Source organism: Pristis pectinata, chromosome 10 (genome assembly GCF_009764475.1).
Source record: "Pristis pectinata isolate sPriPec2 chromosome 10, sPriPec2.1.pri, whole genome shotgun sequence".
NCBI classification, from domain to species: Eukaryota; Metazoa; Chordata; class Chondrichthyes; order Rhinopristiformes; family Pristidae; genus Pristis; species Pristis pectinata.
In genome coordinates this window covers 24,789,609-25,077,966 of record NC_067414.1, presented here as the reverse complement: position 1 = coordinate 25,077,966, position 288,358 = coordinate 24,789,609, and the positions used below count along the sequence as shown (strand labels likewise).

Sequence of the window (288,358 nt, the reverse complement as noted above, 5' to 3'; positions counted from 1 at the left end):
ACACTAGTCTAAAGATTTAGCCGGTATGCCAATTTCTCATTCACCTGTTGTTAAGCTGTAATTTTTCTTTTGTAAATCCGTGTGATTCTATATGAATGGAGGTTCACTATAAAAATGATCCTTTTCCCTTCTACCACTCAGCTGAACTACCCTCCCATTTCTCACCTTTAAGAGTGACTGTTTTTATATTCCATGCCTAATACAGTGTAGGTTGCCAACTCAGTTTTCTTCTTGTGCTTGTGATTACCCTACATCACTAAATATTAATGCTTTGTATGCATATCACATGTGATCTTCTAGTCCCTCTACGCAAATAATAGTGCATTGTCATGGACATCGAAGGTAGTGCAGAAGGGCATCAGAAACAACAGATTTTAGACTTCCGTGACTTTCCGTCACTCCCGAAAAGCTTTTGAAGAGAAATTCTTGTGAAAGTGCTCCATCTCTACTGGGACTCTCATATATTACAGGCTTACATGTAATGTGGTCAGTTGCAGGTAATAAATTATCACAATGCAATGGCACTGACTGAGTGCCAGTGCAATTCAACAAACAGCATTAAACAGGGCACCACTTTTCTTGACGTTCTACTACACAGTTTCAACTGTACAACTTCCTCGGTGTTTGCCAGCAGTCAGAACATGCTGAAACTTCTGAAGGCAGCGACCACCAAATGATGAAGTATGAGTCTCCTATTTCTCTGTTAGCATTTCCCATTCCTCATGTAATTTCAAATATAGTGAAACCAATGTTAAGCTCATTGGGTTATGTGGGACAAGTGACTGGTTATTCCATGTTAGGAGGTTGGCCACCCTTTTTTTTGCAATGAATGCCCCCAGACTGTAATGTGTAATCAGAATCCAGGGTTACACTAATGGCAGCAAGTCGACTCATGTTATGCTTTTAAGGTGATTACGTTTCAGCATCCAATCTTTTACTGCTTTAAATAAGAAAATATAAACATAGGAAAATAGGAGCAGGAGTAGACCACAATTCTCAAGCTTGCCCTGCCACTCAATTTGATCATAGCTAATCTGCACCTGGCCTCAACTCCTCTTCTGTGTCAGTTCCCTATAGCTCTCAATTCCCTGATCTTTCAAAAATGGATCTGTTTTGTCACTAAATAGCTTTATGATCTAGCCTCTGCAGCTCTCTGTGGTAGAGAATCCCAGAGATTCGCCACCTCTGCGAGAAGAAGATCATATGCTACTCAGTTTTAAATGACCACCCCCTAATCCTGTAACTATGCTCCCTCATTCGACACTCTCCCACTAGTGGAAACATCTCAACGTCTACGTCATGCTCCTTCCAGATCAAATATGTTTCTATAAGATCACTCCACTTTCTTCTAAACTCCAAAGAATATAGATCTGCTTTCTTTAGCTGCTCATGATAGAACAATCCTTTCACCCCAGGATTTAGCCAAATTAATCTCTCTAAGGCTGCTTTCAATCCAAGTATATACTTTCTTAAATAAGGAGTACTCCATGTGTTGCCTCACCAGTACCCTGTACGTTGTGACAATACTTCCCTATTTCTAAACTCCAGCCCTTCTGCAATAAAGGCCTGCTGAGTATTTTCAGCATTTCCTGCTTTTGTTTTCGGCTGGACACAGTTCAGGCCAGGTAGAGGTAGACATAGCAGCAGCTTTGGGGTATGGCTCTATGATTATCAGATGGCAAGATGTAAGTGGACTGGAAGCTGCAAAAATAGATCAGTAAATAACACCTTGCTCATGTAGTAATTTTAACACTTTAAAGAATTCTAAGGGACTTGATGGGATCAGACAAAATTTGATAGATGACCACAATTATGAGGTCAGCTGATAAGTGATTGCTCAAAGAACAAGGTTCTAGGGAGAGTATAGAAAGAGGAGAGGAAGGTGGAAGGATGGAAGGATCACATTAGTCCACCGAGATTTCCTGATTGACAGCATCTAAACTGATATCCAGCTTAATTGGTACATTTACCAGCCTTTGATAGTGCTGGCTATTTTTATGACATTGGAGTTCACCATAAAGTGGTGCCATCTGCTATTGCGATTAATATTTTTAAAGATTAAAATGAAGTTCAATAAAAAAGTCCCAACTTGTCAACTAGAGCCAGGAATTAGTTAAAGTTGACTTCAGACTGGTCCCGTTCACTCCTATAGCTGGTATGCTGCTGAAATGGTGTGAGACTGCCTCCTGGTGTCAGCAACACTGACCACCAGAATACAATGCATTGTCAAATCTGCCTTCACTCAAGGAAAGTTATGTCGTAGCACCGTGATGAGAACAATAATGTGATTAGATGTGGATTATGTTCCTAAAAAATTCCAATTTATACAGGAAGGCAGAATAAATGGAAAGAAAAGTATTATTATATTTAATATTTTACAATTAAACCACACTTTGCTTCTCCTGAAACTATCACAAGAGACATTTAGCAGGAATGGATAAGCCTTTTATTTGAGGCTGCTGTTACATCAGAAATAGGAGTGGGTGAGGCCATTTGGCCCTTCAAACCTGCTCTGCCATTCATCATGGCTGAGCTACCTCAAGGCCATTTTCCTGCATTCCCCCATATCCCTTCATTCCCTTAACATAAAAAACGTAATGCTAGTTCCACATTGAAACAAAGTGGTTTTGAATGTGTGCTGATGCAACACAGCTGTCAAAACTCGGTAATCAGTGACCAACTCCAGCTTAGTGCAAAGTTAAATTTTCTGGTCCTTTGGGGCATTTGATAATGTATTAATTCACAAGTGGATACAATGGATGCCCGCGCACATTCTTTTAAGGTTAACAATATTTGCCTATAGATTGGAACTCTGTGCAAGTGCACAAGCACATTTGTAGTTTCTTTCATCGCTTTCAACAATTCTACCTACCAGATTTGGCCGTCACCACTACACATTCACTCAGGTGAAGCTCATATTGCATTTGATTGCCATGCATTTATTCATCTCTCCTTCTTCATTTTGTTAGTCTGACTAACTGGCATTTGGGTTCATCATTAGTGTCACTGGAAGAGATTCCACGGTTAGTTGTCTTTATGTTCTCTTTCTCCCTGCCTCTGAGAAAGTATCTGATGTGTGCCTGTCACTTCAATTGGCCTCATTGTCTGGACCACCTTTATAGTGAGTGAAAATTCCTTTGTTGTGACTATCTAAGGAAAACTTAGAATCTTCCTACATCGTGGCAGGGTGAGTTACTGTCGACGTGGTCCTCAGCAGGCCTCTCACAGAGCATAACAGTTAAATAAAAGCAGTTTATATAAATAAGACATATCTGGAGTGAGTTAAAAGCTCAGGGTTCAACTGAAACCAAAGTAAATAGGTTTTATTCTCATAGTACATGACAGGACCTGAAATGCTCAGCTAGGTTACAGTGCGCAAGGCTCTCTTTGGCTATTTGTTACTCTATATATGTAATAACAGTATCATGGATTTCAAACTGTTTCTTCTCAGCTGGCGTGGAAACTGCCCTGTTTCTAATTTAAAGTTACGCAGGACCTAAACTGACCCTCAGAACACTGTACAAATAATCCGCTGGATCAGTGTGTGGGCATTGCACCTGCAACCAAGGCTTGTCCAAGGAGCAACATCAGTAAAACGTGAAGGAGAACAATCAAGGAATTCACAAAGACAACTTTATTATATTAGCAAATTGACACAGATGTTGTTCCCCAGGGTGCAAGCATCACATGGGGATCTCCTGCTAGAGTTTGGAATAACAAGAAATTCAAATAGAAGTAGAATTTTGACCAAGGACTGCAACAAGCACTAACTATTCACAAAGTGACTGTTTCAAGCATAATATATTTTTTTTACTAACTTTGCTAATGAATATATTTTCTTATTTCACCATGCTGTAGACATTAAAAAATGTTTTTATGAGACCCTTAATGCCAAGCTGCCTCTCTGCATGATGGTATGTAATACCATTTCTTTAACCCTCAGTTATGGTCTGATTGAGGTACAATGTTCTGTTCTCAAATATCATTTCATATGGTTGTAACAAAGCAAGTTCTTGAGTCAGTGGATTTCAGCTTTGCAAAAGTGCATTGCATTAGAGACATATTGAAATCAAACTCTACTAACATTTCTTACAATAGTCACCTTTAAATCCTTTGTCAGGCCATTTGTAGCATCACTTTTCCACTATTGTGAAGAGATAAACTGACATTAAATGGCATCCTTCACTCAAGCGGGCTTATGCAGCTAAATGTTGTTACAAAGGCATCAGTTCTGCCTGATCTTTACCTGATGCTCTTTGCAGTTACTGAGTGAATCCATTCTAGTGCTGACAGTCATAAAATGCAACCACCTCTGCATTTAGCTCCTGCAAATTCATTACCATTCGATGAGTACAATGGGTTGAGTTAGATTGAGTTTACTGATTTGAGTTATGCATAAACCCATATCCGAACTGTATGGATTGACTTTCCAAAGCAGATTTTGGTTAATCACCATTACTTTGTTTTGTATTCTTCCTGGAGATGCAGGCAAACAAATTCCCTTAGTTGTTACAACTTGATTCTTAGTAGCCAGGCTGGACTCTTTACAAGAGGCACCAATAGTCATGCTACATATTCAAATGTTCATACTTAATGCTCCCTTGTAGAACAATGGATGTCTTTGAGTGCTCAATTATTGTAAAACACAGGAAAAAAACAAACTGTGATTTGTCATTGATTGTAAGTTGCATTAATTATTTCCTCACCATTACACCTTAGTTGTGAAAATAAAAGGGATGCATTCACACAAATGAGTTGGAGGTTGTGATGTTATCTTGGTGATAGAAGTTTATCATGAGCTAGGTTCTGTTGGAAGAACTTTGTTCTTAGAACCTTTTAAAGATGCAAGTAGGACAAGATTTATAATTGCTAGTTCTTTGTTGAAATACAAACACACATGTTCAGAAGAACAATGAAGCTATCCTGAAATTGCACACAGCCACTGTCTGTATGCAACAGATTGAGAGTAAACGTTGAGACCAATGTACAGTTCCAGCATCTGCAGAGATTCCAGCATCTGCAGTCTCACATGTCTCCATTGAGAGTTATGTGTATAATTCATCTGTCTGGAGAAATATTGGTTGTGACTATACCTTAATAGATTATCTTGTTATCAAAAGATATCTTGTGCATCTGCCTCTGTGTTCTCTGAGTAATGCTGATGGCGTTCACTATTGTTGCCACCTTCTAGGCACAATTACCATCCTGTCAGAAAGGTACAGTAAAGTGGTGGACAGGACAACTGAAGTGGTGGTCCAGGGTGAGACATGACTCAAATGGTATCCATGAAGCAGCGTGGGCTCCAAGCTGTTTATTTGACATTCTGTGCACTTCAAACAGAATATCTATTATTGAGTGCCAAAATAACAGAGTTGCTGCAGAAATGGTAGCAATAACAGAACACAGGTTTTCCACTGACTGATAGAAGTGTTGGAAAACTGGTTTACCAAGCAATGCTCCATTAGAACTATCAAACACGTGTGATAAAGGTCTAGTAGTGGCATTGCCTGGGAGAAAACTCCACAGGAAATGGAGGTAGAATGTGGAGATGTAATTGTGCGCAGATGTTTTGAATTGACATGGAATTCTGAGCTTCATCTGTTATCCTGGATTTGATCTAGAGCTCTGAGTTAATCACCAACAATGGTTGCACTGCAGTCATAATCTTACAGCCTGGTCACACCTGTTCAATGCCTTACATTTGTTGCTTCTGTGGTTCTGGTAGTGAGAACAAGAACAAGCTTTATATCCTTTCAACTGGCTCCCTGCTCCCAGCAACAGGCTCATAGAGCCATCGTTACAAGATCTGGTTTTGACAGAGTAAATGTGGAAACTAACTCTCAGACTTCACTCCAAATAAAGAAACATCCTGAGCAAGGCACACAAAATGCTGGAGGAACTCAGCAACTATGGAGGGTGAGCAGTCGACGTTTCGGGCCGAGATCCTTCATCAGGACTAGAAAAGAAGAGGGCAGAAGCCGGAATAAAAGGGTAGGGGGAAAGGGAGGAGCACGAGCTGGCAGGTGATTGGTGAGTCTGAGTGAGAGGGGGGTTGGTAGATAGGTGGGGAAAGGGGGGGGTAAAAGGGAATGATGTGAGAAGCTGGGCAGTGATAGGTGGAAGAGGCAAAAGGCTGAAGAAGAAGGAATCTGATAGAGATCATGGAATAAAGGGAACGAAGTGGGCGGAACATCCTGAGCTGTTCAAGGGTGGAAACTGAGATGAAGTTGGCCATCAAGTCCATTGATTTTATTCAGAACTGAAACCAAAAGCAGTCCCATTTGGAGCTGCAGTATTAAAATCTTAATGGTGTTGGAATGATAGATGCTTATTTAACCTTATGGAATAATGCACACAGATTCCAGCGGCAGAAACATTTGGTGTGAGGTGACAGTTATGCTGGAAGGGAGAAATGCCTTCAGGAAGTCTTTGAAATGGTACCAGAAGTTAATGGAGAATAGTGAAGGATGCAGAATTAGGAGGAATGATCAGTTGTGAGCACCCATGCTGGTAAGGATTTTGATTTCAGCACAGTGCAGATTTACCAGGAGAATGTTTGGGAGGAAAAAAAAGCAAAAACAAAGAAAGGCTTGAAAACAGCATGTAATATCCATTGGAAATGACCACAGGATGAAACTCCTTTAACTCAGCACCGTCAGGACTTTTGTAGTGCCGGATGAGCAGAGTTTCCAGACTATTGGATGTTACTGCCAATAATAGCGAAACACAATCTTATTTCACATTTTTTTACATGTTGCTTGGTACTATAATAAATATAGTTTAAGGAGAGTGGGGAACATACAAGCACTGTAAACATCCCGCCAGCTGCAAATCTACCTACGTTCCTGACTCCTCGTGCTTCAGACCTCAGTCCAAGCTCTGAGCGTACACCTGGCTCTGGCTGTACATCCCACTCGCATTCTGGACTTCCAGCTCACATTCTGGACTGATGCCAGTTGCCAGGCCGCTGAGATTTCTGAACAATCGGATGCCAGGTTACAGAAAAGACAATGTTGCAAATTATAAAACGATGGAGCACTTTGTTGAAGACCATTTCCAATGGTTGAGGTGGTTAGACTAAGGGGCATTAAAGCAAGGTTAATTGTAGGGGATTTAATACAGAGATGATGCCCACTGTTTTTACTCAGGTATTCCTGAAGCTATGAACTGTGATCAACACTCTGAGAAAAATTCCTGCTCTTAAGAATGTAGAAGCAGGAATAGACCAGTCAACCCCTCAAGCTCTCTTCTCACTGCTTTGTACTTCCAGCATTTTCTGTTTTTGGTATAGAATTCCTCAAGCTTGTTGCACCATTTAACAGGATCCTAGATGGGCTTTCTATGTCACAATGTCTTATATCCATTTGCCCAGAGGAGTAAACAACAGGCTCCCATCACATCCAATCTATGCTTTCATTTGCAAGCTACAGCTTGTATTTATGTAGCACATTTAACCAAAGAGATCACCGCCTCCCTCTCTTACTCTCCACAGCTACCCCTGAAGCACTGTTTCATTTTACATGAGCCATCAGTCTTGTTCTTGAATCACTTAGGTTCAGCAATAGTGAACATTGTCAGTAAGAGATAATGAGAGGAGATATTAATTTTTCAACAATTTAAATGAATAGTCAGGAAACAGGCATGTTCACTTCTGAGTCTGAATTTCCCCCTGACCCAAATTTCCTTCAGTGTTGGACCCGACCATCCACTACATCAATCTGCCCCAAATCGCCACACTACATCCATGAGCCAGTTTCCTTCTGAACCAAGGATTGAATTACAACTGAGTCATGTGCTTAATCAAGGGTTTATTTTATTGCACCTGAGGGAAAAATTCAAAGCTCTTTTGGTTCTAATGCATTATGATGAATTAAAGTCTGAGAACAGAATGTTTACCTTCTCAGGAAACTTAGAGTCATAGAATTGTACAGGACAGATACCGACGCTTCAGCCCACTACATCCATGCCAACATTTTTGCCTATCTACACATCCAATTTGCCCGCAATAGGTCTGTATCTATGCCTTGCCTATTTAAGTATCTGTCTAAATGCCTCTCAAACAGAGTGATTGTCTCTGACTCCACCACCTCCTCTTGCAGTGTATTCCAGATATCAATCACCTTCTGTGTAAAATTGAGTGAAATTGAATGAAACTTTTTGATTTGCATTTTTTTCTAATGCTGAATCTGTTCCTAATATTAATACTTATCTTTTTAGTTTTCAGCTGACTAGATTGTTGCTTCTTTTTGTGCAATATGTTGTTTACATTCCATAGAACCATAGAACATTACAGCACAGAAAACAGGCCATTCAGCCCTACTAGTCTATGCCGAAACTTTATTCTGCTAGTCCCATTGACCTGCACCCAGTCCATAATCCTCCAGACCTGTCCCGTCCATGTATCTATCCAATTTATTCTTAAAACTTAAGAGTGAGCCCGCATTTACCATGTCAGATGGCAGCCCGTTCCACACTCCCACCACTCTCTGAGTGAAGAAGTTCCCCCTAATGTTCCCCCTAAACCTTTCCCCTTCCACCCTAAAGCCATGTCCCTCATACTTATCTCTCCTAATCTAGGTGGAAAGAACCTACTCGCATTTACTTTGTCTATACCCCTGTGGGGAGTGATTGTTATGTGGAGATGTCTGAAATAGCTTGGGCTTCTCACCAGCTGTTATATAACTGTTGCTGGTAAGAGAAAGACTAATTTTGAAATGTATTCAAACTTTCCTGTGCTTATCCAGGATGAAAACAGGTTATCAAATAAAATCTGACCATTTTATTAGACAGAAAATTCCTTGGAGCTGCTCCCCATCCATCAAGGTTATTTCATAACTGCGAATTCCAATATATCCCAGGCAGTGTAACAGAGACGGAGCAAGAGGAGCGACAAAGAATTTCCTGGCAATTTTGCCAACAGTTGCACAATTTATCCTGGTAAAATAACATACACTATTTTATTAAAAGAAAAGATTGAGGAATAAATATTGACCAGGAAATTATGGCAAGCGCACCTGCAATACTTTAAATATTGGAGATGATCTTTTTATTTCTCAAGGTCAGAAGAGACTCTGTTTAACATCTCATGAAATAAAATGCCCCCAACAGTGCAGCATCCAGTTATTACAGAACTAAGGCATCAGCCTAGATTTTGTCCCAATCTCTGGAAAGAGACTTGAACCCACCATCTACTGAGCTAAAAGTGCTACACAATATTCGGCACATTAATTGGATCCCTGACGGAAAAGCTTGGAGGTATTGGGCAGAACAGTTGAGACATGGTCAAAAACCAAGGTTTATATCTTAAGCTGGATTGACAGAATAGAATCCGGTCCTGATACAGAGGTTTGACCCAAAACGTCGACAATTCCTTTCCTCCCACAGATGCTGCTTGACCAGCTAAGTCCTTCCAGCAGATTGCTGTTGCCAGAATAGAAGGCTCCTTTCACTGCTATTGGGATTCTATGTATTGGGATAAGGAACTGCAACACAAAATTGCATCTAAGTCAGCAAGGAACAGATATTTCTTGTCATTGTGCTCCAATGTTTATTCTACCAGTTGGACAGGCTGGGAAACAATATCACTCAAAACATCCAAAGTTTGGTGGTGGGGGTGGGATGGGAAATGCTCTTTTGTTGCAGTAGAGGGTGCTCTTTAGAGGTTGGTAAGGCACATTGACAGGATACTGTGAAGGGAGTCAGCTGTGCTATATCTGAACCAGGGCTCTTGATGCTGATATCAGATGGCTGAAATGAGAAACTGTCAAATTTTCCAGCACTGGCAGCTCTGTTCACAAAAAGAAACATTAAAAATCAAAGAAAATCTCTTATGTTCTTATATTAAAGCAAACGTTCCTTTTCAGGAGCTTATTATTTTGTTGGCATGTCTGCTGTGATTTATATACTTGGAATCTATTTGTGGAATCCTGCATCATTAAATTCAATTCAATATGCACACTTAATAGATTATATAACTGGAGCAGTAATGTAACCTAATGATGCAACCACTATGGAACTTCCTCAATATTATGACTAATAAGATCACTTCCTGTTTAAGAAAAATCTTTTGAAGGTTACAACATATTTCAGTCTGTAATAAAAAAATTAATAACAGTCTCTGCTCAAAAACATATTGCATTTGGTCAAATGAAGGCTATTGTGTTCAGGTTAAAAATTCCTCAATTTTTATTACAATCACCACTGCATGATTGCAACATAAGAATTCAACTCAATCTCTTTGCAGTGGATATTGATACAAAGGGGAGATTTGGAAAAGTATGTAAGTTCTTTCTGGTAGTCATTAATGTGCTGTGTCGCCTGGGTCATAAAGTTAAACGTCTTTCAAGTTGTGTGCAGTGCAGACGTAAAAGATAAGGGCTACAAAGGAAAGGAAGATGCTGCAAGACATTAGCAGCAAAATGGCAGTCTTTCCCCTCCCTTCACAATGCAAATGATGGCTGCGTTGCATAGAGCCTGGGTGAAGGGACTTCCTAATGGCAGTAATCCAAATGAGAGAGGACACAGCTGACTCTACCAGGACCTGCATGGAGCTTAAAGTCAAATAGATTGTTGTAATAAAAAATACAAATTGAAAAATTGGCTCCCATTCTCATAAAAACAAGAAGCTTAAGGTTGGTATTAGTAGAAGGTAACAGGTGGGCACCTGGACAATGGCCAAACCTGGGCCCCAATTGCCTAGGTTGACAATAGGTAGGTGGGTGCCAGAGATACAGCCAAAGATACAACAATGAACCCTGCAAACACAAATCAGTCAACGATTAGCAGGAATAATCCTGGTACGACTGAAAGGACAGTCATTCAAAATCCTAGAAATTGCTTTAATTATTCTCAACCAGCATTGTATAGCATTACATAGTACTCATAACACTGTTTGAAGAAGTCCCATATAGATCAAAATCTTCAATTACAAGTTTCCCGAAACAACATTGCAGTGTTTTCCTGTATAACAATGTGCAATGTCAGTTTTAATCCATGCTACCTAATGGATCTCTTGGAAGGTCTCATTGCTGCAGATAGAGCCTAGCAACTGCAACCTTACCAGCCAGGATTTAAAGAGGAAGACAACAATACAAGCAAGGCAAGTTCTGGTGGAACATCGAAGACCTGAAACATTGACTACATTTCTCTCTGCACAGATTCCCTTTGATCTGATGAGTAGTTACAATATTTTCTGTATTTATTACAAAGCAACACTCTTACAGTTACTGGAGAGCATTGCTATTTAAAGAATGAATGCTTTGGAGCGGGGCAGTCCTTCCAGGAATCAGGCTGGTGAAAAACAGGCATGTTCTTTGTGCAAGGGAGTAACATAGACTCTCTAGGTCTCCAGCCAAGTAATTCTGTCAGGATATTGCTGAGGATGTATCCATAAGCAATAATATTAGATCGATGCAATCACTGAGAGCATGCACTTTGCAGAAGCTTGAACTGATAGCGAATCCTTATGCCCACTGAACAACAAACTGTGAGACTTGGCTGATATCAGCAGCAGCAGAAGCCTGGAATGATCTTGGGTCTAAGAAACTGAGGGTGACTGTGTCCCTGCACAGTCTCTTGCAAAGCAGCCCATGCCCATGTGTGAGGTGATAGGAGACCATAGGGCTCAGTGAGGACAAGGAAAATGTTGGAATAATGGTCCATTAAGTAGCACAATTCCAGGGAAATAGATTAGTAAAAGCTTGTTACTCTGTGAGTAAATAACTATCATTTTTGACACCAGTGAGGTTAAAAGCTGTTGAAGATTTTGGGAAATTGCGCCATTATTTGGGTGGAGTCTTATCTTGATGAAATGTTTCTATTGGTAATGAAAAATCTGTCAGAAAATCAGGTTCAAAGTTCTCAGTGGTCCTGTATGCCCCAGAAATGGGCACAATATTGCTTCACCCCAGTTTAAGCTACTTTCAACTATAGACTACCATGTTATTTGGAGCAGTGCAAAAAAATTCCAGGTCATGGAATTCTGGGACTTATTATACTAAACTTTTCAAAACCATTACCTAATTAGCACTAAACTGCTTTCCAGCTTGGCACCAAATGGACAATCAGCATGATGCGGTATTAGAGATAATCTTTTGACATGAGCTGGTAACTAATTGGGAGGATGGAGAGAAACAATAAAGATAAGTAGCTTATAAAAACAAAAAGTGCTGGGGGATTCTCAGCAGATCAAGCAGCAGCTGTGGAGACAGAAACAGAGTTAACATTTCAGATCATTGACCTTTCAATAACATCGGTATTGATTTCTAATATGAAGTATGTTCTCTGAATGACAGTTATAAAACAAAAGCTAATAAAATGTTTGGTCTTTTCTTCCAGGGGCTGGAATTAAAGTGAGGAAGTGATATGGCAGCTGAATTGAAGATCTGCATCTAATTTTGAACACCACATCTTAAGATATATCGGTATTGAAGAGAATACCATTTTATTAATTAGATTAAGGACAATGGCTTTAACTTCATGATGTTCCACAGAAAGAAAGCACTACTCGTGTATGATTTGGACACTGATCAAGCAAGGTGACAACAGAGGCAGTGGATAGATAGAGAGAGATGATGGAGTGAGAGAGCTGGGTCTCATAAACTCAAGGTGGAAGTTAAGTCCATTTTTCAGATGATGTTGCCAAGCATTTTTTTAATCCTTAGTACATAAATCTAATTCTATCATTAACCATCCCAAAATAATAAAGCATTGCAAAATGTCCTACTAGTATTTGTTATTTTGTCATTTGTGGGCATGAGTGTATAACACAATCTTGCTCTTCAAACACCACTGCTTTGGAATGCACTGTGGATATATGAACTTGTTATGTAAATGCAGGTTAGTTTTATTATTGCATATGTTCCGGATCAGATGGGTAGCTGACCATGCTTTGTAATGCTCTGAATTTGCTGTGTAAATGCTGCATGTACTGTGAGGCACTGTTGGTTAATGTGTTGGGTGCTGACTGTTATATTGCAGATTTAATTAGCTCTGTGTTACCAAAAAATGAAAAAAAAAATCAATGAAGTAATTATAAAAACACAGTGTGCTATTATTAAAGGAAAGTTTTAAATGGCAAAAGATGAAGTCCCAATGAGACCTGCACCTGGATCATGTAATTTTGCAGATTAGCACATTAGCACTCCTTCAAAAAATGTGCTTGCAATCTTCTCCCAAACTTTTTTCCTTTTTACGACCAACCATTTGGATTTCCAGACTGGTCCACAAACTCCACATGTTCAGAGACTATTACTGGGAAACAATAAAGGTTGTGTTGTGAACATGTTAGCTACTTAGACCCTGCTTTGGCCCCAGCCATTGTATTGGTGCCAGAGAATATAAGTCAACTCCCTGGTCACTGTCGACACAGCCATTGCCTCAGCAAAATTGTGACGTTAATTTTTTTACTCTTCTAGATGGAAACTGAAGCAGTTCCACTCCCCCCACCCCATCTCTCTTTCACCCCCTCATTCTGTTTTTTCTCACTTGTAAACCTTACAAGGATTCATGTGGGTTTTGACACTCTCTGCATCTTTTTACATCTGAAACTGTCTGTTATCCTGAGCTAGAGCTGGATGACAGGGTGAAATTGATCAAATTTGTAATCAGCTTTCCAAAAAGATGCTGAAATGTGAAACTGTATACTACATTATAATTCACTCAAAGGAAACAGAGAGAAATGTACCTCTTGACTTCAAAAAGAGTTTATTTTTGTAAAGGTTTTGTACAGATTTTCATTGCTTTCATTGACACTATGAATCCTTCAGACTTATACTGGTTATGCAAGCCTGTTTCAAGTTTCAACTTCAGTGCTGAGAGGACAATGAGAAGGAATGGTTGATTCTATTATATATTGAATATAACACAGTTCAGCAACTGACAAAGTCACTGACGAGTTTGGAAGCTCTTACTGTTGGGAGGTGTAATTTATCTGCCTGAGTGAGCTCTTCTCATGCCTGTCACAAACCAAGAGGCTCAGCTGTGCGTACTGTCTTTGGTCCCAGCAAAAATTGCAGCCAGTCTCTCTCCAGCCCAGGCACAGCCCTACAGTAATTCTTCCTGCTTTCAGTCTCCTTGCACCTGGGACAGATCAGCAGCAAATCCACCAGCTCTTAGGCATACTCTGCAGCCTAAAACCCAAGTGCATACACCTTAACTCTGCAGCTGACCTCCACATGCTCAGCTTCATTCTATAACCAGGATCTCTGCAGCCTATCAAAACCAAGCAGAAGTCATGTTCTGATCCTTCAAAACAAAACGCTATAACTTTATGCATTAAATTGGATGAAATTATTCAATATATGATTTCTCTTTTATTATAATTTGTATTAAAGCAAAAGAGGTCAATAATTATTTCCGAGAGATTCTTCAGCATTGTACTAAGACTACTGTTTGTTATAAAATAATTTATCTTACTTAGAGTCATATAGAGTCATAGAGTCATACAGCATGGAAATGGGCCTTTCAGCCCAACTAGTCTATGCCGACCAAAATTCCCATCTAAGCTAGTCACATTTGTTTGTGTTTGGTCCATAGCCTTCTAAACCTTTCCTATCCATCTACCTGTCCAAATGTCTTTTAAATGTTGTTAATACTTCAGCCTGAATAGTTAACTGCTTTTGTTGTCCAAACTCTGTGATGGGTTTAGAATGGTAACATACAATAGGGATGTTCTCTGAGCAAATTGTTGTACAGCGTTAAGTGCTAATTTTGTTTCCTTTTTTATTACCATACCTGTGATGCCAGTAGCTAAACTTTTACATTAATAATTCAAATACCAAAGAAGACTAGAGCAAACAGATGTCCATTCATTAAATATATCTCCTTCTTCTGATATTGAAAATTGAGATCCTCTACAAAAGGTTACAAAAATGTTTTGATGGTTTTGGTTCAAAAAAAGTGGAATCAAAAATAAACCAATGAATCTTTATATCAGTGGAAATGGTAATATTGAAGACCTTTACAAGTTAAATGTTATGACATCAGATGTACAAATGAGAAATCCTAAAGTATGTGTTGATGGGCAATACTCTGCTGTATTGCAATAATGACAACATGTCTTTCCAGAACACTGAGATCTCTCCCAGATGTGAAAGATTCATGACTCATAAGCTTTGGAGATCTTTCACTTGAGCGACATAATGTCTGGAACTCATCTGAACTGGTCAGATGCTGTATTCTTTAAATTAGTTATCCAATGAAGTACACTGCTGCCAACTGCTGAGTGATTGTTTCCACATATGAACCATGATTTGCAACTTGTAAATTATCCATCCTATGGGGGAATTCAATGATCAAGAGAATAACGAGAGCCTGTCAGTTCATGGTCATATTTAGAGTTGAACAACTGCTTTAACTCAAATTTGGCAAACCTCATTGTGCAATCCACCTCAATTGCTGAGGTGGGATACTACTTTTCGGGAAAAGGGCTTGATATTTTCAGCAATTATTCAGTGTTTTGTATTACTTCACTGGCAGCTTTCTAGGTAACTAGAATATACCTGGGGTTTAACTGGATTCTTAGCTGACCTACTTGCCACAGCTGTAATGAGTTTAGTTGGTTCTTGGCTCCAGACCACACTCAGTAGCAGGATATGTATGATGTGTTAAAAACAGCCTGTGAATATGTCTCTCTGAATAATTCCATCACTCTGCACCCTATCTAAAGCTATAATTATCACGCTGGAAACAAACAAAAGGCTGGTTAACAAAAAGGCAAATGAATAGACAGTTCCTGACAGTGGTTTGGAAGAACAGCAGGTGTGGGGATTATACTAGTCCTCCAGCCAACAGGTGATGCTCTATAGCTGTTAACACTACCTCACAAGAACTGTGGCTCACCCAATGCTACCTCCTCAAGCCAATTATCTAAACCTTGTAGGTTATATGTAGCTATGCTGACTCTGAGAATGATGCAGAATTCTGTAAACTGCTGGGTTGCTTGGGCTCACTGCTTGTGAGGCTGCTCTCTTTTTCTAGGTCCATGAAAACTGAAGAAGTTGGAGCATTAAAACACTATTAAATTAGTACCATCAATCAGTTCCCTCATGGATCCATAGATGTTCACAGCATACAGAAAGTCCATCCAGCCCATCATGTTTCCGCCGGGTCTTCGCAAGAGCAACCCAAACCTAATCCTATTTCCTCCCACTCTCCTCATATCCCTGGATACGACCATGAAATTTAAAGCAATATAAGGGTTTTCCCAATTGACTCTTGTGGTAGTTACAGGAAGCACGTACTAGGAAACAGCATTCTCAACCCTCAATTCTCCAGTCATGCATTTCAATGAACAGAAAATTACACGTTTAAGGACACATCCTCAATTTTGTCAAAAGTGACAAAAGACTCCACAAAACAATTTCTAACAGTGACCATCATCCCATCACATATGATCAACATAACAAGACAATCTAAGCCAGACATCAGTTCTGGTGAAACAACAGACAGAGCCTTATTGTTTTTGACAGGCATTCCCCTGGTTCCTATTTTAACAGAGACTTAATACTGCTTATTTTAAATCTGTTCATGCCTGTGCTTAAATAACAGACAGAGAAACCTCATCTGAACACAGAATGCTTTTTGCAACTATTATTTCCAGCTGCAATTTCAAGCCTCAAGGTTTTAGAAAAGGAATATGTTTGAAATTCACAGCAGCGTGCTCAGCATCTGAAAACGAAACATATCGAGTGATGTGTGAGTGTGACACTGCAAACGAACCTGGTTCAAAAATTCAGTGTCAGCGATATGTTGGTTTATTTCATGATTTCGCATCATTAATGAATAGTCATGCACACAGGGAATGCATCATAAAAATTGGAAGTGCATGTAAAAGGATGGAAAATCAGAAGCCATATGATCATTTACACAAAACATTGTTAATGTTCATTTGGATGTGGTTAAAAAACTATGTCCAGTTTTGGGTGTCCCAATGTAGCAAGTGCATACATTGGACACACTGTATGGACGTCAAATATATAGAGTGACCTTAAATTTGATGATGGGAAATCATTGTCACGTAATGATCGGGAGCGAGAGGCGAGCGAACAGAAGCAGCCGAGGAGTTCCGAACAGATAAGTTTTTTTTCTAACGGTTCAGGGATAGCTGGGAGTAACTGTGCAGGCGCATGACGTCAGTCGGTAGCGCACGAACAGTTTAAAAAGAAGACTGCCATAACCAGCAGGCAGCGTCAGAGCGGGCAGCTGAGTGAAAGGGAGCAGAGTGATTTGGGCTTTGGCTCAAGGGGCTTCAGCGTAAAGGGGTGAGGCGGGCGAGTAGCTGGTAGGTAAAGGTAAGGTCTACCTGTTATCTGTCATAAATTTTTAAGTAGGAAAAAACTAGGTAGGGAAAGAATTAGTTCAGATGGAGGACATGGTGGTGTGCTGCAGCTGCTTCATGTGGGAGCTCGTGGACCTTGCTGTGGTGCACAATGACCACGTCTGCAGTAAGTGCTTGAGGCTGGAGGAACTTCGGCTCAGAATTGATGAGCTGGAGTTGCAGCTTCAAACACTGTGGATCATCAGGGAGGGAGAGAGTTATGTGGATACTGTACATCGGGAGACAGTCACCCCCCCCCCTCGCCCCCTTAGAGCAGGTACTTCTGGGGTCCAGGAAGTAGATAGAAGGGTGACTGTCAGGGGAGAGAAAAGGAAAAAGAAAACAAACAGGCAGATAGTGGAGAGGACCACGGAGGCTGTTACCTTCAATAAAAGGTTTTCCGCTTTGGAAGCTGTTGGGGGGGATGACCTGCAGGGGCCTAGTAGCGGTAGCCAGGTCTCTGGCACTGGGACTGGTCCTGCTGCTCAGAAGGGAAGGGAGGAGAAGAGCAAGGCAGTAGGTATAGGGGACTTGATAGTCAGGGAAACAGATAGGAGGTTCTGTGGCAGTGAGCATGAATCCTGGATGATATGTTGCCTCCCAGGTGCCAGGGTCTGGGATGTCTCTGATCGGGTCCACAGAATTCTTGAGCGGGAGGGAGAACAGCCAGAAGTCGTAGTTCATGTTGGTACCAATGACATAGATAGGAGGAGGGATGAGGTCCTGAAAAGTGAGTTTAGGGAGCTAGGCAGAAGGCTGAAGAACAGGACCTCAAGGGTAGCAATCTCAGGATTGCTGCCAATGCCACGTGATAGTGAAGTTAGGAATAGGAGGAGATGGCAAATAAATGCGTGGCTGAGAAGTTGGTGCAGGAGGGAAGGTTTCAGATTTTTGGATCATTGGGATCTCTTCAGGGGAAGGTGGGACCTGTACAGAGAGGGCGGGAACCCGAGAGAGGCCAATATCCTTGCAACCAGGTTTGCTAGGGTGGTTCGGGATGGTTTAAACTAGTTTGCGAGGGGGATGGGAACCAAAGGAGTAGGTCAGAGGAAGAGGGGGATGGGGAAAAGTCAGATCTAACAGGTAGAGAGGCTTTGAGGAAGGAGAAGCAGGGTACAGGGTATAAAAGTAGAAAGGTGGATGGGCTAAAGTGCATTTACTTAAATGCAAGAAGTATCAGGAATAAGGGTGATGAACTGAGCTTGGATAAGTACATGGGACAATGATATTGTGACTATTACAGAGACATGACTGACATCAGGACAGGAATGGATATTGAATATTCCTGGTTTCCTGTGTTTTAAATGGGATAGGGAGGGGGGGAGAAGAGGAGGAGGGGTGGCGATACTGGTCAGGGACACTATTACAGCTGCAGAAAGGGTGGATAATGTAGAAGGATCCTCTCTAGGGTCAATATGGGTGGAAGTTAAGAACAAGAAAGGAGTAGTTACTCTACGGGGAGTATTCTATAGGCCCCCCGGTAGCAGCAGGGATACTGAGGAGCAGATTGGGAGTCAGATTTTGGAAAGATGCAAAAATAACAGGGTTACTATCGTGGGAGACTTCAACTTCCCAAATACTGATTGGTACCTGCTTAGTGCCAAAGGTTTAGAAGGGGCAGAGTTTGTTAAGTGTGTCCAGGACGGATTCCTGTCACAGTATGTTGACAGCCCGACTAGAGGGAGTGCCATATTAGATCTAGTTTTAAGTAATGAACAGGGTCAGGTGACATATCTCTCGGTGGGTGAGCATTTGGAGGACAGTGACCACTGCTCCATAACCTTTAGCATTGTCATGGACAGGGATAGGAGCAAAGAGGACGGAAAGATATTTAATTGGGGAAAGGCAAATTATGGGGCTATAAGGTGAGAACTTAAGAGTGTAAATTGGGATGACATTTTTGAAGGGAAATGTACTATGGGGATGTGGTCGATGTTCAGGGATCTCTTGCAGGATGTTAGGGATAAATTTGTCCCAGTGAGACAGAGAAGGAATGGCAGGGTGAAGGAACCATGGGTGACAAGAGAGGTGGAATAACTAGTTAGGAAGAAGGCAGCATACATAATGTGTAAGCAGCAAGGATCAGATAGGCCTCGTGAGGAATATAGAGTAGCAAGGAAGGAACTTAAGAAGGTGCTGAGGAGAGCAAGAAGGGGACATGAAAAGGCCTTGGCGACTAGGATTAAGGAGAATTCCAAGGCTTTTTTCTCGTACGTGAAGAGCAGATGGATGGCTACAGTAAAGTTAGGTCCGATTAAAGACAAAGGTGGGAAGATGTGCCTGGAAGCTGTGGAAGTGAGTGAGGTTCTCAATGAATACTCCTCTTCAGTATTCACCAAGAAGAGGGGTCTTGATGATGAGGAGGACAGTGTTGGTAAGGGTAATGTTCTAGAGTATGTAGATATCAAGAGAGAGGATGTGTTGGAGTTGTTAGAAAATATTAGGACAGATAAGTCCCCGGGGCCTGACAGAATGTTCCCCAGGTTGCTGCGTGAGGCAAGGGAGGAGATTGCTGAACCGTTGGCTAGGATCTTTGAGTCCTCATTGTCCACGGGAATGGTACCGGAGGATTGGAGGGCGGCAAATGTTGTCCCCTTATTCAAAAAAGGTAGTAGGGATAGTCCAGGGAATTACAGACCAGTGAGCCTTACGTCTGTGGTGGGTAAGCTGTTAGAAAGGATTCTAAGAGATAGGATCTATGACCATTTAGAGAAACATGGACTGATTAGGGACAGCCAGCATGGCTTTGTGAAGGGAAGATCTTGCCTCACAAGCCTGATAGGGTTCTTTGAGGAGGTGACCAGGAAGATTGATGAGGGTAGTGCAGTAGATGTGGTCTACATGGATTTTAGTAAGGCGTTTGACAAGGTTCCACATGGTAGGCTTCTTCAGAAGGTCAGAGGGCATGGGATCCAGGGGGGCTTGGCCATGTGGATTCAGAATTGGCTTGTCTGTAGAAAGCAGAGGGCTGTGGTGGAGGGAGTGCATTTGGATTGGAGGGCTGTGACTAGTGGTGTCCCACAGGGATCAGTTCTGGGACCTCTACTTATTGTGATATTTATTAATGACTTAGATGAGGGGGTGGAAGGGTGGGTTAGCAAGTTTGCAGATGACACAAAGATCGGTGGTGTTGTGCATAGTGTGGAAGGTTGTCGAAGCTTACAGAGGGATATTGATAGGATGAAGAGCTGGGCTGAGAAGTGGCAGATGGAGTTCAATCCAGAGAAGTGTGAGGTGGTACACTTTGGAAGGACAAACTCCAAGGCAGAGTACAAGGTTAATGGCAGGATTTTGGGCAGTGTGGAGGAGCAGAGGGATCTGGGGGTTCATATCCACAGATCACTGAAAGTTGCCTCACAGGCGGATAGGGTAGTTGGGAAAGCTTATGGGATGTTAGCATTCATAGGTCGTGGGATCGAGTTTAAGAGCCATGAAGTAATGATGCAGCTTTACAAAACTCTGGTTAGACCACACTTGGAGTACTGTGTCCAGTTCTGGTCGCTTCATTATAGGAAGGATGTGGAAGCGTTGGAAAGGGTGCAGAGGAGATTTACCAAGATGCTGCCTGGATTAGTGAGTATGGATTATGAGGAGAGACTAAAGGAGCTAGGACTTTACTCATTGGAGAGAAGGAGGATGAGAGGAGACATGATAGAGGTATACAAAATATTAAGAGGAATAGAGTAGACAGCTAGCGCCTCTTTCCCAGGGCACCAGTGCTCAATACAAGAGGGCATGACTTTAAGGTAGTGGGTGGGAAGTTCAAAGAAGATGTCAGAGGGAGATTTTTCACCCAGAGAGTGGTTGGTGCATGGAATGCGCTGCCTGAGGTGGTGGTGGAGGCTGATATGTTGGTCAAGTTCAAGAGATTGTTAGATAAGCATATGGAGGAATTTAAAATAGAGGGATATGTGGGAGGAAGGGGTTAGATAGTCTTAGGTATGGTTTGAAGGTCGGCACAATATGGTGAGCAGAAGGGCCTGTATTGTGCTGTATTTTTTTATGGTTCTATGGTAAGCAGTTTGAGGTTCTTATGCTAATTCCACCAAAGCACAAAAGGCTAATAGGAGATTTAAAACGATAATGAAGGTTTTCATAGAGTGAATGGGAAAAGAATATTACTTCTTCTTGGGGAATCAGCAATAAAAATTCATCATTTTAAAATTCTTATAGCGTGAGGAGAGGTATCAAATAAATATTTATTTTCCTGTGGGTACGTAGTACATGGAATACACTGTTTACAGGTAGCTACTCAAGCAGGAAAGTGAATAGACTAGTTAGTTCATTATTGAAAGACAAAACGGTCTTCTATCTGGATGTAAATAGCTCTGGTTTACTTAATACAAAAGATGATATACAGGCACAAAAGAAGGTGCAAAAATGATTTAAAAACTGAGAGATTATATCAGTCAGGAAAGATTCAATAATTTAAAACTTGTTCTGCAATGTTCCTCTTTTCAGAGATGCTGTCTGACTTGCTGAGTGTTCTCCCTACTGAGGGTAAGCAGAGGTAAGACCATAGCTCCACTGGACAAGGAGGGAGAGGAAAGGTCAACAGAGTGATCATTATAGAGGAGTCTATAGAGGAAGCAGAAGGCACTTGTGCAGTAACAGGTGTGATACCAGAATGGGGTGTTGCCTCCTTGATGCTCGGGTCAAGGGTATCACTGAGTGGCTGCAGAACATGCAGGAAGGGAAGAGTGAATGGTTGGAGGTCATGCTCGGTATCAGCATTAACAACACAGGTCAAAAAGGGATGAGATCCTTCAGGCAGTTTTCAAGGAAATAGGTAAGAGTTTAAGAAGCAGGATCTCAGAAGTGTATTCCTGGTGCCACGCAGCAGGGAGTATAGATGGGAAGCTGGACATAGATTTAGAAGAGAGAAAAGTAGAGCTAGAAATAGAAGACAGAAATTTAATGAGTGAGTTTGGAAAGCAGTGCAAACAAAGGTTGGAAAATCAACAGAAAGGAATCTGGTTGTGCTAAATGGTACTTGCCAAAAGCAAGAGATTTGGTGAATTAGGAAGATGAGCTGAAATCACAGACAGACACATGGAAATATGTTTTTGAACTGTTACTGAAACATGGTTTAAAGAAGGATAGGATTGTTAGCTTAACATTCCTGGTACACAGAAATATGGCAAAATAGGAAATCTTATGTTTAATACTGATGAAATTGTTAAATTGGTTTATTATCGTCACATGTACCAAGGTACAGTGAAAACTTTGTTTTGCATGCCATCCATACAGATCATTTCATTACAACAGTGCATTGAGGTAGTACAAGAGAAAGCGATAACAGAATGCAGAATAAAGTGTTACACTTACAGAGAAAGTGCAGTGCAGGCAGACAATAAGGTGCAAGGTCATTACAAGGTAGATTGTGAGGTGAAGAGTCCATCTTATCGTACTAGGGGATTGTTCAATACTCTTATAACAGCAGATAGAAGCTGTCCTTGAGCCTGGTGGTACGTGCTTTCAGGCTTTCGTATCTTCTACCTGATGGGAGAGGGGAGAAGAGAGAATGTCTGGGGTGGGTGGGGTCTTTGATTATGTTGGCTGCTTTACCGAGGCAGCGAGAAGTGTAGACAGAGTCCATGGAGGGGAGGCTGGTTTCCGTGATGTGCTGAGCTGTGTCCACAACTCTCTGCAGTTTCTTGTGGTCACGGGCAGAGCAGTTTCCATACCAAGCCATGAAGTATCCAGATAGGATGCTTTCTATGGTGTATTGGTAAAAATTGGTGAGGGTCAAAGAGGACATGCCAAATTTCTTTAGCTTCCTGAGGAAGTAGAGGCATTAGTGCACTTTCTTGGCCATGGCGCCTAAGTGGTTGGACCAGGACAGGCTATTGGTGATATTCACTCCTAGGAACTTGAAGCTCTCAACCCTCTCGACCTCAGCACTATTGATGCAAACAGGAGTGTGTGCACTGCCCCCATTCCTGAAGTCAATGACTAGCTTTTTTGTTTTACTGACATTAAGGGAAAGGTTGTTGTCATGAAACCATGCCACTGGGCTCTCTATCTCCTTCCTGTACTCTGACTCAGCATTATTTGAGATTTGGCCTCCTACAGTGGTGTCATCTGCAAACCTGTAGATGGAGTTAGAGCAAAATACCTAGAAGAGTATAGAAAATGCAAAGGTGAAATGAAGAGAGAATTAAGGAAGTGAAGAGAGGGCATGAAAATATACTGACAAGTAAAATCAAAGAAAGACCCAAGTCCATAAGGATAAGAAGGAAACTAAACAAAGAGGGGCCTATTAAGTCAATAAGTTCTTCATGAACAGTTTGCAGCCATTTTCATAAAAGAGAGGCCAATGCTGATGTTGTAGTTAAGGAGGAAGAATATGAAATATTAGATGACATAATAATATTGAGAGAGGAAGTATTATGGAGTTTAGTGCCTTTGAAAGAGGGTGAAATATATCCTTGCCTGTTAAAAGAAGCAAGAAAGGAAATTATGAAAACTCTGACCATCATTTCCCAGTTCTTGTTGACTACAAGAGTGATGTCAGAGGATTAGAAGACTGCAAACATTATTGCATTGTTTTAAAAGTAAGGAAGGGATAAAACAAACAACCAGAAGCCATTTTGTTTAATTTTATTATTGGGAAGATTATTGTAATCAACTTCAAGGGATAGCATAAACCTTCATTTTGCAAGGCATGGATTAACCAAAGACATTCAGCATGGATATGTCGAAGGAAAGTCGGACTAACTTGACTGAATTTTTAATAGGAAACAAAGTGGGTCAATGAGGGCAGTGGATTTGATGTCTATGTGGATTTATGCATGGCTTTTGACATGGTGTCACATGGCAAGGTAGTCCATGGGATGAGAGAGAGAGAGAGAGACAGAGAGAGACAGAGAGAGACAGAGAGAGACAGAGACACATTGGATCTGGAACTGACTCCTCTGCAGCAGGTTAAGAGGAATGGCTAGCAGGTGTTTTTCCAACCAGGATGTTATTAGTGGGATTCCACTCTTGCTCAATACCCTTGTATTGGGGCCTTTGTTTTTTGTTATACAGATTACATATACTGCAGTATAATATTTATTCATGACTTGGAGAAATGTTAGAAAGAAACTTAGATAATTGAACTGTAGAAAAATTATGAGTGGCTGAGATAGGAATAGGAAGATAGTAAATAAGAAGAACATATTTCTCTTAGCAGATGTGTCAAAAATCAGGGGGCAAGGATCTGAAGCAATTAATAGAGGGATTAAGGAGGAAATCTTGTCCACCTGGAGGTGGTTGCATGTTGACCTCACTGCCTGAAAGAGTGGTAGAGGCAGAAATACTCATCACATTTAAACAGTATTTGGACCTATACTTGAAAAGCTGTGAGCTGCAGGGATATGAATCTACTGCTGGAAGCTGGGATTAGGCCAGGCAGTTCTTTCTCAACCTGCATGGGTATGATGGGCTGAATGGCTTCTTTGTTGTAAATGTTTTATGATTCTATTTTTGTATGGAATTTCATAACATGGAAATAAGTCTTTTAAACTATCTGATCAATGCCCATCTTTAAGCTCCACCAGACTACCTCTAAGTTCTTTTCTCATCCTTTCTAAGTCCCCCCCCCCCCCCACTTTTCCACTGTCTCTATATTTGTTTTGCAAAATGAAGACCAAATCTATACAATTATGGTCCAACCAAGTTTCAAAAAAAAACTTAACATGACTTTTTTGCTTTACAAATCTATTCCTCTCAAAATAAATCCCAGAGCTCTATTATAGCTCATGTGGATCTTTAATTGTTGCTTCCTTGCTCGATTTCATTCATTCCAGCCAATCATATTAAAGGCCAAATTGTGTCCCAATAGTTTTTATGTGCCTGAAGTTTATCCAAATTTAGAAGGAAAGATGCAATTTGAAAAGTTCTACGTGGTCCCTTGAGCAGGTAGTATAATTTCACTCAAATATTTCTCATTTTTGTGAAATCAGGGATAACTATTTCTAGGACTTGGTCCTCAAATATTCTCTTCTGAGGCCTGAAGGCTTGCATTGTGCAAAAGGTTGACTGAGTAATCGGTTGCCCTGTTCTGTGTGCTGTTGCGATGTTTTAAATAGTTCTTTAGTACATGTAATCTTGGCCGAGCCTTGGTGACTTGTGCATAAGTTACTCATGCTACAAAAATGGACTGTCATATCTACCAAATATTTTATTAATTCACATTTACTTTCAAAATAATGCACTAATGATGGTTTCTAGGCCACATCCCCTCTATATCACATTTTCTTCTGTCTGTATTATGAACCTATTACTTTTGCTGTTGTTGAGAAAGCTTAACATGTTCTGGACCACTTTTCTATACTGTTATCATACCTAATCATGTTAATGTTACTGTTAAAAGTTGCAAAGAGAAGGGTTGATACAAGTGCAATAATTGGTCATGCAATGATCTTACAAAGAAACTGTCTATTACTATCTTAAAAACAATAGTGAGTGAAATCCTGAGTTTATTCCAGGGAATAAGAAATGATTGATACACTATAACATCTACCTAGAAGATGTGAACCGCACCTGCCTATCACTATCTCTTACCTGTATCTACCTATCACAACCCTGTGCCCACCCCTCCTCCCCTCTTTTGTCCACCTATCACTACTCTGCTTTTCCCTCCTATATATTGTGCTTCCCTTTTTTCTATCTTTAGTCCTGAAGAAACATTGACCGCCTGCTTTTCTCCACGGATGCTGCCTGGCCTGCTGAGTTCCTCCAGCATCATCATGTTTTTCATTCAAACGTGAACTGGTGATGGAACGAGGTTGGACAATGTGTAGGAAAAGGAATATTGTTTTTAGGTGAATGATAAAACCATTGTTGTTCAAAAACCTTATATTGTTGTCCCACTTTAACTAGATTGCTTGAAAAATTAGGTTTGAACTCACAATATGTTCTATCATGGGATGACATAGGAATTTTCTATTGCCCCAAGTAAAGTTAGTAGGAAACAAAAGGTCTTGGATGGATGTAGGATTTCCAGCATTGATATGTTGCTGTGCACCCAGTTCTCAATGAGACTTGATGCTTCATTGGTACTAGTGGTGCCAGATGTGTTGATACTTTAATTTGGAGCACATTGGAATCTGTTACTTCCTCAAGGTTAATATACAAATTCCTTTCCCACTTAGGGAAATTGGACTGACAGAATTGCCCTACTTGGACCAACATGCACACCATGGCCTAAATTTCCTCCTTCTGTTCCATAACAATTCCATAACTTGATGAAATCGAGTAATTGTTGCTGGATAAGTGACATACCAGAGGCCGAATGGCAGGAAGAGACTCCACCTTGGGTCTTGGATGTGATTTTGGAACTTTACCTCAATAGAAAAATAATTATATTTAAAGGCAGCCCCATTACAATTTTGGATGCTAGAGGCATTCCCAGATTTCTCAGACACTTCACACTGACACTCAGCAAGCTATTTGGAGCAGGTGGATAAAGGCAGGCATGTTAATTCAACCTTTGTAGACATGGGGATTCTGCCTTGGCGCCAAGGTGTTTGAAGATGCCAGCAATGTTGGGACGATGTGGACACAATCCAGCATTAATATCAAGATGTATCCCAATATTCCAATCTCTGGAATTTTGTCTGAAGGTCATCTGGAATAACAATGGCAAACAATTTTCAGAATATATGTTAAGTCGTGTTAACCGAAAATGCTGGGGATCTGAACTAAAAATTGGAATTGTCAGGAATGTGCAGCACATCAGTAACCCGCCGCAAAGTAGAAAGACAGGTTATAATGTTTTGAAACTTTAACACTTCATCAGACTGTTCTGATGAACGCTACATGTTCAGAATGTCATTACTTGTCTTTCCACTGGCCTCAGCCAGCCTGTTGCATATCTGCAACATTTTCTGCTTTTCATATTTCAAAGTGTGATGGATTTTCATAAAGTACGCTTGAAGGAGTTTTCACCTGTACATTCGTATCATGTTACAACATTAATGAGGTAACGCCATTTAAGTATGAATCAATATATGCAAGCTTGCCTCCAAGTGATAAAACAACTTTCACCATGTGTGACACTAAAGGAAGTTAAACCTGTTATAACAATGGTCTGAATTAGAGATTTAGTGACCCGAGAGGCAGATGGATAGGGCATTATAGTTTCCTACAATAAAAACACTCCCTTTGAAGCTGGCAGTCCAGAGATTAGGAGGTGCTTTGAAGTGCTCCTTTATATATTTAGGACATGGAAGGGGAGCCAGCTGGGATGAGATTAGGAGACTAAAATGGGAAGAGGTTGTGTCTCTTGTCAGTCCAGTCCACAGTAAGCTTGCTTATAAAGATTTGGAGAATGCTTTCTGCCTGCACTTGATTATCTGAATGTTTGGAAATCAATGCCTTTATTTTGTGTTGACTGAACCTTTCTTCTTAATAGAGACACAAGAGATGCAGATGATGGAATCTGGAGCAACAAGTGAACTGCTGGAGGAACTCAATGGCTCAAGTAGCATCTGTGGAGGCAAGAAGATGGCTGATATTGTGTGCAAGCTGATGGGATTGGTTTGAATTGGCATAATGGTTTGCACAGACATCGTGGACTAAATGGTATTGGTTATTGGTATTGGTTTATTATTGTCACTTGTAACGAGGTACAGTGAAAAACTTGTCTTGCATACCGTTTGTACAGATCAATTCATTACACAGTGCATTGAGGTAGTACAGTGTAAAAACAGTAACAGAATGCAGAGTAAAGTGTCATAGCTACAGAGGAAGTGTAGTGCAGGCAGACAATAAGGTGCAAGGTCATAACAAGGTAGATTATGAGGTCAAGAGTCCATCTCATCGTATAAGAGAACGTTTCAATAGTCTTATAACAGTGAGATAGAAGCTGTCCTTAAGCCTGGTGGTATGTGCCCTCAGGGTCCTGTATCTTGTGCCTGATGGGAGAGGGGAGAAGAGAGAATGATCCGGGTGCGTGGGGTCTTTGATTATGCTGGCTGCTTCACCAAGGCAGCGAGAGGTAAAGACAGAGTCCATGGAGGTGAGGCTGGTTTCCGTGATGTGCTGGGCTGTGTCCACAACTCTCTGCAGTTTCTTGTGGTCCCAGGCAGAGCAGTTGCCATACCAATCCATGATGCATCCAGATAGGATGCTTTCTATGGTGCATAGATAAAATTTGGTGAGTGTCAAAGGGGACATGCCAAATTTCTTTGGCCTCCTGAGGAAGTAGAAGCGCTGGTGAGCTCTCTTGGCCGTGGCGTCTACGTGGTTGGACCAGGACAGGCTGTTGATGATGTTCTCTCCCAGGAACTTGAAGCTCTCAACCCTCTCGACCTCAGCACCATTGATGTAGACAGGTGCATGTACACCACTCCCTTTCCTGAAGTCAATGGCCAGCTATTTTGTTTTGCTGACACTAAAGGAAAGGCTGTTGTCATGACACCATATCACTAAGCTCTCTATCTCCTTCCTGTACTCTGACTCATCGTTATTTGAGATATAGCCCACTACAGTGGTATCATCTACAAACTTGTAGATGGAGTTAGAGCAGAATCTGGCAACGCAGTCATGAGTACATAGGGAGTAGAGTAGAGGGCCGAGGACAGAGCCTTGTGGGGCACCAGTGTTGAGAATAATCGTGCTGGAGGTGTTGCTGCCTATCCTCACTGATTGCGGTCTCTTGGTCAGGAAGTCAAGATTCCAGTTGCAGAGGGAGGTGTTGAGTCCTAGGTCTTGGAGTTTGGTGATGAGAATGCACTCTTTCTGTACTGTTCCGTATTCTATGTTCTTAAATAAGTTAAAAATATGATGGCAAGTAACTGCACCAGTTTAATCAACATCGGAATAAATGCAAAACTTATGGTCCCACCATGTTACCATGATTATCTTCCAGTAGCAGCAGCCATGCTGCTCATTTAAGTCTAGACACCTCCATGGTAGTTACCTTTGGTATAGCCTTTCTATCAGGTTTCTCAGTACACCAGGCATTTTGTTTTGTACTCCCATCAGCCTCCTCGTAACATAATCCATCAAAGTCCTGCACTAGACCTTCCATATGACCTACTCCTCTGGCGAGATGGAACCGCTGTCATCCTCTTCCACTGACCCAGCTGCAGCGCTCTTGCCACTGAGCTCTCTCCATAGGCAGATCTGGGCTCTATACCATCCACTGAATTACATATGGTAGTAGTATTTGTGCTGATCACTGTATGTTAGTCCGTCTTCATCTTTGGAATATGACTGCCCAGTCTTGTCTGCTGTATAGGCAGTCTGTACAAAGTAACAAGCAGAGAGCTCAGAAAGCTCTGGAAGGTGTGTTCTGCTTTATTCAAAGTTCTTCTCAGACTGCACACCTGTGCACATTGATACATGGATGATCAAAAATGTCATACAGTAATATAGCACTTAATTTCATATGCTTCCCCTTTTAAAGGAAAATAAAGAGTGAAACTAGTTTAACAACGTTGACAAGTAGAACAGCTTCAATGGGTTTCAAGTTCTCTTTGATTCTTATACTGTTCTGGTGTTACTGGTGTTGATCCAGAGACTCAGCAGATGTTGATGTAGCGTCCGTCTCAGGATCATTGAGGATTTCAGTTCATGATTCTGTTCAGTCACGCTCTGTGTCAACTCTTCTTCAATAAGTGTAGCACTTACTTCAGAGAATTGTTCAAATTCACAATTTTCCTCATTATTCTTTAGGATGCCTTGTGTTGAGATCAAATGATCGATGTGAACCTTTCTGAATCTCTTACCTACTCTTTTGAGATAATTCTTTGAAATGTATTTCTCCGATATCCCTTTTTCTCAGCTCTGACCTGCATGCTTGTGTCAGCACATGAGCCTTATCACATGACCTTAGCCCTTCCCTTTATACTATATATTGTGACATTTGTTTTGCTGGAATTGTCTTTCTCATATTTTCATACAACATAGAAGGAGACTATTCATTGAGTCCATGCTGGCTCTCACAACATTTCATCAGTCCTGTCCCCCCCCACTTATTCCCCTGCAACCTATTTCCTCTCATATACTGATCAACTCCCCCTGAATTCTCCTGCCACTCACCTACACTGGCAGTAACTTGCCAATTATCCACTGGCAAGGTTGGGGATATGGGAGGAGACTGGAGCACCTGAAAGAAACCTACCTGGTCACAGGGAGAAAGTGCAAACTCCACACAGTCAGAATCAAAGCCGGATCACTGGACCTGTGTGGCAGTACCTCCAACTGCAACTCCACCATGCTATCCTTTCAGACTTAGTGGTATCAGCTACTCAAAGCAGAAAAGCATTTATCTTTCCCAGTTCCAACCTGAAACATTAGCTCTGCTTCTCTTTCCATCGATACTGCCAGATGAGCTGTCCAGCGTTATTGGTACTGGTACTGATTTATTATTGTCACATGTACTGAGATACAGTGGAAAGCTTTTGTTTTGCCATCCAGAGAGATCATTCCACACATAATTACATCAAGGTAGTAAAAAGAAAACAGAATGCAGAATATAGTGTTGCATTTACATAGCAAGTACGGTGAAGGACAAATACAATGCAACGGCCATGATGAGGTAGATTGGGAGACCAAAGAATTCAAGAGTTTATCTTTTAGCATTTGAGAGGTCTGAGAACAATGGGATAGAAACTGTCCTTGAGTCTGGTTGTTCGTTCTCTCAGGCTTTTGTATCTTTGACCTGGAAGATTAGGACCCATGGAATCCAGGGAAAGCTAGTTAGGTGGATTCAAAATGGGCTTGGAGGTAAGAAGCAGAGGCTGGTGGTTGAAAGTTGTTTCTCGGAATAGAGGCCGGAGACTAGTAGTGTGCTGCAGGGGTCGGTGTTGAGACCCTTGTTATTCGTTATTTATATAAATGATTTGGACGCGAGTACACAGGGCTTGATCAGTAAGTTTGTGGATGACACGAAATTAGGAGGTGGTGTTGATATTGAAGAAGGTTATCATATATTACAGGGAGATCTTGATCAGTTAGGCAAATGGATTGAGTTATAAGGAGAGATTGGATAGGCTGGGACTGCTTTCCCTGGAGCGAAGGTAGCTGAGGGGGGACATTATAGAGGTTTATAACACAATAAGTGGCACAGTTCGGATAGCTAGCCACTATCTCTTTCCCAGGGTAATAATCCCAGGTGATGGGTAGATGGAACGAGCTGCTAGAGGAAATGGTAGAGGTGGGTACACTTACAACAATTAAAAGACATTTGGACAGGTACATGGGTAGGAAAGGTTTAGAGGGATATGGGCCAAATGCAAGCAAGTGCAATTAGTACAGATAGGCATCCTGGTCAACATGGATGAGTTGGGTCGAAGGGCTTGTTTCCATGCTAACTCTGTGAATCTATAAAAATCTGGGAGTTATCAAAAGAAACATGCAGCATGATGTACAATTCTACACTGGGGTGAAGTGTTTGAGCTTTGCAGACCCTAGACACCCAGCCTGCTGCTTCTGGTTATTATTGGGAAAAGTGAAGCTGTTTGCTTTAGCATTGTTCACCTGTTTGTTGCAAAGTGGCTTAAGCACTGAAACTTCCTATTACTGTCTGTATGCAGTTTAGGGCAGCCATTGTCTCAGTATCTTAGTGATTTTCCTCAATGTTGAAAAATAAATAGTTATTCAAAATATTAGCTAAGTTATTTCATTGATAAAAGAGTTTGCAGTGCCAGGTGACATTCTTTCTGTGGCTTTCTTCCACACAGACTCCCTCTGGAACTTTCTAAACAATTCATTGTAATCCAGTGAGCAGTTAGTCACATGACACAAATCCTTCAAGGATTGACGTTAAAGCAATAGTTATTGTCCATAAAAACAATACTACATATTAGATGTTTGTTAAGGCAGTGCCCTCGACTGTAACAGATTAGCCAAGGTTAAGCAAGCTAACATTGTTAGCCAAGGCAGCTTCATTGCAAGAGGTGACACAGCTCTGGGCCAACCTTCCTGGAGAAATGTGGGTCTCTCACACACAGGGGGAGCTTGGCCTGGGCGTAAACATGCTCCTCAAGGTGTAAGGAACAAGGCTTTTTCTATCTGCAACACCATTAGCTCCTTTCTCCTGTTGCAGCTCCTCCTTTACCAGAATGGAAATGTTAGAAAAAAAAAGCGAGGAGACTCTAATATGCCATCCTTTATATCTTCAGGGTGCCCCCAAACTGCTTTGTAACCAGAATACCCCACAACTAAAATAAAATGTATCAGCAAAATTCCTTTAAGTTTGATGTTTGCACAATTAGCATCAGTACTTTGAAATGATTAAATTTACAAAATAAATGCCACCATAAAACATAAGTAATAAATTCTCCCCAGTTTTTCTAGCATTTCACATGACAAGAGATGAGTATCCCTTCAATAACACTGTCAAGGTCCATCTAGTCAAAATCTACATGCAGGAGCACAGAGGAACTAGCTATGTCTAGATTGAATGATATTCAAATGAGATCCTGACAACATCAAATGAGATCCTGACATCAATTGAGCCCTCCATATATCTCTTTATAAGGCCCTACCTGGTTCATGAAAATCAGAAAGAAAAAAATCTTCAAAGGTAAATTGTCAGATTATTTTAATCCCAACCGTAATCCCACATACTGACAAAAACTGGATCTAAAATGTCTACACCAAGAACATTAAATCACTCTCTGTTTTCAGATGCAGTGCGTTTCCAATATACTTTACAAATTTGCATTGTTTCCAGCCTCCTTTTCCCTTTAGATTATTCCAGAAAAAACATTTGAACAAATCTTTTGGTTTCAATAATGACAGTCCCTCTTTAACACTATGCTTTTGGAGAAATATTACATTTTTGAGTCTAATTGTACAACACACAGTTCCCATCTAAACATATAACACTGTTAATTGAGTAGTTTTCTTTGGCAAATAAGAGGTGCAATTGCCAGGGACAAACCATAATAATGAGAAAATGTATAGACTCCCCTGCGTGAACAGATGCCAATGCACAAAAAATTGCAGCCCTAAATAAAACTGTGGAGTAACAGAAGATTCCATCTGTTTCTTGTTTTTTGCCTCCAACAATTCCCTTATCCCATCTCGTCGAATATATTCAACTCCAGCTGGCAGCTAAAATGAGTTGAGACTTAAGGCCTATTGGTTTTCCTCTCTCCTTTACGGCTAATCACCAGATAGTTTATTGGGAGGGGGAGTGGAGGAGAGGGATCTGTACATAGGCACCAGCAGGTGAATGGTGTCTGGCATCCTTTGTCCTCCACTGTGTTCACTTACTTTGTCTGCTATGGGTTTTTTTTCCTCTCTGTGTGTTTATTTTTCTCCCCTCAGAACATTTTCTCAAGCTTCCCTTAATTTTTTTTTCATAAATACTGAAAGAAATTCCTTGGCCTGTGCATTATTATTACACTGCAGTAGGGCTTTGCTATCTGGCGATCCTGCCCTAGTTTTAAAGTGAACCAGAAATGCTACATGCAAATTAAAAGCAGATTTATTCACACTTAAAGCATTAACAATAAACTCACACACACATGCACACACTCCACCCCAAACCTGCTCACCACCACACCCCTCCCCCCAACCCTTACCTCAACAAAATAATGCCTGCACATTCTGTGTGGAAAGAAAACTACTGCCACAGCGGGACAACTCATTTTTTATTAACAGCTCATCAGTAAGCAGGTTGTAATTCATAATAAAGAATTTACCCCAAGGATCACCACATGACTAAAGGCCTTTTATATCCTGACAAAAAGGTATGCTGTTCCACTCTGTTTCCCTTCAATAAAACTACAATAGTTAGCACTTCATTTTCAAGCTGTTATGAGGAATCAGGTGTGTTCATTTAGCAGAAAGAGGGGAAGGGAAAGAAAGGAAAAAGAAAGAAAAAAATCAGAAGCAATGTCTCAAACTGAACATTTCAAAGATTGTCTAACACCAGGAGAAATATTTCTTGAGCTGCACATGGGTAGTCTGGGTGAAATGCAAATGAGATGAGATTTTATCCCATTAGAATATCTTCATTTTTTCTTTGCACAGCAACTCAATTAACTCTACATCAATTGTTCTTTTATTAAAAATCACGGTATTAAATCAAGACATAACGTGATTTTTGTCTCAGAGTGAAACATGAAAAATAGCTTTAACTGTGAAGCAAGCAGAGCTTCAGTGTTACTCCACCTCAGAAGCATTAAAAATGTGTTCACTTTGGCTGAAGGTTAAAGAAGGTTGCTTGTTAATGCAATGGCGGTTAAGTTAAAGTATCAATATTAAACAGAAAATTTATGCATTGCAGATAGTTGCAGCTAGCTCCAATAAAATCCAAGTTATTTTGATTAACTGGGGATGTGTTGCGTATAAAATAGAGCTGGTTGCCATGTCTGTCATATCATCATGGTTCGGTGAAGAATTCATAGAAAATACAAGTGACGCTCATCAAATACCAATGTCCTACAAATGTCTAGAAGCATTTGATTGAGGTACTTTGCACCTACACTCACCTAGTGAAAAGCTCTTTCCTGCAACCCAGCTCATAAAAACTTCATTGCTTGATTTCAAAATTTGGGGTTAGTGGAAGATTCCTTTCATTGAAAAGATGATTCTCAGATTGATATCTTGGATCATGTAAAAGGTGTCCAGAACCATAGGTGAGGCCTTGGGTAATCCTACTTGATCCACTCTCATCACTACTGAGAGGTCATTAAATGCTTCCAAGTGCATAGAAATGAATGAATCCTTGAGCAACCAATCAAGAGATGATGATTTTACATTTGGTTGAATAGATGGATGAGGAGATTCTTATAGTCCACTCGTTATGTTTGCTTCACCAACACTTCACAGTTCGTCAACATTATCTTCATGCTAATCTAGACCAGTCCTTTACCAATACAGGAAAGCTGTTTCTTTCATTAATAAAATCTGAAAGTGCTGGAAATACTCAGAAGGTCAGGCGGCCCGTGTGGAGAAAGTTTACTTGGCTTTTTGGAGGACATTTCACAAAGTTTCTCAAATGAGGAATAAATTAAACATTATCCCAATAATCAATAATTAGCTTTGATACGGAATTTTATGTAGAGGTGGCGTTTAGCACAATATGTTTTTTTTATTTTAGTTTGTAATAGCATCTTACCTGAATGTACTAAGTACAAATAAAGCCAGAATTGCTGGAAATACTCAACAGACCAGTCATCATGTGTGGAGTGAGAAACAGAATTAATGTTAGACCCTTCAGCAAAAACTTTGTTGAATGTTCTTCATTCTGAAACATTAACTTTGTTTTCCTTTCTCCACAGATGCCTGATTGACCCACCAAGAATTTCCAACACTTTCAGATTTCCAGTATCAGTGGAACTGCTTTTTTACAAAGTGCACTTTGTTTATTAAGTCTATCACAGCTTCACTGGCGTGTTGCTCATTCATGGTTTTGCATATAATTTTACACCCATTCTTCTGAGGTTATAGGGTTCCTCACTCTCCCACAGCAACCTCGGCAGGAACCCTGTGAGTCGTCATTTTCACCACTGCTTCTGCCAAGTGTTTGCCAATGTTAACATAAAAAAAATCAGGGAAAATAAAACAGAAGTTTTGAATAGAAACAAATACATGGAATGTATCATTGCAAACAGCCTGATTCCTCACTGATGGAAAGTCATTGATCAAAGAGCTGAAAGTAGTTGGGCCAAGTTTGCTTCCCCAAAGAACACTTGCACTGGTATCCTGTGGCTGCATTGACTGGTTAGAACTGATTGCGGGCAGAGTACAAATTTTCTGTGAAAAAAATAAAGTTGGCCTTTAATGGCTGATGTTGATTTAATTAATGGAGCCACACGGGAATTGCCACCCAACTGGGCCAGCTGACAACACCACCCCATCTGTTCTCCCCCAACCTCCACCCCTCACCTTCCTCTGAGTGAAAACCAAGCAAGTAGGCTGACTATTTGGAGCTCTCATAGGAAGTGAAAGTACCCTCCAATTGGAAGCTGGAATGGATGCAGGGAGCATGGGTGTGTGCTAATCCATCTGATCTTTGTTCCTACTGGTGGCGTATGCACGTTGGAATATTATCCCTGCAGCAATAAAGCACACATAGTAACTCAACCACGTTATGTATGCTGCTTATTCAGAGAAAAAGAAGGAAATGTATAATTCCCCAATGTGAGAAATGAGTCTGAATGACGGTGGTGAATGGATGAATCACAGAATATTCCTCTAGGAAGCACTGAATACCTGGAGGTGTGATGAACTACAGCACTTACTCTCTGAGAGCCGATCGTTGGTGCGAATGAAGTGTTAAAAAACTCGTGAATACTTAGCTGCAGGTGGATGGAAGTGACCACATCTGGCATCTGCAATAAAGTAGCCTTGCCCAGGGTTGAACAAAAGCTGTGTGACTAATTAACTCCCTGCATGGACAGAGGGCCCTCTCCTGTTCTCTGATTCTTCACATTGCAGAATAAACACTATCGGACGCTATGACTTAGTTTGTTACTAAAGTTAAAGGTATTTGAGCATGTACTCCTCACCCAAATTTCCATGAGTCTCACCCCATATGAGCAACTGGAGGATTGTGATGCTGGTAGAGTGCAGACCCTGCCACAGGACTAACTGCTCAAGTACACAAGTATAATTATTTAAGAAGTAGGAATAGGTAACCTTTATGGTAGTGGTTCTGAGGGAATGGGTGCTAGGAGAATCCTTTTCATATTTTGACACAAATTATGGATTGAGCTCTTATTCCATTTAGAAATCGGCTTAGGTTCCATACCCCAATTAATTTTGAAAGTTGGGTTGAATGTGGTTTTATACAGACAAATTCAGTCAATTTTTACAGATGTTTCCAAGATATGGGTCTTGGACTTTTCTGATTCCATCCCCAGAATTTTAGGGTGGAGTAACTAATCTACTTCTCCTCTATGAATCCAGAGTCTTTTTACTTCACTGTGAACACTTACTTTCCATTATATCCTTGGCGGTGTCTGTCTTTAATAGGGCAATATTATCTTTAACCTCCAGCTACATACACTTGTCTGATATCTATTGCAAGCTTTTTGCTTTACTATGCATCTCTTCATGGCTTGCATGTAATATGCAGCAGTGTAAAATGGAGATGAATTTCTGAGGGCAACCAATTTTCAGAAGGATTGTCCACAATCCCTCCAATTGTGACTCTAACCAACAGTTTTCACACAGATCCAAGCCCTGCCATCAAGCAAGAGTGCATCATCATGTCAACTCTCTTCTCATTCTCCTTACAGCAAAATTGCACTTTGCCTCCAATAAGTCCCCATTGAATTGAAGCTAATTTACAGGACAAGTATGAAACTGTTAAGTTTTTATCACCTCTGCTCTGGAACCAGATCACTCTAAGCTCAGTCATTTGTTACAGCATACAGACAATGTCTGCATACATGCAAACTCAAAGACCAAACTCCAAGTCATTGTTGACTTGTCCACCTTCACATAAGAGAGAATGGATCTTACGCTAAACGCTTTTAAGACAAAGGTCCTCTGCCAACCTGATCTGCTGTATCACATGATCCCCAACAATGAAGCACGTCAAGGCCAAACAGAAAAGGTGGAAGGGGTACCGAGCCTCCCAAACAACCTATCCACTCACCCTGTGAATCTTCTCTTGCCCTACCAGTGACATTGTTTTGCAGATCTCACATTGGTCTCATCAGCTACCTCAGAACCCACAGAACTGGAGTAGAAGCAAGTCAACCTTGACTCCTTGGACTACCTAAGAAGTAATAAGGTGATATATTTTCATTTGTTACCTCCGGTAATAATTGTCTCTCTCAACATACAGGATTTCTGCTATTTACCATGATTTGAATAGGAGGAAGGGAATATGGAAGAAGTTAGATTGGAGGCGCTGGGGCAAAACATCACAGAAGATTTTGTTCTGCATATATGGCTGCCCAGTCATTCAGTTTTATAGTTGTTAATTTCACAGAAATTTTCTGCTGACAAAGGCTGCACTTCCACCTGGAGGTGATTGAGGGTGAAATGCAAACTGCTGGCTGAAAAAACTGCATCAGAATTTCACGCAGGAAAGCAATACTGCATTCCTGCAGGTAGCTTGATCTTCGGTGAATTTGTTAAGCAGGCATTAACCAGCTTATGAAGAAAGAGGTTGAACGTTTTCAGTTCTCCAGTCAGGAAGGGTTCCCACCAAGATAACAAAAAAATCACCAGAATACATTTGATATTTTACTCTCCAGATAAGTTTCCTGTCAATTTCTTGAACGTGAGAATCTTCAGTTCATTGGCACTGAAATCTAGCTTCATATAATCATCTTACCTGCATGTTAGCTCCACAATGCAGGATTATGTTAGGATACTTTTTTCATGTGCTGATTGGCTATAGAGGCCTTGGGGATACTGATGCATGTCTTTGGAGTACTCTATGATAAGAAACTATGCCTGAAGTCATAAGTGGGGCAGTTCCATTTGTGTGGAGCAGTGAATGGTTTAGAATGATGAGAGGTAATTAGGGGGTTTCCTTGATGGGTTCCCAGTCTTGAGTTGTGCTATGGAAACCTCGTTGTCTGGTGTGACCAGTAACTGTTGTTCCTGGAACAAATCAGTCTAATTTTTCCTAGAAGGCTCCAATATGAGTCTGGCACCGGGAATAACATACCTCAAAACAAATCTCGTATGCAGATTGCATCGGAGGCACAAATGAAGCCCCTGCTAGGAAATACCCAGTCAAATTTTTGGAGCAATATGAACCAACCTGGAAGTTGTCATTATGTGTTTCACTGCACTGGTCCTTCAACAATTGCTAAGCAATAAAAAGCTACGCAGGTTAATATCATAATTGAAATCTATTAAGATTAAGACCAAATCCTATTCCAGGATTACTTGTTCTAGCTGAAAATCAATAACAAACCCACAGATAATGACAGCTGGAAATGCTGGTGAACACAGCAGGTCCAACACATTTACTAAAAAATGTCCAAAACATTCATGGAAATCCAGGAAAAGCTAATAGGTGTAAACTCATCACGTTGGATCATTATCTCTTTTAAACTGCCACATATTTGACATTTACAGGAATTATGCACAATGTCTATTTGAACTTGCCTCACAAAATGCAAAACAAGAAAAAAAGGGATGCAAACTGAATAAGACTGAAAATGTTTGACAATACCAGTTTTCAGTTTTTTTCCCTCTAAATGGATGCAGAGATGAATGTTTTGAGAGGCACTTGTTTCTAATGTTGGTTTGGAATAGATCTTAACAGTAATTTGATGCTTAAAATATATGGAAGGCCTGTCAGTATCTGAAAGAGAAAGATGGTTAGCAATTACAAATTAATCGATCCAGAATAAACATATTATCTCAAATTATACATATGGTATATTAATATAATGCAGTATAGTGACTTTTTCCGATATCATTACAGTGAATTAACTTCAAAACTACCTCATTGGCTGTAAAGTGCTTCGGGACATCCCAAGATTATGGAAGGCACAATTGTAAATGCAAAACTATTTTCACTCTTTACACAGTGATTTGTGTTGTGTCAACACTGAAGCATCATTTGAAGGAGTAACACCTGCATCGCTGTGTTTTACCATGCTTGCATACTGTGTCAGTTTCCAGTATCTCTCAGTTACACCAATGCCTGAACAAGAACATTGAGAAGAGGGATTCATGTACCGCTTTTAATATACAAGGAGATACATATCATCCACAATATTATTGAATAACAGGAGGGGCTGAATTGCCTCCTGTTGCTTCTGTTTCTTATTATGTTCTTACTCCCAACTGCTTTCCAAATTAATAAAAGAGGGAATGGGAGCTACATCATGGAGAAGAAGCCAGTGAGACAGATAAAGGCTAAGAAAGATTTCAGATGGGAAGTAGGGAATTAGATGGGTTTGAAGAGCAACTAAAAGTTCCACCATGAATGGAGAAGCAAATGCGGAGACACAGGCAAATCAGATTTGCAGGGCTGAAGTGTGGGAGAGGATTTATAGCTGAAGAAGGGAAAGGTAAAGCGATAAACATCTATGGTAAGTTTGACATCAGGAAATGAGTCAATGTCCTCTCATGTTTTCATGTATTGATTTTCTCAAGCAGATCCCAATGGCTGACTCACAGCAGCCCTGCCAAACAAATGAGGTTCTTCAACCCCTTGGTTGGACAGCAGATGCATGGGGAAAAGGAGAATGCAGGAGACAGTTATTAAGAACTTTAATTGGGTCTACTCTCCTCAAAAAGACGGCTGAGTCCATGATTCACTGTCTATAGAAGCTGGAGTTAATCTATCTTTAATAGACGCAAGGAGAAAATGTTGCTCTTTCTCCCAATTTTCATTTAACTGACATTTGAGAAGCTGGAAGGACTGAGGAAATTTAATGCAGTGAAAATTAACAAGATTTAACTGCATTTTTTTCAGCAGATGAGTGTGAATAAATAAATCACATCATGTAACAAAAAGGGAGGAATGAAAATGAGTTTGAGTGAGCTTGAGGATTAGATTCCTTATGCGCAGAACAGCAGCTGTGTCTGTGCCTGTAGGGTGCTGGCAGGAAGGGGGAAATAAACTAAAAACAATCAATCTTTAAAACATAATACATATTAACAATGTTTTCTAAGGCTAGACATTGTTTAATCAAAACCGGATGCAAGATTTTGCTAGACTTTACTGCTGCAAGTACCTCATAAAAAAGCCCCAGCTCTTTGAATGGCTCAAGGGCAATAATTGTAAAAACCCAATGTTATTTCTGCCCTCTTCCCATGTTGCTTATCTTCAGTGAGAGTCAAAGTTCAGGGTAAACTGGCCTGAATATTCATGGGAAGTAATATTAAATTTTCATAATTTTATTGGTACTAAATGGCCTTTCTATTTAATTTAAGGAATGCTTACCTAAGGAAGTATATAACCCAGGCATTACAAATGGTGCCCTCACATTTTATTAAATATTCTGGTAAATTTGAGCTTCTTTTCATGTTCTAATTTTCCTCAGACCTTGTTGCAAAAATCCCTCTCCTTGTGCTGTGTGTGATGATATTTTAGAGTAACTCTGCATATTCAACATCACTGGATTCATGTAGATAATTAGCCCAGTTTCCAATTAGTTCTCTGCAAGCAGGTTGAAACAATAATGGCAACATGCAATGATCCAGAAAGGACTGCAGAAGTATTGAAAAGTGCCCCTGCTTTTCCTTTTAAAAAAGACAGATGAGAGATTTGGTGCAGACCTTCATTGTCTCATGTAGTCATTCCAGGGTCTTCACCACTTGAAGGTAGCAGCTGAAAAGAGTAATTGCCTCTCCGCACCAAATAACAGAAATGAGGATTTTTTTATAGTGCTTGCATAATCGAAATCTGAAGAACCTGAGCTTTTTGTTTTGGTATGATCTATATTTCAAAGGATTTTTTGCAGAATTATGAATGTAAACCGAGAATATCTGTTAGTGACCCAGACGTTTCTCTATGACTCTATTTTCTCTAACACTCCTCTAGTCCTACTAACATAAGATGTGGACATAGACCTCCAGGTCTCCTACACCTACTCTTCTTCACAACTGGACCATTTAGTTTATATTGCTTCTTCATATTCTTTCCCCTTAAATTAATCTGTTACTGTTGTTCTGAATTAAATTTCAGCCACAGTGCATCTGCTTATTCACTAGTCTATCTACCTCCTCCTGCAGTTTGCATTTATCTTCCTTCTCACTTTATTTCTGACTGCTGTGCCATCTGCATCTTTCAAGACATGTGCTACTTGTGTTAGTCCAAGATGTTAATACAGATAAAAATGGGCAGCAGTCCCAAATTCATACCTTCAGCTTAGCCATGTCCTGCTGGATTCTTTGACAACATTCTTCACTATCAACAACTCCACCAATCTTTGTGTTTTCTGCAAAGTTACTCATCAATCCATCTACATTTTTGTCCAAATCATTTATATAGATCATAAACAACAGAGGTCCCAGCAGTCATCCCTGCAGAGCACCACTGGTCACAGATCTCCAGTCAGAGAAACACCCATCCATCACTACCCTCTGTCTTCTATTGCCAGGATATTTTGAATCCAATCTACTAAGTCACTGTGGCTCCAATATGTTTTAATCTTCTGGATCAGGCTACCATGAGGGACTTTATCACATGCCTTACTAGAGTGCAATAGGCATCACTCTTTTCCTAAGAGGATTGGAAGACTGCAGCCTGAGCCTCCAACTTTCTTCTCTCCCTCAAACATCAAAGATGCATCCTAGACCACGTAACTTTTTTACATACAGTATGTCTGGAACTAATATAACTCCTCTGACTAAATAGGAAATGTTATATGTCATAGATCAGACTTCTTTATAAATACTATGACTACATGGGAACTTTTGTTTCCAATATCACTGATAAGAGGATTAGATCGAGTGGACAGTCAGAGACTTTTTCCCAGTGCAACAATGGCTAACGCGAGGGGACATAATTTTAAGGTGATTGGAGGAAGGTATAAGGGGGATGTCAGGGGTAAGTTTTTTTTACACAGAGAGTGGTGGATGTGTGGAACGCACTGCCTGCAGAGGTTGTGGGGGCAGATACAGTAGGGACATTTAAGAGACTCTTAGATAGACACATGAATGATAGAAAAATAGGGGCTATGTGGGAGGGAAGGGTTAGATAGATCTTAGAGCAGGATAAAATGTTGGCACAACATTGTGGGCCGAAGGGCCTGTATTGTGCTGTAGTGTTCTATGTTCTATGATACAGGACTTCACATGGCAAGAATACAAATTTCACCACTGGGCAGTAAAAGAAAGACTTGAATTTATTAAGCACCTTTTGCCTCCCTTTCAAAACATCTCAATTTACTTTATTTGAAGAACAATGCTGGTGTAAATTAGGAAGCACACCAATTTGTACTCAGCAAGCTCGAACAAACAGCAATGTGATAACGAACAAATAATGGCCTAGAATTTCCTCAGCACCAGCAAAGCCAAATTAAACAGTCCCACCAACAACTGTTTTGGTCAAAGACCTGATTAACACCCAATGCCCAAAATGTTGGCTGCTGTTGAATCAGTCTTGAGGGAAAGCTTTTGCTTCATGTGTGATATCACTGCAAAGCACTGAAAGGAGCTCAGCTTGAGCTGCTACCTGAGAACTAAACCATAACCATGGGTAAGGCAAAGTGTTTGAATTAATCTTGTTGCACATTAAAGTGAGAGGGGGAAAATGGAGATGTTAGCAGATGAACGCTTAACAAGTTCCAACAACGTAAAAATAGAAAATGCTGGAAATAGTCAGCCGGTCAAATTGTGGAAAAAGGTACAGAGTTGACTCTTCATGTTGAAGATCTTTTGTTAGAACAGTTTCCAGTGGTTTGGTTTTTATTTTAGATTTCCAGCATCTGTAGTTTTTTGATTTTCAAGTATGCTGTCACAATTGCACTGGGTCCTTTCTGTTAATTCTTAACCCAATGATCCAAATACTGTGAAATAAAATTTAGTATGAATGATTTAAGCTTTCACACATAATCTGACAGGCACAAGCTTGCTGATTCATTTATTCTTCCTTGTGTGCGTGAAGAACATGTCAAAAGCAGAAAAAACAAAGTAGGAGAGAAACAGAGAAGAAATTGTTCTCTGGGAATATACTCTTTGAGGGTGGAGAGGTACTCCAGAAGAAGATCTAAGCTGGGCAAAAAGCAGCACTCAGCAAACAGAACTTAAATGTCCCAGTCATTAAGTCAATTTTTCAGGCAGATTTGAAAGTAGATTTCCAATGGGTTCAAGTTTTATGAGTATTTCTACAGTTTAAAACAAGCCAGAACTTTCTGCCACAGGACACATATTCTAATGATTCATGTTGGATTCCTCTTAATGGTAAATAGGTTATTGCCTTAACAGAAATGAACTGCAAAGCTAATTTCTCTGTTTCCTCCATCTATGAACTCCCAGAAGTCTGATGTCATCCAACAATTTGAAGCGTATTCTTTATACTTTGCAATGGTTTCCAAGCTGGTCAATAAAAATGTCTCTCACTTGATTCAGGGCTGGTTCTTGAGTCAAAGTGGTTCTAAAGAGAGTAGCATCCTTTGCGTGCCTGTGCGGGTAATACATGGAAAATTGTCCTTTCAGCAATGACTTGCAGAAGAACTCCCCTACAGAGTATGACAATTATTTAGGGAGTAATTACTCATCAGTGTATCTAAGTTCTTTGTTAGTAACCCCCCATTGGTGTGCCAGTTTGGTATAGTGCGAGCACTTGCACTTTGTCCAAGACAGGTTGGTGCTGGATTCCAAGAGAAGGAATTTGTAGAATGCCTACGAGATGGCTTTTTAGAGCAGCTTATGATCGAGCCCACTAGGGAAAAGGCAATTCTGGATTTGGTGTTGTGCAATGAACCAGATTTGATCAGAGAGTTTAAGGTAAAGGAAACCTTAGGAGGCGGTGATCATAATATGGTAGAATTCACCCTGCAGTTTGAGAGGGAGAAGCTAAAATCAAATGTATTGGGATTACAGTTGAATGAAGGTAAGTACAGGGCATGAGAGAGGAGCTGGCCAAAGATGATTAGAAGGGAACCCTAGCAGGGATGACAGTAGAGCAGCAATAGCAGGAGTTTCTGGGAGTAATTCGGAAGCTGCAGGATCAGTTCATCCCAAAGAAGAAGAAGCATTCTAAAGGGAGAATGAGGCAACCGTGGCTGACAAGGGAAGTCAAAGACAACATAAAAGCAAAAGAGAGGGCATACAATATTGCAAAAATTAGTGGGAAGCTAGAGGATTGGGAACCTTTTAAAAACCAACAGAAGGCAACTAAAAAAGCAATAAGGGGAGAAAAGATGAAATATGAAGGTAAGCTAACCAATAATATAAAAGAGGATACCGAAAGCTTTTTCAGATTCATAAAGAATAAAAGAGAGGCAAGAGTGGACATCGGATTGCTGGAAAATGACGCTGGAGGGGTAGTAATGGGGGAAAAAACTGGCGGATGAACTGAATAAGTATTTTGCATCAGTCTTCACTGTGGAAGACACCAGCAACATGCCAGAAATTCGAGAGAGTCGGGGGCAGAAGTGAGTGTGGTTGCTATTACTAAGGACAAGGTGTTTGTGAAGCTGAAAGGTCTGAAGGTGGATAAGTCACCTGGACTGGATGGACTACACCCCAGGGTTCTGAAAGAGGTAGCTGCCAATGCCTCCACAAATTCAGGATGAGCTTGTGGAGGCATTAGCAGTGATCTTTCAAGAATCACTAGATTCAGGAATGATTCCAGAGGACTGGAAAATCCCAAATGTCACTCCACTCTTTAAGAAGGAAGGGGGGGCCAAAGGCGGGAAATTATAGGCCATTTAGCCTGACTTCAGTGGTTGGTAAGATGTTAGAGTCCATTATTAAGGATGAGATTTAGGGGTACTTGGAAGCACACGATAAAATAGGCCAAAGTCGGAATGGTTTCCTTAAGGGGAAATCTTGCCTGACAAATCTGTTGGAATTCTTTGAGGAAGTAACAGGCAGGATAAACAAAGGAGAGTCAGTGGACATTGTTTACTTGGATTTTCAGGCCTTTGACAAGGTGCCACGCATGAGGCTCCTAAACAAGATGGTATTAAAGGAAAGGTACTAGCATGGATAGAAGATTGGCTGACTGGCAGAAGGCCAGTGGGAATAAAGGGGGTCTTTTCTGGTTGGCTGCCGGTGACTAGTGGTGTTCCTCAAGGGTCGGTGTTGGGTCAGCAACTTTTCATGTTATATGTGAATGATCTGGATGAAGGAATTAACGGCTTTGTGGCCAAGTCTGCAAATGATACAAAGATAGGTGGCGGGGTAGGTAGTGTTGAGGTAGCAGGGACTCGGCAGAAGGACTTGGACAGGTTGGGAGAATGGGCAAAGGGAAGTGGCAGATGGAATGCAGCGTAGGGCACTGTAGGGTTAGGCACTTTGGTAGAAGGAATAGAGGCACAGACTATTTTCTAAGCGGAGAGCAAATTCAGAAATTGGAGGTGCAAAGGGACTTGTGAGTCCTAGTGCAGGATTCCCTAAAGCTTAACTTGCAGGTTGAGTCGGTAGTAAGGAAGGCAAATGCAATGTTAGCATTCATTTCAACAGGACTGGAGTATAAAAGCAAGGATGTAATACTGAGGCTTTATAAGGTGTTGGTCAGATCACATTTGGAGTATTGTGAGAAGGTTTGGGCCCCATGTAAGATAAGATATTTATTTATTGGTCACATGTACATCAAAACACACAATGAAATGCATCTTTTCGCGTTACTGAGAATGTGCTGGGGGCAGCCCACAAGTGTTGCCACTCTTCCGGCACCAACATAGCATGCCCACAGCTCCTAACCTGTGCGTCTTTGGAATGTGGTAGGAAACCAGAGCACCTGGAGGAAACCCACACAGACACGGGGAGAACATACAAACTCCTTACAGACAGCAGTAAACTGAACCTTGGTCGCTGGCACTGAAATAGCATTCTGTTATCTAAGGAAGGATGTGCTGGCATTGGAGAGGGCCCAAAGGAGGTTTACAAGAGAATTAACGTATGAAGAGCGTTTGATGGCTCTGGGCCTGTACTTGCTGGAGTTTAGAAGGATGAGGGGGGATCTCATTGAAACCTACCGAATATTGAAAGGCCTGGATAGAGTGGACGTTGAGAGGATGTTTCCAGTGGTGGGAGAGTCTGGGACCAGAGGGCACAGCCTCAGAATGGAAGGACATCCCTTTAGAACAGAGATGAGGAGGAATTTCTTTAGCCAGAGGGTGGTGAATCTGTGGAATTCATTGCCACAGACGGCTGTGGAGGCCAAGTCATTGGGTATATTTAAGGCGGAGGTTGATAGGTTCTTGATTAGTAAGGGCACCAAAGGTTATGGGGAGAAGGCAGGAGAATGGGGTTGAGAGGGAAAAATAATTTGGCCATGAATCAGCAGAGCAGACTCGATGGGCTGAATGGCCTAAATCTGTTCCTGTCTTATGGTCTTATGAGAATGAGTTCAAGCACTAATCCTATGTCTGAGTACATAAATGAAGCAAACACTAAGGTCTTGATTATAAATAGCAAGAGTGGAAATGGATATGGTACATGGGAGGCCAAGGGGTGCAATGAATCTTACAGATATGAAGAAGGCAAGCTCAGAAAGTTTTAACTGAAGGGGCATTTTTGAATAATTTAAATATTATGGAGACAAGAATCATGTCCTGGCTAATGGGCAGGAATGCGGCGCAGAGGGAACTTAAAATTAAACAGAGAATGTTGGGAATACTCAACGTAGCATCTTTGTAGTGAGATGACCTTTCACTGTGACAACTATTGTTATGCGATTAGCGTAGACAGGCATCTCAGTCAGCTTGGACAAGTTGAGCTGAAGGGCCTGTCTCTGTGCCTTACCACTCTATGACCCTATGACCTTAGACACCTTTCTCTTTCCACAGATTCTGCTTGACCTGCTGTGTGTTTTCAGCATTATCTGTTTTTATTTCCAGTTTCCAGCATTTATAGCTTTTTGAGCACTATTAGTGACTACGCCTTTGGCCTCCCTGAAACCTGCTATCTTGCACCCTCAAAAATATTTTCTTTAAGACCTCTGTCTCAGACTGAGCTTTTGTCCGAATGTCCTGTAATTCTTTATGACTTTATATTAAACTGTGAAGTACCTTGAGGCACTTTACCAAGGTAAAGGTGCATTTTATTATTGTCACATCTGAAAGGTGGCATTGCTGATAATGTTGCACTTACATTTATAGTTGCTGTGCGGGAGTGCTTGAGGCAAGGGTGATGACCAGGCTGCACTCCCAATACCCCTCCAGATCTTCCCCCTCAGTGTGGGGCATTCGTCTCTGACCCCATCTCTCCCCTCAGTTTCACCCCCAGTCATGTTTTCACCATTATCCTGAACAATTAGTCCTCAGCAAGGTTTTAGCTTCACTCCCTCCATTCTAAAACTGTGGACCTTTCTTCCACCTCCATATTTCCTGATCCATCTGGACCCCTTCCTTTGCCCTTTGCCCATTGCTAACTGCTGACAGGACATTGATAGCCTAATTTTTCCACTCCCCTCACTCACTCTAAACTATCCCTTTCTGAATTTGCAGCACTCAGTTCATTAAGAACCAATCCTGATCCCAAGGGTGGAGTTGTTGTGGTGTGCCAAACTAACTGTCTGCAATATAGCTGTTATCTATACTTTTGCTATTTTTGCATCCCTAGACCATTTATGTTTACATCTTTGGCAACATCATCGTTTGTCATTTAATCACTCCCATCTTACCCTCTTTCACTGATCTTCCCTTTCTTTCTTCCTTCCCTCTTCCCTCGCTTGAAGCTGCTCATAGCTCTAGCATTTTCCCAGTCTGACAAAAGGTCATCACACTGGAATTATGGCCTGGATTTTACAGGGGGTGTCAGCAGTCACTCCTGTAATGGTGACCAAACTCTGGATTTCTGCACTTATGCTTAAGTCCATGTATTGCATTGTTAATCTTACCCTCACCTCCAATACCAGTCTGTAGGGATCTATTCTCCATCCAATTGAATAGAATGAAAGGGCTGTGTAGAACTAAGGTATATTTTAATTAATGGAATGGTTTTAAGCATTTAATTTTTTTAATGTGGTAATATATTAAATAATTTCAATAGCAGTTAAAATGTTTAAGAACGTTTGACATCTTAAGCATCCGACCCAGTCAGGGCACAGCTTCAGACAATGCCAGATTTTCACCTCTTCAGTGATCAAGGTTTTTTCCTTCTCCCACCTTCCCCAACCCCCATCACACCAGATGATCCCACCACATCATTGCACTATCTTGAGGGACTGAACCAGCTTCAATCCCTATACTAGAGTCAATCCAATACTAGAGTAGACAGCTAGTATCTTTTTCTCAGGGTCGAAATGTCTAATACTAGAGGGCATGCATTTAAGGTGAGAGGGGGTAAGCTCAAAGAAGATGTGTGGGGCAAATTTTTTTTACACAGAGAATGGTGGGTGCCTGGAATGCGCTGCCAGGGGTGATGGAGGAGGCATATACAATAGGGGCATTTAAGAGACTCTTAAATAGGCACATGAATATGCAGGGATGGAGGATATGGACCATGTGCAGGCAGAAAGGATGAGGATTAGTTCAGCATGACATTGTGGGCTGAAGGGCCTGTTCCTGTGCTGTACCGTTGTACGGTCTATGTTCAAACCCTAACTTTCTGCTAGGGGATCCATACACTGGGTAAGTCTGAACCTTATTTGATGGTCAGTGGTGATTAGAGGTGGATCTCCACTGACCACAATTTCCCGACCTGTTTTTGTTTGATATTACAGCACTTGACCTGCCAATTGTCTCCAGTTCGTTTTTCAGGTTTCCCCCATCCACAATATTTTTCCTGGCTATGAACAAAAATCACTAGGGAGAGGTTGAATGAAAAGAACTTCCATTTATTTAAAGCTTTCCTGACCTTAGGAAGTCTGAAAATACTTTTGAATGTAACCACTTTTGTGATGTATGGAACACTCAGCAGCCAATTTATTTTACAGCCAAGATCCTACAAACAGCATTAAGTTAAATGATCAGTTATACGTTGCGGTGTAAGTATTTGAATATGACCTGAGAAACAGAGAAGAAACAGCATAACACAGGATGGTTTTCAAAGGCCACGCCAGAGGCCTTGGTGATGGAGGTGGGAAGTAGGAGAAATGCAATGTATTTGCAGGGAAGCAGAAAACTATCCAGACACCACTGCCAATAGTTACAAAGGTCATTGTATGAATCCAGTAAATCAGAAGGACTTGCATGCAGTGCCACAATAAATTTAAGGAACTCACATGAGTTGTCAAGGTCAATGAATGTCATAGCCACCGTTAATCTCAAACTCTGCTCAATTCAAAAAATACTGAACTACCAAAATATCCTATCAACCAGCACTCATAATTTACCTTTGATTATTTTTTTGAGGCTGTACATTACATCCATAGACCCACAAATCTCTTTGAACCTCTAGAGCTTCTAGCTTTTCACTACTTAGAAAAACCTTACTGTTTTCATGTTTACTTTCAAAGCCCAAAGGGGATGACCTCTCATTTGCCAACATTGAAATCCATTTCCCCTAGTTTTGCCAGCTTGCCCAATCTATTAATTTTTCCTTGTAATTTAAAGCTTTTATCTGTAATGTCAATTTCCTTGTGTCATCAGGAAACCAGGATATGTGGCTTTCCACCTGATCATTTAAGTAATTTTTAAATACGAGAATTGCGGCAATCTTAACCCAAATCCTTGCAGGCATCACCAATCACATCTCACCAATCTGAGTACATGCCTGTTTCAGTTTCCTGCTGCTCAACCTATTTCCTAACCAGAATAATAAATTTTCCTTCAACTCTATGACTTTAGTTAATAACCTTTTATCTGTTACTTTCAAATATTTTCTTGAAATCCATGAAAAAGTTACATTCCTACCACTTTAATCTATTCTTCAAAAGATTCAACCAGCAACGAATGCACCTTTACAAATTTACCTTTGCAATGCAGCATTAAAACAGGCAAAAGTACATGGAAAACAGGCACCGATGGAATGCAAAAGGACTTTTTTTTAATCCAATGTAGCATCATTTAATTAATAAATTTGATTTTGATCACAGAGAAGTATTTTTTATTCACTTTACAGGAATCTCGGTAGAGCTGGTGTTCTAGAAAAGCTATATGCTCACTCCATCATCTGCTTTGCTGGGGGTGTAAAATGCAAAGAGTTTTTTTTCGAATGGAGAGTTTCTGTGACTTCTTTAACTTGACAGCAAGGAAGAAACCCTAAGGTGTTGCAAGAATCTCCAGCTTCAGCCTGAAAGCAGCCAAATGCATAAAATTGACTGCCACTGTTACCCTGACAATGTGGTCCTTGCCCTGCTCTAAGTTTGAGTGTTGTGGCTACAAACTGTGTCAAATTTCTGTGAAGCCATTCCAATGGAAGTACAGACATCTCACACAACAGTTTCTGATTGAGGTTTAGGTAAGTGAATTACTCCCGGCTACCTTAGATGGATATGGCTTCTGCTGAGTCCTTCTATTCCTCCATCTTCCAGCAGTTTGTTCCACCTGCCCACCTCCAACATATTCTGTGTTCCAGGGGAAATGCCCACTAATGCCCACTCCTTGTCTGGGCTGGCTGGCTTGAACTGAAGATTTGGTCAACAAAAATTCCCTCAACATCTGCTGTACTTCTCCATGCAGACCTTTGCAACTTGAAGCAGCAATGTAAAGCATTAAACTCTTGTACCCTCAGAGCAACAGGTAGAAAAATAAACAGCCAGCAGCTCACCTGTATGGAGTCGGTGATCCAGTTAAATGAGGCCTTCTCATTGCTGAATGCTTCTTGACCCAGGTGAGACTAATAGTGGATGTCAGGTGGAGAGCTGAGCTGAAAATGGCATTGAATCAGTGTTGTATCCATCAAGGTCATGCCATTGACATCATGAGGACCTTGGCACTGAAAAGCAGATTGCAACCTGACGGTGGGATGAGGCCAGACCCGACCCTGACCCCAGGGTAATTCTAGTTTGAAGTCAGGCCATACCTTGACCCCATTGTGAGGCCAGGCTCTATCATGACCACAGAGTGAGACCATGACCTTCCCTGACCCCAGGGTGAGGTCTGACCCTAGATTGTGTTCAGACTGTACAATGATCCCAGGGTGAATTCAGGCAATACCTTGACCCCATTGTGACCACAGAGTGATAGCAGGACCCATCCTGACCCCAGGACACCAACCCAAGCATAAGGTCAGACCATACCCCCATGTAAGACCAGGCTAAGGGTGAGGTCAGGCTCTACTGTGACATCACAGTAAGCCCAGACCCTTTCCTGAATCCAGAGTAACAGCAGATTAGAGCTCTGTCCTCAGGATGAGACTAAGCTCTATCCAGAGGTCAAGTTAAGGGGGGACCTTTTTTTAAAATCATACTTCCTTCCTGACCCACGGACTGCCTTTCCTTTTTACTCCTTCTTTCAAGTGGAGATCAGCAACAGCTCTTACACTGAGTCACAGCACAGCCGCAACAACTCTGAGGTGATGATCGACCCTCAGAATCAATGCCTAATGTTCAGCAAGCATCCAATAACCATGTCTCACACCTGTAGCGGACTCCAAATCACCTCTGCCACTGGGACTGCTCTCTGTAATTTTCTTTCTTTTACTAAAGGGAAAATGAAAGCAGCTGCCTATTTAACAAATGAAAGCAAGCTGGCAGATAAGCCAATAACCCTCTCTTGGTACATAACCCTCCCATCAGTGTATTGGCTGTCAACATCTCCTATGGATTGTGTGTTTCCATTCATTAGGCCTATTCAATCCCTGATTGGCTGGGTCCAATATACAGATTTCCTTTACAACCAATGGTCCGTTTGTCCTGCCTACCACCTCAATCACGACATTCAGAGTAAAATGTTGTGCAAGTGCTTTGCTGTGAACAACATAACTTTGAAACAGTCCCTCAAAAAAGTTATTCAATGTAATTATGTAACCACATTGCAAATTCCATTCACCCCTTTCCCTGCAGCTATTGGTCGATTGCCAAGGTGTTAATCCCAAAGTGGAGTTCTATATTGAAAGCTCTCTGCTTTTATAGTTATATGTATCAAGTCTTTTTGAAGCTGGCCTTTTCAATATTTAAACAGTGTTTTTGGTCTAAGTTATAGCTTCCAATGGGAGATATGGTGACCTGTGTACTTGGTGTAATAAATTATAAACATTTTTGCCTTATACATTGAGGAAATCAATTTAAAAACATATATGATTTAACTTATCCAGGCCCAGTGTTTCCTTTCAGTTTTGCTGATTCTTTTCAGTGTAACTTGTCTGAAATCAGTTAACGCAATGCAACCCATTGTCAAATTTTAAGCTCTAATTACAGTCAGGGCAAATCAAGCATCTCTGCATCTTCTCTCATTCATTCAGTATGATCATTAATCATTTCAACTAGCAATAGTGCTTTACTTACAAAAGAACTTGGCATTGTGCAAAGCAGCATTCCTTACAGTGACTCTTTCTGCAGAAACACACGGCCTCTGGAAGCCTTTCTGCTAATGTATTGTAGCAACGTACTGAGAGCAGTTGGTCACATGGTACAATTTGCAAAGTGGTACCAGCAAGTATTACTAAGGTTACAGAGGTTCTGTGATCTTTAGTGCTGGTTTCAAAAATCCTTGTGCTGGATGCCAGCCATCACAAATCTACCGTGCCCAGAAGTGAATCAAACACCATGCCATTTTCACTATTCGGACTAAGGGAGGCTTTAGAATGCTTAAAACTGAACACCGAAGGCTATAATTAAGCAGACTTTTAGACGCAGAGGCATGTTTCCAATACTAAAAATATAAGTAAGAAATGGATTACTTTACACCAATGTAACCAGAAAATGATTCAATGGAGCTTTTTAAAGTCACGCTCAGTTATGTAAAATTGAGTTAAACACAATGGATGAGATATTTCTACTGAGCCGATTGAAAGAGCCTGTTCCCATTGCCTGATGGATCAAAGGCAAAGGACATAGAATGGAGGTAAACGATAGAAGTGACGTGAACATAAGAATATATGGGAAACAGGAGTTGTCAATTGACCCCTCAAAGGTGCTCCATATTCAATAAGATCAAGCCTACTTCAATCTTGGCCTGAATACCATTTTACCCTCTCCATACCCTTTAGGTCCTTTGTAGGTAAAACGTCTGTCAGTCTCTGGCATAAATATGACTGGGTGTCCATAGTTCTCCAGGCAGAGAATTGCAAAGATTCATAACAATCTGAAAAAGCTAATTCCCCTTCATCCCCATTTTAAATGAGCAATCCCTTATTCTGAATCAATGCCCCCTAGTTCTAGATAACAATAGACAATAGACAATAGACAATAGGAGCAGAAGTAGACCATTTGGCCCTTCGAGTCTGCACCACCATTTTGAGATCATGGCTGATCCTCAACAATCAATATCCTGTTCCTGCCTTGTCCCCATATCCCTTGATTCCCCTATCTATAAGAAACCTATCTAGCTCCTTCTTGAAAGTGCCCAGAGAATTGGTCTCCACTGCCCTCTGAGGCAGTGCATTCCACAAATTCACAACCCTCTGGGAGAAGAAGTTTTTCCTCACCTCTGTCCTAAATGGCCTAGCCCTTATTCTTAAATCATGCCCCCTGGTCCTGGACTTCCCCAACATCTGGAACATATTTCCTGTCTCTATCTTGTCCAATCCCTTAATAATCCCGTATGTTTCAATCAGATCCCCTCTCAATCTTCTCAATTCCAGCATGTACAATCCCAGTCTCTCCAACCTCTCAGCATAAGACAGTCCCGACATCCCCAGAATTAACCTCGTAAACCTATGCTGCACGCCCTCTATAGCCAGGATATCCTTCCTTAACCCTGGAGACCAAAACTGTACACAATACTCCAGGAGTGGTCTCACCAGGGCCCTGTACAAATGCAAAAGGATCTCTTTGCTTTTGTACTCAATTCCCCTTGTAATACAGGCCAACATTCCATTAGCCTTCATCACTGCCTGCTGCACTTGCTCATTCACCTTCAGTGACTGATGAACAAGGACTCCTAGATCCCTTTGTATTTCCCCCTTAGCTAACTCCACACCATTCAGATAATAATCTGCCTTCCTGTTCCTGCTCCCAAAGTGGATAACCTCACACTTATTCACATTAAACTTCATCTGCCAAGTATCTGCCCACATACCCAACCTATCCAAATCACCTTGAATTCTCCTAACTTCCTCTACACATGTCGCACTGCCACCCAACTTTGTATCATCAGCAAACTTGCTAATGTTATTCACAATGCCTTCATCTAAATCATCAACATAGATGGTAAACAGCTGCAGTCCCAGCACCGAGCCCTGTGGCACCCCACTAGTCACGGCCTGCCATTCTGAGAAACATCCATTCACCCCTACCCTTTGTTTCCTATCCGCCAACCAGTTTTCTATCCATGTTAATACCCGCCCCCAAATTCCATGAGCCCTAATTTTACCCACCAATCTCCTGTGCGGCACTTTATCAAATGCCTTCTGAAAGTCAAGGTATACAACATCCACTGAATCTCCCAGCATCCACCCTATTATTCTGCCTCAGAATCTTATATGTTGAGTTGAAGAATATCAAAAAACAGTAGATACTAAAAGTCTGAAATAAAAATGGACAGTACTGGAAACACTTAACAGGTCAGGCTGCATCTGTGGAGAGAGAAACAGAGTTAATGTTTCAAGGTGAAGACCCTTCAACAGATTCAGTTGATTATAGTGTTCATCATCATAGCGTTTTTCATTTAGATTCCAGCATCTGCAGTCCTTTGTTTCTCCAGTTGATTGCATTATGTGATATCCACATTGCAAAGCAGAGGCAGTTCAAATGCTCTGAATATCTGCTGAGAGCTAAGGAATGTTGGTCAACTATAATGCTGCATGGAGTGCAACAAGAGAGACTGAAAACAGTTAAAGCAGAGTTTTGAACGTTGGAGAAATTCAGAGAAGGGCAAGTCAGAGGATCTGGTTTCATGCCTTTTAAAGGGACAACAAGGAAGACGAAGGCCTGGTGTCTGCAATGAGCCACTGTGGAAGTCAATGAATTAAACAGAGTGAAAGCAGGGCCAAAAGGTAGAGAGCCTTATAAAACACCATAAAGGGAATAGTTGTAATTGAGTTAATGGGTTCTAATAATGTGCCATATACTGTGCGTAATTTTAGCAACTATAGTCCTGTTGAGTGCTATTAACCCGTGTTAATTTTTTTAAAAATTCAGTTTTTATGACCTGGATATTGCTGGCAAGTCCTGCATTTATTGTTCATCCCTAATTGCTCTTGAATGGGTTGCCATTCCAGAGGGCAGTTAAGGGTCAAGCATACTGGTGGGTCTGGAGTTAAAAAAATTGCTGGAAACACTCAGCAGGTCAGTGAGCAACTGTGGAGAAAGAAACTCTCAAATGTTAACTTTGCTGACCTGCTGAATGTTTCCAGCATTATTTTGTTTCTAATGAAGGGACATTGTGGTGAAACATTAACTCAGTTTCTCCCTGCATAGATGTTGTCTGAGCTATTAAATATTTCTAACATTTTCTGTTTTGATTTTAGATTACCAAATTCTTAATTACTCAATGAGTGGGTCTAGGGTCACATAAAGGCCAGACCACGTATGGATGGTAGCTTTTCCCCCTGAAGGACATTAGTGAACTGTTTTTTTTAAACAATATAGTCTGGTAGATTCATTACTAATGATTAGTTTATTTAACTAAAAAAGTTGCAATTAATCATTGAATTTAAATTCTATAGTTAGTGGTTGATATTTAGAAAATACATTAAGATGTATTTATAGTTATGTATTGTTATTGAGACAATTATGTTCAGGTTACATTGTAGTACAAAGTCTGAGATCAGATGTATTTGAAGCCTACCTGGGGAAGGTATCCGCTGGAGTGATTAGTACCTGGAGTGGATACTAAAGAGATGTTAATAACAGTTCTTGAAGGATGACTTTTGTAGTTGAGAAGACTTAGAGACTGAGTAAACGTTTATTTAGTTCAGTTTATTACTGTATATAACTCTAAATGATTAGTTCATTGTATAATTTGATGGTAGGCCGATAGTTTAATAGGTCACTGTAAATTATCCCTAGACTAGGTGGGTGGTAGAAGAATCATGATGAAGTGAGAAACATGTGAGAAAGAATAGTTTACAGGGAAATATGTGAGGAAGGAGAGAGATAGCATGGACTCAGTGGGCCAAATGGTCTTCAACATCATTTGGAAAATTATGAAAAATGTCTGTAAATAGTTAGCTGGTGGTATAATTTGATGCCCCTAAATAGATAAGAGCTTGTATGAGTTTATAACGTTTTAAAGGGGATGCTGTGGAGTATACTTGAAGATTATTATGTCTTTAGGAACTGAGTGTACCAATTTGATACTTTGTTGTATCACACACTGTTGTTAGTTATGAATTGATTGCCTTCAGTAAAGGAGGTTTTGTAAGCTCCTCTACTTAACATAGAAACATAGAAAAACTATAGCACAATTCAGGACCTTCAGCCCACAAAGCTGTGCCGAACACGTCCCTACCCTAGAAATTACTAGGCTTACCCATAGTCCTCTATTTTACTCAGCTCCATGTACCTATCCAACAGTCTCTGAAAAGACCCTATCGTATCTGCCTCCACCACCGTTGCCGGCAGCCCATTCCACGCACTCACCACGCTCTGTGTAAAAAACTTACCCCTCACATCTCCTCTATACCTAGTCCCCAGCACCTTAAACCTATGTCCTCTTGTGGCCACCATTTCAGCCCTGGGGAAAAGCCTTTGACTATCTACCCTATCAATAGCTCTCATCATCTTATATACCTCTATCAGGTCCTCCCTCATCCTCCCTCGCTCCAAGGAGAAAAGGTCGAGTTCCCTCAACCTGCTTTCATAAGGCATGCTCTGCATTCCAGGTAGCATCCTTGTAAGTCTCCTCTGCACCCTTTGTATGGCTTCCACATCCTTCCTGTAGTGAGGTAACCAGAACTGAGCACAATACTCCAAGTGGTGTCTGACCAGGGACCTATATAGCTGCAACAATATCTCTCGGCTCCTAAATTCAATTCCCCGATTGATGAAGGACAATACACCATATGCCTTCTTAACCACAGAGTCAACCTGCGCAGCCGCTTTGAGCGCCCTATGGACTCGGACCCCAAAATCCGTCTGATCCTCCACACTGCCAAGAGTCCTACCATTAAGACTATATTCTGCCATCATATTTGACCTACCAAAATGAACCATTTCACACTTATCTGGGTTGAACTGCATCTGCCACTTCTCAGCTCAACTATCTATGTCCTTCTGTAACCTCTGACAGCCCTCCAAACTATCTACAACACCCCCAACCTTTGTGTCATCTGCAAATTTACTAACCCATCCCTCCATTTCCTCATCCAGGTCATTTATAAAAATCACAAAGAGCAAGGGTCCCAGTATAGATCCCTGAGGTACACCACTGGTCACTGACCTCCACGCAGAATATGACCCTTCAACAACAACTCTTTGCCTTCTGTGGGCCAGCCAGTTCTGGATCCACACTGCAATGTCCCCTTGGATCCCATGCCTCCTTACTTTCTCAATAAGCCTTGCATAGGGTACCTTATCAAACGCCTTGCTGAAATCCATATACACTACATCTACTGCTCTCTCTTCATCGATGTGTTTAGTCACATCCTCAAAAAATTCAATCAGGCTCGTAAGGCAGGACTTGCCCTTGACAAAGCCATGCTGACTATTCCTAATCATATTATACCTCTCCAAATGTTCATAAATCCTGCCTCTCAGGATCTTCTCCATTAGCTTACCAATCACAGAGGTAAAACTCACCGGTCTATAATTTCCTGGGCTATCCCTACCCCCTTTCTTGAATAAGGGAACAACATCCGCAACCCTCCAATCTTCTGGAACCTCTCCCCTCTCCATCGACGATGCAAAGATCATCATCAGAGTCTCGGCAATCTCTTCTATCGCCTCCCACAGCAGCCTGGGGTACATCTCATCCGGTTCTGGTGACTTATCCAACTTGATGCTTTCCAAAAGTTTCAGCACCTCCTCTTTCCTAATATCTACATGCTCAAGCTTTTCAGCCCACTGCAAGTCCCCACTACAATCCCCCAGATCTTCTTCCATAGTGAATACTGACATAAAGTATTCATTAAGTATCTCCGCTATTTCTTCCGGATCCATACACACTTTCCCACTGCTGCACTTGATAGGCCCTATTCTTTTGCATCTTATCCTCTTGCTCTTCACATACTTGTAGAATACCTTAGGGTTTTCCTTAATCCTGCCTGCCAAGACCTTCTCATGCCCCCTTCTGGCTCTCCTAATGTCCTTCTTAGCTCCTTCCTATTAGCCTTATACTCTTCCAGATCTCTAACATTACCTAGCTCTCTGTACCTTTTGTAAGCTTTTCTTTTCCTTTTGACTTTTCCTTTTTCCTTTTCCTTTCTGTTATTTGCTTTTGTAAGCAGCAGCATCAAAGAACATACAAACGCCACACCCACTTTAAGGAAAATCCACGTCTTGGGATTCCCAGAAAATGGCCAGGCAAGGACTAAAGTTGAAGCAGGACTTAACCAGGAAGTCCTACTTCAGTGGTCAAAACCTGCACCCTTTGGAAGCCTCGTACGTGTGGCAGAATTTAGCTCAAATGATTTCATTTGAACATTGTTCATTAATAACATTGTCATACATACCCAAGGACCTCTGTGCATTTGCACAGAGCACCCACCTTAGGCACAAAACACCTGATCATTTTATCAGTTGTGTTTTTGATACGTTGAACTTCATGTAGCACATACATGAGAGCATTTGTAACCTTTTGCCTTCAGAAGTCCAAATATTATATAGTAACAGCCAGGTTTTGGGTGTGTGTAGGATGGAGAGGAAAGTTTATCAATACTGTGGGCTCAATATTATTAATCCAAAAGAGGATCAATTCAAAGTAAAAGAAGACACGAATCATTTCACTGAAAAGGTGCCCAAATGGAAAATTGACTTCAAAGAAGAAAAGTCTGAGGTGGTACATATTTGGGTTGGAATTCTAAGGAGGATACATATGGTTAGGTATGTCAAAGAATGATAGATAAACAGAGTGATTCTGGGGTCCAGCTGCACAAATTCCTAAACATGGTCAAAGAGGGAAGCTTTAAGTGTCTTGAAGAAGGAAAGAGAGGTGGAAAAGTTTAAGGAGGAAGCATAGAGCTTTGGGACATGAAGGCAGCAAAATCAGCCAAGGTTACTAATTGAGACACCGTACTATAAACTCTAGTGGACATTGTGGATTTGGATTTGTCAGTGCTACCCTCATGCTTGAATAACCAACTGGCCTTCAGTTGACATGATGGTATTGGTATTGGTTTATTATTGTCACTTGTACCGAGGTACAGTGAAAAGCTTGTCTTGCATACAGGTCGTACAGGTCAATTCATTACACAGTGCAGTTAAACTGAGTTAGTACAGAGTGCATTGAGGTAATACAGGTAAAAACAATAACAGTACAGAGTAAAGTGTCACAGCTACAGAGAAAGTGCAGTGCAATAAGGTGCAAGGTAACAACAAGGTAGATCGTGAGGCCAGAGTTTAAATACAAAAGGGGCATCTAGTGGCAGCAAAGATATACAGTAAGTCAGACGGGAGAAGACACAAGTTAAGCTGATTCACTACTCACTGAACAAACAGCAGTGGAGTCCACCAAGGCATGCTGTGGTGCCAGTGAGTATTGTGGATGGTTGGGAATGGGTCTGTGTGAGAAATTCCTCCCGTTCCATTTCAGATATAAAGGTAAGGTGGAAGGTTTAGAAGGGATCTGAGTGGGAAATTTCACATATGGAGAGTGGCTGGAATCTGGAACATGGTGCATGAGAAGGTGGCAGGAGCAGATTATGAAGCATGTAGACAAGCACTTGAATTTCCAAGGCAATGAAGGCTATGCACCAATTGCGGGTAATTGGGATTAGTATAGATAAGTATAATGGTAGGCATGGACATAGTGGGCTGAAGGGCATGGTTCTGTAGTATATGACTATGACTTTATCTATAGCTCCACACCAGGACAATGATAAGATAAGATAAGATTTCTGTATTAGTCACATGTACATTGAAACACGCAGTGAAATGCATCTTTTGCGTAGAGTGTTCTGGGGGCAGCCCACAAGTGTCGCCACGCTTCTGGCGCCAGCAAAGCACACCCACAACTTCCTAACCCATAGGTCTTTGGAATGTGGGAGGAAACCAGAGCACCCGGAGGAAACCCATGCAGACACAGGGAGAACGTACAAACTCCTTACAGACAGTGGCCGGAATCGAACCCGGGTCTTTGGTGCTATAATAGCGTTATGCTAACCGCTACACTACCGTGCCTGCCTGATCCAGCTGGGTTTTCAGGTTTCATTGTTGGGCCTGGACTCTCGGTGTTTAATGAAAGTATCGCACAGCTGTTTCAGCTCCTTCCTGTGGCAGTTACAGCCTAAAGCATTAAAGCATGTGGCCAGCAGAAAATTGCCAGCTGTCCAACATCTTATTCGCACTTTTTGAAATTGCTATATAAATAGTGAAAGCTAATTGTCATCCCTTATCGCTTAACGCAAACACAATCTTTATGCATCATTTGCATTCAACGCGACATTATATTTAATTAGCATCTCCTTCAGAAATATGGGAAAAAGCACATCCTGAATGTATGGACTCCAGCCAGCCCTGTAATGAAGTTGTAATCATTCCCACATGCAAGCATCATGAGAATTGGTTAATGGATTCCTTTTAGTGCAGAAAGCTGTATAATTTACTGACCATTTACTGAAATGTTTCTTACTGTATAATTATGCAGTGGAATACACATTTATGAAAACTATCCTTGGAAGCTTAGTTAATAATGGAAAGGTCCGTATGATGGGAAAGGGAATTGATACCGTGGAGGAGGACACCCAGTGTGGTATGTATGTTTGCTGTAGGAAACCTATACTGATCCTCAACCCCCAGGCATGATGCCGAATCTCTTGAGTCATAAGATGTACACACTTCAGCCATACTACTTTTACTGAGTGTTTATCCATACGTAGGAACACATGAAACACATTCATTCCACAGGGATCTCTTTTGTATTTGTCAGGCTACAGATCCGGACTTCCTTGAGACCAGTGTCAGCTTTAGCTTCAACAGTCTTAAATCTGGTAATAGTAAAGCCAAGATGTTCATCTTCATAAACAGCCAGGAATCAGAAAACATTCATTCCCTTCCTAGCAGCAAACCATCCTCCACTTCACCTGCATACACAGAAATAAACTGCAAATGTACATCCCATGCATGTTCTGTAGAGAAGAAGGTTCTTGCCTTAAAGTGACAGGTTAAGGCCCTCTCACTCTCAGCTGCCAAGAAAATGGAGCTAGCCTGTCCAGGAATGTTTTGGATATATGCACATTAGTGATGTAATGAATTGTCTTGCTGTGAGATGAGTGAATAAGCATTACTTTAAAGGTTCATTGAAAAAAAACCTGTAGAAGTAATTTAGCAGTGATTGCCTCGACATTTTTTAATGAAGGTTGAACTGGGCCACAAATGCAAGAATGCAAGAATACATGATCCGTGTAGTTTGATAGCTTTGCCTGGATTATATTTGGGAACTTACTTGAAGATTTAAGGCACTGTAGGGAAGGCATACCTTAGGTAGTTGTTAGGAAGTCGGTGCCAGGAATGTTAACACAAAGGGTACCTGAGCTGGTTGAGAGGTATCCTGTATAGGAGCTTGCCATATATCCCTCAGATTTGGCGTTAGGTTGTGCCTTGCCACTTTTCGTGCTCCTTCTGCTTTTCTTTGTTTTGCCTGGGGGTCTTTCTAACACCAGTCCCCTGTCCTTCAGAGTTACCATAATTATGCCTTTTGACAGATAAAAATGGTGGAACATTCAGCAAACCACCATGATCAAACAAACTATAACCTGGCTGGTAAACTAGGTGTTCTACTCAAGCACTTTAAGAGCTGTGTCCTAGTGGTGATTACTTGGATGCATGCATCTCTTTAAAGCATGCTCAGCTGTTGTTGAGAAATACCACAAGGGCATAGATAGAGTCTTGTGCTTTTAAATGGTCCTCAAACATCAGATTGAGCACTGAAAGACCACAGACACCTGGAATTCAGGTTCAGTTAAATCTCTGTCCAACAAGATATTCTGTTATTAGCTTTACATATTTGGATTATTGGACTAATCAGAGTAATACCATATTTCTTTGAACCTTAATATGAAATTCCTATCTTTGAAGTAGACCATTTGACAATTTGATGATTGATCTCCTGTTTTTGATTTGAATATTCATTGACAGTTCCATGCGACACTTGACGATGACTGATCCTGTGTTTGCCTGCATTCCCTGGCAGTCCAATCTATAAAGGAAAGGTATGAATATAAGACATTCAGTGAATAAAACATTTAAGCAAACTGGCCTGATTCTATCAGTTCCAATTTGTAAAGGCCAACATATTCATACTGAGTTTTAGGTTAAGTACCGTTCATCAGAATGGAAGATAATTGTGCTTAAATTTCAAGAGATTGGGAGATGTGGAGAGAACAGAGGGAAGGTCTGAGACGGGACACAGACCAAAGTTTTCAAGGTAACAATTACTTTAAAAACTGGAACAAAATGATAATTTGTACCTTACCACAAACATCCTCCCTGTTCTCTCTGCCTTCTCCTATCTGCCATTTCTGATCAAGGGTCCTTGACCCCAAAACATCAGCTGTTTTTCTCCCCACGAATGCTGCTTGACTTGCTGAGTGCTTCTAACACTATCCTTTTGTTCTGGATTTCCAGCTGCATTTATATCCTCCGAAATTCATGTTAAATTTATCTATCTGTTATTTTATTACGAGTATTCACGGGGATCTGAAACAGATTCATGACTCTATAATACAGCACATGATGAACGTGATATGAAAATACTTTTCATATTTTTTGCTTTTGTTTTCTCATAAAATAGTAGGAGGTCATTTGGCCCATCAAATCTATGCCAGCTCTCAGAGCAATCCCACCAATCCCATTCCCTTACTTGTTTCCCTGTGACCTATTGCGTAGAGTGTGCTGGGGGCAGCCCGCAAGTGTCGCCACACTTCCGGTGCCAACATAGCATGCCCACAACTTCCTAACCTGTAGGTCTTTGGAATGTAGGAAGAAACCGGAGCACCCAGAGGCAACCCACACAGTCACGGGGAGAACATACAAACTCCTTACAGACAGTGGCCAGAATTGAACCTGGGTCGCTGGTGCTGTAATAGTGTTACGCTAACCTCTACACTACCGTGCCTGCCCTAAGAAGCCAAAGACCAAACATGTGATTTACCATCCAAATTGCTTGCTATACCTACATGTTAACTTTCAGTGACTTGTGTACAAAGATATCTCGGTGACTTTGAATGTTGACGTTACCCACATTCTCATCATTTACTAAATGCTCCTCTTTACTGTTTGCCCACTAAATGGATAACTTCACATTTTTCTACATTATATTGTATCTGTCATGTTCTTGTCCACTCACTCAGCTGGTTTATATCCCCTTTTAATCTTTTTACATCCTCCGCCTTAATCACAATTCCACCCAATTTAAATTGGAAATATGAAATTAGGTCTATTCAGTCAAATTGTTGATATTGATCAGGAGTAGTTGGGGCTCAAGGACTGATTCCTGTGGCACCCCACTAATCATAGCCTGCAAAACTGAGAAGGATCCATTCACTCCCAATCCTTGCCTTCTGTCTGATAATCCTTGTTAATCCATGTCAGTGCATTACCCTTCCCCCCCCCCCCCCCCCAGCACTCTTACTCTGACCTTATTGACCAATCTCCTGTGTATTCTGTCTAAATGCACCCCATCCACCGGTTTCCCTTACCTGTTGTGCCAGTCACTCCTTCAAAGAGCTCCAGTAGATTAGTTAAACATGATTTTCATTTTATAAATCCATGCTGACTCTGCTCAATCCTATTATTCTGTTCTGTTCATACATTCTTTGTTAACGACTCCAGCATTTTCCCTACTACTGATGTTAGGATAACACGTTGGTAGGTCCCTATTTTCTCTCTCCCTCCTTTCGTAAGTACTCTTTAATCTCTGACTATAACCCTTAGATCTTGACCCTTTATCCAGGGAAACATCCTCCCCATATTTACTCCAAACAGCTGTCTATGTATTTTGTTATGTGTCAGTGAGGTCACCTCTCATTCTTCTAAACTGTAGAGAGATGGAGGTTAACATATGACAGATCTATCACTCTGATGAACCTTTATTGCATTCCCTCCATCGTACACAGATCCTTCTTTAGATCAGAAAGAAATGTTGTACACAATACTCTAGGCATAGTCTCACCAAGGTCCAATGTAACTGTGGTAAGGCAGGAGGGAGTGAAAACTTAAGATGCATGGGGTGCCAATCATAGGACTGGTTGGTGTTGAGCTTCTTGAATTGGAGCTGCCCTGTCAATCTGGGTTTTATTACATTATGACCTGATGACCTTGATGAACTGTCCATCTCCTCTCCTCCTCTCCCCCATCCTTTATTCCATGGTTCACTGTCCTCTCCTACCGAATTCCTTCTTCTTCAGCCCTTTGCCTCTTCTACCTATCACCTCTCGGCTTATTACATCTTCTCCTCCTCCCCCACCCGCCTACCTTCCCCCTCTCACTGGGACTCGCCTATCACCTGAAATCACCTGTCCTCTGCCTGCGTGTGATCCTCCCCCTCCCCCCACCTTCTTATTCTGGCTTCTGCCCTCTTCCTTTCCAGTTCTGATGAAGGGTCTCAGGGTCTCAGCCCAAAACGTCGACTGTTTATTTCCCTCCATGGAAGCTGCCTGATCTGCTGAGTTCCTCCAGCACATTTTGTGTATTGCTCCAGATTCCAACATCTGCAGAATTTTTTGTGTCTCTGTCTTTATTACATTAATCTCATGTTGTTGCAGTCCTGATACGTGTACACTAGAGGGTGCTGTTGATTGTTGGCTCTGAGACTGAATTAAGCACATCAATGTCTGAAAATAAAATCAAACGAGGGTAGATTTTAATTTTACCTGTCTCTAACTGAATGTGTTAGCAGTTGAAATACATCAGGTGACTTATCCATTAATGCCCCAGCCATAATCTGATGCTTCCTAGTTTAACTGCTTGTCCAGAAACTGCAGTTGTTTTTATTTAAATTCACATCTTATGGCCGTCTGAGTAAAAGGGTGTTGGAACATCAACCACATAGTCTAATGGGCAGCAATGATCCATGACCACCTGTATGCTTCTGAGAACTGGACTAACAACTGCAGTCTCCTCACTGCACTGAAGATGGAGCCCTGGAGAGGGACCATCAGTGCTGTCTCTGCAGTCATCCAAATCCACTGGCAAGATAGGCGAAGCAACTTCAGTGCCTTCTCCTGGACCAACAGTCCCACCATTGAGGTTCTAATTACAATCAGGCAGCTCTAGTGAGTGGGCTGAGTGACATCAAGATCCTGAACTTGGTGTGCTACTTTGATCTCTGTGAGTAAGAGGATGGAGAAAACACTCTGAAGATGTTCTCAAAGCCTCCTTGAAAAAGTGTAACTTCTTCACCAATATGTAGGAACCCCTGGCATGTAACCACTCAAAATGAGAAGGAGTAGTCAGGATGGCACTTCACCTTGAGCTAATTCATTGGGCTCACATGGAAGGAGCACTGAACCTCTCAAAGAACCCACCCACCCACTCCATCACATACCTCCTGCTCCATCTTGTCCACCAACTTCCTATGCACGATCTCATTGAAAAAGTTTTGAAAATCCAAATGCACCACATCCATTATTCCGTTAGTCAAACCCTCAAACAACTTCAGAGGATTAGTCAAATGTGATTTCCTTTTAAAACCAGGCTGACTCTGTTCAATTCTATCATTCTTTTAACCTGTGGTAGTCTGCCGATCCCACAAAGGGACTCTTCAACCATCTCAGAACCCATAGATATGGAGCAAAAGCAAGTTAACTTCAACTTTAATGGACTGTCTCAGAAGTTCTATTTTTGTGTAATTTATGGATAATTTATTTTTGGTGTATTGTCTGTACCCACATGCTTGTGATGCTGCTGAAAGCAAGTTTTTCATTGAACCTGTACCTCACCATACTTGTGTATATGACAATAAGCTCGACTTGTAATGGAGATTGGGTTTGTTGATATGGTGGAGTGAGCTTGCAGTTTTAACTCCAGCCATATATTTGTTCTTTTCTGCCATAATAATTACATGTAAATGGCCTTTTACTCCTCCCTTTTCTCCAAAATTTAAGGTGGTTTTGGATGACAAAATGAACAACTAACTTTGACAACGGCCACAAGTACAGAATTTAGATGAAAATCAAACAAAAACTAGCGATGCTGGAAATGTGAAATAAGAATAGAAAGTGGTAGGAATGTTCAGTGGGTCATGCAACATCATTGGAGAGAGAAAAACAGTTAATGTTTCAGGTCAATAATCTTTCATCAGAAAGGATAGGAAGGCCATGTTCATGTTAGATAAGGAGGGATAGGAGGAGGCTGATGCAGAATAAATACTGGCATGGGCCATTTGGCCCATTTCTGTGCTGCATTTTCTACATAATTCAACATTATCTAAAAGTATGTATTTCTGGTAACCAGAGTCTAATTGTCCAATGTGGGTTTTTATGGCTAGTTTCTTAGCCTCCCTTACATTCTTGTCTTTTGATCTCCAACTGTTTTTTTTCATTTGACTAATGCCCTTCTGGTGTCCTTGTCACCACTTGCTTTGTTAATCCTTTTTTCTCCATTATATTTTTATTAATTGGCCATGTGAGTAACATCAAACCCAAGCCCATTCATCTCATGACTTCAGATTTCTTTTGCCTTAGAACAAAGCCAACAGTTCCCAGGTGACGTCAACCTTTCCAGATAACTATCATCAACATATAAAAGCCATCTGGTGTCATCCTAGCTGCTTTGTCTCTGGGAATGGATATGCACCATGACATGTTCAAGTCTGGGCTACTTCTTTCAGCAAAGTAGTCTTAATCCTAAATGTGCCACATCATTTATTTCCCTACTATTTGACTCAATTGCAACCACCAGACAATTGTTCCCATTGTTTTGACATGTAATGTTTCCTCATTCAATTTTTTCTACAATTGACTATTTCAAAGCACACCTAGCTCACCTCCCTTGTTCAACTTTCAGTACATTTAAGGTCATACAAAACTGCTGCTTGTGTCCTAACTTGTATTGTCACATTATATTCATCCTTCGAGTGCTTGATATACTACATTAGCTCCTGCTGAAGTCTCAGTATAAAATTCACTTCCTAATTTTCAGGCCATTCCATGGTCTCATCCCTCCCAATCTCTGTAGTCTCCTCCAGGCCTATAGACCCTAAGGTATCTAGGTTTCCCTTTTCTAGTCTCTTGGCCTCTACCACTGGTATTCTGGTTTCTTCCCTATAAGAAGCACTAGCAGACAACTTGTTGGATTAAGCAGGCAACTGGTGAGTCAGTTGAGCCACGTGAAGTGCGTCAGAACAATTAAAGAGCTCTTCTAGCTGGATGAAGATGAAGGGAAATGGTGGGGAGAGGGAGGGGGATAATGGTGCACAGGTCCTGCTGATACATGGAGCAGGCACCAGCAGTAGCACTGAGGCCACAAGGTCTCGGTGACCTGAAGACGTTGGTGCACAAATGCTTTAAACTGTGCTCAGTGCTACCGGGCAAGTCATCTTTAATGCACTTAATATAATATATAAAAATGATGCCCCAGTGGGGACATTTTATATCAGGAATAATTCATGAATTTCGGCTTGATGTACTCGTTGTTTTACTTAGAGTTAAAATTAAATATTGTAGGTTGCGGCTTTTTGATCCAATTTCTGTCAGTCAGAAAAGCTCGTTGAGCACCTTGATGTATGTGAAATATGATGGGGAATTAATGCCCTCAGAAGGGTCAATTGTAACAACAAATGCCCCATCCAACTTCATGAGGGCGTGAAGTATCAACAGGAAATCAACCAAGTATCAAGCACTTGAAAACGTGCACAAAATCCTTTTTTGTTGCACAATTTACACATAAAAAACAGGCACAACTGGGTCCAGCTTCCAGGCATTTATGTGTGAGTGAGATAGAAGTCAGGCAGAAATCAGGTTCTGTTGATTTTGGTGAGGCCACTTGACTTCACTGCAAATGAGCTCAAGAACGATTTTGGTAGTTACACTTCATAATTATCTCATTGCATCTACTTAGCATGGATATCCTTCAGCATTACCCCAGGGGTCTTCTTGGCCTCTGATGCCAACATTGTTTCCAGGATTGAAAAAATAGGTCCAGGACATGATCCTAAAATGAGCACATCAAGAAGGCTACCTAGAAAACAAGCAATGGCTGTAGCATTCTCTGTTGATGTTTGGAAACTGATGAAAATGTGTTCTATTGCATCCTGGAAGTACCCTGAAGTCTTATATTCTGCAGTGATAGTCCTGGGACTGCTGTTTGTGTATATTATTTAAATGGAAGATGGTGTGTCTCATGTGACCCAACTCTCCTTTCACCTCCCTCAAAAATCAAGTGTGAGGGAAACCTATTGTACCGATATACCGCAGCTGCCATCAGGCAGGAGGTACAGAAGCCTGAAGTCCCAGACCACCAGGTTCAAGAACAGCTACTTTCCTTCAACCTTTCAGTTCTTGAACCAACTGAAAAAAACCCTAATCACCACTACAGTGTAGCAACACTATGACCTCTCTGATCAGTTTGCACTAAAATGGGCTTTGTTATTTTTGTGCTAATAGAGTTTTTTCTTGTATCAATTGTGCATAATTTATGTTTTTCTTCTGAATGCTGCTTACATGATGCTATGTGCCTGTGATGCTGCTGCAAGTAAGCTTTTCATTACACCTGAATTTTCATGTACTTGTGCATATGACAATAAATTTGACTTTGACTTTGATTTTGACTTTGAAAGCCACAATCACTGCATCTTGCGCAATAAATGGACAGGCCTACAGAATACTATGGCAAATTTACAGATCCCTTCAAATGTTAACAAATTCAGCAACCTGCAACAACATTTTACATCTGTGGGTTGAGCATTGATAGGAATTCAGCAACAAGTGCTGGGAGTTTGTATATTCACAGACAATTTAAATATTTATGTGAGGAGACCTTTCCCCACACAAATGGAAGTAATTGGAGTTCAATGAAAGGGCTGAGGTGCAGCAGAATTAATCACTGCCTGTATCTCCAAACCCTTCATCCTCCCAGCTTTACAGTGGAGAATAACTGCAAAGAATATTGACCCTTTCAGGTTGAACCTGACCTGGACACTTGATTTATTTATAATTACATGTCCCTTCATCTAAAATCATTACTTCCTGCTCTCACATGCAACCAAGCAGAGACATGTAACTTTTTATAATCTGAATAGAGCTCATAATTAAATTGGACTCCTTCATTCTCAGGGCATGTTTTACACTTTGTACTCCAGGCTTCATCCAATCTCTAGCTGGATTGATAGTGAAAGATCAAAACAGCCTCCAACCTTCACCTTTCTCAATCTGAATCTAAATTAATCTCATTTTCATTTCTAGTCCCCTGTGTTCTAGTTTTCATAAATTGCAACTGGTCTAAAGCTCTCCCACCTGCACACTAAGCATTGGCCCTCAGTTACCCATGGGCTTTCCATCTTTATTTGCCCCAAAGTTTTGATTTCAAAACTTTTGCCTTTGTTTTTCAAAGTCAAAGTCAAAGTCGAGTTTATTGTCATATGCACAAGTACATGTGTACACAGGTGCAATGAAAAACTTACTTGCAGCAGCATCACAAGCACATAGCATCATATAAGATAAGATAAGACAAGGCATCTTTATTAGTCACATGTACATCAAAACACACAGTGAAATACATCTTTTGCGCAGAGTGTTCTGGGGGCAGCCCACAAGTATCGCCACGCTTCCGGTGCCAGCATAGCATGCCCACAACTTCCTAACCCGTACGTCTTTGGAATGTGGGAGGAAACCGGAGCACCCGGAGGAAACCCACGCAGACACGGGGAGAACGTACAAGCTCCTTACAGACAGCAGCCGGAATTCAACCTGGGTCGCTGGCGCTGTAAAGCGTTACGCTAACCACTACACTACTGTACCTGCCAGAAAACATAAATTAAACAAAAATTAAACACAATTTTTACAAGAAAGAACACAATTAGAACAAAAATATGTCCATTGTAGTGCAAAATGATCAAAGTGGTCACAGTGTTGCTAACCTCTAGTGATTAGGGTTGTGCTGGTTGGTTCAAGAACTGAATGGTTGAAGGGAAGTAGCTGTTCTTGAACCTGGTGATGTGGGACTTCAGGCTTTGTTACCTCCTGCTCAATGGTAGCTGCAAGAAGATGGCATGGCCCTGATGGTGCGGATCGTTGATGATGAATGTTGCCTTCTTAAATGAAATGATACAAAATGTACTATACAAGAACAGCCCAACCAACCCCTGCTAGTCTTCACACAAACAATAACATCTCCTCCTCAATGACAATCAACACAGGCACACTTCAACAATGCGTGCTAAGCCCACTGCTCTACTCTCTCTACGCTCATGACTGTGTGGCTAAGCACAGCTCAAGCATCATCTATAAATTCGCTGATGACACCAGTGTTGTTGGCAGAATCTCAGAAGGAGACAAGGAGGCATGCAGGAGTGACATAGATCGGCTGGTTGAGTGGTGTCGCAACAACAACCTTGCACTCAATGTCAGTAAGACCAAGGAATTGATTGCGGACTTCAGTAAGACGAAGTCTGGAGAACACACACCAGTCGTCATTGAGGGGTCAGTGATGGAAGGGGTGAGCAGCTTCAAGTTCCTGGGTGTCAACATCTCAAAGGATCTATCCTGGGCCCAACACATTGATGCAGTCACGAAGAAGGCACAACAGTGGCTCTACTTCATTAGGAATTTAAGGAGATTTGGTATGTCAAAAAGACTCTTACAAATTTCTATAGATGTACAGCGGAGAGCATTCTGACTGGTAGCATCACCGCCTGGTATGGAAGCTCCAATGTGCAGGATCAAAAGAGGCTGCAGAGGGTTGTAGGCTCAGCCGGCTCCATCACAGTCACAGCCCTCCCCGCCATCGATGACAGCTTCAAGAGGCGGTGCCTCAAGAAGGCGGCATCTATCATTAAGGGCCTTCACCATCTGGGACATGCCGTCTTCTCATTACTATTATCAGGGAGGACGTATAGGATCCTGAAGACCTACACTCAACGTTTCAGGAACAGCTTCTTCCCCTCTGCCATCAGATTTCTGAATGGTCCATGAACCCATGAAGTCTATCTCGTTATTCTTCTTTTGCCCTATTTTATTTATATATATTTTTTGTAACTTATAGTAGTTTTTGTCTTGCACTGTCATCGTGGCTATCCCTCAAGGTCGAGGATGATGGTCTTCATTCCGTTGATCTATTTATGGGCTCTCAAGTGGCTTATGAGTCCAATCTTGGCTCTGAAAGTTCTTCCACATTCAGGACAGGTAGTTCCAGATGGCAGATCGGGCTTTGGTTGTTGCTGCCTCTCTTTCCATTTTCTTCTCTTTTTCTCTAAATCTGCACACCTGTTGGCTTCAAAAGTTGCTGTTCCTTCTCGGATGATGGTTTGCCAGAGTTTCCTGTCCTTGGCATTGGTTTCCCAATCGTTGATGTTGATGTTACATTTCTTCATGTTGGCTTTCAAGACGTCTTTGAATCTCTTCTGTTGTCCGCCTCTTTTACGTTTGCCTACTTTAAGCTGGGAGCAAAACAACAAATTTCACGACATACATCAGTGATAATAAACCCGATTCTGATTCTGAAGCAAAAAGTCCAAACCGCCTTTTGGCTGCATGCTTCTCAAAGCCTGTAGTCCCTCACACACTGCTGTTTCTGATGTCTGTCCCCTTATTTGCCTTCTCTGCAACACATGCCCCTTGCTCTGAAATTTTGATTTCCATGCATTTCACTCAGCTACCCCACACCAACTCCTTTACTCCATGATAACCTCTCCATAAGCCTCCCCTCAAGGGAAAACCCTAAAAACATTGTTGATCTGTATTGTGAGCCCCCTTCCCATCCCTGCTGAGCCCTCATGGCTTTTATCACTTCTGTGAAAGAGTTGGAGTCACTCTAACTACTTCAGTTCTGATGCTGACTTCTGCTGCTGTTGCACCTTTTAAAAAAAGGATAATATAACAAGAAATTACTTTGAAATGCAGCATTAGGTTATGTAGTCAGCAGCAAGTAAATCAGGAAGGATCACTTGTTCTGGTTGCTACCTCGAACTTCACAGTTCTTAAGTGGTGCCAGAGAGCTGCTCATGTTCCTGTGAATGGCATTTGCTTCCCTGTGTAAACACTTGCAGCAACATAAAGCTCCTTTGATCAGGACTCGCATACCTCCTGGGTAATGGTGAATAATTTGACCTTTTCATTGTACAGAAATAGGAAAGGAGATCAAAGCAGTAACTGAGTCTGAAAGGAGCACACAAGAAACTGACTTATCTTTTGACTTGCTAATTCAGCTAAAATAGGAAGTACGTTCTGGATTTTTTTTCAGAAGATCAGGTATTAAGACACGAGGTCAACAGCAGAGTAAGTCTGCAGTTAGCAACCAGTCCAATAGTTCTGGACAATAACGAGCCAATAACTTAATTGCCTCTCCCCACAATTTTACTGTGACAGTTAATGTCCCTGTAAATCTCTTTCCTGCACAACTAACACTCTCGTAACCTTCGGTTTCTCATGGATTATGTTGAGAGAATGCAGGCAGGAATTTATGCAAACCTGTTATCATGTGTCCTAAAAGTAATCCATTGTGATAATTCAATCCAGTGCACTAAGGCACAATCTTTAAATGGAATCAACTTTTAATACCTCTCAGATACTTATAAGAATTTTTTTTTAGATACAAGCAGCGATCTTCTGGAATGCCATTTAGTCAGAATAACGTTCGGATCAAATGTTCACCCTGAAAAGCCTATGTCCACATTTAGCTTCCAGAAATTGATCAACCTGCTTCAAATTTCCAGGATGTTTTCCTCCTCAGATTTCCAATACCTCTTTGTCACACGGAAAAATAGAAAGGACACATATGAAGCATAAGCATGTGCACAAAGGCCATATAATATGTTAATCACAACCTCAATGAATATTAATGTCGATAATTTGCAAAATTACCATGACAATGAAAGACTGGATTACCTCCTAACTGCTGAAGGTCTTCAATTTGAAAAGTCAGTGCTTTTTATCTTTATATATGCTGCCTGATATGCTATTTCCAGCAGTTCATCTTTTTTTCAGACATCCAGCATTTGAAGCATTTTGTTCCGTATGACTGACCAATGGTCAGAAAGGTCATTAACAGAGACAATGAAACAAATCTCTGAGATGTGTAACCTATCTAATTTAGGCCAACTCACAGAGTTTCCAACCAATAAGTAACAGCTTCACCAACTCCATGTGGAATCTCCATCAGAACATCCTCTCAAATTATTTCAACTTTTACATTTTGTGATTGAAGAAACTTTTCAAAAATTGTCCAAGACCATGCATTGGGAACATCTAAAGGTTGGATTGGATTTTATATTTGAATTCATTGTATTCATTATATTGAATTCATTATATTTGAATTCATTTGAATATATTTCAATTCATTGTCATAGGCATCAATACATAGGGTGTAAATGCCATGAAAATTATTTTTTGCAACAGCACAATATATTAGAAACATGACAAACATAAATTAACATAAATTATACATAACTCACATGTGCGCAAAAATAAACAACAAAGTAAACATAAAGACACTAGTGTAAGACCCTCCAATTGGCTCAGGTCAATCTGTTGCGTTAACTGAGCATCACAGTGAGAAGGTGATGGCTTTGGTTTGATAAGTCGTGTATAACTATAAGTCTTCATAAACCCTCTGCTCCACCTCTTCTCTCTCCACATCGTGATGGCACAACCTTTGTTTAATCACTGATGCAACAAAGTGAGTTGTGGTAGAGAAGCTGAGTATGATGAGTGGTGTATATATAAATTAATGTGAAAGGCAAGTGCTGCTTTAAGATTGGTGAAGTAACTATTAACTTAGGTCAATATTTATCTTGCTTAACTATTGTAACATGATTCATGAAGGTGAGTATTGATTTCTGTAAAGGACAGATATTTTTCCCTCAATCTCAATTTACACAAGTCATATACTACTCTACAGTTCAATACAAGAAGAATCCACTCCAACACAGAAAGTCTAGGGTTTTAGTCTTCCTCAAGAAAGCTGCTCCAGTTTGAACTTTTTGAGAACAGGTCACTTGCTACAGAATTATAAAATGAGAAAAAGCCCTAGCTGTCACTACAGTTGTACTTGGATTATGGTTCATCACAATGGAAACATGCTTCTCAAAATCCAGCTCTCCTCATGTCCCACTTTGTGGCTCAGTTTTCTATCTGCATTTGTGATGTACCTTGGAACAATCGTTGGGTCTACTGTTGCATAGTGATTATGTTACCAGATGAGTAATCTAAAGATCTGGATTAATGATCTGGAAAAATTAGTTCAAACCCTACCACAGCAGCAAGGTAATTTAAATTCAATTAAATAAATCTGAAATAAAAAGCTACTATCAATAATCTTCACCATGTAGTTACAGGAATGTCATAAAAACATATTTGGTTCACTATCATCCTGAAGTAAAGCAATCTGCCACCCCTGCCTCATATGTCTTGTATGTGACGACAGAGCCAAGCAATGTTGTTGGTTAACTCTGCTCTAATTTTGCTCTGAGAAGGCTTAGGAAACCAATCAGTTCATGGGGAATTAGAATTTGGTAATGAAGTGCTGGCCTTGCCAGTGATTAAAAAAAATGTGTGCTTGCTGTCAAATATTGTTTCCTAATGCTCTTGTGAAGCACCATAGCAGAGTTTTACATTGCTGAAGATACATAAATGCCATTGGTTGTTAATCATAATATGGAATCACCAGTTTATTTTGCTGATATACCTGACTGCTCTGAAAATTAAAAATCCAGGCAAATTTCACACACTGATTGCATTGTAATTACAGAATTTTTTTTATGTCCACTCTATTTTTGAAGTGAAGGGGTATAACATTAGGGTTAGGGTTAGTTTTAACATCTGGATAGACACAAAGAGCATGTGCAGAAGTTGGGATGAGTAGACAGTGTATGTCACTGTTTTCTTATCAAAATTATTTCTGCCTGCAACCAGTACTAACTGTATTGTTGTAAGCTAAGGAGTCTTTAGAGAAGGGTGGACATGTTATGGTGGAATTTTATATGAAGATTGGAAGGGATTTCATTTATCCAAAACCAGGACCTTAAATCTAAAGAAAGAAAATGACTCAGGAATGAGGCATGAATTCATTTTGGTAGATTGCGACACTGCATTATCATAAAACAAGCAATGGCTAACATTTAAGGAATTCATATATAGTTTATAACAAGGCACAACAGGAAAAGTGGTCTAAGCGTGGCTAACAAAAGAAGTCAAAGGAAGTGTTTGATATTGTTGCCAAAAAGAATATGGGTTCAGATGGATTAGGAGCAGGAGTAGGCCACTCGACCCCCTGAACCCTTTCTTCCATTCAATCAGATCATGACTCGATATTCTTGTCTACCCTAGTAACCTTTCACTCCCTTGCTTATCAAAAATCTACCTAAAAATAGTCAAAGACTTTGCTTCAACTACTATTGACAATTGATTCATGAAGCTCTGAGAGAAAAATTGTTGCTGCCTAAAACAGGTGACCCCTTATTTTTAAACAGTAACACTGAAAGCCAATAAATCCCTGGGATCTGATGACCTGCATCATAAGCTTTTGAAAAAGGTGGTGATGGCATTAGCAGATGTACTAGCTTTTCATTTTACAAGATTCAATAGATTCCAGAGTGGTTCCCACAGATTGGAAGCTAGCAAATCTTAAATGACTATTTAAGAAAGGAGGCAGAGATTAACAAAGGGATTACAGACCAGTTATTCTGACATCAGTGGTAGGGGATTTGCTAGAATCTATTACGAGGGAAGTGATAACTAGGCACATAGCAAATAGTAATAGGATTGGCAGAGTCAATGTGGATTTATGAAAGGGAAATCATGTTTGACAAGCTGTTAGAATTTTTTGGGACTAGCTAACAGAATAAATAAGGGAGGACTTGTGGCTATGGCCTTTGATGAAGTGCCACAAAAGAGGTAATTAAACAAAACTGCAGCAGATGGTGGTAAAATAGTGGTGTGGATTGCCGATTGGTTGGGATTGATTGAGATTGGTTTATTATTGTCACATGTACCAAGATACAGTGAAAAGATCTTGTTTGCATGCAATCCAAACAGATCATAACAAACATAAGTACATTGAGATAGTAAAAAGAAAAACAGAATGCAGAATATAGTGTTGCAATTATAGAGAAAATGTATTGCAGGTAGGTAAATAAAATGTAAGGATCACGACAAGGTAGACTGGGAGATCAGGAGTTCACCTTTTAGCTTTTGAGAGCTTTCAGACAATAGATAGACAGTATGAATAAACAGGTCATATTCAGGTTGGAAGGCCATTACTGTGGGGTGTTGCAGAGCTTGGCATTGAATCAACAACTGTGCACAATCTGTATCAATGATTTGCATGATGGGGGTACATCTGTAATACATCTAAGGTTGCTGAAGATGCACAGTTAGTTGGCAGAATGAGTTGTGAGAGGGAGGCAGAGAGGCATCGGGGGATACAGAAAGGCTAAGCGAATGACTGAGAACCAGGCAGATGGAATTTCATGTGGAAAAATTAAATATAGTTTCATTTGGTAGGAATAAAAAATAGAGAAGCAGAATATTTTTTACATGGTGAGAAATTGGAAGACATTCGTGTTCAAAGGACCTGGATGCCTTTGTACTTGAATCACTGAAAGTTAGAATCTGACTTTATAGCAAGCAATTTTGAAAAAAAATCTGTTGGCTTTACTGCAAGACAATTTGAGTACAAGAGCAAACACAAACTTGTGAATTGTAGAACCCTGATGACACCACATCTACAATATCATGAACAGGTCTAGTGTCGCTACTTAAGAAACCTACAAGTGTGGAAACACAGTAAAGGTTCACCAGGTGATTGTCCAATGTGATAAGTTTAAGCAGATGGGACTATATTCCCTTGGGTTTAGAAGAATGAGAGGTGATCACATTCAGATCACTGGGTAATCACAGAGCTGATGTTTCCCCTGATTTGAGTATCTAGAACCAAGGGTTACAGTCTCAGAATAAGTGGACGGTCACTCAGGACAGAGAGGCAGTCATGAACATTTGTGTATCTGCCAGTAAGAGCTGGGTACATACCTTTTTGCTGCAGATTAACAAGCAAGTCAAATATTTATGATGATGGCATCGGGATTCCAGCACAGGAGGTGTCCATTGTAAGAGCCAATAGCTTGCTCTATCACATTTCGTGTGGCACCACAGCTCTTACTGTGTAGTTGCTCTACACAGGTGTGTGAGGTGAACACCAGATTCCACAGGATAAGCCACATCATCAGTGGCATCCCAGTAGGAACAAATAATGTGGAGCATCTGCAGCTTGTGGGTGGAAAAGAACAAAGGGTCTGAAATGCCAACATGTATTATTACATTCCCTCAGGATCAGGTGAAGTATTTTGCAAATACAAAGCCAATGGGGAATTACATGTGGGTAAAATGAACAACAAATCAGCCAGTGAGCAACCTACATGATCCCTTCATTGGAGCTGGTGGGGGCCCTTCCTTGTATTGGGCTGTGCATGGTTAACAGAAAGCATCCGTTGGAGCACTGAGCTCGAGAAAGGCAGTACTGGAGTCAAATCAGCAGCGTCCATATCATAATCTCATCACTGATATTATGAACAGTCTGCTCTGTCCACTTGATGGATATTGATAGCACATGTTCTAAAGTCCTCACAATAGAACATCTGGCATTATCCATGGCACAACTGTGTACATGTGCATTCAATGCCTTTTCTGTTGCTGAATGGCATCCTTGGCAGCCAAACAACAGGCTACTCACTACCTCGATTTAGACTATGGGGTTTGATAGATCTCAACACAAGCTGAAGTGCTCAACCTTTCCCTCCGAAGTGTTGGACCCTTTGGAATTATACATTATTGAACCAGCCATTCTTTTTCATCCTACTATCCTCTTTCCACGACCTTTTTACCAGATCCACTGGTAGTTATTGACGAGCACTCATTATTATGAAAAGTGATTTATCCAATCCCATTGTCTGCATGTTTTCTACTACAAACTAGACCATTGGTTTAAACTACACAATAATCCTCAGTGTCGGTGACAAAGTACCTCTCATGTGAGCTCTGAGATGGGATTGAATATCCTTTATTGATGGTTTGTGAGCATGACTGACAACAGTGGATATCAGCTTGGTTAATTATCTATGCTATCGTTATGGCTGAGTGGACCAGTAAGCCTCGAGGCAAATCATTAACTGGGAGATAATCCTTCAGAGAAGACTCTAGTAATAATGGGCTTTGTGTTCATTTCCCCGGTGATGTGCGCGAAACACAGCTAACTCCAGCCTTGTGGGAACTGCTTGATTTACCCTGCCTGCCCAGCGATGCCTGCAGAGGTTAGATCAGCTCTGGATGACATCCTCGTAGGAACAAGCAATGCAGAGCATGCGCTGCCAGTATGGGAGGAAACAAACAAGGACTCTGAAATGCCGGAGTGTTTTATCTCATTCCCTCAGGATCCAGCAAAAGGTTTCTCTCACACAAAGCGAGTAGGAAATTACCTGGTGGGTAAGATGATCAACAAAGGCTCCTTTGCCAAGGTGATGGAAGGGTTGCACATTCCAACAGGGGAAAAGGTAAAGGCATCTGCATGACTTGCTCTTCATTCCTGATTATTAGATGGCAAATGATAAGTATGCTAAAGAACAGGAGGAATCCCAGTCTCATACTGATAGATGTATAAAAAGATAAGATTGATTAAGGCATTTTAATAGGAAATAGAACGAAAGCTGACCATATCCATTTTGCAAGAACAAAATTAATGAACTTTATGAATATGTATTATTACAACGGACCTGAAACTGAGTTCTTGATTCTTAACAGAATCTTCTCGAATTAACCAATTTTGAATATTTCTTGTAACTAAATTTTCTGCATTCACATGTTTTCTGGTGTTCTTTCCACTTTCTTATATTCCATTTACAGTCGGCCGCAGCATTGTCACAGAATCATTTATAGTGAGATCATAGAATCAGACACACAGCATGGCAACAGGCCCTTCAGCCCACTGAGCCCACACCGACCATCGTCCACCTATTTACTCTAATCCTCCATTAATCTCATTTTTTTATTTTCCCCACATTCTCTCAACTTGCCCCAGATTCTACCACCCACCCACACACCAGGGGCGATTTATAGTGGCCAATTAATCTACCAACCCACATGTCTCTGTGACTGGGAAGGAAACCAGATCGCTAGGAGAAAATGTGCAGACTCCACACTGACAGCACCCAAGATCAGGACTGAACCAGGGTCTTTGGTGCTGTGAGGCAGCAGATCTATTAACTCTGCTGCCAAGAGGGGAGGTCTAGGATCAGGGCAGGTCTTAATGTTGGTAGAGAAGTCAGGAAACGTCTCTGCAGTCAATGAATGAAACAATTTAGAACTCTTTTCTACAAGTGATTGATTTTTGATCAAAGGATATTGGAAAAGGGTGTCCACAAGTACTTTATGGCAATCATTTCTTCCACTATTGAAATAGACATACATATCCATTTATATTAGGTTGATTGGTGATTTGTCATCTGTGCCTTTCAGATTTGGCCAGCTTGGTCAGTGGTGTTGCTATGGAATCATTCTTTGTGCTAATGATGAAGCTACCATTTCTCAGCACATATTTCCAACTAATCTGTATCCTGCTGTATCCTTCGACAATTTTTCTCACAATCCACAACTCTGTCAATTTTTGTGTCATTTGTAAACTTATTAATCAGCCCACCTACATTTTTACCCCAATCATTTATATATACCACAAAAAGAGGTCCCAGCACTGATCCCTGCAGAACACCAATGGTCAAAGACGTCCAATCAGAGAAACATCCCTTCACCACTACCCTCTGTCTTTTACGGCCAGGTCAAGGTTGAATCCAATCTACCTAAAATGTGCATGTTTTTCTTGACGTATGTAAATCCTATCCCTAGAAATCTTCTCCAATAATTTCCCTACCCCTGATGTAAAGCTCACCGGGCTATAATTTCCTGGTTGGTCCCTATTGCACTTCTTAAACAAAGGAATAACACTGGCTGTTGTTCAGTCCCCTTCTCATTACTACCATCAGGGAGGAGGTACAGGAGCTTGAAGACACAAACTCAATGATTCAGAAACAGCTTCTTCCCCTCTGCCATCAGATTTCTGAATGATCCATGAACACATGAACACTACTTCATTATTCCTTTTAGTTGCACTATCTATCTATTTATTTATGTGATTTATAGTAAAGTGATGTCTTTGCACTGTACTACTGCCATAAAACAACAAATTTCACGTCATCTAATTCAGTGATAACAAATCTGATCCTGATTCTTAAAAATCTGATTCTGATTCTGTTCTCTGGGCCTTCACATGTGGCTAAAGAGAGTACAAAGGTCTCTGTCAAGGCCCCAGCAATCTCCTCTCTTCCCTCTCTCAATAACAGGGGATTGATCCCATTAGGCCCTGGGGGCTTATCTACCTTAAAGTTCTTCAAAAGATCCAATACCTCCTCTTTCTTGATAGCAACGTGCTCTGGAATATCAGCAAATGTCCTTCTTCTTGGTGAATACTGATGCAAAGTACTTATTTAGCTAGCAATGAAATATTTGACATCATCTTGATATTACGGAGCTTCTCAAAGATTAAAATTACCTTTCATGCCACTTTTAAGATAGACCTGCTTTTCCATCATGTGAGCTTCCTCCTTGTCAACATTGTGGAAACATGTCTCCCCTCTTGCTATACGTGACAATTCTATCACATGGCAGCCACACACTAAGATCATCACGAGGAGCACCGGATCCCAGAGGTTTCAATGAGGCCATCTCAATCTAAGATGTTGCTGATTTTGAAGGCTAGCTAAGCATGGAGAGTTGAACGCTGAGTTTAACAGTGGATGGTTGGCAGTGTGTGTACACTTTACTGTTCTGCATGGGGCCTGCCTTCACCCTCATTCCAACTTCCACCAAACCTGATCCCATCATGCTCACGTGATATTCACAGCCCAACAACAATCTATCTGGTCAGGGTAAGAGATAAGATAAGAGATATCTTTATTAGTCACATGTACATCAAACCACACAGCGAAATACATGGTAATGGTGGCCTGTTGGTTGGGGCATCTAAAAAGCCTGTTTCTAAAAAGCCTGCTATGGTAAGCTGTTGATCAGTGGTTTGTTTCTTTCTTTAAAAAAATACTCAACCACTTCTTGTCACATTCTGTGGATTCTTTGGTGAGTCATGCTATAAAATTATTTCTGTGATACTTGCAAGCTTGCAATGTTATCATCCTCTGTCTTGGTAACACCCTCTGAGATTTGAAGTCAAAATTCTTGGTGCTTAACAATTGTTGCATGACTATGAGATGATGCTACATCTCTTACATAGGCAGCCAATTTGGCAACACCTCTAGTGCAGCCCATCTCAAGACATGCTTCTACATCATGATCTGTAAGTGTTTGGGATGTATGTGCACTGAAGTTTTATATTATTTAACATTGTATTAAAGAATGGGGTCGGGTACTAAAGCTTGATGACAAAATAAAATTAAAGCTAAGGAGTTGCCTCAACTTATTTGTAAAGTTAACCAATTTCAGTGTCAGTCTACTAAGGTGATCCTGACTTCCAGTTGCCCGTCACTATATTTCTCCATTACTGAACTCTCTGTCTTTCACCACTTACACTGTTCCAACAAAGCTGCACATAAGCTTGCAGGACAGCATCTCATGTTCTGATAGGTATATTACAACCCTCAACATCAAATTCAATAATTTCAGATAACTAGTCTTTCCAGTTTACACCAGGTCAGTTCTAATGAGAGCTCATCAACCTGCAACATTAAATTTACTTCTCTCTCCACATGCGGCCTGACCTGCTAAGTGCTTCCAGGATTTTCTGTTTTTATTTCAGACTTTCAGCCTCAGCAGCGTTTTGCTTCTGTAGTTCGTATCTAACAGTTCCACAGCTCAGCTTTCATGTTGCGAGTCAGGGCTTTGTAGAAAATTAATTTCACACACAATATCTGCAACAAGAGTGGGATCTCCTCTTTAACTGATAAAATAAAGCTTTCCTGGTTAATGCTTTTGACATTGATATTGCAGCTGGATATAGCATGACAGACAGTGCACATTCAGTTCCTCCCCCAGGCATCACTTTATGCCTGTAAAATCACAATCAAATTTAAGATAAAACAAGATTTCTTTATTAGTCATATGTACATCGAAATACACAGTGAAATACACCTTTTGCGTAGAGTGTTCTGGGGGGCAGCCCGCAAGTGTTGCCACGCTTCCAGTGCCAACATAACATGTCCACAACTCCTAACCCGTATGTCTTTGGAATGTGGGAGGAAACCGGAGCACCCAGAGGAAACCCAGGCAAACACGAGGAGAAGATACAAACTCCTTACAGGCAGCGGCGGGAATCGAACCTGGGTCGCTGGCACTAGACCAACTTTTTCAAAGGTTCTCCAATTAATTTTGGTTGATTTATTTAACCAGGTAGCCATCAAAGTGATTGACAAGAAGAAAGCAAAGCAGGACACTTACATACAGAAGAATATGAAAAGAGAACCTCGCATTCACCAAATGATCAAACACCCCAATATTGTGCAGCTCTTCGAAACACTGGAGACAGAGAACTCCTACTACATGGCAATGGAGCTGTGCCAGGGGGGCGATCTGATGGACAGAATCTGTGAAAAGAAGAAGCTTGAAGAAAGAGAAGTGCGAAAATACACCAGGCAGATCCTGTCAGCAGTGGAACACCTCCATCGCCATGCCATAGTGCACAGGTAGGACCAAGGACATTTCCTTCCCTTCCCCAAGGTCAGCCAATGCCCTTCAAGTGCTTCTCTATTGTCCTTCTTAACTAATTAGCATCAGTTGTGGAGCACTTATCACTTCAAATTATAGATCACGAGGAGATTCCATGTTGCTGAAGAAGACATACAGGGTGGTGGCCTTCATTAGCTGGGGCATAGAATATAAGACCATAGAGGTCATCGTGCAACTTTATAAAACTTCAGCTAGGCCACAGTTGGAATATTGTATATAGTTCTGTTCACCACGCAATGAGAAGGATGTGATTGCACAGGAGAGGAAGCAGAGGAGATTCATCAGTATGTTGCCAAAGATGGAACATTTCAGTTAGGAGGATAGACTGAATAAGCTGGGTTTGTTTTCTTTGGAGCGAAGGAGGTTGATGGGGGGACCTGATAGAGGTACACAAAATTATGAGAGGCTTAGATTGGGTGGATAATGAGAAACTTTTCCCCACAACAGAACCATCTAAAACTAGAGAGCATAAGTTCAAGGTGAGGAGTAAAAATGTTAGAGTTTTTTTTCATCCAAAGGATGGTTGCAATCTGAAATGCAATGCCTATGAAGGTGGTCTAGGTAGGTACTCTCACAACATTTAATAAGTATCTGAATAAACACTTGAATCACCTGGGCAGGGATTAGTATTAGGACCTTTGATTTTCTGATTTTTGATAAATGACCTGGATGCTGGTATTGGTTATTTGTAGATATTACATATCTGGGCAATGTAATAAATAGCAGATTTTAGGAGAATACGGAGTGATGAAATGGGCAGGCACATTGCAGATACAATTTAAAACATTAAGATAAGAGATAAGGTATCTTTATTAGCCACACGTACATCAAAACACACAGTGAAATGTATCTTTGCTTGGAGTGTTCTGGGGGCAGCACGCAAGTGTCGCCACACTTCTGGCACCAACATAGCATGCCCACAACCTCCTATCCCGTACGTCTTTGGAACATGGGAGGAAACCGGAGCACCCAGAGGAAACCCACACAGACATGGGGAGAATATACAAACTTCTTACAGACAGTGGCCGGAATTGAACCTGGGTCGCTGGCGCTGTAATAGCGTCTCGCTAACAGCTACGCTACCGTGCCTGCCGTCATACAGTTAGCAAGTGATCCACTTTGTAAGGAGTGATGTAGAGGGGCAATCTAATCCAAATGGCAATATTCTGAGGTGGATGCAAGAGCAGGAGGTACATATTCACAAATCCCTTCCAGTGGAAAACAAGTTGATAAAGATTCAAGAAAGCGAATGATTTACTTTGCTCTCTAAACAGTAACATTAAGTTTTAAAACAAGGATGTCCTGACACGGCTCCAGTCCGTGTAATATGGTGACCCTTTGTATTCTAAAATACCACCAAGCTGTGCATACAATCCCTTCAAGAAGGTGGCTCAACTTCTCAGGCCAACTGCATGCAGCAATAACTGAGACCACTATTTTGTGTCAAGAGAGGTAAAATGGTCTCTGTACTCATTCGATTCCTGGTCTGGGTAACATTCTATCAGACTTGGCTTCAGACTTTCCACAAACAGATAAGTCATCAGATTGTCGGGAACAATTTCTGTTGCACAACTGTTGTGGTGGGTGTCCCATTTGAGTGTCACAACATGGCCTCCCAGTAGCCTGACGTAAATAAAGGAACCTTTTCAGACACAGCAGCAGAGTCAGTGATGGAAATCTGGTATGCAGATCCAAAGATATTGAAGTTGACCCTTCAGAAGTAGTGTTAGAACCACAGTCATACAGCACAGAAGCAGGCCCTTTGGCCTACCATGTGCATGCCAACCACATTTACCATCATTTGGTCCATAGCATTCAATGCCTTGGTGATACAAGTGTTCATTGAGGTGCTTCTTAAATGTTGTGAGAGTACCTGCCTTCACCAACCCCTCAGGCAGTGCACTCCAGATTCCAACAACTCTATAAGTGAAGAAGTTCTTCCTCAGAACCTCTCTAAACCTCCTTGCCCTTACCTAAACCTATGGGTTTTAGTATAGATACCCCGGTTTTAGTTTCAGATACCTCGGCTATGGGGAAAGTTTCCGACAATCTACTTTATCTGTAACGCCTGTATTCTTTGTGTAATCTTGGGGTGGAGAACAGCAGGGACTGAGAAACTGGAAGCTCAGCACCATATACCTCTTTCTTCTAAGCTGTTCTCCAGTTTGGTTTGGTAAGCCTTTCCAGTCCATGCTTACGGTCCAATGAGGAGTCAATCACATAGCACAATGTTTAATGTGGCTGCATCCTTAAAGACACAGGCATCCTTTTACAACAAATATCAAATATACCACATTTTCCTTGATCTCGGCCTGGGCTTCATTGGTCAGAAAATGAAACCCACCTGAGTCTGGCAATTTGCTCTTATAACAGCCGGATAGAAGCTGTCCTTGAGCCTAGTGGTACATGTTCTCAAACTTTTGTATCTTCTTCCCAATGGAAGGAGAAGAAGAGCGAATGACTGGGGTGGAAGGGGCTCTTGATTATGTTGGCTGCTTTCCCAAGGCAGCGGGAAATGTAGATGGAGTCAATAGAAGGGAGGCTGGTTTTCATGATAGACTGGGCTGTGTTCACAACTCTGTAACTTCTTGTGGTCTTGGGCAGAGCAGTTACCACACCAAGCTGTGATGTATCCAGATAGGATGCTTTCTATGGTGCATCTGTAAAAATTGGTGAGAGTCATTGGGTCCTTGTTCATATTTTCCAGAGATATCCTCACGGTGGCTCAGCCAGAAAAATAAAAATAAGTAAACCTGCTGAGCTTGTGCAGGGCTCATTCTGGCACTGGTTTAGAGACACACTGGTGTGTGGGCTATTTATTTGTGACTCGGAAGAACCATGAGAAGGAAGATCAATCAGAAACAATGTAAATTTAAAATAATTATTGGTTTGAATGGCTGTATTTATATATATTATACTTCCTGTTTTGTTTCTTAAGGGATTTGAAAATAGAAAACTTTCTCCTTGATGAACATAACAACATCAAAATCGTTGGTAAGTGTGGTACAGTATGAAATAATCAGAAACTAAAGCAATGAAGGTAATAAATTAGAAACTAGTGATATCAAATATGATACTGAAGCTGGAGATCTTTGCTACCTACTTAAAATGACCTGGCTGTAGCCATCATCTAAGTGGCAGTGAAAAGAATTCAATTCAAACAGAATAAGGATAATTTCAACTTTGCGGAAGTCATACAAAATGTGAGATAACAACTTAGTCACTAATTAAGTCAGGTCTTCTCACTTTTTGGAATAGGATGTTGGAGGATTTGAATTTGCTTAGTAAGACAATGTGAATACATTATACAAATGTTTCCAAAAAAATAAACAGCAGTGTAACCAAAAGAGTGAGATACTAAAATTTGAGTCTGTTTAAAGGGGCTGCTGATGAAGAAACCTCCTTTATAGCAATCAAATTAATGGAAATCACGACTAGACATTTCTGTTCTGATGCTTTTCAGGAGGTATAGTTTGTAAAAAAAAATGGAAAACTACTTTAGCTGGTTCACCCTTTTAAATCTTCAGCCTGAAGTAAGATTTTCAAGGGTATAAATTGGAAAGTGGGCACATTTCTTGTCATTTCTAACTTAGAGGATGACTGCTCAGCAAGAAAGCCAAACATTCAAGGGAAAGAGGGAATCAAACAAGCAAATATTAATAAATGAAAAAATCACCTTTCGACTTCCTTGGTCTTTTATTTCGTATTCATTTCTAATTGTATGTTCTCTTTGATGCAGATTTTGGATTAAGTAATACCCTGAAGAATGACAGCCAGGAGTTACTGAATACACAGTGCGGGAGTCCAGCCTATGCTGCCCCAGAGCTCCTGGCCCATAAGAAATACGGTCCAAAGGTGGATGTCTGGTCAATGTAGGTACTGGGTTGCATGAGAAGTAAATCTGTCTCTTGGAATAGGATATCTACATAAATGCCACTGTTTTCAATTGGTGCTACCTCAGTGCCAAGAACAACACAACACTTTCCTGTATAAATGTTATCTGATCTGCTGTGTATTTCCAAAATGTGCAATTGTTTTTTTCTGTCTTGGTAAAGAAATTTGTCTTTGGTGTCATATGCTCAAGGCACAATATAGTAGTATATTGTTTCATATTTAGCTTTGTTGAAATTTACAGTATTTGTGCATCTGGTCTGCTGAGGTTTCTGGTAAATAGTGACTCTCAGCTGTTTCTGGCGGTGACTGATTGATGGTGTTGCCAATGAATGTTGAGGAAATGATTAGACCCTCACTTGTTGATATGGTCATTGCCTGGTGCTTACAACCAAGGTCAGATTTCCCCCATTTGTCTTTCCTTCAAGTCCCTGCAAACGATATTCTAACATGTTGTTTGGTGCGTGTTAAGATTGTTCACAAAAAAAAACACACATAGATTCATCCTACAATAAACAAATAGACCCAAAATTATAAATAAACACTGGAAATACCCCATAGATCAGAAAGGGAGCTGAGTGCTTTCAGGATCTTCTGTTTTTATTTCAGACTTTCAATCTTTGTTGCATTTTGTTTTGGGATATTATTGCAAGTCTGCCAGCCTTGTTTCAGAATTAATCCACCAGCTGTGCTCTTTTTTACTAAAGGGGAATTGACAGTGTTTTACAGGATTCAGAAAGTGTGAAACAGTCCCAAATAAATCCTGGCCTCACCCTATCAGAGGTATTCTCTGTGACTTATCCACCCTTCCTCCTTCTTCTCTGCAACTTAAGACCAGCTTGTTTTTCCCTCTTTCCCAGTTCTGATGAAGCGTCTTTAATCTGAATCATTAGCTCTGTTTCCCTTTCCTTAGATACTGCCTGAACTGCTGAGTACTTCCAGCAATTTCTGTTTTTGCTTTAAATCTTGGGAACTTTTTGCTGATGTACTTTTTTTTGCAGCACTGGCTGATGCTGTGCATCAGATCTTCACCAACTGTCTCTGAAGAATATTGCATAGAGGTAGAATCATAGAGCAATACGGCACGGATACAGGACCTTCGGCCCAACCAGTCTATGCTGACCACTGTGCCCACCCACTAGTCCCAATTTCCTACGTTTGGCCCACCCCATATCCGCCTGAGTCCTGCCCTTCCATGTACCTATCCAAGTGCTTCTTAAATGATACTATTGTACCTGCCTCAACCACTTCCTCTGGCAGCTTGTTCCATATACTCACCACCATCTGCGTGAAAAATTTGCCCCTCAGGTCCCTCTTAACTCTTTCCCCTCTCACCCGAAATCTATATTCCCTAGTTTTGGACTCCCCTACCCTGGGGAAAAGACTGTTATGCCTCTCATCATTTTAAACATTTCTGCAATGTCACCCCTCATTCTCCTACGTTCCAAGGAATGAAGACCTCACCTGGCCAACCTCTCCCTATAACTCAGGCCCTCTAGTCCTGGCAACATCCTTGTAAATCTTTTCTGCACTCTTTCCAGTTTAACCAAGTCCTTCCTATAACTGGGTGACCAAAACTGTACACAGTACTCCCAGTGCGGCCTCACCAATGACTTATACAACTGCAACATAATATCCCAACTGCTATACTCAATGCCCTGACTGATGAAGGCCAGCATGCTAAACACCATTTTTGCCACCTTGTTTACCTGTGACACCATTTTCAATGAACTCTGCTCTTGTACTCCAAGGTTCCTCTGTTCCATTACACTCCCTAGTGCCCTATCATTCATAGTACAAGTCCTATGCTGGTTTGACTTTCCAAAATGCATCACCTCACACTTATCTGTATTGAAATCCATTTGCCATTCCTCAGCCCGCTACCCTAACTGAACAAGATCCCCCTGTCATCTACGATAACTTTTTTCACTATCAACAATACCTCCTAATTTCGTGTCATCCGCAAATTTACTGATCAAGCCTTGTGCATTTGCATCCAAATCATTTATACAAATAACAAGTAATAAGGGTCCCTCCACCAACCCTGTGACACACCATTAGTCATCGGTCTCCATTTCGAGAAACAACCTTCAAACACCACCCTCTGGTCCCTACCTCCGAGCCAGTTTTGAATCCAGGCAAGGTAGAAAAAATAAAATAATGATGTCTCCTTCAGGTTGCAAGAAGCGGTGAGATCAAAAGGATTCTTTGGATTTCAGCTTCTAACCAAACCCACTCCAAAAACCTAAGCCACTTGCAGCCTCATGTTCTTGGTTTCTGAGGGCAAAGATGAATGGCATTATTCATTTTACACAAAATATACAGATAGTGATTTTGGAATTTCCTGTTATAACTAAGAGCTATGAATCATGTGGTAGAGGTTTAAAAGGTGATAAGAGGTGACATTCTCAGTGCTGTTAAATAAAATGAAACTTTGAGGATCATTAGCTTTAGCTGGTCAGTCAACTGTTTTACCCCCTACAAAGTGAGTTAATTGACTCCTAGGTTTTATTTGTAAAATCATGATGACTTGTTCATGGCTGAAGCAATGGAAAAGTATCCCCTATACAGTGAAACTTGCTGTACTAAATTGTTTCTTCCCATGTTAAAACTGGTTAGATGTGAAGTCTGAGTAAATATTTTCTTTCTTTCTTTTTCAATCTTTTTATTAGTTTTCAAATTAATACAGATTAATATATAACATCAATGTTTATACATGTAGTACATCATAAAGAACAATAAAATATTTAAAAAATCTGTAGATCCCACAATCTCTTAGTAAATGAATATAATATAAAAGAAAGGAAAGAAAAAGATTTATTTTATATATATAAAAGAAAAGAAAGAAAAAAAATCCCCCAATCAATAAGAAAAATTATAAACAATATATCAAACCAAACTAAACTAAACAGAAAAAATTCAAAAAAAACAAAAAAAAAAGACTGGACTGAAATTTCTCAGTAGAAACAGAGCAATATTATGTCATCAACTCCGTTCCTCTAAATTAGAAAGTTATTGAAAGGGGATCTATATCATGTGAAAATATTGAATAAGTGGACTCTAAATATCTTCAAATTTAAGCGAAGGATCAACAGTACCACTCCTAACTTTTTCCAAGTTTAAACATGATATAGTTTGAGAGAACCAATATTTTCTGACAGATCTCCTTTTGTATTATTACATAAGCCTCACTGCTGAGTTCTTCAGCATGTTTGTTTGTTGCTCCAGATTTCCAGCATCTGCAGTCTTCTGTGTCTCAGTATCTCCCCTCTATAATCCCTCCTGATACAACCTTCAACATACTGACAGAACTGAATTTAATATTACCAAAATACTATTTCAAGTTTTAGTTCAAAGGATGATTACAGGGCATGACTTGTTAGATCTTGCAACAGAATTCCTAGAAAAATGAAACTTCAATGTGATTTCTGCAGCTCTTCTATCCAAGTTATAAAGGATGGGAAGGGCCGTTTAAGTAGATATTCATTCCTAATGGGTAGCAAATTATGCTTGGATTATAAAGCCCAAGAACACAATGTTCTTCAGAATTTTTCAAAGGCATCCTCACCTTAAAATGATCTCTGCCTTACAATTACTCTTGGCTCCTCTGGTGTAGAAATGCGAACTAGTTTGTATATTTTTTCTTATATTATTTGACAACATTTCCATTCAATATAAAACCTCTTTGTTAAAATATCTATTATTTTCTTCCTCTTTTAGCATCTCCTGCTGCTGTCCCAGTTCTTCTCTTCCTAGGCAGTCACTTGATTGAGGATGACTTGCTTCCACTTCAGTCTGTAGGTTCTGAGGTGACTGATGAGCCCACTGAGGGATCTGAAGACTCTTCTACAGCTGGGGGTAGGCGATGACTGACAGGACTGATGGCTGGGTAGTTTGTGAAGTGGTATGTTTCTTCCAGTTCTTATGTAGGACTTCAGTGTGCTTCCAATGCATGGCCTTGAGACTCTCAGTACCATCCCGAATGCTCCTTCTCCACTTTGAGCGATCGTGGGCCACAGGTTCCCAAGAGTCAGTCGGGGTGTTGCACTTGTCAAGGAAGCTTTAAGCACATACTTGAAACTTTTTTCTCTGCCCACCTGATCATCTTCTACAATAGAACTTGGAATAGAGTGTCTGCTTCTGGAGTCTGGTGATGGGGGTGTGAATGACATGGTCTGCCCATTGTAGTCAACTGAGAATAACTAGGGCAACTGATTTTGGCCTGGGAGAGGAAGTTGATGGTGGTTTGTTTAGCGTTCCACTTCAAGTAAAGGGATTACACCTTAACTGTTAACTACTCTGCTTTCTGCACAGGTGTTGCCAAAACATTTTCTGGTTTTGTTTAATATTTCTAATTTAAGCAGTTTGTGGAACAACCTTCTTCCTGATCTTGAGCAGTTACACCTGAAGTCTAAGTGTTGCCAGTGATGCTTTATTCCTTTCTACCCTCGGGCAGTTTAGATGTTTTGTTGACTATTCTTTATGTTGTAACTCAAAGCTGGATCTAAGGTTTCTGAATGTCCCCATGGTCTTGTCTTCACAGTGGGGTCAGTATGTTTGCAATGCTCACTGGCACATTACCATTCACCGTAGAGCCATTTAACATCAAACTACTGCATCAGAAGATGGTAAACGGAGACATGAGTTCCATCCCATCGGAAATTTCCTCAGGTACTAGATATGTTAAATACCCAGCAGAAATAATGATACATAGTGTCTAGACATTGTAGTGAATGCAAGAAAAGGTGGATTATGGTTTCCATTATGAGTGTGAGCTCCATCTTTGTTCTTTTTAAATGTCATTTCCCTCCTGTACTCTTCTACTGCTTACTGATCATCACCTTTGACAGGTTATTCGGTTAATGAAACACGCTTGGTGCAATATTTTCCTTTGATTATTTCCTTTAGCTTGCCCCATTTCATTGACTAAGTCATTACCATAGGGGCTGAGCGCTCTCCAGACTAATTCAGCAGACTCTGAGTCCTGTAGACCTCTTGGCCACAAGGTCTACCTTAAATTAAAAAGCATACAACATACCCAATTATTGCATAAAGCATGCAGCATGTTTTCGCACATCAGCCACCTAATCTAATCAAACTCTCCTCCTCATAATCTTCAGTTTGAACACGTAGACAATTAAACATCTCTTTTGCAAAGGTCGTCTCAAACAATATGGCACTGAGATTAAGTCTGGATTATATGCTCAACTCTGCAATGCGTTTTGAACCCACAGTCTTCCTAATCAAAAGCCAGGGTGGAGCATGAGCAGAGTGCAGAGTGACACCTAAATATTACTTTACACATATGTAAGCATTTCTGTAATGGAGACATTTCAAAAATGATCGGTTCTGAATACCTTTGGTAATGCTGTAAAGAAAAACAGCTGGGCCACCTAAGACCTCTTTAAACTGAAGCTGTAAGCAGAATGATTTTACAATCAAAACAAATTGGCTCACTATCTTTCTAAAAGATCTGGTACTGGTCAATTCTGTTATTTTCAGGTGGGCTGTAATTTGCTTTTAATGTATCTGATTCTTCATGATTTTATTTATGGGGTTTTATGTTGTGGTACATAGTCAACTCAATATTCACTGTGAACTAATCCTTCCATTGTTTCCATTCTTTAGATAAATTGCCTGGCTGGAGATCTCACATCTTTACTTATTCCATTGTCCACTCTCTCAGCTGAGTTACACAGTTTATTTTTTCACGATGCATGTTCATGTTACCCCAGTTGGGAGGAATCATAGCTGGCATTCAATATTTTGACTCAGGCACAGCTAAGTTTCAAAGTTTCATCATCCAGCCCTTCTAACACCATGTCTCAATATCTATCTCAATCCCTTTCTAAGGAACAGAAGAGGATAGTAAAGAGGTTTCAAGGGATATGGACAAGCTGAGCCAGTGGGCGAAAACACGGCAGATGAAACATAATGTGGAAAAATGTGAAGTGTATCACTTTGGTGCAGCTAACAGAAAAGCAAAATATTTATGAGACCATTGATGTTCAAAGGGAACTGGATGTGATTTTTGTACACAAGCCACTGAAGGCCAGTATGTCAGTGTAGTAAGAGATTAGGAGGTCAAATGATATGTTAGGTCTTATCATAAAAAGGCTTGATTGCAGGAATAAGGAAGTCTTATTGTAATTGTATGGGACCTCGGTGAGACCACATTTGGAGTATTGCACACATATTTTCTCCCCTTTCAAAGAAATTGAGTGAAAATTCACTCGTCTGGTTCCAAGGATGGTGGGTTTGACTAAATAGACTAGCACTCTATTTTCTAGAGTTTAGAAGAGGAGACTTCACGAAGAGAAACAAAATTCTTGAAAGGTTTGCTTAGCAGAAAGCAGGGAGGATATTTTTCCTGACTCAGGAACCTAGGACCAGGGGCACAGTTTGAAAATTAAGGCTGTTTAGGACTGAGATGAGGAGAGATTTCTTCACTCAGAGAGTGGTGAAGCTTTGGAATTCCCTATCCTGAGGGCTGTAGAGGCTCAGATGTAGTGTTCATTTCTGAGCATTTAGGGGACCAAGGGCTATGGGAATAATTCTAGATAGTGACACTGCGATAGAAGATCATCCATGATCTTGATGAATGGCAGAGCTGGTTGAAGGGCCATATGACCTATTCTTACTCCTATTTCTTATGTCTTTATACCAGAAAATAACAAGTAAATTAAGCTAACAAATAAAATACTTATTAATAAAACAATTTGCTTTGACATAGGACAGCATTTTAACCCTATGCTTAATCCAAAGAGAAAGGTAGACTTCAGGAAGCTTCTGCATTAAATATTATTGCAACATTTGGAGAGCAGTTAGTCAAATGGTACAATTCTTAAAATCATTATTATAAATGCCACATATGAGACTCAGATACAAAGGCTTGCAACCAGCCTGGGATAGGGATACGTGCAGTTTGATGGCAGGTACATCGTTATTTTCTGACCATTTGTTGGTAGAGCTGATTTTCTAACAACCCATTGGCTGAAACCTGGCTAAACCCTCACACTTTACCATCCACCTGGCCTCCCTGTATGTGATTTAATGATCATCTTATGACTTGCTGATAAAGGCTGTGTTTTTCCCTCAGGAGCTGTTCATTTCATGCTCTCTTTGCTTGAGCCTGATCCAACCAAACGCCCCTCTGTGAGAGAAGCAATGGAGGAGAAATGGTTAAACGAAGGTTTTTTTCGAAGGCCGCTGCATTCAGTTGTTTACAAGAATAGGTACTTTACCAAAAGAGAACTGTGGACATTTTTCAGACTGTCAAACAAAACATATTTGCACTAATCTATACCCCTAGTCAGTAGCACCAAACAAACCATAGCGTGGCAATCTTGGCACTCTGTGAAGATTCATTCCACAGAATTTCAGAGTCAGCATGCAAAATGCATTATATGTTTAGCATTATCAGCTGAGGATAAATTCCTAGGCAATATGCAGGAATGTTTCAGAATGTGTCAAAAATAAATTTGTTTAGGGCAATGGTGAGATACTTTTTGAGAGTGGACCCGATCTCAACAGGTACAAGAAGTGCTTGAAAAGTGAATGACGTCAAAATTCAATCTCATTGAATGGCTGAGCAGGTTCAAGGAGTCATTTGGCTGTTGCTACTTCAATTTCTTATGTCCTTCTTCAGCTGAAGATTTCCTTTATATTTGTGCCTACAGGTGTCAGGAAGAGGCGATTCAATTATTGCTCAGGGAAGTTTAGAACTCTCAAATATGTATGTAGGATTTTGGTGAAGTAATCATTCGAAGTTTGCAGACAGGTTGGCAGCCTCGTCTCCTGATTCATTCTGTCTAAAGCAATGGGACAGGAGGAGGGCAAATGAAGACCTTACTGTCCAAGGTCTCGTCTCCAACAAAACAAGTTAAAAAAATACTCAAGCAAGAAGCTAAAATAAAACAAATAAATTTAAAAATACCCCAAAACCCATGGCATTCAGCATTTGGGGAGGATGTACAGGAGTCTGGAGGTACAGGAGTCTGAAGACCCACACTCAACGTTTCAGGAACAGCTTCTTCCCCTCTGCCATCAGATTTCTGAATGGTCCATGAACCCATGAACACTACCTCGTTATTCCTCTTTTGCACTATTTATTTATTTTTGTAACTTATAGTAATTTTTATGTCTCGCACTGAACTGCTGCCACAAAACAACACATTTCACAACATATGTCAGTGATAACCTTATTCTGATTGGCCTCAGAAAAGCAGATCCCAGTATTTCTTGATAAGATGTTAGATTAACATCCAGTCTGCTCTCCCAGGTGAATATACATAAGGACATAACAAATGGAAGCAGAAGTAAGACATTTGAATCCTCTTGCCTACTCTCCCATTCAATAAGATCATAGCTGATCTTTTACCTGAACACTTCTGTGCTAATCTCATATCCTTGATTCCCTAAATATCTAATCAATGGTCTTGAATATACTCAGAGACTGAGCTTCCACAGCCCTCTTGATAGAGAATTTCAAAAATCCAGCACCCTCTGAGTAAAGAAAATTCTTCACATCTCTGTCCTGAATGGGCTTCACTTTATTTTGAGATTGTTATCTCTGGTTCCAAATACTCCATCACCCCTGCATCTACCCTATCAAGCCCAATAAGAATTTTGTACATTTCAATGAGATCACCTTACATTCTTCTAAACACTATAGGCCCAGGCTGCTAACCTCTCTCCCTACAAAAACCTGCCATCCCAGGAATCAACCCTTGCTACACTCTCACAAGATCATGATCACCATATCACAAGATATCCTCCCTCAGGAAGGGAGACCTGATCCGTACACAGTATTCTAGATACAGGATCACAAGGCTCTATATAATTGGAACAAAACCTCTTTACTCTTCTGCTCAAATCCTCTTGCAGTAAAGGCCAACATACCTTTTGCAGTGCTGGCTGCTTCCTGAATGAGCATATTAACTTCCAGTGATTCATGTACAAGGGCACTCAGGTCCTCTGAACATCAATTTTTCAATTTAAAAGATAATCCACCTTTCTATTTTTTTCTGCCAAAGCAGATGCCCTCACACTTTTCCCCATAGATTGCATCTGCCTTGCCCTTGCCCATTCACTTACCCTGCTTTGATCACCCAGCAGCCTTTCTGCATCCTCCAGCTCCCATTCCCCAGTGCTACCTAACTTTGATTCAGAGGTGGATATACTATATGTGAAAGATCCCATAGAGCTATTTCAAGGAAGAGCCTGAAGAGTAATCCCCAATTTCCGGCCAATATTTATCCCTCAGCCGACATCACTGACAGTTTATCTGATCATTATCACATTGCTGTTTGTGAGAGCTTGTTATGCATAAATTGCCTATCACATTCCCCTTCATTACCACAGTGGCTACATTTCACAAAAGGCCAGCAAGTCCCTGGGGATTTCCTGAAAGGTTTACGAATGCCATTATATGTGTAAATCTTTTCTTGTATAATGTATTCTTTTGACTTTTGAACTTGTATTGTCCCAGCAGAGCATGTGTTATATGTATCCAATTTCTATATTCCATTTTCTCTAAGGAATTCTGTTATTAATGTTATTTCCTCATTGTAAGTATAGCAGTTTAATGATAGGCAAATAGATGGCATTTTTTACGAATTTAAGGAAATAGTTCCAACATTTAATTTTCTTTAGCCTGCAGCAGACCAAGCATGTATGTGATTTCCTGTTTCTTATAATGCTGCCTTTGATAGTCAGGAACTGCATTTAATGATATTGTGGGAAAAACATGAATAATAACTTCTTTATTTTGTAGACTTCGTTCTGATGAACTAAACTCAGTGGTTTTGAATTTTATGACGGAGAAGAAAGGCTTTGGGTTTACGGAGATTGTTAACACATTGATCAACAACAGGCCATCCCCCAGCATGGCAACTTACTATTTGTTACTGCAAAAGTTGGCACGGCACCAAAAAGAAATAAAAAACAAGAAGGTATACAATATTAGTTCTTCAATATGTTACGGTTCTTTCCAAAATGTTGATCTGTTCTGTATTATTGAAAGACTGTATTTGTTTTTTATTTCAATCTGGTTATAATTTATTGACAATTTTGTCTTATTCTTTGCTTTATCACACAGAAAATTGAGTCAAGTGAGTGGAATTTATCATCTGAGGCTCTGAGGATTGATCAAGTAGAAAACAACTCCCTTAATAAAAGGCCAACACAGCAGGTATGTCACTGTCAGCTACTTTCTAAATTTACAGGAGGTTTGGTGTCCAAATCTATCCTATGTCAGTGCCATATTTCTACAACCAATTTTAATTCCTGGACTGGTTTAAGACAGGTAGGTGGTGGTGTGAAGTGGAACCACAGCCCCTGTTCCAGAAATGAGCCCTGTGGATATTGACTCAAGATCCTTTAAATCTCTTTATCTGACCATCTATCCATCAGGTCAGAATACAGGTGGAAATGCAGGGCCAAGAAGCCAGGGAAGAGCTACATAGGCTGCTCGGTCCTTAGAATCATGAGCAAAAACGGGAGACTAATTCTTTCAGGAACGCAAAGCTCGCAGAAAAGAAGGAAAAGTTATATGGAGGGGCCTCTTTTGCCACCAATTCTTCACAGCAGCTTCCTGCTGAGAAATACTAAGCCATAAAAGACATAATTTGGTTCCAACTTGCCTCTGTAAAATGCACCTAGCCTCCTTTGGAAGCGTCCTTGCCCCCCGTTAGATTGAGCTGAGTAAAACCAAGAATCATCACCTCCACAGCACTTCAACAATTTTAACTCCCAGCATCCCTGTGTATTTGGGTGGTAAGAGTTGAAGTCATACTCACAAAATAGGTCTCCAAAGCTGGTGAAGGGTCTTTCATCTGAACTGTTAACTCTGTTCCTCTCATTGCAGATGCTGCCTGACCTGCTGGGTATCTCTAGCATTTTCTGTTTTTATTCCAGATATCCAACATCTGCAGTTTTTTGCTATTCAGGCCTTTGGATCTTACTTATTCTTGACCTCTAATGCAGATCAGATCTTCCAGTTCTCAAGACACCAATTCTTTACTTGGCTTATTCCAATAATTGATATCAAATCATGGACAGTTTATGGTGCAGATGTATGCTTACAGAGAAATAGATGATGTTGCTAGAGCTCAGTTCAGTTTGGACCATTAATAGTTGCAATTTGACACAAAAATCTTTAATTGTTACCTATTATTTCTATGGCATTTCACATGTTGTGAACTGGCACTGCTATCAGTTAACTCAATGAGATAAATTTAACTTTTGAGCAGTGCTACCCAGTTAGACCTGAAACATTAGTAAAAGGCGAAAGGTTAAGATATCAGTATTGTGATGGACTGACCAAGTCCAAAAATTTTGATGCACACTTTTCATTTTCTGCTTCTTTCCTCTCCTCCAGGTACAATAAATAACCACTAAAATGAAAGCTATATCTATCAAGGTAGGTAGGCTCAGACCAAATCAGTCCCTGGGAAAGATGGTATTTATCCCTGAGTGTCAAGAGAGACCATGAAAGAGATTGGTGAAGCATTGACAATTATTACAAGGGAACCCATGAATTTAGAGGAGATAGCTACCAATTAGCAATGGTCTAATATGTTGTCCATATTTAAAGCATAAGGGCAAGATGCCATCTGACCAACTGACAGACTTCTTTGAGGTAACATCAATCCAAGTGGATCGTAGGAAGCCCTATGCTATGGTTTGCCTCAACTATCTAAACACTTTTAATGAATTTGCACAAGAATCAGATAGCTAGAATAGATAGATAGAATCATACAGCATAAAAACAGGCCCTGCGTCTCACCGAGTCTGTGCTGACCATCAACCAGTCATTTATACTAATCCCATTTTATTCTCCTCACATTCTCATCAACACCACTGGATTCTGCCACTCACCTACTCACTAGGGGCAATTTACAGCAGCCAAATAACCCACCAACCTGGTTGTCTTTGGGACATGGGAGGAAACTAGAACGTCTTGGGAAACCCCATGTGGTCACAGGAAGAACGTGCAAAATCCACACGGACAATACCTGGGATCAGGATTGGATCTGAGTCTCTGGTGATATGTGGCAGCAGCTCGAACCACTGTGCCACTATGCCACCCTATGTATTACTCAAAGTTGCAGGGATTCAAGCATGAATTAGAATGTGGCCAAAGAGTTAAAAAAGCAGAACACCTGTTACAGGAATTTTGGCAGAGCAGGTTAAAATAATGAGTGGCGTACTACCTCAAAGTTCAGCTGCAACTATTAACATTTATAATATATGAAATTCAGATACCCATTTCAAAGCAGAGGATCTATAACATGAATAACAGAATGAGCGGAAAATGCTATATAGGTGGTCAGAACATTACAGACAGCTACACATGGATAACTCATACAATAAATGAAATTCTGCAATAACTTAATTGAATGGTGAAGCAAGGTCAAAGGGCTGAATGGCTAATTCCTGTTCCTATTTTCCTATGGATGTTATGGTAGTTAAGTACGAAGCTGAAAGTGACCATGGAATCTTAGTGGATACAGTGCTAAGTATGGAGACACAAAAGACTACAGATGATGGAATCTGGAGCAACAACAAAATGCTGGAAGAACCCAGCGGGTCAGTCAGCATCTATGGAGGGAAATGGACAGTCGACATTTTGGGTCCACTCCCTTTATCTGGACAGATCACCTGACCTGCTGAGTTCCACCAGAAGTTCTAAATATATCCAACCAACTGAAAGCAACAATAATCTATAAGGTGTTGAACTATGTTATCAAAACAAAAAAATAGATTAGCAGAGATAATGATCAAAATCTATTGTGCTTTGGCTGAAATGTGAGGGTCAATTTTTAAGTGGGTGATGGTCGGAGTAATTGGTTGGGTCTTATTTTCTTCTTCATTGGAAAACTATTCGAATGTTTCCAGTGGGGACTGCCAACATAATTGAGGACTAAAAGTACCTATTAACCCTCATGGAAATCCTGCGCTACCGCTGGGTCATTTCTGGAAAACAACATGATGCCACATGAAGCAGTAGGGTTGCTTGTAGGACAGAAAGTACTGAGTTAGTACAAAGTGGCAGTTCAAGAAGGTGGCCAACCACCACCTTCCTAAGGGTGCCAGCCTTGCAATGATGTCCACACATCCTGAGAAGTGAATTTAGTAAAGAAATGAAGATACTTGTGGACTTGGTGGAACTATGAATGGTTTCACAATTTTAATTATTCTTTCTGATAAAAATGGACAGATTTTTGTCTGCAAAAATGATTTTTGTAATTCATAGAGAGAAAATGAAACAGCAAAGCAAAGTAAAGAGGTAGAGGGAACAATTCCAGATGAAAACCTACCATCAGAATCCCAGGAAACTAGGAAGGCTACTGAACAGTCTCATCAGGAGGATCAGAGGAACTCAGAGACAAGCAAAATGCAGTGGATGCACAGCCCCACAACAAAAGAGGTTATTAAAGAAGAGGAGATTGCAATTTCTTTGGAAAAACATAACAACTGTTGCCCAGAAGGTACATCAAGAATTTTATTTGAATGAGTATTGTATTTCTTATCAAAAGACCTGTATGTTTTAATAACATTTGAGTTAAAGATGTACTAAATATACCAAAACTTGTACAGTTGAAGATTGAGTACAGCTAAATAGAAATGAGAGAATGGGATCACTTAAAAAGACAAGCATTTCTTGAAGCATTTAACTAAATATTCATTTCTAATATTAAGGGTGGTTTTTTATGCCCAATGTTATATAGGAGGGCATTGATTATTGAAAAATTCTTTGGAGAAAGGATTTGAAAATAGTTCAGTCAGAGCATTTCACTGGTTTCAGAAAGATCTAGATATTCTAACTGGAAAGTGAGTTTTGGGCATATACCTTTAGTGTTGATCTTTTCTTAGTGATAAATTATCTCCAAGTGCACTCAAAACTGGCACAACTTGATCAAAGTTTTCAAGGTATTAGGGGAGGGGGTAACAAACAGAGGCCTTGACACTTGATCACATACTACTTTCAGTGTAACTTCAAGTTATTTTGAGACATAAAAATGTAAAGCTGGGCTGAGATGCAAAGCTGGGCTGAGAAGTGGCAGATGGAGTTCAACCCAGATAAGTGTGAAGTGGTTCATTTTGGTAGGTCAAACATGATGGCAGGGTATAGTATTAATGATAGGACTCTTGGCAGTGTGAAGGATCAGAGGGATCTTGAGGTCCGAGTCCATAGGACACTCAAAGCAGCTGCACAGGTTGACTCTGTGGTTAAGAAGGCATACGGTGTATTGTCCTTCATCAACCATGGAATTGAATTTAGGAGCCAAGAGGTAATGCTGCAGCTATATAGGACCCTGGTCAGACCCCACTTGGAATACTGTGCTCAGTTCTGGTTACCTCACTACAGGAAGGATGTGGAAGCCATAGAAAGGGTGTGGAGGTTTACAAGGATGCTGCCTGGATTGCGGAGCACACCTTATGAAAGCAGGTTGAGGGTACTCGGCCTTTTCTCCTTGGAGCGACAGAGGATGGGGGGGACCTGATAGAGGTATATAAGATGGTGAGAGGCATTGATTGGGTAGATAGTCAGAGGCTTTTTCCTAGGGCTGAAATGGTTGCCACAAGAGGACGTAGGTTTAAGGTGCTGGGGAATAGGTATAGAGGCGATGTGAGGGGTAAGTTTTTTACTCAGAGAGTGGTGAGTGCGTGGAATGGACTACCAGCAACGGTGGTGGAGGCGGATACGATAGGGTCCTTTAAGAAACTTTTGGATGGGTACATGGAGCTGAGAAAAATAGAGGGCTATGGGTCTCTAAGGTAGGGACATGTTTGGCACAGCTTTGTGGGCCGAAGGGCCTGAATTGTGCTGTAGGTTTTCTATGTTCTATGTTCTACACCCTAGAAATTCAGCCAGGCTTTTACCTGCTTATGCAATGCTTGGCACATGTAAGGTAAAAATACCCTTAGACTCATAAAATGTGTTGTTATTCATGATGCTATATTCCTTGAGGAGCTTTGTTGGTGAAATCAGACCATGTCCAGGGATTATCCATCACCGGATCCTGAGCCTACAATAGCCAATCCTAGAGCTCTAGCTGCTGATATGTTGGTCCATTTCTTGAATCTTCAAGTACTCTGTTGTGACTTTGAATAAGCCACACAGACACTGAAGCTATAGATGTAAAAGGTCTTTATTCAGTACCACCAGCAGGCATTCTGGAAGAATCTCTCTTGAACTTAAAGCAGATGTATGTTACAACTTAAAGCAGATGGAGGTTTCATATTCTTTAAGCAGGTGATTAAATGCATTTTCAATGGTTACAATTCCATAGTTCACTTCAACATTTTGGCTCTAGACAAGTAACTTTGTAATATTATATATTTACAATGGGAGTATGTCTCAATTGACATGAGACTTTTGAATATCTATACACCTGTGGATGGACTGAAAGCTTCTGAGCACAAAACCCCAGACACTCAAAATACAATTCTTTTATCACAATAGTGAGGCATGGCTCCCTGGATGTACACACACCCAAAATATTGATTGACAGAACAAATATGCCTTTAACTAAGCATTAAGTGACAGGATGGCCACTTCATTCCCTTCCTTAATTTCACCCTAGGATGATTAACAAAAAGATTCATCTATTGTTTTACCTAACATAGTTAATAATAGTGAAAAACCAGAATGTCCCATGCCCTATCACTGGTTTCAATATCCTTAAATGGATTACATTGTTTAATAAAGTATCTTTGTACAAGTGTTGATAGAAAAGAATGTGTTGTCAGTTTCCAGAATACACCTCTTAGCTGAAAATCATCTCTGCAGACACTGCAACAGTTTTTTTTAAGATTGGTTCATACTTTTTTGTATTAATGGCTGCTATCCACATAATTCCTGATTAAAATTGACATTCAATCCCCTACATGCTCGACAGCATTCCAAGAAAAATGTCTAATGTCAGTTAAGTAATGACCAAAGACCCTTCAATATGTAGACCAGAATAGATAAAGAGAAGCTTTATCAAGACTGAGACAGAAAATACTCAAATAAAGTGTAGCAGATGTTTGGAACTTTCTTCATCAAACAGTAACTGATACTAGGATTTTTCTTATCCAGAGGAATTATAAGCTCTGGAGAAGACAGACATAAGGAGTCAGGTTACAGATGAACCTTGAATGATGGAATAACAGTTCTCCAATATAGCTGTGAAGTAAAATAAATTGGATTAGAATTGTTCAGAAAGCAATTTAAAGAATTGCAAGTATACAAAAACATTATTGAGCAAAACTCCAAAATGAGGGTTTCTGCATGAAAACTTATTTTTTTAAAAAGCTCTCTGATTTGTAAAAGTTGTAAAATTTTCAATATCACAAAAGTACTTTTCACAGTGTACAGTTCAGTTTATGAGGTCTATTAATAAAACTAATTAATGAAACAATGAACACCTGGTACAGTTACTGCCTCACAGCTCCAGCAACCTGGGTTCCATTTTGACTTTGTGTTTTTTGTGTGAAGTTTGCATGGTCTCCCTATAACTGCATGGGTTTCCCCCAGGTGTTTCAGTTTCCTCCCACATGCCAAAGGTGTCCAGATTGATAGGTTAATTAGCCTCTGTAAATTGCCCCAGTGTGTGAATGCAAGTGGTAAAATCTGGGGAGAGTTGATGGGAAGGTGGGGAGAATAAAATGAGATTAGTGTAAATGAGTGCTTGATGTCAAAGTGGACTTAGTGGGCTGAAGGGCCTGTGTCCATGCCGTCTGACTCTATGACTCTGATTCTGAAGGAATGGATAAGCATCTATATCAAGTAACAATTGCATATTAATGTTGGCAAGATTATACTTTTAAAGCAAGGAATAAATTAAGATAGTATTTTTTCAATTATTTACTGTTCTAGGTGTAAAAGGCCACCTGAAATATTAACTTCTGTTTCTCCGAGATGCTGCTGACCTGCTATTTCCAACATATTCTGTTTTTAATTAAGATTCACAGCACCAGCAGTCTTTAATTCTGATTGTTTACTTTGTTTCTGTGAGAAAATGTCAATTTGAATTTATCCTGCATAAACCCATGAACACTACTTCTTTATTCCTTTTTGACACTATTTATTAATTTTGTAACTTATAGTAACTTTGTCTTGCACTGTACTGCTGCCACAAAACAACAAATTTCATGACGTATAAGTCAGTGATAATAAACCTGATTCTGATTATCGATTTGTCAGAAGGATAATCTATTCTTGATCCATTCCCACAACCCATTTTGCCATTATTTCAGTATTTGAATATTAGATTTTATATGTATAACTAACTGTGGTATTGAGCTGATGATTAAGCTCTCTAAATTGATTTAGTTCACTACTATCTAAGTACAAAAATTATTTTGTGTCATTTGCAGTTTCTAAATTTGCAAACAGGGAACTTGTGCACTTGCGACTTCCTTCCTCTAGACATGCATCTGACCATGATGGTTCAGATTGTCAAGGTAAATCAGAGATCTCCCAATGGACAGTTGCTGCTAAAAGGCAAGATCATAAGGAACAAATACAAGAGACTCATTTGCAACCAGTAGGTCAACAGGATATTGAAGAGAATCACAAATCACCAATAGGCAGCCCTGATAAAATTACACCCAGATTTTTGCTAGAGACCAAAGGATATTCCAAGAGTCCAGCAGCCCATCATGAAACCAAGTTTAAAGATCTTCTTCAAGTTATGGAAGACCAATCAGCAACAGCACACTGGAGATATCAGGAGAAAGATGGGCACAATTTTGTGGTAATTAAAACACCTCAATTTTCCCAATTGCCAAAACTCAAGCATGGTATTTTCAAAGATGACTTCAGTAAAAAAATCAGTTGGGTCCAAACACCTCGCCACGGAACAAATAGGTCATCGCCTTTTTTGGTCAATGGTGCCAGGCAGCCACTATTCCCACCTTCTAGCCAGCAGGCTCTAATAGTCAAGAGCTTGCGTCAGTCAAAGGAGAAAACAAAAACTTCTCTCACCAACAACATATTCAGAAGGAACTGCGTTCAACTTAAGACAGCTCAGAAACCTACAGATTTAAATCTACCAGTTTTGCCACCAGCATTTCAGTCAAAGTCAGACAAAAAGGGTGAACTTCTAAAGCTGGACTTTGTTTGAGAAATGTGATGTATGTCGATTAATAGTGGGAAAGATTTTCATTGTTGGCTGTGTAACAAAATCATGAACGTATTCTTTCTATGTACGTTTACAATTATATCACAACTATCAATAGTTTTAATCTTCTCCGGTTTCTTGGTGAAGATCCACAAAAGGCAGATGAACAGAGTGTTTATCAGCAAATGGGAATATGACATTGCTGGTATTACAGAGACATGGTTGAAAGAAGGGCAGGACTGACAACTCAACATTCCAAGGCACAGAATCTTAGGTGTAATGGTGTGGATGCAAATGATAAAGGTGTTCATTACTGCAGCAAAGAGGAAGGGTATCCTAATAGGTTCTTCAAATAAAGCAACATGGGAAGAGCTTGAGAACAAGAAGGAGGTGATCACTTAGCAGGAGGTATGGTACAGGCTTCCTAGCAGTCAGCATGGGATGGAAGAGCAGATATGTAGACAAATCACTGAGGGATGTGAGAGTAAAAGGGTCATGGTAGTAGGGGATTTCAGTTTCCTGAGAAGTACCACATATTATTTTAGTGTGAAAGATGTTGAGGGGGTGTAATTTTTGTAGTGAGGCCAGAGAGCTTTTTGAACCAGTCCATAGATACCCCTTCTGGAGAAGGGGCAGTACTGGACATTATCTTAGGGAAGGTAGCCAGGTAAGTGGCTGATGTTTCAATGAACTTATAGAAAAGGAATAAGGATGGCCCAGAAGAAGATCCTGGATTGAGAAAAGATTGATTTCAATATCATAAGACAGCACCTGGTAAAAGTAGACCTGTAGGAGCTACATGCAGCTGGTTCCACATTGGACTATTGGGAATCATTCAAAATTGGAATGAAATAAATTTGAAATAAAGCACTATTTCCCTAACTGGGTTCAAGATATTCACTAGAAATAGTGTTGCAGGAATCAGGGACCTCACTTACTGAAACATAAGTACAGATAAAACAGAAGAGTAGGCCATCGAGCCCTTTGTGCCAGCTCTGCCCTGCCATTCATCGATTATGGCTGATCTTCCACCTCAGTGCCATTTTAGAACATAGAACATAGAACATTACAGCACAGGTCAGGCCCTTCGGCCCACAATGTTGTGCTGACATTTTATCCTGATCTAAGATCTATCTAACCCTTCCCTTCCACATAGCCCCCCATTTTTCTATCATTCATGTGTCTGTCTAATAGTCTCTTAAATGTCCCAAATGTATCTGCTCCCACAACCTCTGCAGGCAGTGCATTCCACGCACCCACCGCTCTCTGTGTAAAAGACTTACCCCGACATCCCCCTTATATCTTCCTCTAATCACCTTAAAATTATGTCCCCTCACCATGTTTTTTCACCATGTTAATTACCATCACCATGTCCCTTGATTCCCTTAATATTCAGAAATATATCAATTTCTGTTTTGAATGAACATTACAGAGCTTCCATTGCCATCTAGGCTTGTGAATTCCAAAAGTTCATCACCCACTGAGTGAAGAAGATTTTCCTTATCTCTGTCTTAAACAGCCTGAGTGTTATTCTCAGTGTCCCTTGGCCCTAGATCCCTCAGTCTGGGGAAGCATCCTTCCTGCATTTAGCATGACCAGCCTGTTAAGAGTGTTGTAAACTTTGATAATACCTCTCTCATTCTTCTGAACTCTAGAAAATACAGTCCCAGTCTACTCAATCCAGGAATCCCGTCATCCCTGGAACCTGTCTCGTGAATCTTCACTGCATAATCTCAAAATGGGCAACTTTCATTTCCTAGCCCACTTGCTGAATAACTGAGGACCATTTACTCTTGGGACCTATTCTAACTAACCTCAATACAGGCCAGAGATATTTTTGAATTCTGCAGCTCGATATCATCCATGTTTTCTTTTTCCCCCACTTAGTCATGGTTCAAACTGAAGCAGAGATCAGACTAACACGTGTTACGAGAATGCGTTTTGAATGTTAAATATTCAGATGGCATACGATATACACTCACAAATGACAGAGGTACCATTATCAGAACATGAGGTTGCATGAGTTGATCAACTGGTAAAGATTACAAAAATGTTTATAGTACGGAGAAATACCATTATGTCAAGGTCAATCTGTTGAACTATTAGATTACTGTCATGAATATTTATTGTAGTCTATATTATGCTTTGACTTAATCACTCAACAGAGTGCCAAAGCAATTTGTACCTAATTTTGGCCTTTTACAAGTATAATAAATATAGTTTTTTTTAATAAATCAATCTGTATGTATTTTAGCTAAATGAATGATTTTTTCTGCAATCTGTTAACAGCGTTAAAAGTATTTTACAACAGTGAGTGAAGTTTTCTCTGTACTTAATATACTTCATTTCCTGTTTGTTTAGGATTCAGGATTTGCTGGAACGTACCTACACATTTTCTATTCCTCTGACATGATTCAGATGTTTGTAATTTAAATTTTTGCTCTTGAAGTGTTAATCTCAGGTAAAAGAAATTACAGATCTTCTAACCATGTAAGATATTGCTCATATCTCCACTGTTTATCTTTATTAATTTTGCAATAAATGTAGAAAGAAAATGCTGTATTTTCCTGTCCCAAGTGAAATTACATCTCTAATTCTGGCAATACATTTCTAAAGGGTTTTTTTTCTGTAAAGCTTAAGGAAATCAGTTGGATCTGTACCCAGACCTCATTTGTTATAGTGACTAATGCCTTAAAACTGGTTACTTTGGTGTCTATTTTCTCTCTGAAAATCCAGAGAAGTAGTTTTTTTTGCAAATGCTTTGCAGTGTTTGGGCCCATTCCCTGTTGAAGTCCCTCCCAGTAAGAAATTGCATGGGGGACTACCTGTTGCAATTCACCCAACTGTAAGTTTTGGTTTGCTGTCATTTTGTACACACATGATGATATTATTAACCTGTACAGTTCATTTTAGTTACTCAATGTCAGAAATTGGATGAAAGAGTCACAGCTTATGACCTTTGTGAATAACTTACAATGAAGTGAGGAGTACAACATGCTGGAAGTTGTGTACCATGCATGTGATCCTTGGTTTTTACATGCACAATGCTCCCCCTGCAATTTCTATTCTAAAAAAATCATTGTCAACAGGCATCTTTAATGACTGAGCTTCCTATGAATTGCAAACTGCAGCTCACAGACCCCTCTGTTTGTGGACCTGATGGTTACTGCTATTCAACGGGGGTTCAAACAACCTGTTCCATGCAGGCTCCTGATGCCAGGTTTCGAGCAGAAACATTGACAATTCCCTTCTCCCCACATATGCTGCTTGACCCACTCAGTTCCTCCAGCAGATTGTTTGTTGCTCTTTGAATATAGAGTTAGGTAACTTCCCTAATGCAGTAGTAAGCATCAAACTGTGAGAGGCTGCAGAGAGATTAGCAACAGAGGCCTTGAATGATCCTGAAGCTAAGAAGCTGATAGTGACTGTGATCTTGGCCTCCACGGGTGAACCAGTCCAGGCACACATATGTGGTTATATTAGAGGTTGCAGGAGGTTACAGAGCTCAGTGAGGACAAAAAAAAAGCAACTTGAGTATTGAGTGTCAGTATAGTTCCAGAGAAACAGGGTTCAGTGAAGTTTAAAATCACACTGAAAATAATGTGCTGGGAGAACAAAAATCCCACCACAAAAGAGCAAATTTCCTGACAGGTGCAAAGAAATGCGTACAAAAAAGTTCTACAGATTTGATAACCTGTATGACTACGTAACTTGATCAGCATTGGTATCGCAGACAAAATCATAGAATCAAAGAAAATTTATGACAATGTGTCTGTGCCAGTTGAAATAGAGCAACCCAAGCTAATCCCAATTTCAAGAACAGATCCAAATATCTTTTAAATGCAATGAATTTTACCAATCTTTCGGGCAGTAAATTCCAGACCCCAACCATCTTATTTCTTATTGCCCTCCTGATGCTTCTATCAACTAATTTTAAACTTCTGTCAGTCAAGGCACTGAATATAGAAGTTGGGATTTTACGTTGCAGTTGTACAAGATGTTGGTGAGGCCGCATTTGGAATAGTATGTTCAATTTTGGTCACCCTGCTATAGGAAAGACGCTATTAAGCTGGAGAGACTGCAGAGGAGATTTATGAGGATGTTGCCAGGACTTGAGGGGCTGAGTTATGGGGAGAGGTTGAGCAGGTTAGAACTTTTTTATTGGAACATGGGAGAATGAGGGCTGATCTTATAGCAGTGTATAAAATCATGAGGGGCATAGATAGGGCAATGCACACAATCTTTTTCCCAGGGTTTGGGAATCAAGAAATAGAGGGCATAGGTTTAAGGTGAGGGGGGAAAGATTTAATAGGAACCTGAGGGCCTATTTTTTTCACCCAGAGGGTGGTCTGTATATGGAATGAACTGCCAGAGGAAGTGGTTGATGCAGGTACATTAACAACAATTAAAAGGTACTTGAACAGGTGCATGGATAGGAAATAGTTAGAGAGATATGGGCTAAACATGGGCAAATGGGAATAGCTTAGATGGGAATCTTGGTTGGCATGGACCAGTTGGGCTGAAGGACCTGTTTCCGTGCTGTATAATTCTATGACTCTAAAGTTATAGATTCTAAACTTTTTGCCTCCTTGTTTTTGACCTGCTGCTAATTGAAATCGGTCCTTCCTATTTACTCTATCTAGGCCCTTCATAATTTAATGCAGCCTTTTCGTCCACTCTTAGTCTCCTGTGTTGCAAAAAAAAACCAAACAAATCTTTCCATAGAGATGACATTTTCCAGTTTTGGTATCATCCTTGCAAGTCTTCTCTGCACCCTCTCCAGTACAACAATGTTTTTCTTGTAATGTGGTGACCAGAATTGTACACTGTATTCAAGCTGTGGGGTAAACAGCATTGTATAGAGTTTTATCATGACATCCTGCTCTTATCTTCCGTGCCTCAGCTAACAAAGGAACACAAGCCATATGTCTTTTTAACTACATTATTGCCCTGTCTAGCCAGCTTAGGATCTGTGGACATGCGTTCCTAAGTCTTTCTGTTACTCTTCACCTCTGACTATCCTTCAATTTATTACGCATTCCTTCGCCTTGTTGCGTCTCCTCACAGACATTTTCTCACACTTCATTGGATTGAATTTTGTGCTCCATTTTTCTGCCAGAAAGACCAGACTATCCTTATTTTACTGGTGACTTAATGTTTCCTCCTCACTATCATCCACATGGCCAATTCTTGTATCATCTGCAAACTTCTTTAATTCCACACCCTGCCCCCAATCATTGTAATATATATATTTCTGTTACTAAAGGGTTTCCACATGGCTCAGATATTTTATTTTATATATAAAATATATATACTATATTTGTATTAAAAACAAGGGACTGACTGACTACTGAGCCATGTGGAAACCCTTTAGTAACAGACTTCCAGTTACAAAACTGTTTGTTGACCATAACCCTTTGCTTCCTGTGCCTGAACCAATTTTGGATCCAATTTGTCACTTTCCCTTGGATCCCATGCACATATTATGGATCTTTGCCATATAGAACTTCATAAAATGCATTGCTATTATCCATGTAGATGATATCAAATGCACAATTCTCATCAAACCCCTTATCCAATTTCGAAGTTTCTAAACCACTTAATACTTTTTCTTTTACTATTTGTGCCGTCCAATATTTCACACTCATCCTTTCTAACTACAACATGTGCATTGTCCTTTCTTTTTAGTGAAGACAAGTGTTACGTATTCATTAAGATGCTAAGCCACACATTCACATAGGTTAAATTTCTCGTCCCAAAGAACCCCTAGTTAGCCTCTTCCCTAGTTATCCTTTTGTTCTATATGTACTCAAATCATCTCAGGATTTTATTTGCTTCTCCTTGCCAGTATTTTGTTCATCTCTTTCTTTTCTTTCTTTATTTCCCATCTAATTTCATTCATTTCTATATTCTTCCAGTCTCTAAGCTCCTGGTGTCTGATTGAATCTTCCCTTTTGTTGCTTTAGCTTATCCTCTGTGCAACTTGTCCTCCTGGGGACTCTGGATTTGGCTGCTTCACACTGTTTTCTTCTGGAATATATTTACTCTGAACCCTTAAATCTCTTTCTTTAATGCCTCCCATTTCATTGAGAATAATATGTTTTCAAACAGCTGTTTCATTCCTGCTGTACCATTTATCTGATTGGTAGCATTGGACTATGGAATGTTTACTCTTATTTCTCATTGTCCCTTTCCATAACTATCCCAAATCTAGCTAGATTGTAATTGTTTCCACAAAAGTGCTCTCCCACTAAAACCCTGATTATCTGCACAGTTCAATTCCCTACAGTTAAGTTCAAAATTCCCTCTATCCCCAGCCCTCCCCTCTTATTTATTGGGCTTGCTACAAACTGGTTAAAAAAAGTTCTCCTGAGTCTAGTTTAGGAATTTTGTGCCCTAAATATTTTTACCACTGATTGTACTGCAGTTAATAGTAGGCCAATTGAGATTGCCCTTTAAGGGAAAAGCAGAGCAGTGATGGGTGGACAAAGAGGGGAGGCAGAGTGCTTTTCCTTCCTATATATTGGGCTTCCCCTTTTCCTACACCCCGCCTTGCCTCTTTTGTTCACCTATCACTGCTTTGTTTTTCCCCCCTATATATTGGGCTCCCTTTTTCCTATCTTCAGTCCTGAAGAAGGGTCCTAACCTGAAACGTTGACTGCCTGCTTTTTTCCATGGATGCTGCCTGGCCTGCTGAGTTCCTCCAGCATCATCGTGTTTTTCATCTAGATTCCAGCATCTGCAGTCCTTTGTTTCTCTCACACACTAGGGCATCACTCTGTTCTCAGTGTGCACACTCAGAATGCACACTATTCTCAGCACACATCAGAAACACACATTGCTCTCAGTTTACATACACGCAGACCCACACTGCTCTAAGGAGAATGCACTGGAACTTCACATAGCCCTCAGTGAACACACACTGCAACATTGTTGTCGGTACATATACTGGGGCTGCACACTGCCTTCAGTACACAGACACACATACAGTGAACATGCATTCGGACTCTTCACTGCTCTTAGTGAACATACATCAGGAACACACAGAGGGCTCACCACATACACTGCCCTCTACACTCTTGTAGATACACACAACGACCACTGGGTTTTATGTAAGTCTTTGATGTAAGATCATAGTAAACCGTTTCAATACTATCCACACCTCCCTTATCACATGATTTATCAACACTTCATCAAAAAATCCTGCAACAAGTCATCACTGAGAAGAACTGACATGTAATAATGATGTAAAGGACCCAGTCATGGACATAATTTCATACATAATCTGATAGATATTGAAATAATAAAGGACATTCATTTAAAGCAAGTGTTCCTTATTGAATGAGGAATCAAGCCCTGATTGAAAGCAGCCAAAGTTCAAAAGGATGTGGTTCAGACAGTTAAAGTTATATTCTCCTAAAGATTCCTGAAGTTATATTTGTGCATGGATATATGCTTATAATAACCTATAAAAGGGCTGATATTATTCATCCAATTTGCTGGATTCCAGCCATATTTTTCACTGACTTTGGGGTCAAAGTCTCTTCCTGATCCAAGTATAGCTAGTGACATGGAATAGATCAGAGATTCTCTCTGATGTGATTGCCCACTTCTCTTGCACTAACAAGAATGTCAAACATTAGGAAGCGGATCAAAACCCAAAAAGGAGGAAGTAGATCCTACATGGGAAATGTGGGAAAATAGGAAGGAGATAGTGAGCAGGGCTAGGACCTAGTGTAGCAATATTGCCAAAGGACGACAAGAGGTTTTCTGATGAGTTTCCAAGAAGAAAACAGCTCTGTGCAAAATATCTATTGCTGGTTTAGGCTTTTGTGAGAGACTAAATCAAACACTAAAAAGGGACAGAAGGCAATGGTTGGAAAATTCCATCATGCAGTACATACAAACATATGAATTAGGAGCAGGAGTAAGTAACTCAGACCCTTAAATGTGCTCCATCATTAATAAAATCATGGCTGATCAATTTCTCAACACATAAGTCAGTGATAATAAATCTGATTCTGATTCTGATCTGATTGTAACCTCAAATCCATATTCCTACCTATCTCTAGTAGCTTCTTATCCCCTTGCTTCTCAAATATCTTTCTACTTCTGCTTTAAAAATATTCAATGACTCTCCTTCCACCACCCTGTGTAGAAGAGAGTTCCAAATATGCACACCTCTCAGAGACAAAGAATTTCACCTCATCTCTGTCTCACATGGGTGACCCATAATTCTAGATTCTCTCACAAGAGGAAGCATCCTCTTCTCATTCACCCTGTCAAGACTCCTCAGGATCCTACATGTTCAATCAACTCATCTCTCACTCTTCTAAACTCCACTGGATACAAGCCGAACCTGTCCAACCTTTCCTCATCAGAAAACCCATCCATTCCAGGTACTCGTGCAGTAAGATGGAGACACAAGAGACAGCAGATGCTGAAATTTGGAGCAACAAACAATCTGCTGGAGGTCGAGTGGCATCTGTGAGGTCCGAATGCAGGGTTTCTACCTGAAGTGTTGACAATTCCTTTCCCCCTACAGATGCTGCTTGACCCCCTGAGTTCCTCTAACAGATTATTTGTTATTCCTGCAGTAAACTTTCTCTGAACTGCTTCCAGTGCACAAGCATATTCCTTAAATAAGAACGTAACTGTTCACTTTTAACTTGAATTCCCCTGGCAAAAATCAGTAACATTCTACTAGTTCTCCTAATTACACTGGTATCCAACTCAGCACAAATGCTGATAGGTTACAACACTCTTGGTCCTCCTGTCTGAGTGCTCAGAGGTACATAAGAACTGATACCTCAAGAAGAACAGTTGCTCGATCTAAGCTTTGTGAAGCTGTGCAGGGAACCTGTTGAGAACCCCCGCCCTCCATGAATATTCCCACAGCAGTATTTTTGTTACTTGCTCAACTTCTTGAACCTCAAAGTTCTACTGTTCTTCCTATCTCCCAAACTGATCTTCTCCTTTTATCTATTTTAATTAAAATATTTTGTATAATTTCTTTTCCTCATTTTAAGTTCCTGCATCCACACTTGTTCTGAATTTTGTCAATGCAAATTCATCATTCAGGAAGCTATGCTTTCCAGACACCCCATAGCTCAGTGTGGAGAGGCTGCCTGTGAGGACTGGTGTGCAGTGAGCTGGCGCGAGTAGTGCGACTGCTCTGTGCTGAGATGTGGGGCTCAGGGCTGCACCTTGGCCCAGCATAGTGAGTGAAGGCATTGTTGGGAAGTGATCGCACCTGCTCCATGTGTTGACAGAATGCTTCAATTCTACAGTGTCTCTCTCATCACCTTGACACCAACACATTGATTCAATCACAAAGAAGGCTTTACTTCATTAGGAGTTTGAGGAGATTTGGTACTTCACCAAAGACTCTTTTCTACAGATGTACGGTGGAGAGCATCCTTACTGGTTGCATCACCGCCTGGTATGGAGGTTCCAATGCACAGGATCGCAAGACGTTGCAGAGGGTTGTAGACTCAGCCAGCCCCATCACAGGCACAACCCTCCCCACCATTGAGGACGTCTTCAAGAAGCAGTGCCTCAAGAAGGCAGCATCCATCACTAAGGACCCCCACCATCTGGGACATGCCCTCTTCTGGTTACTACCATCAGGGAGGAAGTACACAAGCCTAAAGAGCCACACTCAATGACTCAGAAACAACTTCTTCCCCTCCACCATCAGATTTCTGAACGGTCCATGAACCCATGAACACTACCTCATTATTCCTTTCTTTTGCACTATTTATTTTTTTTTGTAATTTATAGTCATTTTATGTCTTTGCATTGTACTGCTAGCACAAAACAACAAATTTCACGTCATCTAAATCAGTGATAGTTAATCTGATTCTGGTTCTGATTCTGACCTTCTGTGTTTGTGATGGAAGCTGCCGTCTCACCATCTCTTTGTTTTCCCATACAGTTCTCCCCAGTCCAGAGATTTCTTAATGGTAACAAGCCCAGCGATGGTTGCTTGCCATTGAACTTGTTACCACAGAGGAACCTCTGGGCTGGAGACAGCTGAGCAGCCAAACAAACAGAGAGGGAGGCAGAAGCTACCATTGATCCAACAGGTACCTCCCTCCGATGTCCAATAGCAGAGATCATGGAGACAATATCATGCTTCACAGATGTCCTTGGGTTTACCACTCAGCATGTGAAAAATTGCTCACACAAAGCCCATGCTCGGAGATTCTAACGCAGACAATGCACTAAACATTGTGTGTGCTAGAGTATTGCTTGCTTGAAGCTTTGATCAAGACCAGCTCTAGTCCCACATGCTGCAGTACTCCAACACATGTTTTCTGTTTTTACGTAATTTTCCTTCAAGCTTTATTTAGTTATTATAAATTTCAGTAACTAATGAAATGAGTAGTTTCTAAAAATATGTTTAGAAAGCTTAGCTTCCAGAATGATGAGTCTGCATTGACAAAATTCAGAACAAGGAACCTAAAATGGGGAAAAGAAATTAAACAAAGATTTTGATAAAATTACAATAAGGAGAAGATCAGTTTGGGAGATAGAAAGAACAGCAGAGGTTTGTGCTTCAAGATGTTATGCAAGTAACAAAAATATTTGTTTTTCTGTGCGGAATACTGCAAGAACAACCACTGAATTACTTTACAATGTGTTAAGCTGGTGTAGTCTCACAAGCAGGAAAATAAGAAACATGCCAAAGGTAGAAAGCCTTATAATGATGTCCCAGATTTATATCGTACATTTGTTTCTTTAACAAAGTAAAGATCATATGTATGAATATTTTAAAAGCAAAATAAAACTTGGCAGAAATGCAGAAAGCCCTGTAAATAATTAACATGCAACTGTCGTATTGGATAACATTTCCTCTGTAGGTATCTGAGCCTGATAAATTGGTGAAAAGAGATTGAACTAAAGAGTGCTGGCTGCAGTAGCTTCATGTTACAGTGGTGAACAAGATCATCAACAAACATCACACAATGACAGAAAATCGTGAAGTAAATGTAACTTTGGTAGAGTATTAATCTATGAGAAATTGAGATCCAGCAAGGAACTGTCCAAACTTTAAGACAAAGCTACGAATTTGGAAATATTGAACTGAGATGCATTTACACTACACTTACAATGTAACTGAAAACTATACCCTGTGTCAGAGCCTAACTGGAAATGGGGGGAGAGTCTTTGGAGGAATTGATTTTTCTCTGCATTGCTTTTGATACTTAACATCTACATCAGAGGTTGATTTTGAAACAGTTGAGTGATCATGATATTTTCCATTAAGTGCAGATGGCATTCTGTCAGATGGTTAAATTTGTTTTTATTATTAAGTTAAAGGTACATAACTTAATAATTTGGAGACACAAGAGACTGCAGATGCTGAAATCTGGAGGAACACACAAGAAGCTGGAGGAACTCTGCAGGTCAGGCAGCATCTATGAATGGAAATGAACAGTCAGCATTTAGGTTGAGATGCATCACTAATTAAATGTTTTGGTTTGGAACTAAAATTATTGACCCACTTAAATAAAAAAAGATGGTAGTTTCTATGGTGTCTTTCATATTCAAATAATCAATGTGACTTTTGAAATGTACTTTTATTATCATAGACGATCTCAGAAGCCTATTTATACACGGTAACTTTTTATGGACTTCATAGGATGTTTAGGTGGCTTTGACTGAAGGATAAATGTTCAGAAATACTTCTTTCATCACAGCTAAGGAAGCATTGGAACCATTAACTTAAACCAGCTGAACAGTTTACTATCATTAAAGCAGAAAATGTTGGAACACTCAGCCAGTCAGGCAGCATTTGTGAAAAGAGAAACTGTTAATGTTTCAAGTCTGGGACTTTTCATCAAAGCTGATGAATTTAGTATTTTATCCAAAAAACACTGCTTTGTCTTTCTGAGAGGGCACCGCACTGAACTCTGGATGACGTACTCAAATCTTAGAATGTTTCTGGAAGTCATGGTCACATGAGTCTACCTTTAAAACGTGATTTATATAATTACTTTTAACATGTGAAGCAAAGGTTTCCAAAAGTTGGGGCTTGGCCTACAGCAAAAGTTAAGCAAAAATCAGGGCCACTTTGTTCACAATTTTCCAACTATTGTGGTTGTGATTGTCTCATGATTATTGATAGCTGTCCACTCTGTGTAAGGCACTCCATAGAACACTAAATCTTGCATTTTGTTCAAGTAAGGTCAACAACTTAAGAAATAAAGTTTTCAACTAATTGCATCTTGGAGCAAGACAATGAAAAATTTATTTAATTGGTTAAAATAAATAATGCCACATTCTACAGCTCCATATAATTTGAAACAAATGCATTGTCGTAGATAATGAAATTCCTTTGTGTAGGATTTCAAACCCACTTTTTCAATCCATACTGCAACTTTTAATGAATCTATAGAGACATACAGCCCCAGATCTCTCTGTTCCTGTACTCTTGTAAGAATTGTGCCTTCTAGTTGATATTGGTTCTCCTCATATCAGTTACAGCTGCAACATAACACATAGATGCTAATAATATCATTACAGGTACTTCTGAAAGTTATTTCAGATTTTCAAGGCAGATGTGATTCAGGGATTAAAATTAATGAAGGGAAGCTACATATAGAACAGATAAGGAAAGGGTATAATGCAAAAGCAACTTAAAACTTGAGTATATTTTATCAACCAAGAAAGTTATGAATTGAACTTTTATTTCTTTAACTAGTCATATTATGGAATATATTGCAATCTATTTCAGTGCAGCTGAATTGATTAAGGTAGTTCTCTTGGATAGTACTCTGTGCTTTGGAGCACAAAAAAAGAAATCAAAAGTCAATTTTGTTGATGGAGAAGGCAGGATAGGCTTAATAACATCAAATATTATCAGGTAACACTCCCGTAAGGTACCCTGGGACATCTTACTGTGTTCCAGGCTTTAAGTAAATGCAAACTATTATTGTAAGTGTCCATTCCTTATTTATAAATGATTGCATTCATGTAAATCACCCTGCAGATCATCCAAAAGCTATTTTGAATAGCTTCTAAACTGCAGCTTGAATAATGTTAGCTAAATATGCAATTGATAAACCAGCATTCATCACATTAACACTGTCCCATATCTTGTGATCATCTACCTTTTTAGACTATAATGTTCAGCATATTCATTCCAAAGGCAACTTGATACAAATATTGTCCACTTAGCCTGAGATGAGATCCAGAATAATGGAAATTCATTCTCTTCTCCTTACCTGGTCCTTCATGAGATCAATTTAAATGTTCTCATAGTGAAAAATGGGGAAGAAAAATCAGTAAAGCATAACCAAAGTATGCTGTTATCATGGAGTTAGGTCATTTGTTAGGGTTGTTTGTAAATAACTGTATTCTGTATGCTCATATATCCTCCTGACACACACACATCACTTAATTAGAGCATTCATCCATTAGAAGTTATTGTTAACAAGTAAGATTTCACCGCAGAGCTTTTGCAATATTACAAAATATGTTTAATTCCTATTTCCTTGGAACCATGACAAAAAAATTAGCAACCTCTGCTTGTCCACCATTGCTTTTAAACAGCAGTGTTTTCAATTAGAATATTATGTGTGGCACCCATGGGAGTTTCATGCTGTGAGCATTAAAAACAGTCCCTGATGTCCCATGATATTCCTCCACAAACAACCTGACCACACACACTGTCTAAATACACAAACCTACCCCACACATGCTAAAGCAACAAATTGACATCCTTCTTAATCAATAGACCAGTTTCTATAACTTAGCCGGATACGCTGACATATTTTGCAGAAGGCAAATTATGTACATTAATTAGTACCAGCGCCAATCCAGTGTGTTTTAGGGCATAACATTAATACTTTTTACAAGTTAGTTGAGTGTTCAATCCTGTCAGTATTTACATCAACTAATACAAGGAACCATTTACAGCTGCTCTGCATTAGCTGATCAAACGATCAATCTTACTATTATGGCTTAATCCTGCAACAAAAATATTGGTGTTGACCTTTGTAAAGTTTTTCTGGCAGCAGAAACAGGTTAAGAAGTCTGACATGAAGGCATGAGCTCAATCTAAGGACAATACAAATGGCAGACAGCTAGATACCCTGTGTCTGTCCACTTTAGACTTTAGATGGAGCATTTCATTTATGAGGGGAGGCCCAAGAGGTTGGTTTTGTTTTTCTTGGAGTGGAGGGAGGACCTGATAAAATTACGAGGGCACTAGATAAGGCCGATAGTTAGAAATACTTCCCCATAGTGTAGGTATATAAAACTAGAGGGCATAGATTTAAGATAAGAGGTAAGAAGTTTAGAGGGAATTTGAGGAAGAATGCTTTAACCCAGAGGATGGTTGGAATCTGGAGTGCACTACCTGGAGGGAGGTAGAGGCAGATACTCTCACAATATTGGTATCCAGATGAGCATTTCAATGCTAGTGCACAGAACGCTGCAGGGCAATGGCTGGAAAATGAGACTCGTGTAGATGGCTACTTCCTTCAGCAGGTCATGTTCAGCCAAAGGGCCTGTGACTGTGTTGTATAACTATAACTCTATACAGTAAAGCTCCGGAAATCCACTATTTGACTATTCAGAAATCCCAGTGCTTTGTCATCTCATGCTGCTTCCCGTGTTCCCTTTAAACTCACCAGATCTCCAGTTCCCACATACCCTTACCAGGGTCCTGGTTCCTATGCTCACTTTAAACTGACTGGGGCCTTGTTTCCCTCTAAACTCACCAGGGCTCCATTTCCCGTGTTCCCTTTAACCTTACTGTGTTCCCTGTGAAACATCTAAAACAAAAGTGCATTAAAGGTGTGCTGGAGTATTAATGGGTATAACATTGTATAGTCTGGAAAATCTGCCAGTCCAGTACCAACAAATTCCCTTGCATGCTGGATTATCAGATTTTTACTGTGCATTGAACTAAAACAAACATTCCACTACTTTGAGAACTGCTTAGGAATGTGTGTTACCCTCACTTTTTTTAGTGCAAACCTTCGATCAAGCTTGGGTGGTGTCAATAGAACTGACAACTAAATGTGTAAGAGTGACTGGAGATCTAAAACGTTAGATTCCAGCTCCAGTTCCCAAATTTGAGTCCTCTCACAAATGGTGCAGATACGCCTGGGTTACGTAGTTATGTATATTGACTCATGATTATGATTAATTTATTGGAGTGGTATCTAGAGATATTGACTATTGATCTGGAAACATGAATTTGAGTCACACAATGGCAACTAGAGAATTTGTATTCAAGTTACTGAGTAAATCAAGTAAAGAAAACTAGTATCAGTAATGGTGCTGCTCAGTTCAGGGAGTAATAAGGAAGAAATTCCAGCACTGACAGCACCATCTATTTATACAAAGAAAAGGAAAAAATTGAAAAAAACTATAGGGATACCAATAAGGATATTACGTTTGCAAGCAAATGGAGACAGAAATTGTTTTCTATTTAATGTGAAGAACAACTAAAGCAAAATCCATTTCTAATTAACATGCTCATAATGTATTCAAATTTATTTTTAGTATTAAATTCTAATGAAATAAACTTTTGCAAGGGTTCATTGAATGATTGTTTCAGCTGTAAAATAAATCTGCCACAGGCATATCCTAATATAGATGATGGTTTATGAATGGAAACAATCCATATGCCACACAAAGCTTAGCTGAGGCACAGAATCAAACAATGTGAAATGGTGAGGAAAGACTAATGACTGTGTCACTTGCTATTAAAAGAAATCAGTGGCGTGTGACAGTCTGAAACCTGTGTTGCATTCATTATCGGTTTGAGTTTCACATTTTTCTGTATCTACAAATTTTTTTATTTCAGAAAATATTATTGAAGAAATTGAAGATGGTTCAATTGATTAAATGTGTTTTCCGATTTCTTATATAATATGTGATAAATCATTCCAAGTACTACATGTTACAGTATTTAATTGAGATGTTTAACTTTTGCAGATGTTTACCCTTCTGTTGTCAAAGGCATGGATTTTACTGTAATACTAATGATGATATTATCAATGCTCACCATTATTGCAAGGTGCAGTTGGCCATTCTGGAAGGGAAAATAAAACAGAAGCATACAGCAAAACTCCTTTTAACTGCTAGCCGACCATTCAGAAATCCCAACCGTTCAGCATCTGGCTCATCAGGTAATGATTGTTGTACTCCCTTCCCATTCACCGTGTCCCCAGATTTCATACTCCCTTCCCACTCAGTGGAGTCCCATTTCCAATGCTTCCTTTATTATCACTACAGCACCAGATCTCACACTGCATTTCAACTTACCTGGTTCGTTACCGAGGATATTTATTAGAATACAGTGTAACATTTTTTTAAAACGTCATTTAAAACTGTAACATCCAATAGCCCGGCACCACCAAAGTCCAGAAAGTGCCTGAATTATTGGAGTTTTACTGGTATTATGTACTTGGTGAGAGATTGCAGAACTCTTGGGATGCAGAGCGATCTGTGTACCCTGGTACATGGTTTGCGAAAGGCTAGTATTCAGGTACAGCAAATAATTAAGAAAGTTAACAGAATGTTATTGTTTTATTGCTAGAGGAATAGAATACAAAAGTATGGAGTTTATGTTTCATTTGTTCAGGGCATTGATGAGACCACATCTGAGGTTCTGTGTACGAGAATGGTTTCCTTATTTAAGGAAGGACATAAGGTGTTGGAAGCAGTTCAGAGAAGGCCTACTAAACTAATACCTGGAATGGGTAGGTTGTCTTATGAGGAAAGGTTGGGCAGTGCTTGCATCCCCATATGCACAATTAAACACCAAAATCCAGAAGGTGCTGTATGCAGTAACTTGCTTCCTAACTGGCTTGCTTGGAAAATGGGATTTCAAGCAACCAAAAAAAATCTTGCACTTACACAGTGTGTCTCTCAACCTCAGTGCATTCCAAAGATCTTTAGAGCTAATTTAAGCACTTTTAGTTTATTTTTTGTCAGGTAGGAAACACAGCAGTTAATGTGTGCATAGCATGATCTCACAAACATGGAACCAGGAGTCAAAAAAGGACAGTCAGTGAGTACAGGGGTAAGTGAGTACAAGGTCACAAGTGAAAGGAACAAACGAAGAATAAGTAATGGCCAGCAGAGTTGTGGATGAGCTGAAGTTTACAGAGGGTGAGGGCAAATCATCAAAGCATTGGAATTGTGAGGCTGGAGGACACAAATGCAGGTGTTAGGATTTCAGCCATAAATGAACTGAGAGTGACTATCTCTGTCAATGGTTGCCAAAGCAGGCTCTGGATCATGCAGCAGGGGATAATGATCAGTGTGAAAAAAGGTCTGGGGGCAAATATGAAAGAAAGAAGCCCAAACATATCACCAGATTATTGTGAAACTGGGAGCTGGTATTAAGAACCTGAGAGGATTGGGAATATGAATAATCAAGTTAAGAAAGGAAAGTCAAGACATAGATGCAAGGGGATAAAGCCTCATTTTCACCATGGTTGCAATTTGAATTTCAATGGAATGAAAATTATACAGATTTCATAATAAGTTGGAAATTTGTTCCACCATTTTATCTTGCCTATGCTTTGAAGGCAAACATTTACCTCAAAGCCACAGGGATCTAATAGTGGAGTCAGAGCAGTTCATTCTTCATTGAACACTATTTCAGTCCTGTCTACAAGCTATCTATTTACCCCCCACCTTGAGGTAAAAGCAGGAGTGAAAAACAATTCAACCTAATGCATCTATTCTTAGGGTGTTAGCTTCCCTGGGAGGGAGAACATTTATCTGCAGAATTTATTCGGTGAGCTCTCTATGAGTCTCTATTTAGTCACTTTGATACAACTGAGCAGGACATTTCAGCAAGCAGTTTAAAGTTAACCACATTGTTGTGGGGCTGGAGTTACATAAAAGAGGTAAGGAGGGCAAAATCCCAACAATAAAAGGCATTGAAAAGTCATGCATTAATAATACAAACTCCAGGACATCCCAAAACATTTTACAGCCAATTAAATTGCACTCACTGCAGTAGTGCGGGAAGCATAACAGCCTGTTTGTGTGTGGCAATCTCCCACAAACAGGATTGGATAGTGGCCTGAAAATTTGTTTCTACCTGTTGATTAAAAGATTTATATTAGGCTGGAAGGCTTCATTACTGTCCTTTGAAGTTGTACCCAGGAAGCTTTAATGTACGTCTCAGATAGCAGGCAATTTAATATCTCGTCTAAAGAACAGCACCATCAACAGTGTGAGACTCCCACAGTACTACACCACAGTGTCAGTCCAGAATTTTGAGTTCAAGTCCCAATCCCTGCTTCGTACAATGTCAATCAGTTGTGTTTTCACAATGTTAATTTGGCATCAGCCTATGAACTTCCAAATTCAAACTACCTGTACTCAGAGATCCTTTTAGCTTCTCAAATGCATCATTCTTCAAAGGCTTTAAAGCTGCACTAAAATGACGGAATCATAACATTTGCTTTTCATTATTAATAACATAGCTCTAAATTGTACTACATTCAAATCGGATTGACAACATAGATGTAAGGCCATGTTCAAGCCTCTCCATTCTTTTGAGGTGAAACGCTGCTACACTAGTTAGTCTGTTCAACAAGTCTTGACATGATAGGAGTAAATGTGTGACTTTCAGGTTAGCTCCAGGTTAGGTATTATTCAAAACAAAACTGGAGTATTAAATTAGCCTTGTTTTGTTCAACTTTCACAAGGTTGAGAACTGAACTATTAAATACCTTCTCCAAAAAACATTAATTGAAATTTGGTAGTTCCTGATATATTCTGCCCTTCTCATTAAAGGTAGTGGCTCCAAGCTTTGGGAGTAGGAAGGGGCAGATTATATTCTTGCTATTTCTCATTTCAATGGGATTGTTAAATGAAAATTGTGTTGAAGTAATATTCAACACCTGCCACTTTACCTGTTAGCTTCCCATCATCCTGGCACCTAAGTACTTCTTCCAGGTTAAGCAGCAATTCATTACTATTTCTTCCAGTTTAGTGCTGCCTTCAGTGATCACAATGTGGAAACCAAGAGCGGACTGGGTTGCTGATTTGCATAACACCTCCGCTCAGTCTGCAGTGGTGACTTTCAGCTGCCTGTGACTTTAATTCTTCATTCTACTCTGGTTCTCATTGCTCCGTCTTTGGCCTCTTCCAATAAAGCCCAATGTAAGCTTGAGAAACAGCATTTCATTTTCCAATCCTTTAGAATTCAACACTGAATTCTAATAGGTTGAGTGAGCTAGGGCTTTTCTCTTTGGAGAGAAGGAGGATGAGAGGTGACTTGATAGAGGTGTACAATATGATAAGAGGCATAGATCGAGTGGACAGTCAGAGACTTTTTCCCAGGGTGACAATGGCCAATACGAGGGGTCATAACTTTAAGGTGATTGGAGGAAGATATAAGGGGGATGTCAGGGGTAAGTTTTTTACACAGAGAGTGGTGGGTGTGTGGAACACACTTCCAGCATAGGTTGTGGGGACAGATACATTAGGGACGTTTAACAGATTCTTAGATAGACATATGAATGATAGAGAAATGGGGAGCTGTGTGGGAGGGAAGGTTTGGATAGATCTTAGAGCAGGATAAAATGTCAGCACAACATTGTGGGCTGAAGGGTCTGTACTGTGCTGTAATGTTCTATGTTCTATCTTCTATGAATTCAACCATTTTAGATGATTCCTCACATTTCACTTTCCCAGTGTTCAGATTTTTTCCTTCTCTTTTGATATTTCAGATTTCATTCATCCCCAACTATTTACACCTTCCCCAGGCATAATTTTACTGTAATTTTTCAGCCAGCTCCACAACCACTGGCATTATTCACACTCTCTGGGTCTCCACGTTATTGTTCTTTCCTTCCCACTTTTCTCTGCAACTTAAAACTTATCTTGGTTTTCACTTATCCCTAATAAAAACGTCCAAACTGAAACATTAACTCCATTTTTCCCTGCACAGATGCTACCAGACCCTGCTGAGCATTTTCTGTTATTATTTCAGATTTCCAGCATCTGCAGTATTTTGCTATTGGGGTGCTAGATTGCCTTTTGCTGTGAAAGTCATTGCATCCAGTAACACAGCTGCTTCGAAGGATGATCAACAAAGTCTGCGTTAGACAGATGACTGCAGCCATATTTATTAGAGCTGACACTTCCATTTCTTCCCTTATATGGACCCTCAGAAGCAGCAGAATAAGCTTCTGACTTCAAAACAGGTATGGCCTAAGTTAGCATTGGCTGAATCCTTTTGCCCTGTAGCACTAATTCCTGCTTGTTCACACCTCCTCACAGAATTTGAAATCAATTGCTATAGAGTTCTTTTGTCAGCAGAAGTCTTCCTGTACCAATACAGAAACAATTTATTGATATGTATCTAGGTAGGCTTTTTGTTCATTTGCCTTCTAAATCTTGTCCTCTTTATCAAGATTAGCAGGCAGCAAGATGCAAGAGAAATATAGTGCTTCCCAATTCAGAACCACAGCTCTGGCTGCTAGTCTAGTAACTTAAATACTATGCTACCATACATGAATCATTGAATCATTGCAACAATGAAGAAGGTTATTTGGACAGTTAAGATTCTGCTGATCCCTGGTAGAGCAATCCATCAGTCCAAATCCCCAATCATTCCTATAGACCTGAAAGTTATTTTTCCTTGTGCCCATTGATTTCCTGTACAGCCAATCCTATTAATTGATATTCGATGTAACTTTTAAGTTTGTAAAGCTAAAATATTACACCATAAAAAATATCAAGCCCAGCTATTTATTTTGCAGGAAAAAAATGGTTTTGGTGTCACATTTTCCCCCAAATGTATGCAGAACAGATAAGAATTAAAGTCAAAAGCAGAACAATCCAGATACTGGAAATCTCAAATAAAAACAGAAAATTCATTGACCTGAAATATCAACTCTATTTCCCTCTCCAAAGATGCTGCATTGCCATAGATGAGTATTTTCAACACTTCAGTATTTGTTTTCAACGTTTTCTCTTTTTATTAAAAAGTAGAGTTGACATTAGTCCATTGTTTATTTTCACACTGATTATTTTTTCACTGATCACAATCAGTAAGGATAGACAGTAACACCTCTAGCACAATTATTCTCAACATTGATGCCCCACAAGGCTGCATCCTCAACCCCCTACTCTATTCCCTATACACTAATGACTGCGTGGCCAAATTCTGCTCTACCTCCATTTACAAGTTTGCAGATGATACCACCGTAATGGGCCGTATCTCAAATAACAATGAGTCAAAAGGAGATAGAGAGCTTAGTAACATGGTGTCATGACAACAACCTTTCCTTCAATGTCACTGAAACAGAAAAGCTGGCCATTGACTTCAGAAAGGGGGGTGGTGCACATGCACCTGTCTATGTCAATGGTGCTGAGGTTGAGAGGGTTGAGAGCTTTAAGTTCCCAGGAGTGAACATCACCAATAGCCTGTCCTGGTCCAACCACGTGGATGCCATGGCCAAGAAAGCTCACCAACGCCTCTACTTCCTCAGGAGGCTAAAGAAATTTGACACTCACCAACTTTTATCGATGCGCCATAGAAAGCATCCTATCTGGATGCATCACGGTTTGGTATGGCAACTACTCTGCCCGTGACCACAAGAAACTGCAGAGTTGTGGACACAGCCCAGCACATCAAGAAAACCAGCCTCCTCCCCTCCATGGACTCTGTCTATACTTCTCGCTGCCTCGGGAAAGAAGCCAGCATAATCAAAGACCCTACCCACCCCAGACATTTTCTCTTCTCCCCTCTCCCATCAGGCAGAAGATACAACAGCTTGAAAGCACGTACCACCAAGCTCAAGGACAGCTTCTATCCCACTGTTATAAGACTATTGAACGGTACGATAAGATGGACTCCTGACCTCACAATCTACCTCGTTATGACCTTGCACTTTATTGTCTACCTGCACTGTACTTTCTCTGTAGCTGTAACACTTTACTCTGCATTCTGTTCTGTTTTACCTTGTACTACCTCAATGCACTGTGTAATGAATTGATCTGTATGAACGGTATGTGAAACAAGTTTTTCACTGCACCTCAGTACATGTGACAATAATAAACCAATTCAATTCAATTCAATGATACGAGGTTCCACAATGTAACAAATATCCACTTATTATTTTGTACAACAGAAAATTAATCTCAATATTCATTTCACCTGGAGGACTACCTGAATTATTCTTCAGGCAGCACCAGAAGTAAACTGCAATCTGTATTCCATCTATGACTGAGGCCAGTCTGAATTTTGCATTGTGGGGTTTCAGATACCAGCACCAATTAAGGATTATGATTAGCAAAAAATATTGCTGTGCCTGAGTGTATCTCAGCAACTGACCAGCACCATCATCTACTGAAATAGAAGTATTTAGGAAATAATGAATTATAGTATGCACTGAAGGACAGAAGAATTGAAAGCAAACCTTCAGAACTAAAGGCCTATTTCACGTTAGTGATATGGTAAAATATATGTCTAGCAAATTGAAGGGGTTTAAACTAACATTGAAATTGTCACATTATCTCATAACAAGGAGAAAGTGGATAAGCGTCTGGGCGAGGAAAAAGACTGGAGCATATTAAGTTTTGTGTGCTACAACATCAGCAAAACCAAGGAATTGATTGTGGACTTGAGGAAAGGGAAGATAGGTGAACACGCACTAGTCCTCATTGAAGGGTATGCGGTGGAAAGGGTGAGCAGCTTTAAGTTCCTGGTTGTCAACATCTCGGAACCCAGCACATAGATGCAACCATGAAGAAGGCACACCGGTGTCTCTACTTTCTTAAGCATGCTATCGAAGACTTTGACAAATTTCTACAGATGTACAATGGAAAACATTCTGACTGGTTGCATCATGGCCTGGTATGGAAACTCCAATGCACAGGGACACAATAGGCTACAGAGAGTGGTGGACTCAGCCACTTCCATTACAGGTACAGTTCTCCTCACCATCGAGGACACCTATAAGAGGCGATGTCTCAGGAAGGTGACAACCATCATTAAGGACCCCTATCATCTGGGCTATGCCCTCTTCTCAATGCTGCCATCAAGCAGGAGGTACAGGAGCCTGAAGACCCACACCTCAAGGTTCAACAACAGCTTCTTCCCCACATCAGCTTCTTGGACTGACCTGGAAAACACTGATACTACCTTGGATTATATTTCTTTCTTCTCTCTTTCATCTTGCATAATGTCATTATGTTCATTCTTATTTATTTTCTCATGTAGGCTATGTATAATTTATGTTAATTTAAGTTTATATTAAGTTATGTTTGTCATGTTTGTAATGTCCTGTGTTGCTGCTGCAAAAAACTAATCTTCATGGCACTTATACCCTGGATATGTTTGCCTATGACAATAAACTTGAACTTGATTATGTATTTTGGTGGAACTGAATGTCTTGTATTGTGGGTTCCTATTTCAGTACCATCTTCTAGAGTATTGTAATGAACCCTAGGACATAGGCCTGAACCTAGTGTGCAATCAAGCCAGAAATTCTGTCCATCAGGATTATAGGAGTCTAGAGATTTAATGGTTTATAAAAAATATTCAGAGCCATGATTAAGAGATGTGGGTGGTCAAGAAAAGAAGGGATTCTGGGATGGAGAAAAGGTAATATGTGACTAAATGATGAAACATAACATTAACAGAAGATAAAGACACGAAGAATGGGTCCAGAAACTTTCCTTATTTGGAGGTTTGATGACAAAGTCGGGGTAGACCAACGAGAATGGGATGCTGCAAGTTCAGAGGGACATGGTTACAGTAAGAGGAGTTTGGATGGCTAGTTTCATTAGAAGGCCTGCAGTAAATGTCATAAAAGATCTGAAAGTGCCAAGTACAGTGGTTGACTCTGCTCCCTGCATTCCCCTTGGAGTTGATGCATGGTGAAGGTCACATCCATGGTGCCTCGAGATGGACGCAATCCACACTACGATTCAGGAAGCAGCTTGTCACCCACTGGGAAACCCTGTAGTTAGCACAATAGGATCTTGTCTTCTTTCTTGGTCACAATTGTCTCTGAAGTCCCCAGGCATGTCCTCCTCTTCCATCACATGGGAGATGAGGAGGCGAATTTGTGAATGAACTTCCTCCATGCCTTCCCATTGGCTCATGGCAACAATAACACAGTATGGTGGTAGAGCTCTTATATAATAATCTGTATGACAACCATCACAACAATTCTTTGATGTGTTTTTCTCCAATTTCTCGAAATTTTGTATGTCACCCATTTGGGTGACGTCTGCCACACCTGCTTAGTGCACCAAAAAAAAGGTAAGCAATTTCTAGGTACTGGTGTGGTGTAGGAAATTAGAGATAGGTCCTTCCTAGAACTTCATCCCCATTTGTTAGCACTAAATACACTGTGCCGTAATATCAGCATATTCTGCTTGGCCTTTGGAACGGATTATATTGAATTCGATGGAAAGAATTTTGGAGGTAAAGTAGAACATGATTTCTCTCCTATATATGGCATTAGTGTTAGCTGTGGGGAATGAAGTTCCAGGCAACAGTAATTTTATGCTTCTTCCATATTTCTGAGTCTAAGCAGTTCAGCACAGGACAAGGTGATCAAGGAAATTTTAAGACCAATTCTAGCAAGTTGTTTTAGTCCAGGAAGGCAAAAATTCTTCCTCTAAACCTGTAAGACAGTGGCTGCATCTGTGAGTTTGCCCCACCTGTGATGCCAAAAGTGCCACCCGATACTTGCAATGCCAGGAGGGTGCTGAATTCACTGTAGCAAAACCTGCAGGAAAGGTGCCTGTGATCATAAAGGGCAAGACTGCAGTATAGAAAATTGTGAGGATAGAGAGAGGATTAGAGAGAGAGAGAGAGAGAGAGAGAGAGAGAGCGAGAAAGAGAGAGACTGGCACCCTGTGCCCTGTGTTTATTGACTGTTCAGACTCATAATAAGTTGGTAAATTGGTTTATTATTGTCACATGTACTGAGGTACAGTGAAAAACTTTGTTTTGCGTGTCATCCATACAGATCATTTCATCACATCAGTGCATCAGTAATATTTACAGTATTAATAAAATAGTTACAAAATAGTTAAAAACTAGTGAGTCAGGAGCTGTTGAAAGAAAATACTCAGTAAAAGTATTTCAATTATGCAAACAAAAATGTATATTGAAGCTGTGAATAGAGCAGAGGACAGGTCCTGGGAAGGTTTTAATCTTTCCACTGGGAATCTACCCCATTATGAAGATGCAATTCTATTGAAATTGTTTTCCCACTTGTAACCCTGAGATCTAACTGTTGGAACTAAGTGTTTGCCCACCTAGAATGTAACTCAGAAATGAATCTGTAACATTGAAAGTTGTATCAAACAGCTGACACAGATACCAGCCAGGAGAGTCTAAAATGGCTGCAGTCTGTTTGTTCAGGCCAAGTTGGGAGGGGTTGTGTGAAACTTCATCTCAGATCAAAAGGAAAAGTGCAATTACAGTTGTTAATGGCAACCAGTGTTTTATCTTAAAAATAAGACCTCTCAGCCATGAGGGGCACTGTAGTTAGGAAACGTGACTTGGTTAGTCACCAGCAGATGTCAGCAGATAGACCACCTAGACAAGGACTGCAGGGAGAAAGGGTGGCCTGGTCAGTCTCCAAAACCTATGCCTCATTGAATCATCATCACACTGACTCTAGGACAGTTGAGAGTATGCACAGCTTTCATATCATGGTATAGAGGGTTAGAGAAAAAGGAAAGGGTATCCTAGAGTCATGGTGCTACGTTGTTCCTGTAATAGATCAACCTCAATTAAAGCCACTTCATCAAAGAATAATGAATTTGAGTTGACTTCCTGGGCAGGACTTCAATGCAGCTGGTAATAATTCAATTGTAGACACATTGTAAACATACCGTAGATAGATGGCATTAGTCTGACAGAAGTTGCCCTCAGTTGCCATCCATGTCAGTAAGCAGCTTAATTCATTAAAGATAAAAAAAAATTCCTGCAATCTTCAAGTGTCCAGACCTTAATACTTGCCAAGTGGTACAACTACCACAACTTATTGATGGAACATGACTAGTCCCAATGAAAGATCAGGTGGCAATCCACACCCACTTATATTTGGAGTCTTATTTGAAATGACTGCCATATTCAGGTCAATTTACAGTAGAGTCCACTAGAACATTCAAGGCATTTTGTTTCCATTGTTGTTATTCCAATGTTTTAGTTGGTGTCTGATCCCAGTTGAAGCATTAATCCTTTGCAGAAAATGACTGACCGGTAAAGTCTGTGTATATTTTATCTCAAATTTCCAATAATAATATTTTCTTTAATGTTAACAATTCAACAATACTAATTTGTGTTTATATTGGGCTTGTAATATGGAAAACATCCCAAAGCACTCACAGGAATAACATTGAACAATACTTGATACTGAACCACATAAAGAGATATTAGAGCAAATGGCCAAACACTTGGTCAGTGTTTTAGGGATATCTTAATGGAAGGGGAAAGGTAGGGAAGTGGAAGGTTTAGGGAAGGTATTCCAAAGCTTAGGACTTAGCAGCCATAGACACAGGCATCATTAATAAAGTAAGTAAATGTGTTGGAGTTAAGAATGATAGAATTGGTGGAGAGCTGCTATCTTGGAGGGTTGTAGAGCTGGAGGAGATTATATGGAAGGGTGAAGCTAAGCAAGGAGTTGACAACCAGGATCACTTTTGCTCTTTCATCAATAGTGGTTTATTGCTGAATTAACTTGCAATAGTTATGTCAGATCGTTAATCCTTCAATGTAGACATCCTCATGAAACCGTGTGCATCGGTCATCAGTATGATCACTGCTAACCTTCAGTATGATGCTTATCGTGGGCATTTATGACACTCGCTCCCAGTATTCAGCATGCCACTTGCTTCCTTTATTTACCAGGGTATTGGGAATGATGCCCAAACTAATGCTCAGTGCTAGCATTTAGCACCTATTATCAAGGAAAAACAACCAGAATGAAAATCTTGTACAGTGTAAGAAGCCACATCCGTCTCAGTGACATTATAAATGCATAATTATCTCCCAACTATTTAATATTTGAAGAATTCAGGTTGGCCTTTGAACTGAGCACTACTAACACTGCATCCTAAACACTAATTGGTTAAGCGTGCATCTGTGGCTTTTCGTTGATCTGTCGTCAACCCCTGTAACAGAAGCAGGCATACGAACTCTCTATGTGCTTAAGTTGACCAGGTCTCAGTAGGCAATTTGACACTTTTTGACGAGGCACTTGCCACAAATTCAAAAACAAGCCTGACTCGTATTTCGCAGTGAAATAATAACTGTGGACCAATGCCGTTCATCAAGTTTCTGATATTCACAATACTCATTCATAATTTATTGTTTTCTCTGAAGGACAACATGAAGTGAGTGCAGACAGGTTTAAGTGTGAGGTCATTTAACTTACCAGGTAATCAATAGAGGCAATGGGCCAGACAATGCCCTTGCAAGGAAAAAGAACATGGAGAATAAAACAGACCTTTTTGTAATTCTTAGAAGAATAGAAAGAGAAGAATTAGCATTTATTGAATAAATCATCTTGTCCTCTAGGAGCACCTTATAACTAATAATTTACTTTTGAGTTCCATATGCAATTATCATAGAAGTAGAAGTTTGTTCCATCTTCCTATTACATCAAGGCTCACCTGTGCTGCACCAGACTACAACCCAGCTAAACAGAAAAAACAGCATATAATAGACAGATCTAAGTGATATCATCACCAGCACATCAGATCAAAGATCTGCACTCCCATCTTATCTTGTTGTGTGGCGGTGGAGAATTAAACACTACTGGGAGGAGGATCCTCAGTGATGGTAAGAGCCAGAATCTGAATGCTAAAGACAAGGCCAGAGAATTATCAGCCACATTCAACCAGAACTACTGACTGGATGACACATCGTCTGAGATCAACACCATCGCAGGAGCCAGTCTGCAGCCCAGTTGATGCAGTTCGCTTGGTATCAAGAAAAGGCTGAGAGCACTGCACAGAAGGATATGGGACCAGGCAACATCCCAGCTACAGAAATGAAAACTTGCACTCCAGCTGTCCCGCTGCAGTACAACACTGGCACCTACCTGATAATGTGGAAAAGTGTTCAGATAAGTCCTGTGCACTAAAAGCTAATTACTTCCCAGTCTATTCTTAATCATCACCAAAGTCAATGTAATGGCTGGTGTCACCAGCAGTGCTATCAAACAGTGCGTACTGTCCAAAAACTTGCTCATTGATGCCCAGTTTGGGTTTCAGCAAGAGCATTTGGTTCTAGATCCCATCACAACATTGGTCCAAATATAAATGAAACAGCTAAATTCCAGCGGTGATTTGCAGCGTAATGAAAGTATCTTTCCTTGCTTCTTCCGTGTAAAAAGACCACCTGATTTTCGTTCAAAGCAGGCTAGACAATGAAATCATTGTGCACTGAGATGAAAGCATTCAGACGTATTTCAGAATTTCAAGTAGTGTAAGAAAACAATGTTCCTATTAATTAGAGTCAAGTAGGCAAACTTGAAATATGCTGTAGAATAAGCAATTCTATGATTGATCTCCTAACAAAACAGATTAAAGTTCCATATCCACTGTCTATAATGCCTTGACAACCATATTAACGTTGTAAAGTAAAAATAATAAATCATTTAGTAAATTCAACACCCACTTTATGTGATGGGGCAACAGAAGTCATTAAGTGTTGGAAGATATTGTATAAATGACTATCTTTAGGGCATATACGTGGATCACATTCAGTTTAATGTTCACTACATTTAATAAAAAAACAAGGTTAAACAGGAGAAACGATCTCTTGGAAGAGTTACTAAGTGGCAGCCAGTGTTCCTGAATATGCACAACTGTAGCAGGAGAAAATTGGGAGTAAAACATTTAAAAGTCAAGTCCCATCAGCAGTCACTACCTCTCTGAGTTTTAATAATATTAGCTTAGAGTCCAAGTTTTCTTCTTTCATAAGCATGCTAGCTACCAAAAATAGCAGATAGATTTTTATTTTGGTTGACTTACACCATGGAAAGCTTTTGAGCCAATTTTTCACTTGATACAAAAGCTATCCAATCCAGTTGTAAACATAGTTAATACGATGCAAAGAAGCAGGTATACCAGTGTGATGGATCTAATAAAATGTTCTGTGCTATTGAGACGGAAACTGATAGTGTATAGAAAATTAGCACATGCACCATGGACTGAGTTGCAAGTCACTTTATTATAAAAATGAGGTAAATAATGTTTATCCCTTAAAGTAAATAAAAATTCAGTACAATTCTCACTGCCAAGCTTTCAATTCCATACTTGAATGATCATGTTCTCTGCAATAAATAAACATATAAATGTATGTTTAGTGCTACAATTATGTACATAAGAATGTATTTCCTCAGGAGCTAAGAATTCTGATGCAGACAATTATATTATGTAACCAATTATATAGCCAATTATATGCTTTTAATGAAATGAACATTTTCTAGCCACTCTAGGTTACAGATAATGTTGCCAAACTTGTTTCATTTGTCATATTCAGATTCCAATAAAGTACTTTGAATTATTCAGAATTACTTAGATTACCTTCTGGAATATTTATAATTTCTTGAGCTTTGCACATTCTATTATATTAGGGGTACTGACGTTGGAGATATTGTGGGAGATTGATGGTGTACGGAAGGATGGTTCTCCTTTCTGGAGGATTGCTCATGGATTACTCCTGGCTTGGGAACAACTCAATGGGCACCTTGTTGAATCATGACTTAATGATGGCTGATAGCTGCTGGGATAACAATCTTTACTTGCCAATGGCTCGATGGGATCTGGTAGCCTACCAGTGTTTCACTCAATATGTGGTATACTCTGTGGAACAAATGACAGTCAATGTCAGTAGGCTAATCACCGACAGGATCAGGTGGCTCCAAGCCAACTCCTAAACACCCAAGTGCGTAATAAAGATCAGGGCTAAAACCACTACTAAGACCTTTTCCTGAATCAGGGACAAAAAGGTGATTTTAATGGTCCTTACCACCATCAAAAGTGAAATCAACCAAACTATCATGGTCCAAATTTTGAGTCTGCAACATTCGAATTTTCTATGGTTAGCTACTTACTGTGTGTGTGTGAGAAAGGAAGATCAAGTGGAATTATTATTTGGCTTTTAATGTTAAAATTATAATTCATTAATGTGCTGATGTGGTTTAAATAATCAATTGTTGAATCATGAAGGACATTACTGTATCATAGCCTCTGAGGGGAGGCTTTAAGCCCTTCTCCGGGATGTGGATACATTATTGCAGTTGATGCTCCAGTCCAGGTATGAAAGAACACTGCACTTCCTGAGGATTGGCAGGCCCCCACAGATGAATGTAAAAGGACCGCAGGGTCTATTTGCAGAAGAGCAAGGCAACTTTCCTGCATTCTGGACTGTTATTGTTCGTCAGTTTAATTGGTTATTTACTTCATCATTGTGTGCAAATTTGCTGCCATGTTTCTCTGGATTACCACATTTCAAAGGAATCTGAGGGATTATAAAATCCTCTGGGACATCTGAAGGTTGCAAATGAAATTCACATGAAACATTGAGCCTTTCCTGCAATACATTTCTCAATGAATGTAATCATATCCATTAACTCTGCCAGCAACCCCCTAGCAAATACGCCCTGCGCTCATCCATTGACATTGGTCCTGGGGTGGGCCAATGTAGGATCCAGGCCTGCAACCATATTCACTTGGCCAGATGTTTCACCAGCAAGTCACAAGCAAGCCTACAGCTTACCCTGTTGGCTCAGGCTGACCTCTCACTACAAGTTAAAATCAGGTCTCTAGACCTTCAAAAGTGATATTTCATAAGTAAACACATTAAGAAAAGCAAACGAGTTGCTCTAAGGAAGCTGATTCAGGGTAGTAAATTGTTATGTATCTACCCAAGTGAAAGAAGAGGTGTTGGAGAATTCTCATGTTCCAATGTGCAGTCACTAAGTGACAGGGAGGGTTTCAATCATGTGGCAAATTTACAAACCACATGGAATATTTCAGTACAAATAACGAAGATTTCAAAATTTCATTTTAAAGTTTCATTCTGTTTTAGTGGTCCTGGCTCATCCTGAATAAAAATGAGTTTCCTACTAATGTCGGCCACTGTTATTTTGTCTGGCAACTTAATCTGAAATAGATTAATGTAAATGATCTGAAGGTGATGACTGAAGAGAGCTTTATGACATGCAATATCCTCTCAACACAAATAGATCAAAGAGCACTATCAATTAGTTATCCACTATAAACAACATTGGTAACCATTTTGATTATGTTCTTTAATAAATCCAGGTGTTTCTCCAAAGTTTGAGCTTAAAAATAAAAAGCAAGTGCCTTCCCACTGCTGTCATATTTCTTTTTTCCTAAAACACTCAGAAGAGATCTTAGTCAAGGCTACTAAACTATAGGGAAAATAATGGTGAATTACAGGTATTACTGTCTTACCTCCCCTCATCCCTCGCTGAGCTCATCTCATCCAAAGGATCTGTCTCCTGCTCATTTGACCCTATTCCTAATCAATGCTGATCCTGCTAGTACCCACATTGACTGATATAATTACAGATGACCTTTCAGGTACTTCCTTCTCCCATTAAATTCTGGCATCATTGCTCCTCTCCTCAAAAAACAACCTATGACCCCTCTATCATTGAGAGCTACTGTTCCACCTCCACACTCCTCAGTACTGCTATCCTCTTCAAATTTTGCTGTAAACTCCAGTCCCTGGCCATCAGCTTCATTGCTCTGTCTGGCTACTTCCTGAAGCTGAATCAGACTATTCAAATCCAGTATTGGCACCTTCACTAAGACTCCTGCTTCCACATGTATAACATGACTCCATCATTTCCCATCATGCACTCTCTGTAAATCTAAACCTACCCGAAACTACTGCTCACATCTCAACAAAATAACAAAACCCCCTCACTCATTTTGCTTCTACTCATTGTTTTCTGGTTAAGTAATGCCAGGATTTTAAATTCTCATCCTTGTTTCTGAATCCATCCATGCTCTCATCACTCCATATCTCTTCACCTTCCTAGAAATTAGTTACCTTTTTTCTCCAATGTTGCTGTCAAAGCCATTCCTAAATTTATTTGTTCCATCACCGGCAGCTGTGCCTTCAAGAAGCCCAGCCCTAAAGTCTGAAATTGTCTCCTTAAGTTCTCTACAACCTGACCCTCTTTACTCCTTAACACTCTATGACCAATCTTTCTACCCTAAAATCCCCACACATGGCTTGGCATCTAATTCTGTTTGATGCCACTCTTAAGATATGTTGAGGGATGTTTAGCTAAGTTAAAGATATGGTACAAGTGCAAGTTTTTTATAATTATTTATTTGTTGCTATTTGATTAGGCCAATGATGTAATATTAGAGTCATAGAGTCATAAACAGCATGGAAACAGGCCCTTCAGCCCAACTTGTCCATGCCAACTAAGGCATCTTCCTGAGGTAGTCCCATTTGCTTGCATTTGGCCCATATCCTTCTAAACATTTCTAATCCATGATCCTGTCCAACTGTCTTTTAAACATTGTATTTGCACCCACCTCTACCACTTTCTCTGGCATTTTCTCAGTCATAGGCCATACTTCAATGAATTGCACTTAGAATCACTTGTCAAAGAGAGAGGAGGTTCTGTGCAATTGCTTATAGACAGAGTGTGACTACCACATTACTCTATCCCATATTCGTATGCTGGAGCCTGCTCTCTACTTATAAATAATCTGAGCATTGAAATAACCGCAGAGTTAGCAGAGTTCCTCTGAGGCAGGAATCTGTTCCTTTCTCTTAGAGGTCTGTTCTCAATGAGAATTTTGGAGGTTGTGTTGCGGGGGGTGGGGGGCTATCATAACTATTATATTCACATGCAAGTAAAAACTGTGTGCTAAAATTAACATCAGCAAGAATCTAAGAAGCCGAACAAAGTAGGAAATGAAGAAACAACTGAGAAAAAACAACTGTTGTCACTGGGAAAGACAACAGATTTTTAATAAAATTACAGATATGTCAATTTATCAATCTAGTCATTGATTTAATTGATTTAACAATATTGCAAGAAATGAATATAACATTTTTGAAGTGTCCTTCCTTGTTTATTAGTTGCCCAGTTTTCAGGTAAAAGTGCAAAAGAAATGAGTTGTGCTTATGCAATATCTGCCTGCTTCCTCAAGAAAACTGTCACTGCTCTCGGCTCAGTTCTATCCTACTGCAATTCAACCCCGAGGTTTGCAAAGTAATGGGCAAGTGTGGCATTTTGGTGTACGTTTACATTGCCTAACATTAAAAAGGCTCTGGTGTAATTGTAAATAATGGCAATTTAGAAAATTATTTTCTCTTTGACTTTACTCAAACTTTATATCCAGGCAATTTTCCCCAAAACTGTAAACTCACGTGGTTACTTTTTGAGAAAAGGAACATAAGAAACAAAAGACAGATTGTGCCATTTGGCTCCTTGTACCTCCTCTGTCATCCAATAAGATTATGGCCATTATCTTACTTCAATGCCGCCTTCTGGCACTATTCCCATTCACCACCTTGTGGATGAAGGAATTTTTCTCATCTCAGTACAAACTAGCTGACCCATAATTTTGAGGCTATGTCTATGACTCCTGCTTCTAAACACCCCAGCCTGGAGAAACATCAGCCCTGAATAGATATTTAAACTGGCTGCTTTTAAGAAGTGCATGGCCTCAAAAATAATATTGATTTACTTTTATTATTAGGTAAATTGTGTGCTTATCAAGTTTAAAGTCATCTAACTCTAAGTGGACATCAAAATACTATGGAAACACAAGAGATTCTGCAGATGCTGGAATCTGGAGCAACACACATGAAACGCTGGAGGAACTCAGCAGGTCAGGCAGCATCTATGCAGGGAAATAAACAGTCAACGTTTTGGGTCGAGACCCTTCATCAGGTCTAAAAAGGAAGAGGGCAGAAGCCAGAATAAGAAGGTGAGGGGGAGGAGCGCAGGCTAGCAGGTGATAGGTGAGTCCAGGTGAGAAGGGGAAGGAAGGTGGGTGAAGGAGGGGTGATGAAAGGGAGAGGTATAAGAAGCAGAGAGGTGATAGGTGGAAGAGGCAAAGGGCTGAAGAAGAAAAAATCCGGTCGGAGTGGACAGTGGACCATGGAATAAAGGGAAGGAAGTGGGGAATAGATGAGTAGCTCATGAGGGTGGGGGAGGGGAACTATGGAGTTTACCAACTATGGAGGTGATCACATCAAACAATGAGGCTTTCTTAACTTCAAATGTAGCAATGTAACACCTTAAATTAAGTTTGGGGAGATGGGTGAGATTGCAGATGTTTCCTAACTTGTACTTCTGAGCTAAAGTTCAGAGGTATATTTAGGAAGGTTATAGTCAGACAAGCGAGGTTATCTTTCCCTTTGAACTTCCTTGTCATGGCCAGTGATATATCAGTCATTGCTTTTTCATTGAGTCATGGTCGTACAGCCTAGAAATGGGCCTTTGGCCCACCACGTCCATGATTAACATTTTCCACATTGAACCAGTTATTTAGCTTACTACTTTAAACAATAGCTTAAACTTAGAACTCTTAATAATTTGTTCTGTGAAAGGACTTCCACTACAGCAGTTTGAAATGGGTGATGACTTCTGGAGGAGCTGGCTGCTTGCATGGAGCACCCTCTAGTGGTTCCAATGTGCTGACTTGTTTGACGTCATCTGCAGATAAAGGGCTGGATTTCTCAGACACTCATTCATCAGTGTGTTCCAGACTCCGACCCTGCACATGGCAGTGCAGACGTATGGAATCCACTGGAGGTCAGATGTGGGCACATTTGATTTCTTGCTCTGACCCCGGATTCACCAACGAATCCGGGCATGTTTTGTGAGGACGTGCTTAAGGACAAGATGCACAATCAGGGCCTTCAATTCTATCCCAGGTGTAGCTGGCACATCTAGTATAGTTGCATTCATTTGATCACCCTCTTTCATTAAAAAGATAAATGATTTGTTTTTCCTTATTTTAATTATTACTGCTTTAATTAATTTATTTAATTAGATTAAGTGAATTTACAATTTATTAATGACTTTTTTAAATTTTTTTTTAGATTATTTAAAACCTTTTCATGTTCTTCTGAACATCTTGGACCACTGGGCATTTTGAAACAGTGAGAAGACCTGTTCACAGAATGAGAAGTCAGAAAACCATCAGGGCAGTCCAAGGGCTAACATAGGGAGTGACAGTGATAAGCAGGGCAGGTCCAGTGAGAGCCAGGTCCAGTGTGACATGGCTCACTAGTTATTCAAAAGTTATTAACTGTATGTTAGCAAGCAACTTGCAAAGCTGGGAACAAACCACAATGGATATCACACAAAGGAAGATGGTTGCTATTGTCAGAGATCAATCATTTCAGTCCCAGGGCATCACTGAAAGACTTCCTCACAGAATGTCCTAAAGGTAACTGACTACAGCTGGTTTATCAATTATCTCTTTCCAGAATAAAAGCTGATTATTGCACAGACTTTCTTTTGCAACTCCTCAAAAAACGAAGTAAGTTGTGAACAACATTCAGAAGCCGATGAGTAGAAAATAACATTCATGTCATTTGTCGGACAGTGAACATCTCCAAATTCCCAACCATCAACATCCTGGGTGTCACCATTGACCAATACTCAACTATAAGAGCAGATCAGAGGGACCTTATGACTCACCTTCTGACTAAGGGTGAGTGCTTCTGAGTAAAGTCTTACCTGCACTAATTAGAACTGCAGTGTAATATTCTCTATTTGGCTAGATGAATGCAACCATAATAATAATTAGGAAGCTCCACAACATCCTGGTTGGGGTTCATACAATATAGCCCACTTGATTGCCACCTCACCTTTCACTTGCTCCACCACTGGCACTGCATGGCTGCAATGTGCATCACCATTGCCTACATGTTCCCCTCCAAGTCACATGCCAGCTTGACTTGGAACTACATCACCGTTCCTTCACACTCATCCTGAGAAATGAATAATAAGATATTTCACCAAGCCTTCTTTGGTAACAATGGCCAAACCCCTCACCTCTACCACTTAGGAAGATAATGAAAGTTGACAGATGAGAAAGCCACAAGCTGCAGTTTCCTTTTAAACACTGTATTACATGAAAATGTACCACTATTCCTCTACCTTCATTGGATCAATGTCCTGGAACACCTTGCTGAACACGACTATTCCTGCAGCACTTCAAGAAGGCAGCTCATTAAACTCAATGCAATGTTCAGAGTCCAGATTGGAACAGTAAAAGATGCAAAGTTGTGCGATGTCTTCAGCAACCCTGCAGATGGAGCATCACAGCAAAACACCTGATCTAAAACAGATGAGTCCAAAAGGCTCCCTGTTCAATCCACCAAAATCATGCTGGAGTCCTTCTCTGATCAGTGGCTAACTTACATAAAGGCCAGTGGGTTGTCAGAGGGTCATGGAAACCAAACATAAAACTGCTAATTCCAGAAAGCATCTAGGAACTGAAGAGGAATTATGAAGGTCAGAGAACTATGAAGTCCCTCTTTGATTCCCTGATGTACTGGTGGGAAGTAATCAGGCAGAACCTAAGAAGCTCTTCATCCTCTAGGATGTTCAGAAAACAAGAGAGAGTAAGAGGGAGAAAGAATCTACTCCTTCTGCAGTCATTGGAAATGGGTGTTGAGAAGGAGCTCCAAGAGCTAAAGAACCAGCAAGCCTCACTCCTTGCCTCAGTGTCCTCCAGGATTCCTTTCTGGCCTAGAGTTCACTCCATGGAGCAGGATAAGCCATGCTTACACTTCTACCAGAAGTTCCACAGAGGAAGCGCCATGATCAGCAGCCTTAAGGAAGAGAATTGCACACTAACATGCCCATAGCATGACATATTAAGGATCTGCAAGTCCCTCTGTGCTGGGTTATATGATTTAAAGGCCAGTTTTCCAGAACTCCCTGTCTTCTCAGAGGTTTTAGATGACAGCAAGCGGGAGAGTCTTTACCGGGATGAGCTGACAAAATCAGTCTGTTACTTTGAGGCAAGTAAAGCTCCTGGCAGCAACAGTTTGCCAGTCATGTTATACTTGGCTCTGTGGGACTGGATTAGCACAGACCTGCCAATGGTGTAAAGTGCTGTGCTTCCGGCTGGCAGCATGTCACAATCCATGAGGAAGAGAATCATCACCCTCATCTACATGTGGCAGGGGTAAAGAACTCAGAAACTGGCGACTCATTTTGCTGCTTGATATGGATTACAACATACTGCCCAAGGTCATTGGCAGCACAGTGGCACAGGTAGTAGACATGCTACCTCACAGCATCAGAGACCTGGGTTTAATTCTGACCTGGAGTGTTGTCTGTGTGGAGTTTGCATGTTTCCCCTGTGACTGTGTGGGTTTCCCAGGAGTGCTTCTGTTTAGTGTGGGTTGGTATGTTAATTGGCCACTATAAATTTCTCCTAGTGTGTAGGTGAGTGATGGGTGAGCAATAAAGACAAAACTGCTAAACTGGCAACTGTGCTCACTCTCAATCACGGGAAAGAACCTGGTTAAAGGTATGAGGTGTTTTTAGCGTTATACTGTCATCTGGAGATCAAAGGTGGAGTGAATTTGCAGAACTTCAATGTATAAACCATCAGATGAACAATTATGGTGGCTATCTTTGTCTGTAACTGCTTCATGCTGTCCTAGAACCTGGGTAGGCAAATGTCCAGTGCTAAGGATCCCAGTATTCTGAAAGTTGGGTCTTGTCATTTTGCTTTGGAATATTCCAAAAGTTGGACCATTCTGCACCATTCTGTAGAACACTTTATTCTGAAGAACATCTTTGATCACCTTTGAAGACAAAGAGGAATGGTAAAGGGGTGTTTTTCTGACTGGAGGCATGTGACTAATGGCGTTCTTCAAGGATCAGTACTAGGACCCCTGTTGTTTGTAATATATATTAATGATCTGTACAAAAATGTAAGTAATCAGATCAGTAAGTTTGCAACTTATGTGAAAGTTGATGGGAGTTGTGGATAGCAAGGAAGGTTGTCAAAGGATACAGCAGGATATTGATCAATTAGAAATTTGGGTGGAGAAATGGCAGATAGAGTTTAATCCAGACAAGTATGAGGTAATGTATTTTTAGAGGTCAAAGGCAAGAAGAACGTATACAGTAAATGGCAGGACCCTTAGGAGCATTGATGTACAGAGAGATTTTGGGATGCAGGTCCATGGCGCCTTGAAAGTAGCAACAGAAATGGATAGGGTGGTAAAGAATGCTCCGACCGGTGAAAGCATTGCAACTGCATAAAACTTTGCTTCAGCCACATTTGGAGTGTTGTGTGAAGTTCTGGTCGCTGCACTAAAGGATGCAGAGGCTTTGGAGAAGGTGCAGAAGAGATTCACCAGGGTGTTGCCTCGATCAGAGTGTATTAATTTTAAGAAGAGGTCGGACAAACATCAATCGTTTCCCCTGGAGCATCAGAGGCTGAGGAACGATCTGGTATAAGTATATAATATTATGAGAGGCAAAGATAGGGTAGATAGTCAGAATCCTTTTCCCAGGGTGCAGATGTTAAATATTAGAGGGCATAGCTTTAAGACGAGAGGGGAAAGTTTAAAGGAGATTTACGAGGCAAGTTTTTTTTAAACAGAGAGAGTTGTCTGGAATATGCTGCCAAGGGAAGTGGAGGAAGCAGACACTATAGCAATGCATATAGAGGCATTGAGACAGGCACCTGGACAGGCAGGGAATAGGCAATGGATCATGTGCAGGGAGATGGGATGAGTTTAAATTGAACCCATGAGTTAGGTCTGATGGTGACATCACAATGTGGAACCAGCGTACTTGTGACGTTTTCCTTCATCCTGAGTTCGGACGCTTGTCGTTTCGATCTCAAGCGCTGAACGCATTCTGTGAGCCGAGTCTGGTCTGCGGCGGCTTCCGTCCGCTGGACCAACGGTTGGCTGTTGCCGGCGTCTTGTTGCCTTGCAACGCCTGCGGAGCCTGGCCCGCAGCCCTCTGCCGCCTGTCGCCGCTCGCCTCCCGCTTTCACGCGGGAAGGACGCCGCTAAGGTAAGCGGGCAATCCACTTTTACTTCCCCCCTCCCCCCTCCGGCCCTGAGGTGACAGAAGGTTGACGGTTCCTGAAAACAGGATGCACCGTGGCGACTGCGATGGGAATTGAAACGGAAAGAAAATGCAGGGTTTCGACCCGAAGCATCGACAGTTCGTCTCCCCCCCACAGATGCTGCTCGACCCGCTGGGCTCCGGGTTCCAGCGTCCGCTGTCTCTTGTGTCGCAGAAGTAACCCCGCCTCCCGTTCACGGCGATTGGTGCAGCGCGGCCAGGCGCGGGCAGACTCTGGATCCTGAGTGGCTGGCAGCACCTGTCAATTAACGTTGCGTTGCCGCCCCTTCTGCCCTCACGAAGGCTGTCATTCACCCTCTTCCATTATGACGCCCACGGCGGGCAGAACGCGCGGGCCCCGGGAGGAGGGGCTCGGGAGCCAATCACAGGGCGCGGCGGGCGGCGGTGCCGCTGGGCAACATCGGAAGCGGCTGGGTGGTGATCGTATTGTGCAGCCAGGGGAAAGGCAGCAGAACGGGAGGTCTCCAAAGGCAACAAATAGAGCTCTTAAACTTCGCAGGAGGAAGAGGAGCTCAATGAATTCTGTAGGAGAGGGAGCGAGCCGTTGAAGTTCTGCACGAAGAAGATACTGTGGCTAAGAGAAAAATCCTGCACGAAGCGGCGAAGCGATCCCTCTAATCCTGCGGGGGTGGGGGGAGAATCGGAATTAGTTTATTATTCTCACATGTACCAAGGTACAGTGAGAAACTTGTCTTGCATACTGTTCATACAGATCAATTCATCACAGTGCATCGAGATAGTACAAAATAAAACAATAACAGAATAATGTGTAATAGCTACAGAGAAAGTGCAGGTGGACAATAAGGTGGACAATAAGGTGTAAGGTCATAACGAGGTAGATTGTGAGGTTGAATCCATCTTATTGTACTAGGGAACCATTCAGTGGTCTTATAATAGTGGGATAGAAGCCGTCCTTGAGCTTGGTGGTATGTGCTTTCAAGCTTTTGTATCCTCTGCCCGATGGGTTGGGGGAGAAGAGAGAATGTCTGGGATGGGTGGGGTCTTTGATTATGTTGGCTGCTTTACCGAGGCATCGAGAAGTGTAGACAGAGTCCATGGAGGGGAGGCTGGTTTCTGTGATGTGCTGAGCTGTGCCCACAACTCTGCAGTTTCTTGTGGTCACGGGCAGGGCAGTTACCGTACCAACTATGGGTGGGGCAAGGGGAGTGGCCTCTTGAATTCCACGGGGAGAAGGGCGCCTTCCCCACAGGGGGGAGCGACCCAGTATTTCTTTGTTATCCACAACTTATGAGTCTGAGAGAACATGGCTTTTTTTTTGGTATTGCAACAAATGAGTTTTTTTGGGTCATCAGTTGGTGAGGGGATGTTGGGTCAGATGTTATAGTTTAGGTTGTGGACATTTTTTTCATAAAAACATTAGCTGTGATATGGGTAGAGGCAATTGATGTTGTGAAGTTGGAAATCGATGTGCAAATAAATAGCATATTTTACTTTTACTATGCAGTACCATTTCTATGAAGTATAAGTTGTTATTGAAAATTGGGAACTTGCTGCATGGATCATAGAGTATGCAATTTTTCATTCTGGTTCCCCAAAATACCTTGACGTACAAATGCACGGATAAACTGACTATGTCTGGATGACATTTCCTTTGTTTTCTGTGGCATATTTGCAGCCTGTACTATACATGGGCCACTCTTGTAGAAGTAGATTTTCACACTGCCTGTGAACGCTGCTTCCATGCACCTCAAAGTGAGCGCATTGCACTATAGTACTAGGGTCTATTTGAATAGGTCTTTAATAATTTACTTGGTCTGGTCTCTTTGGTGCCCCTCCACCCCATAATTTGCGATCCTTGTCCTGCATAGTGGTTAGTGTAATGCTATTACAGCGCCAGTGACCTGGGTTCAATTCCCGCTGCTGCCTGTAAAGAGGTTGTACGTTCTCCCCATATCTGCGTGGGTTTCCTCTGGGTGCTCAGGTTTCCTTCCACATTCCAAAGATGTACGGGTTAGGACGTTGTGGGCATACTATGTTGGTGCCAGAAGAGTGGCGATGCTTGCAGGCTGCCCCTAGCACATTCTTAGCAATGCAAAAAGACACATTTCACTGTGTGTTTCGATGTACATGTGACTAATAAATAAATATCTAATTATTCCTTATTAAAAAATCAAATCTGTTGATACTTCCCCAACATCTGGTACCCACCTCCCCATCCGTGTCAGCCAATTTGCCACATTACCCCCCCCCACCCCAATTTTCTCCTTTACCATCCCTCTCTGATCACCCACCAATCCCTGTCATGCACTTTGGGTATCTCTTCCCAAAGTGTTTTACAGTCAATTGGTACTGGGTCACTTTTGGAATGTAGAATGCATGCCAGATATACAGGCAGTTCTGCTGCAACATGTGTTTCCATTACACAAATTGGACATAACGTGACTGATGAATTAGAGAACACTATTTGTATTACGTGGGCCGAATTGGTTATAACATGATTTTGATTGAGAACTAGCTTGCAGTAATCAGACATCATTGTTTCTTAAGGGCACAGACAGCCAGTTTCAGTGTGGGATGCTATTTAAGAGAGTTACTTCTTGCAAAAGCTTGTTTTGGTAAAAAAAAAGTCAGGGGGTGGTGGAAACTCTACATGTGACCTCCCTGCTGTAATTAGAGAGGCTGCTGGTTTCAGTGCTGAAGACCATTTACTAGAGTTACTTTGGAAATGGATAAACAGTCACTTCTATTGATACCTGTGCAATAATACGTTATTAAGTAATGTAACACACAGCCCTTAATATTTTTAACCGGCAGTAACAATATCAACTTATGGCTATTAAAAGCACCTTTTGAAAATCCTGGGGGGAAAAATAAATTCGTTATTGTGAGTCTGAAACACTCTAGCCCCTAAATGCCTCTTTTGCATTGACAGAATTGTTTTTGTAATGCGATTTTTCTATAATGATAGGTTTCTTAGGAACACAACTATCACATTATAGCAGAACCGCCTATATTATAAGCAAGAAATGTTCTCACAAGTAGCGGTTTGATCACAGCCATGCAACCTCTCAGCTGATCCACAAACCATTCATAAAATCATCCGCTACTTTCTTCGATTAACATCCTATTTATGTTATTCTAGAGTACCAATCTGAAGAATCTGCTTCTAACACACTGAAATCATGAGTCGTAAACTCACCAAGGAAGAGATAGAAGAACAGTTTGAACAATTCTTAAAAGAGGTATAATTATCTTTACTCTGGTTTACATCAGAGATATTTGAGTTGAATGTTTTTTGCAGATAACTGCTAATAGTTTGTTTTTGCATCATGCATGATTTTCATGGTAACAGTCAACTGCAGTGGTATAAATGGTCTGCGATCAAGGATTTTAATTTGGCAGTTAAAAAATTTGTCATGATGAGAGTAGGGAAAATAGTAGAGTCTGGTAGTGTACAGCGACACTCTAATTAACCTGTGGGACACAGTTTAAATCTGTCGATGACTTGGTTGAGACCTCTAATAGAAAAAAAGTCATGACAATGGAATGGAAGGCCATTTGGCCCTTTGATCGGTTCTGCAATAAAATTAGATAATATTTAATCTATATCTCTTAATATCATTAGTTTTTAAAAAATACTTTCAAAATTAAAGTTAATAATTGTCTGGCTCAAATGGCATTTGTAGAAGAAAGTTCTGAAGTAGTTGGTGCCATGATCAAGTAATTGTAAGAAATTTGCTTCTAGGAATTGTGTGTAAACTATTGTTCTATACACTGCCACAGCTATTTCAAAGAAATTATCTTGATTGGGTTTATCCATTTGTAACTGTATTTGATTCATCCATTTTCCTTTATCTGTCTATCCAAACTAACCCAAGGGCATGTGTAGCATAGTGTTAAGTTAGTGGTCTAGTATCCAGAGCCCTGGACCATTGGTTCAGAGACATGAGGCATGAAGACTTTAACTTCAGGTCATTATATAAATCAGGAACCTTTTTTTTAAAAAAAAAATCTAGTACCAGTAATGTTAACCTTGCTTGTCCTTTGGGATTTTACTTAATCTTGTCTGCTGGTGACATTTTGTGCCCCCTCTTTATCCTCCTGATTTCGTTTTCAGGTTCCCTGCCCCAAAACCATTCTTGTAGGCCTCTCCCATTTTTGATTCCCTATACCTGCCATATTTTTTTTAATCCAATTCTTTATCCCCTGAAGCTCACTAATAATTATTTGAAGTAGAAGGGACTAAAATTTACCCTGCAACATTTTATGTCTTGTAAATAATCTTTTTTAAATTGGTTGAGACTTTAAACAATTTTCAGCTAAAAAAATAAAACCAGAAAATACTGGGAACACTCAGCAAGTTAGCCAGCATTTGTGGAAAGAGAAAATTACTATTTCAAATCAAAGGGGCTTCAACAGAACTTGATATGTTCAATGGGTGTCTAGTTTATAACTAACACAACCACTTATACTTAAATCTCTGTCAAGTCTATTGTTGGGTTTCGAGTAGCTTCCTTTGAACAAATTTGGAATTCCTTTCAGAAATTGGTGTCATTGGAAATTCCAGCTATCTCCTTTTATGATTGGAAATAATGATATTTGCTTAATATTTTTAACATAGAGCGAAGGAGAATGAGAGGTGACTTGATAGAAGTGTACAAGATGAGAGGCGTAGATTGAGTGGACAGTCAGACTTTTTCCCGGTGAAAATGGCTAACACTACTAGGGGGCATAATATTAAGGTGATTTGGAGGAAGGTATAGGGAGGGATGTCAGAGGTAAGTTTTTTTTTACACAGAGTGGTGGCTGCGTGGAACGCTCTGCCGGCAGAGGTGGTGGAGGCAGATACATTAGGGACATTTAAGAAACTCTTAGATAGGCACATGAATGATTAGAAAAATGGAGAGCTATGTGGGAGGGAAGGGTTAGATAGATATTAGAGCAGGATAAAGTGTCGGCACAACATTGTGGGCTGAAGGGCCTGTACTGTGCTATAATGTTCTATAACATCGTCATTTGATTTTTACCAAAGTTCAAACAATCTTGGTATTCTATGTAAAAAGAAATCTTAATCGGTTGAAAAGTTTAAGTTTCATTAAACTTAAAATTGTTTGTTCAATGCATGGTATTGTTCTACTTTTATTGAGTACGAAAGCTATTAATAGTTCAGTCTAACTGATCACAGTGTACACATATTCCAGTCTGTTTCAGATGATTCTGTTGATTTAGGAAATTCACCAAAATCCAGTGTTCTGAGTTCACTGGGGCAGCATAATAGGAAGGAAACCGAAAAAGATGCAAAGTTGTGGTGGATTAATGATGATGATTCTGATGAGGGGCGTAAGTACCTGCCTTTTCCTCTTGCAGCAATAGTATGATGTCAGTTCTTTGAAGTTTGGCCACAGGAGGGTAGCACAGCATCATGACACGGAAACCTCTAAGAATTTTACTGCAGTCTGTGCATTCTGTAATTGTTTAAAATTTTCTATTTTATATCATTTGAATCAAAGCCTTCAAAATTTTGTCTTTCTGTTTTCCAATTGCTTATCTTTTAACTTGCCTTCTTTTGTCTGCTTCTCTTTTGTACTCTTTGAACTTCTTGGCACGTTTCTAATCTTCTCCATCCAAGCACCCCCTCTGAGGAGGTTTATCAAACTGAAAAGACAGCCGGCTGTAACTGATGCTGGCATAGAAACTATGAAGAAAGAAATTGGTGAAGAGCATGATGGAAATGTACAATCACAAAGCCCAGGTTCTCATGAGGATATTTGTTTTTTTTTTGTGTAATATTGTGCATGTACCATGGAGCAGGTGAGCAGTAAGCAACAAGTTCTCACCATAGTGAATAAACTATGCTTGCCTAGAAACGTGGGAGCTTGTAACAACATATTTACTGAGGACACTGGGTAGATCTGGGACATGTATAGCATCTTTTTCACATTTCCAAAATGTGAAATACGTTTAGAGCCAATAAATTGTTAAGGGATAGTATAGTGCATTTTAAATAGCTTTGTCTTTTTTAAATGATGATTGGAAAGACAAGTAACCAAGTCTCAGACACACACATGGACTCACTGGCAGGGGCCTTTTGTGAGGTGCTGTGGACTGCAAATGGCTACAAAGACACAGAGTTGAGGCCCAGCCCGCAGACTGGCCTGATGGCCTTTTGGCAGCTCGTGTAATTACGAGGCACTTTGATAATCAGAGAATTTTGACAACAGTTGTGTTTTTTTTTAGTTAAATATTAAAAATATTTAAAAATTGACATTTAAAAATACATGAATCATTTGTTAATTAACTGGAACATAAATATACATGGAAATTAAAAAAAAATCCTTATCTAAACACCTTTTAAAATGAAGGTCAGTGAGCCCATTCAAATTAACGGCTGAGTTAGATGTGTTTGCTGCAGTTGGCGTGACATTAAGGGTGCAGACATGAAGTATATATGGGCCCTTGATTCAGCAACTTACTGAATAGTGAGTTCACGGGCAGAGTGAGTGGTCAGTCGCATCTGACTTGTCACCATGTTCCCAACTTGCATGTTGCTGTAGGTGTGCCAGTGGTTCTCCAATGAGTAGCCAGTTAGCAGTCAAAGTGTTCTGGTCATTGTGTGAAAAATCTGTAGTTTGAACCTGTGTCTTGCTGCTCCATTTATATGTAATTCAGTGTCTTTGCAAGAACTCTTCAAAATCTGATATTTAACATTTAACCCTTACTAATCACCACTATTTTGTATTTGAAGTTTTTCTATTTGATTATTTTATTTTTATTAATTGATGTATTTAAAACGATCAGTGAATTCGCTAGACTAGAAACTGTTTCCTATGATAGGAACAACTTAGAACAAAGAAATATCAGAGCTCAGCAAAATTTTGAAAGAAAGTGAGAGGATTTTTTTCCCCCACAGGAAGGCCATTAGAAATCTTGGGTTCAATTGCCAAGTGGCTGTACATAGAACATAGAACATTACAGCGCAGTACAGGCCCTTTGGCCCATGATGTTGTGCTGACATTTTATCCTGCTCTAATATCTTATGCATGTTGGTATAATTGAAATTGGCAAAGCTGACATCAATAGATTTTGGTTGTGTATCAAGAATTATGGAGGAAAGGATGAACAGACCTAAATTAGATCATCTCTTAATGTTCCAACTCAAGAAACAGACCAAGCTTATGCAACCTTGCTTTATAATTAACCATATGTTCCAGTACCATTTTGGTAATTCTGCTAAAACTGCATCAAGGCTGATGTATCTTTCCTTAGTAACTTAAAATGAATGCAGTACTGCAGATGGAAGGTATTATACAACTGCAGCATCCCTTCTTCACTTTTATATTTCAACCCCCATGTGGTAAAGGCTAAAATTCAGTTAGTTTTGATTACCTTTTGTATCTGTGCTTTAACCTTTCAGTACGTGTACATAGGACACCGGAATCACTTTGCTTCTTCACTGTTTGTAGTCCCTCTAGAAGATTTACTATACTTATTGGGTAATGATTGCAATGTTCATACACTGAAGAAATATGGCCTTTTCAAACTAAACATTCTCACTAAACTATTTCACTTTTCTTGATAAAATGACAGAGATGCTGCCAACCAATCAGAGCTTTCTCAAATCTCAGAGATTCCCAGGGTCAATTCCAGAGGTTGAAGAAGAGCAACAAGAGGAGAAGAAGGCTTTAGTTCAGGGTGATGAGAGGACTTCTGTATCCATCAGCAGAGACAGTTTGGAACCAAATGGTATGAAATATTTTCTGTATGGAATTGGAATAAGAAAAATGAGAAAATGTTAATTAATTCTGCAGACCTAGAATGCAATAGTCCTTTTAATGAACAGTTACTTAATTAGATGCAATTTTTGAATAAATAGAAACCTAATCCATTCCTACCAAATACATGGGGGAGAAAACATGAATTTCATTACCTCTAATGGTGAAAAGGTTACCTTCAGTCTTAAAAGAAATACTGTCAATTACTGCTGTTTTTGATGAAATATAAAATGAAAGATGTTGCATTTCATGCACACTGTGCATTGTATTTGCTGTGTCCAGAATGAAACAATTAAAATAAACAGTGGTTTGGAACAGTGGCAAAACTGCACAAGCTGGTGATCTGAAATAAAAACAGAAAACACTTGAAACATTTAGCAAGTCTGACAGCATTTATGGATGGAGGAACAGAGTTAATATTTTAAGTGAATAATTTTTCATCAGAAGTAGGCAGAGTTAGGAAACAAATATATTTTAACTTGCAGAAGAAGGGCAGAGATGGAGAGCACAAAGGAAAAGTTAATGATCGCATTGGTAGCAAGAGCAATTATAATGTAAATAGTGGCCCTGCCAGTTGAGAAGAAATGGTAGAGGCTTATTAATGCTAATCTGCCTGAAGGAGATGAGTGAGGATAGAGGGACTGAGAGAGGAAAAACACTTAAGGAACTTTGAAGTACAGAACACTCTATTTCACTCTGACCAGTCCCGTTAGCCTCTTGCACTGTTTCAATGAAGTCTAGTTTAAGAAGTAGGAAGAGCATTTGATTTTCCAACTGACCATTCACAGCCATTGGGGCTCAATGCACGTAAACGGGATATGAGCGAGGTCCTAAATGAATACCTCTTATCGATATTCACCAAGGAGAAGGATGTGGAGGCTGGAGAATTAAGGGAGGGGTTTGCTGATGTTCTGGAGCACATACGTGTCAGGAAGGAGGAAATGTTAGAAATATTGGATGCTGACAGGATCTCTCCAAGGGAGGAGATTGCTGGAGCTCAGATTTTTGCATCTTTGTTTGTCACAAGTGAGGTACCAGAAGACTGGCCGATAGGTAATATTCCCTTGTGCAGAAAGGGCAATAGGGATAAGCCTGGAAGCTATAGGCCAGTGAGCCTTTTATAAGTGGTAGGGAGGTTTCTGGAGGAGATTCTGAGGGACAGGATTGAGTTCACTTGGAAAGGCAGGAACTGATTAGGAGGAGTTAGTGTGGTTTTGTGCAGGGGAGATCATGTCTCACAAATTTGATTGAGTTTTTGAGGAGGTAACTAAGAAAATTGATGAAGGTAGAGCGGTAGACATGGTTTACATGGACTTTAGTAAGGCTTTGACAAGATCCCGCATGGTAGGCTGGTCTGGAAGGTTAAGGCACAGAATCTAAGGCGTATTGGTAAACTGGACCCAAAACTGGCACTGATAGGAGGTAGAGGATAGTGGTAGGTTGGTGTTTTTCTGACTAGGAGTCTATAACAAGTGGTGTATCACAGGGGTTGGTGCTGTGACCTTTTGTTGTTTATAATATCTATAAATGACGTATGAGAAAGTAGATGGTCTGATTAGTAAACTTGCTGGTGACATGAAAATCGGTGGAGTTGTAGACGTTGAAGAAGGTTGTCTAATGACATGGATTAGCTGGAAAGTTGGGTGGACTGGTGGCAGATGGAACTTGATCCTGATAAATATGAGGTAATGCTCTTTGGGAGGTCAAATTCTGGTTGGAGATTATGGAGTAATTGGCAAGGATCTTAAGAGTGTTAATATGCAGAGAGGCCTTGGGGTGCAAATCCACAGTTCCCTGAAAGTGACAACATGGTTGGATAGGTTAGTGAAAAAGACATTTGGTATGCTTGACTTCAGAGGCTGAGGCATTGAGTACAAGAGTTGGAATGTCACGTTGTAGCTGCACAAAACATTGGTTGGACTGTACCTAGAGTATTGTGTACAGTCCTGGTCGCCACACTACAGGAAAGATGTAGTAGCAATAGAGAGAGTGCAGAAGAGGTTCACCAGGATGTTGCCTGGAACGAGAGGCTATAGTTATAAGGAGAGGTTGTATAGTCTCGGTTTATTTTCATTGGAATGTGGGAGGCTGAGGGGTGACCTTACTGAGGTTTATAAAATTATGAGGGGCATAGATAAGATAGATAGTTGGAATCTTTTCTTTCTAGGGCAAGGGAGTATTGAACTGAAGGTCACAGGTTTAAGGTGAGAGGGGAGAAGTTTAAAGGAGACCTAAAGGGTAATTTTTTCACACAGGATGGTAAATAGCTACCAAAGGAGGTGGTGGAAGCAGATACACTTACAATACTTAAAAGCCATTTGGACACATATTGGACAGGAAAAGCCCAGAGGGATATGAGCCTAATGTAGGCAAATGGGATTAGCGTAGATAGGCATCACAGTCATCAAGGATGAGGTGGACCTGAGAGGCCTGTTTCTGTGCTGTACGATTCTAGCATTGAAATCAGTAATTACAGATAACCAGCCCTTACAGTTTGTAGGAAAACTAGCATTCTTGATGAATGGTCATCAACTTGTAAAGTTAACTTGGTTCTTCTCTCTCTCTCTGCAGATGCTAGCTGACCTGTTGGATATTTTCAGCATACTTTCATTTCAGATTTCCATCATCTGTGTTTTGTTTTTAAACTCTCAGTTGCAGCATTTCTTTCTTTCTCCCTTTCTCTCTCTCTTTCTCGCGCTCTCTCCTTCCCCCACCTCCTCTGTTTTCATTCATCATCTTGTACAGGTAGGTCATTTGCAGTTAACAAGCTTTCATCATTCTCTCTCACCCAGCACAGTCACCACTTGTACCATATTCTTCCTTCACCTCCATCCTATCCCAGACTTTGTTTGTTCTCTTCCCCCCTCCCCTTCTCTGCATGCTTGTTTCCTAACTATGCCAAAATCCGTTGAAAGGTCATTATTGAGCATGATAAGTAAGAAAGAAATGTTCTGTTTCCCTGACAACAGTTTCTACTAGACCTGCTGAGTACCTCTAGTGTTGTTTTTATTTAGAGAAGTGTCTTAATAAAAGGATTGATGTAATATTTGTGTTCATAGGTAAACCAGTGTTATGTTTGCAGTATAAAAGGAGCCACAGGAGATGGGAAAAGTCTTGTGAATATTTCTCATCTGTATTTACCATTGAGAAGGTCAAGAAAGCTGGAGAATTCAGGGAAGAGAATACTGATATCTTGAATCATATCCAATTACAAAAGAGGAGGTGTTGGCAGTCTTAAAGTGCGTAAAGGTGGACAGATCCTTGGGGCCTGACCAAGTGTATGCTAGGAAATTGTGGAAAGGTAGGGAAAAAATTGATTGGGTCGTGGCAGAGTTATTTTTATCACCGTTAGACATGGGTGAGGTACCAGCAGACTGGAGGGTGGCTTGCATTGTGCCTTTATTTAAGAAGGGCTGCGAGGACAAGCCAGGGAACTACAGGCCAGTGAGTCTAACATCAATGGTGGGAAAGTCACTGGATAGCATATTGAGAGAAAGGACCTACCTGCATTTGGAAAGGCAAGGACTGATTAGGGATAGTCAGCATGGCTTTCTGCGTGGGAAATCATGTCTCACGAATTTGACTGAGTTTTTTCTTTGAGGAGGTGATCAAGAGGACTGATGAGGGCAGGGCATTGTAGACATTGTGTACATGAACTTTAGGAAGGTCTTTGATAAGATCCCACGTCGTAGGCTGATTTGGAAGGTTGGATCGCATGGAGTTGAAGGTGAGCTAGCCAATTGGATTCATAATTGGCTTGGTGGAAGGAGTCGTAGGGTGGTAGTGGAAGGTTGTTTTTCAGATTGGAGGCCTGTGACTAGCAGTGTGCCACAGGGATTGGTGCTGGCTCCACCGTTGTTTGTCATCTATGTTAAAGATTTGGATGAGAATATAGTTGGCATGGTTAGTAAGTTTGCGGGTGACACCAAAATTATTGGTATAATGGACAGTGAAGGAGACTAATTAAGATTACAGCAGGACCTAGAACAACTAGGAAAGTGGCCCAAGGAATGGCGGATGGCATTTAACTCAGACAAGTGTGACATGTTGCATCTTGCTAAGTTAAACCAGAGCAGGACTTGCACAGTAAATGGCATGGCTCTGAAGAGCATTGTGGAATTGAAGGACCTAGGGGTACAAGTAAATAGTTCCCCGAAAGTAGCAAGACAGGTAGACAGGGTGGTGAAAAAGGTGTTTGGCATGATTACTTTCATCAGTCAGGGTACTGAGTACAAGATTTGGCACGTCATGTTACAACTATACAAGATGTTAGTGAGACTACGCTTGGGCTATTGCGTGCAGTTTTAGTCACCAAGCTACAGCAAGGATGTCATTGAGCTGGAAATAATGCAGAAAAGATTCACATGGATGTTACAGGGACTGGAGAGTTTAAGTTATAAGAGGCCTCTGGATAAGCTGAGGCTTTTTTCCATGAAGCATAGGAGGCCAAGTGGTACCTTTTATAGAGGTATACAAAATCATGAGGGGCATAGGGTGAATGGTCAGTCTTATTTCCAGGGTAGAGAAGTCTAAAACTACAGGGCAAAGATTTAAGGTGAGAGGGGAAAAATTTAAAAGGGGATATGAGGGGTAAGTTTTTCAGAGAGGGTGGTGAGTATGTGGAATGAGCTGCTAGAGGAAGTGATAGAGGCAGATACAATTATGACATTTAGACATGGGTAGGTAAGGTTTAGAGGGATGCGTGTCAAATGCGACTACCTCAGGTAGGCAATTTGGTAGGCATGGACGAGTTGGATTGAAGGGCCTGTTTCCATGCTGTATAACTCTATGACTTTATATTTGCAGTATATTCTTTTTGTGCATATATCCATAGTGTGGATATAACTGCATGTTGTGCTGTTGTTTTTATTTTGATCACAGCTCTTTGGTGAAGAAAATGGGAGTAGATTTTTGCTGAACTAATTTCATGCCTAACTGAATGTGATTTACAAGTTGACTACATGTTCTGTAGGATCCAGTTTACAAAGTGCTCTTCTAACGGAGGTGGTTTTATTCGTTTTTAGACTCCGTTATGGCATCAGGCCCTGCACAAAACACTCTTGGAGCTGGACTGGATACACTCGAAGAAGAAGAGGAGAAAGAACAGTTTTTTGCTAACCTTGAGAAGGGAGCTTCCTCTACAATTGACTATTCCAGACTAAACAAAGAGCTTGAATCAACAGGTTCAACACCTATAAATGCTTTGAATCAGTAAGTTGGTTCTCTTGGTTGAATTGCAAAAGTTATCAAATTCAGTGTCTGAAATGAACTTTGATAAATATGCTTTCACTTCATAAAAAGGTTAAAAATCTTTCTTTTTTTTCCTGAAACTCTTGTATTTAGAATACATGCTTGAAGATGACACAAATACCAAATTCATAGCAATATTACAAATGCTGAAACATGTATTGCCAAGATAGAGTAATCGGTTTGGTCTTCTGTAATGCTAATAGGAACCTAAGGAGGTGAGAGTAGTTGTTCACTTCCCCTTGCCAGTTGTGCCATTTAATAAGGCCATGGCAAATATTTTCCCTCAGTACCACTCTGCTGCATCATATTCCTGATTCCTTTGATAACTAAAAATTTATCAATCCTATGAAAATAGTGACTGGGTCTTAACAGTCCTCTTAGGAAAGAAATTCTTTATCTGGCCTGAATGGCCAACCCATTATGTTAAGACACTGACTCTTAGTTCTAGACATCCCAGCCAGGGGAAGCATCAACTTTGTGAATCTTCATCTGCATTGTCAAGAACCTTAAGAATTTTATACGTTTCCATAAGATCAACTATTATTCTTGTTAATTCGAGAGTTTATAAACTTAGTTTTCGTAATCTCTCCTCCTAAGACAAATAAGCCAAAAAAGATGGGAGCAGGAGCGAGTCACTTGTTCCCTCATATTCTTTGAGCCTTCTCCACCATTCAGTAAGAACATGACTGATTTGATATGGGCATCAACTCCACTTTCCTGGCTCTTCCTAAAGCCTTTGACTCTCCTATATTCAAAACTAGGTCTCTATAGTTCTCTGGGGAGGAGATTTCCAAAGATTTGTGATCCTCTTTATAAAGCAGCCCTTTTTATTTCTCAGAAATAAGTGACCTCTTATTCTGAAACTATTCTTCTTGGTTCTGGATTTCCTCCCCTAAAGTGAAACATGCTCTCAAAGTTCACCCTATCAATGCTCCTCTCTAAGGTTTCAGTAAGATCATCCTTTGAACTTCGTTTAGTACTGCTCAATCATTCCTCATCAGGTAACCTCTCAAGAATCACTTTGGTGAAGCTTTTCTCAATTGACGCCAATGTAATTATATGCTTCCTTCTATAAGGAGACAAATATTACTTGCAATATACCAATGCATTGTGTAGTTGTCCCAAGACCTGCCTATCTTTGTACTCGATCTCTCTTGCAATACAAACTGACATTCCATTTGCCTTCTGAATTACATGCTGTCTTTTTTTTCATGTATGTGGACAACCCAGATCTCTTTGGTAGATCAGTAAATTCAGCTACAGAAAGTTTTAAGCATAACTGATGAGAGAGATTCGGTGGCTGTCTAACTAACTGACAGCCGATTTCAGCAATTCAAGAATGTACTGGCCATAATCACTCAATCATTATGTTCAATAATAGTGAAGAGAATGAACCCAAATTTCGGTAAATTTACTGCTGCAACTAAATGATTTTTGAAGTCCTTCATCCTCATCTCTTTATAGCTTTAAAGGTTCAGTTGTACTGCAGTTAATTTCTTTCAAAGATCCATTTGAGGATATCTATTTTAACGAGGAACCTTGAGAATGTTTTTAAACTTTATTTTGTGGATATCTAATTCTACAGTATGCATATTAAAATACAGTAGACTACATCAATACATCGGGGTCTTAATAAGCTTTAGTTGTAAAATGTAATTGAATATGTGATAAAAGAACACCACACATTCCTCAGAACTAAGATCTATTGTGGACAAATGGATGGAAAAGTTAAACAGTAATGGATATTGAACTAGTACAGAGTAAGTTACTGAAAATTGATGTGGCAGGTGCTTGTTTCCATTATTTTATGGGATAGTTGTATGTGATAGTGCACCACTTTACCTTCTTGATTTTGTTTTGAGGAAAGAAGATGAGTTTGCAGCATTAGAGGATGAGGAAACAAGGGAGGATGAATCTCCAAGACCTAAAAGCGTCACAGGTAATGTAATTAAAGGTTTAGAGAAAAGCCAGGTATATGGATGTATGTGTGAATAAAATTCTTTTGAGAAGACCACAGAGAAATTGCAAATTATAGCTCATAGCTTGCTAACTAATTTATTTTATCTTGTTTATGCTTCTAAAAAATTATGCCAAAATATGCTCAATAGTAACATCACTGTGCAGTTTTCACTAGAACAGTGGATGTTACAAGAAGATTGTAAAATGACAGATCAGTTTAGGTTAAAAAAAATTGCATATAGCTAAGATCATTGCTAAAAGGGTGAGACTTGGAGTTTTATTAGTGCAGAAAATTGCTTGATTAAGAAATATTTTATGAAAGAAAAAAATGCCAAGGAATGACAGGGCAATGAAGCAAAATGAATTGTCTTTTAAGAAAGATGCTATAGTTGTAGAGAGAGATTTAATCATTAACTAGGAATCCAAAAATATTATTTAGTGGTAGCTTTGGGGAAGATCAGCTATTAGCCATTGGCACCGTAGTGTATCTTGGATTTCTGCAAAAGCTGAACTCTAAGACATGGGAGATCAGATGCAAGTGCAGAGCAGTGCTGCTTTACGTTAGGGAGGGCTGGTAAATGATTGAAAACCCCATGTAGTTGAATAGGGCCACAGACCCTGTGGAAAATTGGAAGAGATTTTTCTAATTTTAGCTTCATGTTTTTAGCTGTTAATGTTGAATAGGGTTTTTAGATGTCTGACTCGCAGAGATATTTACAAATTCTTAAAATCCTTTGTCTGCTGCTGAGCTTTCATTGCCCTGGGGCCTACCCAGGCTTGACAGCTGCTTGCCCAATGTAGGGGGTCAGCTTTTACACCCCTCTGTATCTGGAGAAATCAAATTTGGGCAGGCCAAGATGCCTGCCTTCTAGGTCAATGATGACCTTTCCCAAAGTCGCTTGTTTTGCTGGACTCGCAGAACTTTGGAAGTCTGCCTTCTCACATTTCATATTTCCTGCATCTCTGTACATTTTTTTCTGCAGTCATTTATTTATACATTTCTTTGGAGTAACATGGACAAGCAATGTAAGACATTTTCACCAGGAATGAAGTTAAAAATCTGAACAGCAGAATCTACATTTAGGTTAATTTTGAACTGGACTGTATGTTTAAATTTACATAACACATAGCAAATTAACTCTTGAAATCCTCGTGGAAACTTGAAATGCATTGTCACTATGAAAAATAATTTTGGATTCTAACTTGTTTGGTAATCTTCAATGTGATCTAGGCTGTCGTTTAATAGTGCATACTGCTGAATGTGCAATCTTTTTTTATGGAATGCTGCAGTCGGGGTTATATTAAGATATTCAGCTAACTACATTGCAAGGCTGGGTAAAAAGTATCCTTGAAACAAAGTGTAAATTGCTTACTATTCTGTGGTTGTACAAATTCTTTAATTGACAAACACTTTTATTTAGGAATGTTTCAGTTGTATGCACAATATGTATCTGCAGAATAAATATTCTAAATTTTGGACTTAGCTTCAAAACACTACAGTGAAGATTTTGAAGAGGATTCTGATAAGTTTGGAGGTGAAGAATTTGATTCAAATGACAATATAATGAAAACTGAATGTATTCTAGAAAGCACTGAAGATGCCAGAGAGGCCAAAGAACAGGTAATCATGTTATAAACTTGAATTCCTGCCATGAATTGTCAAATGATTAAGGTTGGGAATCTTTCTATTTTAAAAAAAAAGTGCTTGGAATACAAGAGTGCAATTGTCAATGTGCAGGGTAGCAAGATCCCCTTCTGTGAAGCTTATTGGTCAAAGAGAGATCCTCAGCTGATGTCATTTCAAAATATGTGCTCTTTGTTATGGGAACAAATAATGCTAAGAGTAAGAGGGTATCTTGTGACCCATTAATCCAGTTTTCACAACATAATATGAATAACTTCCTCTTGTGAACTTTTTCCAGTATTCTATCCATTCAGAGGGAGGCAATAAACTAGTAAGATATCCAGAGTATGACAGTATTGGCAGAATAGCCTCAATGGAATGAATTGGCCAGTGCTGTTTCTGTGTTTTGAGTACATTACTGGTTCTCTATATTGACTGAATATAATCAGATAGTTTCCAGTTATTAATCCAGCTTTATGCTTTGCCATATTCAAATTCTGACTAGTTACATTGCATAGATGATTTGGCATAGATACTGTAGTACTGGAAACAATTGGCCAGATGGTGCTGGAGATGGCCAGATCGTGCTGGAGACAACCAGCTGACAAAACCTGATGCTCAGTGTGCAGTCCTGGCTGCACCAACCTTATCTAGACATGGAGGGCTAGCACAGCTGACCCTCTCTGCCAGCGAGTTCCCCCATAAAACAGTGACTTGACCTTTTGAGGTGTGGCCAGTGACCTGGCTCAGAAAGCCCTGACAGCCTTTTTCTTAAATGATTTATAAGGATCAGGGTGTCGCAGATGGCATCAAAGGTTATCATGGATATTAGTGGGAAAGGACTGGATCAGCGGAGAAAGAATGGAATTAAGTTAGGAAGAAATAAGTTTGGTGGGGTAAGGACAGGCTGAAACAGTGGGTCTGCCCAAACAGTTTTGTCTGTGGATCTTGGGCAGGAGGTAAAAGTGGGCTGTGCAGGGGTGGGAGACTAGCTCTAAGTTTACCAGGATGCTGCCTGGATTAGAGCGTATGGAATATGAGGAGAGGCTTAAGGTGCTAGGGCTTTATTCACTGGAAAGGAGGAGGATGAGAGGAGACATGATAGAGGTATATAAAATATTGAGAGGAATAGATAGAGTAGACAGTCAGCGCCTCCTTCCCAGGGCACCAACGCTCAAGTCAAGAGGGCATGGCTTTAAGGTTATGGGTGGGAGGTTCAGGGGAGATGTCTGGGGGAAGTTTTTCACCCAGAGAGTGGTTGGTGCATGGAATGCACTGCCTGGGGTGGTGGTGGAGGCAGATACATTGGACAGGTTCAAGAGTTTGTTGGATAGGCATATGGAGGAATATGAGATAGAGGGATATGCGGGAGGAAGGGGTTAGATAGTGTGAGGGTGGTTTGATGGACGGCACAACATGGTGGGCCGAAGGGCCTGTTTTTGTGCTGTATGGTTCTATGGTTCTAAGAGGGGGAAAGTTTAAAGCAGATTTATGAGACAAATCTTCTTCCATGGAGAGTGGTATGTGCTTGGAATGTGCTGTCAGGGGAAGTAGTGGAAGCAGATAGTAACGTTTAAAAGGCATGTAGACAGGCAGATGAACAGGCAAGGAATGGAAGGATATGGGCCATGTGCAGGCAAAGGGGATTAGTCAATCCTGGCACGGTCAGCACAGACATCATGGGTCAAAGAACCTGTCTCTGTACTGTGCTGTTCTGTGTTCCTCTATTGTCCTGTGGCCTAAGACTCTCTTTTCTCACTATTATCAACATCACTGATTTCTGTGCCATCTGCAAACTTCCTTATCATACCTCCTATGTTCATATCCAAATTATTAATGCAGTTAGCAAGCAGCAAGGGCTGATTCCTATCACTGATCCCAGCAGTAATTACTAATCACAGGCTAGCAATCACAAAAACAACCCTTCAGTAACACCCTCTGCTTCCTATTACCAAGATAATTTTGGATCCAATTTGCCATACAATAGGAAGAACGTGATTTGTCACTGGAGAAGATACAAAGGAGATTTTCAATGGTGTTGCATGGGATGGAACGTTTCAGCTGTGAGGAGAGACTGGATAGGCTGGGCTTGTTTTCTTTGAAATGGAAGACTTAAGGAGGAACAAAATTGAGGTCTAGAGGGGCATAGATAGAATAGATATTGAGAAACGTGTACCCCAAGAATAGGTGTTAATGACAGAGGGCATAGGTGAAAGGTAAGGGGTAGGAAATTTAGGGGGGATTTGAGGTAGAATTTTATTTCACACAAAGTATAGTTGAAAAACAGAATGCACCGCCAATTGGGGGTGGTGGAGATAAGTACACTCGCAACATTTAATTTTTAGATGAGCTTTTGAAGGCCATGGCTTTATAGCTTATGAACTGAATGCCGGAAAATGGGATTCCATGTTGTTTGTCTCTGTGACTCTATAACAGGGTTGAATTTCACACCTTGCTCAGAAATGACAAACTTGGGTATGAATCTAGTATCTCAAACGTAAAGGCATTTACAAAGGTATAGGTGATGAATAAACAGTGACAAACATATAAGAATATATTTCATCCTTCTCAACAAAGATGTATCCCATTGAGGAAAGTCTCCTGAGATGGTTGATCCATATGTGGCTAACTAAGGAAGATAAAGATGGTGTCAGATTGAAAGAAAGGGACATACAGTGGTTGGCCACAAGTTTGGAGAACATTTTGGAAACCAGGAAAGGATGACAAAAAAATTTATAATGCGCTGATGCCTCACTTAGCACTTGGAGGTGTTCCCCTCCTTTTAGCAATACCCCACAATTGCCCTTTATCTTTTTCCTCCCCCACCCCACAAAAAATCCAGTGATCCAAGTAGCTGTTCCAGGTGAAGCAGCAATTCACTTGCACTTCTAATTTAGTGTATTTAATTGGGTGCTTGTTGGAGAAAGCAAACTCAGTTTTGGTGATCGTTTGATACAACATCTTTGTTCAGTCTCCAAGCATAACCCTGCACTTCCAAATGCCACTCCATTTAATTCTCTGCCCCACTTCCACTCTGATCTCTCCTGTTTTGGCACCCCTCCCCAGCCAATGTAAGCTTGAAGAATAACACCTTATCTTCCATCTAGGCACATTGTAGCAATCTGGATCTGATATTGAATTCAGCACGTTTAGAAAACCAGCTTTTCCTGTTTGTTGAGGGCTGGCCAGTTCCAATGAAAAGTCATCCACCTATAACATGAATTCAGTTTTTCTCTCTCCGCAGTTGCTATCTGACCTATTGAGTATTTTCAGCATTCTGTTTTATTTAAGATTTCTGGTAGTTTCTGTGTTCTACATCTCACAGATCCTCCGTTATTTTTTATTTTTCTCACTTCTCTACCCTTATTCATCTCTCTGTTTAAACTTCCTTCAGACAGATCAGCAATGATCAACAAGCATGCATCACCCTCTCCTAGATAATACCTGGATGCTGTTGGCACCCTATTACAGACATTTCCTTTGTTCTCTCTACTCTGCTCCCTTGCCTGCAACTTGAAAAGTGAGAAAACACGTGTCTTCAAGTTCTGAGGAAAAATCATTGATCTAAAGCATTAACTGTTTGTCTCTCTACGGATGCTGCTGACCTGCTGATATTTCCATCTTTTTTTTTGTTTTTGTATCTGGGAATAAATATTTTTCACTCTTGGGAAAGCAAAGTCTTGGGGCTGTAAATTGTAGCAGTATGGATATTTGGTAGTGCTGGGATGGAGGGAGAGATAATAGTAGCAGGATGAGGGAGGCCAATATTGAATCGGGGCAAGCATAATGAATAGGTAAATTAAACTTGGTGGGACGGATATTTTGAATTGGCAACCAATTTCGACAGCCAAATAGTAGTAATAAAAAAGAATACCTAAGACCCTAACTGGAAATATTTGAATTGACATGCCTTAATAATAGTGCATTTTTTTGTGAGAAAAGTTCTGCCAGCAGCTTGCAAAGAGATCATTTGAACTGGGGGAAGAAAGTCCATATTGTTAAACAAAACTAGTAAAGGTCTTGGGTAGACAATACAATAATGTAGCAAAGATGAAGTTTGAGGATGAACCATGATGTAGCAAAGATGCTGGAGGAAGTTGTTGAGGCACGTACATCAGTAACATTTAAAAGACATTTGGACAGGTACATGGACTGGAAAGGTTTAGAGGGATAAGGGCAAAATGCGGGCAAATGGGACTAGCTTAGATGGGCAATGCGGTTGGCATGAACAAGTTGGGCTAAAGGGTCTGTTTCCATGTTCTATTACTCTATGATTAAAGGTCACAAAGCATCAACAAAGGTAGGTCACTTTGTAGCTTTTAAAGAGCATAAGATCAGACTACTGATCACTGCCTGTTTTCTTGCTGTTGCACCATGTTTTCATTGCATAGAGGTAAACCAGGCTGTTACCAATTGTAAAAATGGTCCATGTAGAATTACAGCTGCAGAGTAAGACAACAGTAGGGGACAGAAATGGAAATTATTTACAGAAATGTAAGATGGTTGTCAGAGCTTCCTTGGTCACAGACAAATGTTTGGAATAACCTACAAAACTTTGATGTAGTTTTTGCCTTTCTACCAAGTCCTATGATGGAATATTAGGATATTACTATAATGAGGCTTAATGTTTTAATTAATCATTGGTCTCCAGTATAATATGTTTGCTTATAGTTGCCATATAGGTTCACTTTTGACCTGTTTGCACTTCATTAGAATTTAATTTGGGTTGCTGGCAGTGTCTGAAATAATTGTGGTATCATGTGTCAGCATCTAAGAATGTGTTCCTTTACCAGCTTGTGCTTTATAGAACCTTCATTTCAGCATATCTGTGGGATTTGACCTTGGTAGTTTTTGTCTTTTTTGGAAGAATTTAACTTGGGGCCTTTAAAGCTAAACTCAAGTAAGGAATGAATGTGATAATTTGCTAACTTCAAAGATGCCTCCTCCCCCTATTTCATCAGGGTTATTATTGAAATATTGCTTAAACTGCAAGTATCCAAATCTTTTGTCTTGATGGGCCATTTAGTTGCACGTTAGGCCTTGAAAGCCACAAATAGATTAAATTCCCGAGACATCGAGTAAATCTTCATCTGAAGAGTTTCTGGAAAACTGGAGAACCTGTATAGAAAGAAAACTGCAATCACTTGGGATCAAATTCAAAATTCATGTTAAACTCCATGCATCTTTTTTTTTACTGAATTATTTGAGTATCTACAGCTTTTGGTTGCTTAAATAGTTTTAGATTGTAATTAGCTGGAGCCTGTAGGGCACAATTTTGCTGGTGTAGCTCTTGGTTTTAGAAGTGCCCTCCAGACATATCACAGCCAGACATCTACGAACAGAAAAATGGAATGTTAATTTATTTGGCAGTTTATCATGTCTTTAGGGCTCCTCCAAGCTTTTTACATCTGGTTTTGAAGAGCTACCAGTTTGTTCACATGATAAATAGTATCTCCATAAATAGCAAAGGAGATGAATGATCAAAGATAGTTTTAATTTGGCAGTTCTGAGTTGAGAAAGGAACTTTGATCAGCAGAGCTTCTTGCTCTTCATTGACCATTGGAATCATCTTGTATTCACTCTGAATAAATGTAACAAAAAAATTAAGCTTTTGCCTAGGGTTTAGCTTGGTTTATTTAACGTGGTTCACTATGGGTTAAAATGCTTTGCTTGGAGAAATGAAATTTCATCATCTCTTAAGATTGTCATAAGTAGCCTAAGTAAAATCACCTTTTAATTTTTTTCCAAATATCTTTGGGAGCTTTTATGTTTTGGAGGTGTATTCAAATTTTAGATGGGATGTATTAGTTGGATTATTTAAAAACTGTTTGCCTTTAGTGGGACACTCAGACAAAAAAAAAACTTCTGTAAGATGTAAGAGAAAGAATTGTCACAAACCAGCAACAAAAGAAACACACTGAGCATGATTTAGTGTTAAAAACTATTTTATTAATCACTACTTATGATAATACGTAAAATAAAAGTAAAAATGTTAGAATTCAAAAATGTTAGACCTCGAACGTTAACCCCAAAACTAAACTCGTCGTGTGTGTGTGTGACAAAGTCCAAAACTCCCAGTTCCGGAATGGTTCTTAAAGTTCAGTTCCGCAAGCCATAAGGTGAAACATGAGCAAGGGCTTCTTCAACAACCACCGTTGTCTGAAGATAAGATGTAGAAGTAGAAAAACATAGAGAGAGTACATACGAAATCCAAATGTTCCACGATGGAACCCAAACGACACTCCAGTGTTTACTCGGTAGTGACTTCCTCACCCCGAAAAGCATCCGAACCGTGGTCGTCCACACACAAATACCTGTTTCCTTCTACAGGTCAGCAACAAAGTGAACTCCACCGGATTACTTCCAACTTCCATACATGGATTTCAGTGGCAAACACAGTTATTGTTTCTCATCCATCGATAGAGAAAACAAGCAGGCTGGTGTCTCTCTCCCTTCTCTCTCTCTCTCTCTTTCTTCTTCAACGTCATTACGTCCTTTATCTTCTGTTGATGTAAGCACGCCCCACACACACAAACACACACACTCTCTATCTTAAAGGGACTTTCACTGAGTCCGTAACAGAATACTGTAATGTAAAAATAATTTTGTAATAGTTTACTACGGTATTGTAAACCTCACAGTTTTCTGTTATTCATATTGTGAGGTTAATTATTATAAAAATACATTTGTAACTACGCACCATTAGAATAAGAACTTCTCTTGCTTAACATGATGTTTCTGTATGCTGTTTAAATTATATCTTAAAAAAACTGCATGCACACACTGACCACGTGCATACACACAGCACACTTGTGTATATTTGATCTGGATTCTTCCTGTGTATGACATAATGTGTGGAGGACATAGGGCACATTCAATGACTTCAAATGCACATTTTGAAAGCTTTATCCAAAATACCTTACGAACAATGATGCAAAGTTTCTTCATCCCTGCAGTAAACTGCTGTCAAGCTTTGCAATGGGCCTTTAAGCATTTGAGTAGGAGGAAAGTGGCTACTGATTAGGATGAAATTATCAATCAGTGAGATAGAAGCTACTTACCACAGTGAAAATGAAGGGAGACTGCTCTAAGTTGCAAGATACAGAAACTGAATTCAGTGGCATAAACTTAAAAATGATGAAAACCAATCTGGTTAAGGCAGTGTTGCCATGGTAATGGAATGGGAGATACCGATTTAGCAGTCAACAGTGCTGAAGCAGCATGAGACAGCAGAAGCACTGATGTAGCTTCACCAGCTGGAAAGTCAAATATGAATTGGAGGGATTATTTGGAGACATGTAGTTTACATTTTGAGTAAGAGGACGTCATAAATGAGTAGCCATGTACGTGGATAGCAGAGTGGTCAATTTTTTCATCTGTGAGCTGCATTTTATCTTGTTCTTGAATTGCCACAGGTTTCATGTGCTTTAGAGAGAACCTGGACTTGCAAAGTATCTTCCAACTTGTGAGCATATGAAGGAAAAGAAAACGATGAAAAATCTTAAACATAACCTACACCTAAAGTTAGAGACAAGGCAAGATGTTTAGAAATGTAAAGATTTGTTGTGATGTTGAATTTAAACATTGGTTGTTCATCTCCATCCTTGGTTTTATTCTGCTTCTCTCCTTATGGTTTGGTGGGGAAGTAGTGAGCAGAAAGTGTATAAAGAGCCACTTGAAAGCAAGGCCTAGATTATAGTTTTAAAAATTACTGCTGAATTTTAACAAAACTAGGTGCTATTTGAAATAACCAAATTCATCTGCATTACTTTTATTTTAGGAAGCAAAGCCAGGCATGCTAGCAAAAGGTAAGTACAATTCATCCATTCTTAATTGATGGTAATTGCATGTTGTTCAGACATCATTGTAACCAGCTCACATTCCCCCTCCCTATAAAAATTCAGATCCTGCAGGACATTATGACTTGCACCTCCTGAGTCAATTTCTTTCAAAATGCTTACCATGAGGTAGCAATGAATCTAGAAGGCCATGTGTTTGGGGTTTCTTAGATTTTTTTTCAACTCCTCTTGTCCTACAACTGATTGCATCTTCTGATAAGGATACTTTCTTGTAATCCTTCCAAATTAGGAAATAAGGAAGCTTCTTTCCTTGGCAGACTAGAATGAATTACTTTGAGTTTGGGCTTCCTCATACTATTCATATCTTAAAGATGAGAGAACCCATCTTGTTCTAATTACATTATATTTTCACACTAAGGTTGGGTTCCTGTTGATATTCGATGTGTATGCTGTTGTCAGCAAAGGATCTGGGGTAGAAAGTAATCTTCTGTTGATTGCAGCAATAGCGCATTGAGTTCCACATCTGATATTTGGTTCCACTAGAGTCAATGGAACTATATTTTTGAAGCAGAATTCAATGCACATTCTGTTAGTATGTAGTGAGTTAAGCACATTATCAGAGGACCTATTCCTCTATCCCTTACTTTGAAAACCTGTTATTGAATGTGAGAAAATACTTTGCAATTTAAAATCATTAATTTTATAGCTTTCTTTTATAAAAATGTAAATTTTCTGGTTAGTATGAGCTGTACTTATTTATTCTTATAATTTATAGTTGTGCTGCTAGATTCATTAGATTCAACACTGGATACACAGAAGTTATTACAATCTGGGGATGACAAATCTATGGAAAAAAATTCAACAGATGAAAAAAATGGACAAGACACAGCATCCCAAATGAATGCCACTGGTAAATAATAAAAAATAATGATCTAGTCTGTCATTTGTGTCTGCTTGAAAAAAAGAAAATGATAAATTAAAATACTAACCTATTATCATCAACAACAAATAAGACCTATTTATGCATATGTTGATGCACATTTGTATATATTTTCTGGCAGTAATTTGCTAATTTTTAATGTAAGAGCAAAGACTTAAATTGGTGCATAAATAACAACCATAGAGCAACACCAACATAAAATGAGGTCAATCAGTTCATCACGGATGTATGGATAATGCAGCAAGCTGGGCTAACTGATATTAAAATCAACTTCTTTGCTCCCATTGCAATATTTTAAAGTAGCTACCCTCTCGTGACAGACCAGACACTGATTGAAACTATTTGTTTTGTCTGATTAAATCTATTTTACTAAAACCGCATCAGTGTACCATTCTTAAATATATTTAAGAAATATTTTTCCTTTTTATTAAAGCCATTCTAAAGCATTGCCCAATTTGCATAAACACAAGGTAGGTTTTACAGTTCACTGAGCAAATGACTTTGAGAAAACAATTTGCAAAATCACCACAATTTGTGCTCTGATTACATTAAAAGCAGAAACTCTTAGCAATCATTTCAGAGCATCATTCTGCACATTTTTTTGAAAGAATAATATGAATTCTCAGTATCATTAAGATATTAATGTATAAAAGCAGAACCAATAAAAATGTAAACAAGGATGCAACTTAAGACATCTAGACATTATTGCCTTATTTAATAATACCAATTTCCTTTTGGTTTTATGGAATGTTGTTTGTTGAACAAAGTACCATAATATGTATAAGACCTAACAAAATACTCGTAGATGAAATACTCATTTTGTGATTAGTTTAATTTGGCCACGATGTCCGAGCACGATGCCAAATTAAACTAATCCCTTCTGCCTGCACATAATCCATATCCCTCCATGCCCTGTATATTTTCCACATGCCCATCTAAAAGCCTCTTGAATGCCACTATTTTATCTACCACCCCTGCAGTGCGTTCCAGGCATCTACTACTCTTTGTGTTTATATAAAAAAATAGTTGCCCCGTGCATCCCCTTTAAACTTTTCCCCTCTAGCGTAACGCTTTACTGCACCAGAGACCTGGGTTCAATTCCAGCCACTGTCTGTAAGGAGTTCGTACGTTCTCCCCGTGTCTGCGTGGGTTTCCTCCGGGTGCTCCTGTTTCCTCCCACATTCCAAAGATGTACCAGTTAGGAAGTTGTGAACGTGCTATGTTGGTGCCGGAAGCATGGTGACACTTGCAGGCTGCCCCAAGAATACTCGACGCTAAAGATGTACATTGAAACACAGTGAAATACATGTGACTAATAAAGATCTTAGCTCATTTCCGTCTTCAAATGTGACTTTGCAACTTGTTATACTGTATCTGTTGCCAAGAAGTATTCAACAAAAGCAATCTTTGCTCATCGAGGCAGAGGAGAAATTCCTATTCCTACAGAGTTTTCTAAATGATTAAAGAAATTCCAAAGATCATGTTGCAAAAGTAACATTTTATAACATAGCAGATTATCATTTCTTGAGCAACATGTCAATAGATGAATAATGAGATGGGTAGGAGAACAGAAGGCCATAGCACAACTGAAATATTTTGTCTGGAAGTGCAAAAGGTTATTCTTGTGCAGAATTTAGTTCTTTTGCAGAGCTTTTGGAAGTAGTGTAAGTTTAGTTAATTGTGCTGTTATGAAATAATCCAGTAAGTAGAAATATCAATGTCATTTACCTTCTGTAGCCAGTACAAAGATTACTGCATCATATTTGGGGAGGTGTTAATCATTGTTTCATTTTCTTTTCCAGCTATTTCCTATGGGCAAACTAACAGTGATATTGAGGCCTTGCATCAAGAATATCGTAAAATTGATCAGTCTTTGGGAAGTACAGGTGTAGGACATGAGTCATTAAATGGAAAAGACACTAACTTTGCTCTAGATCTTCAGAGCCACGTTGGGGACTCGGCAAAGAATATTTCTACAGCTGAATCTGGTGAGCAGAAAATTGACTTGGAATTTGAGTTTTAGCATTTTCTTGCAAAATAAGTGACTAATGTAATAAATAAGAACATAAGAAGTAGAAATAGGAGTAGGCTATTTAAGCTATTCAAGCCTGCTCCGCTGTTTAATAGAAACATGGCTGATCTGACATTCCTCCAGTGCACTTTCATGCCCTTTCCCCATAACTCTCTATTTTCTTACTGATTAGAAATCTAGCTATTTAAGCCTTAACTAAACCTGAGGTCTCTGTCTCCTCAGCTCTCTGTGGCAAGTAATTCCAAATACTTGCAACCCTCATGGTTAATCTGCCTCAGTACCGTGTTCCGGCACTATCCTTTAATTCCCTTAATATCCAGAAATCTATTGAAATATGTTTTGAAAGAATTCAATAACTGAACCTCCACATCCCTCAGGGATTAAAAAAAATACCAAGGGTTCACTACCCTCTGAATGAAGGAATTTCGGTCCTAAATGATCAACCCCTTATTTTGCTCTGCTTTTCTGTTATGTTCACCAAAGTGAATGACCTCACATTTTTCTGCCCTGAGTTCTACCTGCCACGTTTCCGCCAATGCAGGTAGCTTGTGTGTATTCTGTGAAGACTCTTTTCATCCTCTTCTATATTCACAATCCTACTTGGTTTGGTATCACCAACAAACTTGGAAAGATGACATTTGGTCCTTTCAGTCAAGTTATTGATAAAGATGGTGAATAATAGGGGCCCTGGCACCGATCCCTGCAGTACTCCACTATCACAGAGGGATCAAAAATCAGATCACTGGAAGAACTCAGTGGGTCAAGCAGCATCTGTGGAGGCAAAAGATGTAAATCAACATTTCAGGTTGAGGCCCTGCATCAGGACTGATGATTGCACCTTTTTGCCTCCACAAATGCTGCTTGACTTGCTAAGTTCTTCCAATATTCTGTTTTTTGTTCCAGATACCAGCATCTGTGGTATCTTTTGTCTTCATCGCAGAAGAATCTGTTTATTCCCACTCTTTCTTTCTTTAAAATGCCTGAAAATTATAGTGTTCAGATCTTGTTGACCAACCTCTTTTGTGTGGGACTTTATCAAAAACCTTCAAAAAATCCATATTTACCACATCTGGTTCCCCTTATTTATTGTGCTAGGCATATCCTTTAGAATTCAACTAAATAAATCACTTTACCTTTCTTAAAGCTATGTTAAACCTAAATACGGTCACATGGACTAAGTAAGGTCAAGTCTTTCGATTTACTCCTGTAAATAGAATAAGGATTTCTCCCAATACTTAATGGTCCCAAGAGCTCTGTAACCAGGATGATACAAGGTCATTTGAATCCGGCAACCACATGGTTTGCAACTTGATCCTTTTGTCGTGTTCAGTCAAATCATTGATATAGACAATGTGTCTAAACAATTGCTGTACAGAGAAATAAGCAAAATTCTTTTGATCCATTCTCCATGCAAATTGCAAAGGAAAGCTTGGGGTCTCTACAGACCTCGCGTCACACAACTGTCCTAGTTAATTCATTATATTGTAGTAACAGCCATTGTGAACAAGAGCCTCAGTAGTGAGGTGCATGACAACAATTTAAACTATTTATCATCAAAGATTTTGCTCAACATCCTCTGCTCATCACATCTTCACTCAAGACTAACTATCTTGTTTCACAATGTGGCAAATGTGGGGTCAACAGGCATAAAGCACACATTCTGCATTTTAAGAAGAAGCTTAAAAAAAATACAGTACCAAATTCTACTCTTGCATATTAAACTAAAACCTGAGAGTAAACAATATTAACTGTTTCTTTATGTGCACTTGTACAAACTGAGATATGCCATTTATGATTAAAAAGCAAGCAAAATCCTCATAGAAGATTAAACAATTTCTGACCCTTTGTACATATGCACACATGACAAGGCTATCTTACTACAGTAAATATTGACCATGTAGATTAAAACCTGTTGGAAAGTTGTTGGAAAGGAAAAAGTTTAGCAGTGTGGAAATCACAGAAGTAGGTAAGTTTTTTGATATGTCACCTTTTAGTAAACCATTATAGTTGTCAGGTTATAGAAAATCCTGAACTAGAAATCAAAATATTGATTCAAAGTCAATAATTTGTTTTTGAAATTATCTATAAAGATAGTTGGTTCTTCTTCTTAGTTTAGGTGTATTTATTATATGTCACCTATTCTTTATCTGCTGCTATTTGTAGTTGCATGAGGATATTACCTTTGTGCACTGATGCTGCTCAGCTTTAAGGTTTGATCATAAAAAGAAACCTTCTTAAACCCACACTTCACAGTTCCCTCTATAAACCTTTGGGTAGCTTTGTTCTCTTTTGTTGCACAAGATCCTTTGTCAAACTTAAGTCTTTGACCAAGCTTCTGCCTACCCATTTTAATATTCACTGCCTTGGCTTGGGATCCACGTATAACTTAATTGCATTTCTGTGCAGTCCTTGGACATTTTTATATGATGTACATAATATATATGTGGATGCTGCTATTTTTCTATTATTAAAATATTGTCTTTATCTCAACTGCTTACTTTCCCTCCTGTCTGTGAGGGATTTGAATGGCCAAAACCATGACAGTCCTTTACTATATCAATATATATATAAACATATACTGAAGGAAGATTTACTGAAAATAACCCAATCTACATTTGTAGATTCCCCATCTCCCCTCTTTCTTTCCAGTCCTGATGAAGGGTCTTTACACAAAACATTGACTGTCCATTTCCCTCTATAGATGCTGCCTGACCCGCTGAATTCCTCCAGTATTTTGTGTGTTGCTCCAAATTTATAGCATCTGCAGTCTTTCTTGTGTCTCCAATCTACATTGTGCCATCTGCTACTATATTTCTTCCTTCAGTTGGAAGGAATGGATGGTATAGAGTGATGAAATGTAATTGGCATACTAACTCAACAGCGGCTTCTATATTAGGTTTAGTATGCTAATTTTATGTGTTTTTTTTAATTAGAGCTCTTTTTATATTAAATATTAATGCTCAGTACAGCTTGTATAATTTGGGCAAAGTACTTGGAAATGAATTATAGTCAAAATTATTTAGCTTTCTCAGGTATCGTTAATATTTTAAAATACTTTTAGTAATAGGTTGGCTCACTTGGTAGCACTCTCAACATTGAGTCATTCAATAAAATGTTCAAGCTCCACACTACTTAAATTGCACATTATTTTTAAGATTTGCCTACAGTGGAAGAACTAATGAAACCTATCAAAGGGGAAGCTCCATTTCCAAGAGGATTTGACTTGCATTCAGTAAGGTACTGCTTTTTGGTTATCTTTATTATGTGTTTATCTGACTGGGCCAGTAGTATGCACATGTTATGTGTTTGTTATCTTTAGTACAAAATATGGCATTTCACTCTGAAGTGTTGCACCAGGATATGTATTAGGTTCTACAGAGGCTGAGAGCAGGTTCTAAAAATTTTGGGTACTTGATTTTTTTTTTCAGTTTTTATTTTTGTTTCTGTTCAGGAATGATTTTTCAGTTTTTATAAACATCTGGAAAAAATGGGCACTCTTAGTTATTGTTAAAAAGTGAGATGCATCATTTTTCAGTCTCTATAATACAGAAATAAAGAAAAATAAGTGAGAATAAAAATTACAGACTTGTTCAAGCTTCACCTTCATTTTTTTTCTTCATCAGAATCTTAAGTTTCTCCTTATGATCGCATGCACCTTTTGGTTTTTTTGCCTGTGCATTTCTGGCCTCTTTCATCACTGTCATGCGACTATTCAGTTTTAATAAGCATTTGGAAAACCACATTCAGCATTCTTAAAACAAAGTGCATGAAAATGTAAATTTTGCATCATTGACATTTATTGCTGGCATGTAGTTTCATCAGTGGAAGGACACCAGAGATGACTGTGGGTGCAAGAAAAGCCATTCTTGTCTATCTGCCAATGGCTAGGTAGATAAAAATGGAATTTCTCGACAACAGTGGAGAGGCATTGGAGGAGGATAGCATGGGCAGCCATGTCAAAGGTTGCAGTCAGGTCTGGAAAGTTACTTATTTTTGTAACAATCACTTTGGGTGTCAGCAGTGACTGATAGGAAAAATTCCACTTCTATGGAAGGGCTTGAAATCTCATTGGAATGATTCAAAAAAAGGAGTTCCAAGGGAGGTGGTCTCAAGTTTGGATGGTTACATCTGATTCAAAGACTCTATTAGGTCTGTGCAGTTCTGTGCCAGGTTGCTCAGTGAGGATGAGATTGTAGGTCATCTTCCTTGTTTCTCTCCATATGGGCTGTCTGTCTTGTGGTGGTGTTATTGAGCTGCTTTTGATAATGGATTTTGAAGTTTCCATCTGTGCTTTCCATTGTACATATGTGCTTTTGCAGTTCTCACTGTTTCTTCTACGTGGTGTTCTACATAGAGTACGAATCCCTCAGTTAAAGGAGGGCAGTAGGTGATACTTTCCTATGTTTGCCCTGGTGTCGTGAATCTTCATGGGTGTCAGTCAATGTTGAGGGCACTTCCCAACTATATGCCAATGCACTCAACTATCAGCCAAAGTTTTGGACCACTGTCTGAATAAGAGTAAGTCACTCACTCCCTTGAGCCTGTTCTGACATTTAATAAGATCATGATTGCTCTAGTGATTGTAACCACTACTCCAGATTTGTATCTATCCAGGGTAATGTTTCAGCCCTTGCTTATCAAGAATATATCAGTGTCTGCCTTAAAAATATTCCAGGTCCTCATCCCATTTACCAACCACTTAAAGGCAGTCCAGGTCACCCATTTGCAATGTGTCACACTCCCCATTATATGCCGTTTAAGGATAGATTCTGGTGTCTTTTTGCAGCATGTACCATTCTCCTTTAGTTGTTTAAATAGTAGTGAAGTACAGATGTTTGCAGCATTGTCACCTTCCCTTTTTACCACCTTTTCAGTGGCACGCTGGTGTGACTATTTAAAGTGCAGCAGGTTCTCCTCTTACATATTTTTTGTAATGGCAGATTGGGGGAAAAAATTTTGCTGTGTGTACTGTTTGCCTTTTCCCACAATTTAGTGGCAATCACAGACACCTTTTGCAGTGTGTCACATTCCTATGTACCCATCATTTAATGGTGGACTAGGACCCTGCAGCATCCTACATTCTGCTTCACTCAGTTTAAATGTATCCTAGAGTGGCCATTTGCTGTTCGTCACTCTCCTTCACTTACTATTTAATGGCTTGCTGGTCAGACATTTTGGTAGATGGGACAATAAATATGACTGTTAAGGTATTGGTTAACAACTCTAGCAATTTTAACAATTTTCCCCAGACGCTTATGAGGAGGACTTTGAAGTCCACTTCATGGAGTTGACTGTGTTGAAAATGCCTTGATCATGTCCACTTCCTTTGTTTAGGTTGATGCTGGTGTCAAATTTTGTTTTTACTATGTTTTATCATAGTAGTCTCATTCAAGTTTTTAACTTAATCATTCATTGAATGTGAATGTTGCTCATAAAGCCAGCATTTATTATGTTTCCATAATTACCCCTGAACCTAGGCAACAGTTAAGAGGAAACACCTGAGTGGGTCTAGAGTCATATTGAGTAAAAATGGCAGATTTCCTTGAAGGACATTGGGAACTAGATGTGTTTTTATGATAATTCAATAGTTTTGTGGTTACCATTACTATGATTTATGCTGCCATGGCAAGATTCATACTCGTCTCTGAGTCAGTGGTCCAGAACTCCGGCTGCTAGACCAGTAACTTAACCATTATGCTACTGTACTCCATTAGTAGTTTGCGAGGTTATTTCAAAAATTATTATTCAGCCATATTGTTAGGGGTCTAGATCTGCATACAGTATAGGCCTGATTACCTAGGATAGGGTGTTTCCTAACTAGCCAGGCAGCCTAACAATCCAATAGTTTTGTGGTCACTGACAAATGTTTTTATTTCACATTATTAATAAACTGAATTTAAATTCCCTTGTTACTGCAGTGCGATTTGCCACAGGACTACTAGTTCAGCAATTTAGCCAATGAACAAGCATTTTCATTACTAGAAGAGACCACCATCTACCATTTAACCAATTGTATTGCATTTTTTTCCTATCATAAGCCTTCAATTGTTTTCTCTGTCATATAACAATCTGATTTTCTTTCGAATTCACTTATACTTGTAGTTTTCCTAAGTGTTCATTTTTTGGTTAAATCTATACTGCTCATTCCCATCCAAGAGCTTGAATACAATGGTTTGATTGACAAGTGCTGTTATCAACAGCACAAGCCTGTTTTATCTCTCCATAGTTCAGTACTGGCAAAAATCTGGTCTAGAAACAGTAACAAGACATTTTACAAATGCTAGTAGACCTGATTATGTTTTTGTAAGCACTTTCATATTTTCCATTTTTGATTTAATTAGCCTTAGTATTTTTTTTGAATCAATAGATTTCCATATTCTGGCTTTTTGCCAGAAATCTTTCTTTTTTCCTGTAAGGGATCAAGAGCAAGTAATTTTACTTAACTTTTGGTTAGGCATTTACATCCAGATTATACAGATACAATGTCATTATTTTCATCATCTCTTCCTTTTGTAGTACAAATGAAGTTGCAGAAATGTCCAGTAAACCGATGTTGAAGGATTCCAACAGTCCAGGTCTTTTTCAATCACAGTTTAATAATTTATGTGAAATACCCAACACGTACAAAGAATTATCTGAGAGATCAATGAAGGAAAATGCAAACCACATGAGTACAATTTCTGATGATGCTGTGGAAGCCTTAATTAATGACATTAAATTCAATTCTGCAATCAAACACAGTCTCATAGCTTCCACTTCACAAGTTGTTTCTCACCGAGATGATCAGGTACACCTGATTTAATATTATGTATTATGCAAACATTTACTTTGGACCTATGTGCTTAGATACGCTCAGTAATATGTTATGAGATAATTTGCATTTATCTTTCATTTTTATTTTTCTCTTTTGTTTTCAGTTTTGTGTCATCTGATGATGCTGGAGGACAAAATGTTTTCTTATTTTGGTCCTGTAGTCTGTTCCCATGCCAATTTTTTGCAAGGCAGATGAAAATTGAGTTTGACAGAATTCAGTGCTCTAACAATTTATGCTAATATCAGAAAGGTTCCAGACAATGCATTGTAATACTTCTAGCAAGTATCTTTGTGTGCTAGAAGTTGTATGGTCCTTCATCTATCTCCTCTCTATGGTCTAATGAATGTGTGTGAAATTGCATTAATGCTTGCAATATAAATGCAAGTTATACTTTGAATACTTTTGAATGCTGAAATTTGTAAAAGTCCCTATAAAAGCACTAGTCTTTTGAGATTATTTTGAGCACAGACTTTTTTTTCTCATGTGGTATTTGATGACAAATACTAATCAACAGACGAGCCGCTATACTGAATAAGGATTTACATTATATCTGAAACAACGGATTTATTCAGCAATGGATTGTTTTCCTTTGAAAGGAAGGAAACATGCTACTTTTTAAAAAAAATTCACAGTTGGAGTTCTCAATTTTGCAACGGAGAGGTAATTATTTGTTAATTAATGGCTTCCAAGTGAAATCCGAGCAGAGGCAGACGGATGGGATTGAGGCATTGCACTGTTTTACCAAATTGAATTTTGGAGCCTAAGGGGCTGCCGAGCCCGCTTTTGTTCTTATTTAATAAACCTTTGTAGGGTGTAATTTGGTATTTAATAGAAGTATAGACTTTGCTTTTAATACGCTGCTAACATTTTATAAACAAATGTTTCCAACTCACTGCTCATCTGACTGAGAAGTTGGATGATGGGATGAAATTTTATCTATTGACAGCTGGAACTGAAATTGTATTGAGGAATCATTGAAATATACAGTAGACTAGATGGCCAATCAGTTCATCATGTCTGAGAAAGAACCACCAAGACCAATCCTACTTTCTAGCTCTTGATTCATATCCTTATAGGTTATGGGATACAAGATGTCTATCGAGTTATGCATGAGTTCTTGCTACAACTATCTTTTTAGGCTTTTTCACTAGTTTGGTGAAAAATTATTTCCTCAACCCTCCTGTATTACTTCTACATTACCAAAAATCTATTCCCCTGGTTATTTACCACACTGCTGAGGAAATTGTTCCTTCCTTTTCATTTAATATAGGTCTCATAATTTTATATTTCTTGATTTGCTTTCCCCTTGGTTTCCCTCTGGTCTAAAGGAAATAAGTCCAGCCTAGCCAGTATTTCTATCCATGGCTGGAAACTTTTCCATCTAGGGCAATATCCTCATAAATATTCTTTGATCTCTGTTATGCTATCACATCCATCTGCAATGTGGTGATTAAAACTACATGCAATACACTTGCTGTTGCTTGCTTATTGTTTTGTACAGTTCCAACATAATCTCCAAACTCTTTTATTCTACAGTTTGGCCAATAAAAGAAAGCATCCCATGTTCCTCCTTAGCCACGTCTACCTGCCTTGCTACCTTTTGAAATCTGTGGAAAATCAGATCCTTCTCCTCCTCTATACTGAATATCCTATCATTTATAATATGTTATCATACTTTGGTTGGATTCCCAAAATGCTTCACTGCATTTTTCTGCATTGAAATCTTCTTACCTGACTTGGTAATTGATATCTTCATTGAATCTACAGATCTACCCTATCAACAACATTGCTAATTTTTGGGTCATGAACCACGTTGAATTCCAACTCGTAAATACTATCAAAGAAAGCAAGGGACTGTAATTGACAGTCACTTAAAATACTCATCCACCATCACATTTTGCTTCCTACCACTGAGTCAGTTTTGAATCCAACATCACTTTTCCTTTGGATCCTTTGCATTTTTAATTTTTGTAGTCAGTTTGTAGTGTGATCTTGCCAAATGCCTTGCTGAAATCTATAGAGACTATGTCAGATCCACTACTCTTATTAAGCCTTTTGTTTATACCTCAGAAAATTCAATATTTAGTCAAAGTTGAACTTCACTTAACAAATTCATGCGGACTGATGTTGATTAATCTGTACCTTTCTAAATGGTGATATATAACGCTCAGAAAATTTCCCAATACTGCCGATGTAAGAGTGGCTGCCTGTACTAATTTGGTCTATTTCTATCTCACTTTTCAAACAATGCTACCTTGTTAGTAATTCTGTGAATCAAGTACAGATAGTTGGAATGTTTTTTCTAAAGTTGTTATGTAATTGGAAATTATTGTTACAAATTTTCTTTCTCTTTGCAAGAGCAAAGTACCTGAGAAATATCTATTGGTTCCAAGTAGGTTTAAGTCCACAGCAGCAAACTAACAAAAATATGTTGTTATCTGATACCAAGCCCCATTTATACTCTCAAGTTATAAAGATAATCATTGTGAACAAGTTAAAATGAATTAAGGTCAGGTTCTATCAATGTTCGAAAGTAAAAAGAACTACCACAACCATCTCTCATATTGTTGACAACAGAAAAGATTCCTCTATCATCAGCTCCTGAGGCCCAAAAAAATACTGAGTGATATGCAGTAGAGATACCTATATTTTACAAAAGCAGTAAGAACTCTTTGAGTCACTCAGTCAGCATCTTTTTTGGTATTGTTTTATAATAGAAACCATTTGATCTAATGGTTGATTTAATCTCGGGTCTTGCCATAATTGTGGGATTAAAGGCTAGTTTACAAGTATAATATTTTGTTTGAGTTGTCTTTATATCTCAATAATATTAATTGTACACCATATATAGACCAATGATATTGCAGTTGTTTTAGTGGGATTTATTGATTTTCACCTCTCATGGAATAATGCCATTCAATTGTTACTGCTGTGCAGATTTCTGCCAAGACCAAAAGCCCTAAGGTAAGAAACAAGAAGCACTTTGGTGGAAACTATGCATCTGTCAAAAGTTCAGGATATGGCAAAGTTGGTCCAATAAAGAAAGATCCGCTTGGTGCTGGTGAAAAACAAGCCCATTTGTCTCCTACAAAACAAACTGTGCCAATTAAGGGTGTTAAAGCCAGATCCCCATCTGACCATACAAAAGGCAAACCAAAAGGTAAGGTCCCTTCTTGCAGTCTGAAAAAGTGTGGAGATGATATTTATTTTGAAATGTTGTCAACTGTGGGGGTGTTGATTTTATTCTCCTCTTAATTCTTGGAGACTGGGCGCTGTTGGCAAATTGAGCATTTATTGTCTCCCCTAGTGATCTTTGAGATAAAGATGCACAGCTGTTTTGAACAACTGCAAACTATGTGTGAAAGGTACTCCCCTATTAGATAGGGTCTATGAGGAATTTAATTCATTATCAATGAATGAATATTGAAATATAACCAAGTTTTTAAGTACTTTAAAATATTTAGTGAATTAAAATACTTACAGTTATATTTTTATATGCAACAATTGCCAGGATTAAATTCCTTCCTCCATGTTATTAGTCAGTGGCATGTTTCGTTGTTTCTGGAAACCCAGTCAAACATCTGCTGTTGGAAACAAATGAGTATCTTAATTATTGAAAACACTAAAGATTCTGATGTTAGTTGGACATTGCCACTGCTGAGATGCTTGTTGAGAATGATCCTAGGAAGTATTATATAAGATGCATTTTAAAAGTAGCATCATTTGATTCAGTGTTCTATTTTCAGTCTGATCATGTTCATCTTTTTATATTATGTTAGTCATTTTTTTTGTCAACATGACTGATTTTTTTTCCCCTCAAATCTTCAATCATGCCTTTTATGCTAAAATGATCACTGTTCATAATTTGTACTTTATTTTTCTCCCTTTCTCAAATAGGACAGTTACTTACCACACAGACAATCAGATCAGAAAAACGAAAATCTGCTGAAAATAACTTTGAAAATGCATTGTTTACCTCAGTGCAGTCATTCACAGCACAGCTTCAGCAACAGGCGAACAGTAGGCCAAATCATGCAAAATCACTCAGTGGCCATGCACCAGAACAGGTAAAACAATATGCTTTTAGTTTAAAGTTGAGAAAAAGTCCAGAAGAAATGGTAGGGGCGGGTACAATTATAACATTTAAATGGCACTTAGACAAGTACAGTACATGGAAAGAAAAGGTATAGATGGATATGTGCCAAATGCAGGCAAATGGGACTAGCTCAGGTAGGCATCTCGGGCTGCATGTATGAGTTGGGCCAAAGGGCCTGTTTCTGTGCTGCATGACTCTGACTCTAAAACTAATCATGTATAAAGGAATATATGATATATTCCTTAATACACTGTACATACTACATGCCTAATCATAATAAATTAAACCAAAGGACCATTAGGACTGTATAAGTGTATACGGTGGCATGCAAAAGTTTGGGCACCCTAGTCAAAATTTCTGTTACTGTGAATAGCTAAGCGAATAAAAGATGACCTGATTTCCAACAAGCATAAAGTTAAAGATGACACGTTTCTTTAATATTTTAAGCAAGATTACTTTTTTATTTCTATTTTTACAGTTTCAAAATAACAAAAAAGGAAAAGGGCCCAAAGCAAAAGTTTGGGCACCCTGCATGGTCAGTACTTAGTAACACCCCCCTTGGCAAGTATCACAGCTTGTAAACGCTTTCTGTAGCCAGCTAAGAGTCTTTCTTTCAATTCTTGTTTGGGGGATTTTTGCCCATTCTTCCTTGCAAAAGGCTTCTAGTTCTGTGAGATTTTTGGGCCGTCTTGCGTGCACTGCTCTTTTGAGGTCTATCCACAGATTTTCGATGATGTTTAGGTCAGGGGACTGTGAGGGCCATGGCAAAACCTTCAGCTTGTGCCTCTTGAGGTAGTCCATTGTGGACTTTGAGATGTGTTTAGGATCATTATCCTGTTGTAGAAGCCATCCTCTTTTCATCTTCAGCTTTTTTTTTAACAGATGGTGTGATGTTTGCTTCCAGAATTTGCTGGTATTCAATTGAATTCATTCTTCCTTCTACCAGTGAAATGTTCCCCGAGCCACTGGCTGCAACACAAGCCCAAAGCACGATTGATCCACCCCCGTGCTTAACAGTTGGAAAGGTGTTCTTTTCATGAAATTCTGCACCCCTTTTTCTCCAAACATACCTTTGCTCATTGCGGCCAAAAAGTTATATTTTAACTGCATCGGTCCACAGGACTTGTTTCCAAAACGCATCAGGCTTGTTTAGATGTTCCTTTGCAAACTTCTGACACTGAATTTCGTGGTGAGGACGCAGGAAAGGTTTTCTTCTGATGACTCTTCCATGAAGGTCATATTTGTGCAGGTGTCACTGCACAGTAGAACAGTGCACCACCACTCCAGAGTCTGCTAAATCTTCCTGATTCTTTTGCAGTCAGTTGAGGGTTTTGATGTGCCTTTCTAGCAATCCTACGAGCAGTTCTCTCGGAACACTTTCTTGGTCTTCCGGACCTCCACTGTTTCTGTTAACTGTCATTTCTTAATTACATTACGAACTGAGGAAGCGGCTACCTGAAAATGCTTTGCTATCTTCTTATAGCCTTCTCCTGCTTTGTGGGCATCATTTATTTTAATTTTCAGAGTGCTAGGCAGGTGCTTAGAGGAGCCCATGGCTGCTGATTGTTGTGACAAGGTTTGAGGAGTCAGGGTATTTATACAGCTTTAAAATTTGCATCACCTGGCCTTTCCTAACGATGACTGTGAACAAGCCATAGCCCTAACAAGCCAATGAAGGTCTGAGACCTTGGTAAAAGTTATCTGAGAGCTCAAATCTCTTGGGGTGCCCAAACTTTTGCATGGTGCTCCTTTCCTTTTTTTTTAAACTCTAAAATTGTACAAAACAAAAATAATACACTAATCTTGCTGAAAATGTTGAAAAGAATGTTTCATCTTTAACTTTATGACTTTTGGAGATCAGTTCATCTTCTACTCACTTAACTATTCACAGTAACAGAAATTTTGACCAGGGGTGCCCAAACTTTTGCATGCCACTGTAAAAATTATTAAAATTATGAGGGGCATAGATAGAATGGACAAGCAATATCTTTTTCCCATTATTGAGCAATCCAATACCAGAAGGCATGCATTTAAGGTGAGAGGGGGTAGGTTCAGAACAGACGTGAGGACTATGTTTTTTTACTGAGAGAGTGGTGGATGCCTGGAATGCGTTACCTGATAGGGTGGTGGAGGCAAATTCGTTGGGGAGGGGGGAGGCAAATTCGTTGGGGAGGGGGGGCTTTTAAGAGGTGCTTGGATAGACACTTGAATGAGAGGAAGATAGAGGGATATGGGCATTCTGTAGGAGGGATTAGCTATGTTGGCAAAACACTGTGGGCCGAAGGGCCTGTTCTGTGCTGTACTGTCCTATGACTCCCACAATATTGAGTTTAAAATAAAACTCAATTCAGCGTTTGCTAATGAGTCAGCATCAAGATGACTGATTTGCAATGTGGTGACAACCTGTAAGGTCAGAAGATATAGTATGTATATTTCCTAAAATATCATCATTTTAAACAGTTAATTACAAGAGATGATGAAGAGATTTCAAAAGGAAATAGATGGAGTTTGCCAGAGCCCAGTAATGTATGTAGGGAGCTTGTCCTACTACAAAAACTAGAAGAAGCACATGAGAAATGGAATGCCGAGCACAGCCTGGTTGAGAAGTTGAAAGAAAAGCTGGAAATGAAAGAAGAGGAACTTGTTGGCAAGAATGAAGAACTGAAGAAACTTCCTCAACTGAATGAGGAAATTTATATGCTTCAAGCAAAGGTATATCTGGTTTGCATTGTTCTCAGAAACTACATTTACAAGCTGAAGAAACAGTATGAAATGTGTTTAGAGATGTAATGGATTATATAAATTTGAATCATTTCATATCTTCAGTTTTTTCACATCTGATTAAATAATGCATTGTTGATATAGAAGGAACTAGAGTTTAGGAACAGTTATACTGTTGCCTTGAACATTTGGACTCTGAACTGTTCTACTTAGAAACAAACTAAATAAGAAAACAGTCACGGCTAACGATCAGCATAATCCAAATTTGACAAATTTATTGTTTGATACATCATGTATAACAAAATAATTTTACATTTAGCTGTTTGGGTAGTCCATCTGGTAAACTAGACCTTTATAATTAAAACCCAGAGCCAACACCACCCCCCACCCCGTCTTGTTGCATTTTGTTGCATGTAATTTTTCGTCTCAGCTTATCTGCCTGGCGCATTATTCTAAACATTGCCACCATGCCCCGAAATCTGATTTAAATGTGCTTTTCAGCATTTTCAGTGTGTGATTGAAAGGGCATTCATGCTGATTATCATCCTCATTTTTTTTTCTCTCCACATGTGCTGCATGACCTGTTAAGTATTTCCATCATTTTTCAGTTATTATTTCACATTTCCAGCATCTGGAGTAAATTGCTTTGGAATGTTCTACATATTTGACTTGGTTATTTTGCCTGTTTTCTTTCACAGCAGTGAAACTTGTGCTTCTCTGATCTCGTGGCTTATTCCCTAATCCTGATTTGTACTTGCAATCAGTGATGCTTCTATGCTGTCCAGTGCGCACACATTGTTTGTGCTGCATTTACCTGCACATAACAGCCAAAGTTTTTTTCCTAGTCTCCCTCTGCCATTTACTGTATAAATTTGTTTCGTGATTTTTTAAAATAAAAAATACATGATAGTTTAATTAGCCGTGAATTGATCCCATAGTTGATTTTAAATCCCAGTTTCAAATGTTTCTTTAAAAAAAATCCTGCTTCTGCTGTAATGCCTACTTCCATATGATCAGCAAATTTGGCCAGCTTATGACTGATTTCAACAACCAGTTCATTTATTATACATACTTTGAAAATAATATGTCTATAATCACTCCTGTCTTCATGACTCCACTTTGGATATTTCCCCAGTCTCATTTTACACCTTTCCCAAATGATTCTGATTCCTAAATCTATTACCAAAAATATTACCAGCATTTACCTTAAATTCTTTTAATATTTAGTTCTTTGGGAAAATTCGTACTATTTTAATTGGCTATTTATTTTCACTTGGAACAATGCCCAAAGCTATTGAAAATCGACATAGCTTTTATCTGTACTGCTCTCCAAAAACAAATTAAGGAGATTCGTTGGATGTGATCTTTGCTTTTTGGTAAATGTTGATTTCCCTGTAAAGGATTCTTATAATTAGATGAAAATCAGGGAGTCATGAAGGGAATGGTTCCTTCAAAATGCCGAAAGGAGAGGGGAAGGGAAAATGTGTCTGGTGGTGGAATCTTATTGCAGCTTCCATCTCCATTAGCACTTCCTGAGCTGTTGCTTAAATACATCACATTCATTTGTCATCCTCTAACTGCCCTCATTAACAATTTATCTTCATAGCATTCAAGCTTCCGCCTCTCACAGATATTCCCATGCTCTATCCATCTGTCTGCCCACTTTCTCTGCAGCTTAAATCTGCTTTACTCTCTTTTTCCCAGTTCCAATAAAGGGCCTTCAGTCTGAAACTCTAACTCTTTTTCTTAACACAGCTCCCAAACCTGCTTAGTGTTTTCAGGTCTTTCTGTTTTTCCTGTACCTCATTAATACTTAGTTGAAATCTATGGAAATTTCTTCCTAGTCTCCTTCAGTGCCTATTGTTATGTACTGTCTAGCCCAGTAGGATTGCAAGTTTTTACATGCCCAAAATGTATCAAGTTTGATATGGCAGTTTAAAAGCTCTTGAGGATATGGGTGTATTTAAGAGGGTGGCAGAGTGGCGCATCAAGTACTGCTGCTGCTGCCTCACAGCTCCAGTGACCTGGGTTCAATCCTGACCTCTGGTGCTGTCATTGTGGAGTTTGCACTTACTCCTAGTGAACCTGTGGGTTTCTCCTGGATCCTCTGGCTTCCTCCCATGTCCCAAAGACACGCTGGATGTAGGTTAATTGGCTACTGTAAATTTCCCCTAGTGTGGCTGAGGGAAAGAGTATCATGAGGATGATTGAGTTGGTTTATTATTATCACGTGTACTGAGGTACAGTGAAAGACTTGTTTTGCATGCTATCCATACAGATCATTTCATTACAACAGTGCATTGAGGTAGTACAAGGGAAAACAATAACAGAATGAAGTATTACAGTTAGTGCAGTGCAGGCAGACAATAAGGTGCAAGGCCATAATGAGGTAGATTGTGTGGTCAAGAGTCCTTCTTATTGTACTAAGGGATCGTTCAATAGTCTTATAACAGTGGGATAGAAGCTGTCCTTGAGCCTGGTGGTATGTGCTTTCAGGCTTTTGTATATTCTGCCCAATGGGAGGGGGGAGAAGAGAGAATGTCCAGGGTGGGTGGTGTCTTTGATTATGTTGAGAGATCTGGTTATGATGAGAATAGGTTGCAGGAAAATGAATAGGGGGAAATAAAATAGCTCTGTGAGCTGGCATAGACTTAATGGGCCAAATGTATCCTCCTATGTGATTGGCAAATGATGCGTAGTGAATTAATGTAAGCTTTGCTGAATACCGTTGTTCAGTCCACGAGGGTGAACTTGAGCTTCCATTCACCTGATGTTCTTTGGCCATTGGCCTCCAATATTGCCCCAGTGGAACCCATCATAAACTTGAGTAACCTGTATTTCAACTTGACACATTACAACCCATGGACTTAATGAATTTAACAATTTCAGGTAATCCTTTTTTTCAATAGATGTGGAGCAGTGCCTTTTCAGATTATGTTTCAATTTTTCCCTCTGTCATTTTGTTCCAGCTGCCTTTTTTCTGTTAAAAAGTAATTGACAACTTTGGTCTCCACCCTGTCACAGATATTCCCTCTGTTCTCTCCACCCCTTGCACTATCTGTGACTTAATATGCTTGTCTTCTCACTCTTTCAGCTCAACTTGTCCATTCCAGTAAATGTGGTGTTGCTCAGAACTTTTCTCAATTTGGGTCACAGCCAGTAGCAGTTCACTGCTCATACCGTGGTTCCTGCTCTGGTGTTAATCAGATCTTATTTTTAGCTTTCAGTAAAGTTGGTGGAGTATAACATACCCATGCCTCATAAATAATGCAATTCCTTCTGTGAATGAATATGCAAATAATCCAAAAATCCAGAAGGAAATTGATTTGCCAGTTGTGAATATAGAAGCATAATTGTTGCCATATAATTTTGAATCTGGTCTTGTTTAAAGATATCCCTATCGGCAGATTGTAGCAATGTTTAGTTGCTGAGGAATGCATGAAATCATCTAATTTTAGTTTTGAAACATTCAAGCCAGCTTACTGTGCTTTCATCTGAGAAATTGTACACCATCTCACGCTACTAGATTTGATGGATTCTGTTTGTGCATTCTAATGGAGGTTGCAGAAATGTCCAGAGAGACTTTTTCTTCTGAGACTTAATTTATCACCTGACGAAGACTCATCGTTGCATTTGATTAAAATGCAAATATATAGAATCACAAGATGGTTAAAGCACAGAAAGAGGCCATTTCACTCATCATGTCCATTCTGCCCTGTACCAGAGCAACTCCTTTGTTCTACCTCTATGGCTTTGCAAGTTTTTTTCTTCACCATCTGTTATCCAATTTCCTTGAAAGTAACAATGGAACCAGCCTGCATCACAGTTACAGGCAGGGAATTCCATTCCAAACACACATTGTAAGAAAGAAGGTTTTCCTCATTAATTCTCTTTTCTCTTTATTTTATACTTATTGTCTCTAGTCTTCATTCCCTCCACGAAAGGAACTACCTCCCACTATGCAATCTGTCAATACTTATTGTCATTTTTTTATACTTCCATCAGATCTCTCTTTTTAAAAAAAAACAGTCCCAACCACTCTAATCTAGTCATGTAGCCATAGTCCCTTATTCCAGGAGCCATTCTCATAAATCTTTTCTGGCTCCTCTCCAATACCTTCACATCCTTCCTATTATGAGGCAATTAGAATTGAACACAACGCTCCAATATAGGCTGAAACAGTGTTTTTATAAAGATTCAGCATATATATATTTGGTAATTGATGACCTAACCTTCGGCCCAAGATCGAAAGAAGCAAAAATCCCTATATCTGATTCCTGGAGAAGACCATTATTTGCAAGTATCAATAGTAGGGAAATTATTAGAGAAAAAAAAATCCTAAGAGACAGGATTTATGTTCACTTGGAAAGACAGGGACTGATTCTGAGGAGTCGACGTGGTTTTGTGCAAGGGAAATCCAGTCTTTCAAATTTGAAAGAAAATTGATGAAAGCAGGGTGATAGATATGGTTTACATTGACTTTACATGGTAGACAGGTCCAGAAGTTCAGGGCAAATTTGATCCAAGGTGTGTTGGAAAACTGGTTCCAAAATTGCCTTGGTGATGGGAGATAGAGGGTACTGGTCAGGGAGTGTTTTACAGGTTGTAACCAGTGGTGTACCACAGGGATATGTGCTATGATCATTGTTGTTTGTCAGATAACAGTAACTTGAATAAGAATGTAGGTGGACTGATTAGTAGGTTTGCTGGTGGCACAAAAAGCAGTGTAGTAGTTGTGAAACATAGTAATATAGACCAGTTGGAACATTGGGCAGAATGGTGGCAGATAGAATTTAATCCAGTCAAGTGTGAGGTAATGCATTTTGGAATGTCAAATACTAACAGTAAATATACAATAAATAGCAGGGACCTTAGGAATGTTGATGTACAAAGGGACTTTGGGGTGCAAGTTCATAGTTCCCTGAAAATGGTGATACAGGTGGATGGGGTAGTGAAGAAAACATGTGGCTTTGAGTATGAGTTAGGACATAATTTTGCAGCTGTACAAAACATTGGTCAGGCTGCACTTTATTGTGTATGGTTCTGGTTGCCACACTACAGGAAAGATATGGTAGCATTAGAAATTTACCAGGATGGAATGGAGAGCTTTACTTTGAAGGAGAGGTTGAATAGGCTGGGTTTTTTCCCTCACTGGAACATAGGCTGAGGGGTGGTGACCTTAAAAACTTATAAAATTGAGGGGCACAGATAGGTAGAAAGAGCTTTGTTGTTCCTATGGTGGGCGGTTTTAAAATTAGAGACCATAGGTTTAAGGTGAGGGGAATAATTTAAGAGACCTGAGGGGCAACTTTTTCCACAGAGGGTGGTGGTTATGTGGAAAGAGATAAAATAAGATCTTTATTAGTCACATGTACATTGAAACGCACAGTGAAATACATCTTTTGCATAGTGATTTTGGGGGGCAGCCCACAAGTGTCGCCACGCTTCCAGCGCCAACATAGCATGCCCATAACTTCCTAACCCGTACGTCTTTGGAATGTGGGAGGAAACCGGAGCACCTGGAGGAAACCCACACAGACACTGGGAGAACGTACAAACTCCTTACAGACAGCAGCCGGATTTGAACCCAGGTCACTGGCGCTGTAAAGCATTGTGCTAACCACTATGCTACTTACCGTGCCATGCTGCCAGAGGAAGTGGTAGAAGCAGATACAATTACAACACTTAAAATGCATTTGGATGGGTACTTGGATTGGAAAGGAGTAGAGGAATAAGGGCCTAGTGCGGGGAAATGGAACTAATGTAGATAGGCATCATGGTCAGTATGGATGGGTTGGGCTGAAGTGTCTGTTTCTGTGCTGTACAACTCTGCTTTCCTCAGGCTGAGTAACAGCCGTTCACCAAGATCCCCTCTTGTCTCTGACTTCACCAACTTTGCTTTCAGTGTACCTTTTAATGCACTTCAACTTTGTTGATAAGCTTGTTACGTGGCATCTTCTCAAAGGTTTGTACATGACAATGTCCATGGCATTGTCTGCATTTCTCTCATTAACTTTATCTAATTACCTCATCAGAAAATTCTATTAAATTGGCCAAGCACATTTGTCCTTAATAAATCCATGCAACTTGCTTTAAATTTAATCCATTTTCCTCCAGATGACTATTAATTCTGTCCTGGATGAATGTTTCTGAATGCTTTCACACATCTGAGGATAAACTGACTGGTCGGTAGTAGCTGGGCTTATCCTTGCTTTTTTTTTGGACAAGGCAGTAATATTTTGCTGCTCTCGAGACCTTGGGTACTAATCCTTTATCCAAAATTCATTGGAGGATTATAGTGAGTCCCCTCATGATTTCCTCCTGTACTTCCCTTGCAACCCTAGGTTGCACCACATCTGGTCCTGGTAACTTGTTTACTTTAAGTTCAGCCATCTATCTTGTTACCTCTGTGCTATCAGTTTTTAATGTATCTAGCGTTTTAACTATCCCCTGCTTCACTATTACTTTGGAAGCACCCTCTTCCCTCTTAATTCCCTCTTGATTCTTAATCCCTTCTTCCCTTTTAATGTTACTAATGATAGTTATATCATTATTACTATCCCAGTTTACTTTGGGATAATTAAAGCTCCCCATTATTTCCACACTACAGGTTTTGCACTGCTGTCATTTTCCCGCGTAATTGCTTCTCTATTATTTCTCCCACTTATTAGTGATCCAAAGAATATACCTGGCTGGTAATGTTGTCTCTGCTGTTTCTTAGCTCTAACCAAACAGATTCAGTCTTTGACTGCTTTGCAACCTTCTGCTGTGTTTCATAGTTGTACAGTTTTCTCCATTTCAAAATGCATTTCTAATTTGAAAGCTACTTCACTGCTCCTTCAGGCAATGGACTCCAGACCATAACAACTTGCAGCATTTAAAAATAATTCTCATCATGTCCCCATAGATTCTTTTTTTTAATGTTCTTGAATTTGAGTCTGTCTTCTATCAAACAGGCCACCTTGAACTGCTGAAATTCTTTATGTGAAGGTACTCCTCTGTTGGGTGGGGAGTTTCAGTTCTTTCATCCATCAACGATGAAGGAATAGTGTTAGTTTATTTTCTATAACTAAACCATGTTTTGTTTTTCAAAGCGAGAATGAATTATGCCACTGAATATGGGCTGTCGCAATTGCCTCACCAAGAGGTTAGGCTATGGATGCTGAGTTATCCTCCCTGTTATTGATAAGGGGTGTAGTATTTGCAAAACTGCTGGCTGTTCCCATATCCAAGGAATAAGAGATTAAAGGGCCCCCTGTAGGAGATTAAAGGGCGTGTGGCAGAAAAGAAAATGCAGATACATGGAGGCTGGACTGGAGCACACTTTTACTGGGAGAAGCAAAATGTGCGCGCGCGCTTGCAGAAGTACCCGAGAGCCTCGTCGGTGGATGTGATGTAAGGTCCCTGCCGGAAGGCCCGCCGCATGGTTAGTCTACGCCACGGTCCCGTGCATGCGCCCATGGCCGCCGATGGCGGTTCGAGTTTTGTGAGTCTGGGCCGCTACACCACCCCCACCCCCCCCACCCCCCCCGAAACATCTCTTGGGTGGCCTGCCCTGCCGGTGTGGTGAGGGCACCTTCATGGGCTGCCCGACGTCCAAGTGCGCCGGTTTGAGGTGGTCCACTGTGAAGGTCTCCTCGTGGCCACCCACCTCCACGACATACATAGATCCGTTGTGCCGGATCACCTTGAAGGGTCCTTCATACGGCCTCTGCAGAGGTGACTTGTGCATGCCCCGCGAATGAAAACGTACTCACAGTCCCAGAGATCCTTAGGGATGAAGGACGGTGTAGTGCCATGTCTGGAGGTCGGAACCGGTGCCAGGTTCCCCATCTTGTCCCGCAGCTTCGTCAGCACTTCTGCCAGCATCCCTGCTGGACCTTGGGCCTCTGGCACGAACTTGCCCAGGACTATCGGGAGGTGCCCAGGTCCTCCTTGGGGGCCGTGCGGATGCCCGGTAGAACCCAGGGAAGCTCATCTGTCCAGTTGGGCCCTCTGAAGCATGCCGTCAGGGCTGACTTGAGGTGCCTGTGGAACTGCTCGACCAAGCCGTTGGCCTGTGGGTGGTACGCCGTGGTGTGGTGTAACCGGGTGCCCAGGAGCTGCGCCAGTGCTGTCCACAACCCTGACGTGAACTGTGCTCCTCTGTCGGAGGTGATGTCCGCTGGGAGTCCGAACCTGGCGATCCAGTTTGCGATGAGCGTCCTGGCGCAGGACTCAGTGGATGTGTCCGCTAGCGGCACAGCCTCCGGCCATCTGGTGAACCTGTCGACCATGGTGAAGATATACCCAGCGCCCCAGGAGACAAGCAGGGGGCCGACGATGTCCACGCGGATGTGCTGAAACCTGCCGAGCGTCGGTGGAACTGTTGGAGGGGAGCCTTCACGTGCCGCTGGACTTTGGCGGTCTGGCAGTGTACGCAGGTCTTGGCCCAGTGTCTGACCTGCTTGCGCAGACCGTGCCAAACGAATTTGTCCGCTACCAATTTGAGAGACGCCTGGATGGATGAGTGGGCCAGGCCGTGTAGCGTGTCGAACACCCGCCGCCTCCATGCTGCTGGTACCACGAGCCGAGGTCTGCCAGTCGACGTGTCGCACAGGAGCTGAACCGCTGTTGGGCTGACGGGGACGTCCTCCAACTGGAGTCTCGAAACGGCGGTGCGATAGGCCGGGATCTTGGTGTCCACTTGTTGTGCCTGCGCCAGCGCCATGTAGTTGATCCCTGGGGCTGAGGTGGTCACTGAGTGATGTGGGGACGAGACAGCATGTCGGTGACCACGTTGTTCTTCCCCGCGATGTGGCGGATGTCTGTAGTGAACTCAGAAATAAACGAGAGGTGCCTCTGCTGCTGAGCCAACCATGGGTCCAATACCTTTTGCAAGGGCGAAGGTGAGGGGCTTGTGGTCCGTTTCTGCGGTGAAATCCCTTCCTTCAAGGAAATACCGGAAGTGCCGGATAGCTAGGTAGAGCGCTAGCCAACTCCCTGTTGAAAGCGCTGTACGTCACCTCCGGTGGTCGCAGGTGTTGGCTGAAAAAGGCGAACGGTCACCACTGGCCCTCAATGAGCTGCTCCAGGACTCTGCCGACCACCGTGTCGGAAGCGTCGACTGTGAGGGGTACATCGACCCTCCGGTGTACTAGGAGGGCCGCCTTCGCTAACGCCTCTTTGGTCCACTCGAAAGCTTCCGTGGACCCCGTGTCCCATGCCATGTCCTTGGCTTTGCCGGCCATCAGACCGAACGAAGGTCTCATGATGTGCGCCGCCACTGGCATGAACCGATGGTAGAAATTTACCATCCCCACAAACTCTTGCAGGCCCTTGACTGTGCTGGGTTTAGGAAACTGGCGGATGGCCTGGACCTTGTCCAGCAGAGGGGCAGCTCCATGCTGGTTGACCCTGTGGCCCAAGACGTCTATTTCCATCAGCCCGAACTGGCACTTCACCAGGTTGATTGCCAGTCCGTGGTCACTCAGGCGCTGGCAGAGTTGGCGCAAATATGCCATGTGCTCTTTGCGTGACTTGCTGGCCACCAGGGTATCGTCTAGGTAGATGAAGATGAAATCCAGGCCTCGCCCCACCAAGTCCATTAGCCTCTGGAAAGTCTGAGCGGCGTTCTTGAGGCCGAAGGGCATCCTTAGGAATTCGAACAACCCGAAGGGGGTGACGAGGGCTGTCTTGGGCACATCGTTGGGGTGCACGGGGATCTGATGGTACCCCCGGACCAGATCGATTTTTGAAAAGATGGTTGGCCCGCGGAGGTTGGCCATGAAATCCTGGATGTGAGGCACTGGGTATCGGTCAGTGGTTGTGGCGTCGTTGAGTCTCCTGTAGTCGCCGCAGGGCCTCCAACCTCCTGTGGACTTGGGCACCATGTGCAGTGGAGATGCCCAAGGGCTGTCTGAGCGGTGGATGATCCCCATCTCCTCCATCTTCCGGAACTCCTCCTTGGCGAGGCGGAGCTTGTCGGGTGGAAGCCTATGGGCCCGGGCGTGCAGTGGTGGTCCTTGTGTGGGAATGTGGTGCTGCACGCCGTGCTTGGGACCGGTAGTGGAGAACTGTGGGGTGATGATGGAGGGGAAATCCGCCAGTACCCTGGCGAACTCGTCACCCAAGAGTGTGACAGAATCCAGGTGGAGGGCCGGGAACTAGGCTTCCCTGAGCTGGAAGATTTGGAAAGTCTTGGCGTGGGCCAAACACCGGCTCTTCAGGTCAACCAGAAGACAGTTGGCCTGTAGGAAATCCGTCCCTAGTAACAGCCACGACACCGCTGCTAAGGTGAAGGTCCAGGTAAAACAGCTGGGGCCGAAACTCAGCGGGATGGTACGTGAGCCGTACGTCCAGATGGTGGTGCCGTTCGCGGCGGTGAGGTCAGGGCCTGGGGCCACGGTACGGGTGTCCATGTTTGAGGGGGGAAGGATGCTGATCTTGGCCTGGTGTCCACCAGGAAACATCGCCCGGTCCCGGAGGAACAGGAGGCTGTTGCAATGGCCAGCCGTCAAAGCTACTAGCGACGGCCGGCCGGCCAGCCCCGACATTTCCCGGAAAGGCACACGGTGGATGGCAGCGGCGCGCGTTTGACCCCCACCTCTGATGGTAAAAGCACTATTGATCCGAACCCTCATCCCTGTCCCCCGTGGGTCTCGGCGGTTTCGGTTGTGGGGTCTTGGCCTTAGGCTGTGCTGTCGTGGTTAGGCAGATGGAAGCCGCTCCCCGCTGCTTACTCTGCCACAAAATGTCTGCCCTGACCGCGAGGCTGTGCAGGTCGCTGAAATCCTCACCCGCGAGGAGGAGGCGAATGTCCTCTGGCAGTTGCTCGAGGAACAGCTGCACGAATAGAAGGCAGAGCTTATGGCCATCCATGAGCGCCAGCATGTCGTCCATCAGCTTGGATGGCTTGCGGTCGTCCAGGTCGTCCATGTGTAGAAGCCGCGCAGCTTGTTCGCAGCGGGAGAGTCCGAAAGTGCAGAGGAGGGGCGCCTTGATCCTTAGTGTACCTGTCCTCCGTAGGTGGATGGTGCGGGAAGTCAATGATCCGGCCCGCCATGTCCTTGTCGAGCGTGCTGACCATGTAGTAGTACTGTGCGTTGTCGGCTGTAATGCCTCTGATACTGAACTGGACCTCAGCCTGCTCGAACCAAACGTGGGGCTGAGCGGCCCAGAAAGTCGGGAGCTTGAGCGAGACTGCGTTGTGTGAGTCGTTGGAATTCATGTCACGGGTTCCAGATGCCATTTGGGAGCGTCGGGGTCACCAAATGTAGCCAAACGTGGCAGAAAAGAAAACACAGAGACGTGGAGGCTGGATCAGAGCACACTTTTACTGGGAGAAGCAAAACGTGCGTGCTCGCAGAAGTACCCGAGAGCCTCACCGGTGGACGTGACGTAAGGTCCCTGCTGGAAGGCCCGCCCCGCGGTTAGTCTACACCACGCTCCCGCGCATCCGCCCGTGGCCGCCGATGGCGGTTCAAGTTCTGCGAGTCCGGGCCGCTGTACCCCATTAATTTCTTTTATTTCATTCAGTTGCCTAGAAAACAAACAAGAACTCTTTTATCTTTATGCATCTCTGGCAAATGCCTGTACTTCTCATTTAATGAATTATTTTGAAATTTAACAACCATTTAAGTGTAGGAAAATGAGGATTTCATTTTGTGTCCTCCACAATCCCCTAAACTGCAACGTGAATAATTTGACATTTTTTTTTCACGTGTTAGTAGAGGAATGTGGTCTGGAATATTGCAAAGCCCTTGTTCTTCTTTGAAAAGTGTGACTGGGTCCTTAACTTCCACTAGGCTAAACCACTCCATGGTTTGATTTCAGTTTTATTTAATGTTAGTAAATTCCATGGGGAACCACCAGCCAGCTGCAATGTATGGGTCAGTGCTATCCCGAACCTCCTGTTCTGTCACTGAACTCTGTACTTGAGTCCAGGAGCAAAGCTCTGTCTTGCTGAGCTGAGAGCCTGGATATAATTTTTATAAGCATTCCCTTATCTTTATGCCAGCCATTCATTTATTTTGGATCAATGATTGAAAAGGTAAGAGAATATAGTTTTTTTTGTTATTCAATCTTATTGTTTCTGTAACAATTTATTTAAAGCATGATTATTTGTTTCATTTTTTTTAAGTAGCTCATATTTTAAAAATTAGTTCTTTCTACTTAGCTTTTTAATTGGCTTTGACTTTCGGAGACACTTATAAGGAGTTTTTAAAAAAAGCTCTTGACAACTTAAGCCGTATGCAGATCAGACTGTTTCACATGGCACTTGGGAGCAGCAAGAAGTGGTCCAGATGAAGCGTGATCTGGCTGATTCTGTTCACACATACCTTGAGTCTCATTGTGGTCATGAATATTAAAACATTTATGCCTTCATATTTGATTTGGCTTGCTCAGGGCAGGAATAGTGTAAATAAGGGAACTCTGACATGGATAAACTAAATCAAATATGGAGAAAATCCATGCAATCAAAATATTTACAGTTTAGAAGTAATAGACATTTTTATTCAGTTGTTGCTTAGCACCTCTTAATTAATCAGGTGTTGTATTGTTAACATTCCCAACATCAGACTCCATGTAGTCAAGTACACAATGGATGTCTAGAACCTGCAGTGCAAGCCATTCGGTCATCAATTGCTCAAACTATGTAACTCGCAGAGACTAAACACAAGTGAAATTTCCCTTAGATATTCATACATTAAATTTTGTTTCATCAATACAACATATTTGTGTTTATGGGATGAATTTGGTAATATAAGCATTTTGTGGTCTCTATGAAGCTAGCTTAAACAGTAATTGCTGTCCTACCTTGATAATAGGGCTAATCTACCGAACATTGAGATGACAATATCAAGTCTCCTTGAATTAAGCAAACTAATTTTGTTTATTTTTCAAACTTAAGAGTGGCATACGTTGCGACTTTAGTCCTCTGAAATGTCTTGTATGCACCATTAGCTCAAATGTTGGGACAAATTTCTATCCCCTATTATTTATTTTTGTAATCTTTTATTTTCTTTTTCAAAAATGTTATTTTATTTTCAAAAAGCTGTGCAGCTTGGAAACGAGCAAGAAAAAATTAATAATTGGAGGTATATTGGATCCTGTGACTGAAGAAAAACTCAAGTTAATTGAAAAAGAAGTTCAGGAACAAGAAACTATTATTCAAGGCTACCATCAGGTACTTGATGGTGTTGGTTTGTGTTCTGTGTGAATGATAAATCGGTTATTTGTTTTTGTTATTTGTGGGAAAATTACATGGTTAAAATTGTAAAAATATTTCTTATCTCTGTCACAAACCAGCAACAAAAGAAACACACTGAGCATGATTCAGTGTTAAAAACTATTTTATTAATCACTACTATTGATAATACGTAAAATAAAAGTAAAAATGTTAGTATGTTAGAATTCAAAAATGTTAAACCTCGAACGTTAACCCCAAAACTAAACTCTTCGTGTGTGTGTGTGACAAAGTCCAAAACTCCCAGTTCCTGAATGGTTCTTAAAGTTCAGTTCCGCAAGCCATAAGGTGAAACATGAGCAAGGGCTTCTTCAACAACCACCGTTGTCTGAAGATAAGATGTAGATGTAGAAAAACATAGAGAGAGTACATACGAAATCCAAATGTTCCACGATGGAACCCAAACGACACTTCAGTGTTTACTCGGTAGTGACTTCCTCACCCCGAAAAGCATCCGAACCGTGGTCGTTCACACACAAATACCTGTTTCCTTCTACAGGTCAGCAACAAAGTGAACTCCACCGGATTACTTCCAACTTCCATACATGGATTTCAGTGGCAAACACAGTTATTGTTTCTCATCCATCGATAGAGAAAACAAGCAGGCTGGTGTCTCTCTCCCTTCTCTCTCTCTCTTTCTTCTTCTTCTGACTTCTTCAACAACGTCATTACGTCCTTTATCTTCTATTGACGTAAGCACGCCCCACACACACATACACACACACTCTCTATCTTAAAGGGACTTTCACTGAGTCCATAACACCTCCCACCTAAAAAAAAAATTTTCCCAAGAAAATTTTAACCGCGCATAGTTAGTAATATTAATAATTATCATGCTACACAACTACAGACTATCAGATTAGTACAGATACATGTTTCCCATTTAACATCGGGAAAGACAATCAGCAATCACATTATCTTTGCCTTTAATGTGAGTTATCATGAGATCAAACTCTTGCAAAATTAAACTCCAGTTTAACAGCCTTCTGTTCTTGTTTTTGACTCGGCTCAGAAACACCAATGGGTTATGATCTGTATACACAGTCAATGGTTTCTGAGCGGTGCAAACATATACACTGAAATGTTGCAAGGCTAAAACAAGCGACAGTAATTCTTTCTCTATGGTGGAATAATTCTTTTGATGCTCATTAAATTTCTTTGAAAAGTAAGCTACAGGATGGTCAATATCATCAAGGTCACCCTTCTGCAACAACACAGCTCCTGCAGCTTCATCACTGGCATCTACTGCTAATGAAAATGGCTTTTCAAAGTCAGGTGTTCTGAGCACAGGATGGTAGCATAAAATGGCTTTCAGCTTCTCAAATGCTTCTTGACAAGAATCTGTCCAAACAAACTTTACTCCCTTCTTCTGAAGATTAGTTAGGGGAAGAGCAATATCAGCAAAATTTTTACAAAATTTTCGATAATATCCAACCATTCCCAAAAATCTTCTAACAGTCCTCGTACTTGTGGGAATAGGGAACTCAGATATTGCTTGAACTTTTGCCTGAACAGGAGCTTGCTTGCCTTGACCTACAACATAACCAAGATACGTCACAGTGGCATGGCCAAATTCACTTTTAGCCAAGTTAACTGTAAGGTTAGCCTTGGAAAGTCTTTCAAACAACCTTTCTAACGCAGAGATGTGATCTTCCCAAGTATCATTCCCAGTCACTAAGTCGTCAATGTAGGCATCTGTATGTTTTAACCCATGAATCACTGAATTAATCATTCTTTGAAATGTTGCTGGAGCATTTTTCATTCCAAATGGCAAAACATTGTATTCATACAATCCAGAAGGGGTTACAAAGGCTGAAATTTCCCTTCCTCTATCTGTTAATGGAACACACCAGTACCCTTTTAATAGGTCAATCTTTGTAAGAAATTTTGCCTTTCCCACTCTGTCTATGCAATCATCCACTCTAGGAATAGGGTAAGCATCTGACTTTGTTACAGCATTCACTTTCCTGTAATCTGTGCAAAATCTAACAGTTCCATCAGGTTTAGGTACAATAACACAGGGCGAACTCCAATTTGAAGTAGAATGTCTAATAATATCATTTTCCAACATGTATTTTATTTCCTGATCAACAAGTTTACTTTTTTCCACATTCATTCGATATGGGTGTTGTTTGATTGGTTTTGCATCCCCAACATCAACATCATGGGTAATTATCGATGTTCTGTTTGGAACATCTGGGAACAGATTTTTAAATTTTAAAATTAATTCTCTCATCTGTTGTTTTTGTGAAACTTGTAAATGGTCCAACTTCGTTTCAAGGTTCTCCATGATATTTTGGTTTTTCAGTTTCGATGGAACAATATTTGGTCTAAATTGGCCTTCCTCAACATCAACATCAGGCATTCTAGAAACAACCTTTTCACCATCCACCAAGGCCACAACTGAATCCTTCTCATAATAAGGTTTTAGCATGTTTACATGACAGAGTTGTGTTTTCTTGCGTCTATCTGGTGTTTTGATTATATATGTTAGATCAGTCACTCGAGATTCAATAACATAGGGTCCAGAAAAACGAGCTTGCAAGGGATTATTTTGGCTAGGGAAAAATACCAACACCTTTTGCCCCACTGCGAATGTCCTAGGCCGAGCACGTCTATCAAAATATGTCTTCATTCTTATCTGGCTTGTTTTCAGATTCTCTCTCGCTAGCTGGCAGACTCTCTCCAACCGAGTTTTAAATTTTTGGACATAGTCCAACAGACTCAAGTGAACTTCCTCATTAACCCATTGCTCTCTTAACAACTCCAAAGGTCCTCTCACCCTATGTCCAAACACAAGCTCAAACGGACTAAATCCTATTGACTCCTGGATCGATTCTCTAACGGCAAACAAAAGTAAATGGATACCTTCGTCCCAATCCTTGGTGTTTTCAAAGCAATAAGTCTTCAGCATATTTTTGAGAGTAGAATGAAATCTCTCCAGAGCTCCTTGAGATTCTGGGTGATATGCAGATGATACAATCTGCTTTGCTCCCAGCTCATAGACTATTTGTTGAAAAATTTTTGACATAAAATTACTACCTTGATCAGATTGGATTTCTTTTGGCAAACCAAACAAGGTAAAAAATTTTACAAGAGCCTTTGACACCGTCTTGGCCTTAATATTTCTAAGGGGTATTGCCTCTGGAAATCTAGAAGTGGCACACATGATGGTTAACAAATACTGATTTCCAGTCTTAGACTTTGGTAAGGGGCCAACACAGTCCACAATCACCTTCGAAAAGGGCTCACCAAAAGCAGGAATTGGTTTCAAAGGAGCCACAGGGGGTTTTTGATTTGGTTTACCTACCATCTGACATGTGTGGCAGGTTCGACAAAACATCACCACATCTTTTCTCAAACCAGGCCAATAGAATTGTTTCAAGATCTTCCCTACAGTTTTATTCACGCCAAAATGACCACCCAAAGGCATACTATGGGCCAGGTTTAAAATCTCATCCCTATAAACTTTTGGAACAACAACCTGATGAATAACTTCCCATTCCTCAGTAACAGGAACATGAGGAGGTCTCCATTTCCTCATTAACACTCCATTTTTGACATAGTATCCAGTTGGCACTTTTTCAATCTCCTCACATGAGAGTGCTTTTTCTTTCAATTCTGTCAACTCAGGGTCCTTTGTCTGTTCCACCATAAAATCCTTCCTCGACAAAGACAAATCTTTAAATTCAGGCTCACTGTAAGGATGTTGATCCTCCAGTGAAGACAGAAAAGTCTCAGATAAGGCATCAAAATTTTCTTCCTGTTTAGGACTGTCACAAGGAACCACATCAGACTGCACCGGACTGTCTGTCTTGGCTAATTCTCTAGCTTTAGCTCGAGTCACCGCACATGATGGGTAAACATCTGGATCATCCTCAGACTCATCAATCCTTGGTTTGGTTGTTAACCGTACCACAGGATCACTTTCTCCATTTGCAAGGTCATTTCCCAATAACAAAGAAACTCCTTCCACTGGCAAACTAGGTCTTATCCCTATCTCGACTGGTCCTTCTACGAACTTTGACTTTAAAATCACCCTGTGAAAAGGTACAGACATGGTCTCACCTGTAACGCCTCGTACTAGATTTACTTCACCAGTGTCACTTTCTTCACCAAAATTTAAAACACTGTCCAGCAAGAGAGATTGACTAGCCCCAGTATCTCTAAGAATTTTCACTGGCACCTGGGGTGACTCATCATTCAGTGAAACAAAACCCTCTGATACATAAGAACGGAATTCTTTTCTCACCTCCTCCAACTTTTCCGCTTTTCCCTCTTGCAAGGACTGATCTTTAACAGCATCTCCTAAACCTTTTTGATTTTTAATTGCCTGAAAGCAAGCATTGGGCCCAGCTTCCTTCTTTTTCTTCAAAAGGGCACAATTAGATATCACGTGGCCAGGTTTCCTACAGTAATAACAAGTACGCTCAACAGATTTCTCCAGCCCTGGCTTCTTTTCATCTTTTCCTTTTTGATTACCTCCCAATTTAATCTCTGGTTTACCTGGATTGTCTTTGTAACTCTTTTGAAAGGTTTTAGGTTGTCCCCATTTGGATTTATGGGTTAAAGCATAATCATCTGCCAACCTAGCAGTTTCTTGTAAAGTTTCCACTGCCTTTTCATTTAAATATGTTGTTAATTCAGCTGGAACACATCTTTTAAAGTCTTCCACCAGTATCAATTCTGTCAATTTATCATAATCCCCATCTACATTTTTAGCCAGGCACCATCGTTCAAAACATATTCTCTTTCCATTGGCAAATTCCATATAAGTCTGATCTGCAGATTTCCTCAAGTCTCTGAATTTTTGTCTATAAGCCTCAGGGACCAATTCATAGGCCTTCAATATAGCTTGTTTTACCTTGGTATAATCAGCTGCATCCTCAACAGACAAAGCAGAATAAGCTTTTTGAGCTTTACCTTTAATCACACTCTGTACCATAAGAGCCCATCCTTTCCTTGGCCAGTTTGAACTCACAGCAACCTTTTCAAAATGTTGGAAATACTGATCAACCTGATCTTCTTCAAACGGAGGGACTAATCGAACCTCCCTGCTGGCTGAAAAACCATCATCAGAATCAGATTCCGAACTCCTACGCTTCATTTGTAACTCATGCTGCCTCTGTTTCTCCTTCTCCTCACTATCCCGCTCCATCCGCTTCATTGCTAGATCAGCCTCTATCTTCATCTGAGTTAGCTTTTGTTCGGCCTCTATCTTTAACTGGGTTTGCTCTCGTTCAGCCTCTAATCTCTTTTGCTCTCGTTCAGCTTCTATCTTTAACTGGGTTTGTTGTCGTTCAGCTTCTATCTTTGCCAGCTGCACCTGTGCCTCAGAAATTGCTATTTCACTGCCAGGAAACTGTTTTAACACTTCCTTCTCAAACACCTTCTTTTCCACATAATGGCCAGCTATCAATCTCTGAATATCTGCCTTTCTCATAGACTGCTTTACTTCTGTAAGGTTTAGCCTTGTAGCAATCTTTATCAAATCATCCTTTTTCGCCACCTCCAATCCCTTTTGGGTTGGTGACTCCAAAAATGCCCCTCCCACCCGGACGAGCCCCCAATTTTGTCACAAACCAGCAACAAAAGAAACACACTGAGCATGATTCAGTGTTAAAAACTATTTTATTAATCACTACTATTGATAATACGTAAAATAAAAGTAAAAATGTTAGTATGTTAGAATTCAAAAATGTTAAACCTCGAACGTTAACCCCAAAACTAAACTCTTCGTGTGTGTGTGTGACAAAGTCCAAAACTCCCAGTTCCTGAATGGTTCTTAAAGTTCAGTTCCGCAAGCCATAAGGTGAAACATGAGCAAGGGCTTCTTCAACAACCACCGTTGTCTGAAGATAAGATGTAGATGTAGAAAAACATAGAGAGAGTACATACGAAATCCAAATGTTCCACGATGGAACCCAAACGACACTTCAGTGTTTACTCGGTAGTGACTTCCTCACCCCGAAAAGCATCCGAACCGTGGTCGTTCACACACAAATACCTGTTTCCTTCTACAGGTCAGCAACAAAGTGAACTCCACCGGATTACTTCCAACTTCCATACATGGATTTCAGTGGCAAACACAGTTATTGTTTCTCATCCATCGATAGAGAAAACAAGCAGGCTGGTGTCTCTCTCCCTTCTCTCTCTCTCTTTCTTCTTCTTCTGACTTCTTCAACAACGTCATTACGTCCTTTATCTTCTATTGACGTAAGCACGCCCCACACACACATACACACACACTCTCTATCTTAAAGGGACTTTCACTGAGTCCATAACATCTCTGTCTTAATTATTGAGTACACCATCCAAGTCTTGTTTCCATAGCTTTCTAAGCTGATCGTTCACTGTAGGTGTTCAGTTGTAGTTTCCTATTTAGTTACAATTTTTTTTATCCTTTTCTAATTGTTTATTTTGAATTTTGATCATTCATTAATCACATTACACAAAAAAATGACCCAACTACTTTTTTTTTTAAATAAACCCCTACTGTCCCATTATGTTCATGCAAAAATAAGGTTTCTCGTGGCACAAATAATTAAAATCAAATTGAATCTTACTCCTTGCATTAAGAGAATTTAGAAAAGCAAATGAGTATATAAAAAGTATTGACGTTTTTAAAAAAAAACAAGAAGAGATTAGAAAAGCAAACAAGTTTATAAAATGTTTACAAGTAATATCAAAGAAAATACAAAGATGTCTTATGAGGATATAAAGGGCAAGAGAATGTTAGGTAAGAGGGAGGTGGAGAATGTGGGGAAGGTTATTACTGAATGCTTTTTAACTGTCTACAAAAGGGGGAGGGGGGCTGTTGGTGTTACAGTTAAGGCAGTTGTGAAATATTGGATAGGATAAACTTTATAAAAGAAATTGTCTAGGTGTTTATTATTTTTGCAAAGAAATTAATGGCTACATCTAAATGAAATACATTCCAGAATTTAGAAGAACTAAGAGAAAAATGCAGATGCTCTGACAATTTTTCATTCCTCTCTGGCTCCAGGAATGATGCCAGAGCTCTGGAGGACTGCTAGTATTGCACTGTTTTTCAAAAAGGAAGGAAGAAACCAAGTAATCTCAGTCAGTTCAACATTGATGGAAAAATTATTGAAATCCATTCTTAGAGAGTAGAAACTGTCATTTAGAAAGACGCAGATTAATCAAGGATAAGATATCTTTATTAGTCACGTATATCAAAACACACAGTGAAATACATACCTTGCATAGAGTGTTCTGGGGGCAGCCTGCAACTGTTGCCATGCTTCCAGCACCAACATAGCATGCCCACAACTTCCTAACCTGTACGTTTTTGGAATGTAGGAGGAAACCGGAGCACCCAGAGGAAACCCACGCAGACACAGGAAAAACATACAAACTCCTTACAGACAATGGCTGGATTTGAACCTGGGAAGCTGGCACTGTAAAGTGTTACGCTAACCACTACACTACTGTGCCTGCCTGTCAGTGAGGATTTGTTAAGAGAAGGTTATGTCTGATTTAAACTATTGAATAACTTGAGCAGGCCAGCATGGAGGGTCAATAATATCAATGCTTTTGGCATCATCTATTTGGATTTTAGCAAGACTTTTAAAGTTTGAGGGATTGAGAGAGAGCAAATAAGAACTACAGTGGCATGCAAAAGTTTGGGCACCCCTGGTCAAAATTTCTGTTACTGTGAATAGTTAGGTGGGTAGAAGCTGAACTGATCTCCAAAAGTCATAAAGTTAAAGATGAAACATTCTTTTCAACATTTTCAGCAAGATTAGTGTATTATTTTTGTTTTGTACAATTTTAGAGTTTAAAAAAAAAGGAAAGGAGCACCATGCAAAAGTTTGGGCACCCCAAGAGATTTGAGCTCTCAGATAACTTTTACCAAGGTCTCAGACCTTCATTGGCTTGTTAGGGCAATGGCTTGTTCACAGTCATCGCTAGGAAAGGCCAGGTGATGCAAATTTCAAAGCTTTATTAATACCCTGACTCCTCAAACCTTGTCTCAACAAAGAGCAGCCATGGGCTCCTCTAAGCAGCTGCCTAGCACTCTGAGAATTAAAATAAATGATGCCCACAAAGCAGAAGAAGGCTATAAGAAGATAGCAAAGTGTTTTCAGGTAGCCGTTTCCTCAGTTTGTAATGTAATTAAGAAATGGCAGTTAACAGGAACGGTAGAGGTCAAGTTGAGGTCTGGAAGACCAAGAAAACTTTGAGAGAACTGCTTGTAGGATTGCTAGAAAGGCAAATCAAAACCCCCATTTGACTGCAGAAGACCTTCAGGAAGATTTAGCAGACTCTGGAGTGGCGCTGCACTGTTCTACTGTGCAGCGACACCTGCGCAAATATGACCTTCATGGAAGAGTCATCAGAAGAAAACCTTTCCTTCGTCCTCACCACAAAATTCAGCATCAGAAGTTTGCAAAGGAACATCTAAACAAGCCTGATGCGTTTTGGAAACAAGTCCTGTGGACTGATGAAGTTAAAATAGAACTTTTTGACCGCAATGAGCAAAAGTATGTTTGGAGAAAAAGGGGTGCAGAATTTCATGAAAAGAACATCTCTCCAACTGTTAAGCACGGGGGTGGATCGATCATGCTTTGGGCTTGTGTTGCAGTCAGTGGCATGGGGAGCATTTTACTAGAAGACGGAAGAATGAATTCAATTAAATACCAACAAATTCTTAGAAGCAAACATAACACTGTCTGTAAACAAAAAACTGAGGATGAAAATAGGATGGCTACCGCAACAGGATAACGAACCTAAACACACCTCAAAATCTACAATGGTCTACCTCAAGAGGCACAAGCTAAAGTTTTTGCCATGGCTCTCACAGTCCCCTGACCTAAACATCATCGAAAATCTGTGGATAGACCTCAAAAGAGCAGTGCATGCAAGAGGGCCCAAAAATCTCACAGAACTAGAAGCCTTTTGCAAGGAAGAATGGGCGAAAATCCCCCAAACAAAAATTGGAAGACTCTTAGCTGGCTGCAGAAAGCGTTTACAAGCTGTGATACTTGCCAAAGGGGGCGTTACTAAATACTGACCATGCAGGGTGCCCAAACTTTTACTTCGGGCCCTTTTCCTTTTTTGTTATTTTGAAACTGTAAAAGATGGAAATAAAAAAGTAATCTTGCTTAAAATATTAAAGAAATGTGTCATATTTAACTTTATGCCTTTTGGAAATCAGGTCATCATTTACTCACTTAGCTATTCACAGTAACAGACATTTTGACCGGGGTGCCCAAACTTTTGCATGCCACTGTATGTATTTACGTAATGTTGGGATCAAAGTGCAGACATGATGAACTGGATGACCTTCTCCTGCAGTGTAATAATTCTATATTTCTCAGTACAGCTTGGCACAATTCTTTATTTTTATTGATCTTGGTTGTACATGCCACCTGAAGGTTCCTGGGTTAGCTTTCACTTTGTGCATGAAGAAAATAGCATGCTCTATTCTTCCTTCTGTCTTGCTGCCTAAATGCTGCTCATGTTCTCTTCAAAAACTTGAGAAAAATGGCCTTTTTTTTTTTGGTAGCTTCTCATATGCTTGCCCTATGTGTCCCCATGTCCACTTTCATTCTACCTCAGTGTCAGACCTTCTCTGTCTCTTGCACTTGTTTACTCCGCATAATACTCAGGTCTGTGTCTCAGACTGGACTCTGTTGCTTTGCTGCTTGTACTCTACCAGACAGTTTGTATTCATAGTATCCAATTTGTATATTCAATGTACATTAAATATTTATAGATAGTGCTGTGCAGTAAATAAGCTATGAGAGTCATAGAGTAAAACAGCACAAAATCAGGCCTTTTGGCCCAACTCATCTATGCCAACCAAGGTGCCCACCTAAGCTATTTGCATGCGTTTGGCCATATCACTCTAAACCTTTCCTATCCATGTACCTGTCCAAATGTCTATTAAATGTTATTGTGCCTGCCTCAACCATTTCCTCTGGCAGCCCATTCCATATAAGCACCATCCTCAGTGTGAAGAAGTTGCCCTTAAGGTCCCTTTTTAAATCTTTCCCCTCTTGCCTTAAATCTATGCCCTATAGTTTTTGGTTCCCTTTCCCTGGGGAAAAAGACTGTGTGTGCATTCACCCTATCTAAGACCCTCATGATTTTATACACCTCTATAAGGTCACCCCTCAGTCTCCTACGTTCCAAAGAATAAAGTCTTAGCCTGCCCAACCTCTCCCTATAACTCATGCCGTCAAGCCCTGGCAACTTTCTTGTAAATCTTCTTTGCACTCTTTCCAGCTTAACAATGTTTTTCTTGTAACTTGGTGACCAAAACTGTACACAATGTTCCAAGTAGTCAGACACTCCTTGTGCCCAGCCCAACTTTGCTCAAGATGTTTTTGTGGATTAAAGTAGTTGGAGAGGTTGGACAAACTCAAGTTGTCTTCTCTGGAGCATCAGAAGCTGAGGGACACTCTGATAGAAGTATATAAAATTATGAGAGGCATAGATAGGGTAGATAGTAAGTCTTTTTCCCAGGGTGGAAATGTCAAATACAAGAGAGCACACTCATTGATTTAGGAACAGCTTCTTCCCCTCTGTTATCAGATCTCTGAACGGTCCATGAACACTACCTTGTTATTCCTTTGCGCTATTTATTTATTTTTGTAATTTTTTATAGCAATTTTATGTCTTTGCACTGTACTGCTGCCACAAAACAACAAATTTCTCGTCATCTAAGTTGGTGATAATAATTCTGATTCTGATACACAGCCGACAAAGCAATCTGCATCTAGGCATCTGTTTGCCAATCTTCCACTGGCAGCCAAGGAAGGTCTTTATTGCTAGATTTTCATTGCTTGCTTGCTTTCTTCCTTCCTCTTATACTGTAATCTTGTGTGCATCTATTTTGTTTGTTTTTGTTTCATTATCATATTATTATTATCATTTGCTATCCACCATCTCTTTTGCTAAGTAATCTTCCCATCCACCACTGCATTACTGGCCTATCTTTCTTATCACAATTTGCCTTCCCTCTAAGATTGCTGTAAGAGCTGTTCCTTTATTATCTGCTTCTGATTATAGGTCACCAGTCAAAAATATTAATTTTGTTTTTGTCTTTCCACATGTGCTGTCTGACCTTCTGCATGTTCCCAGCATCTCCTGTTTTTATTTCTGATTTCCAACATCCGCAGTATTTTGCTTTGACTTTTACATGTGCAGCTCTTTCTTTCGATGGGTAACAGTTCAAGTGTAAACTCGGTATTTTTGGGGGGATCGGTATGGTAATTAGAAATTGTTGGCTGTAAAACTAATCTGTTTTGCTGGCTCATTTAAGTATATTTGTTGCTTCAGGAAAATGAAAGACTTTACACACAAGTGAAAGAGCTTCAGATGGCTAATAAAAAAAATGAAGAGAAAATGTTCACAGAATCCCGCCACTTAATGACCGAAATTCGACAACTAAAGTAAGGCTTGAAATATTATTCTAAAAAAAATACAAGTGCACATTGGCGGTCTCAGTTCCTAACTTACTACAGCCATAAAAAATCATGTATTGCAGCTTTTTATTTGCACAATGCCATATAATTTTATGAAAAATCTGATTGCTAAACATGATTGATAGCAAGTACATTTGGGCACAATTTCATATTTATGTTGTAGGTTCAACATGCCTTTGGCGATTGGCATGCAGCTTTTGTTTGATATCACTCGCTTGAAACTGTTTGTATATGCAAGCTCAGTGAATGGAGTTGAGGCTTGCTTTTGGCATTAACTAAAAGGCTCCCAACCTTTGCAAGGGAGTCTGGAAAAGATTCTAAAAGGAAGGTTTTCATTTGGGTATTGTTCTCAGTGATTGCTTCCACCATTGTCATCACCTTCCCCACCCCACCTCCCCTCCCACTGATGATATCTTCATGCCTCTTTGATTATTTGCCCAACTGACTACCCCCATCCACTGCCCCAACTTAACATCTTGTCCCACCCCATCCTATCACCTCCCTGGGCCCCTTTCAACCCTAGCACAACAATCCTCTATCCCTAGTTCTTTCCCCAATCTGCTGCCCAACTGACATCCTCAATGTGACTGCCATATTGCCAAGGTTGCATTTGGTTACTTTTTGGAGGAGAGAATTAGCGCAAACACAAATCTTGCCCTTTTGTTAAGGTTCAAAGGCAGTGAGATATTAATGATTTCCTGAGAATTGCCATTGTCTTATCAGTATATGTATTGGTTTTATTATTGTCACTTGTACCAAGGTATAGTGAAAAGCTTGTCTTACAAACTGATCATACAGGTCAATTCATTACACAGTGCAGTTACATTGCATTAGTATGGAGTGCATTGATGTAGTAAAGGTAAAAACAATAACAGTGCAGAGTAAAGTGTCACAGCTACAGAGAAAGTGCAGTGCAATAAGGCGCATGGTTACAACAAGGTAGATGGTGAGGTCAGAGTCCATCTCATTGTATAAGGGAACTGTTCAATAGTCTTATCACAGTGGGGTAGAAGCTGTCCTTAAGTCTGGTGGTATGTGCCCTCAGGCTCCTGTATCTTCTACCAGATGGAAGAGGAGAGAAGAGAGAATGTCCTGGGTGGGTGGGGTCTTTGATTATGCTGGCTGCTTCACCAAGACAAGGAGAGGTAAAGACAGAGTCCAAGGAGGGGAGGCTGGTGTGCGTGATGCGCTGGGCTGTGTCCACAACTCTGCAGCTTCTTGCAGTCCTGGGCAGAGCAGTTGCCGTACCAAGCCGTGATACATCCAGATAGGATGCTTTCTATGTGATTATTGCATTGTAGGACTGCATCGCAAGAATGAAAGAAAATACAGTCAAGATGCATTAATGAACCAAGTGGTCCTGATTTCACTCAGATCACTGGGCTACAGATCTCACTACAGACTTGGTCCAAACATGGACTAAAGAGCTGAGGTTAGAGTGACTGCCCTTGACATCAAGGCAACGTTTGAATAAATGTGGCACCAAGTTGGCCTGGTAAAGCTGAAGTCAAATGGTCTTCAAAGGAACTCTGGTGATTGGAATCATACCTTGCACAAAGGAAAGTAGCTGCAGTTGTCAGAAGTCAATCGTCCTAGCCCCAGGACGTCACTGCAGGAATTCCTCAGAGCAGTGTCCTAGACCCAACCATCTTCAGCTGCTTCATCCATGATGACCTTTCCATGATAAGGTCAGAAATGGAGGTGTTTGCTGCTGATTGCCCAATGTTAAATTCCATTCACAGTTCCTCAACAACGATAGCAGCCCATGCCTGTATGCAGCAAGACTTGTATGGCATTCAGGAATGGACTGATGAGTGACAAGTAACATTTGCTCCATGGAAATGAGCACCCCCAGTAAAAGTCTAACCATCTACCCTCAGCATCCAATGGTATTACCATTGCTGAGCACTTCACTATCAATATCCTGAAGGTTACCACTGACTAGAAGCTCAAAGATCTCAACCCAAAATGTCAACTGTCCATTTCCCTCCACAGATGTTGTCTGACCCACTGAGTTCCTCCAGCATTTTGTTTATTGCTCCAGTTCCAGCATCTGCAGTCTCTTGTGTCTTCTAACTACACATGTGCTGTGGCTGGCAGAGCAGGTTGAAGGGTATTCTCTGGCTGAGGCCATTCCACCATGTGCAAAGCGTAAATTAGAAGTATGATGGAATACTCCCCCATTGCCTGAATGTGTGCAGCAATGACAGCTCCCAAAGTTTGGCACTATCCAGGGCAAAACGATATGCTTAACTGGTACCCCATCAACAACTCTAAGCATTCCCCCTTTATGCATCAGTGCCTAGTGATTGCACTGCGTTACATCTCCAGAATGCAATGAATTACTTGCCAAAGCTACTTTGACAGCATCTCCCAAATCTATGACCTCTACCACCAAGGAGGACGGGGGCAGCAGGCACATGGAACACCACCATCTGAAGGTTCCCCTCCAAGTCACACATCACTCTGACTTAGAAATATATTGCTGGTCCTTTGTCATTGCTGGGTCTAATCCCTGGAATATCAGCCCACCCCAACAGTACTGTGGGTGTATCTTCACCAGAAGGACTACAAGCAGTTCAAGAAACAACTCACCATCTTCTTGAGGGTAGTTGGCGACAGCCAATGATGCTGGCCACGCTGGCAATGCCCAGATTTTGCAAATGAATAAGAAAAGGCAAGCATTCATTGCTCACCTCTAGTGGAACAACTTCAAAGGTAGTTGAATTAACTGATTTAAGACTGCAGTCGAAGCTTGCAAGAAAAGTGGGTTTCACTCTGTAAAGGTCACGTAGTCCAATGGAGGTTTTATAATAAAAAAATGTTCTGAGAGCATTTTGAAATTTTATTGTTTTGAAGTTTTTATTTCTCTTTTTGATTTGAATTCAAATTTTCAAGATGCAAATCTTCTGCGTTATTAGGCCAGTCACTACACTTTCCCCTTCAATGCCATAGAAAATCAAGATTCATACAAAGACTCAAAGTAATGGACTTCATAACTGGTGGTTTCCAATCTTCTCCATATCACCTTGAGTGTGTATTTACATCCTAAATAGTCACTAGATATGTGCACACATTAGCTGCTGAATAGATTTAATTGGATTTAAAACAAATTTAAAGAATTAATTCTGTTTCATTTTTGAATTTGTATGAGGAATTATTTGTTTTGCTTTTTTTTCATTAGGGAACAGTTGAAGAAGAATAATATGAAGCAAGCATCAATCCATGATATGCAGTCATCTGAGCAAATTAAAAATCAGAATATTGCCGACTTGCTTTCACAGTTGAAAGTATCACAGGTAAGTAGTTGTTTTGAAGCTTATTTAAACAATGGTGTAAGGCAAGTGCTTTATTTGTAACATTCAGATTGCATAAAGTAACCTAGTATTATTAGCTTTGAATTTTGTCACAATATCTAATAATGAATCATAGTATTTGAATAGACCATTGCTCTACTAGCCCTGAATATTGATGGGGCAATTGAACACCAGAGTAGTGATAGAAGGAAGTTACTGAAGTTTACACAATGAAGGGAATACCCCTTCCCAGTCATTCAAATGGATAGTATCCAAGCCACTTAACGGAAATGCCAAAACAAGTCATTCAAACCAAAGTTGGGCACAAATTGTATTTCCAGTTTCCATCCTCCAAGGTCAGATTGTATTGTACTGTCCCCTTTGCATTCCTATATTGCAGAAAATGCTTCTGATCCATGCTTATGCTAAATAGCAGTAAAATTGTAGTCGCAGTGTGATTTTTTTTTTTCTGTGTCACTTTTATATATTTGAAAGTAGGCAGTTTTATACATTCATGCAAAGGTAATATTCTCAATAAGATCACAAGATAAGGGAGCAGAAGTAGGCCATTCAGCCCATCGAGTCTGTTCCAGGGAAAAGGGGAAAAAGAAATCAGAAATGGGGAGGGAGGAAAAAAAACTATTCTAATGTGGCGACTCACCGTCTAGTCGGGCGAACCGGCTCGGCAGTCGGGTCGCATGGCGTCGGAGCGACGAGGCCCAAGATGGCGGCGGGCCTCGTCTTTCCGAGCGACGGGGAGAACCCGCGCGCGGGAAAGTCCTGATGACGTAGGACTTACGTCATTGCCGGTTGTTTTGGGCGAGAACATTCTCCCTTAAAGGGCCCGCGCAAGGCGGGAAAATAAACCAGTTCTGTTTGGCAATCCTCCGAGTAGAGTCTTGTTTTATTCCGCGGTAGCAACTGCTACACTAACCCCAATTTCCAGCCTTATCCCCACATCCCTTGATACCCCGACTAATTAGATATCTATCTATCTCCTTAAACCCCTCCAATGATCTGGCCTCCACTGCTGTACTTGGCAAGGAATTCCATAAATTCACTACCCTCTGGCTAAAGAAATTTCTGCTCATCCTTGTTTTAAACCTGTACCCTCTAATTCTAAGATTGTACCCTCTGGTCCTGGACTCACCCACCAAAGGAAACAGCTTGGCCACATCTACCCTGTCCAGTCCTTTCAACATTTTAAATATTTCTATGAGGTCCCCTCTCATTCTTCTGTACTCCAGTGAGTACAGTCCAAGAGCCAACAAACGCTCATCATATGTAAGCCCTTTCATTCTGGGAATCATCCTCGTAAATCTCCTCTGAACCCTCTCCAACATCTGCACATCCTTCCTAAGATATGGGGCCCAAAACTGTACACAGTATTCCAAATGAGGTCTCACTAGTGCCCCGTAGCGCCTCATCAACACTTCCTTACTTTTATACACTATACCTCTTGAAATGAATGCCAACATAGCATTCGCTTTCCTTAACGCCGATCCAACCTGGTGGTTAACCTTTAGGGTATCCTGCACGAGTACCCCCAAGTCCATTTGTACTTCTGTACTTTGAATTTTCTCCCCTTCTACATAATAATCTGCCCGTTTATTTCTGTTTCCAAAGTGTACAACTGCACATTTCTCAACATTGAATCTCATCTGCCACTTCCTTGCCCATTCTCCTAAACTATCTAGGTCTCTCTGCAATCTTCCTGTCTCCTCAATACTTCCTACTCCTCCACCTATCTTGGTGTCATCTGCAAACTTAGCCACAAAACCACTTACTCCATCATTCAAGTTGTTAATGTATAGAGTAAAAAGAAGTGGCCCCAACACCGACCCCTGCGGAACACCACTAGTAACCGGTAGCCAACCAGAATAGGATCCCTTTATTCCCACCCTTTTGCTTTCTGCTAACCAGCCAACGATCCACCCATTCTGTTATCCTACCTGTAATTCCATGACCTCTCATCTTATTAATGAGCCTCTTGTACGGCACCTTGTCAAAGGCCTTTTTGAGAGTCTAAATACACAACATCTACTGACTCTCCCTTATCCACCCTACCTGAGATTTCCTCAAAAAAACTCCAATAAGTTGGTCAGGCAGGATCTTCCCTTCGCGAAACCATGTTGGCTTGGACCTATCTTGCCTTGCACCTCTAGGTATTCCATAACCTCATCCTTGAGGATCAATTCTAATAACTTTCCCACCACTGATGTCAGACTAATAGGTCTGTAATTTCCTTTATGCTGCCTCCCACCTTTCTTATACAGCGGAACTACATTTGCGACCCTCCAGTCCTCCAGAACCATGCTGGAGTCTATCGATTCCTGGAAAATTTATCACCAGTGCCTCCGCAATCTCTAAAGCCACCTCCTTCAGAACCTGGGGATGCACCTCATCCGGTCCGGGAGACTTATCAGTCTTTAGTCCATTTAGCTTTCCTAGCACCTTATTTCTAGTAATCTTAACTGAACTCAGTTCCATTCCTTGAGACCCCTGACTATCCAGTATATTGCTGATGTCCTCCACAGTGAAGACCAATGCAAAATACTCATTTAGTTCCTCTGCCATCTCTTTGTCATCCATTATAATCTCTCCCGCACCGTTATCAATTGGTCCTATATCAACCTGTGTCTGTCTTTTACTCATATATTTAAAAAAAACTCTTGGTATCCTTTCAAATGTTATCTGCCAATTTTCTTTCATAATTCATCTTTTCTTTCCTAATGACCTTCTTAGTTTCTCTGCAGGTTTTTAAAAGTTTCCCAGTCTTCTGTTTTCCCACTGATTTTTGCTTCCTTTGTGCCCTCCCTTTTGCTTTTATTTTAGCCTTCACCTCTCTCGTTATCCACATTTGTGCCTTTTTCCATTCAAAACCTTTTTTTTCTAGGAATATATCTATCCTGCATTTTCCTTATTTCTTGTAGAAATTCCATCCATTTCTGCTCTGCCGTCCCTCCAGCTAGCTTATTCTTCCAATCAATTTGGGCCAGCTCCTCTCTCATGCCACTGTAATTTTCTTTGTTCCACTGAAATATCGATACACCAGTTATCAGCTTCTCCTTCTCAGATTTGAAACTGAATTTAATCATGTTGTGATCACTAGTTCCTAATGGTTCCTTTACCTTTAGTTCCCTAATCACCTCCAGTTCGTTACGCAGCACCCAATCCAAAACAGCCGATCTCCTGGCGGGCTCATCAGCAAGTTGCTCCAAAAAGCCATCCCGTAGACATTCCACAAACTTACTCTCCTGAGATCTACTGCCTTGCTGGATTTCCCAGTCCACCTTCATGTTAAAATCCCCCATAATTATCTTAACGTTGTCACTCTGACATGCTTTTTCTATTTCTAACTGCAACTTATAGTCCACATCCTGCCTGCTATTAGCGGGCCTGTATATCACTGCTACTGTTGTCCTTTTACCCTTGCTATTTCTTAGCTCCGCCCATAAGGATTCCACCTCTTCTGACCCAATGTCCTTCCTTTCTATTGATTTTATATCATTACTAACCATCATGGCTACACCACCCCCTCTGCCTATCCGCCTATCCTTCCTATATACTGTGTACCCCTGGACGTTTAGTTCCCAATCACATCCGTCATAGAGCCATGACTCAGTGATTGCCACAATGTCGTATTTATTAATCTGTAGTTGTCCCACGAGGTCATCCACTTTATTCCTAATGCTACGTGCATTTAAATATAGTACATTTAGTCCAGTATCTTTAGATTATTTAAAACCTACTTGTCATTTATATTTCAGTTTTATATTTTGCAAAACAAAACGAAGAAAATAGAGAAATTGCAGAAGAAATTTGAGAACATAAAACAGTTCTTTCTTGCATAGTAGAATATGTAATAAGTTTTACTTTAACATTTGTTTTATTTATTAACCATATTTTAATAGTGCAATAAGCACTGCTCCGAGTGATTTGCAGTAAAACAATCTGTAAAAACATACAACCAGTTACAGTGGAAAAGATTGCAACTCTGAGATGTGTATCTTTACATTGAGATGTGTATACATCCAAAAAAAATAAATGCAATTTTCCACATCAGATAGTCAACGGTTCATGAGAATTGTCTCCAATGCTCTGAAATGGTGGACAAGAGGGAGATCAGCCTCGAAGCAGCTGAGTAATTTGATTTTTGAGCCCTACTTAAATTTACTGTTGCGCAACTTTAATAATAGGGCAAGTCAGGAAATCATTTAAAAGCTCCTATTATTCTACTCTTACACCTTTTTTAAAGAATCCAGTTGTTTTTTTGTTGTACATGCTGTGGATAATTGTAACTTTCTGTACTCCTTTTTGATTTTATTAATCACAACACTTTGTTTCTTTGTATAACAGCAAGCCTAAGTAAATCTCTGAGTTTGTTTCATTTCTATCCTCCCATCACCTACTCATAATTTACTGTTCATGGTTGGCTTCACAATGCCATAAAAATGCGCTATGGTGGTTTACTTGATTCTAACCACATAATTACTTTCTTGATTAAATTGTATTTATATTTTCACTTTACTTTAAAAGAAGCAAGCTGGGAGTATCCGTCCCTCCCCAACCACGACGAAAGATATTTTATTACCTAACGTCAACTCTGATTTTTGTCAATTTGTTAAGTTTCTGAAATTATTGAAAAATGTTACATTTTTCCTTTATGAATTAAATTGCTCCTTCTCAACGTATTGCTTTATCATTAAGAAGTTGTCCAGCATAGTTTATACTGTTGTGAACTTCTTGCTAGCAGGTTTTGTGCTGTAATTTGTCATTGGATAGTTCTTATGTTTTGCAGGACACTAATTTTCATTACCTTTTGCTACCCACCAAAAAGAAATGTATACTTCCGCAAATTAGAACCATAGAACAATACAGCACAATACAGGCCCTTCAGCCCACCATGTTATGTCGCCCTGCAAACCACACCTAAGACTATCTAACCCCTTCCTCCCACATATCCCTCTATTTTAAATTCCTCCATATGCTTATCTAACAATTTCTTGAACTTGTCCAATGTATCAGCCTCCACCACCACCCCAGGTAGCGCATTCCATGCACCAACCACTCTCTGGGTGAAAAACCTCCCTCTGACATCTCCCTTGAACTTCCGACCCATTACCTTAAAGCCATGTCCTCTTGTTTTGAGCATTAGTGCCCTGGGAAAGAGGCGCTGGCTGTCCACTTTATCTATTCCTCTCAATATCTTGTATACCTCTATCATGTCTCCCCTCATCCTCCTTCTCTTCAATGAGAACAGCCCTAGCTCCTTTAGTCTCTCCTCATAATCCATACCCTCTAATCCAGGCAGCATTCTGGTAAATCTCCTCTGCACCCTTTTCAATGCCTCCACATCCTTCCTATAATGAGGCGACCAGAACTGGACACAGTACTCCAAGTGTGGCCTAACCAGAGTTTTGTAAAGCTGCATCATCACTTTGCGGCTCTTAAACTCAATCCCCGATTTAAGAAAGTTTATGGGATGTTAGCTTTCATAACTACCCTATCTACCTGTGAGGGTACTTTCAGTTATCTGTGGATATGAAGCCCCCAGACCCCTCTGCTCCTCCACACTGCCCAGAATCCTGCGATTCACCTTGTACTCCGCCTTGGAGTTTGTCCTTCCAAAGTGTATGACCTCACACTTCTCTGGATTGAACTCCATCTGCCACTTGTCAGCCCAGCTCTGCGTCCTATCAATATTCCTCTGCAAGCTTCGACAGCCCTCCACACTATCCACAACACCACCAATCTTTGTGTCATCTGCAAACTTGCTAACCCAGCCTTCCACCCCCTCAACTAAGCCGTTAATAAATACCACAAAAAGTAGAGGTCCCAGAACCTATCCCTGTGGGACACCACTAGTCACAGCCCTCCAATCCGAATGCACTCCCTCCACCTCAACCCTCTGCTTTCTACAGGCAAGCCAATTCTGAATCCACAGGGCCAAGCCTCCCTGGATCCCTTGGCCTCTGACCTTCTGAAGAAGCCTACCATGCGGAACCTTGTCAAACAGCTTACTAAAATCCATGTAGACCACATCCACTGCACTACCCTCATCAATCTTCCTGGTCACCTCCTCAAAGAACCCTATCAGGCTTGTGAGGCAGGATCTTCCCTTCACAAAGCCATGCTGGCTGTCCCTAATCAGTCCATGTTTCTCTAAATGGTCATAGATCCTATCTCTTAGAATCCTTTCTAACAGCTTACCCACCACAGACGTAAGGCTCACTGGTCTGTAATTCCCTGGACTATCCCTACTACCTTTTTTGAATAAGGGGACAACATTTGCCGCCCTCCAATCCTCCGGTACCACCCCCGTGGACAACGAGGACTCAAAGATCCTAACCAACGGCTCAGCAATCTCCTCCCTCACCTCACGAAGCAGCCTGGGGAATATTCCGTCAGGCCCCAGGGATTTATCTGTCCTAATATTTTCTAACAACTCCAACACATCCTCTCTCTCTTAATATCTACATACTCTAGAACATTACCCTCACCAACATTGTCCTCGGTGTCATCAAGACCCTTCGCCTTGGTGAGTACCGAAGAAAAGTATTCATTTGAGAACATCACCTACTTCCACAGCTTCCAGGCACATCTTCCCACCTTTGTCTTTAATCGGACCTACCTTTACCCTAGCCATCCTTCTGCTCTTCACTTACGAGAAAAAAGCCTTGGGATTCTCCTTAACCCTACTCGCCAAAGCCTTTTCATGTCCCCTTCTCGCTTTCCCCAGCCCTTTTAAGTTCCTTCCTTGCTACTCTATATTCATCACAAGCCCTGTCCGATCCTTGCTGCTTACACCGTATGTATGCTGCCTTCTTCCTAACTAGTTGTTCCACCTCTCTCGTCACCCACGGTTCCTTTACCCTGCCATTCCTTCTCTGCCTCACTGGGACAAATTTATCCCTAACGTTCTACAAAAGATCCCTGAACATCAGCCACGTCTCCATAGTACATTTCCCTTCAAAAATGTCACCCCAATTTACACTCCCAAGTTCTCGCCTTATAGCCTCATCATTCACCTTTCCCCAATTAAATATCTTCCTGTCCTCTTTGTTCCTATCCCTGTCCATGACCGTTCTAAAGGTTATGGAGCAATGGTCACTGTCCCCCAAATGCTCACCCACCGATAGATCTGTCACCTGTCCCGGTTCACTACCTAAAACTAGATCTAATATGGCATTCCCTCTAGTCGGCCTGTCAACATACAGTGTCAGGAATCTGTCCTGGACACACATAACAAACTGCACCCTGTCTAAACCCTTGGCACTAAGTAGGTGCCAATCAATATTTGGAAAGTTGAAGTCTCCCATTATAATAACCCTGTCATTTTTGCATCTTTCCAAAAACTGCCTCCCAATCTGCTCCTCAGTATCCCTACTGCTACCGGGGGCCTATAGAATACTCCCAGGAGGTTAACTGCCCCTTTCTTGTTCCTAACTTCCACCCATATTGACTCTAGAGAGGATCCTTATACATTATCTACCCTTTCTGCAGCTGTAACAGTGTCCCTGACCAGTATCGCCACCCCTCCTCCTCTTCTCTTTCCCCCCCCATCCCTTTTAAAACACTGAAAACCAGGAATATTCAATATCCAATCCTGCCCTGATATCAGCCATGTCTCTGTAATAGCCACAATATCATGGTCCCATGTACTAATCCAAGCTCTCAGTTCATCTCCCTTATTCCTGATACTTCTTGCATTTAAGTAAATGCACTTTAGCCTATCCACCTTACTAGTTGTATAGCCTGTACTCTGCTTCTCCTTCCTCAAAGCCTCTGTACCTATCAGATCTGACTTTTTCCCATCCCCTTCTTCCTCTGATCTACTCCTCCGGTTCACTTCCCCCTCTCAATCTAGTTTAAACCCTCCTGAAACACCCTAGCAAACCTGGCCGCAAGGATATTGGCCCCCCCCTCAGGTTAAGGTGTAACCTGTCCTCTCTGTACAGGTCCCACCTTCCCCAGAAGAGATCCCAATGATCCAAAAATCTAAAACCCTCCCTCCTGCACCAACTTCTCAGCCATGCATTTATTTGCCATCTCCTCCTATTCCTCCCTTCATTATCGCGTGGCACTGGCAGCAATCCTGAGATCGCTACCCTTGAGGTCCTGTTCTTCATCCTTCTGCCTAGCTTGCTAAACTCACTTTTCAGGACCTCATCCCTCTTCCCACCTATGTCGTTGGTACCAACATGAACCATGACTTCTGGATGTTCTCCCTCCCACTCTAGAATCCTGTGGACCCGATCAGAGACATCCCGGACCCTGGCACCTGGGAGACAACATACCATCCAGGATTCATGCTCACTGCCACAGAACCTCCTATCTGTTTCCCTAACTATCGAGTCCCCTATCACTACTGCCTTCCTCTTCTCCTCCCTTCCCTTCTGAGCAGCAGGACTGGTCCCAGTGCCATAGACCTGGCTACTGCTGCTAGGCCCCAGCAGGTCATCTCCCTCAACAGCCTCCAAAGTGGAAAACCTGTTGCTGAGGGGACCAGCCTCCGGGGTCCTCTGCTCTATCTGCCTGTTCGTTTTCATTTTCCTTTTCCCTCCCCTGACACTCACCATTCTATCTACTTGCTGGACTCCAGTAGTACCTGCTCTAAGGGGGGGTGACCGTCTCCTTATGTACAGTATCTACAAAACCCTTGCCCCCTCCCTGCTGCTGCGCAGTGTTTGAAGCTGCAACTCCAGCTCATCGATTGTGAGCCGAAGTTCCTCCAGCCTCAAGCACTTACTGCAGATGTGGCCATTGTGGACCGCAGCAAAGTCCACGAGCTCCCACATCAAGCAGCTGCAGCACACCACCATGTCCTCCATCAGAACTAATTCTTTTTTTCCCCGCTTGTTTTTCTACTTAAAAATTTATAACAGGTAACAGGTAAACCTTACTTTTACCTATCTACCAGCTACTCACCTGCCTTGTCCCTTTACACCTAAGCCCCTTGAGGCAAAGCCTGACCATTCTGCTCTCTCTCACTCAGCTGCCCGCTGGATATGGCGGTTTGCTTTTTAAACTACCCGCGCCTTACCTGCCGACATAACGCGCCTGCGCAGTCCAGCCCTCACTATTCCCGATTTTAAAAACTTATAAAACAACTTAAAAAAAGAACCTTATAAAATCTAACTCTTATAATAAAGATCCTGTTAAAAATAAAAGAAAAAGCTTATCTGCTCCAAAGTCCCGACATCTTCCGAAGTGAAACCCACAAAGCCTCAAAATTGTATCCTTAAACAGCATTTGGCAAAGATATTACAGATCTTCTGAGTGGGAGCTTTTTTTGTATATTTTGTTTGATTCTTAATTTTCAGAAAGAAGAGGTTAAGCATACAGAAGAGATTAAGAAACTTAAACAGGAAAAGCAAGCATTAGAGGTGGACCTGGAAAAAATGAAGAAAGAATGTAATACGGCTAAAGAACAACTTACTAATACCTCAGGCAAGTTATTGGTTGTGCAATGTAATTCAGGGCAATTTGTTGGGATTAGTATATGTTTCAAGATATATAATTGAGAAGTATTACAGCTGTCAGTGGCCTTGAATTATAATTATTTTACCATATGGTGTGAAAGTGGTTGTTTTATATCCCAGTTTTATTAAAATGTGACATTGTTCTTTACATTGGAGACTATTTGTCCAATAGTATTTTGAACATTTGGGTCTATTTAGCTTATTCTTCCTCAATTATTAGCCCTTACTTCCTAAAGAGAAATCATCCAGTTCCTAAAAACAGTATATGACTTTCTGTTCTCCCATTGGTAATCTGTTCTTGTATCTGTTGATAAATTATTTATATTTTTGATTTCCTTTTAACCAACTGTGTTCCCAACAACTGGAAAATCTGTACTAGGTAGATCTTTCCTCAATCTAATTTCTTCACCCCTATGACAGTTTTGGAAATTGTGACTAAAGCTTTGCAATTTTCCCCCACCCACTGCACCCAATCAGCACTCTTTGCATCTCCAGTCCTAGGGTAGATGATTTGGAGTAATTTTACAATGTGCCCTCCAGTCATAGGAATAATATTGCAGATTAGTTGCTTGTTTTTTAAAAATAATACCCACATTTAATTTCCATCAGTATCGAGGCTTTCAGTTTATTGCTCCTTTCAGATATTTTCCTTTGAAAGGCTGAACACCTGAAAGGTTTACTTGTCAGTAATTATCTGTTTCCGCTATGAGTGAGTTCTCTGTGGCTTTCATATCTCCTCCCAGAGCAATGTTCATAAACTTATCAGAAAATTGAGAGCAGACCACAGAATTTTAAACTCCGCATTTATATAGCACTAATGTTAAAATATATCCAGCGACACTTCAGAAAAATACAATTCCAAAAATGAATGGTGTGCTGAAAAAGGGGAAAATACTGGAAATACTTATCAGGTCAGACAGCAGCTGCAGAGAGAACCTCAGGTGGATGACCATTTGTCACAGCTGAAAATCGTTAGCAGGTTTTTAAATGCAGGGACAGGAGAAGGGGGAGGAAAGAACAAAAGGAAAGGTTAGTAATTAAACCATAGATAGGAAAGGTATAATAGAAATTAATGGATGAGTAAAGATAGGAGGATGGACAGGGTGACAAAAAGCTTGGTCAAAGAAATGGGTTGTAGGAGAAGCCTTAAAGGAGATGGGAAATGTTGTGGAAACAAATGTGAAATGGATTCAAATAAAATGCAGCACCACCTGCAGGTTCCCCTTCAGATCGTGTACCATGCTGACTTGGAAGTATATTGATGTTCCTTCATTTTTGCTGGGACTAAATCCTGCAACTCCTTGCCCAATAGCACTATGATGGTGCCCACACACAAGGTGTGCAGTGATTCCATAAGTAAGCTCACTGTCATCTTCTTGGGGATATTAGGGATAGACAATAAATGCCAGTCTTGCCAACTATGTCCTAATCCCAAAACTGAATATGTATATATAAAACAAAGTTAGGGCAAAAATCTTGAATTCATTAGAGAAACAGTTAGGATCTATAATGTGGAGTTGAAAACTTGGTTGTATGAATTAAAAATGGCTTTTTTCATCTGTAGTTTTGCATATATATATTCTGATTTTTGTTCTTAAAAAACAGGTGATAAAGATTTTGAAATGAAAATCATGGAAGAACAATATAAGCAAGAAATCCTTCGTCTCAACAAAAGGTTGCAGTGGTATGCTGAAAACCAGGAGATGCTGGATAAGGATGCAGCACGGCTTAAAGCAGCAAATGTAGAGATTGAGAAGCTAAAGGAACAGGTACTGAATATGGCTGCCTGAGTAATATGGAGCTTGATTATCAGAGAGAGAGCTTGATGGTCTAACATTCTTGAACTACTGGAGCCTTTTCTCAAGACAATGTTGAATCACTTAAGGAGCATAAGCTTAGAAACTTGCATAGCATAAAGTTTTGTGTACTTTTCATGGCCTATTTAATTTCTTCACCTTAGCATCATTTTGCAATCACATAACATCAGATTCACAAATGCTTTATAATAATCAAAGGCTGCATCATATTCCTTCACCTTTCAATTATAGTCATTTTTTTTTAAAAACAAAATCCCTTTTAAATTCCTACATCACTTAAGTAATTCCGAACATACCTCTGCAGATTCACCATGTTTTTGATATTCTCTCCAACTTGGATAGATACAAAAGCTTGCAGCTGATTCCAAAGTCAGAAATTCACCTCCTGAGAAACGTGCAAAGGGGAGAGCACTTGAAGCCAAGCGAATTCAGGACCTTGAGCGACAAGTATGTATGTTTTTTTAAACTTTTTTTCACATGTTATCAACCTCATAAAGTAATAGAAAACAAATTGGAATAAAAACAGAACATGCTGGAAACACTCAGCAGTAAGGCACTAGCTATGGAAAAAGAAAAAAGCTAACATAGGTCAAAGACTCTTCATCAGAACTGGAAAAGTGAAAAAATAAGTTGACTTTAATGTTGCAAAGATGGTGAGGGAGGTGACTTCACTGTTTACGGAGCTGTTTGGTTGATAAACTAATGAATGGAACCACTTGGTGCTGTCAATTAAAAACTGAACACTTGAGCTGTCACTGATTGGAACATAGAAAACCTACAGCACTATACAGGCCCTTCAGCCCACAAAGCTGTGTCAAACATGTCCCAACCTTGGAAATTACTAGGCTTACCCATAGCCCTCTATTTTTCTAAGCTACATGTACATTATCTATCCAAAAGTCTCTTAAAGGACCCTATCATATCCATCACCGTTGCCAGCAGCCCATTCCACGCACTCACCACTCTCTGAGTAAAACACTTACCCCTGACATCTCCTCTGTACCTACTCCCCAGCACCTTAAACCTGTGTCCTCTGGTGGCAACCATTTCAGCCTTGGGGAAAAAGCCTCTGACTATCCACACAATCAATGCCTCTTATCATCTTATACACCTCTATGAGGTCCCCCTTCATCCTCCATCACTCCAAGGAGAAAAATCCGTGTTCACTCAACCTGTTTTCATAAGGCATGCTCTGCAATCCAGGCAACATCCTTGTAAATCTCCTCTGCACCCTTTCTATAGCTTCCACATCCTTCCTGTAGTGAGGTGACCAGAACTGAGCACAGTACTCCAAGTGGGGTCTGACCAGGGTCCTATATAGCTGCAACATTACCTCTCGGCTCCTAAATTCAATTCCACAATTGATGAAGGACAATACACCGTATGCCGCCTTAACCAGAGTCAACCTTTGCAGCTGCTTTGAGCGTCCTATGGACTCAGACCCCAATATCCCTCTGATCTTCCACACTGCCAAGAGTCTTACCATTAATACTATATTCTGCCATCGTATTTGACCTACCAAAATGAACCACTTCACACTTATCTGAGTTGAACTCCATCTTCCACTTCTCAGCCCAGTTTTGCATCCTATTTATGTCCCGCTGTAACCTCTGACAGCCCTCCACACTATCCACAACACCTCCAACCTTTGTCATCAGCAAACTTACTAACCCATCCCTCCACTTCCTCATCGAGGTCATTTATAAAAATCTCAAAGAGTTAGGGTCCCAGAGGCACACCACTGGTCACCGACCTCCATGCAGAATATGACCTGTCAACAACCACTCTTTGCCTTCTGTGAGCAAGCCAGTTCTGGATCCACAAAGCAATGTCCCCTTGGATCCCATGCCTCCTTACTTTCTCAATAAGCCTTGCATAGGGTACCTTATCAAATGCCTTGCTGAAATCCATATACACTACATCTGCTCTTCCTTCATCAATGTGTTTAGTCACATCCTCAAAAAATTCAATCAGGCTCGTAAGGCAGGACCTGCCCTTGACAAAGCCATGCTGACTATTTCCCATCATATTCTACCTCTCCAAATGTTCATAAATCCTGCCTCTCAGGATCTTCTCCATCAATTTACCAACCACTGAAGTAAGACTCACTGGTCTATAATTTCCTGGGCTATCTCTATTCCCTTTCTTCAATAAAGGAACAACGTCTGCAACCCTCCAATCCTCTGGAACCTCTCCCGTCCCAATTGATGATGCAAAGATCAATCGTGCAAAGCATTGATGATTCTTGAGTCATAGCTTCATACAGCATGGAAGTAGGCCTTTTGGCCCACCATCATGCATCCGTTTACACCAATCCCATTTTACTCTCCTACAAACCCATCAACTTCCCCCAGCTTACCTACACACTTAGATCAGTTTACAGTTTCAAAGTAACCTACTAATAAACACATCATTGGGATGTAGGAGGAAACTTATGCTGTCATAGAGAACATGCATATTCCTCACAGTTCCAGTGACCAGGATTGAATCTGTATCTCTAGAGCTGTGACACATCAACTCTACTAGCTATGCCACCCAAATACAGCAAGCTCCTGGAATATTGGAAACTGCTCTAGTTGTAATTTTGCTTTTGGAACTAGGACATATCGTCTGAATGTAGTGTTTTAAAACTTGACCAATTTAAAGGGGTAAGCATTCAATGGCATATTCTGAGCATCTGCAGTGTTTTAATTTTCATTTTCAAGCATTCTCTGGATTCTTTTTTGAAGCTGGACGGTTCAGTAAACTGTAGGGAGACTTTTGTATAACCCCATTTCTAAGAAGGGGAAAGAAATCTGACATGAGCTGTTTGCTGTCAGTACAAAGAAGGTATTAGAAAACATGAAGATTATTAGAACTTACCAGTATGTCTTTGGAATATCCAATTCCTGCCTCGCTAATTTGATTTTCTCTGAGGAAGAGATGAAAATGTTGATAACACAATGATTTGCATATACTTTGATATCTAAATAATATTTCAAACAAAGATGCTGAGATTGAGAGGGGTTACAGCTTCAAGTTCCCAGGAGTGAACATCACCAATAGCCTGTCCTGGTCTAACTACGTAGACACCATGACCAAGAAAGCGCACCAGCACCTCTACTTCCTCAGGAGGCTAAAGAAATTTGGCATGTCCCCTTTGACAATCACCAATTTTTATAGATGCACCATAGAAAGCATCCAATCCAGATGCATCACAGCTTGGTATGGCAACTGCTTTCCCCGTGACTGCAAGAAACTGCAGAGCTGTGGACGCAGCTCAGCACATCACGGAAACCAGCCTCCCTCCATGGACTCTGTCTACAGTTCTTGATGCCTCAGTAATCAAAGACCCCACCCACCCCGGACATTCTCTCTTTTTCTCTTCCCATCGGGCACAAGATACAAAAGCCTGAAAGCACGTACCACCAGGCTCAAGAACAGCTTCTATCCCACTGTTATAAAACTATTGAATGGTCCTCCAGTACGGAAAGATGGACTCTTGACCTCATGATCTACTCGTTATGGCCTTGCACCCTATTGTCTGCCTGCACTGCACTTTCTCTGTAACACTTTATTCTGCATTCTGTTATTATTTTTCCCTTGTACTACCTCAACGTACTGATGTGGTGAAATGATCTGTATGGAAGGCATGCAACACAAAGTTTTTCACTGTACCTCAGTAAATTTACCAATTTAAATAACATTCTGAAGAGAAGGCTTTTCAGATGGATGCTTCAGATTATAAGACATGGTGCTGCCTTGATAGCCGGTTTAAATCACATTATTCACTGCTTATTGATAGTTGTATCTGAGTCCTGCTCATCAGTAGAGTTTCAAAAAGCTCTCTGTTGGCAGTATTACTTTAAATTTTTGCCAAATATGTTACAATAGATACCTCTGCTGCTACTTAAGCAACTCTTGCTGAATAACCTTTAACTTTTGTTATTTTCTTGTACCCTGATTAAACTTCCATTTACTATTGTATTGAATTTATTCTATACTTTAATAATATAACACACAAATTAACTGTGCAGCCTCGATCCTACCACTCAATATTTGTAGATTTTTTTTTGTCTCTTATTTATTGGATGTGGGTATCATAGAATCATAGAAATTTACAGTGTGGGAGGCTATTCAGCCCATCTTCTATGCTGGATAGAACTTGATCTTTTTGGACTATTTTCACTTCCTTGCTGGTTACAGCACTTAAAATGCCCAACTAGGCCCTTTGTCAACCTGATGAAGCTTTCTACCTCCACTACCTGATGGTGAGTTCCAGACCCCCAACACTCTTTATGGAAAAAAAAACTTAACGCTTTCTAATGCTTCTACCAGTGACCTTAACTCTTTGGTGTCTAGTTATTGACTTCACTGCTCAAGGAAGTGGGACCTTCCTGTTCACACTATCTTGTGCCTCTATTGTTTTTAAACACCTCAATTAAATCTTCTCTTGGCCTCCTTATTCCAAAGTAAACCCCAGCTTAACCAATATTTCTTCTTAACTAAAAATCTCCAGTCAAGGCAATATAGTTATGAATCTCTCTAAACCCTGTTGGTGTAATGCCCAAAAGGATACACGGTGGGCCCAAACAGTGCTTTACATGGTCCCAGCATGGTTTCCTTGCTCTTTTATTCTGTGCCATGACAGGTGAAGGCAAATATCCCAAATACTTTCTTAATCATCATCTCTGTCTGTCCTGCCTTCAGAGATCTGTGGATATCCAAGATCTTTCTGCTTTCTCTGATAGTTCAATGTCCTTTTTTTTTTATTGTGTATTCCTTTATCACCTTTGCTCTCCTTTGATGCATTGCATCATTTCTCCCAGAGTTGAATTCTACTTGCCACTTTTTGTCCTCCCGAAGCATCCATTAATATCTTCCTGCAGCTGTCCTCACCAATAACTGCATTATCAAGTTTTGTATCATCCGCAAACTTCTTAATTGTTAAATAGAAATTATTTAAGGGATCTTGCACTTACCCATGCAACACTCTACTGCATTCTACCTTTACAGTTATTAAAGTTTCCAAGTTCAACCTACTACTTTCTCTTGGATCCTGGGTTTTGTTTATCTAGTATTTGATAAAATCCTACACCGTGGACTAAATGTCCTGCTAAAATTGATGTAGGCTACTTCAATGTGCTATCATTAATTACATACCTTGTGTTTACCTCAAAATAAAGTTCAGTCAACATATCAAATGCTGTTTCCCTTAACAAGTTCATGCTGAATGTCCCTAATTAAATTTTGACTTCCTAAATGATGCTTTATGTTTCCCTCAGATTTTTTCCAATAACTTGCTCACAATCAATGTTAGGCTGATTAGCTGTAATTACTCGGACTATTGCTTTCTCCCTTCTAAAGCTGTGGTACCATATTAGTAGTTGTCCAACCCTTCCTGCACCATGTCGGTAGCCAAAGAGAATTGATAAATGATGATGAGTCTCTGCCGTTTGCACTCTTCTTTAAGGATCAGAGAACCATTTTATCTAGCAATTTAAATCTCAATGAATCCACATTTAAAGTTTTTTTTGAAGTACATATCAATGATTTGAATTAAATGTAAATGGCCTAATTAAGATCTTGGGCGAGCCATGGGAAAATAATCAATGGATTGGTCAATAAGGCTGAAGAGGTATTTTGCTGTTGATGAGTGGATGTTAAGCTGACAGTCTTACACATGTAAGAAGTCTTTGTGGTGAAGAGCATAAGAAAGAGGAGCTTTATTTGTTAAAGACCCATTTAATAAAATCCTGAGACATTTTGTTATATTTAATCAGATGTTATGTCAAAGAAACATTTGAAGCTAGCAAATCACTAATCACCTATTTTATTGGGTCTTTCTTCCTTGAAAGATATGGAACTACTTTACATCTATTGCTCGAGAGGGATTGATGAGTTTGTTTTCGAATTTGTAGAATTGGTTGGTTTGTTCCAGTTGATACATACTGGATCAGTGTATGAACACTTAAGTTTTAAGTGACAGGACTATAGGAGACTATATGCAGCATCATGTACTCACATTGTCATAACAACTATATGGGTGATCAGCACGTGGTTCTCCATCAAACAAGAGTCCACTCCATTAAGTCTTGTATCAAGATGAATTGAAATTCACTGGGTTAGCAAATTCAGTTTTATCACAACTGAAGAAAATCAAATTTATTACCATCTGCTACGATGCCATTGTCACATTTTCTTAAGCATTATCTCAGATAAATAACAAAATACAGTGTTGGTCATAGAATGATGGTAACTGAAAGTATATGTATAATATAAGTTTATTTCACATCCTGTTAGGTGAAAGAAATGGAAGAAATAATTCGGAGACGCTATCCAAATTCCTTGCCTGCCCTTATTTATGCAGCAGCTTCTATACCTGATACATCATCTGAAACAGAAGGCAAACTCCATTCTAGAGTTTTTCTAGAAAATAGAATAAAGAAGTTGGAAGCTGATCTAGAGGGAAAAGATGAAGAAGCAAAGAAGTGTTTAAGAGCAATGGAACAACAGTTTCAAAAAGTAAAGGTACAGATAATTATTATTTAAAGCTTTGCCCTTGCAGTTAAATAATTAGGTGATGCAGGGAAAATTTGGCATTATTATTTTATCAATCAATATTCAATCATGTTTTCATTGATGTATAGTTTTTTTTTAATTTATGAAACTAATCAAACTTTATAAAACTATCTACACTACAGTATGTGAAAAATAAGTAAAGGCTATTTGACTCATTAAAACTCATCACTCTGCACCTTGACCCTGCCATGATAGCGTCCAACCACATTTTGAATCTCTGTAATATTTTGCTTAATCTCATCATCATAATTTCTGGTCTGAATTCCTATAGCTTTAAGTTTGATGGAAACCTTCCATGTGTCCTCTTTGTTCCATTATTGATAAATCAATATCCTATAAATGAATCCAATGAATTTGTTCTTTAAGATAGTTATTGAGCCTTGGAAGTAGTACCCAATGATGACCAATAAGCCAAGATATTTCTTGCCAGTCCCCTTCAGAACCTTAGGAAATAGGCATCGAGGCAATTTGTTAGAAGTTTCTGCCATCCTAACCCTGAAGGATATTGGGTTATTTCAGTTTATTATAGTAATCTGTGCCTATTTTAGTGAATGCTTTTGCAAAAAAAAATCAAACCCCCAGTTACAGTGGTGATATGTTCCTGCAAAACAAGTTGAAACAGTGCAATTTGAAGCATTATGTCTATGGAAAATAGGGGTATCGAGACCTGGTGCAAAGGTAACGTGATAAAGGATATAGAAAGACAAAATTAACACAGAATGCTGATTCATTATAGTGCTTATGGTGTCAGGCGAGCTGAAGCAATTGGTGCAGCCACTCAATGCGGAGATGTGGGCCTAAAGGCTGCATCCTGGTTGGCAAGGTTAGTGCATGCCATTGCGAGGGAATGGCCTCACCTGCCCCACTTGTTGATAGACTGATCAGATCCTACAGGCTTCTTCATCATAGCCCGTTAGATGTGACGGAAGCTACTGTCTACCCACCTCTCTGGCTGCACAGCTGTCTTCAGCCCAGTGTTTTCTCTATAGGAACAAGCTCAGTGATAGTTGCTAGCCATTGAGGTTACCATAGAGAAGTCTTCAGGTGGTGGAGAGTTGTGCAGCCAAACAGAGAAAAGGGGGAAACAACAACTTCCAACAGGAGGTGCAAGAGAGACTGTAGGATCCAGTGGTCTGTCAACACACAGAAGGTGCTGCCAGTTCCCAGCAATGGCCTGCACTCGCCGTACTGATCAGAGTGCAGACTTGAGCCCGACATCAGACCCACACTGTTTGCTTCAGCCCATCAGCACTAGCTGTCACTGACAGCCTCTTCAGACTGAGCCATGCAGCGATTCAATACTATGGGAAAGCAGGACTTTACGCCAAGTTCCTGGCACAACAGCACACAGTAATGGGGAAGGTAAGGGTTTACACCAGGTCCCCAGTAGCCAAGTTCTCTACAAAGCAACAAGGAGGTACCAGTCTACAGTGCAAGTTGAAACGTTGATCATGTTGCAGGAGAAGCATATCCATGAATAAATATAATTTGAAACCATATAACTGGGGTCCAACTGTATTCTCTTTAACATATTTTATTTTCTTTAATTGCAGTGTTGATTTTTAACTTCTAGATTTTTAATATTACAATACTGGAAACGTATTTTAGAAAATTCTGACATGCCTTATAAAAATAGATGTAAGGGTATGATGAGAATATTGTGATTCTGGAGCAGGATAAAGATAAATTGAGTGAAAACCTGGCAGGTTGAATTTAATATAGGGAAGTGTGAGATGAGATAAATCAAAAAGTGATTATCTAAATGGAGAGAGATTGCAAATGCGTTCAAATGGATCGAGATGTTTAAGTGCATGAGTCACAAAACATTAGTAGGCAAATAGTAGTTTGGCTTTATGGCTTTTGTTCCAAAGTGCATGGTTACAGTTGTACAAGGTGTTGGTGAGACAGCACCTGGAATGCTGTGCACAGTTTTGATCCCTTATCCCTTTAAAACAAAAGGTAATAGTAGTTTTGGAGACAGTCCAAAGGACACTAACTGTCCTAATTTTTGGGATGAGAGGGTTATCTTATCAAGAAAGGCTAAGTGGTTTGTTTGTATTCCTTGGCGTTTAGAAGAAAAAGGGGTGACCTGATTCAAACTTATTACATCCTAAGAGGGCTTGAAAGGCTAGATATTGAGGTGTTTTCACTAGTGGGAGAGTCAAAAACAAGGGGTTGGTCATTTAAAACTGAGGTTGGATAAATTTCTTCTCTGAGAGCAGTGAATCTCTGGAATTCTCTTTTTCTTCTTGTCCTTCCACCACCCCCGCCCTTTCCGTGGGTGGTGGAGGTCACATCATTAGATTATTTAAGGTGGAGATAGATAAATATTTGAAAGATTGAGGAATTAAGGGTTATGGGGAACTGGCACAGAAGAGAAGTTGAGGCCAGCATAGGTCAGCCATGATCATATTGAATGGTGAGACAGGTTTGAGTGGCCTGGTGGCATACTCCCACTCCTATTTTCTTGTGTTCTTATTTCTCTTGGATTTTCCAACATGCTTCCTTTCTCATCCCTATTTCTATTGTCTTGATGTTGCTTGCCTGATGTACATTAGAGATTCATAGCTAATCATATTTTGAATTTTCATTATTAATGTTTTAAAAGTGCTCAGTTTTCCCTCAACTTGGGCATCTTTTTGTAACATGTTCCATTTTTGTCATAACTCTTCAGTTCTTTGAGAGTTTAGTTAATGTGCGGACTTGACTTTTTTTTCACATTAGCATTTTTTAATAAATTAATGGGTTGTTTTAACTTAATTTGTAGTATCTTCTTCATTTCACTTCTAAATATCCCAGTTAATATGTTCAATATTTTAAAACATTTTCCTTTCCTTGGAATATCCTGTATTTTCCTCCCAACTTGATGTCAGATTCAATGACAACATAAGTGATGTCATAAAGGTGGCATCACAATGGCAACCACATCATTCAGCTTCTTGCCAGTGCCATCTGCAGGATGGCCCAGTTCTTGCAAGATATAATGTAAGTAAATTGTTATGGCATTTATGGTGTCCTTTAGGAACTGCAGTCTATTGCCATTGTTTAATAAAAATTCAAATATAAAGGATTTATTGTTTTTAAAAAAAACATGCTCATGAAAATAATTTTGAAAGCTTGGGTTACATTCCTTTTCCGTAATAAACTATTATAGAAAAGTTTGCTCACAGTTTGAAGTGAAGGATTATGTTTCCTTGCTTCAAGAGAAATGCTCTACATCTAACCAAATGTAATAGTGTTTCTTTAGAATTGAAATTTATATTGCTTATTCCCTACTCATCACTTAAACAAGGCATTAAGCCAAAGTATCAATCTGCTTCTTGGTATCACTCAGATAAGAATATTGCCTTTCCCTGTTACTTGGTTTGTATATATTCTACAGCCAATTCTATAAAAATAGACTTGCTATCAGTACAACCACAATGTCAAAACTGTCAGCATCATCACCATTGCATCATGAAACTGATAGCACTTTAAGACTTCTGCATAGGCATAGTTTACTGTGGAATTCTAAAAATTTCTGCTCCATAGGTTACATTGTTTTGCATTAATCTGGTAATGTCATGAAGAAAGTAAATTGATGAAAACATTTATAAAATATTCTTGCTATGAAATACCCTGAAAATGTTGTACATTATTGCATGAGGTGTATGTATTTCCAATAGAAACTTAAAGGTAATGGATTTCAATTTTTTTTTTAGTAATTATGTGTTTTGGAATCTGCCTTAATGATTGGAACATGCACATAAAATATATTTCTCACTTTATAAAATGTTTAAACATTAGCTATTTTGTTTCCCTTCCTGGTTTGCTATCTGTGAGAATCCTTCAGCATTATTGACTGCTGAAACAGCTTGAAGACATCACTGTTTTAACACTTTTGCACCAAATCCTTATAGCAACTGATTTTGGAACAGGGAATTTCACTGGCAATAGAAATCGATAGATCTAAAGCTAAGAGCAACTAAAATATTTGCATTACAAAAGCTGCAGGTAACTCATCTGGGAAACATTATTGGCATCTCCATAAGTGGATTCTCATTTGAACAGGACACAATTACAAAGTCCCACAAGGTTCCATCATTGCTCATTGCTTTCTCCTTCCTTGTGTGCTGCATCTTGACTACATCATCTGCAGTCAAGAAGTCACCTGATGAGTCCAGTTCTTCTTTCCTTGACAGTTCCATTATGTCTGTGCTTTGAAACTGAATGTCTGATAACCTACAATTTCACTTAGGGAGACAGAAAAATTGAAGCATCATTGGAACCAATTCTGAAGGAAGTTAACTATCATTTCAAAAGGTACATTAATCAAGATGGTCAGAATGGTCTTAGGGAAAGGTCACATCTGATTAACTTGATTGAACCTTTTGAAAAGTTAACAAGGAGACCAATATAGCCAGCACACATATAGGAAAACTTTTGGCAAGGTTCTACTTGGCAGGCTGATCTTAAAAAGTATAAGTCCATGGGATCAAAGAAAGCATGGCAAATTGGATCCAAAATTAGTAATAGCAAGAAGCAAAGGATAATAGTTGATGAATGTCCTTTCGATTAGCCGTTTCCAGTAACGTTCCACAGGGCTTAGGGTAGTATGTATAGATAATTTAGACTGAATTTAGAGGATACGATGAAGAAGTTTGCAGATGATAGTGAAGAAGAAAGCTTTAGACTGTAGAAAGATGTAAATGGTCATCTCAGTAAAATTCAACCTGGAGAAATGTAAGAAATGTATTCATTGAATGGTTACAGCACAAAGAGGCCATCAGCCCATTGTGTCCATGCTAGTTGGTTCCAACCCCTGGCCCATTCCCTGTAACCCTATACATTTTTCAGCATTCATTTATCCAGTTCCCCTTCCCATATCTGCAGGTTGTGCATTCCAGATTCCAAACAAACTGCATAAAAATGTTCTTCCTCATTCTTCTCCCCTTTTTTGTTTTAAATTTTATGCCTATGTCCTTCACTGCTCCACCAAAAGGAACAGCCTCCCAGTATGTACTCTGTCCATTCCTTTCATCATTTTATTTTACTTGTATTTCCCCCCTACCCCTCCGCAGAAAAGTCCCAGCCTCCCTAACTGTAGTCCGTCATTCTAGGAACCATTGCAAATCTCTTCTGGACCCTTGCCAGTACTTTCATACCCTCCTTGTAATGTGGCTACCAGAATTGAACACAGTGCTTCAATGGCTGGACTAATGTTTTGTAAAGGTCCAGCATGACTTCTCTGATTTTATACTTTATGCCTCCACTGATAAAGCCGAGAATTCTGTATGCCTTACTTCCTGCTTTCTCAACCTGCCCTCACAATTAATCCCAGGTCCCTTTTCTTTCTGCACAGTAACATTTATTCAATGTTGCCTCTCCATATTCTTCCTACCAAAATGCATCAGCTTACACCTGTGTTAAATTTTTTTTGTTCTGCATCTTCCCATTCCACCAGCCTGTCTATATCCTGCTACAATTTATCACTATCCACTTTGCTGATTACATTACTGCCAAGTGTTGTACCATCTACAAATTTAGAAGTTACGGCTTATTCTCCCAGGTCTAAGTCATCAAAAAATAGCAATGGCCCTAACACTGATTATGGGAAATGCTACTGTTTACCTTCCTCCAATCCAAAATCAGCCATTGTTTTCTGTTATTGAGCCAACTTTGTACCCACATTTTCACTGTCCTTTTCATACCATATGTTTCAATTTTATAGATAAACCTGTGGCACCTTATCAAAAGTCTCCAGAAGTCCATGTACACTTCTGTCCATCAACTGCATTATTCTCATTGTCTCTATACATTACCTCATCAAAAAGGTTAATCAATTTGATAGAACTTGATGAATTGATAAATTTCCATTTATGTTGGCAGCTAATATTTTGCAATAGCCTCGCTTTGCTCTTGTGCTGTACTTGGGAGCAAGGCAAGCAAATACATAATGGGAGCATACCAAGTGCAGAAGTATAGGGGTCTTGCAGTGTATGTTTATGGGCCCACAATGGTATGAGAGTAGATTAAAGGCTTATGGATTACCTTCCTTTATTAGCTAAGGCATAACGTATAAGAGTAGGAGGTTATGCTGGAACTGCGTAAAACATTAATTAAACCACCAAGTGGTTATCACATTGCTGGAAGGATGTCTTTGTGTTAGAGAGGTTAGAAAGCAGATTTTTGAGGATGTTGCCAGTACTGGAAAATTTTTATCTGTGAAGAAAGATTGGCTAGGCTCCGGTTGTTTCCTTTGAAACAGGGGATGTTGGAGGGCGATGGAGTCTGTATGTATTAGAAAGACAATTTTCCCTTAAAATTAGGGGACTAAGATTTAAAGTAATTGAAGGAATGAGGAAATGATATTTCAACCAAGAGCTTTCAGGTCAGGCACTATTTGCATGAAAGGATGATTAAGGCAGAAGCACTCATTACCTTTTAAAAAAAGTAATTGGCAGAGTACTTGAAGATGCTTGGCCTTAATGCTTGGCGCCTTGCCTGAAAGGTGGTATTAGGTTGAGTAGCTCTTTGAGCAACAGGCATGATGGGCCAAATGGCAGGCTTTGGTGTCATAAATTTTATGTCGAGCTCTTCACAGATCATCTTCGACCTCTGACATAAGCTCATCACCATCTCTGTTGACTATACACCCTTTTCTCATCTGTTCACCCAGCCTGAAATAGTCCTTTTTAACTCCAAGGCTGCACTCCTACCTTCAAACTGACAATTTCAAACACAATTAGTTGGAAATTCATCTACAGTTGGTAGCTTATTTTTTGGAAGAAATAATTTGACAGGCATTACGCAGGGCAGTGCAAAGATCAGGAGAGGTTTTGTAGAAGAGAAGCTATCTTACCTGCTGAGTATTACAAGTGCTTTCTGTTTCATTTCAGATTGTCAGCATCTGCAATATTTTACTTTTACATTATTACTGTTTAGTCATGCCCAGAGTGATTAGCCTCTGGGACTTAATTCCTTTTCAATGATTTCAGTATGCTTCCTCCATCAGCTTCACACTTGGTTTACATTACCTCATATCAGTTCAACATTTCAGAGAAAGGGTCTCGCATCAACATATGCACAATTCAGCAGACAGATGTATATATTGTAAGGCTGAAGCTACACATAGCTGTAAGAAATGACAACAGTCAGTACCACCATCGAAACCAGTCTCTGTAAAATGGGCTATCTTACAAATTCTGTTCAACATGCTGCAAAATACTTTTAATAACAATATAGAATAATAAGACCATGAGTAAGCCATTCTGCCCTTCGAGCTGCTCTGGGATCTGTATAACATTCTTCTCCCTCCCCATAATTCTTCCTGCCTTTTGTGTCTGGGAAAACCATTTATCACTTATTTTAAAATGAATTCAGCAACTTGGCCTCCTGGGTAGAGAATTCTTCCTTTAAAAATTCCTTTGAAACGATTTCTCCCTATCTCAGTCCTACCTGTCTTATCCCATATCCTAAGACTGTGATTTCTGCCTCTAGATCCCCCAGACAGGGGAAGCATCCTTCCGTTGTTCATCCTGTCAGACATGTCAGAATTTTGTATGTTTCAATGAGATTTCCTCTAATTTTTCCAAACTCCCGTGAATATAGATCAAGTCAATCCAATCTCTCCTCATATGACTGCCCTACCATCCCAGGTCCGGTGATCCTTTGTTGGACTTTGAGAACACACTTGGAGTTTTGTGTCCAATTTTAGTCTCCTTACCTTGTCACAAGACTAAAACTGGACACAAAACTCCCAAGTGTGTTCTCACCAGGGTCCTCTATAATTGTAGTAGGATATCTTTACTCCTGTACCTAGAATTGCTGCAACAAAGGCCAACGTATCATTTGCCACCTTAACTGTTTACTGCACTTCCAGGTTTGCTTCAAGTGACTGATGTACAAGGACAGCCAGATGCTTTTACACATCAACATTTCCCAATCCATCACCATTTAAATAATGCTCAGCCTTTCTGTTTTTCCAAAGTGGAACATTGAACAGAAAATAGTCTTTGGGTATAAAGTCATATGCTGTGCTATCTCTCGCTCATCATTCTTATTCATAACACAGAACTTAATAAACTATTACTTGGTATGTTTTCCAGATTCAGTATGAACAGAGAGTCTCAGAACTTGAAAAACTTCTAACGCACAAGCTAATTAATGAAAAGGAAATATTAGATGATCCTGATCCAAAAATGAAGATACTTGAAGAGGAAATTTTCAAATTGAAAGAGGCCCATAAATCCAAAGAAAATCGTCTCAGAGGTGACATTGAAAAGCTGAAAAATCAGCTTTATCAGGCAGAATTAAAGCTTATGGAAAGAGAAGAAAGCTCCCTTAGAATGGTTGACCAACATATGCAGAATACATTTCAACAAGCTAAGATTGAAAAACTTAATTTAGAACTAGCTGCTAAAAACCGAGAAATACAAGAGCTTTCAAAGACCTTAGAGCGCCTTCAAACAGAGAGAAGAGTGCTCCTTAATAATAAAGTGCCTGCTGATAAACATGATGCACGACAGAAGTCCACCAAGAAGTCCAAGAAGAGCAAAGAGTCCACTGTATCTTTCCCAGCAACTTTCGATGAAAAAGCTTATCAGCCAAATGACTTTTCTGGTTCTCATATATCAGAGGTTCTTAAAGAAAATGACATGTTGAAGAACAACATAGAAAGATTGTCACTGGAAATGGATCAGCAACGAGTAAAATTAGCCCAGTTTGAAAATGAAGCAAGGAGGTAAAGACAGATTTTGATTTTTTTTTGTTTCATTAAAACCATAATCTGAGTAAATTGCACTTGAGTAATTATTGTATGTGGTAGGATAAAAGCAAGAGGAAGATCACTTACTAGCCCTTCCTCTGATAGCCACTGCTACCTCATAACCTAGATGTCCTTAATTGTGGGCCACTAAAATGCAAGCAGTGTTTCATCCTCAATTTTGTCTCACTCACTGCCTCAATATAAAATATGCCCAGAACCCAATGCCAGTGACATTTTGGATGTAGCTGAAATAGATTTTTAAAAAATTAGAAAATAGAAATCTTATCCTGCAAAAACACTGCATAGCTTATGTAGCTCAAAACCAGGCCATTCAACTAAAGCCCAGAATGGTGTTTGTTCTCTATTTAAGCCTTCCCCCATCCTTTTCATCTAACTCTATCAGCATAATTGTTCTTTTCTCCCTCACTTACTCATCTAGCTTCCTCTAAAATGCATTCTGGATGAGCATCTTTCAATGCTAGCCTCTGGTTTTGCACTTCCCACAACTGAAACACTCTTCAAGACCTTTTTTTAACTCTTGAGTTTCTATGAAGTAATCCCCAAACATTCTCTTGGAGAGAGGAGAATTCCAATCAGTTCTGGCTTCATCTTTTTTGCATCCTCTCCAGTACTTCATCTTTTTTAAAATATGGCAACTAGAATCTCAAGCAGTACACCGTGAGTATGGTTTCACTACGATTCAATACATTTAGCCTAACTTGTCTAATTTTCAATTGCAATCCTCGAAGCAAATAATATTTATTATTTATTGGTACTCCCGGCTCCCATTGTATTTTATTTTAATTTTCTAGCTGTTGTCTGATCTATTTACTCACTGAAATGTAATGCCTTTAATTTACATACTTTGAGCATATAATTACTAAATTAATTTCATTCTGTGTACTGCCTGACAGAACTTCAGGACTACAAATATATTGAAAGTAATTGTGATTATTCCGAAGACAAACCTAACAAACACTTTCCACAGTAAATTTTGACAGTTTTGTATTTGAAGGTGCTTGTTGAAAAATTAATGGAAGACTATAACCAAGAAATGGGAACATTAGCCTTAGTATTTACTATGGTAGACATAAAAGATCTCCAATGCCCCTTCCTGACAATTATCCTTCAACCAGATATTCTGTTTTGTGATATTATTTTTATAGTTCTGTTTGAGGGAACTTGATTTTGTGTTTCTTGTGTCCAAAGATGCTTAATTCAATGCAAAGTACTGAGGGTTTGAATGTAATTTAATAAATGGTTCCTTCGAAACACAAGAATTTGATGTCTAACTTGAAGAGCTGGGCTTTCCTCAGTACTTCACCAAAATATCATCCTTGCTTTATGTACTATAGTCTTGAAATGAAGCATTACACTCATAATTTGACTCTGGTCACAACTGAGCCAAAAAGAAATCTGGCTGAATAATAGAAGGAAATGATGGGCTTAAATCCAATTTTAAATGTGTTTTTAGTTGGAATAACCACTGTGTACTAGTGTTTGGCTGGTGTTTGATAATAGCTTATATGAAGTAGCATATTTGAATGTTCTTCTCTTTTGTTGTAGAGCACAGGATGTTGTATCTGAGCATGTTGCAGCATTAAAAGCATCTCATCAACAAGAAATAGAACAGATATTGACTCAGCATGCATTGGAACACTCCTCCTCCAAAGTGGCTGAGTTGGCAAATAAAATTACTGCTCAAGAGGTACAGGCAATTTACTTACCATTGCAACACAACTTATATTTTTATTAGTATTCAAGACTGTCATCAAGTATTGATAATGGCTTTCAATTTCATAAACAGTTGGGATTTATAAAATGGAGCAGGTTTTTAATATGTTGCATATTATGTGATATTTAAAAATATATAATGGGGTTGTACTGAGGTGGGCAAGAAATCGTTTGAATTGTGAAGAATTTTTTTTTATGGAATGTGATCAAGTGCCATTTTTTCAATACTTTGAGGGACTTGACAAAATTTAGTTTGATGCCAATGGGAAATGTAAATCAGTATATCAGACACAGGAAGTCCCTTATAAAGGAGGACCCAGGAATCACTTGGTGTAATTTATTTTGTATACTGATGGTGCTATTTGCTTTTATAGTAAAAATCTGATATGCTCAAGACTTTGATAGTGCCAGAAAAGCAGATTTTCCAGACTATCAGATGGTGTTTTATTAATATTCTGACATACTTTTAATTCACTGTTATGTAGTAGAATAATACATTTTCCAGTGAACTTGGTAAGCTTAAAGGGAGCGTGGGTGGAAATAAAAGGCCCCAGTAAGTTTCAAGGGAGCATAGTGAAAAGAACCAGGTGAATTTCAAGGGAGCACAGGAACGGGGTCCTGGGAATCTATAGGTGTGTCTATTTCAATGCAAAGAGTATTGTAGGTAAGGCAGATGAGTTTAGGTCGTGGATTGGTATGTGGGATTACAACATTATTGCTATTAGTGAGACTTGGTTGCAGGAGGGGCAGGACTGACAGCTTAATGCTCCAGGGTTCCATTGTTTCAGACATGATAGAGGGGGAGGGATGAAAGGGAGAGGAGTGGCATTACTAGTCAGAGAAAATATCACAGCTGTTTGTAGACAGGACCACCCGGAGGGCTCCTCTACAGAGGCCATATGGGTGGAGCTGAGGAACAGGAAAAGTGTGACCACACTAATAGGGTTGTATTATAGACCGCCCAATAGTCAGAGAGAATTGGAGGAACAAATCTGTAGAGAGATAGCAGGCCGATGTAAGAAACAAAGTTGTAATAGTAGGGGATTTTAACTTTCCACATATTGACTGGGACTCCCACACTGTGAAAGGGCTGGATGACTTGGAGTTTGTCAAATGTGTTCAGGAAAGTTCTCTAAATCAATGTATAGAGGTACCAGCGAGAGAGAATGCAATACTTGATCTCCTGTTAGGGAACCAGATGGGTCAGGTGACAGAAGTATGTGTAGGTGAACATTTTGGGTCCAGTGACCATAATGTCATTAGTTTCAAGTTAATTATGGATAAGGATAGGTCTAGTCCCTGAGTTGAGGTTCTAAATTGGAGAAAGGCCAATTTTGTGGAAATGAGAAAGGATCTAGAAAGAGTGGATTGGGATAAGTTGTTTTCTGGCAAGGATGTATTCAGTAAGTGGAAGGCCTTCAAAGGTGAAATTTTGAGACTGCAGAGTTTGCATGTTCCTGCCAGGATTAAAGGCAAAGTTAACAAGTATAAGGAACTTTGGTTTTCAAGGGACATTGATGATCTGGTTAAGAAAAAGAGAGGTCTATAGCAGGTATAGGTAACTAGGAACAAATGAGGTACTTGAAGAGTATAGAAAATGTAAGAAAATACTAAAGAAGAAAATCAGAGATTAAAGAGGAGGAGGTGCTTGCTGCCTTACAGCGAATAAAGGTAAGTAAATCTCCCAGGCCTGACAAGATATTTCCTTGGAACTTGAAAGAGACTAGTGTAGAAATTGCAGGGGCCCTGGCAGATATACTTAAAATGTCCTTAGCCACGGGTGTGGTGCCGGAGGACTGGAGGGTAGCTCATGTTGTTCCGTTGTTTAAAAAAGGCTCCAAAAGTAAACCAGGTAATTACAGGCCGGTAAGCCTGACATCGGTAGTAGGTAAATTATTGGAAGGTGTTCTGAGAGATCGGATATACAAGTATTTGGACAACCAAGGGCTGATTAAGAATAGTCAGCATGGCTTTGTGCGCGGTAGATCGTGTTTAATGAATTTTGTAGAGTTTTTTGAAGAGGTTACCAAGAAAGTAGATGAAGGAAAGGCTATGGATGTTGTCTACATGGACTTTAGTAAGGCCTTTGACAAGGTCCCACATGGCAGGTTAGTTCAGAAGGTTCAGACACTAGGTATCCATGGAAATTTGTAAACTGGATTGGCTGTGTGGGAGAAGACAGAGTGGTGGTGGATGATTGTTTCTCAGACTGGTGACCTGTGACTAGTGGTGTGCTTCAGGGATCTGTGCTGGGACCATTGTTGTTTGTTGTCTATATCAATGATCTAGATGATAATGTAGTAAATTGGATCAGCAAGTTTGCTGATGACACTAAGATTGGAGGCGTTGTGGACAGCGAGGAAGCTTTCGAAGCTTGCAGAGGGATCTGGACCAACTGAAAAAATGGCCCAGAAAATGGCAGATGGAATTTAATGCAGACAAGTGTGAGGTGTTGCATTTTGGAAGGACAAATCAAGGTAGGACATACACAGTAAATGGTAGGGCACTGAGGAGTACAGATACATAATTCCCTGAAAGGGAAGTCACAGGTAGACAGGGTTGTAAAGAAAGCTTTTGGCATCCTGGTATTCATAGATCAAAGTATTGAGTATAGAAGTTGGGATGTTATGGTGAGGTTGTATAAGATATTGGTGAGGCCAAATTTGGAGTATTGTGTGTAGTTCTGGTCACTTAACTATAGGAAGGATATCAGTAAGATTGAAGGAGTGCAGAGCAGATTTACTAGAATGTTACCGGGTCTTCAGGAGTTGAGTTACAGGGAAAGATTGAACAGGTTAGGACTTTATTCCTTGGACCGTAGAAGAATGAGGGGAGATTTGATAGAGGTTTACAAAATTGAGGGTTGTAGACAGTAAATGTGAGTAGGCTCTTTCCACCTAGATTAGGAGAGATAAGTACGAGAGGACATAGCTTTAGGGTGAAGGGGGAAAGGTTTAGGGGAACTTCTTCACTCAGAGTGGTGGGAGTGTGGAATGGGCTGCCATCTGATGTCGTAAATCTGGGCTCATTCTTAAGTTCTAAGAATAAATTGGATTGATACATGGACGGGAGAGGTCTGGAGGGTTATGGACTGGGTGCAGGTAAATGGGACTAGCGGAATAAAGTTTCGGCACAGACTAGAAGGGCCGAATAGCCTGTTTTCTGTGCTGTAGTGTTCTATGGATTTATGGAAGGGAGCACAGGAATCAGCACCCAATGAACCAAATGCTAAACATCAGCATTTCCAAATAGCTGTACAGTGGACTATCAGAGTTTTACTGTAATTTAAAATCCATATAACAATATTACCTCAATATAAAAGCACAAAATGCTGGTAGTACCCAGTAGACAAGCAACATTTGTGTAGAAAGAAAGGATTAACATTTCAGGTCAATGACTCTCCATCAGAACTCAGACTGCTGCATCTAAACGGAAACAGATGCTCCCTGACCTCCTGAGTATTATCAGCATTTTCTATTTTTATTTCAGATTTTCATCATCTAGAGTTTTTATTGCTTTTTAACAGTCTCAATGTATTGACTCCCTGTTAATTGTTTGTGAAACAAAGCACAACAGTTTCATTTACCACATATACCACTTTTTGGCTTTAATAGGCTTTTGCTGTAGTGTAAATTCCATGTAAATTTTAGTTTTTTTAATCTTAATTTTTCCTAACGGGTTTCTGTATTTAGCTGGTTCACGTCAGATTAATGAGATGCACTATGAAGTAAGGACAAAGTAGCCAGATATGTCTGAGCTACCTTTGGTTACATATTTTCACCATTTAAACGAGAATGTATGAAAAGAAGTACTTTCTTTCTGTGCAGTAATCTAGCTCTTGCATTGAACATCTTAACAGAGTACAACCCTGAGACAGATCAAGAGACAAGGAAACTATCATCCTTCTATCTGCTTCTCAGTCCCTATGTTCAAGCAAGTATTGTCCTACAATACTTAACCTCTCCCCATACAATAAACCCACCAATGAAGGAATCAACATGGTTAACCTTAACTGTATTCCTTCAATCATAAGTATTTCCTTCCCAGCATAGGGAGACAAGACCTGTACATTATGTTCCACATGTAGTCACACTAGGGCACTATATAATTAAAGAAAGGTGTTTCTACTCTTGTACTCCAATCCTCTTGCAATAAAGGTCTATATATCATTTGCCTTCCTAATTGCTTGTTGCACCTGCATGTTAACTGTGTAAGGTGTTTTATGTACAAGAACACTCAGGTCCCTTCCAACTTCAGTTGTCAATTTAACAATATTATAGATGTGCAAGATCTTTTGCCATGTAACATTTTCAAGATTAAAACTCTCCAATTTAGTCTCTATCAGAATCTCTATAGTTAACACGTTCAATGGAATACATTTAAAATGAACTGATAGTTTCCTGCTAAATTAATCAGCGTGTCAAATCTCCATGTGCAGCAAATCAGCTAGGTTGCCTGATTACCCCTCAAAATTATTGCTGCTCCTACCTTGTCACTTACTGAAATAATAATTCATATTATTTTCACTCCAGAGAAAAGACATCTTTGGCTTCCCATACTGCATCCTACATAAACTCTGACCCACTGGAGTTTATGTGGGATGATTGCACTGACTTCATGTCCTTACAACATGTCCCTGTTTTCCCATTTATCTCTGTTCTTTTGCATTTTTTTTTGATTTGTTTATCCATCTTTGAAATTCAGCTTAACTTTCTTCTTTCTCTTTCTACAATCTTGAATCTACTTGCACTTGCCGCTCTTCCAAATCGAGTCTACTAATCTCACCCTATGGTACCTCTAATGTAACATTGATGGCATAATACTTGCTTCACAACCTATCTAGGGAGCTCTTTTATCCAAGTCCATTTAAAAGACAGATAAGAGTCTGTTTTCATAGTGGCTTCTGCTTCATCTCCCTATTTCATTCCTCCTTTTCAATGTCATCTATAAAGCTTCTTATGATTTAGTATTCTTTAAGGACACTATATAAATGAATCTTTAAAAAAAAATACTTGTGCATAAAGTTCTGCTTACCTTTTAATTGTAGGTTATGATGAAGCACCTTCGAGAACAGATTAATGAGCTGCAGAAAGATCATGAGGCACTTTCTTTAGCAAAGCTTCGTGAAGAAACACTGCAGACTCAGGTACTTGTCAGTCAGACATTAACATTGTCTAAGAATTCATGTCAGTCTTCCATTCATAGTAATGTAAATTCATAAGTTTAAAAAAAAATGAAATGTAGACATGTAAAGAAAAAAATTCAATATTCTTTCATGTGGAAAAGAAACAGCCAACAGTAGATCGAATGAGTTTCAAAAATAGATTTCAGGAATAATGGGGGCCATAGAACAAATTGGAATTAACTTTAACTCAAACTGCTTTTAAAAATTTTGTGCTAAGGTAGATAAGTTATGAAGAACAGTCTTAACAAATTGTTTTTTTTTGGTTTCTCTTTGCCTTGAATGACAGATGGAATGAACATATGGTACCACCTGTATATACTATTTAATCAGAACTTTAAAAAAAAGTCAGAAGCCAATCTTATTTTAGGGGATTCTCGAGTTGCATAGTTGACTAAAAGGTCAGAGAGCCAGACCAACATGATTAATCATGTACATAGCTCAATAGAATTCTGCCCATCCCTGCAAAATGTTAATTTTAAACTAATTTAAAACATAATATTGGAATAGTCAAAATACTTGAACAAATATTGTTTGTCAATGGATGCACTGCTGCAGTCCTTCCAAGCTGTTAGAGAGAGAGAGAAAGAGTTCTAGGATAAGACTCAGTGACTGTGAAGGAACAGTGATATATTTCCAAGTCAGGATGATGTATAGCTTGAGGCCAACTTCCAGGCAGTAGTGTTCCCATGCTTTTATTGCCCTTGTCCTTCTAGCTGGTAGAGTTCATGGGTTTGGAAGGTGCAGTTACTGCAGTGCATCCTGTAGATGGTAAAATTTGCTGCTACTGTATGTCAGTGGTGGAATGGGTGAATGGTTGTGGATGGGGTGCCTATTGAGTGGGCTGTTATGTCCTGTAAGGTGTTGAGCTCTTTGAGTGTTGATGAAACTGCACTCATTCCATCACACCCCTGATTTGAGCATTGTAGATGGCGGACAGGCTTTGGGAAGTTAGGAGGCGAGTTACTGGCCACAGTATTCCCTGCCTCTGACCTGTTCTTGTAGCCATGTTGTGTACGTGGCTACTCCAGTTCGGTATCTTGGAAGCAAAGCTAAGACCACTGCTTCCTTGTAAATTATAAGCTTCACGCTGGGTTTCAGAGCTTAATTTTTGAATATTCTTTTCCTCAAGTTGGTCATTAATGTCTTTGCTGTAATATGGCTCCCAAAATGTGAGGAGTGATGTATATTATCCAGAGTCTTGTTATGGACTTTGCAGGGGGAGTAGTGATATGAAATGGAGGTAGGTCAGTGGAGGCCTTTTGTTTTACAGATGTTCAGTGCAAGGTTATTCAGTTGTATGCTTCAATGAACAAGTCAAGGTTATTCAGTTGTATGCTTCAATGAACAACTCAGCCTCCCAATATATGCATACTTTGTGTACTGCAGCTCATTTACTGAAGATGGAGTGACTTTGGTTCTCAAATGTACATGGAACAGTTTTCTTTCAATCCTGTAACTTAGCTCAACTCTGCTGGGAGATCAATCCATTGATTAGCACCATGGTTTGTATGTCATGAAACAAGATGGAAATGAAGGCTGCAATTTGGGGATCAGATTGTCGGCCACTGCGAGGGAATTGAGGAGGACCTCGTTGATGACTTTCCCAGTAACAGACATTAATAACTGCAGTCATGTTTCTCTCCTTTTAAGAAGATGGTCATGATAGTAGCATCAGAGTTCTTCCATAATGAGGGAGATGAGGTTGTAAATTCATGTTAAGAGACCTTGTTGTGTTTCAGTTGAAAAATAACAACCACTTGCCGGTCTGGCAAGAGTGGACTAGTTGGTGTGCAATGGAATTGAGTTGTATATCATGTGCATCACAGTCTGAGACTCAGTTGAGTTCTTGAACATGCTCCTTCCAGAGGATGTTGACTACCTCTCTGTTCTTGATAAGTCCTCCTCCATTTTTGGCTGTCAGCAGAGTGATCCTTTGGATGCTGGATGGTTTTGACACATGTCATAGTTATCAGTTAGTTGTTGTATTTCCAGTGCTCTTTCCACCTACACTCTGTTCGTTAAGACACAAAGTTATGATCAGGTGCCTGAAGAGCTGTGTTTTTCCCCTCTGAGGTTGGTGAATGCAAAAACGCCTTGAACCTTTGGTTAATTAGTTCCTGGTGTTTTCAGGAAGAGACAGAAATGTGGAAAATGGTAGACCTCAGTGTATTCTAGGCACTGTGGAGAATCTTACCCAAGTGGTGATGACTAGAACAAATAATGAATTTTATGATTGTTTTTGATAAGTTTTAATGGCCACCTTTCCTTCTCTGTTGGCGAAATCCCACGTTTGTTCACTTTCTATCATTCTTTGTAAGAATAACTGGTGATTCATATGCAACTAAGTGTTAATTCCTAGATGGCCAAGCTCTTAGAAGAACTAAGGGAAGCCAAGGAGAATCACAGTCCAGAGATGAGACACTTCGTGGCACTGGAAAGGAAGATTCAGAAGATGGAGCTCAAGTATGCTCAGAGGGAGCAAGAATTCCAGCAGGTACTGTGTAGTAAGTGATCTAAGAAGGTCAGAAAATAATTACAGCAATGTAACAAAAGTTAACTTAAACTTCCAGATAAATCCATTGCCACACTGAAATAAATTGGTACAGATCATTCCTTTTGATCACAGCATGCATTTTTGAACTTGTAGGTATGTTAATTGTCAAAAATTATTTTTATGAATATGGTTTCATTATAACTGGCATTCTGACCCCTTGGTCACATTCATGTCAGCCTCCCTCTGTGCCTTTTCCAAGTCATACTTTCAATAATGTCGAATGGACCACATTTGAATGATGTTATTAAGTATTTTGCTTAGGCTAATTTTAATTTAATAATAATGAAGCCTCTTATCTGTCTGAAAGAAGGGATTACCTTGAAGGTGGTTTAGACTCAATTAATTAAGCTATAATTGAGTGAACACAAACTGTGGTCCCTTCCCTGCATCTCCCTGCCGAAATTACCTTACCCTTTATATCTTCTGTAATAGTGTAGGGTACAGAGGCATAGGTATTGGACTATCAGTTTGAGGTCTGGACCATTGAATTCCGCCATGGCGTGTGGGGAAGTTAAATTCAATTAAAAAAAAACAAGATAAGCCAGTCTAAGCAATGGTATCCCATGAAACTAATGATTTGTTGTAAAAGTCATCAGGTCCATTACTGTCCTTCAGGGAAGGAAATCAGAATCAGGTTTATTCTCACTGAGTTGTATGTCATGAAATTTGTTGTTTTGCAGCAGCAGTACAGTGCAAAGACATAAAAATTACTATAAATGACAAAACAAAATAGTGCAAACAAAAAAGGAATAATGAAGTAGTGTTCATGGACTGTTCAGAAATCCGATGGCAGAGAGGAAGAAGTTCCTAAATCATTGAGTGGGTCTTCAGGCTCCTGTACCACCACCTCAATAGTAGTAACAAGAAAAGGGCATATCCCTGATGGTGAGGGTCCTTAGTGCCATCCCTACCCAAGGTTCTTTGCTTCCTCCAGGCTTTGAACTAATCCATCAGTCAGCTGTGGTAGTGTTGAGTTTGCTGACTGGAGTAGAACCATCATCCTTCAAAATTAAAAGCACTGACATCTACTTTGGACAAGCAAGTGTAAATGTGTGCAAACAAGCTTTTTGGATATGTACCTACCATGTATTTTTCCTTTAAAAGGCATTGTGGTCAACTTGGGAATATTTGCCAAAATGTTACTCAAACTCAGGATAAACAATTAAGCTTTGATTACTGGGGTTGCAAGTTAAATGTAGTGGAACACTTTTACATTCATGCTCACACTTAAGTAGATTGATCTGGAGTTTGTGCACAAAATGGCCTACATAGATAAATCCACCTCGAGTGGATTTCTACTTCAGCTCCTGAATATCTCAAATCTGTCAGTAGTGTCACCAAAAAGGCTGAACTCCCAATCACATTGAAGAGTTCTCAAACTACTTTTTAAACCTCTATACAGAGATACAGACAAATGGGGAGGCATTTATACAAAATTAAGGTGGAAGCTAAAATATCATTTATCTTATTATTTGAAGATCACTTTTTAATCAATTTAACATACATGAAATTTCTAAATGATTATCGGAGGAAATGACAACATTTTTCCTTGGTACTGGAGTGATTATTAAGTTTGTATCATGGCTGGACATACTATTTTAAAAACACATTTACACCTTCAACAAGAGTACATTTATGGGTATTCTAACAGCAATAGTTTGCAAGTTCCTAAACTTCAAGGCGACAGCAGCAGTGCGCTGTAAAAATTGCAATTACTGCAAATGCATTTTGTCTTATTGCTATAGCAGCATTGGTCAATAAGCCTTTAAGGAGTGATTATAGCAGATATCAGATTTCATTTAACCCTTTATTCTTTGATTTGCCAATAGCTAATTCAGAAAGCTCGGCACTCTGCTGACGCAGAACAACTTCAAGAGGTCGAGAAGTGGAAGAAGCTGGCACAGTTGAAAAATCATGAACTGGAAAATTTCAGAACTGAACTTGACTCCATATTGGATGTTCTCCGTGAGCTGCAGAGACAGGGGGTTGTTATTCCAGCTCCTGGTTCCTTGAGGCAAAATATCTCAATGTTTACTAGGCAACTGTAATACTATAAAAATGATTTGCTTTTACTATGTTATAGAATCTCTTGCTGGAATGTGTATACAGACATGCAACCTGTAAGGCTGTGCCATCTTGATACCCATTCACAAAACCTTCGTACGTGTATTTCCAAAGGTCATAAACTGGATGAAATGTTTGATAGCTGATTTGACTGTTTAGCCTCCTTCAGTTAAAGTCAATAGGTTCTACCTATTAAGAAAATCTTACCAGAGTACATCTAATTTCCTTATAAAAATCTGATACTTTGACATTTATCTGAAGGTCTTTTGCCATATTCATGCATTTATTTTGAACAGATTAATATTTCTGTAAAAAAAAAAATGGCATGTTTTGGCAGTATCCCATGGTCTGATTTCAGACTCAGTATGTGGAAAATTTTATATATGCGTACAACAATAGTGAATTTGAAGCAGTGGTGATCCTCATGACAGTTTTTGTAATATATGACACATTAAGAACAAAGGACATCTTCAAATACTTCTTAAAAACGGGCAATGTCCAATAAAAATGAGCCAAACACACTACGCGTAGAGATCAGGGTTGTTGAATATCTATTTGCCTACTTACACTTGTACATATTATTATTTGGTATGTTCCTTGAATGTAAACTGTGGTAATGTATCTTTCAAAATCAGCTTATGTAAATTTTTTGGTATTGTATGACAAATTAGAGATTAAGTACATTTTGGCCATGCCAAAATAAATCATACTAGTTTTGACATCAAAATACTCTGGTTCAGTCTCTAATACTCAATATTATCTTTACATTGCCTTTTAAATAGTATTGGTGTTTATGCATTTTCTGTGGCACTTTTCAAATTGGACTTGAGATAAGTCTGTGTCTGTGTTCACTGTGTTTAAATTTTCAAATAAGTAGATTCAGTAAAGGTGGCACTACTTGGGCTTTTAATATTTATTCTTATCCAAACAAAGTTTGGATGACATTTGTATAGTAAAGTCCAGTAGATGGGGTAAACTAAAATTCAGATTGTAATTACTTTAAATGCTTGCTTAATTGGAGCAGACATTGCTGGAACACAGCATTAGAATGCCAGGTTAATTTTTCTGTTTAAAAACAAGAAGTCCTCAACTTGTGTAAAACAAAAACGTCACAAGTTCTGATTTTTTTTTTGACAATTTGAAGTTTCACCATTAGTTTTTCTATATCTTGTTCTCAAACTGGCTGTGACATTTCTACATTATAACAGTTACTGCACTTTACTGTGACTTGGTCAACCAATACTTAGAATACTACAGCACAGGAATGGGCCCTTAGTGTTGTGCCAAACTAATTAAATGCCTAAGTAAACCAATCCCTTCTGCCTACGCATCCATATCCTTCCATTCTTTTCACATTCATGTGCTCATCCAAGACCCTTTTAAAACACAGATACTGAACAATCAAATTAGAGGTATTACTTGAAGGCTATTTGTAATTTAAGTCTCCAGGTCAAGAAAGTATATGCTTCCCATGTTGCCAAGGAAAGCAAGAGTAGAAATCAAGATGATACTGGATATTATCTTCCATTTTGTTTCAGCACAGGGATAGTGCAGAAGGACTGGATAACTCCCGTTTGTACAATCTCATTTAAAAAGAATAAATTAATCACCTAGACATTAGTCTAAACTTGATGGTAGGGAAACTGCTGGTAATGATAATTGTAAAAATAACATTCATTTAGAGAAATGTGGATTAATGAAGGAAAGTTGCAGATTTACTACAGGAATATTGTTTAGAACAATGAATTATTTGAAGACATAAGTAAGGTAGATAAGTGCTATGTGGTGTATCTGACCTTCCAAAAGGATTTGACAAAGTGATATTTAATAGGCTTGTCATCAAGCTTGTCTTGCATACCGATCGTACAGGTCAATTCATTACACAGTGCAGTTACATTGAGTTAGTACAGAGTGCACTGACATATAGTAAGGGTAATGAGTAGATCTGTAGAGAGCAGCTTGCGATGAGTCGCCATGCTTGTTAGTGATATCCGGATGCTGAAACATGAATACTGAATGGCACTATAGGCCAGAGGAGCCAACTGACCTCCTATTTTTTGTATTGTTATATCTCCACACCACCCTTTGTGTAGTCTTGCTCCCCTCCCCCACTGCCTCCTGTCCCTCTCATTCATTCTGTTTCCCCTCCCTGTCACATGCACACTCTTCCCCCCCCCCCCCCCACCCCTTCACTCCCTCACACATCTGCAGTAAGGGAAACAACATTTCAGATCAATTTTGTTTCATTAGGTCCATTATAATTTAGTTTGTCCAAACTTTTGGATTTGCACAATTGAACTTGAAATCCTGCACATGATGCATAAAAATGATTAGCAGGAATACATAAGGAAAACCCAATATTTGGGATCTTGTGACCAGAAGCAATTGTTCAACTTGATATCTTCTAAATCCTTAAGTTGCACTACTGTCTTGTTTCACTCACAACTATCTGTATTCTACATTTACTGTCAACTTAGGAAAGCACGAATCACAGTTACTTGAAAGACTATCTTCCCTTTCCCTCTGAAATTTGTATTTTCTTAGAATTCGATGCTTGCCATCTACTTCATCCCTAGACCCTATTACTCTGTTGGCAGCCTTGGAGTAGCTTGAAAGGTCTTGTCAAACAAAGGGTGGTAAAGAAAACATATGGCATGCTTGCCTTTATCAGTCAAGGTATTGAGTACATTGTGTGCAGTTCTGGTCACTACACTACAGAAACATAGAACTGTACAGGAACAGGCCCTTTGGCCCATGATGTTGTTCCAAACTAAAACTAGTAATTAAAAGCCTACTAAACTAATCCCTTCTGCCTACACAAGTTTATATTCCTCCATTCTCTGCATATACATGTGCCTATTTAAGAACCTCTTAAACACCTCTATCGTATCTGCCTCCACCACCACTCCTGGCAGTGCATTCCAGGCACCCAAAAAACTGTGTAGAAATATATAAAATTATGAGAGGCATAGTTAGGGTAGTTGGTCAGTATTTGACATTTCCACCCTTTTTCTCAGGCTAGAAATGTCAAATACTAGAGGGTACAGGTTTATTTATTTTACACAATGCCTAGAATGTACTTCCAGGGGAATTGGTGGAAGCAGATGCCATAGCAATGTTTAAGAGACCTTTGGATAGACACATGAACAGGCAGAGAATTGTGGGCATGACCACATGCAAGCAGATGTACAGTTTAAATTGGGATCATGGTCAACACATACATCATGGGCCAAAGGATCTGTTCCTGTGCTGTACTGTTCTATGTTGTATTGCATTCAGTGCTCTCAAGGTGGCCTCCTTTACATTGGTGAATCCAAGCATAGATCAGGCAACTGTTTTGTGGAGGACCTGCACTCTGTCCTCAACCTTCTGGTTGCTTGTCATTTCAACTCTCCTTCCCACTCCCACACCAAGCTGTCTCTCCATTGCTACAGAGAGGCCAAGCAAATTGGAAGAATACTGGCCATCTTCCCTCTCTGTCCTGATGCAGGATTTCCACCCAAAACATTGACTCACATCTTTTGCCTCCACAGATACTGCTTAACCTATTGTGTTTTTTCCAGCATTGTTTTTTGTTGTTCCAGATTCCGGCATCTGTAGTCTCGTTTATCTTCTTTACACTCTCCAGAAACATGCCTTGAGTAAGACTGCAGCTCAGAACCTTGACTAGTCACAGAATCTTTTGAACCCTAATGAATTTCACATTGAGTTGTTCAAAATCCCAAATAACAAGGCAGGCAATAATCAATGGAACATGAAGGTCAATTCAAGTCACTCACTATTTTGTAACTTGACTGATTTGAGCTTAATTAGTATAATTGTACTGAAAGTGGTTACTCATATAGCTTTACAACCAGAATGTGTCCTGTAGAAAACAGTGATGCAATTTAACAGAGACAGTTTTAACCTTGTTGACTGGAAATTGAAATCCAGGAATCTGCAGCAATTTCAACTGAACTCTGGAATAAATCTCTAGATTCTGCAATGGTCCAACAAATAGAGTCATAGGATTATACAGCACAAACACAGGACCTTCAGCCCAACTCTTCCATGCTGATCAAAGTCCCTTCCTAAGCTGCTTCCAATTGTCTGCATTTAGCCCATATCCCTCTAAATATTTCCTATCCATGACCCTGTCCAAAAGTCTTTTAAACATTGTAATTATATCTGTTTCTACCACTTCCTCTAGCTGCTCATTCCATATACCTATTACCCTCTGTGTGGAAAATCTTGCCTCTCAGGTTCCCTTTAAATATTTCCCCTCGCACCTTAAACCAATGCCCTGTAGTTTCAGACTCCCCTAAACCAGGAAACAGACTGTGACCATCCACCTTATCTATGCCCGGCTTAATTTTATCCAGCCTATCCAGTCTCTCCTTTTAACTCAAGCCCTCAAGCAACATCCTTCTGTTTCTTTTCTGCATGGTTTCTAGCTTAATCACATCCTTTCTAAAGTACAGTGACCACAAATGCGAACAAAATTCCAGATGTGGTTTCACCAGCATCATATACAGCTGTAAAATGACGTCCCAGCTCTTGTACTCAATGCCCAGTCTAATGAAGGCAAGCATGCCATACACCTTTGCCACTTCGTCTATTTGTGTCACCACTTTCAGAAAACTATGTACTTATACCCCCAGGTCTCCCTGTTCTACAGCACTCCCCAAGACCTTGTCATTTACTGTGCAAGTCCTGCCTTGTTTAACTTCCCAAAATGCATCACTTCACATTTGTCTGAGTTAATCTCAGTCACATACCATTAAGTGCTTGTAAACCACTTCAAATTCAGAATAAGGATCATCTTCACTGAAAAGCTGCTGTGCTCTGCCAAACTGCAAATCAGTGTCATGAGGCACTGAAACGGTGTCTCCAGGCCAACCATCAGCCTCCCATCTACACTCATCCCACATTTTTCCCCACCACTTACCTCCCCATCTATTCCCCAGTGCCTATTCTTCTACCACCCCCCTACATTCAAGGTAATTTACAGTGGCCAATCAATCTACCAACCAATACTTCCTTGGGATGTGGGATTAAACCAGAGTACCTGGGGGGACCCACACACTTACAGGAAAAATATGCAAACTGCACAGAGACAGATTTGAACCTGGATATCTGGAGCCACAAGGCAGCAGCATTAACTACTGTGTCACCTGTGGCTGCTCCTAACCATCTTCAGACAGTTGTCAGCTAATATGCAGCCAACTTCAGTGGGGTTGCTAATGATAACCCTTTTTGCCACTATTGATTGTCCTTGACATTTCAACTGCTCAATATTCAAGTCTGAAAGCAGGCTTCTGTCACTTACCTCTCCTCCCGATGTTGTTGTAGCATTGCTTAACTAGGTCAACTGCATTCTCTGAGTAAACAACAACTGAGAAATAACACCATGAAAACAGTGTTTCCATAATATTATTGTAAAATATTAAAGCCGCCAGAGTACTTTAATCTGCAATTTCAATAAAGTTAAATACCGCTTAAACATAAGTTTACTACCGAGGGGAAAAATTATAAAAAAACAAATTAAATTTAATAAAAATATTTATTAAATATAACATTAAACAATTTACTAATTGAAACTATATTAAACTGTTAAACAACCAAATAAACGAACCTTACATTTTTAGAAAGAGCAAGCTGGCAGAGTTGATGATTCACAGTTCATACTGAAGTTCCCCAGATCAATGGAGCCAAGTGTAACAGGAGGTACAGAGCACATTGTGTAAAAGTACTCTTTAAAATTAATGACATATAACACTGATTGATTGCAAGGTAATTCATCTTAGTTGAAGTGCTTTAGACCCTTCACAAAGATGTATGAAGGTCATTTACAAATATATCTTCTGACTTTCTAAATGCTGGCTAGAAATTAAGAGTAAAAGATGAGGTGGAGGGACTCCTGATAAACAGAAGACTTAGCTGTCAAGGGAACAGGCAGTTTGACAGCCACAGTGGAAGAGAGTGGCAAAATAGTACTGGCAACTACAATCAAACATTATTTTTCCATCATTCTACATGATTTACAATTTTTGAATGGATATATTTCTGTAGTTGAGCAGTTTCATTGTTACTTTAACTAGTCAGACATTTGATGCACAACTTGCAGCCTGTCTTGTTTATTTTCAAAAATAACTGGTTGCTCGCACATCAGTAGATCATCTTCCATCAGGGAGGAGCTTTGATCCAAGCTCACACAGTTTGGGATGTCGAATTTGCCGAGACAGTCCACAGCATCATCTATGCTGTTGCTTCTTCCACCTCCTTCTTGAGTGGGAACGTCACTGCTCCCTGGATCAGATGCTTTGACCATCAGTTGTCTTTCTAAATGTCCAACCTCATTTTCATAGAAATGAAAGAGAGACCTGGACTCTTCACTCGCAGGGTGGCAAAAGGCTTTATCGGTTTTGCATGTGACATAATTAATGGCAAAGCTGTTCACTCTTTGTTGCTTTGTAGCAAGGCCCAGGTTCCTGCTAAAAGGTGAAATATTAGAACAAAGATTTTTGAGAAAAAATACGTAAACACTGAAGGAACTTTATAGATTCATAGAGTTATACAGCGTGGAAAGGCCCTTCAGATCAATTCGTCCATGCCAACCAAGATACCCATCTACACTAATCCCATTTGCCTGCAATTGGCCCATATCCCTCCAAACTTTTCCTATCCATGTACCTGTCCAAATGTATTTTAAACATTGCAATTGTACCCACCTCTACCACCTCTTCTGGCAACTGTTCCATACACCCACCACCCTGTGTGGAAAAACTTGCACCTCAGATCCCCTTTAAATCTTTTCCCTCTCACTCTCAACCTATGACCTCTAGCTTCAGACTTCCCTATCCTGGGTAAAAAGACTGTAACCATTCACCTTATCTATGCTGATCATAATTTTATAAACCCCTATTTCTATCCAAAATACACTACCACTTCAACAATCCAGGGATAATCTTACAAGCAGAAATTTTTCAAAATAGGTCATGCTGTATGAAAAATACAGTAAACAAAGTTCCTAATAAGTTGTTTTATACAGGCTTATATTAATAATTTCACTTGGTCTCCCATATCAAGTCTAAAGGAAGCATATTTACTGAGACACATTACCTAGTTAAAGCAGTTCCCATATCAGATTTAATAGCATTGAAGAGAAGAGCAATTATATTTCCAAAGTATTTTTAATGTTGTGTTGGATGGAAATATAGACCCATGCAAAGGAACAAGAAGTTGCACTTATGCACTCCCTTTACAGCAGTACTATCATCATACAAAAAGTGATTCTGAACCATGAAAAGAACTTAAATGGGTAACAAAGCTTGGTTAGGTATGTATTTTTTAAAAAAGTAGCATTTAAACTGGGAGAAAAATTTACACGTGGTGCAAGAGTGTGGAAATAAATACCAGGGCTTAGAGTCTCAGCGGCCAATATGTGCACCACAGGTCATGGGAAGAGACAGTTGGAGGTGGGCAGCAGAGGAACAAATAAATTGGGAGCCACTCAGCCCCTCAAGCCTGTTCTGCCATTGAATAAGATCACAGCTAATTCAATTGTGACCCCAATTCTACATTCCCATGTATCCACTTTAAACATTCATCCTTTTACTTATCCACCATTTCTCTGCCTCAACATATTCAAAGACTGTGTCCACCATCCTTTGAGGAAAGTTCCAAAGATCCACGACCATTGACAGAAAATCTCTCCTCATCTGTCTTAAATGATCACTCCAATATTTTTAGACAGTGACCCCTAGTTCTAGATTCTCTCATAAGAGACGACATCCTCTCCATATCCACGTTATCTAGACTCCACAAGATCTTATACATTTCAATCAAATTCTCTCTCTCTTCTAAACTCCAGTGGATGCAAGCCTAGCTGCCCCAACTTTCCTCAAGGACAACCTGCCCATTCCAGGTATTAGTCTAGAAAACCTCCTTTGAACCACTTCCAACATATCGACATCCTAACTTAAATAAGGAGATCAATACTGAAAAAGTACTCCAAGAGTGGCCTCATCAATGTTCCTTATAACTGTAACATAACCTAGTTTATTTAATTGCATCACACAAAATGCTGAAGGAACTCAACAGGTCAGGCAGCATCTATGGAGGGAAATGGATAGTTGACATTTTGGGTCAAGAACCCTCAACTGCACTGAAAGATAGAGGGGAGATAGCTAGTATAAAAAGGTGGAGACAAGGGGTAGAGCAAGAACTGGAGGGTGATAGGTGGATCTAGGTGAAGGGGCCTGATAGGCAGATGTGGGAGGGGAGAGTGGGAATGGTGTCAGAAGCTGAAAGGTGACAGGCAGAAGTGACAAAGGCCTGAAGATGATTTTATTTCATTGATAGTTTATTTAATCCCACCTCCCAACAATAATAACATTCTGTTGGCCACATGAATGGAAAGAGAAAAGAGAAAAAAAACAAAAAAGGGAAATGGTGGGGGGTGGGGAGGGGAGGAGGGTGGCTCCCTAAACAGTGACCCAATCTGCATTTGATTTCTCCACTGTAAAGGAAACCATATCGTGAACACCAAATGCAAAACAGTAGATTGGAAGTAGGACAGGCAAACCACTGCTTGACCTGGAAAGATTGTTTGGAACCATGAATGGTGGAAAGGAAAGAGGTCCAGAAGAGGTGGTGCATCTCTCCTGGGTGGCATTGGAAAGTGCTCTGAGAAGGGCAGTGGTTAGTGGAGTTGGAAGAGCAGACCAGGGAGGGAACAGTCGCTTTGAAATGCTGAGAGGGGAAGGGAAGACGTGTTTGGTGATGCAATTCCATTAGAGCTGGCAAAAATCACAGAGCAGGATCTCAAAATTACAGAATGTGGAGGCCAGTGTGGTGAAAGGAGAGGACAAGGGAATCAAATCTTTCCTCTGGTTGGGAAGTGTGGGGAAATAGTGGATATGCATTTTGAGAGACCCGTCAACTATGTTAAAGGGAATACCATGGTAGTTTCTTGCTTTCATTCTCCCTTTTTACCTTTGCTATATTCCAATCTAATGGAACCTACACCAAATCAATGGAATTTTGGAAAAGTAAAACTAATGCATCAACTGTCTCACTAGCCACTTCTTTTAAGACATTAGGATGAAATCATTCAGGACCAGGAGATCTGCAGCTCTAATAAATTCTCGGTGCCATTGCCCTGGTGATTGTAATTTCCCTGAATTCTTCCCACCCTTTCATTTACTGAGTAACAGCAATTTAGAGACTGATGAAAAAAAATTGACTTATTTAAAAACTAGGAAGAAATTTGTAAAATCAGGTTTGACAAGGCAGTAAACATGGATTATACTAGACAGTAATGCATCAGAAAAAAACTTGAAGGCCAAGTATTCTTGACCTATCATCCCTCTGCCATTACATACAATAACAAGTGCTGAGACATCAGCTGATAAGATAAGAATAAGGCATCCTTATTAGTCACACGTACATCAAAACACAGTGAAATGCATCTTTTGTGTAGGGTATTCTGGGGGCAGCCCTGAAGTGTCACCACATTTCCAGCGCCAACATAGCATGCCCACAACTTCCTAATCTTTAAGTCTTTGGAATGTGGGAGGAAACCAGAGCACCCGGAGGAAACCCACGCAAACACAAGGGGGGAACGTACAAAGTCCTTACAGACAGTGGCGGGAATTGAACCCGGGTCGCTGGCACTGTAATAGTGTTACACTAATGTGCCGAGGACACTGCCAATAGTGTCCAACATGAAAGAAACAGCTGTAACCTTTTTCCTCCTTACCCCTGCTTTTCTCCAACGACTCTTCCTCCCACTCAACCAACCCATCTCTCTCCACTTCCCGTCACTCTACCCACAACTGTGCCACTGTCCCCCAGTTTCTCCCACCTCACCCTCCCTCCACCACCTTTCCTCACCCAACTACTGCCACCATCCCCCTCCAACAGCTACTGTCACCCATCACTCTGTCCATCCTCCTCACTTGTTCAGTCTCAATCAACAGCGCTCACCCCAACCTCCTCAACATCCTGAGAAAGGCATGATAGCACCCTCACTTGCAGAGCGTCTGCACGGGCAGCTACGACATCAAAAACAAAAGTCAGTTCCAAATGGGAGGAGCAGGCTACCACCTGACCTGAACCCAACGGCCAAGCCCGGTGAGAGGTAGATTTTCAACCTCCACCACCTTGTCATCCGCAGGAAGTAACGGGGAAATGGCTCTCCTGTCTGTTGTAGAACCTGCCCAAATTCCTCCGATAAAAGACAAAACACATTTTCACACCCACGTGTGAAAATATCAACCTTATTTTGCTCTCACGGCCTCCTACTACAATAGAAAGCAAAATACCTCTACCTATTTTCATGTACAGTTAATTATTTTCTGAAGAAACAATACCAAAGAATATGGCAATTGTTTATTTTCCATGACATCAATAGCGAAACCACTTCGTACAATCAGGTGCCTCTCAGATAATAAAAGCAATTTTTAGAAGTGAAGTAAATGAATCTATGATTCTTGTCATACAACCAACCCTTTAATAATGCCCAATTTTTCCAGTTAATGATGCTTTGTAATGAAATTATGTGTCTAAGGTAATGGAGCTGTAAGATTAGAATCCTGAGGTTTTAGATAACTTTCTGCACTTTTATCACAGTCACAATTATCACAGCATTGTATGTTCTCACAGGACACAGAGCATTCAACCCATTAGGTTTGTCCCATTTTCCTGCTCTTTTCTGATAGCCTCAGCAATGATTCTTTTGCAAACATGTGTGTACTTCCCTTCTGAAGGCTATCAGCCAACTAATTTCCAACAATCTTTCAGACAATGCCTTCCAACAACTCACCCTTTCCTATCCATACCCTACCCCGGTAACTTCTTTTTAAGCCAAAGATCTTAAATCTAATACTTTGGTTATCAAGCCCCTTGCTTGGGACAACAGTTTCTCCTTACTTTTAAAACGTAATGAAAATAATTTTGAAAGAGTCAATCTTTTCATTATCATGTGGGATTATTCTCAGTGAAGTCCTCCTAGATCATCATCCCTTACCAGTGCGCTCACTGATTTGCCTCATTTCATTCTATACCCTGACTCTGTCTCTCTCATTGGAAGTTGTATACAACTTGAGTAGTAAGCATTACACCTTTTCAAAATGAAAACTGTTTTAACTTCCGCACTTACTCTTGGTGTGGGGCTCCTGTCTTGGTCAGTAACGTCAGCACAAAAAACATGAAGAGCACAAAGACTGCCAGGCCGACCCAAAATCCAATCACAATGGAATCTGAAAAAAAAGAGGATTTTGGTTTACACGACTGTAACTTGAAAGCCGGCATGGTTGAAATATTTGCTTTGTGAAGACGATCTTGTCGATCCTTTTCTCCAATAATGACAAGGTCAGAAATCCCAAGCCTGAACAGGCAACGTCAGCTTTAGAGTCCAGGAACTGGAAAAACCTTCTGCAAGGATTTAGTGTTGGGAGCCCATACCAGATCCACACAGAGACAATCACAATGTGCAGACTCAGGTCAGTCCAGGAAGGAAGCCAAAGGTTACATGATAATCAAATCCTTGGGAAAGCAGCTAGCTTAATCAAGGATCCCCCTCTACCTTGGGAAAAAGACTGTGACCAATCTTATCTATGGCTCTCATGATTTTATATATTTCCTACAATGTCAACACTCAGCCTCCTTCACTTCAGGGAAACAGTCCCAGCCAGTCCAATCTCTCCTTATAATTCAATCCCTTCAGTCCCAGCAAGATCCTTGTGAATCTTTTCAGAACCCTCTCCACTTTAGTCACATCCTTCCTATAGTATGGCGAGCAGAACACACAATACAGTCTCACCAACATCTTATACAGCTGTAACATGACACCCCGACTCTTGTACTCAATTACACAATCCTATTTAATGAAGCTGCTGAAATAGATTGCTTATTCTTCTCTACATCATGTTTACTAGAGTTGGCTTGATCACCCTGGCTGGAATCTCCACATCAGCTAATGCTTGGGACTTGCTGCAATTTAAATGCCCAAACAGCAAAAGTGAACTACCGTTGATAAATCAAGCCGAATAGCAAACACCAAAAATCAGCTTGCAAATACATGACCTTTTAACATGAACCACTGTGTATGATTTAAATTTGCCAATTAACCAGTTAAATTGCAGAAGTCCAAGACATTCACTCATGCTGTGACTACAGGGTGATCAGGCTGGCTCCAGTAAACAGGAGAAGGAGAGGAACATGCAATCTGTTTCAGAAGCTTCATTAAATGCAAAATGAGGGTTATCCAAAGTTATTAACTGCACCTTGTAAGAGAATTAGCATACGTTGACAGGATTGCTGCTGGAGAATATGAAATTATGTATTTATGGAAATAAGGAAATCAAAGATAACCTCAGCCTTGATTGTTGCTGTGAAGTGAGAATTGTGCTCTGCAAGGTTGATTTTAACAGATTGTGTTGTAAAGATTGGCAGCAAGCATCCTGAAAGGCAAGACCCAGATATAAAATTGCTGCAGGCCAACTCCGTCACATTCCCTTGATGGATATTTTGTATAATAACAGGAAAGAAAACAAATAATTTCCCTAAATTCTGATTTATTACTGTAAGCATATTAACCATTTTCACAATAAATGCAGAACCAGGGCAGTAACATTGAGATTAATTGCAGAAAGCAAATATATATTTGAATACATATAATAGTGTGTGTATGTATGTGTATATATATATATATATATATATATATATACACACATACACACACATACACACACATACACACACACATATATATACATACATACACACATAAAAAAAATAATATACACATATGTATATAGACATGGTAGTATAGTGGTTAGCATAATGCCTTACAGCACCAGCGACCCCGGTTCAAATCGGCCACTGTCTGTAAGGAGTTTGTATGTTCTCCCAGTGTCTGTGTGGGTTTCCTCTGGGTGCTCCGGTTTCCTCCCACATTCCAAAGACGTTCAGGTTAGGAAGTTATGGGCATGCTATGTTGGCGCTGGAAGCGTGGTGACACTTGCGGCTGCCCCCCAAAATCACTACGCAAAAAGATGTATTTCACTGTGTGTTTCAATGTACATGTGACTAATAAAGATCTTATCTTATAATAAACCAAAGAGAGAGGAATATGGAAAAAGTGAATATAAGTCAACACTACTCGATGGAAGTCTCAAAGTTTTATAATCTGGTCAGAGACCATCATGCATGGTTTATAAACTTATAAAAATATGCCAAAAAATATTTTCTTGTACTTTTATTATTATATTAAGAATAATTAGTTCAAATTCAAATACTATTTTACTAAGATTGGACTTCCTCTCATGTGCCAATCTCCCTCGAGTAACAGGGTTGAGTTAATCACTGGTCTAGTTTTTGTAAAGCTCTAAAGATTCTCAAGTATTTTATGCCTCATTCTGCCAAAGTATCCCGAGTTGTGTGAGCACATAATTGCAAATGTAGGAATCACTTCTGACTCAAAACAGATGACCTTTAAACCAGCAAGGTCTCCAAATGTGACTTCTGATCTCTACAATTCAACAACAAACTGCTTGTAATTTTTAAAAAAAGGAAATTTCTGACTTTATTCTCCTTGAATATTTTAAATTTACACTGAGAGATTGTTCAATACAGAAGTGTTCAGTAAAATAAATGGCAGCACTAATAAGATGTATTCCAGCCTTTTCTCAGTGTCACCAACACAAATTGATTCAACTGTTCTCTATGTAACATTCAAAACTCTAATGCTGTTATTCTTTCTTAGCTGTCTGGTTGCATCTCTTTTTTAGTATATTAACTGTTGTTGCTTCTTTCTCCAATTTCCTGATCCATTGCTATGATTTTGTTTAAATCCACTTAAAGCTGAATAAAGACTTGGCAGTAAGACGATCACAATGCTCTGTTTGGGAGTTTCATGTTCCCAGTCAGTCTTTCAATTTTACTTTACCCAGTTTTGTGAAATTCTGTAGCAGATGCATTAAATCAAACCTGCTACAGGCTAGATTAAAATGGCAGGTCTTCAAAATGGTGATCAAGGGAGAATTAGTTCTGATCTGAACAGATGAATCTAATGTAGGGAACATTACCCCTAGGACTACAGTTCAATAAGCTAAAGTCATATCGCTTGCCTGATTAAAAAGTATTCGTTTGCCACTTGTAACAATTGATTCACATTGGGACATAAATTCCATTCACATTAAAAACTTACATCTGTGCGCCTTCAGTCCTTCAAAGGAAACTGGCTCATAGTCATAATACTCATAGCCCCAGATATAATCACTGTTAGAGACAGTGGTCTTGTTTGCAGCTGGATTATCCTCAGACATTTCACACCTGCAAGCATAACAGTACAACTTTTTGAATTAATTAAATCTTGCAACCAAACCAAAAAGTATATTCCAAATTAAATTGCAATGTATGTTCAAAAAATAAATAGATTTTAATATAGAAACCTATCTGCAAATGCATTCAACGTGCAGGTAGAATCAAATTATTAATCCAATGACCCAAAATCTATTTAAATGCCAGTCGTCACCATACACTGTTGCATCAAAAGAGGACGTTTGGACAGCTTCCAGCTTTCAACACTGACAGGTTCCATTCAGCTTGGCATCATAACAAAAGAAATTGGGGGGAAAAAAAATGATATTTGTTCTACACTGTCAAACTGAAAGGAACACAAGGGTTTCAGATTGTATTTTAACTGCTGAAATACAGAGGTGACAATATTGTGACTATGGATAACACTTGCAAAACTATTGTTAGCAATACAGTGGATTAACACTTATGCTGCTTCATTGTTGAAGCAGAGGCAGTCACATATTTTAAAATGGTAGAAAATTGGAAGATCTTTTTAACCCAAAAATGGCAGCTCTTATTAGTTGTGGCCATTGGCAAAATTATACTTTAATCTTCAGCCCAACAACCCCTCACTCTATTAAGCCTGGACACCATTTGTGATTCAATGCAGAACACAAAGTATGTTTAAGCGCCAGCACCAAGCATATTCTTGAACGTGTTAATAATGTAATGAGGCAACCACACAGATGAGGTTACATGCTGGATCTGAAGCAATGAGCTGCACACTGAGCAAAGCTCTGTAGCGCTACTGTACGCAATCAAAAAAGTAATGCAAGAGGCCAGAGCCAAGACCTATGACTGCAACATTAAGTACCAATTGGCTCCCTCCTGAACTCTCTACTGTAATAGATGTTTGCAGTTAATCAATCCTTTTAATGGTGAAGGAGCAGACAAGTATACAGGACAAAGTTTGTGTGCCACAAACAAAAACACTTCACCTACTGATATGATCTGTGCACATGCATTGTCAACTGTGGAAGTAAAGCCCTGCCACACTATGCACCACCCACCCACTGCTTTCTGTCAATTTCAGTGGCATTTCCGGGCAGAACTTCTGTACAATACTATCCAAGGCCTGGTCTCCATTCAACCATGCCATTGATGAGGGTGTGGAGGTTCAATGAGGCAGACTTTCCGCTTGGCACTCTTGGAGCAGCACAATCTGTTCCATGGTAATTGCACCGGGTTTGCATTCAATTCTCCTGAACCTCCTTCAAGATCAAATACAACTCAAACTGTTGGCTTCAGTGCGTTTTGGTATCAGTTTATCCAACAAGTTACGTGCCAATACAGAAACCAGGCACAATTGTGGTTATAGTGTTATAGACTAATACAGCACGGAAACAGGCCCTTCAGCCCATCTCGCCCATACTGACCAAGGCACACATCTAAGCTAGTCCCATTTGCCCATGTTTGACCCATATCCCTCTAAACCCAATTGATTGGCTGATTTAACTGGTTGATTAGTTTAATTCCTCCTCCCAGTCTCAGCTTACCATCACTTGCCCACAAGATGCTCCACACTATGAAGCAGAGGCAGTTACACATTTTAAAATGGTAGAAAATTGAAAGATCTATTAACCCAAAAAACAGAAGCTCTTATTAGTTGTGGCCAGCAGCAAAACTATACTTTAATCTCCAGCTCTAACTGGATAACCCAACTGCCCCGCCCCCGCCCCCACAACTACTGGTGTAGGATCTGCTATTGATCCCCTGCGTGAATGGGCTAGACAGCCTCATCCACTGACATGAATTTCAATGACAGAAGAGTTGGAATAATTGTAGCCAATCCTGCAGCAAGAATGCATTTAACTATACTGGCATTAAAGGGGCCAGATGGCTCTATGGTAAAGGGAGTTTTTTTGGGGGGCGGTGGCTACGAACTTGACCAAAGTTACTATTTCAGCATGCCGTGAAGAACCAAGTTACTCTCTAATGACACAAGACACAAAATGCTGGAGGAACTCAGCGGGTCAGGCAGCATCTATGGAGGGAAATGAACAGTCGACATTTCAGTTCGAGACCCTTCATCAGGACTGGACAGAAAGAGGAGAGATAGCCTGTATAAAAAGATGTTGGGGGAAGGGGTGGAGCAAAAAACTCTAGTGAACTTCTAAAGAACAAACTGTGACCTGAAAGAATCGTGGGAAGCGTTATTATGTATTTGTTGAAGTTTAGTTATCTATTTTCTTGTCTGAGCCCCTGCTGTTTAGATATCTAGAAGACTCAAAAATTCACAGAAAAGTAGCAATTTTGTCTCCAGCAAGTCAGGATTCATGCCCAAAAGCCTTTGAAAAAGTTAATGCTTAGATTGTTGCTGGAGTGAAACCCGGTCATCAGCCTTTCAAAATGCTGGTAAACCCAGAACATGTAGCAACAGTCAGAAGATCAGATGTGATGACATGGACTGATAGACTAACACAAGGATAGGAGAAAATTATTCCACAGACCTACAGCAAACAGACAAGATTAGGATAAAGGTGGTATAATCAACGGTTTGGGGTGGTGGGGAAGGTGGGAGATGGGAGGGAACATTTCAGAGCAAACTATACCATCTTGTAAGATAAGTGCAGACAGGATTGATCACCTGTACACATGGAAACAGTGATCTCCAGAATAAGCGGTGTTCAAAATCATCCAAAGTTATAGAGAACTGTAACAGTTGAACTTCAAAGGCAATAGTTTGTCGAAAGGCAAAGCACCTGATGTTTCTATAATATTTGCAAGTACAATAAACTATTAAAAGGAATGTTGAGTGGTACTGTTTAGCAAGCCTTGACCAGTTTTTCCTCATTCAGATGGGTTCAGCTGGAATTCAGGAACTGTGGTGCCAAATGGGAGGTGAGGTTCACCCCAACTTCATTGTCAAAGGTAGACTGACAAATCTATAAAAATAACTAATTATTTATTTTGCCTTGCTCTGTCCTATCCTATGTACAAAACACCATATCAGAGGATCAAATTATTAAGAAATTATTACTTAAAGGACTTCAATTCATTCACTTATTTGCAAGAACAATTACTTAAATCAGTTATAGAGTCAGAGTTACACAGCACAGAAACAGGCCCTTCGGCCCAACTTATCCACACCAACCAAGATATCTGTCTGAGCTAGTCCCATTATCACAGCTGCTTTTCTCCATTGTCCCTCGAAAAGAGACATAGAATGTGAGGGAAAACATCTGTGGAAAGGGTATATTCCCTCACCAACCAAAAAAAGTATTTTGCAAGAGGGGTCTCACCATACTAATGTAACTGCTTGTCAGGATTAAAGACCAGGCGATTTTCTGAACAACACACAAGCAGCCAGTGAAATAAATACAATTCACCACTCCTTCTACTTTGTTATACTCATTTGATTCTGGTAATTTCTGCTGACCTCTAAAGCAGAGTACCAATCATTGGTTGCTATTTCAGAACATGGAAGAATAGTACTATAATCAATGACCAGTTGATAAAGGGATAACTAAGATAACATATCCATTTAAAGTTTTAAACAGTTGGATTCCACAGAAAAAAAGTGATAGAATGATAGGCTTGAGTTGTTGACCTTGTTTGCCATTGTTTTTGAATGGATGAGGTTCAGACTTGGGTTCAATAGGAAGGAGAACGAATTTGAAACAGTATTCCACTGTTCATCAGACTATACACTGGGAAATTTTTTCCATGGCAGATGTGATAAATTTTTAAAAAATTCTAACAAACCAAATGTCCTTTGTCCTATACACAGGTCTCCCCAGTGACTCCATCCATTCTTTACACAGCAGGGTTTTTTTGTGGCAAAGATAAATAAGGCACTCCTCTATTACCAAGTAACTCAAAAAGAAGACCAGATCATGTACTCTGGCAAACAGATGCTGGCTTAGTAATCATAGATCTGACAATTTCACAAGGAATGCCTTATTAAAGGAACAAACCTTGGTGCACCTCAAAGGTTAGATGTTCTGAGAAGGAGAAAAATAGCTGTGATATCTTGCAACTTAGTTCAGTGCAACTAAATTCATTTCAAACAAGGTCCCAAACAAACCTTCAATAGCTTATCAACTTGTATTGCAGAAAAACATTCATACAAAACTTATGGTTCCATTTTGGAAAAAAATAACGACAAGTGTACTAACACACCAGTAGAGTATTTCTAGTGCTTGTTCTTTTTATTTCTGTAGGGAATATATTTGGCTGCACTTCTTTCAGCCTCACCTCAAGACATGTCAGGATGGATCAAACTTTCTGCCAAGTCAGCTTTGGTAAATGAGTTTAAGTTTATTACACAGGCAGATTGGTACAGCTAGTACAGCTGCTGCCTCACAGCACCAGAGACCCAGGTTCAAATCCTAATCTTGAGTGTTGCCTGTGTGGAGTTTGCATGTCTCCCCAATGACCACTTGGGTTTCCTCCGGGTCCTCCAGTTTCCTCCCACATCCCAAAGACATGCAGGTTGGTAGGTTAATTGGCCACTGTAAATTGCTCCCAGTTTGCAGGTGAGTGGAAGAATCTGGGAAAATAAAATGGGATTAATATAGGATTAGTGTAAAGTGGGTGGTTGATGGTCAGTGAGGACTCAGTGGGCCAATTTGCCTGTTTCTGTGTTGCATCTCTTTATGACTCTATGTTTAAGTTCAGTGGTGGAGTAGCACTTGAAATGTTAATGTACTTTTCTCTTCACAGACCTGACCGACCAGGCTTTAGCACTTTGTTTTTGATACAAGATTTTACAATTTGTTCTGGTACAGAATTACCTTTCATTTACCTTTACTGGTAAAGCCTGCAGTATGTAGTTTTTCTCCCCCCCCCCCCCCCCCCCACTAATTCCCTATAGACAGATATTAATCAGAATAAAGTCATATAAATAGAACTCAATAAAAGCATTACAGGAAAGTCAAACAACAGAACCAATGGAATCCACAGAAACAAAGAAATCCACTAATGGAGTTGAGAACAAAATGGAGAGAGAATTGAATGTAGATAATTCATAGAACAATAGTGATGTTTGTTTGCATAATTTATATATGCAATGAATCCTTCAATATCATTAGTCAGTTATTGAATTACATAGAACAAATATTCCCTATAGAAATAAAAAGAACAAGCACTAAAAGTACCCTACTGGTCTTTTAACATCTGTTAAAATAGAGAGACAAAGTTAATGTTTCAAGTCGATTCTCAAAACATTTTCTATTACATAATTACATAATAACAATGCAATGATCATATCATTTTCTAATTCATAAAATAGAAAGGCTCCAAAGATGATGATAACAAAGAAAACACCTGGTTAGGCTATTGCACTCTAATTCGCTGGAGGAAAATGATGGCCCAATTAGCTGGGGAAATATTGAGAATATGCATCCCAACTGGTCAATATATGGCACTGTCTGATACTTACTCAAGCTGTTAGGGCCTGTGCCAGATTTAGCAAGGGCTCATTAAGGACCAATGGAGATGGTCAGCAGTTTGTAAAGAAAATACAACAGTACGGGCCCTTCAGCCCACAATGTTGTGCCAACCTATATAAACACCTCCTTCATGATCAATCTAACCCCTCCCTCCTACACAGTCCATAACCCTCCATTCTTCTAACATCCATGCACCCAAGAGCCTTTTAAACGTCTCTATTGTATCAGCCTCTACCACCACCCCCGGCAGTGCATTCCAGGCACCCATTGTTCTGTGTAAAAATCCTACTTCTGACATCTCCCCTAACCTTTCCTCCTCTGACCTTAAGCTGATGTCTTCTGGTAATGGCCATTGCCATCCTGGGGAAAAGGTGCTGGGCTACGCCCCTCATAATCTTATACACTTCTATCAAGTTGCCTCTCATCCTGCGTCACTCCAAAGAGAAGAGCCCAGCTCGCTCAACCTTTTCTCAAGACACATACTCTAATCCAGGCAGCATCCTGGTAAATCTCCTCTGCATCCTCTCTAAAGCTTCCACATCCTTCCTATTATGAGGCAACCAGAACTGAACGCAATACTCTGTGTGGTCTAACCAGAGTTTTATAAACTGCAACATTACCTCACGGCTCTTGAACTAATGAAGGCCAGTACACCGTATGCCTTCTTAACCACTCTAACAACTTGCATGGCAACTTTGAGGGATCTATGGATTGTTAGCGCAATGCTATTACGGTACCAGTGACCTAGGTTCAATTCCGGCCACTGTCTGTAAGGAGTTTGTATGTTCTTCCTGTGTCAGCATGGGTTTCCTCCGGGTGCTCTGGTTTCCTCCCACATTCCAAAGATGTACTGGTTAGGAAGTTGTGGGCATGCTATGTTGGTGCCAGAAGCATGGCGACACTTGTGGGCTGCCCCCAGAACACTCTACGCAAAAGATGTATTTCACTATGTGTTTCGATATACATGTGACTAATAAAGATACCTTATCTTATCCTCCACACTACCAAGAATCCTGCCATTAACCTTGTACTCCACCTTCAAATTAGTTCTTCAAAAGTGTATCACTTCACATTTTTCCAGATTGAACTCCATCTGCCAATCCTCCACCCAATTCTGTATCCTGTCTATATCCCATTGTAACCTACAACAACCAAAGTATGGACTGAATATTTAGACCAGGTTTAAACTCAGTTTCTCAAGTCCTGGCAACATCTTTGTAAATCTTTTCTGCATTATTTCCAGTTTAATAACATCTTTTCTAGAGCAGGGTGACCAAAACTGAACACAATACTCCAAGTATGCCTTCACCAGTGTCCCATACAGCTGTACTATGACCTCCCAACATGGCTCCTTCCACATGGTAGGCTGATCAAGAAGGCCAAGACAGAAAGGACCCAAGGTGAGATGGCTAATAGGATCCAAAATTGACTTGGTGATAGGAGGCAGAGTGTAGTAAGATGCTTTTCTGATTGGAGGTCTACTACCAGTGATGTGCTGCAGGGATCAGTGCTGGGACCCTTGTTGTTTGTGATATATCGTAATAACTTGGATGTGAATGCAGGAGGTATGGTTAGTAAGTCCGCAGATGACACAAAAATTGACGGCATTGTGAATAGCAAAGGTGGTTGTCTGAGGCTATAGCACAGCAAGATCAGATGAAGGGTTGGGTAGAGTGTTGGCAGATGGAATTTAATCCTGACAAGTCAAATAGGGGTAGGACATACACAGTAAATGGTAGGGTATTAAGGAATGTTGATGAACAGAGGGACCTTGGGTTCAAGTCTATAGTTTCCTGAAAGTGGCCACACAGGTAGACAGGGTAGTGAAGAAGGCATATGGTACGCTTGCCTTCATAAGTCTGGGCACAGCATATAAAAGATGGAAAGTTATGTTACAACTTTACAAATCACTGGTTATACCTTACTTGGAGTATTATGTGCAGTTCTGGTTGCCATACTATAGGAAGGATGTGGTTGAACTGGAGAGAGTGCAGATGAGATTCAACAGGATGTTACCTGGACTGGAGAACTTTAGTTATGGGGAGATTAGATAGGCTGAACATGTTTTCCTGAAGCAAAAGGAGACTGAAGGGTGACCTGATAGAGGTTTATAAGATGAGTGGCAAACGTAGGGTTGATAGAGTCTTTTTCCCATGACAGGGGTATCAAAAACAAGAGGGCATAGGTTTCAGGTTAGAGGAGGGAGTTTTAAAGGGGATCTGTGGGGTAAGTTTTTATTTTAAGAATGGAGACTAGGATCCACGGCGAGCTAATGAATTGAATACAAAATTGCTTTGGTGGAAGGAGTCAGAGGGCGATAGTGAAATTTTTATCATTAATAAGTTATTTTTTAAAAATTATTTAATTGGTATTGGTTTATTTTTGTCAGTGAAAAACTTGTCTTGCATACCGTTTGTACAGATCAATTCATTACACAATGCTTTGAGGTAGTACAGGGTAAAAACAATAACAGAATACAGAGTAAAGTGTCACAGAAGTGCATTGTAGGTAGACAATATGGTGCAAGGTCAAACAAGGTAGAATGTGAGGTCAAGAATCCATCTCACCGTATATGGGAACCATTCAATAGTCTTATCACAGTGGGATAGAAGCTGTTCTTGAGCCTGGTGGTATGTGCCCTCAGACTCCTGATTCTCTATAGTTTATGAATGCTTCTTTATCTCGGAGATGTGTTTGACAATCAGTTAAGCCTGGGGGTACAGTTTATTCTTTGCTGCCATGTTGTGGGCTAGGCATGATCTGCCCCCTCCCATTTAAAAACAATGTCAAATAAAGCCCTAGCACTGTACAAGGCTTTGCCATTTAGGCACACATAGATCTGCAAAGTGTGCTTGCCACGTGAATCTGGTGTGGGTGTGGGAGGCAGCAAGTTCTGGCTCAAGATTCAGCTTAAAAAAGGATCCCTGCAAAAAGGATTCTCTCACAAACTGAATACTATATTTTATTAATACAATCATAGAGCACAGACACCTGTCCTTTGACCCACCCATGCCATGCTGATCATCAAGTACCAATCTATATTAATCCTTTTACTAGCACTTGATCTGTAGCATTCTGAGCCTAGCTGCACACAAAGCTTATTGACAAACTCAAATCAATATTAATGTTCAAACAGAAGTTAAAACATTAATCAAAACATTACTTGAGGATGAGATTTCCAAGGAACCACAAACAAATCCCCACTGGGACCAACTGAATCTTTTACTGATTCTTTCCTCTGGTGCCATTTCTACAGTGGTCAAAAAACCTGTGGAGTTATCTGCAAGTTGCATCTCACAATTCATTTTAGTAGGGCAGCAGCATTGTGACCAGTAGCTTTTCAACTTTTGCATTTAGGCCCTCTCGACCACAGCTCAAATGCCACAACAATTAATGGGTATGTCATACATAATGGCACGTCATTAAAACCCTGTACTTTGTCTGAAGGTTGTAAACCGCGATCTGTGCATCACCATAAATTACTGGATAATTTGCACTATTCCTTCACTGGGCTTACAAATATGCAAAATTGCTGTTTTTGAATGGGTTCCCTTATATGATGAGATGGACTCTTGACCTCACTATCTACCTTGTTTGACCTTGCCCTTTATTTGTTTACCTGCAATGCACTTCCCTGTAGCTGTGACACTTTTCTCTGTATTCTGTTATTGCTTTTACCCTTTACTACCTCAATGCACTGTGTAATGAATTGATCTGTACAAACTGTATGCAAGACAAGTTTTTCCACTGTACTTTGGTACAAGTGACAATAATCATAAATCAATACCAATATCAAATAAAAGAGTTAAACCTCCTACAAATAGTTAGGGATGCTTATTTATGAGGAGCACTTAGTCCAGAAAATTCAAGAAGCAACAACTGAACCAAATGTCAACTACTGTTGATAACAGAAAACTAAAATAAAATAGAAAATACTTAACCAAACGGAAGGTCAGGAAACAACATCTGTTCAGTGGTTTTGTTGGAAGATCACAGACAGGCCTGAAATATCGACTGTTACTCTCTTCACTGAAGCCATTTGACCTGCAAAGTGTTCACAGCATCTTCTGTTTCATTGAAACTGGGGAGTCTCTCCCCCGCAAATTGTAATTTGTTCCAGAGGAGTTTTTAAACTAAAAAGCATGCAAACTGGGAGCAGGAATGGGCTGCTTGGCTCCTTAAGCCTGCTCCTCCATTTAATATCATGGCTATCTACTCATGGTAACCCTTCACCTCATTGCTTATCATAAATATATCTGCTTTTGCCTGAAAAATGTTCAAAGGCTCTGCTTCCACCGCTTTGGAGGAAAATAGTTCCAAAGAGTCACGACCCTCTGCAAGAAAGGATTTTGTCTCATCTCTGGCTTAAATGGGCAATTCCTTATTTTTATCTGCTTATCCACATCCACCCTATCAAGAACAATCAGGATCTTGTAGGTTGCAATGAAATCCCAGCATATACCAGCCTGGCCCGTCCAGTTTTACCTCACAAGGCAACCCGCCCATTCCAAATATTAATCTTGTAAACCTTTCTCTGAACTGCTTCCAATGCAGTAATATTGTTTCTTAAAATACTGTACTCCAGGTGTGGTCTTACCAGTTCTCCAAATAACTGAAAGACAACCACCCTTTATTTTTTGTAAAGAAAAAGCTCAATTCCTCTAGCAATATACAACATTGTTACTTTTCCTAATTACTTGCTGGACGTGCATACCAGCTTTTTCGTGCACTAGGACACACAGATCCCTGTGCGTCTTGGAGTTTTACAATTTCTCACCATTTAGATAACAAGTCTCTTTTGTGTTTTCCTGTCAAAATGACTTTTTTGCCACATTATATACCATTTGTCAGATCTTTGCTCACTACTTAAACTCTCTTTGGAGTCTCCTTACGCGTCTTCACAATTTACTTTCCTACCTTGCCTTCGGTGGCTTCATCCAATTCAGTTCTATAAATTGTGAAAAGTTGGGGCCCCAGCACCGATTACGTGCTGCACTGCTTGGTACCTATTGCCAACAGGAGAGAATAAAAACATCCATACTTACTCTCTGTTCCCTGTTGACCAGCCAATCTTCTCTCCACAACTATGTTACTTTCTTACTGATGGACTTTTATTTCCATAATGACCGTTGACATGGCACCTTATCAAATGTTCTCTGGAAATCTAAGTACGATACATGTACCGGTTCCCCTTTACCTCTGATTACCTTCAATTCTTCTACCCCTGCATTTTTTTTTTAATAATAGCTTCTATCATGTTCCTAATTACTGAGGTTAAGCTAGATTTCTCTCACACTTCTCCCTCCTCTCCTGATACCAAATCAAATCGGACTCGACTCAACTCCTCTGCCAATGTAAAAAAAAAGTTATTGATTAAGGAGGCAGACTCATCAGTTCGGATGGGAAAAGGGTCATCGGCCCGAAACGTTACTGTTTCTCTCTCTCCGTGCACGTCGCCTGACCTGATGAGGATTTCCAGCGTTCTTCTGTTCTTCATTCAAATTTCCAATATCCGCAACGTGTCTTCTCCTGTCGATCATTAGTCCTGCTGCTCAACACATGTCAGCCGCCGGCTCAGCTAACCGGTGCCAAGCCGCATTTCCAGCAACCCGGCTTGCAAAAATAACTAGTTTCTTTTCTTTAAAAAAACTAAAATGGTGAGAGGGGATGTGGGTTGTAACTCAGAATGCAGCTCAAGCAAACCCCGGAGTGCTCGTTCCAAGGTGCTGAAGTGCACATTTGACAGCCAAAACACAGCCCTTCCTTCCGCAGTCAAAAAGCTCGGAATAGAACTGGTCCAGAGCAAATCAAAACATCGGCAGCAGCGGGAATGCACCAGCCACGGGTAAATGTTGCTGACAACCCAGTTCACCAGCTCAACGTTTGCAGCGTACAGATAGGTATTTCCAAGACACCCAGTGTTGGTAGTGTACGGGTGAACCCTGCCCAGGATCACGGCTCAGGCCAGCCACATCGACTGACATTAAAAATAAAACAAAACGGGCTCGGGCTTTATCAGCAAACTGTCATCACAAATGCAATTGTTTAAACAACACAGAAGTTGTTTGATGTTTTTGCTAACCAAACATTTACAAGCACCAGACTTTGATTTCACAAACCCGGCGCGGGGCGATATACTTAATACTTCCTTAATCCGAATCATTGTGTGAATCCCAATTTATTCTCCCCATCCAGGCAAAACCTAGGGAAATTGATGGCTCTCGCAGGTAGACGCATTAAATTACGGATTTAACGGCGAGAGCGCGCCCGGGTAACCTCTCCACGGAAAGTTGAAAGCCTCGCCGCTTCGTCCCAGCCAAGGCAGAGACTGCCCACGGAACGCCACCCCTGCCCCGGGCTCGGCAGCTCACCTCCGGCAGCAGGACCCCGCCAGCTCACTGCACCACCAGCTGATCCTGGGATGGTCGTCGGGGTTCTGATGTCACATCACGGCTGAGACTTGGCCGAGTGCCCCAGGTGGCAGGAGGAGGCGGGTCTGACTGTAAGCGACCACCTCCCTTCTCTCTCTATACAGTTCCCAGGCGCGTTAACGATGTGCACATTTGGCGGAGAGTTGGGGGGTGGGGTGAGGGGGGGGGGGGTGGTTTTGTCTTGGTTCGGGTCAGCGTCGCCCTCACTGCCCCCCGCAGGATTTCTAGACGCCGAAAACCGCTCACATCTGGAGCTGGAGAGTGTAGAGCGGCTGCCGCTGGGTTTCTGATCTCGCCGCTTGGGGAGAAGAGGGACCTCCGTGTGGGTAGACACTGGATAACGTTCCCCGTCGGTGCAAAACATCGAGTTCACAGTAAGGACATTTACATGCCTCTGACTGTACATTTGACATCTCATTGTCACGAGAATTTAAAGAAGTGATTCAGACAAAATAGGAAACTGAGTAAAAAGTGGATGGTCTAACGTGTCAGGAGCTTTATATTTTCAAATTTGTGATGCTTCAGGCACATTCTCGACAACGGGTTAATCAGTAAAGATTCAACAACGTAATCAACTTCATTCACTGTTCTTCTCGCCATAGAAAATCACCTTGATTATGTCAGCAGGTGCTTAGAGCAAAAAAAAATGCCGGAGGAACTCAGCGGGTCAGTCATCATCTGTAGAGGGAAATGGATAGTCGATATTTCGGGTCGAGACCCTGCATCTGGACTCATCTGCTCCAGACCCAAAACGTGGACTGTCCGTTTCCCTCCATAGATGGTGCCTGACCCATTGAGTTCCTCCAGCAGTTGGCTTTTTGCTCCAGAAAAGAGCTCGCACCCGTATCTCTGCCATATCCTGCATGTCCGCTCTCACCCCCACCCCTCCCAGATCCAACAGGGTAGGGACCTCCTTGTCCTCACATTTCATCCCACCAGCCTATGTTTCCAACACATCATTCTCCGCCACTTCCACCATCCCCAATGGGACCCCACCTCCAAGCATATCTTCCCCTCCCCACCCCTTTCTAACTTTCACAGGGACAGCTCTCTCTGTGACTCCCTAGTTCACTCCTCCCCCCACCCATCCCACTCTGGGAACTTTCCACTGCCCCCACCATAGGTGCAACACCTGCCCCTACACCACCTCCATCCAGGGACCCAAACAGTCCTTTCAGGTGAGACAGAGATTCACCTGCACCTCCCTTAATATCATCTACTGCATTTGGTGCTCCAAGGGTGGCCTCCGCAGACCAGGTGACTGTTTCACAGAACACCTGCGCTCTGTCCATAATCACGATCTGCATCTCCCTGTTGCCAGTCATTTCAACTCCCCCTCCCACACTATCACTGATATGACAGTCCTCGGCCTCCTCCACTGCCAGGAGAATTCCAAGCACAAACTGGAGGAACTGCACTTCATTTTCCATCTTGGAACCTTACAGACTGATGGCATGAATATTTAAATCTCCCTCCCCCATATGCTTCTTCTCTTCTTAGCCTTTCCTAGCCTCTTTTTTTCTCTCCTTACCTTTGACCCATCCCCCGGTGGATCTGCTCTCCCCTCCTCCCCTGCACTTGCCCATCACCATCTCTTACCTGCATCTACCTATCACCACCTTGTGCCCGCCCCACCTCCGCTCTTTTGTCCACTTATCACTGCTCTGCTTTTCCCTCCTATATATTGGGCTTCCCCTTTTCCTATCTTCAGTCCTGAAGAAGGGTCCTGACCAGAAGCGTTGATCGCCTGCATTTCTCTACAAATGCTGCCTGGCCTGCTGAGTTCCTCCAGCATCATAGTGCTTTTCACGGATATTCCGAAATTCACCAAATCACACATTTACACTAATCAACATGTCGAGTCAACTGACAAATGGAGAGAGATGAAGCCAGATCCTCAGACTCACTTAGAAGCAGGTAGAAGAGTGAATGGCAGAATCCTGCAAACAGGCGGACAGAGTTTAATGATGTTTTACTTATCTATAATTACTTTGAGATAAATAATAGAACATAGAAACAGAAAAACTACAGCACAATTCAACACAAAGCTGTGCTAAACACGTCCCTACTCTAGAAATTACTAGGCTTACCCATAGCCCTCTATTTTACTCAGCTCCATGTACCTATCTAACAGTCTCTTGAAAGACCCTATTGTATCCGCCTCCACCACAGTTTCCGGCAGCCCATTCCACGCACTCACCACTCTGAGTAAAAAACTTACCCCTGACATCTCCTCTATATCTACACCCCAGCACCTTAAACCTATGTCCTCTTGTGGCCACCAATTCAGCCCTGGGGAAAAGTCTCTGAATATCTACCTGATCAATACCTCTCATCATCTTATACACCTCCATCAGGTCCCCCCTCATCCTCCGTCTCTCCAAGGAGAAAAGACTGAGTTCCCTCAACCTGCTTTCATAAGGCATGCTCTGCATTCCAGGCAGCATCTTTGTAAATCTCCTCTGCACCCTCTCTATGGCTTTCACATCTTTCCTGTAGTGAGGCAACCAGAACTGAGCACAATACTCCAAGTGGGGTCTGACCAGGGACCTATATAGCTGCAACAATACCTCTCGGCTCCTAAATTCAATTCTCTGATTGATAAAGGACAATACACCTTATGTCTTCTTAACCACAGAGTCAACCTGCACAGCCGCTTTGAGCGTCCTATGGACTCAGACCCCAAGATCCCTCTGATCCTCCACACTGCCAAGAATCTTACCATTAACACTATATTCTGCCAACATATTTGACCTACCAAAATGAACCACTTCACACTTATTTGGGTTGAACTGCATCTGCCACTTCTCAGCCCAACTCTGCATCCTATCTTTGTCCCTCTGTAACCTCTGACAGCCCTCCACACTATCCACAACACCCCCAACCTTTGTCATCCACAAACTTACTAACCCACCCCTCCACTTCCTCATCCAGGTCTTTTATAAAAATCACAAAGAGTAGGGGTCCCAGTACAGATCCCTGAGGTACACCACTGGTCACCGACCTCCACTCAGAATACGACCCTCAACAACCACTCTTTGCCTTCTGTGGGACAGCCAGTTCTGGATCCACACTGCAATGTCCCCTCACCTTCTCCATAAGCCTTGCATAGGGTACCTTATCAAACACCTTGCTGGAGAAAATTAACAGTCATTCTGTGGAGAATGAATGGTTAAGTAAGCAGAGTTAAAACAAAGGAACGAGAACAGAACTTGAGAAAATTCACCGCAGATCATCCCATGGTGAGTTTGAAAACTCTAATGAAATGCAGATGTTTGACTATTTCAGGGTGGATAAAAACAGTTGCTTAGAATGAGCTATGAGACCATGGCTACTAATGCTTCTTCCCTGCAGCAGTGGCAGACACCTTTATGCTATATCAGTGAAAGCTAATTCTGCTTGAAGAACTCTCCACACAGTTAGATTCTCACATCAGATATGCTAGTCGATAACGTGTGCCTAGTGAAGATAAGGGACAAACACTGGGAACCTCAGGCTGACATGATGAACATATAGGGGAGATTTTGTGTCCATACTCATTATTGTGCTTGGAGCAGAAAATACTGTAAAATTGAAACATATTGTGCCTTACTCTCATTGAGAAGACTGCCTGATATTTTCAAATGGAGGGATAGCAGTATGGTTTCTGCTCACTGATCGCTGCTCTAATCCACATAATATTGCACTATTCACTGCTCCCTGCTTATCCAATATACTGAGACACAGTCACAGAAAAATCATCCATTTATGCAGGCAGAGGTTTTCTATGTCCTGGTGTTTGAATTGCTTATCTAAATACATCTTGTGGGAGCCTCTGCTTCCAACCCCCGCCTCCCCCCCCCCCCCCCCCCCCCAGACAGCGAGTTCCTGATTTCAATCATTTCCTGGATGAAGAATATCTTCATGTCTCCCTGAAGATAAATATCTTTATCCCAGACCTTAAACCTCTGCTCTCTGATTGTAGACACCACTGCTAAGGGGAATTTTACTTTTGGTAGCCAAAGGATGGGGAACCGACACCCGATGAGACAAGATGTCAAAGGTGGGAAATGGAAAGGAGGAAAAAAAAGTGGTAAAGGAAGGTAAAATACAGAAAGGAGGGAGGTGATAATGGGAAGATGACCATGCAAGGTGGAGGAGAGGAGGTGAGAGGTCAGAGCTGCAAAGAGAAAGGGCAGAAGAGGCAGAGCAGGAAGTGGGGGCAATGGCAGAACTTTGGGGGGGGGGAAGGAGGGGTAGGGCAGAAGAAAAACATATGTCATGACACTGAATTTTGGAAGTACCCCAAGCACACGTGCATGTAACATGTGTGACCAGGAATGAATTTCCTCTGATTTACTGTTTTTGTAACTATTAGCTCTGTGGAATTCAGATTCAAATGTATCTTATGATGAAGTAATAGAAAAAGACTAACCTCCACAATTTTCCCAGGTGACAGATTATGAAAATGCTTATCCACAGTGAAGAAAACAAAATGAAGGGAGTATTAGACTTCGATACAAATCATAGAACAGTACAGCACAGAACAGGCCCTTCGGCCCACAATATTGTGCCAACGTAGCTAATCCCTTCTACCTGCAGAATGCCCATATCCCTCCATTTTCCTCTCATTCATGTGCCCATCCAAGCCCCTCTTAAAAGCCCCCAATGAATTTGTCTCCACCACCCTATCAGGTAATGCATTCCAGGCATCCACCACTCCGAGTAAAAAAACATGCCCCTGATGTCTGTTCTGATCTTACCCCCCTCACCTTAAATGCACGCCCTCTGGTATTGGATCATTCAGTAAGGGGAAAAAGATACTGCTTGTCCACTCTATAATTTTATACACTTCCAACAGATCACACCTCAGCCTCCGCCGCTCCAGAGAAAAGAGTCCAAGTTTGTCCAACCTCTCCTGATAGCCCACACCTTCTAATCCAGGCAGCATCCCGGTAAACCTCCTTTGCACCCTCTCTAAAGCCTCGGCATCCTTCCTGTAGTGAGGTAACCATAACTGCATGTAATACTCTAAATTCGGCCTAACCAGAGTTCTATAGGTCATGTCAGCTTTCCAATTGATGCAACATTTTGGAAAACCCAAGAAGAGTCAAAAAGGAAGAAAAATATTGGATCACTTATTTTTGATCTGCCTACTGGTCGGTGTGTGGAATACAAGTACGTGATGTTGAAGAAAACCAATTAAGTACTCTTAATCACTGTTTCTATTAGGGAAAACTAGTGGCTTATTTGTTCACAGCAAGTTCCCATACAACAACATGACAATGATCTTTTATAATTTAGTGATGTAGGTTGAGGGAGAATCATTCGGGACACCAAGAATAATTCTCCTGCTTTTTTCTGAAGCAGTCCTTTGGGATCTTTTACTACCCGAGAGAAGTTACAGGACCTTCCTTTAACATCTCATCCAAAAGATTGTACCTCTCTCCTTCAATAGTACACTGAAATGCTGATCCAGATATTTGAGTTTGATCTCTGGAGCAGGGTTTGAATTCACAGACTTTGGACTCAGAGGCAAATGGGTAATCATGGACCCATGGTGAACTGAGAAATTTCATCCATTACAATGGTTATAATGATGTGTTCAAACTTGCACAATGGAAGCACCTGTATTAGAAGGTACAGTGTGTGCCAGCAATATGGAGTATCACTAGTTTCTGGCCATAATTTTAGTAGGAGACTGAAAAAATCCCCAATGAGAATATTGTAAAAAAAGACAATTTCCTCTAATTTTCTGCAAGGTGGATAAATTAGATAAACAGAGACTGAAAATCCACGATGGGTTCTTATGTTGAGGTTTTCTTATAACGTGAACTGAATGGGCAATGATGAACAGTAGACACTGAGGGGCTGATTTTTCAGATTAATTTTAACCTTTGAAGACTCTTTGCTGCTTGTACCTTTTCTAATATATGCAGTGGGCAGGTTCGACTTCTCCACTGTATTGCTATAACATGCCAAAGAGCCTGGTATAAAGAGTACAAACGTATCTTTAATCAGCAGGTAATGGCAATGCCAATGCACATTTCCATTTAACTTTAGATTTTTTTTTATTTGAAAACACTCCAGGTTTCTGCTTGCTGTTTATTTTTAAATGTGTGCATACATCAAAAACTTTGTTAGGAATTCTACGATTTACAGCAGGACAGCATCTTTACTCAAAACCTAAAATAACAAGTGACTCCATGTTGCTATTGCACTATGCAAAATTTGCCTTGGAGGGCTAAAAGCAAACTGCAGCTTTTCCAGACTGCAGTCAGTAAATTACATCACCATCACTACATTAGCAGTATTCGTCTTACTAATGCATAAACACTATACCTTGTCCAGAATCATCTGCATTCAGACATTTGAAAGAGGCCACATAAAGGAAGGGAAAATAAATGGATTCACACTCAATCTTCCCAATAAGATGTGGGCTTCACACTAAGATTGGACTCAGATTACTCAGGCTGCAAGTAGCTGAGGTATCCTGCTAGGAGTGAGGGAGAGCCTGGATAAAGTTACATTGCTGCCAAATGAACCCAAGAGTGAAAAAGAGGGAGAGAAAAGGAAGGAGATTTCTCAGTTCTGAACCAATAGCAAACTAAAGGTAATACAACGGAATGAGGCACACGGGGTCACTACAAAATACACTCCAGTTACTTGCCTAGACCGCTCCTGGAGCAGCTCCCAAACAGAGATCTCTATCACCAAGGACAAGGGCAACAGGTGCATGGGAACACCACCACTTGCAGGTTCCCCCTCAAGTTGTGCACCATTGCCAGTCCTTCATATTCACTGGATCTAAGTATTGGAACTCCCTCCCCAACAACGATGTGAGAGTACCTTCTCCAGAAGGGAATGCAGTGATTCAAGATGGCAGCTCATCACCATTTTCTCTAGGGCAATTAGGGATGGGCAATAAATGCAAGCCATTCCAGTGACACACAGCTCTGAAAATGAATACAAAAAAAATACCCTTGAAATTCTCCTCACACACCTCCCCATTTTCCTCCAGTCTCAGAGGCTTGGCCTTCATGGGGAGTGAAGACCAAACCTCTGGTGATATGGGGATCATTAACTCATTGGTAATAGGTGCTCTGCCTGGACCATTTCAAACTGGAAGATCTGAGGGAGACAAGAAGCTAAATGAGGGAAACTCAAGTTTTTTTTTATTCATTGTGATCCTGATGTCTTGGAAGCCAGAGCTGTCTCCATTTTCAGCCTTCTTTAGCCCACCGAGATCTGTGTTTCTCCAATTCTTCTGTATTCCCTAATTTACTCTCCTCCACCACAGATGGAGCTAACAGGGCTCTGAACTTTAGAATTCCCTTAATTGCCTTCTGTTGGATGCTCCTTAAAAACTACAAGCTTTAGGTCACCCATCTTAACTGCCCATTTAATGGTGCATCATTTCACCCTATTACAGAGATTCCCTTTGTTCCACCCATTGCCCTTCCCACCTTCTCTGCCACCTGGACCAACCTGTTTTATCTCTTCCCCAGTCCTGATGAAGGGTCTTTGATCTGAAAATATTAACACTTTCTCTTTTTTTTTACAGATGCTGCATGACCTGTTGAGTTTTTCCAGCACCTTCTATGTTTGTTTCTAATATCTCCTTATGTCAAGCACTTTGAGTCATTTTATTACTTTAAAGACATTCTATAAATTCAAGTAGTTCCTTAATAGATGACAATCAAGAAGCTGAAGATATTGGAGATTAACATTTCCGGTCAAAAAGCTTCTGATCAGTTCTGATAAAAGATATTCACCTTGAAATATCACTACCGTGAAATATTTTCACAGACACTGCCTGACCTGCAGAGTGTTTTTAGCATTTCCTGTCTTTATTTTAGTAACCCAACCAGAGTCAGGCCTATATTCAAAGTTCATTGGGAGGAGGAGGACACTGAAGTGATTTCAGGTCATTATACCCAAGCAAATTTGCATGCCATATTATAAATAATTCGGTTAAGGTGCTCAAAGGTACTGCCATTCACAAAGTCTAGAGCCCACAGATAGTGGGAGAAAATGATTACAATGCCTTGTAATCATAAAAGAGTTGAAGCAAGAACCCCCTTGCCAACCATTCACTAAAGAACTGCTCTTTGAAAGTGATTGCAAAGGAAAGGCAAGTGTTAAGTGAAATCAGGAGATTTTTAAAATGATAGTTAAAGCCACTCTGAAGCAATTGGGCAAGTTCTGTGGTGTATTGCAAGGCCTGGGCTGGGGATCATCAAGGAGATGAAATGAAAATCACTGGTTTGCATTCAGTTTTAAGGATTGACAATTGTGCAAAAACACTGTGAATCATTTCTCCATTGATAAAAATCTATCAACCACCATGTTGCAGAGATCTTTTGCTCTGTTATACATGATTGGCTCTTTCAACAGCTGAAGGGATCTTTAAAGGCTGAAGATTTTGGTCAACGTTTAATCAGACTTAGATGAGGAGATGTAAAGCTAACTTTGAACAATCTGAAGTTTGCTAATGTACTGATGCTATTAATTGGTAAGAATCGTCCTATGCCAAGATGTTCAGAGCAATGTACATATTAGAATCATCTTATAGGAGGAGGTCTTTCAGACCATCAGTCAAGAATGAATTGAGGGTTAATTCTATTCTTGTTTTATGATCCTACAGATTACTTCATGCACTCAACCATATATTTTTTCAATGTCATGAGTGTTTCTAACTCCATCACCCCTTCAGGCAGCGAGTTCCTGAACCCCCAACTTGTTGAGCAAAACACTTTTTCCTCATCTCTCCTCTAACGCCTCTATTAATTAACTGAAATCTTTAGCCTGTTTACTGTCCTCTCTACTAAGTGAAGTAGATCTACTGTTTCCCTTGTCCCAGTTTCTCAATTTTGTACACCTCAACAAAGTCTCCCCTCTGCCTCCTTTTCTCCCACCAAAGGAAACAATCCTAGCCTGGCTAATCTTTCCTCATAATTCTCCACTCTTGGCTACATCCTCTGTACCCTCTCCAGTGCTATTATATCCTTCCTGTAGTGTGGTGACCAGAACTATATAGAGTGCTCAAGCTGTGACCCAACTAATATTTCATGCTATTCTAGCATCACCTCCTTATCCTACCATTCTGTGCCTTGGCCAATAAAGGCAAGTATGACTTTATGCTCTTAATCACCTAACCTACCTGTATGGATTTTTAAAAAAAATCCATTTACGGGATGGGGACATCGCTGACAACGTTCCCATTTATTGTCCATATTGTGATAGTCAATAGGTTAATTGATCATTGAAAATTGCCCTGGCATGTAGGTAGACTGTAGAATCTTGGAGAAGGTGATGGGAGTGTGGAGAGAATAAAATGGGATGCGTGTAAATGGTCAGTGTGGATTTGGTGGGCTGGAAAACCTATTTCTACGCTGTATGATGTTATGATTACTTGTCCTGAACGGAGGAGGCATTTAAGAGTCAACCGTATTAATGGATCTGCAGTAATATACAGGCCAGACAGGGTCATGATAGAAGATTTCTTTCTCTTAGTGAACCAGGATTTTAAATGACAGTGATAGTCTTATTGCTGCTACTACTGATACCAACTCTTTTAGTCCAAATTTATTTAATTACTTGAATTTGTATTCCCCAGCAGCCATGGTGAATCAATATTTTAAGCCTCACTGATAGTTGTCCAGTGATTTGTGGATGTGCACTCTTTGTTTCTCTTACAATGACTCACTTGTAGCTTTAGGGAAATCTTAAAATATTTATTAATGAATTTTTAAATGAGAACTTTTCCCGAAGGCACTTTAGAACATGCTAGCATGAATTGATCACCCAGTAAAAAAAATCTTAGTGGGATAAGCTAACTGATTTGAGTTTGAAGTAACTGGAATTTCTAATCGATGGCAAAAGGGGCAAAAGTTAGTCTTTTAAAATACCACAAAAGTGGAAAAAATAATTGTGGTTAAAGTTTGTCCAAATAGAGATTCAGGTTGGTGCTGAGGGAGTTGGGGGCAAAGCATTCAGCTTCACTATGATGGAATAGGTTTTTAAATTTACCTTATAAAATTTATGGTATATTTTGAGTGCTATCTTAAGAGAATATATCAGATGGTTGAATCCTGTAATGTTTATATCA

At 40.3% G+C, this 288,358-nt stretch overlaps 3 protein-coding genes across 7 annotated transcripts; 2 read left to right on the top strand and 1 right to left on the bottom strand.

Moving 5' to 3' along the window:
* The first annotated feature begins 79,401 nt into the window (after positions 1-79,401).
* On the top strand, positions 79,402-105,966 carry LOC127575175 (hormonally up-regulated neu tumor-associated kinase homolog A). The gene is made up of 10 exons (XM_052024871.1): positions 79,402-79,653; positions 83,549-83,841; positions 86,823-86,878; positions 87,624-87,756; positions 92,319-92,446; positions 94,875-95,010; positions 97,551-97,728; positions 97,875-97,967; positions 101,034-101,268; positions 105,146-105,966. Exons 1-10 carry the CDS (start codon positions 79,402-79,404, stop codon positions 105,892-105,894), a joined length of 2,253 nt encoding a protein of 750 aa, XP_051880831.1. The 3' UTR covers positions 105,895-105,966.
* Positions 105,967-144,672: 38,706 nt separating this feature from the next.
* cep162 (centrosomal protein 162) lies at positions 144,673-252,827 on the top strand. Of its 3 annotated transcripts, none has more exons than XM_052024435.1 (28): positions 144,741-144,929; positions 148,108-148,207; positions 150,167-150,305; positions 150,595-150,717; positions 152,553-152,708; positions 157,762-157,948; positions 159,850-159,926; positions 161,431-161,567; positions 169,351-169,378; positions 170,145-170,279; positions 172,112-172,297; positions 175,497-175,578; positions 178,858-179,128; positions 182,093-182,315; positions 183,053-183,222; positions 185,712-185,963; positions 199,009-199,140; positions 210,511-210,623; positions 213,841-213,955; positions 223,279-223,405; positions 225,043-225,206; positions 225,597-225,701; positions 231,537-231,764; positions 239,903-240,537; positions 242,128-242,269; positions 247,343-247,441; positions 249,840-249,974; positions 251,864-252,827. In XM_052024435.1, exons 2-28 carry the CDS (start codon positions 148,148-148,150, stop codon positions 252,080-252,082), a joined length of 4,440 nt encoding a protein of 1,479 aa, XP_051880395.1. In that variant the 5' UTR covers positions 144,741-144,929; positions 148,108-148,147; the 3' UTR covers positions 252,083-252,827. The 3 variants fall into 3 exon arrangements, with proteins under 3 accessions (XP_051880397.1, XP_051880395.1, XP_051880396.1); XM_052024436.1 differs by lacking the exon at positions 144,741-144,929 and adding an exon at positions 145,449-145,678; XM_052024437.1 differs by lacking the exon at positions 150,595-150,717 and having other exon boundaries at positions 144,673-144,929.
* Positions 252,828-257,621: 4,794 nt separating this feature from the next.
* Positions 257,622-278,338, bottom strand: LOC127574925 (melanocortin-2 receptor accessory protein 2-like). 3 transcript variants are annotated; one of them, XM_052024444.1, is made up of 5 exons: positions 278,209-278,338; positions 276,755-276,843; positions 266,293-266,417; positions 263,242-263,341; positions 257,622-258,571 (listed from the first exon to the last, which is right to left on the bottom strand). In XM_052024444.1, exons 2-5 carry the CDS (start codon positions 276,772-276,774, stop codon positions 258,175-258,177), a joined length of 642 nt encoding a protein of 213 aa, XP_051880404.1. In that variant the 5' UTR covers positions 276,775-276,843; positions 278,209-278,338; the 3' UTR covers positions 257,622-258,174. The 3 variants fall into 3 exon arrangements, with proteins under 3 accessions (XP_051880404.1, XP_051880402.1, XP_051880403.1); XM_052024442.1 differs by lacking the exon at positions 278,209-278,338 and adding an exon at positions 277,300-277,403; XM_052024443.1 differs by lacking the exon at positions 278,209-278,338 and adding an exon at positions 277,300-277,403 and having other exon boundaries at positions 257,622-258,568.
* Positions 278,339-288,358: the final 10,020 nt, after the last annotated feature.

Excerpts from the sequence above, each read along its gene's own strand:
- LOC127575175 (XM_052024871.1), top strand. The coding sequence starts at position 79,402 with ATGCCTGCAGAGGTTAGATCAGCTCTGGATGACATCCTCGTAGGAACA. Across the intron at positions 83,842-86,822 it reads CGCCATGCCATAGTGCACAG|GGATTTGAAAATAGAAAACT; the intron begins GTAGGACCAAGG and ends TTGTTTCTTAAG. Across the intron at positions 92,447-94,874 it reads CCCATCGGAAATTTCCTCAG|GAGCTGTTCATTTCATGCTC; the intron begins GTACTAGATATG and ends TTTTTCCCTCAG.
- cep162 (XM_052024435.1), top strand. The coding sequence starts at position 148,148 with ATGAGTCGTAAACTCACCAAGGAAGAGATAGAAGAACAGTTTGAACAA. Across the intron at positions 161,568-169,350 it reads CCAGAGAGGCCAAAGAACAG|GAAGCAAAGCCAGGCATGCT; the intron begins GTAATCATGTTA and ends CTTTTATTTTAG. Across the intron at positions 213,956-223,278 it reads CACAGTTGAAAGTATCACAG|AAAGAAGAGGTTAAGCATAC; the intron begins GTAAGTAGTTGT and ends CTTAATTTTCAG.
- LOC127574925 (XM_052024442.1), bottom strand. The coding sequence starts at position 277,377 with ATGATCGACAGGAGAAGACACGTTGCGGATATTGGAAATTTGAATGAA. Across the intron at positions 266,418-276,754 it reads ATGAAGCCACCGAAGGCAAG|GTGTGAAATGTCTGAGGATA; the intron begins GTAGGAAAGTAA and ends TTATGCTTGCAG. Across the intron at positions 263,342-266,292 it reads AGGACTGAAGGCGCACAGAT|ATTCCATTGTGATTGGATTT; the intron begins GTAAGTTTTTAA and ends CTTTTTTTTCAG.